Source organism: Mastigoproctus giganteus, chromosome 13 (assembly GCF_048544385.1).
Source record: "Mastigoproctus giganteus isolate SK-2022 chromosome 13, ASM4854438v1, whole genome shotgun sequence".
Taxonomy (NCBI): domain Eukaryota; kingdom Metazoa; phylum Arthropoda; class Arachnida; order Uropygi; family Thelyphonidae; genus Mastigoproctus; species Mastigoproctus giganteus.
The window spans coordinates 51,431,530-51,665,255 of record NC_143587.1 but is presented as its reverse complement, the minus strand read 5'-3'; the positions used below and the strand labels follow the sequence as shown (position 1 = coordinate 51,665,255).

The window sequence follows — 233,726 nt, the reverse complement described above, 5'->3', positions numbered from 1 at the left end:
CACAGGTATGGTGCCAAAGACCCTTCATAACAGCCTAGCAGCAATAGGTCTCCCAGAGAACACCTACAAGGAACTCCAGAAAGTCGCAATCCTGAACACCTGCAGGATAGTCAGACAGTTCCTCGACCAACAGTAACACCAGACATTACAACCACCCTGTGTACTTGGCAGCGTCCCGGAGTGGAATCCCCCAATCAAGGAGAAATAATATAAGAGAAATAATAATAATAAACTTTTCAGGGCCATTTAAGCACTCTTGGGGAGCGGACTGATCACAATTTTGTGGTCCTACTTATCGTGCATGCACATTGTTTCAAAAATTTTATTTGTCCAGATTTTAATTCAGTATATACAAATATGTGAAATTAATTAAAAACGGCTGCACAAAGTTTCTACCGAACAGGAAGCAAGTCATGTACAAGTAAGGCAATCAGGAATCCGCTCTTCTACATTTCTTGTCCAACATTGTACATCTGGTTTTGTATGATGTCTTTCGAACATTTCATATTTGCAATATTTCTTTCCCATATAATTAATTACTTTGAGACATTGCTACTTTCTTTTGTTAAAATTAATATTGAAATCAATACATTAAAATTAGCCTCGAAATCTTATCGACGATTTTAATATTAATATTTCAAGGAAGTGTTTAGATTTAGGTACATTTATAATTTCAAATATGTTTTAAATAGCCTGTTTTAACTTCTACTTTTTTTTTTTTTTTTTTTTTGTAATCATATTTCTTTTTTTGTTTTCATAAAGGGATTTTTGGCTGTCCTGCTTCACCTCTTCTAAATTTCAGCATTTTTGTTCTCAAGTTAATCAGTGTTTTCTTTTTTTTTTTTTATTAAATGTAGTATGGTCCACGCCTTCCATCAGGTGATTCGGCCACTTTATCTTCTACCAATATGCAATTGAAAATTCTTCCTAACCCATTTGTCGGTTTGTAAGTAATTTCTCACAGTTATTAAAAATTTAATAAGATTTTAGATTTTTGTGCAATATATATTCTTTAAAACGTGTGAATAAACAATAAAAATAGCTCAACTTAGAAATTTTAAAATTAAAAAATACTGGACACCAGTTTAAAAAAAAAGAGAAAGGCTGGAATTTGTGATACATATTAAAATAGTGACTTGAATGTATGTTAAACATTGTTTTCTGATTTTAAACAGGAATCGTACGGATTTTATTGATCCTAAGTACATGTAGTAAACATTTATTTTTTGTGCATAAGCGTTCCTGTAGTAATTGTCTTCAAAGCCCAAGGTTATCGATTTTGTACACTGTTTTGAGGATCAATTAACCCAGGTTACGCTTTGCGAATAGCAGTACTGTTTTTTTTTTCAGTCTTCTAACAATTTCTGTTGTTTTTCTTCTTTTTTAAATTTCAGTAGAAAACATTTAAACCACTAGAAAGAATACATCTGACATAGAATAAAGGAACATATTCTCAAACATAAAAATACTTACGGTACTACACAAGAAAATACATATTTGTAAATCACATATAAGTATCATAAACAAAATTAAAAAGAAAATAACATAAACAAATATTTTATAATCATTATTTTAGAACAGACGTCAATTTGACTTCTTTTGTCAGCACAGCGATTATAGTAGAAATTCGAATAACATTTTTTAAAGTCTAAACTTCAAAATGTGCGTAAAGATTTCATCGTATCATTTTCCATTATTTTTTAACTGATAGTTAACTTTCCCATTTCTGATTTCATGTTTAGGTTAAGGAACATCCATGGACAACTCTATTCTATTATTATTCTGGTGATTTACAATGATGACTGATTTTTTTTTATTAAAATTACTAAATTTAACAGACTTTAATTATGCAAAGTAATCCTTTAATAGGTGCCTACCTACAGTAACATCTAAACATTCGCTAAAATTTATGCATCTAGAATAAACTCTTAACTCGCTAAAATGATCACAGAAGGCTTGCTTGCATCAGAACAAAGCAGTTGCCATAGCTACCAGTTGCACAAGGTCAAATGAAAAACAAAATGGTGTTTAGTATTCTATTTCAAATAATAATTACTGAAGTTCAATCTTATTATAACCATTTAAGATATTTTATTTAAAATCTAACTGTTTTCCTTTTGCTTCTTTTATTATCAAGAAAAATCGATATACGTACATATGAATAAATAAGAACTCTATAAAACACATTTGAGCTCTTAGGAACAGTTACTATATAAAATGGATTTATTTTATGATCTAATAACTAATTAATCTATAAATACCTTTTTTTTTAAATATATTGATCCGATCAGAAACCACTGATTTAGGCTAACGAATATTACAATCATAAACTATCTAACTGAATACTTTATCTAAGCACAACAGCTCTTCTAATTTGGCCTCTGAAGATATACAAACTATTGATAGAAGGTATGAGCTTCGTTTGGTATTTGTGGCAGGAAAATCGTTTGGCGCAACATTTGGCACGGTATACCAGCAGGCAGGCAGGAAAACAAAGACAAAAAGTTAGGTAGCAGGCAGTGCGCTGACAATAAAAAGTGTAGTGGCAAAAATAGTGATATCACAAGAAAGTTGGATGAGCCGATTTAAAAAAGAATATACAGCAATGAAAACTATCGATTGTCTTTTTTTTTTTTTAATTTCTCTTTCGTTCATTCTTCAGCTATTCTGCAATCAATCTTCTTTTCTTTATGGAAAAAAAAACTGCAATCCCACAAATATACGGTAAGAAGGTCTATTTAAGTTATTTTGGGAGAATCACTGTAATTCGTTCTAAAGTAAATACTGTATATCGAAAGATCTGTCACTAAGCTAGTATTCTTAGTGAGGTGAGGCGAATTCTATAACTGGCTTGAGATATTATGCAACTAGTATAAAGAGATAGCAATATCAAGCATAAATAACTTTGCTATGTCTAAAATTGTCCGTGTGCTTCACTGATTTTTCTGGGAAAGTATAACATTATCAATAATGCAATATTTCACTGTGTTGTAGGCATACATGGATCGTTCAATTTACTGTATCTAATGATATCTTTAAAATCAGCGTAATATTTATTTTAAAGATTATTGATGGCGTATTATCTCTAAGCTACTGGTAAAATTAAGAGAATTCTAGAACAGTAATATGTATCAAAGCTTAATAATGTTTCAATTAAGCGAAACTCATTGACCATTCATTTAGAAACCTACAGCAGAGTTTCAGGCCTCCGTAGCCGAGTGGTCAGGAGAGGGAGTGCAGTAGCACACGCTCCTTGAGTAGACCGGGGTTCAAGCTCCCCTGACTGCTAAATACGGTCGATCTGCCAACCAGCACTGGACCAGCGTGGCAGATTATGGTCCATTCCCCTCAACATGAATTGTTGAGGAGGCTTCCATCCTGCAGTGGGTTAATAATGGCTGCAGTTCACCTTTTTTTTTTTTTTTTTTTTAGCAGAGTTTCAAACCGGAGATGTTGCCACCCTGTAATACACTGCAGCAGAACAGGTAAAGCACTAGACCGGAAGGACATAAAAACACAGAACAAAAGGAAATAAGAAAACTCAAGTCGCCTTCTTTTATGCACTACTGATTGAAGAGGACACCATTTCAGGTTCTTAAGTACTTCCATACACGGTTGTATTTAATTGTTAATAATCTCATTTGGTCGAAAGACGGGGACTCCAAAGAATAATTCCGACATGTTCCAACTATTAGTTTTTTAGCTGGAATTCTGTTGGGTGTGTTTAGAGGGAATTGTACCTCTTAAATATTAATTAATTGATTCACATTTAAGTAATTATTTGACTTCCTGGATAGGCTGTCATAAATTTTTTATACGTTCTGAAACTTTTTAATGACAGCAAACAGTAATTTTAGCTGATTTATTTTGGCTGGGATGGTTAATTTGTTTCCATTTTTAAATATTTCTTTCTCTTAGGAACTGTTTTCTATAAACTTAATTTTGTAGTAAATGAATAATAAGGGAATTAAGATAAGGGAATAACATGATTTTTGAATTTTATGTAAAGGGTGAAAATTACTTTACCACTAATAAACACGAAACACTTATGTGTTTTAAATATTAAGATCTGCAATACATTAGTTATAGATGCTATGGTAAAAATGTGAATTATCTCTTAATGTTTCTAAATGGCTTGTGAACAGAGCTCAAAGTATTTCATTTTCAGTATGACTTTCCTATTTATTGAACAGTTCGAACTGTGTTCGTTTAATGTTATGCACGAGTGTTCTACTTGTGTATTTATATGGATGGTTCGCCTCTTTTGTTCCTGGTGGAAATTAAAGCCTTCACAAAGGTTGCTGAAATACCATTTTGCTGTCTAGTGCAAGATAAACAAATATTTTCATGTCATTACACATGTCGGACACAGTCTCTTTCTGTACATAGCTTTGAGCAAACGGGGTTTGCTACTTACTGCATCGATCTTTTATTGTGTAAGCACTTTGCTAGAGTTGCCATGGCATTGCACTACTTTAAATAAAAAGCAATACACCTCTCCAATGGAAAGGTATATTTCTTTTTATTTAAAGCATATAGCACTACCCAGACCCTGGTTTCGATGCTATTTGAAATCTCATCGGAGGGCAGATAGGCATTGTAAAGACTTTAACAATCTAGTGACGAGACATATCCACAATATGTGAGATTCGAAATGTTGCAGTAAATCAAGTAGACATAATTAAGTCCAAGACGAAAGCCTCTAGCTACGAAAGCTATATATAGTCATTGTACATGTCGGGCACAGCCCCTTTCTGTATACAGCTTTGAGCAAACTGCGTTTGCTACTTAGTTTATCGAAAGAGCTTTCCCAGGCACGTACAATGATATTATAGAGCTTTCACAGACTGAGACTTTTGTCTTGGACTTAATTATGTTTACTTAATTTACTGCAACATGTCGAACCTCACATATTGTGGATATATCTCTTCACTGGTTGTTGTTTATGTATTTACAATGCCTATCTGCCCACCGATGAGATCTCAAACAGGATCGAAACCAGGTCTGGGTAGTGCCATACACTTTAAACAAAAACTATATTTCTCCATCGGAACATCGCTTTTAATTTAAAGTAGCGCAATACCATGGCAACTCGTGACAAAGAGCCTCTACATGAGGCCGATGCACTAAGTAGCAAACACAACTTGCTTTTAGTTATGTACAGAAAGACGATATGTCCGACATGTACAATGACTTTATATAGCTTTGATAGCTGGAGGCTTTTGCTCTAGTTTTCTAATGCAAAGTGGTGGCAACTAATGACGTACCAAGAAACTCTTTTAGGGAGAGCACACAACGTACATATTTCTGCGCGCGTGTGTGTATGTGTTGTTTGTTCGAATAGTAGATTCATAATGGGCTATTTGCTGCCATAGATTTTTGGGCAGCTTTTAATTCCTTTAATTAACGAACTGTCCAACGATGTACAGAAAGCCCATCTTTAGTATCTCGCCGTGCATTGATAAACTTGACAAATTACCGATTGATTATTATTTATTATTCTAAAATTCTGATTGTAAAAAGGAAAATTTCTATTGGGATCAGTGCCAATAGTTCGCCTACGCTAGCCTAAGTTTCTGTAACAGTCCCTTTTAACGAGACCAGAATGTTAGACCAACTTTCAGCTGTGGAGGATCACAAAAGTTTTTCTGTATTCTTACGTTCTATGCTTGTATAAGGAAGGAATTCCAACCCATCTCACCTGCTTGGAAAAATTAATAGAAGAGACATCGAATTGAAAATTAAATTCATCTCAACTAATCAGGCTTGCTTAAAAATGACTCTACGAGTACATAGCTTAAGAACTATAAGCTCATCTAGTCTTTGGAATTTGGATTTGGTGGGAATTAAGCGTAACCAAATGAGTAGCAACATGAGTCATTATGCTGTTGCAGAAGGCGTTGCTTGCTTTACATAGTTAACCTTAAAAAATAGTATGCATACCTTAAGACATTTCGAGGAAGTATCTGATATTTTTTTCGACTCTCAATAAAGAAACCTTGGGGTTCAATCTTCTTCATTAATCTTGCAAGGTGGGCCAAAACGAGGTACTCATTACATGATAGAGTGAATGAGTCCTGTACCAAGAATAGAAGAAACAAATGTACGCCAAATTTCGAATTGTTGTTATCCCAATACAAGTAATCAGTACATAAAAGCTGGATATTATAACTGTTTATTGTATACCCAAGGCACATCACCGTATACAACACCCTTCACGGCTACAAGCCTCCCCCACCTCTCTCTCTCTCTCTCTCTCTCTCTCTCTCTCTCTCTCTCTCTCTCTCTCTCTTTGATCCTCAACACGCATTCGGCAACGTTTGTCATGCATCGACAGACATCTTAAGACAGAGCTTTAGAAAAGAACTTCCTATAGAAAAAAATAGTTTACCTTCCTTGAAAAGAAAAGTAAACCATTTTGTGTCACTAGAAAAGTTGTTTTGCTCAAATAATACTCATTCGTACAAATAAATCATATGCCGTTTGCATGTTTTCACTTCATTGTAAAAAATATTATCGATTCCTGATACCTATAAATTATACAGCCGTCAAGTAGCCATACATTAAATATAAAAACAAAATAATGCAATTTTCAGATCTCTGAATGCTTTGTTTTAAAACATGAACTAGAATTCTCTTAATTTATTAAGTAGTTTGAAAAAAAAAACAGTATGAATATAGAATGAGATAACATTTATAAAATATGAAGAAATGGAAAAAAAATTCGTTATTAGGTGTAATACTGTCCATATTAATGCTCGGATTATTTGTTAAAATAACCATTTGCACCGATATTTTAAATATTTTCAGTTTTTATATTGTTTAATAATGATTTTTATCATAGTTTTATCTTTCCTTTTTCTATTGCTTTTTTATACAGACTCATAAGCACATAAAACATTTGGAAAACATAGGTTAACTTTTTTTAACAATTTTTATTTATTTTTTTATCTCTGGGATCGTATCTTGTTTATTCTGGTATTTAGCACAAGGTCGGGAAAAGGCAAGGAAAACCCACCTTGGTAAAACACGCAAGGGGCAAAATTAATCGCAACCTTGAATTTTAAGTCTGACTTCTAATATTAAAGAAATTACAAAACAATCATTTCTACCAGCTTCAATAAACCCCTATAAAAATGACCACATAATTTCGAATATTAAAAACACATAACATTACCTACGTAATAGCGAAGCTGTGCTACGGCTCTCATTTCAAGAAAACTAAAATTATATGCTAAAAAGAAATGTAAGGAAGCACAACGCCTTAATTGCAAGTCCATTAGCAGATGATAAAGATAGTTAACTAAAGCAACATTTTTCAGTAAGTGACTTTCTTAAATAAATGAATTCTCTTACTGTAGCAGCAGCGACATACTCAGGCGCGCAACATTACACAAAAATAAACCTCTAAAGGTAATAAGAGAACCATAAAATTCATTCTGGAAATTACTAGCCATTTTATAAAGACAAACATTTAGGGATTAAAAGAATACTAGTTTTAAGTGCTTCAGAAAGTTCCATTAATATCATAATTATATCATTTTTAAAGGTGATAGAGTAAAATTTGCATATTAATGAAAGCTGCTTTCAAACTTGTATCGAATTAAAATGTTTTCTTCAAAATCAAATATTCAGACTTAAAGTAAGTTCGATAAGTTATTAATCTGTATTTAACAATTCGGTTTATCATATTTCTGTACTTACAATTAAATTCCTTTTTATGCTTTTAACTTCAAATTGCCTTACTTACTTCCATGGTAAATGAAGCAGAGCATTAGCATTTTTCTCAGAATAACTAGCTGTGGAATATTTTAATTACCTTGAATAATCCAGTTAATAAAAGCTATGTGCATTACTATCTGATTAATTAATGTGTTGTATTTTGTGATATATTCATTACATTTTCTATTCGCTTAAATGTAATACAATCTTATAACTGATATGAAGAGGACTATGCACAGTTTTTAACTCTGTTACATGTATAAATTAAATCAAAGTTATGTATCGGTAACAGGTTCGGATTTCTAAGTTTTTTGATAGAGGACTGTTTCATTCAATAATTTAGCCAATTACACAGGAAAACTATTAAAAGGGCTTCTTTTAATCAACAGATTTAAAAAAAAAAACATACATTCTGCTTTCTGACATTAGCGATAAATTGACTACGGCTTTAGAGCTCAAAAGAAAAAAAGTTAAAAAAACATATTACAATGAGAAAGTTAAAGACAATTAGAAAGTTAAAAACAACGAGAATGTTCAAGACAATGAGAAGAGGATGAGTGTCAAAAAATTGAAAAGTGGCTGGATATCGTTTGGCAGGTAAATCTGGCAGACAATACGTCCACAGTTTTGAGCATTTCCGAGACCAGTGGGAGCGATGTTATTGCATGATGGACATAATAACAGTCTTCCTAAGTCAGGCCTAAGGAAGTAACAGCGTGGCAAAACAGCATTTAAGGAAAAAGCTGAAGTGCTAATATCCCAACACTGAGCAGGAGGGTAAATGAATCGATTGGACCAGGGAAATAGTGCATAGAGAGTTTCGTAGCCTTTCTGCAGTCCACAAGAGCCAATAATCGTGCAGGTGCGAAGGATGAATTAACGTGCAGAAAACGTTGAGCACAGGCCATAGACAAGTGGACAGTTTCGGAGTGAGGCATTATGGTTCTCGTTGTTCCAATCATATGGACGAGTGCAGAAATCAAAATAAGGGAAACCATTTGTGTTATAATTCGGAGTATTTTTAATAAAAACTGGACACAGCAGCAAAAAGGGTATGTGAACACCATTTCATATTTTAAATGACAGATAAGCGCGCACCATCGTCTGTGAACACGAGCAATTATCGTTCTATCTTAGAGCAAAAAATAATTGGCGTTATGCCTAACGGTGCTCAAAGGTTATATTGTCAAGTCAATATTCCTCAAACCATGAAACCTGAGTGTATCAGATGAATCGAGAAAATCCGGAACGTTCAGGGATTTGCATTTTCCAATACAAAAACGGTGTTCTTGAAGGTATATTAACAATCCGCAATTCCAGCCAAAAGCGTTCTATCCCTCTGTGAGTTGGACAGAGAATATATTGTGTTCTGTGCATGGGTGGATATTTATTTCTCCTTTACCACAATTATCTTTGAATATAAAAAATCCTTTGAATTAATGATACCTAGCTAGTTTAAACTGGACAATGAACTGGTACGAATGATCACAGAGGGAAAAATCAGTAGACTATACGTAATTTGGATATCCTCTTCAAAAACATTACTATGTAAATGTTTTTAAAATACGTCTTGATGCTGTAAATCTGTCATACGTTGCTCATTCGTTTCGTCCTACGAAGAAATCTCTCACAATCTAAAATTTTAAATGTATAATTCATTATAAAATTGACCATTAATTTTTTAATTCATAAATTATTTTTGACTAATTGATTTTCATTAATTTAATTATTAATTTATTCATTCATGTCAAAAATCAAGAACTTGAATTTTGAAGTTCCTGAAAATAAAAACACCGATAGATAATCTAAATTATCAACAAAAATATTACCAAAACTACTACAAAATACTAAACGAATACAGTAAACAAAATACGATCCCATTATCTACATAAATTTAATTGTAGTGTCAAAATTACACGTTGATAGGAAAACCGATTTTAACTGCACGTTTGTAAAGCAGATATTATTTCTTTTCAGGAAAATATTTTTACTACTCATTCAACTTATTAAATTTCAATAATATGCATAAAATTTATAATTTTTCTGCGTGAAATAAATATGGCGAAAATATTGCACTTTAAAATTCATTAAATTAAATTAAAGCTGCATGGCAGCGCCACCACTGGATTTAAATATTTTGAAAGCACTGTTTATTCTATTTGGTCTATAATATCTCATAACATTTCCTATTTAAGTATATACTCTTACAACTGACAGCCATACATCTAAATACAATTTTGCTAAACTAAAATTTATTTTCGTCCTGAAAGTTTCAGGCGCCTTCTATCGGCACATTCCATAATTCTTTGCTATCTCTGTTTATAAAAAGGCTTTCCATATCCCAGAAAATACCGCTTCACGTGACTGTTAACCATATATATAGATAAATAGAAAGTTTAATAGAGTTGGAATAATCTTTAGAAATTTTCATACTTATTTTGCATGTTCAAAACACTCCAAAAATCTTAAAATTCATGTACAGAATACTACATGAAGAATGGATATGAAGCAATTCGTTTCTTATCTGATTTAAATACTAAACTACTAATTTAAAACTTGAGTTTAAAAGATTCGATTTGTTATTTCGTTGTTATCTACAACACAAATAAATCGAAATTAAACAAACACGAATTAGATAAATAAGTACTTTTGGGAAATTAAGTTTTTTATCTTACTTTAATACGCTATAGCCACTACTGAATTTCACCAAAGCAAAGTTACCTTAAGCTAATATTTCCATAAGGGGAAATAAATAACGTTTAGTCTAAAAAAGAAGAAGAAATAGTTTAGCATTTAATGCAAAAACATTAAGCAAGTCATATCAAAAAAGTTTGGCTATTCTTAAGTGATTAAGAAGCCTAAGAATTAATATATTTCACAGGTGTGATGTCACAAACAAGGCATTAGCAATTACTCTATATAAATTATATAGTTTAAAGGATTCTAAGTTATTTGAGTTTATATCTAAAATACTGAACGACGATAAATATTAAATATTCACACTACTACAAAAATTCCATAAAAATTCAATTTCTGTTAATATATAGGAAATTTCTATGGGCACTTTATTCCCAAATGCCAAAAATCGGTAAAAGAAATATAATTGAGTACTGCTAAAATTATTCACAATTAACATTTTAATAAATACAGTGGAAATCCATTATATCGTAGGTCTGTGAGGACAGAAAACCTGCATTACAGCGTATTATAGCAAAGTGGAGGGGGTTGGGTGGAAAGATATGACTTGATCTATGTATGCTGGAATCTACGATATACGATTTCCACTGTATTTTACACGAAAGCAAAAGAACCTACAACTCCTCCAAACGGTGGTAGAGAATTATATGTTCTTTGTTTATTTATGTACAAGTATTGGTCGTGTTAATAATGGAAGCATACCTCATCACATCACCTCATCGTTAATCCCGACATAAGAAACTCTCGATATAAATTCTACTTTGATGCGCTTACTCTATCACGCGACCTTGTCTACACTGAAACCATTTACTTTAGACAATGGATAGGAAGAAAATAAAGCACTCTGAAATTGTTCATAAAAATAATCCTCATATATGTATATGTATATATATATAGATCTCTTTTGTTTAAACATATCGCGAACCACAGAAAATTTCGAATTGAATATTTGTAGTCTTTTCTCCCACAGCGACTTACAATTCGACTGAGAAGACGAAACAAAATATTCTTTGTATCACGTATGCTGTGCAGTCAAAACAATACTCATACAAAGGTGTGCTTATATTTTAAATAGTATTATAAGTTTCATATTTCAAACACACATGAAGGCTTAACTAAAGGCAATGATTCGTTAGACAAGACAAAACTGACTGACTTATCCCCGATGTGTCGTGACTGAAGGATATTTTAATCCATCCCAAAGCCTCGTATAGCAACGCCTTCATAAATCCAGTGACTTGTGAACATTGGCGTTCATCACTACAAAACACACACACACATACACAGCACCACAAAACGTCTTCATACAGATCGCAGGAACATTAAACAGACAGGCGAACAACACTATTTGATACTTCAATCATCTCTTCAATAGTCTTTTCTTCTTTCATTTCTAAATTGACTGACTGTGGCGGCGAAGATGGATGGTTAGAAGTCCCCATGTATGATGAATAGCTACGTAAAATCATGATGCGGCATGCCCATGACGGGACAAGAATGGTGACAATGGGTATGGAGGGAACAGCGTGAAATAGTAGCCATTGAACATCCCATTGTGAACTCCAAGATCCTGTTGATAAAAAAAAACAACAACTAAGATTAATAAAAATCTTTATGTAATTGAACTCTAATCTATTTATTGTTATTCTTGAAACATTATGTGTATTCATTCATTCATATACATAACAACGATCTAATAAATTTAATGGAAACTAGGTCCCATTTGGCCTAATAAAACAAACAAGCTTAAATACGTGTTATTTATGAAGCTACGAATAAGTTTTAAATTCCATGATCACCACTACCAAGAATTACTTCATGTCAAATCACTGTAAAATACCAAATTTTCATCAATTTTCATTTTTTTTATCTTCAGATTTATCTTTAAATTCTTCAGGAATTTCTTCTTTACATATTGTTGCATTATCATAATCTTGCTGGTCTTCTTCTGAAAGTGGTTCTGAATATTCGAAGGTTTTTCGAAGGATATTTGTAATATTTCCTTCGAATATTCAACAACGTTTTATAAATTCCTTTGGAGTATCTGTACCTCTACATACTCCAGGTTTTTCATATTCGTATCCAATATCATTAACATATTTAATATAATAACAGAAATTTATTGGTTTATGATTTTGGTAATTCACTTTATGTGAATCGTTTCGATTCGATCTTCCAGTATCTGTTATTTCAATCAAGCTTTTAAAATGTGCGCAAATAAAAAATGGTAACAAATAAGCTATTATAATTTTTAAAACAAATTACACCCCTTTTAAAGCCCTCATGGGTAGCACAGTTGGTAAGATCGCCGTCCTTTCCACACCGGGTGGAAAAGACTTCAGTTTCAGAATCCAGTAGATGACGGTAGGAATTTTTTACAGGTCTGAGACCCAGGCGGGGTTAGCATGGATTTTTCTCCCGGAAACTCGGGTTTTTCGTCCAGCAAAACACAAAATCGACCTCAGAACACACGCAGTTTACAGACAATATACACGGAGCAATATGGCCTTAGTCACTAATGCTCCTAAAATCCTACAACCCTTTTCACCATCATTTTTAGGCACTTAATTTTTACAGGTTTGTTTATGTTTGTTCTCCGCAATCTTCGTGACTTTTTAATTTATCTTTGGAATAAAAACATCACAATTCGCATACATATTTTTTTCTCATGTTTCTCTACTTGCGATCTCACTAATCTTTACGTATTTTTAATCGAACAATAACGTTCTTTGATATTTCAATATACAGTAATATAATTTAATATTTCAATGGTAACTTGTTCTTTTATGAAGAACAAATTAAAGTTTACGTTAAATTTTAATTATTAAGTTAAATTTTATTAAAATTAATTAATTAATTTAAAATTTAATAATGTTATCTGGTGATGCACGAAAAGTAATATTTTTAAAATTTAATTCTTTTTCATATTTTCGATAATTTGAAATTATTTTTGGATGTTTTTTCGTGGATGCAAAGCAGCTAATACAGACCGTTTAAAATACAGATCATCTGGATTTTTTACATTACTTTTTTTCTTTTAATATTTTAAGGTAAATCTTTTAATATTTAAGGTATTTTAAGGTAAGAGTTTTCTTGTAAGAAATTATATTCATTAATATTAAGACATAAACATTACACACCACACAAAGGTTAGATATGTCATTTTTATTTGCATTTTATTCAAAAATAAGTTAAAATAATCATTTAAGTTTGTTGCTGGTAAATTACGTTATTTTTGTTTTGAGAAGAAGATACATCAAATTTATCGTAATGTGGCAAGTAGTGGGGTTAGACTTCCATCTGTGTGTACTTTTTATCCATTAAAGGCTTGTTGCACGTTACAAATATCGTCCATACATCGCTGACATATGGAAATATTGAAAGTGGATGAATAATTATCAGATTTCATGAAAAAATTCCCCTGAAGCAGAACTCAATGGTCGTATTTTATCAATATACTTACCTATATACTGTCTGATAACAAAACCAGGGTAGCACAGCAGATGTATGGCTAGAAGAAAGTCCATGAGGTCCAACCACGCCATAGACGTGCAAAAGACACACGACAACTCCTAAAACAGCAACGATGGCAAGCCTTCGTAGAATGTTTTCTATTTGGGCTCGTCGACTTGTACCTGATTCGTCCAGCTCAAACCTAAATTCAGCAAGATCGTTCTGACTTTTGGCACTAAAAGAGAAAGGAAAGGATTGTCAAGTTTGACTGCAGAAGTACCTTTTTTTATTGTATGCAGGCGGTCCCATTTATGGTAATCCGCCTATTATGTGAGGATACTGTACTAGATTAAAACTAATCGGTGGAGTGGTGTGTGTACCGTAATGTAGTTTTGGGTTATGTTGTTAGTGCTAAGTGACTAGCCTTTTGGCCCAGATGGCTGCAGCTACTGTAACCATTTTGTCTCCGATTGTACACATATTATTTTTGACAACACCCTAAAGTACAAATGGCAAGCTATTTCTATATTATTTAACACAGATAAATAAATTTTATTTAACTACGTATTACTTTAACAATCAAAAAATGTTTTCCCGGATTGATTTTTTATGTGAAAAATGAGTGAATTGTAGAAGGTTGTCACCTTGAAATGACAACCTTCCACAATTTCTTTTACTCCAGGACAAAAGAAAAAAATCGAATGTTGGGACATCTGGTAAGGGGAATGCTATAACGCCAGTATTCCATATTCAGTGAGGTACGTGTAATTAAAAGGGATCTGTGTATAGGTTGCATTGTGGTAATGCAGTAAAATTCAGCCCTCATTGTTCAATTCTACGATCGTTTTATTCTGATTGAATCCCTGAATGAAATGCTTCAATCTTTAATCTTAGTTTGAACTTCTGACATCCATTCAAAATGAATGATGCCTTTCTACTCTGGTACTGGAAACCTAACACAAATTATAGCACTCGCCGAGTCTTGCAGACACGAAAACTTGGCAAGGGCCCACAGAAGTTCATCCAATCAGAAACAAGTCAAATTTACAATCCAGTCAATTAATCCTGAAAGAGGTAATGCATAATACGGATGTCTAGTGCTATGTTATGTTAGTGTCCATTATTAGCTGAAAGTTTGTTTCAGAAGTTAAGGTGTTAAAAAAGGGGAGGATTGTGAAAAATTTTAAAGTTACAAGTTATACGCAATTAAGGAAGAGAAATTACAAAATGCTCATAAACCAGTAATACATGTAATGGGAAGGATCCACGTGACGTGGATCCTTCCTATTACATGTATGGTTATGGTGATGAATTCCTAAGTCGTACTAGTGTGTTTGAATGGTATAAGCGGTTCAAAGATGGACGTGAGAATGTTCGTGGTGGCATGTGCCTAAAAAGTTAGTGATACAATGTACACAGCGAGTTACATTTTCATTTCGTAAATGAATTGCATTTTTTAGTTTTATATGATTAACATAAGTGAAAAGTAAATAACTACGTTGCTAACAATTAATTAACTAACAACATTTTAATATAAAAGTAATCATTCTTATTTATTTTGATTTTTGTTTCTAGAAAAGTAATTGTTTTCACATCACTTAACAACGTAATATTCACTCAACTTTTTATAATAATTTCCTCCTGGATTTTTAATAAAAACTGAAATGTAACACTTCTTTCACGGATTCTAGTTTTTGATTTCACGGATCCTTTGTGATTTAATAAAATAAATCAATAGCAACACGTATCTGATATTGTAGAATGCTGTCAATACTTTCGTAATGTACTTTACTTTTTTTCTCCTTGGATTTTAATAACAATTGAAATATACGAGGTGTGCTATTAAAGTTTCCGGAAGGGTGCAGTTGCGATCATATTCGACAAATATGGTGTAGTATAGACCCTCCAACAGCTGGTGGTACAGAGATTAAAAACCAGTTTCGCTAGTAGTGTTAACGTTCCGTGCCACGATTTTGCAATGGAGCAACGAACGAATATCAAATTTTGCTTTAAACTGGGTAAATCTGCAACAGAAACGTATGAAATGTTAAAAACTGGTTATGGTGACGAAACCTTAAGTTGTACTAGTGTGTTTGAATGGCATAAGCCGTTCAAAGACCAACGTGAGAATGTTCGTGGTGATCCAAGAATTCGGCATCCGTCAATCTCTCGAAATGAGGACAGAGTTTTAAAAGTTCGGAAAATTGTGGCAAGAGAATATCGTTTGACCCTCAGAATGATGGCTGATGAATTGGATATGAATAAGGCGAGATGTCAAATTCTGCTTAAAGATTTAAGGAAGGAAGGTCTAAGGGAGGAGATTTAAGAAAGAAAGGAAGATCTGTGCAAAATTTGTGCCCCATAGCCTCATGGATGGGCAAAAGCAACGAAGAGTGTCATCATGCAAAAACTTCATCCAGACTTATCAAGACAATCCTAATTTCTTCGACTGTATTGTCACTGGAGTTGTGTGTTTCAGTAAGACCCAAAGACGAAGCATCAGAACATACAGTGGAAATCATCATCAAGGACCAAAAAAGTTTCGTTTACAAATCCAGGATCACGACGATGCTGATTACGTATTTCGACAAACAGGGTATGAGTCACGAGGAGTTTGTACCTGAAGGGGAGAGAATCAATGCTGCGTTCTGTGCTTCAAAGACTACTGAAGTGCATTTCCTGGACGAGGCCGCAATTTCGAGAGCAAGGTAGCTGGTTCTTGTTGCACAATGCCCTCGACCATTCTGCGCTTGTTGTGCAGACATTTCTGTCTAATACCATGTTTCGTCAGAAATGTCTGCGCTTGTTGTGCAGAAATTTCTGACGAAACATGGTATTATACAGATCAACCATCTATCCTACTCTCCCGATGAAGCCCCAGCGGATTTTTTCCTCTTTCCCAAGATCTGATATAGCCGACTGGTCAGGAGCGAGAGTGCAGTAGCACATACTCTTTGAGTGGACCGTGGTTCAAGCCGGGACTGTCAAATACGAATAACGATTGTATTCGTGATTTATTGTAAAATCCTCTGACCTTGTGGTATTGCAGCGGTAAAACAAGAACATAAAACAAGAAAACAACTCTCAAAGGAAAAAAATTAGGATGTTGATGACATAAAGAAAAACATACCTGCCAAATTGAACACCTTCTCTTTGGACGCCTTGGCTTACTCTCTTCAGAAACTTGTAGAACGGTGTAGTAAGTGTATTCATTCATTCAGGTAGTGATAACGTTGAATAAAAATAAAACAATTTTTAAGCTCCCTTAATTTGTGTTTTTTTTTATTGCACTAGTACAGGAACATTATTGCCACACCTCGTAAAACATATTTCGAGTTTCTGCTGTGATTAATATAATGGCAAAAGTAATAATTCATGATTTATATATTTATTATTAAGCTAAGCTATATCTACGATCTAATATTTATTATTATTATTCTGTTTATTGCTCTGCTCAAGAGAAGAACAGAAGTTAAGACAGGGACATGTGTCCGGTGGTTACATGGAGCACATGTATGCTTAACCCGAAAGGTAAGAACTTAAGAGTGTTTATTATTTTACATGCTTGAAAGTTGTGCAATACCGAAGTGTCTCGAATTAAAGGTTATTATTTTGTCAAAAGTGCTGTAAATTACAAAACCATGAGAAATTTGTACAAAATATAGAGAATTGAGGCAGTCCTTCACCGGTTGTTGCCCGTGGTATCTCTTCAATCTTGATTGTCCTAGTGCACACAGCCAGGCGTCTTTGGAGTAGTAGATTCTAAGAGAGAGGACCAGTGATGGCTTCGTTTTATTTTATTTTTCATTCATCTTTCATGGGATGCATTGTCGTGACAATTTTCCTTCTGGTGGCGTCTCCTAAGTGTACGTTTGCATATGTGTCCGTCAGCTTCTGACGTCTGTATGTATGCTGCTCGCAGAATTTATCCAGGTCGATGGCTAGATTGTTGGTCAAATCTACCGTGTTTCCTAGGAACATGTGTCTCAATCCTTTCAGGTTGTTCAAACTGATTATGAGTGGGAGCCTTGGGTCCATTTGATTCCTTCCGGCAATGCGGGGAGTTTTTTTAGTTAAGTGAGTTAAAAAAAAACAACAATTAATTCCTCAAAAAGCAACGAGGTTCATATGCGCCAACAGAGACTATTTCTTCACTGCGCATCCACTACATTGCCCAGTCATTACCCCAATCAGTGTATGGTAATGAACATAGTATCCAATACATGGATAGCCTATGTGATATAAACAGTATTTAAAAAAAACTAACTGTGATTATTTCTTACATATTTCTATTTGTTCCGTTTTAGCGTAATTTAGTAGTGTTCGACAAATCTTTTAAAAGAGCTAAACCTAAATCTTATCAAAATCCATCCACTGCAAGTCAAAATGTTTGATGCAGACAGACTAACTAACGGTCATGGTGAAGACAACAGACTTTGAACATATGTGAAAGAGCGTAAAGAAATAAGAAACTTTTTATTATATTACGATAAAACTCCAGCGAGACATTCGTCTTATTGTATTCTAATAATGTACAAAACTGGAAAATTTCTATTCGATATTATAGAATTTTATGGAAATGAATTGATGTGAGGTCAAAAAAACAGAAAATCGATAATTCATATAAAACATAATTCTAATGAGGCGTGATATGGACACTCATGTCGAGAACAAGGTTGTTATTTAGTGTTGGAGATGTTAATTCCCAAGCATGTTTTATTGGACTGTTTGCAGTTCTGGATTCCTATACAGGAAAGTCTGTACAGAATGGCCAGCTCTGCTAGCGAACCAATAACTTGTTTTAACTCTCAGAGTTAAATGATTCACTAGGAGAGTTCTGATGCATTATTGTTCATTTAAAAAAGCCTGGACCAATTGCACCTGCAAAAAAAAGGTAATCATAAGGAAGATTCTCTTCTCGATATCTTACAAGCTGTGATAGTTCCTCTCGGATATAGATGGACAATGTTATTCCAACTGACACCATTATACTATCACTTGCAAACGTCTTTTTTTCGGAACAGTGTTCTTTGACAATAGCGAAATAATGAGGTACCGAAAACAGGCTTTTTAATCTGTAGTTATCCGATTTGCATGTTGTAAAATGTTCGCGATATGATTTAAGGGTCAGATAGAGTCTGTTTTGTTTCATAAATTATGAATATTTGGTTCTATTTTTATTTAAAATATATTTGCATTTCCTGTGTTTTTTATGCGCTTTTGAGCATCAGTCTAGTCAGGAAAAAAATATTCTCACCATATGCTTGCTGCAACCAAGTGTTGTCGGTGCGTGTGTTGAACGCCAAAGCAGGTAAGTCTATTTGTTGTTGTTGTTGGGTTTTAGGAGCATCGGCAACTAAGGCCATGTTGCTCCATGTATAAATTGCGTGTGTTCTCAGGTTGATTTTCTGTTTGGTTTGCTGGACGAAAAACACGAGTTTCCGGGAGAAAAAACCATGTTACCTTAGCCTGTGACCAGCTAAGTCCAGGAGGAGTAAGTATATTTGTGTCTGTAATTTTGTGTGTACAATGGTCGGTTTCCTCTTTTCTGGACAAAAAACCCCGAATTGCAGGGAGTTAAATCTACAGCCCTCCCCTGATGACCGATTACTTCAGCCACGTTGTGAAAAAACCCCATAAAAATTCTGTGTCATTGAGGAGATTCAAACTCAGGCCTTTTCCATCTTGCGTAGGATGTGTGCGTGTTTAAACATCAAAGCAACTAAGGCTATGAGGCTTAAGTATATTCTGTTTGTAAATTGTTCAATGGGCAATTTGCCTATTTTCCTGCACGGAAAACAAGAATTTCCGGGAGATAAGTACGCCATTTCCACAGCGTAAGAGGATGGTGATTATATATATTATGCTCTTCCCACGATGGCCTATTCTGCAGTTGGAAGCTTTTTAATAGTACACGTATTTGTCATTGGTATGCTCCTCAGTCGCAAATCTACTACCCTCATCACGCACAAAGCCAGAATGCCATGCATGATTGTCATTTTGTAATTATGACCTGAATACATCTAAACACATTAGAACTTGTACGCTATTTCTATATAAGCGTACCCAGCGTCCTCATTTTAGATATGCTTATAGCTCTTCCACGTTACTAGTTGTAATGACATACATCTTGCTTCTACATCTCCGGAATATTTATTATAATAGAAATCATCATTACCACTTCTTGTGGTAAGTTTAAGAAATTTTTATTCGCCATCTTGGCCGATTCTCATGCGAAAATAGACCGTATGGTCTTCTTCCCGGAAACTCAGTTTTTCATTTAGAAAAACTGACAAACCGACTAACGAATGCGCACAATTTACAGATACAATATATCGATCCTCAATGTGTTATCTGTCCCGTTGCACATTCTCATAGATGGTACTGTTTAAATTTAAAAATTCTTAGATCAATGAACCGGGACACATTTTATAATTATAATAAAATACATTTTATATCTTCCCTAAAATAAAACAGGTGAGTACTGCTGAGGACTTTTCGATTCTCCCTCCTGTGCAAAAACAGCCCAACCCAGCCATTAACACAACTCAGTTAGAAAAACATAAATAACCGTTTCAATTATAAATAGATTTGAAGGACAAAAATAATTAGGCTGTCTAACAGGTAAAATGTAGACGGAAACATGGATCAGGTGCAGTTTCGTGAAGAAAAACGCTAACGTTTTCATGTCTGCCTATTTCCAACACGCAAAACTCAAATTTCCATCCATCTTTCGTGTAACATTTATATTTTTTTTATAAAATGGATGATATGTTTCTTAAACGTTATGACGAAACACGCCGGAATCAAGATTATTTTACAGAAGAATGATTCGTTTATTCTGTTTTATTCATCAGACAAACATCAAGATACGTTGGCCTATGGTATATTTGTTTCCCTGATAAAGGGAGAAACGAAACAGTGAAGGTTATACTTGGCTTTTGAAGATTTCAATGGGAATTTCTTATTTTGATCTTTGTCCAAAACTAATTCTTAGTCTCACAAGCAATGCTGATTAGAGTTGCAATTATTAAAACCTTACGGAAATCTATAAGATGTTTTAATTCTCAATTTATCACTCGCAAACATTGTGAAAGTTAAATTACTTATAAATATTACACACAAATATATATAAAACAAGAAAGATTAAATTTTCTTTTCGCGTTTGATTTTTATACATCAAAAAATAGGACGAATATTTTTGAAGTTACTGGTAATTATTCAATTTCTATTGCTCGAAATAATAATACAGAAATCCTTCTAGGAGTGCCATTAGTTGTGTGATGGCACCAGGGCTTCCCCCCATCTTCGCGCTCACACAGATTGCTCTGAAAATGATACTGATCGCTTTTTTTTTTTTTATACATATATCAAAGAAATCGCCCATTACACATTTATTCCTCCATAATAGCCAAACAAGAATTTGTCGAAAAAGGCCAAATCTTTGGCCGGACAAGTGCATATTGCATAAAGACAATGAGCTTTTCAAACAGCTTTTTCGGAAATGCAAATTTTGGCGAATATTTGGAGGTAACAAAACCTACTGAAGGTTTATTTATTAGTGTAAAAATCAATTTGCTATTTTAATTTTGTGCTAACGTACCTAAAACGTTTCAATATATCTGAATTATAAATTGCATTCAATCTCAGTTTTTTTTTTTTTTTTTTTAATTGGAGAAACTCTAGGAGAAAGGTCTGTGTGGTTGGCTCGAATGCAACAGTCCAAAAATAATCCAAATTATTTTTGGACTGTTGCATAATCGCCAGATTATGAAACAGTCCAAATCCAATCAGATTGTAAAATTATCTGTAGGATGTTTTCATTGACAATTACCTAAGTTTGTTGCTTCCCAAGTATGACGATCACAAAAAAAAAAAAAAAAAAAAAAAGAGCGATCACCATACTTTTTTTTCTCAGCTGAAATTTATTAAAAAAAAACTGTAAATCTGGGTAAGTTTTTATATACATTGTTTATAAACATTTTTTTGTAGTTTTCATTATCGTCATCATCATCATCAGCAGCAGCAGCCATTTTCAATCCACTGCAGGATGAAGTTCTCTGGCCATTGCAATGGCCATTCATTTACTACCCACGAACTCGTGAATTTCATCGGTCCATCTCTGTTGTTGTCTTCCAGATTTTCTTCTAGCTCCTCTTGAGTACCATTCTGTTATTTTCTTAATCCATCTGTCATCATGTCTTCGAGCTATGTGTCCTGCCCAAGACCATTTTAATTCTTTAGTTTTGATAAGAATGTCCTTTACTTCAGTTTACTGCCTAATCCATCTGTTTCTCTTCCTATCTAACAGTCTGATTCCCAATATAATTCGTTCCATTCTTCGCTGTGCAGTTCTCCGCTTCTCTTCCATTCTTTTGGTGAGTGCCCAAGTTTTACTTCCATAAGTCATGGTGGGGAGTATACATTGGTTCATTATTTTACGTTTCAGACAAATTGGGATATTTCTCCTCAGTATGTGACTATATTTCCTGAATGCTATCCATCCAAAATTTATTCTTCTCTTGACTTTCAGCCATTTATCATTATTGCAGCTAATGACTTGTCCCAGGCAAGTATATGAATCCACCTTTTCAATTTCTGCTCCTTCAATGATTATATCCCTTTCTGTGGCAAACTCGTTCATCATTACTTTTGTTTTAGCCATATTCATCTTTAGTCCAAAATCCTTACTAATTCTGCATAACTGATTAAGATTTTCCTCTAATTCTTTGGGATCGTGTCTTATGATCACAATGTCATCTGCAAATCGTAAATAGTTTAGGTACTCTCTATTTACATTGACTCATTTCTGCGACCAGTCCAATCTTTTGAAAGTTTCGAGGGCAGCAGTAAACAACTTCGGAGATATTGTGTCTCCTTGTCGAACTCCTTTCTAAATTTTAAATTTGCTACTGTCATTGTGTAGTCTAATAAAGGTAGTAGCGTTCTCATATATGTTCTTCAAAATCATAATGTGTGGGGGTGTGCATGCCTTGTCTTTCCAGTGCCGGAAACATTGCGTTATGTTGTATGGAGTCAAATACCTTTTAATAATCCACAAATGCCAGGCATAATGGTGTTTTATATTTATTTGCTTTCTCTATTAGTTGCGATATTACGTGAAGGTGATCCATAGTTGAGAATCCTGTCATAAAACTAGCTAGCACTTTTGGTTGATTCTCATCAAGTATTCTTTCTAATCTGTAACGACCCTTGTGAACAACTTGTAGATGTGGGACAACAAGCTAATCGGTCTATAATTTTCAAATTCCTATTTGTCTCCTTTCTTATGCAGAAAAACTATGATTGCATTATTTCACTCCTTAGGGGTCATGGTTTTCCTAATGCATTTTGTGAAGAGCCTTGCCAGTTTTTGTGTCATGTCTCTTCCTCCCAATTTTAACAACTGTACAGTAACTTCATCTTCCCAGGGGCTTTCTGATTCTTCATTTTCTTCAATGCATGTTCTACCTCATCAGGAAGAATATTGGGTATGTCGTATGTGTTACTAATTTGCGATCCATCTTCCCCACTACTAGCATCATTCCCTCGCTCCTTGTATAATTCTTTATAGTAGTCTTCTGCTATTTGAATTATGCCTTCTCTGCTATTTATAAGTATACCATCGCTATTCTTCAGTTTCATTTGCATTTCTGTATTACTGCACATGACTTCTGATTTAAGTCCCTTAATGCTTGTTCTACTTTTCTTGTGCTAAATCTTCTTATGTCCGTCCTGTCTGAGTCTGTTTCTAATGGCTTTGCATAACTCGGTATACTTAATTTTGTCTTTGTCAATGTTTACCTTGCTCTTCATTTGTCGTCTTCGGTTCATCATGTCAAGTGTTCCCTGACTAATTTTTTCTTCTTTGGATTTCTTTTTACCTACAGATTTCTTGGACTATACACCCTAGTTACAGCTCTGCTTTCTGCTTCAGAAAGTTGTATTAATCGTCGATACTTGGTCCTGAAAGGCTGCAGAAGCTCAAACTTGTTCTTAAGTTCTAGTACATACTGCTTTTTCTCTTCTTCTGTTATCTCAAAGACCTTCGTATTATTTACTCGAGTCAGTTTTTTCTTTCTTTTCTTACATCTATATCAAGTGTGCATCTTACCATTCTGTGATCACTTCCTTCCTTGTTCAGGACAGTAACTATAGCTTTACGCTACATGAATAAAAAGTCCAATAAATGACTTTATATCCAGTTCAAGTAAAGAACCAAATATTCTCTGTGGATAAGCGTCTTCGGCCTCTCGTACTACGTTTTAATTTCAGCCGCCATCGGTGAATGACGCTCGCGGACTTTTGTCTGTGAATGCATTCTTCAATGGTCTAAATATAACAGAAGAAGCGAAATCTAATCGTATGGCAGAGAACATAGTCCAATGCAGTTTGGTAGTAACTGGTTCCCTTGTTTGCTCCTTAAGTTTATTCTAGACAGTGATATACGCTTCAGAACCTCTAGTTCCTTCATAATTTTCCAAAAAAATAAATAATAAATAATTTTTCTCCTGAGAAAAGCTCTTTTGAACTTCGTCTTGATTGAAAAATTGAGTGGTACTAATCGCCCCATGGATTGTGATTTGTACGAACATGTTGCTGAAGTGGCATTCTTGTGTTGTTTTTTTTTTTTTTTTTTTTTTTTTTTTGCGCCTAAGCAACGAAGGTATGAGGCATCAGCGTATCGTTTTCCTAAACTGTTTTAATTATGGTCGGGCTGCCTGTTTTGCCGGATGAAAAACCTAAGTTTCCTAAGTGAAAAATCATACAAGCTTTGCTGGACAACGACTAACTCGACATTGGTGTGAAAAAGCCCTTAAAAATTCCTCTCATCTTGATGAGATTCGAACCTTTTTTCTATGGTATGCAAGAACAGTGATCGTAACCGCTATACTACTTACGAGGGAAGTCACATCCCTCGTAAAAGATTAGGGATGGACCGGTAACTAGGTATTCCTGTGCCAGGAACAATAAAAAAAAATTGCACCCATAAATAATTAAGAGGTGAAATGAAATACAAAATTCAGGTCGTAGGATTTAAAAATATTATATTTAATTCCTACGTTTTTGCGCCTCTGGTTTTGATGTCGTCTAGAGCAAGTGTCCTGCTTGCTCCACCCTAGTTACAGCTCTGCTTCAGAACAAACCAGCCAAGAAGATCTACAGTAAAATAGCTTTTTGAAAGTCTTAAAAGTGGAAAAATTTAAGAACCAAAGAATGCTTTCTTTGCATTTAATAGAACTATAAGAAATGGTTGGATGTAATTTCACTTAAAAATGGGCAAATATTTACCTGTAAGTGTGGTAACCTAAGATACTGCCTTTGTGCATGGTGGATGCGTTTGAATGATAACGCCGTGCTGTCACAATAGGAATCACATCACATTTCTCAGATATGTTTGAGATCTCAGCACTGAGTTCGCTCTTCGTGTTCCTTTCCTTAGCATCCTTTGGCTACAACAAAGTTAAATGAGGTTAGACTGTAGTTGAGACACATCTATGTTTTTAAAAACAGTAACAGCGAAAAAGAATTAGACATTAAATTTTACATTATGCTAAAGGTGATTATAAGTAGAAATCTCATTAATTGCAGCGAATGTAAAAAAAGTTTTTTTTGATATAGAACCTTACCATCAACGGTTGGCATTGACTAGAGTATTCAGCCCTCTGGCGGGAGGTATTTGGTGAAGGGGAGCGATAATGGGCGTTTCTACTACTTCTCTTTTTCCACTGATTGGAGGTGGGACTGTTGGGAGTGGCATTGTCTTCTAGATCTGACATAGTGTCGGGGGTAGCAAGTGGACATCGGCGGGAAGGAGTATTTTGCATTGAACTTTCACTGCGATCTGTAAAAATGTTTACATTCTAAATTTCTGAATGTAAGGAGTAAATATTTACATAAAAACAAAAAGCTCTAATATATGAGGTTTGACATTAAATTAATTAGAGTAATTTTTTGTACAATATTTGGCAACACGGGTGAGGTTTTTTCGAGAATTTGGGTTTTGGTTTTGGTGTAAGTGTTTTACTGAACCAGTGTTTTGTTTCTTGTCAAAAATGGATGATGCTGTTGTTGTTGGGTTTTTAGGAGCATTAGCAACTAAGGCCATATCGCTCTGTGTACACTGTCTGTAAATTGCGTGTATTCTGAGGTCGATTTTGTTTGCTGGACGAAAAAGGCCCATAAAAATTCCTCTCGTCATCAATGGGACTCGAATCTAGGCCTTTTCCAACTGGTCTGGGGAGGACGGCGATTCAATCAACTATGCTAACCACGAAGGCAAATGGATGATAAATTGTTATAACAGAGAATCAACATTAATATTTTAAGGAACTTGGAGAAAAATAGTACAAGTTTATGGAGACCACAAATATGTAGAGCACAGGTGTGTGTGGGGTAGCATATTTCAAGGAGAAATGGAAGACGTTAACGATGACAGGTGATTCGGCGGATGGGCATCTTCATTGATTGATTCAAATACAACACATGATAGATAAACTATTTTGAACGTGAAAAAAGTCTGTGGAATGATGGTGTCGAAAAATCTCAGCGGCGATAAAAAACAGAAAAGATTTTGGAAGAACCCGATCTTCGGGAAAAAATTATAACTAGTGATGCGCCTTTGGTATTGCAGTACGACCGCGGAAATTGCGATGTGGGTAGGAGGGATATCGTCCCTGGGTGGCAGATGTATGGAAAGCCTAAAATTGTCTTTCGGCATGAAATTTCTACTGGAAAATAAAGGGAGATAGCGCAGAAATTAACTCTCGCCTCCGGGAGATGTAAGCACTTGGTAAGCTAAGGGTACGATCCAAAAACAAAGGACCACCGTCTCACTAAGTGAAAGTGGTTTCAGCTGGTCTAACCGGTGTGGGAGGTCACCTTGACCAAACTTTTTCCTACTTAGGGCACTCTAGCCTTAAAGCAATATCTCCCAACAACAAACCCAGGACATGGTCCATTTCTCCACCTCTTCCTGCCCCCAAATTTTCGCCTAGTGCACCCTACATCCTAATACTATTGCCACTCTTAACAGAGGAGGGTGTGTTTCCTCTATAGGTGTGCCCTTCTGTCCCTTATCTTCCAATTTCTTTGTGGAAGCCTTCCTCTTTTATCCAAGATTTTAAGTCATTCCAGCGTTCTTTTCCAATTATTCTTTCTTTGTTTAGGGCCCTTCCTGGTAAGCTCAGGCGAAACCAGGGTTCGCCCAGCCAGAGAACTTGATCCCTACTACCTGGTCCGGCTCGCCGTACCTGTTAGGGTAACTAGGGGACGGTGGTGTTCCATGGGCCCTAGGCTAAGAGACCAGATGAACAACATAACTCTACACTACACTACATAAACCACATATCACACACTATCTGGCCTGTACAGGGTACTCTATTCAACACAAGACAACTGATCGCGGAGATGTGGGGAACCGCCTGTGCCGCTTGACCCTAAATATTATGCACACTACGAGGGAGAGCCCATGATATCACAGATCTCAAAATGAAAAAAAAAAAAAAGGGGGGGGGAGAGCAGATAAACCTGATTGTTCAAAGCATTACTGAAAAATTATTTCCAACAATCCAGCTACATTGGAATGTGTGTGTACGTATTATACAAAGTCAGAAGGAGAGAAATTTGATGGTGACCACACCCATCAAAGGCTGGTGGTAATTCTCTTTTACACAATTTAGTCTGGTTACTTTATCATCAGTGCTGTAATGTACTGGTAAGATCCTCAAATGATGATAATTGGACAGGGTGATTAAAAATTAGCGCAAACCAAATATCAGTCATTTAAATTTGTTATTTCTTTTATTACCAGATTATTCAATGAAGTAGTTATAATACCTGTAATGATAATAAATAATTATAGAAAACTTAATACATGTTGAAAATGTCCACCCTCTTGAAAATGCGCAAACTCTTTTTATCATATTCGATGACTACCTTTTGTAATGTTTGAATATCTATTCTCAATGTAATTCTGGATATTGGCTTTCAGTTCCTTCAATGTGCGGGGATTATTTTTATACACTTTGCTTTTCAACATCCCCACAAAATTTGGTGATTGCCAGAAATTTTTAGAAATAAGCCACTCATGGAAGAACTCTTCCAGCATTACCACTATTTCGTTGGATGTGCGACAATTCTCTCATCTTGTAGTTCATCACTGTCCAGTAGCACAACAAAATGATGTATTAAATCCCGGGAATAATCTCCGTCAACTGTGTTCTCGAAGAAGAGAGGTCCAATTACTCGACATGAAGCCGCATCCAAATTTTGGGGATGTAAGGGCCTTTCTGAAAAACACGAGGATTTTCATTATTCAATATCCTGATATTTTTGACTGTCCACTCATGCAGAACCTTGCAAAAAAGGGACAAATTCCATTCGAATCAATAAAGCTGCGAAATTCACGACAATAATGAAGTCTCTTTCTTTATGAAGTTTTTTAAATTCATGCATTACATTAATTCAGCAGAGAGGGACGCCTAACTTTTTAACAACCCTTTTCGTGCTTGATTAAGATATACACATTTGAGATGTAAGATTTCTCAGTAAATTTTCAGGAAACGCTGATTAACATGCACTTTTGAACAAAAGTATTGTTCGATTATAAGCACACATTCAGAGAGGGAATACGCCATGATGGCTTCGTCCAAACAAATCGGCTTGGATAAGTTTGTGTACGGTAACCTAACCACCACTATTCTGCATGCGGAGGTTTACAGTTTTGCCATCGATCTGGTTTTATAAGAAGTCAGTTCTTTCGTTTTGGATTGTGCGAATTTAACTCGTCCCATATTACAAGAATAAATTCGAAACTGGTTGATAAGATCACCCTAGCAATAATAATAGAGGTAAGGTAATGTAATGCAGGCGCACGTAGTTCACATGCTCACAAATGAGGTTACAAGCACACAGAACTTGGTAGACATTTAATCAGCTCCAGGTTATCGATACTTACATAATAAACACGAGCTCCGAGCAGGCACTTCTGTGGGAGGTTAGCGATCTTGTATTTGAAGACGCAGGCGCGCCTGGAGACAAGTAAATATGCTTGTGACCTATTTATCGAGGAGATATTTCCAAGCCGGCAATAGATGGAACAGGTAAATGCCCGGGAGATTCTCAGCCTTATTCTTTAACTCGAAGGATTCTTTTTCCGATAAGTGGAGAACATGTCATTTGTCTTTATAGTGCTATTAAAAGTAGCAGCGTATCGATATAACCAAAATGCGTATTATCCAAGGTTTTTCGAAACAACTGTAACTCAGTAACTAAAGACCTCCATGTATTAAGTGATCATTGTATTTTTTCAGTAACAACGAAAAATAAATTGTGCCGTTGTATTCAAATAAGTTCAATGTGTTTTAGTAGCCTTCTCTTTAGTGCTTTAAGCGAACACGATAAATAATGAAGCAATTATTTTCGAAAACGGAATTCCTGCGTTACTCAGACTGTTTTTGTCTTTCCGGTCGATTTTACAGATTGTGGATATTTTGGTTGGCAACATGTGACCACAAAGAAGTCGGCTAATTACCCAATGACGTCAGTGTTTATTGTCTCATTGCTGAAAGGAAATTCTCTATTTTAAAGCAGAAATTACTTTGTATCAGAAGGAATGCCAACTCTGATAATACAGCCAATGTATTTTATTTTATTTTTTAAATTCTTTTAACCTGGAGAATAGGACAATAAAAAGGTACAGGCTATTTAACGAATAGTTTTCAAAGCTATACAAAATATCCTTTATAATTAATCTTTCGTTTTTTCCTCTCAATAAAATTACTTTAAAATTACTTACGTAAATCTGCTCTATTATGCTGTGAGGTGTCGCTCATGTAACTCATCGTCTGCTCTTTTTCATCTGTAATGCGGATTTTTGGTGCGAGAGAACTTTGGTTGGAAGTAACCAAACCACCATTTGTAGGGGCAGGAGTGCGTCTGTTTAGAACCCCTAAGTGTAGGACTCCTTTGTTTTCGTAATCCGCCTTTGTAACCTGGAAGACTGGAGGAAACTTGGCCACCGAGCGGAACACCCTAAGACACCCACAGATGAAGGTAACACACAGACAGAGACCCCACATTATGAAAAGCACTTGAGTAACTAGCCACACCACCTGTCGAAAAAAACAAACAAACAAATAAATACATAATATAAAATTGTATATCAATATCTGTACTGAATTACAGGTTTAAACATGTTTTCTGTTTCATGGTACAGGTTTCTTACAGTTCGTTTGGTGAAACATAAAATATAGGCGATAAGTTCTTTTTTATTTTGTTCTTATTAAACGCGTTATAGCAAAGCCTATTATTTATAATACTTATAAAACTAAATATATGTAAGTGAGAAAAAATGAGGGAGTAGAGAGAGTATATATATGTAGGGTGTTCCAAAAATATGTATAAAAACTTTTGAGACGTATTCTAAAGTAAAAAAAAATATCCCACTCTGAACGGTTATGGAGAGATGGATGTTTGAATTTAAAAGATATGGAGTTTTAAATGGTAAAAAATAACAAAAAATAAATAATAAATAAATAAGAATAAGCAGACACGTATCTACTAAAATATTCATTCGTAAATTGTGGATAAGAATAAGCAGACACCTACAAGTACGTGTCTGTTTATTCTTCTTTCTTATTTTATTGATTTTTAACATTTTTCTTTTAAATTCAAGTAACTATAGCTCCATAACTGCTCTGAATCTGACATATGTTTATATGGCTTTTTCTTTCTTATTTTGTACCCTAGAATATAACCCAGAATTTTTTGTGCATTCTTCTGAAACATCCAGTATACAATATAAAAAAAATTAAATAAAAACAGTTAAAATTATAATCAATACAAACATTAACAAAATATCGAAAAACTTAATACCGTATTTTCCGGACCACAAGATGCACTTTTTTTCCTGGAAAATGTTGCCTAAAATTTCCGGGTGTTTTATGGTTCGAAGGTTTACGAGACGTACACAGCGATTTTTATTATTTTTTTCTTTTAGATTAGATTGTATACTACTGTTGCTTAGCACAACCGAGAGAGGGCTTACGCATGTATCATTAGAACTCGTCATTTATTCACAAGAAAGATATCAATAAAACTAATTTCTTCTAGAAATCTCAAGTATTTCAATAAATGTGGAATCAACAATTCTCTTGATGGTACCGAAGATGACACACTATTTGAAGAAAGCGAAAGTTCATATGATAATATCGGTAATAACGAGAGTAGCAATATCGGGTTTTGGAGACACTATGAGAGTAAATTCAATCTACACTGTTATTTTGTTTACAACAACTTGCGAATTTGCGTTTTTGATATAGGATAAAATATTTTTTCTTTCGTCTTCTGAAACCGCAGTGAGTTTTATGGTACGGTACGTCTTATAGTTTAGGAAGTACGGTATATAAAAATATATTTAGATATTTTTATATTCAAATATAATTAAAACTTATAAAATATAAATATTAAGAATATGACTGGATATGTATAGTACAAAATTCATAAAATCTAAAAACAAGAAAGTAATGAAAAAAACAACAACAAAATATATATATATATAATTATCACTACCTTACTTCTAATTTTGCAGTCACTGGAGAAGCGTAGAGAAAACATCCGTGAAACGTATGAGTGTTAGATTCTATTAGTAATAAACAGATTCTAAATTTACACAGGTGAAGTGCTTTTATTTCAAGTATTTAGAACAAAAAATTATTTGCAGGTTCATGAATGGCATAATTATTATTTTAGCATATATACAGTACTCGTAGACCAACAAGAATAGAAAAGACAGCAAGTGTAACGGATAAACCAATTAATTTGAGGAAAGCAGCCATTAAAGGATTCAAATCTCGAATCCTTCGATTAGCCGAAATATAAAAGTTTTACTTATTAGCATCTATGAACTGACTTTTATATAAAATTAAAATGTTTGTTTTATTATTCTGTAGAAATTGTTTTACTTTAGCGATGGCCGTATTTGTTAATAGGTTTCTAACGCTCCTCACGTATAGTTACTATGACAGAAAAAAAAAATAAGAATAATCAACTAGACAGATTTATAAATCAGAAATATATAATGCGATATTTTAAAATTATTCTAAAAGTTTTAATACACTGCTCGACAAAATTAACAGAATAAAATGTTTTTTCATGAATATTTTATTGTGAACAATGTTTCCGATGGCGAATATTTGATGTAATAGGCATCCTGGCATGCAAATTCCGAGTATCGAATAGAAATCGATCTATCACCTTACAGAGACGCACATTATGCAAAGTATTCATGCCTATAAAAACATGGATTGCTACTACATCACTTCATTTCCGTTTTTTGGCTTGCTCAGTGGGATAGCCACATATCCAGTACTCAGGATGGCAAGTCATCGTTGTTTAGATGATTCTTTGAGATGGCGGGCCGTTGGACGACTTGAAGCAGGGCAGTCCAGGCGGAGGTAGGTGGCACGTTGACTCAATGTGTCACGCAGTGTCATCTCGGCACTATGAAAGCAGTTTCAGGAGACAGGAACAATTACAAGAAGAACTGGCCAAGATTGCCCGAGGGCTACGTCAACCAGAACAGACAGCTATCTGGCTCTAACATCAATACGGAACCCTATGTCCTGTCATAAACTGTTTCTTGAGGTTGCTGCGGCCACACGTGAAAATATTTCCATCCTGACTGTGTTAAGAAGGCTCAATTCAAGTGGACTCTACTCAAGGAAGCCAGTGGTTTATATCTCATAAGACCTGTAGTTTTAGTTTTAAGGTTTTTAGGTGTTTAAGGTTGTTAAAATTGATCCACTATATGTTTCTTTTCCTGTAAACTTTTTCACACTTCTCTCTTATTACTCAGGGGATGTCTTTTCTTTCTTCCCCTTGCTTTCTGTCCACTTTCCTTCCCTTTCGCGCCTCCGTAGCCAGGTGGGAAGAAGCAGCAGTGCGTAGCACACGCTTCTTGATTAGACCGGGGTTCGAGCCCGTCACCATCAAATACGGAGGATGCGGAAAGGTCAGGGAATGACCACCGCATATCCCGGAGCAATATGGCCTTAGTTGCTAATGCTCCTAAAAACCAAACAACAACAACAACCTTCCCTTTCATTTCCCATACTATTCCACCTAAATCCTATTTCCTTTCCTTGAATACCTTGGGGCTCCCAGGCTTGCCTGATAGCCCCAATAAGAGTCTATGTTTTGGTAGTTAATCCTGGCTGCCTCCACGTGGCTTGGGATGGGAGTCAGGGTGCGGGGGATCAGGTGTCTTCTGCCCCCTGGCTGCGAAATGCCAGGTGCCGGCACTCAACATTCAACACAACCCACACATACACTGTACATACCTACACATACACACACTTCCCGGCATTGGCGCTATGTCTTGCCAGATGCATCATCGGCTTATAGGGGAAACCCTGGAGACCTCCGTACAATATACAAATACTTTAAATCTCATAAGACCTAGCCCAAATGCAAAAGTGCAATTTTATTGTATCTAGTTATTCTTTAATTGAAGTTAAGATGTAAACCAGTGCAAATTTCAATTAATTTGTATATAGCCATACAAAAGAAGTAATTTTGGCTAAGCTTCCTGATTCAGATCACCTATTTAATTTTGATGTATAAGTATAATGTGTATGATGCTGTTGTGTCAAGGAGTTTAATGGCAAGGGAATTGTGTTGGTATTGTGGAGGTCTATGGTAAGTTGGATCTAGACCAAGGTTACATGATGGTTTTACATCCAAATGCAAAAGTGTAATTTTATTGTATATAGTTATTCTTTAATTGAAGTTAAGATGTAAATGCGTGCAAAATTTGAAGTATTTGGTAGATATATACATAGCTATACCAAAGAAGTATTTTTTGATAAGCTCCCTGATTCAGATAAGCTATTTAGCTTTGATGCATACGTATAAATGTTTATTTGGATTCGCTCTGGTTTGGCCTCTGTTTTGTTGTGCCAATGATTGGCTTGTATTTTAGTTATAAGGCAGGATGAGTGTTTTGTTCATGATTACTGTATATATAAGATATATTTTGGGGTTATTTCTGGAGTGGTGATCGTGCCCAAACAATAAATAGTGTATAGGTTGTGGCGACAGGACGGTTGTCTACTAGTCACTCTGCTTGCTTCTTCCCCCACTGTCTGTCCTCTTTCCTTCCCCTCCCTTTCCCATACTTCTCCTTCTATTTCCCTTTCTCCATTCATTCAATATTTGGGATTTCAAGAGAACTTGAAATCTCAATAAGCGTCTCAATCTGGTTGTAGAACCTAGCTGCCTCCACGTGGCTTGGGACTGGAGTCAGAGGGCAGGGGACTAGGTGTTCCCTGCCCCCTTGGCTGCGAAATGCCAGGCGCCGGCACTCAACACCTGGGATTGATCTCATTGAGAACAATGCAATAATTAAAATGGTTGAAATATTTCCTGAATACATATTAAACATGTTTAATAGGTGTTATATGACAGTAAATTTCCAGGATTTTGGAAAGTAGCTTTGTTGAAGTTGCTTCATAAACCTGGCAAATAGATAACTGATCCCAGAGGGTATCGACCAAATTTCATCACTTCCGAATTTGAGAAAGCTTTTTGAGCGTTTAATTCAAATGGAACTTAATTTGAACTTTAATTCAAATGTAAAGTAAAATATTACTTTACAGTGTCAATATGGTTTTGTTAAAGATTTATCTGATGAAGATGCTGCTGATGAATTGTTAAATAGTATACAGACAGCCCAATCCAAATATGTACTAGTTTTGTATATCGATTTTGAAGGTGCGTTTGACACTGTATGGTATCAAAGTATATTGTATTCCCTAAGAAAATTACATTGCCCTGAACATCTTCATAGTTTGATTAGAAGTTATTTAATAAATAGACAGGTAGTTGTATGTTCACACCATCTTAGATATAGTAAGCAGGTTTCAAGAGGTTGTCCCCAGGGCTCTGTCTTGGGGCCACTTCTTTGGAACCTTGTCCTAAATTTATGGCTACAGGGAAAGTTTGATTTTTGCAAAAGGATAGCATATACAGATGATCTGGTTATCTGTTTGCCAGGTGGGTCCAGATCGATGTTAGAAATAAATGCTAAGATTGTAATGGAGAATTTAGTCTAATGGGCTAGACTGCATAAGTTAAAAATTTCTTCAAAGAAAACTATTATGATGGTTTTTAAAGGTAGATTGGATCCCAATAAGATCCCCAAGAGTCTTATTGGAGGGTAAACAAATTCCAATGGTGGAGGTGACTAAGCACTTAAAAATAATTTTTGACAGTCGGTTATCTTTTTAGCCACATTTGACATTTATGAGTGATAAGGTCAAAAAATTTCATCTGCAGTGATAAGAATAAGTAGATCTGAGTGGGGCCTTAAAAATAAGGTTTTAACATTGTATTATAAAGCAGGTTTTCTGCCTATAATAGTGTAGATAATGTTAAATTTAAGCAAAAGCTTTTGTCTGTACAGAGGAAGATAATCTTAGCCTTATTCAAATTCTGTAGAACAGTTTCAACAAATGCTATACAGGTTTTAGCTGGGATGATACCCCTGGACTTCTATATTGCCTATAGAGCTTTTTCTTATTATTTGAGGAAAGGAAGAACCTTAACATTCATAGATATTACTAGTGATACATCTATAGGTATACCACAGGAGAAAAAGATTATTATTAACCTTTAATTGAAAGGTGGCAGGATAGGTGGAACTCAAGTGACACTGGAGCTGTAACTAGATTGTTTGTCCCTGAAGTGAGATATGTGTTGAATCATAAAGTTACTAAGTGCGTTTTCCCTGAAATGGAGATCTCTTTTTTTTTAACTGGTCACGGATCTTTTAACAGTAAGCTGTTTAGTTTTGGATTAGTAGTCAGCCCATCGGTGTTTTTGTAGTTTGGAATCCTGGAACCACATTCTTTATGACTGTCCCTTATATGAAACCTACAGGGGGGAATTAAAAAAATGAGATATTTGACTTTTATATGCGTAATGAATCTGTATATCTTGTGGATGTTAGCAGGTATAATGCATTGCAAAGGTTTGCTAAATCTGTATTTAAAAGGAGAAGAGAATTATTAATTATAAGTACTGATTGATCGATTGATTGTAAATTTACTCTACACTTTTTTTTTGCTGGCACTCAGGCAGTTTATATATACTTTAATTTTTGATATTTATGTTAATTTTTAAAAAATTAATGAGATTACTTGCTTTGTTTACTTTGAAAACCTCAAATATTGTTTGATTACCTCAATAGGTTGAGCTTAATCTTGTGTACAGTGTTTAATTTTTGTATAATTGTTAAGATACCCCTTCCCCCTTTGTCTCTCTCTCTCTCTCTCTCTCTCTCTCTCTCTCTCTCTCTCTCTCTCCTTTTTTTTATTAACAATTTTTGGCAAGGGTCTTTGGTTCGAACTTTGTTCGGCTCTTGGGGGTCCCTCTCTTTTGCTGCTGCTCGTTGGTAACATCTGGTCTACTTTCCCGTGGTGGTGGTGGTGGTGGAAGTGTTGCTGGCTTGCTGATTCCGGGTAGTCAGACGGCCAGTTCATATCTGGCCCTTTCTACTGAGTCTTGTATTATCTTAACAGTGAAACGAAACGGAGATGAACTAACGTTCCAGGTGCCGCCTTACAGAAATACATACATCCCATTAACCCCAAACCACTGCAGTGCCAAGAACATGTGACTTGGAGCCCTGACAAATGGGGGTACAGTTCTGTTTTCTGATAAGTCCCGTTTTAGCCTACAAACAGATTCTAGACGTTGTTTCACCTGAAGACAACGTGGATCGCTAGCGCGATCACTAGACTTAAATCCGATCGACTACGCGTGGGACGCCCTTGGGCGTCGCAGTGCACGTCGACAGCCAACCCCTCGGTTACTGGTGAGCTAAGGTCTGCGCTGGTGGAAGAATGGGATTTGTTGCCACAGAATCTTATAGGCACCCTTATATCGAGCATGATTTATCGCTGTCAGGCCTGTTTAACTGTTGGAGGGGAACATCCACCATACTGATGTCATGTTTTCATATTTTCGAGCATCTTGTATCGACATCTATATTGTGATCTTTTTGGAATTTCTTATACAACCCCTATAAATGTCTTTTATACCTGTCCGAAGTTTCTCGCTGTCTCCTTATTTCATCGTCATTCTGTGGTACACCACCAAACCAAATTTTGTCCCACTTCATCGCAAGCTGCACGAGTTACACCAAATTTTCTAAAGTGTTTTCTGTTAATTTTGTCGAGAAGTGTGAATATATGTAAACAGTTACTTCGTAGACACTATGACTGGTTAGGTGTTTACAGTTTCTGGTTTCACCAAATTAAACCAGAAACTGTAAGCGACCAATTCTAACCTTATGCTGACGGGATGCTGACGTCACGTTCCTCATTCTCCAACAGAACTATTAGGTATCTTTTCATAAATGAATTTCTTCTAAAATAAATTATTAACATAAGAATTTAAAAAGCCAAAACATTACTTTTAAATGCTGTCATTGCTCCTTTCACAAGCGCTCTGCTATAATGTCACGGTGCATACCACGTCGTAATTTTTGTGGACAGCAACATTAAATAAATTGGATAATCTACCTTCATAAAAATTATTTTAAGGAATAACTGTTTCCATTTTAGAATAATTTTCATTAATAATGTCTTAAATTATCGTGTTTTACATACCATATAAATATTAATAATATATACTTAAAAACATTTGTATCCATTAGTGTGTGCAGCTTACTGAATATTTGCATATCGATGCAAGAAACAGTCGGTCGCATTTTAGAAAACAGATTTATAAATAACTAACAAAATTCCATAGATTTATTCCGGACAGCGAGGAAAGCATGCCTTTCATCATGAGTGGTCTCGTTGTAATTCTAAGAACTAAGGAAGAACTCGTGCTCAACGCCTCCTTACTCTTAAGACCATAATTCATGGAGTGGCATTTTAACATTTCGTTTTGTGTAAATACAAGATTGTAAATAAAACAAACATTGGATCTGTATTGGTAAATAAATATTATTGAATTTACACTTTCAGAAGGTATGAGATTATTATTTATTACATTCACAGCATTAAATGAATGCCAAACATTTTCACATAAAGATAATTAATTTGATTCTTTCCTACAATAACACTGAGGATAGTTTCATTCAAAAACTGAAAGTTGTTCGATGAAACATCTATTACAAAATGCAACAATAATTTTTTTCACGAAATTATAATGACTTGCTATGGAAGGACGGGGGCTTATTAATAATTTTTTTCTTATTTTGATAATTTTTGCAGCTGTCTTGCGAGTGAAATCAAATCCTGGCTTTGTGGATTCCAGCAGAACAGACTTCTGGCCATAACACTTGACTACACACATCGTATTATATTGCCAACTAGGCAGATGTGACTGTCTGCGTGGTAGCACATTGGTTATAATCACCATCTTCTCTTCCCCACGTCGGTTGGAAAAAGACCCGGGTTCGACTGCCGTCAATAACGAGGAACTTTTATGGGCTTTTTTCACTCCATCGGTCTCAGGCGTGGATAGCAATGTTTTTTTCCGGAAAGTCGGGTTTTCCATCCAACAAAACAAGCAAATCGACCAGAGTTTTGGACATAACAAACATGAGCATATAATTTTTGGACATAACAAACATGGACCTATAAGTTAGTTCCTGGTGGCCCTAATATGAGTTATTTTTTGTCGGATGTGACACGATGAAATTTTCTGATATTTTGTTCGCTATCATGTGTACCGAAGCTAGTATTCTTGATTTCATAATTGTTCTTCAACTAGGAAGGTTTTTTTAATACTAATTTCTCTATAAAAGGGAAGGAAGTGAAAATACCTGTAAATGAATACATTCTTTCCGTCTGTAAGACTGCAGAACCTCCACTTCCAGCTTACTGTCCTGTGTAGATATTTCAGTAAACGTGACCTTGCTCCAATAAACGTCAAAGCAGAGAATCAATCCTGAGGAACAGCTAAAACAAAAATTTTCAGGTCTTCTGAATTTCGCTTTCTTCCCATAAACTGTTTCACCTCACCAGTAAGTGTAATGGCTTTTTTTTTTCATCGATTGCTACAGTAGATTCCTGTAGCAGCTAGTGACAACATCTGACTCTCTTCATTACTGGTATTGCTTTCCATAACTTAGCTTTCTTCCTCAGAGCTACTGTTGCCATCTATTACTTTTAAGCAATTTCTGATATTGAAATACCTATTTCTTAAAATTATATCTTCAACTGTTGGGGCACGTGTGGTTTTTGTTAAATATATTCGAATCATAAGATAATCTCGACAAAACGCCAATACTGTAGCTCCTATGAAAATTCCATTTCCTTTGGTATAAGATTTAGGCGTTCTATATCATCCACATATTTTCATATTTGCTAACTCATTTTAATTAAATCTTCACTGTCAAAATATTGGCTACTGCAACATGGATTTCCAATTTTCACGTTTATCCGATAATTCTTCTACAAAATTATATTCCTATCCTCCTACAAAATGAAAAGTGACTGTTTGGACGGGAAGAAAATGAGACTGAAAGTTTTTTAATTTCAGGATTGGACACCGATTCGTTGGGAGTTTTGGAAAGAACAGTTTTGTAGAGATACTCAGTTCTGCTTATCTGAGATGACATTGACACTGCAGCAGTATGAGATACATCCGAAACTGATTGATAAAAATCACCCGTCCTTTCCACAACGGGTGGTAGAGCACTGAATTCGATCCCGTTAGTGAAGCAGGAATTTTTATGGACAATGCTGGAGGCAATTAACTAATCCATAAATGAGACCAGCCAACTCATCCAATCCATGGATGAGTTAGTTGGTCTCAGGCTGGGTTAGCATGTTTTTTTTTTTTTTTTTATCCCTGAAACTCGCATTTCTCGTCCAGCAAACAAGCAAATCGGAACACAAAATACACTCAATTGGTCTAAGTTGCTGATGTGCCTAAAACAAAACAACAACAACAGACACAAAACAATAACAACAGACAATGATACAGATTGAAGATTAGTCAGCGACTGATTACAAATTGGTACTGAACGAAACGCTTTCAGAAGATTAGCAGTAGAAGAGAACTAACGTAGCACTTGAAGCAGATGTGGAAAAACTGAGTCTAGTATGCAGAAATATCATCAGGTAGAAAGTTGAGGCAACGTTGGTATTTATAGTGTTTATAGATTGTGCGCAGAACTGCAGTAAAACATCAGAACAGCAGGCACATGAAAGAGGTGAAAGAAGATCTACAATATTCAGTTATGACAGAACTGGAAACAAATTCTGGTTAAGTCGAAGAGACATTCTGTGCATTTGAAATAGTGAGTCTACTTTTTGCAATAACCAATTCACAGCTCCCATGAGATTACTACAACTTCCGTTCGAGGCTAGATAATGACGAGTTACTGCACTGCAGTGATAACATTTTTCAGATAACGCCTTTGACAATTGATCTTACAAATTTTGGTATTGTTTGCTTGAAAAAGCATTGACAGCATCACAACATTCTCTGAAGGAATTCGTTCGCTGAACAAGAGCTACAGAATATATGAGTGACTAACTGCAGTTCTGTTAGAACTGACATTCGAAGAAATATCGATATTAGATGAACGAAAATTAGCAAAAGTAGTAGATTTAAAGATGGGGAGGTAGTTTCCACCCTTTCAACTGTTAGATTGGCAAGAATGAAGCAGAAACAGTAGAAGAGCGAATAGATTCTACAAAATTTAAAATTCAACTCGCAGATAATACAAAGCTGCAGCTACATACTGATTAACTAAAATTCGTCTTACATTTATATTGATTCGGCGTTTGTATCACAGTTATTATAATTGCCGTCCTCACCACACTGGGTGGAAAAGCAAGGATCATCTTCCCTCCGGGGAAACTCGGGTTTTCTGTCCAGCAAAACAGTTATCACGACCACACGAAATCACACCCTTAGATAATGTTGCGTGGGGTCACAGAAAAATCCATGTTTTATTCTATGAATATTAAAATTCTATTGAGAGCTGACAAACTGAATGAGTATTTTGCATCTACATTCACTCATGAGGAATTCTTTAAGAAAGTGAAGGACAGAAGCTGATCAAACTCTAACAGGGACCTTAATGATTTTGTAATAACTGAGAGCAAAGTGGAGGAGAAATTATTGAAGTTAAACAGAGGAAAGGCAACTAGGGTAGATGGGATCTATCCAGTTATATTAAAGGTGGCGGCAAAGGAAGTAAGCAAACCTTAGCCATAATCATGAGAGCATCCTTGGACTCAGGAGAAGTCCCCACGGACTGAAGATGTACAAATGTATCCCCAGTTCACGAAGGGGGACAAAGGATGACACGAGTAATTACAGACCTGTTAGTTTAACTTCTGTTCCGGGGAAAATAATGGTGTCACTGGTTAAAGAAACATTGCACGATCATCTAGACAAGACTGCAGTAATAATTCAGACATAGCATGGGTGTGTTAAGGGAAAGTCTTGTCTGACAAATCTGATTGGATACTATGATGTGGTTACAAAGGAACTGGATGCAAAAAATAATTTTGATATCATATACTTGGATTTCAGGAAGGCTTTTGATACTGTTGCTCATGGAAGACTACTGTACAAATTGGAGCAGTATGGTATTAAGGGCAAGTTGCTATAATGGATAAAAGGGTGATTGAGTGGGAGACGACAGAGAGTGGTAATCAATTAACGCTGCTCTTCGTGGACTAATGTTATTAGTGGAGTCCCTCAGGGTTCGATGTTGGGTGGGCCTGCTGTTGTTTTGTATATTTATCAATGATGTTGATGAAGGTATATCAGGCTTAATGTCCACGTATGCAGATGATACAAAGGTTGGCAGGGTTATTAATGACATTAATGGCAGTGTGCTTCTGCAACAGGATCTAGAAAATTTGAGCAGATGGGCTGAGAAATGGCAACTGAAGTTTAACATTGACAAATGCAAAGTACTGCATATAGGTAGAAGTAACACCAGAGAAACGTACCAACTGTCTGGTACTACACTTATGGTGGTAGAAAATGAAAAAGACTTGGGAGTAATTGTGCAGTCAGATATGAAGTTTTCTGAGCAATGCAGACAGGCTGCCAGAGCATGGGGTATTGTCAATGATATACAGGAATTTTGCTAGTAGGGAAAAGGAGGTTATTTATCCCTTTGTATAAGGCAATAGTAAGGCCACGCCTTGAGTACTGTGTACAGGTCTGGAGGCTTAATTTTAGGAAGGATGTAGATTTGCTTGAGCGTGTACAGAGAAGGGCAACAAGACTGGTAAGCGGAACGAAGGGGTCCTCTTACCAAGAAAATCTTAAGTTCTGCAAATTGCAGCGGTTGGAGACTAGGCACCTGCCAGGTGATCTAATTTAGTTGTATAACTCCTTGAATGGGTTGAACACGCTGAATTCTGATGGAATTCTTCCGCTTGCTGAGATTACGAACCTGTGAGGGCATAAATTCAAATTGAGGAAGGACAGACAAATTTGCCTTTAGCCAACGGGTAGTTGATTTCTGGAACAAATATCCATCGGTCGTTGTGGAAGTTGATTGCTTAAATAAATTCAAGGAGGTTTTTTTTTTTTGGCTGATGCTACATAAGCTCATGCGCTTTCTTTATTGCATCACATGCTGTACTACTACTATTACTGTACAAGACGAATTGAGAATTGCATTTTGGAAGTTGCTGGAATCATTTCGAAGGATAATTCTGAAAAGAAAATATACTTGTATGACAGGAATATGGCCGAAGTTGCTGATGTGCCTAAAACCCTACAACAACTACCAGCCGAAGATATTGGCTCCCGCGTTCCTAGCGGCGCAAATCCCTGCCCGTTCAAACTTTGTCAGCACCTTCACTTTCTCTATTGCATGGGCATCATACTGAGCACTTTTGTGTAGCACGTTTGGTAGGATCGCTGTCTTCCGCACACCGGATGGAAAAACTGATTTCGAGCCCCGTCGATGACGGGAAGAATTTTTATGGGCCTTTTTCACAAAGTGGCTGAATTAGTCAGTCTGAAGAGAGGGTAGCATGTTTTTTTCTCCCGGAAATTCGGGTTTTTCATCCAGAAAACTAAAAACCGACTTCAAAACAAGCAATTTACAGAAAATATACATGGAGCAATATGGCCTTAGTCTCTTATGCTCCTAAAACCGTACAACAACAACATACCGACGAACGGACGGCGCAGAATATACACTGAGTGATCACTGAATTATGACCACCTTTATTATATGGCGCCTCCGTAGCCAGGTGGGAAGGAGCAGCAGTGCGTAGCACATGTTTCTTGATTAGACCGGGGTTCGAGCCCGTCACCACCAAATACGGAGGATGCGGAAAGGTCAGGAAATGACCACCGCATATCCCAGAGCAATATGGCCTTAGTTGCTAATGCTCCTAAAAACCAAATAACAACAACAATAACAACAACGACCACCTTTATGAAAACTGAATGCGACCCGTTGACAGGTACGAGAGTGCGGAGTTAGTCCACCTACGTAGCATAGATAAGGTGTCAATGGCTCAGTAGATAGTAAAATTCCGAACATGATGGGTAAAAGGAAGGATTTATCGGACTTTGATAAAGGACAGATTGTGGGTGCTCGACGAGCTAGTGTCTCGATTTCCCAAAAGTCTGAACTGGTGGGGTGTTCGAGAATTGCCGTAGTTAAAGTGTACAAGGACTGGCGTCAAAATGGAAGAAAGACCTGACGGAAAAACTGCAAAGGATCAGCGAAAGGTTGATGTTAGAGGTAAGCGTCGGGTCCGACGACTCGTACAGGCGAACAGGCGCAGCACTGTTGAAGAGTTGACTACCCAATACAACATGGTCCAACTCGAAACAATATCTGGCAAAACCATGCGGCACGCTCGCACGTATGGGCTATACCAGCAAACGACTCCTATGGCATGCTCTCCTAACCAAGGTGCATTGGCGTAAAAGACTCGCCTGGTGCAAAGAGCATGCAAGTTGGACGTTAGAAGGCTGGAAGAAGTTGTGCTGGTCGGATGAGTCACGTTATTTACTCCATACCGTGGATGGTCGTGTACGGATTTGGCGTCAACAACATGAGGCTCTTCATCCATCATGCATGGTATCAAAAGTGCAGGCCGGTGGAGGCGGTTGAATGGTGTGGGGCATATTTCACTGACAGGAACTTGGACCCCTGGTGCATGTGGAACAACGTATCAGTGGTCTCCGCTATTGTCAACTGCTTGCTGACTGTGTACACCCCGCTATGCTACACTTTTTCCCGAATGGAAATGGTGTCTTCCAAGATGACAATGTGCCGAACCATCGGGCACTTGTTGTGCAGGAATGGTTTGAGGAACACAGTTCTGACTTCCAGCATATCGATTGGCCTCCGAACTCCACCGATATCAATCCCATAGAGCACTTGTGGTTGTGGGACACTATGGAAAGACATACCAGGCGTCTAGATACACCAATCACCTCCACACTTGCATTGCTGACCGCATTACACACAGCTTGGTTGGCCATACCTACCGAACGCTTCCGACATCTTGTTGAATCAATGCTACATCGGATAGCTGCTGTACTGAGGGCAAAATCTACGAAGTATTAGGTTGGTGGTCATAATTCAGTGACCACTCAGTGTATAGTGAGAGCAGAGCAACCCCTGTCATCACAGACATACGCTGTGCCAGTTGGTGATGTCACTCTTAAGCGCTGAGGGATGCATCCACTTGTGGAGACAGGAGTGGACATAATGTTTACTCATGCCTGTATATTCCGATTTACTGCGCTATTTACAACTCTCGCTATTTACATATTCTGATTGAGATAAAAGGCATAGTTGTATTTAATATTTATTCGGAATAGAATTAATCTTTCGAGTGAATTACTTATTTTTTTAGGTGTTTACAGTAATTATTTATTTAAAGTTAAGCTTAAAAAAATTGACAAGTCCATTAGTATACGAAGTCAATATCTGGATGATATGTTTTATGCTGGAAGCATTGATCAACTGGGGTGTTGGTTAAGTCAATGTCGTGATTCGTATCTGTTCGTTTGTTCGCAAACATGCTTGATAAAAACCGTTAAAGTTTTCTTCTAGAATTTATGACTCTAGTGTTCACTGCATCTCTCCTGTGTACGGATCTGTTCACTTCGATTTCCTATTTTGTAGCACCGCTTTGCTGAGCATGGAACTTCGCTTTACAACTGGACGACTACAGCACCACTGTGTGTTAATATTAAAAATGTACAGAATTATTGCATTTTAAATATAATGCAGGCATTGATCCACTGTCCACCTTGTTATTCTATGCGAAGAAAAAATAACTATTGGAGTGCAGAATGATGAAAACTCTAATTGTGAACAGTGCTAATATTTAAACTATGGTTTTTTCCCCCCTAGCATTCAGTCAAGAGGAGAAACACATTTTTGTGGAGTTATTGTTTTCAGATACTATCGAAGTGAGCAGGGCCACGCAGGAATCTGCCCAACTCTCTGGATCTGCCTGCTGGGAAGTACTCACCCAAAAACCGGCACACAATTAGACAGTAATATAATACGAGGATCGTTTTCCTCATATTGTAACAAGTTTACATATATAGGATATTCTTTTTTATATAACAGAAAAAAATAAATAAAAGAAAAGACCTCGAACTCAGATTGTTAGACTATCACCGTCTCTTACGTTGTGAGTTAAGTAGGTATTGAGCCCTCTCGCACGTTGTTAGTGCCAACTCACAGAAGGAAGTTTCTAGGCTAACTAGTGTAGTGCAGCCGGATAGACATTTCCTCTGCTGCACCCCAGGATATGTTGAAGTTTGTACAACACTATATTCAATAATTTACTTCGGTTTACAGAAATTGATTAACTCGGCCACGAATACTCTGTTGAATTTAACCCAAACTAAACGAGAGATAAGTGAAGTAGCCACTATACCAAAATAGGATGCACAAGAAAGAAGAAACCTTAGGGTAAATTCAATACATTTACTCATGAGGAGTAAACCTGGATATAATCAATACACTTACTCCTGAGGACGGAGTAAGTATACAATGGTGGAAGAACGTACACTGCTCTTAAAAAGTATCCGGACGCGCCTTTTCATAGTCCAATGAACCTTCGATAAACAAGTAACTCGGAGCAGTGTATAATGAAGGCGTATGAGTCTGTATCAGTATATAATGAAAGCAAGTTAGTTGTTTCTCGTCATGGTACGTAGAACTCAGCTGACTGTTATTATTGGATATCACACTGCTAACTATCGATTCGTTCAATTGCCAACAGCTTACACCAGTGGTTTGCACGGTTTGCCGCGACCCTTTTCAAGAGATCCGCGAGATTAGGGGAAACTCCACTGAGTTCAATGGGAATCACTATTTAGGTATGCCGTGAATATGTATCTTCTAATTTCAAGTGACTCTAGTGAACACTAGAGTCACTTGAAATAGTAGTGAATTAAGTGAAAAAAGACTGAGAACTACTGGCTTACACCACCTAAAGTCAATAGTCGATGATGTTGCTATGAAATGGAAGCATGACGGTATCACCACTACCGTCCAAAAATGCATAGGAAGACCACAGAGGATCACTTCATATAACCAGGAAATCACAGATGCTCACTCCACGTAAAAAGAAAGATCACAGACGCTCTCTTTGTTTAAAGCGTCAACAGGAGTTGAGTTCTGTGCGAACACACTATCGTAAGGAGCTCCACAGCCTTGGTTTTCATGCGCGCGCATAAACCAATTTTTTCAGCCCTCGTGTGTAGTTAGTTAATAGAATCGCCATCCTCCCTACACCGGGTGGAAAAGACTTGAGTTCGAGTCCCGTCGTTGCCGTGAGGAATTTTTATGGACTTTTATTTTTCATTTTTTTCACAACGCGGGTGAGTTAGTCGGTCTCAGGCGAGGGTAGCATGGTTTTTTCTCCTCGGGTTTTTCGCAATTTTTCTCGCCTTATATGACGAACCCCATAACTGATGGACAGAGTAATGGAAATCGGTTCTATGAAGTGAAGAAACTCGCTGCACCACTGCAGTGAGACACACCAGCACGTTCTTATCTATTAGATGAGCAAGTATTGGTGTGGAAGACGCCTGGGGTCAGATTAGATTAAGAACCGAAACAACTAAGGACATCCGTATATTTTATCTGTAATTGAGTGTGTATTGTTCGATTAGTTTGCTCTTTGATAGGAGAAGCATATGATTTTCTTTCGGGGGGAGAAAAACTAAACAAACCTCTGCCTCAGATCAACTAACTCAGCCAAGTTCTGAAAAAACCCAAAAGCAAATTCCTCGCTTCATTTATGGAATTCGAACTCATGTCTTTTCAATGTGGAAGGAAAATGATTATAACCACTGTGCAAGGGTAAAAATCCTGACAAACGTTTGCTGCCTGAGAGAATTTCAATGTGCCAATAATGAAGTTTGGAGGAAGTGGAGTTATGATGTACAACTGTTTCTCGTGGTTTCTCCTGGGACCTCTGATGGTTGTGCAAAGAACCATGAACGGCGAGGCATACTCACTTAATGAGCATAATTCATGCTCACTAAGGCGTGGCAGTTCTTTGGTACAAATCCAAGTCTGTTTTAAGGATAGTGTCCCATGTAATAGAGCCAAAGTTGGTCCAGAAGGGCTCATGGATATGAATGTACAAAAGTAGGACTGGCCAGCGCAGAAGCCGATCTGAACCCTAGGTAGCTCAAAAGAATACTGATCTATAGGAGGACTGTAACCAGCTGCAGTCTATCGGTCGTTGATGAAAAGCCTACCAAGTAATATAAAGTGTGTCATACGGCCAAAGTTTGGGAAGTGTAACGCTACTGAAGTGAGTAACTGTGACATCCATGTAAAATTGACGTCTGTCTGATCCTTTTGACGGTTAGTGTACACTTCAATTGGTGATTCTCGGATTCCGAGGTAGGATCATGTTCTCTACTGATTCATAACCAATCCTAGTCTCAGAAACTATGTTTAATTGCTATCCGGTGGTCATTGACGACCAGCTGTTCAATTTTGTCCACGAACTCAGTAGTGTGAAATGAGGATAGTCGCCAACTTCTTTCCTTATCAGGGAGGCTCTCTCGGCCACACTTGTACTCTCTCCACCAATGTTTCACAACGTCGTACGATGGACAGATATCCCAATACACTGTAGACGATACATTCCCAATACACTGTTTGCCTTGCAAAAACAGGAATTTGATAACGGATCGATATTTAACTTTATCCATGATGACCCTGTCACACATTCAGCTCTATAAAAAAAAAAAGAAACATAAGAGTTGGAGCAATGGAACTTCTGGCATATATCACTAGATAAACAAGCAATACAGTCAATAAAACATTACGTTCATAGAATACACAGGAGAAGGTCAAGGAGGAAACATTTTGATACAGCCTCGTATGTTCAGAGAGAAAGAAGGGGAAGTATGTTCAGAGAGAAAGAAGGGGAAGACAATATTTACCCAACGAGAGAAATAAAAATCCCTCATCTCTCGAGTCCTTAGTGCTCATGCTATAATCCTGGTTAGGCATCGAGTCTTTAAGACTCTATTATATCTTTCTGCTGTCGTCATGAGCCAGTCAAGTGGCTTCACTGTCTTCCAAGTCCACTGCTGGCAGAATCAATTCCATCCCTGTACTTTGTAATTCGAAAATAAGACTTATCTGATATAAAAGTCTATTAACTGGATAGTCCGTTTGTTATTCGCATAACCTTCTGCTACGCTTTTTCTACATGAAAACTATTTTCGGACTTTGAAAAAGCCTCGGTTGCATCCATTCAATTTCTCTTTTTTCAATTTATTTATTTTTTATAGAGTTTAGATTTTGCTCAAAGTAATTTGGTCTCGTTCTTGTTTATTCTTCTCGTACTTTTTTCGTTCGTCTAAAAATTGTGGCGCAGTTGGCTTTCAGTGAAAACTTAAAAGACAGGAGTACCATTTAAAGCCCAGGAGAAATCAACAAACGCTACTGTTATTGCAATTTCTATATTACTCTATAAGGAATGTTTTTAACCAGGGGATTTATCCACTCGTGTCCAAGAAAAGATAGAGATCGTATAAAAGTACGAACAATGTGGTTTTAGTGCATCGAAGTACTTCAGAGCGGATATAAAGTCAATAGGGTTTAGTCGAAGTAAATAAATAGACTGATGCACAAAATTAAGGCAATACAACTTAATCAATATTATTATATAGATTTTAAGAGTAACTTAGGAGATGGAAATATGTCAGCATGCAAATTCCGAATATCTAACCGAATATAATTCGCTCTGCAATGTACAAATTATTTAAGCCTATAACAGGTGGAGTACAAGTCTTTAGAGGCTATAAGATATCTAAATGAAGAGGTATACACTACCGTACCATTAATATCAGGACACCACTCCTTCGATAGGTGGCCTACCCAAGAACCACGTGTTACGACCGAGTTAAGAGACTTCAGCGCGCTTTAACGGCACTGAACATTCCTAGGTCTAAGACTGGCAATGTGATCTGCAAATGAAAGCCGACTGGTGCTGAAACCGTCACCGAACGAACCGGAAAACCTCTGAAGCTGACGGAACCTGACAGGGAGAGCGCTGCATAAAACTGTCCGCTTGGAATGCAGGCTGACATTGTCGCAGCACATGCAGGCTCTCGTTAGTTGGTTAGTTGTTGTAAGTTTTAGACGCATAAGCAAATTAGGCCATATTGAGCTGATTATAATATTTGTTAATTGCGTATGTTCTGTGGTCGATCTGCTGTTTTCTGTACGAAAAACTCAAGTTTTCGGGAGAAAAAACATGCAACATTCGCCTGAGACCGAATAACTCAGCCATGTTGTGAAAAAGACCTATAAAATTTCCTCGCGTCATTGACGGAATTCGAACTCATGTCTTTTCACACGATGTGGTGAGGACGGTGATCACACCAACTGTGTTACCCGCAAGGGCACAGGCTCTCAGTGAGACGATTAGGCATGTCAGTACAGTACAAAATTATTATTATTATTATATTAGTGTCACCCGTAATTCATTACATAAACCCTTATTTGTGTCTATTAATTGCGTGTGTTCTCTGGTCGATATGCCTGTTTTGCTGGACGAAAAAACCTTACTATCTACGCCTGAGACCAACTAACTCAGCCACAGAATGAAAAAAGTCCATTAAAGTTCCTTTAAAGTCCCATTAAAGGCCCAGGTTCCAATCCTCGCGTCATTGACGGGATTCGAACCCGGACCTTTCCACCGGGTGTGGGGAGGACCGTGACGATACCACTGTGCTACCGCGCAGATTTGTCAGAGAACAGTACAGTGCGAGAGACGCTCCATGATATGGGTTATCATGTCGGTGCAGCAGTCCACAAGCCCCTAATGGAGTAGTTTGGTGTAAAACCGGCCGTCCTTGGTCCATAGACCAATGGAAAGCTGTGCTTTGGAGTGAGTGACAATACATGGTCTATCAGTCCGATGGTAGTGCCTGGGTGTGGAGGATGCCCGGTGAAACGTATCTTCTTAACTGTATCGTCCCGAAAATGAAGTTTGGTGGATGCAGCGTAATGGCCTGAGGTTGTTTTTCAGACTGCCAAAACAAAACAAAAAAAAAAAAAAAAAAACACAGAACTGAACCGAACTGGTCACCGCTTTAAGGGCTAAATGGTGGGAACTATCGAAAAACATTTACAATAACCTCCAGTCTCCGAGGAACACTCTCCAACAGGCTGTTCCTCGAAGACTAGAAAGGTTTCAGCAGATATTATTAGTTTTTTGTACATAAAGGTTATTTGTAGATATCCAGGCGTCCGGATATTAACGATAGGACTCTATACACAGCGATACTTTTGTTAAATATTAACGTTATTAATAATTAACATTTAAAGATTGTGGACATAAAACTAATTTCATTCATATTAGAAAATGATACGTTTAGACACTAAAAATACCATTTCAACGAAATATATGGTTTTTAGAAGAATAGCACCTATTAGTTTACGTTCATAACGGAGAATGTGTTCTTAAAATTAAAGAAAATATTCATTGCCCATGGCTGCATAGTCTGAGATAAACTACCGAAAACAGTCCATTGAAGAAATTCATTAAATTTTCTCATGATAAGAAGTCCTTGCAGTGATGCTCTCGTGTAAATCAATCAGCTGCCATGAACGTCCGCAGATTAGGTTAGGAGTGTGTTACGCCCCAAGAACGGCCTCCGCAGCCGAGTGGTCAGGAGCTGGACTCCAGTAGCACACGCTCTTTAAGTAGACCGGGGTTCAAGCTCCTGACTGCTAAATGCGGTCGATCTACCAATCCGCACTAGACTAGCGTGGCAGATTATGGTCCATTTCCCTCAGCATGAACAGTTGAGGAGGCTTCCATCCTGCAGTGGGTTGTTAATGGCTGCAGTTTACCTTTACCTTTTACCCGCCAAGGCAACTAGGACTATAAGATGTAAGTATATTGTGTCTGCTAACTGAGTGTATTCTTCAATTGTTTGCTGGTTGAAAAACCCGATCTTCCGGGAGGAAAAACCATGCAAACCTCGCCTGAGACCAACTAACTCAGCTACATTGCTAAAAAAGCTGCCCAAAAATTCTTCGCTTTACTGGTGGCATTCGAACCCAGGCCTTTATCTACGCGGTGTGGAAGGATGATGATTATAATCACTGTGCTACCAGGCAGGGCATGAAAGTCCTCAGGGGCACACATTGGTCAGCCACATGAAAACGGATCTTGAAAAAATATTCAATGTTTGCTTATCTACAAATTCATCATCTTTAATAAACGTCGGCCCTTTCATTCAGTTTTTTTTCTATTAATTCAATTTTTCTTTACAAATACTTCACACAAACCGAATGAATGAATATAAACTTGCATTCAAATATCACTTGACATTACTAAGTTAAGATGTCGATGTAATTAAATAAACAGCATAGTGTTTCTTTTCTTACAGTTGTTTCTGAAGGATATCAGCAATATTTTCAATTTTATCATGTTTTGTTGCAATTTCATCGGCAACTAAACAGCTATAGAAACTAAAGGCTTCATCGTGCTGTAAAACTTTTCTATAAACTGACTGTGATACATTTAAATCTTTGGGTAGAAAATATGTAAGAAACGTGATATATATTGTAATACCATTTCATATTAATCTTTCAGTTAACAGAGAGTCGCTATTAAATAAAAAAGTGAAATGTTTCCAAAATAATTTTTCTTGAAGCTCAAAGATGTAAGAAGATTCCTGTAAAGTTATAAAATAGTTGCAGAACTAAAATTAGACACAATATATTCCTCTACAATAGTGCACTTGAAGCTAGGAGCAACAAGCCTAGCAACTAAAAAGGATTCCAAATCCTAACAAAGGAGGGGACCTCAATCCACGCGAAGAGAACTCCTTACTGGCTTTTTCTCCTCTACATTAATTTTCGTATGTACAAGAAGTAGATGTAAATAACGTTCTGATATTGTCGTGCTTGTGAACCCAACAGCTTTGTCTTGTTCTCGTGTGGATTTTCAGATGAATATTGACGGAGCCTAAAAGGTTAAGCCATCCTTCATGTGTCCACGGCATACTCAACGACCAATCGATTTTTCAGAAAACTCAAAGTGCATATTAATGCACTTTTTGAAGTCAGACTGTGTCAAAAGCTTGGTGCCAGCTAATCTTAAAGGACAGCGATGTACCGTTACTCTTAACGCTTTCCACACAGCTCTCCTCTGGAATACTGAGTTCAAGAGACACTTGTCTGGCACCACTATTCGATCCATAAGTCGATATTATAGCCTGTTGAGCTTTGGACTGGTTGTTGCTTTCATAGCGCCAAAAGTCATTGTTCTTTTTCACGAACTGCCAAGTCAGCTGGTTTCTCAGGACATTTTACCATACATTATTGTTGCAGAACTTCATAATTGCCCTTCATAAATTCCCTTTCAAAAACCTTGGTTCTTGTCGTATGCAGATACACAAATCCTGCGAAACGTATTCCTGCTAAGAGGTATTAGATATGTCAGGTATATTGATATAAATAAAAATGACAATTAAAAACATATTGTAAAATTTTTAAAAATATCAATAATATCATGCGTTTTACCGTCAGAGTGCTTTTGATGGTCAACAGTATGTCCGCCACAATTGTGAGACAAAAATGTGACGTCACAATGAGAGACACACAGGTCTCACTGCTGAGTCTGGAGGGAGCCAACTTTACTTGAGCTGTCTGTAGGAAGGCTAACTGAAGCAGCGAAAATGACGACAGAAGGCAAGGAAATGTTAAATCCCACAGGACATCATTCAATACCCCTGGCATCAACTGAAAAGAAAAGACAAAATAAATATTATTTTCAGAGATAATAAACCTCTTAATGTATGCTTTCAATTTTAAAAATGCACGCTGCTCAAAGACTGTATACTAAGTGGTACACATTATTAGGTACATTTGCCTAATAGCTAGTAGCTCACCCTTTAGCCCTCAGAATAGCTTTGATTCATTGGCGCATGGATTAAATCAGATGTAAAAAGCGCGCCACATTGGGTCTGGTCCACGTTGTTTCAATTGCTTCCCACATTCATTACAAATTGGATGAGTAGTTGCCATTTTCGAGATGCTCATGCCGCTAGTCTGACACCGACCACCTAGCCACGTGAAAGTTCACTTAAATCTTTCGTCTTGCCCATTCTCGCAGTGAATTTCACACATAAAACATATGTATGCTTCGATTACCCGTTCTGATTGGGATTTGAACGCAGATCCCTCGATCTCGTCTATAAAGTGTTTTTCTTGCCATTTGTGATCTAGGGAGCCAGAGGTTTTCTAAAAGCTACCAGGACTGTGATACCAAGACATCTTGAGGGCCTTCAAAGGATTACATTGCTTCGCTCAACTTGGGTATTTGTTGCGCATATTGTACTGCTTCGACAGCTGCAAATCATTGCTGAAAATGACCTGAAGAATTAGATGTTATTTCTACTTGTCTTGTATATTGCCTATGGAGGAATGTTCTTGTGAATATTTTGGATTTTGAGCAAAAGTTAAATGTTCATATCAAGTCAGAATCTCGATATCCTTAACCAATGTTTGGAAAAATAGATGAAGTCCAGCACAATAGGCATTACAACAAGACATTCATGCGCTGTAAGCAAAAAAAATCTACTATTTTGCTTACAGGGCATGGTCCCCCAAATCAGAAACTCGTGGAGAGGGTGTTTTCTGAAGTGACTGTTGCTATTGTGAGGAAGTGGAAGACTGGAGGCAAATTCTTCAACATTCTTCGATTTCCACAAGATTCATTCTTGTGGAAAAGACCGGAACATTTGACACATGTAGATGAGCACTTCCTCATTTCAACTAGAGAAAATTGTAAAAGCTTCAATGAATTTTGCGTCACTGTTTTTTAAGAAGGAGATTCATGTAAACCGCCCTCTGGTTCCGGCAAATTCTTGACCTGGCTTGATCTACTTAATAAGTAAATAAATTTTCTGTTTATACTCCGGGACGACCAAACGGTCAGAGGAGTTTACAAGATACACAGAATACAAGAACAAGCACCGTATTCAGCAGTCACGGGCTTGAACCCCGGTCACTCAAGGCACGTGTACTTATGCACCCGCGCGCCTGACCACTAGGCTACGGCGGCCTTCTTTATTGAGATCTGACTATTTTAAAAGTGAATCTTACACCAACATGTGACCTTCTGAAAGTGACCTCTATCTTGATGGGTCTTACCTTCTGCATCGAATTTCTTCTTTTAATTGTGATCTTTTTGAACGTAAACTTCTACGTACTCGAACGTGACTTCTACCTTTCTGGGACTTACCTTATGGATGCGACCTTCTTCGCAGAAATCGCTTATTACCGAGACATGATTACCTTCTCTCAAAAAAAAAAAAAAAAAAAAACTGAAACTATTATATTAGGGCCACCCATAATTTCTTATATATGCCCATACTGTATATATATATATATATATATATATATATATATATATATATATATATATATATATAAATATAAATATACCATAATTAGATAAGTTATAGTGCAAGAACCCTCCATAGTTTGAAAATCGATTCGTTCTATATTTAACATGTAATATTTTATTTTAACATTTTAAACGCTGTAATATTACTATTCTATAAATATAAATATATATATATTACGTCTGTAAATTTTGTGTGTTCTCTGGTCTATTTGCCTGAACGGGAAAAAACCTTGCTATCTACGCCTGAGACCGACTAACTCAGCCACGGAGTGAAAAAAGCCCATTAAAGTTTCTCGCGTCATACGGGATCCGAACCTGTGCCTCTCCACCCGGTGTGGAGAAGACGGTGACGATACCACTGTGCTACCCATGCAGACTCTGAGCTCAACCTACTGACACTTGTTAGTACCCCTGTTGGTGGTACGGAATTCACTTTATTTATTGCTGGCTTTGGTGTGAGCGCCTGTCTTCCGCCGAAGGTTGAGAGCATTCTGCTCCTGACCTTCCGATTAATGATGGATCCATCCGTCCTTTCACCAAATCAATGTTTCCTTAATTCATTTACATTTTATCAGTATATATGCTTTCCAATTCTAAAAGTCATACTTCAGTTTGCCCACAATAATTTACTGGTAGTTGTAGTGTTTTGTACGTGAATCAGCAACTTAGGTCATATTGCCACTTGGGCCGTATATAATATATCTATTATATATTATATACTAGGGTACCTGCCCACCCACTGATGATAGGCCAATAGCCTTGAAACATGTCTGGGTGGTGGTACTCACTGAGAATAAGTAACAATAGTCTTCTCTATTAGTGAAGCGTTACTTATTTGAGGTAGTGCAGTATCATGGCAACTCGTCGTGAAGGCAGAGCACAATATGAAAAGAGCAAATGATGCCCACAACAACTACTTTGTAGTTTTTTAAGAGTGTCTATGGTGTATCAAAACACCGATATTATATATAATATATCTGTAAATTGCGTGTGTTCTGTGGTCGGTTTCCAGAACGAAAACCCGGCTTTCCGGAAGAAAGACCATGCTACCTCTTCTGAGATCGACTAACTCAGCCACGTTGTGAAAAAGACCTACAAAAATTCCTGGATTCGAACTCAGGTCTTTTCCACCCGGTGTGGGAAGGGCAATGATTTACCAACTGTGCTACAGTTGGTAAATCATTGCCTCACAATGGTCTAACTATTCTTTGGCTTAAAGAAAATTTTATCATATCCAGTCGGAGAGTATCTTTGCTTAATTTAAAATTGTCTCACCATTTGAGCATATTGTTAGAGAAGGAAATTGCATTCTCATGTTGATTTATTTTTAAAATCCCTTTTAAAATCTAAATAATTCTATTCGGTAATCATTGTTCTTGTTTGAAAGCCTATTTCGTTCTTAAATGAGATTTTCAAACTGATATATGAAAAATTACAATGAACTTTAAAATTGGCTTAAAATTAATTTAAAAATTATAGTCAGAAACACCCATATAGCAGCTGTGGTAGAGAAAAATATTTTAGGCGGGTGAATGTCATTAGTTACCTGCTCCCTTTTCTCTCTCATTTCTCATACCTTCACCCACATACCGACTGCTTACATAAGCAGTGAGTTTTTGACCAACAATTTGTTGATGAGAAGGGATGGAACTGCAGCGTGAATGAGCGCAAAAGCTAATGAACAACCTTCACCCACATACAGAAATTCTTTATAGAATAGTTATAGAAATATTAGCATTAATTGAATTGAGGTTGTGGGGTTGCTATTATTGTAGGGTTTTTAGGCGCATTAGCAAATCAGACCATATTATGCTGTGCATATTATCTTTGTGAACTGCACGTTCTCTGTGCTCGATTTGCAAGTTTGCTGCACGATAGCCCTCGTAGCACAGTTGATAAAATGTCCGTCCTCCGCACACCGGGTGTAAAAGACCTGAGTTCGAGTCCCATCGATGACGCGAGGAAATTTTATGGTCCTTTTCCACAACATGGCTTAGTTAGTCCGTCTCAGCTGAGGGTAGCATGGTTTTTTCCTCCGTAAATTCTAAATTTTTGTCCAGTAAACAAAAAATCTACCTCAGAACACACGCAATTTACAGACATGTTATATACAGCGCAATATGGCCTAAGTCGCTGATGCTCCTAAAAAACCTTACCACAAGAGCTGCACGAAAAACCCGAGTTACCGGTAGTTAAAAAAAAAACATGATACCCTCGCCTGAGACGGACTAACTGAACCATAGGTGGTAGATGATTTTCATCAACCGGCGAAATACCACCACTTTGCTTATTGGAGGCTTGAAGTGGTGAAACCCATGTTTAGTCTCTAGAGCAAAGTTTCCGGCATCCCCCTCCTCCCCATACTTCTCCTTCAACCCATGCACGGTACTAAGTACTATAGGTTTTGATACCTTTCGTGTTTGGGGTTTTCATTAAAAAAAAAAAAAAAAAAACCATAAAAATTCCGTGTGCCATTCAGGGATTCGAACAAGATGTTTTCCATCCAGTGTGGGGAGGACGGTGATTATACGAGTTGTGCTAGCCTTGTCATGGATTGATAAGACAGTGGTAGCATAAAATAAATTACCGATAAAATACTGGTTGGTACAAGGACTGTGTTAAGTCTTTTAAGCGTCTCTGGTACCAACCATTATTTTAAGCAATAATAACTATCTCTAGCAGCAAAGGTCCTGTATTGGCTTACTATTAATGAACTGCCAGTTTAACATTACCACTAAATTATTTCCATTTTCAATATCTTAAGTGTGTTTGCTTGCTAAGTAATAAATTAAATGAAATTTATATTACTTAAATCAGTGTTTCTCAAACTTACAATAATCGCGTACCCCTTTTGAGGTTTTAATCTTACCAGCGAACCCCTGCTCGGGCCAAGATTATTTGGGGATTGTTTTAATAATACTATTTTATCTAGACTAGATCAAATACAGTACAATATATGATATTCATTTATTGATATATAATAAAAGTTATACATATATACTACATATAGAAATAATAATTAAAAAATGGAAGTAATAATAAAAATCAACAGAAATTCTGACAGGACAGCGTAGATATACAGGGTGTCCCAAAAGTAACTATCTATTACGCTAAATAAGGCGAATTTCAAAAAATTAACTGCCATTTTCAGACTATCTGAATAATTTATCTGAATCTTGTTGAAGTAACATAACCCGATTATTTTGTTAACCGCACACATTTATAATCGAAATGTTTTAACATGAAACATATTTTATGCCATTCATAATATCTTTATTAATGAACCCTGTGGGAGCGTCTCTGTTAATAATCATGACAGTATTGTATGCTGAACGACACCATTTATAACCATGCTTTCTTTTCAACACAGCAGTAACTTATTTCTAATGAAATTTTTCCATTTTTTCAATTAATACAGCCCACACTCGTGTATTCATGAACGAACATTAAGGAAGTCAAAATAAATTATGTAAAAATAATACATTGCACCCGTTCTTCTTGTAATAATTTCACAATAACTAGCCTTCGCTAGATATGATTTTTAATCTGAATCCATTTAATAATTTTCGTTTCATTCCAGGTGTCCTACACTACCTGAACCGAGGACTCTATATTTTTTTACAATAAATTTTATAAAGTATTTTTTGTCTTTCTTAAACAGTCATGATCTATCCTCTCCAAGTAACGCGCACGTCTATTATACGGATGTTTTTGAATGTTATTTTCAATTAATTCCAAGCCAATTTTAAGGCGTCATTGAAATTTTTAATATTTGTCATAACAAATATTTGCCAAAAAACTAGGATTTCTTAAAAGAATCAACCGAGACTTCAATCAATTGGCAATATTCAATATATCTTTACAAAATTTATGTTAGGCCAGCCCTAGAATATGCCTCCCTCCCAGATCTGGTCCATGCAGCTTACCAAAAGTGGATTACAATATAATAAGAAATCTTACCAAGAGTGGTGTATGCTCTTTGGACTTGAAACGCTGGAAGAAAGAAGATACAAAGCCGATTTACTCCTATTTAACCAGGTGGTAAATGGTACCATAAATTGCCCTCACTTCGTTTCACAAATTAACTTCAACGCACCGAAAAGAGCTTTAAGAAACCATCCACTGCTCAAACCATCCTATGCAAGAACTAATTATGGATATTTCAACTACTACAACAGGACTGCATGATCAATTAACAAAGCAAACTGGAGATATTTGATACCCTTGGACACTTCAAGAGGCAACTGACATCTCCAACCGCACCACTTACCTGGGCCTTTAAATTGTTTGTTTGTTTTTTTTTTTCTTCATTTATGTACTTTTGCCGTTTTTTACCTGATGAAATTTGTATTCCAAGTGTCTGCTTGCTTTGGAGTCGTGTAACTTTATTTTTGTTGCTACACACTAACGTATGTTTGTTTGTTGTTTTGTAGCTGTTTAAATAAATACATAAATAAGACAACATAATATTTCATCTTTAGATCATAAAAGTATACAGAATTGGGATACAGGTGACGATATTATCATATACATGGATGGGACTGGGATTACCCTCATAATTATTCAGTTATGTCTTCATCCAATTATAAGTATTACGCAATTTCAATAATTTAAAAATTGCAGTTTCCATAAAACTAAAAATGTTCGAAGTTTCAGTGAGATTTTAAACCTAGCATTTGGCGTTTATTACTGAAATACGAGTACTGTATTCTGGTTTCAACTTTTTCTAGAGAGAGCGTATAAGAAGTTAAGCTTTACTGTAAAGGTATGAAGCTAGCAAGAGCCCTCTTAAATTTCTTAGTCTCATACACTCACGATTAACGCCATGACCCACATCCCTCGTACACAAGTACCAACCGTGTATCGATTCATCTTTTAACCGCGCCAGCTCTCGATTGACATCAGGGTTAGTTCGTGACTTACGGCTACATATATGCATTAGAAATATGACGCCCAGACTTGTTACTTGTAACCTGACAACATAAAGAAAGCACCTTATACTTACAGAAGACCGCCCCTGATTATGTCACCTGTGTATTGCGCACATGTAGTGATAGTCTGGTCTCTCCTTAGTTAGCTTCATGAATGCCACCGGCGATGCTGGTGGGGGGGAGGGATGGATCAATTAACTTCCCTTGAAAAATTATCACTGATATCATCCCAGATATGATTAAAGTCTCAAAATTTTCTTCAATTTTTAAAATCGAGAAACCCAGAAGAAATATCGCAAAAGTAATACATTCTACGCATTTTAGGTTTAACGCGACTGAACAACATACCACTTCTCGATTCAGAATGCTTTATTCTTGGTTTAATGCAGTTAGGAACAAAGTACATGGCAGGAGAATCGTGTTAAGTGCTTAGTAGATGTATTTTAATGATTTTTATTGTTGCTTTTATTCATTCGTTTTGAAAGTTTCATTAAAAAATAGCTAAAGATTATGCAACGGCATAATCTTTAGTATGAAGGAGAAACGGCAAGCTACGCCGTTTCTCCTTTCATACTCAGTTATTTATACCCGATTTTCAATATTTACAATTTTATTTTATGAATTGTAACCATTTTTTGTGTAATATTAAATTGTAACTTTATATTTTTCTATATTATAATGATATAAAAATAAAAATGATTTCGTGACTTAAATATTTCTAGGGTTAAAAAAAAAGGACGTCTAAAAGAAAATATGAAATAAAAAACGAAAGATGATAATAAAAAAATTAAATTGTCAAATATGATGAAATAAGAAAAGGAAATGATAAACACATGATGTATAGCAGTTCTTTATTATAACTTCATTCTCTCCGCGATCGCTATGCTTTTAAAAACACTTACTGTAAAAAAAAAATTTATGCTACTAGTTGATATATATTTTATTTGAATAAACCATCAGTACCTGATGTAGCAAAGTGGTCAACGTGAAGTACTTTAACACACGTGTTTGAGTCGATCATGACTGCAAAATACGATTAATGACTGAATTCTTCGCAAAATGATTAGTTGTATATTCATCTGACCTATGCGGTCGTACAGGAGTATAAACAGAACATCTACCTCATAAACTGAGAAATGACCAGTGGTGTATTCGGGCTGGAACGACCTTCCGGTACTTTTTTCCAAATGTCATAATAGAAAATCATTAAATTTATACACCTAATATTATTGAAACAACGGCATAATCAAAGGGGAGGGAGAAATATCTATTTTACCCATTGCTACTAAAAATATATATTAATAGTAATCTTTAAAATTAATAGATTTATTTAAAAACAAAAATATAAATTTCGCAATGAAACTTGAACGTTTCTTACTAAAGTACAATTTGTTAGATAAAGAGATCCAATGAATGAGATATAGTGATGCGTGCGAACGCTGCATTTTGATTCGCCATAGGCTGAATGCTAGAACTGGTTGTTCTATGAACCGTGAGTCTGAAGTCTGATTCAGTTACTGTACAGTCGATGTGGCGTTATCATATAGTCTTCTGGAGAACGAGCGTTCCGGTACTATTTTTTTAGCAATACATCTCTGGAAATGACTGCTTATTTTGAATACTGTCATACAGAGATTCTCAACATTTTGTCATGGTAGGTTCCCTTGGAATTCAGAGGATAATTAGCAAAATTACTAAATAACGCTTGTTACTAATCTGAATGGAGTTTTGTATGCTTGTGGCAGCCTTTTGGCTGCAAAAAGAAAAAAAAAAGTATAGCAAGTCATTACAGCCAGATAATATCCGCCAGGAGTTAAAAAAAATAACTGTAATTGTAAATAATTTAAACTAAATAAATAATTGTATTTCTAAAAGATTAGGTTAAAGAAATAATCGCAAATAAAATGCAGTAAAGCATACTTTTGTACATATCAGATAAAATTAGATATGAAACTGAATATTTGAGTTTGTTTCCCTCTGTAATTGAAATTACTTAAATATAAAACCATATAAATACCTTACACGTCAAACATACATGCTCTTCCACAATCTAAGACATTGTCTGCTTTACACTTTGGTATGTAAATGTCATTCACCAGCCCTCCGGAGAAACACAGCTGATAGAAATAAATCCCTCGCCACACCGGGTGGAAAAGACCTGTCAACGACGAGAGGAATTTTTATGGGCTTTTTTATTTATTTATTTTATTTATTCAGTTGGAGATTATAATCTCACCTCTGGACAGCAATGTGCTAGTGGGGTTTATATTAGTGGCAAGTCAGTAATTACAGTAATGATTACAAGACAAGAGATAAATGAATAGTGTATAACATAATAAAACAGGAGATTTATTGGAATAAACAAAATAAAAATAAATGTATAACAAGGGTAAATTAGATCAAATTAATTCTATAAAAATGAACAGAAATTGATCAATGCGATTAGTAGGAGAAAGTCTGAGGTCCATTTTGAACTCCATCATAAAAAGTGACTATTGGCACATCCCAGGAAGACAACAGCATTCCGAATTGGCCCTGTCAGCCGACGACATGTTTTTTCACAACATGGCTGAGTTAGTCGGTCTCACTCGCGAATTGGATAGTTTTCCTCAGGAAACTCGGCAACAACTAGACCAGACAACACAATTTACAGACATGACATAGACGGCACAATAAGGTCAAAGTCACTAATACGCCCAAAACCCCTACTACAACAACAAAAAACGAGCAATAAAGATATTACTACTACTACTACTACCACCAATTATAATAATATTTTTCGAATTTTTGAAAAGTATAGATTACTTCTGCCTAAGGTAATGGTAAAATTTTGTAATTTGAATACGCTATGCGAACAGAAAAAAAAATTCTCGGATAAGTTGCCCTCCTGACATGACAGTGTTTCTAGCAGTTATTGCCTTACTAATACTAGTGAAGCAGAATAGGCATGTTCATTTGAAATGCTCATGGAGAAACAGCTGTTCCGACCTAAGCCATAAAGGTAACCAAGAGATACAATTTATAAATGTAATGCCGGCAGTCACTGAAGAAGCCTCAGGTTGGCAATAATATAGATCATATTGTGGCTGCAAAATTCCTTTAAGTACATCCTTCGTTGGAAGAGTAAGTTACCGCATAATACCCGTATTGTAATGCCAGTATATCCATGACTGCCTATTCTTATTTATACTTCAAATGCCAACTCCTTAAAAAGAAATTATTTCTACTTATGTTTCCTTCTGTTCACCAGCAACAGTGCTTTTTCCAAGCTGTTAGATTATAATAATGACAAACCGAAAACTCTTCGGAAATCAAACCTTGCTTTTAGATGTTAATCATTCACACGTTTATAATTCTTTATAATTCTTTATTGCATTACAACCCTGGCACTGTCGAAACGATAAATATTCATAAATATACATATATAAGATAAATATTGGTCATTAGGCTACGTAGTAAGAGCTGGTTCTGATTTTATTTCGTCTCTTTAGACGTTATTATGGCCTTGGAGACTGAATAATATCGGCACATTGTATACAATAAACTTTTATACAATATATAATAATATATTGTACAAAATTATATAATAATAATAATAATAATAATAATAAGCGAGGAGACCCCTCCTACCCGGGCGGAAGAAACGAAGATAGAAAGATGGACAAAGAAGACACTCCGTGGCAGATACTACAATGACCTCCATCAAGGCTACACAGATAAAAATGGCTTTCAATGCACGGCTCACGACGGGACGCTCTTCTCCGAGACCGAATGATTCATGCTCGCCATGTAAAACCAGGTAATCAGCACCAAAAACTATACAAAATACATCGTCGAGGACCATGGAATGACAGAAGACACATGCCGACGATGCCACCTGGTCTCAGAAACGATCCAACACATCACTGCAGGATGCAAGGTAATAACCCAGACGGAGTACACTCACAGACAAGATCAGGTCTCTAGGATAATACATCAGAATCTAGCGAGGAAATACCAGGTGATCAAAGAAAGTGTACCGTACTTATAATACGGTACACTTTCTTTGATCAACTGGTATTTCTGTACTAGAGACTCGCAAGCTTTATTGAGACCATGCCATAATAACGGACAAGACAGTCCCGCATAACAGACCAGACAAAACCCTCGTCGACAAGAAGAAAAAGGCTACTTATTTGATCGACATAGCAGTGCCCAACACTGGAAACCTCCAGAAAACCCACGAGGAAAAGATCAGGAAGTACACAGACCTAAGACAGGAAGTCAAAGAGATGTGGCATACGGAACAATTAACGACCATCCCGATCATTGTGTCAACCACCGGTTTGGTGCCAAAGACCCCACATAGCAGCAATAGGTCTCCCAGAGAGCACTTACATGGAAATCCAGCAAGTCGCAAAGGAACTGAACATCTGTAGGATATATAAGATATATGAGGACGGAAGTACATAATTTGTGTTTTCTTATCTAGCTTTTTTTTTTTTTTTGACCGGGCAGCAAAAGCCTGTGACATCCTTGTACTATATAGTTATACTAATACTGATAAACTTCCATTATAATTCTCCAGTTTATAGTGCTCTTTTCTTCTGGTCCCCTGGTCAATCTTGTGAAGTGGAAGATCCCGCTTGGACTGCTCTTTGGGGCTGGTGCCTTCGAAAGCGCTATAACGGATGCTTACCGTATGTCTAACTCTTAGTTTGAGGTTACAGGATTAACTTGAAACCACGCCGACTCACTATATTTTAGTGTTAAATAAATATGAAGTCTAATTCACTTATACAGATTGTAAAATAATAAAAATTTTTGTTCCCTCTACAAAAGTTCAGAAATAACTCCTCCTTAATTTCAATAAAGTTAGGCGATGTACGCAGCACATTACATTTCACGTGCGTTTTTTTTTTTTTCCTCTCAAGGAGTCTGAGCTACGAATTCGTTCTGTAAAAGTTTATAAAAGAGGAATATTTTTAAAAAAATACTGTTTCTAGGATATCTGTATACAATTTATACATCAATATATAAATTGACCAGTAGTTAAGCATTAATAATTCAGCAGTTAAGAATTAAAAGCTAAGTTAATAAATGAATCTTCTTCACTGCGTACATAGGGACAGGCAGGAATAGAATATGAATTTGAATCATATAATAAAATTATACAATGAGAAATAAAAACTCCCATTACTTCAAATATTTATCAGAACGCACATATTGCAGTATTACTGCGTTCAGTTTTTTCAGATATTCTCAGCGATAGATCTTGTTAGTTGAAAAACCTCAGGAAATTTGCATCTCTACGAAGCAGAATATTAAGTTGTTGATAGGGAATGAATCTGTCCGTGAGATGAAGTCCTCAAAGAGTTGAGAAGAGTGATGATCTCAGAAATTGTCCAGGGACTCTCCAGTTGCAGGTATCCCAATCATTAGGGGAACAAATGATTCAACACAGCATCCTGACGGTAGCATCAACTAAATTCCACCAATTCTAGATGAAAGCCTGCAAAGCAGTATTTGTCAGAACAGCTGTGACGCGAACTGCAGGAGGATTGGTTTATACGCAGCCCAGAGCAACAGATAATATGTAGTTGCAAATAGAGGTTTTTACAGTAGACGGGAGATGCAGAGCCTCAGATATCAATTCCATATAAAATGGATGAAAACACCACTGTTTGGATATATTTAAGGGTAATAGCTACATCTCTGACGTAAACCAGGTGCAAGCAGCACCTGGATAATGAAGCACATTATCCATTTTAGCTTATAGATTTTGTTTTGCAGTCTTTGGGAGTAGTGATGGAATCTTTACTTTGAATCAAATATCACTCCTAAATCGGCACCGTTTCCACCAAGAGGGATGGGGATTATTTTGGAGTATGGAAAAAATCTCTGTAGGCGAAGAGTTTTGCAGGGAAATAGACCATTTGGACATATTTGGTAGGATTTATTCTGAGGCCACATTGGCTGATATATTCCAAGTTTGGGGATGTTATTAATTTGATATGAAACAGACATAGCATTGTCAGAGGACTCGATTGGAGTAAGTATTTTCAGATACATAAACTAGCATGTAATTCCTGTTCTGAATGAATTGGTGTAAAATGGCTTACAGCCAACAGGAAAACACTCTCCTTGGGAGAGTGTTTTCCTGTTGAGACATCTAAGTTCACCTGACGATCATAATTTTGTAAATTTGGCCTTAGGCAGAGAATCCCATTTACCAGGAGAGATTTTAAGAACTGTTGCATACCTCCTTTGATGCAGAAGAACTGATTACAAACCTCCAACGGCGTGAAACGCTGCTTGGAGGTCAATTTATGTTATGGCTAATTCAGTGTTGGATTCAAAGACTGCGAGAATATTCAGTGTTGTTGTTGTTGTGTTGGGTTTTAGAAGCATCAGCGACTAAGGCCATGTTGCTCCGCGTATATTGTTTGTAAATTGGGTGAGTTCTGAGGTTGATTTTCTGTTTGCGGGACGAAAAACCCGAGTTTCCTGGAGAAAAAGCTATGCTACCCTCGTATGAGACTGGCTAACTCAACCACATTGTAAAAAAGACCGATAAAAATTCCTCCCGTCATCGACGGGATTCGAACTCAGGTCTTTTCCACGCGGTTTGGGGAGGACGGCGATCCTACCAACTGTGCTGTCCACGAGGGCATTCAGTGTTGTGGAGAGGAGGTTGGTCATTGTGGATCTGTTCTGCAGGGAGTAATGAATTTATGGCGGTGACTGCGGAAACATTTGGTTAATCCGTATTGGTAAGAATGGCTTTCTCCATCACTTTAAGGAGGCACAAAAAGCAGTATAGGAACCAGAGAGGCCTCCGTAGCCGAGTGGTCAGGAGCGGAAGTGCAGTAGCACACGCTCCCCTTGAGTAAACCGGGGTTCAAACCTCTGACTGCTAAATACGGTCGATCTGCCTACCACGCACTGGATCAGCTTGGCAGATTATGGTCCATTTCCTTCAGCATAAATTGTTGAGGAGGCTTCCATCCTGCAGTGGATTGATAATGCCTGCAGTTTACCCTTTTGTTTTTTTATAGGAGCCGATAGGACACTATCGATTCTTATAGTGCTAGTTGGTGGAGGGACATTAATGACCTTAATGAGCTCTTGTTTTATCAGACGGATACTGGCAAGAATATCTAGGTCTGTCTCATTTTGGGAAAGTTGCAGCTGTTGTCTGTTACCTGATGAGAACCTGGTAATATAGTTTAGCCATTCAGCGGGGTCCAGCTGGGAAAGAAAATTCTGTGTAGTGTGGTAGACTGGATGTAGTGTTTGATTTTTGATTGCTGCTGACTTTTCTCTGTTGGAAATGGCCTTGACCTGTGAGTATGCAATTGATGTTTCCAGTTGACTTCCTGGTCCTAAAAAGAGACTGCTTTCCGTTAAAACACTTGGAGAGTACTGGGGAGATCATCACTTTCTGGATATTTCAGTAAGCGTATTAGTTATTTAATTAGAAATTAAGTGGTAACGAGATTATTTTTATTTAATTTTCACTTCTATTAATCACAGAGAGCACTCAAAAATGAAGCCACTCAATTAATTTAAACCAGAAGTCAGTCATTCACAAGTGAAAGTTAAAAAAAAAAAAACATGACAATGCGTTATACATGCTGGATTTTGGAAAACTTAATATGACTTAAATTTCAATCCTAGTGCACTCAAAATAATTAAATGCAACAGATTCATCGAAAAAAAAAAAAGGGAAGTAAATGAAGAATGGAACTTCAGTCGTGTTGTTATTGTAGTAGGGTTTTCGGAACATCAGCAACTAGGGCCATATTGTTCCGTCTATACTGTCTGCAAATTGTATGTGTTCTCTGGTCGATTTTTTCTGGATGAAAAACCAGATTTTCTGGGAGAAAACAAACCACGATACCCATGCCTGAGACCTACTAATTCGGTCACGTTATGAAAAAGCCATAAAAATTCCTTTCGTCATCGACGGGACACGAATTCAGGTATTTTCCACCCGGTGTGGAGAGGACAGAGATTCTAACAACTATCTACTCACGAGGGCCGGCTAGTTGAGTGTCGGCTGATAATCACAACTGTTACCAATGAAGTTCATGAAGTACCGCTGCAGCATACACTGCAGAAGTATACAAGTACACACGCATAAATTATGTACGATATAAAAAGAAAAATACTTTTAGTACAGTAATCGAATATAGGAAACGTGCTCACTGCGCACTACGCAATCAGCGTACCTCTTCCTTACTTGTTTATTCTTGTCGATCAATATAAAGGAATCTGCCACTACTCATTAAAAACAGTCTATAAGGATAAACGGTCAGGCCAGATAGTCGTGACATCAGCACCGTGTATTCACTGTTTCTATAACTACACAGTAATGTAAACATTCATTCGATTAACGCATTTTTTAAAACTTCAGTCGTTTCTCAAATTGTTTCCTCCTCTTCTCGCCTCCACACAGTGTTATCTTCTACTTCCGGAAAGTGGACGTAAAATAAGACCATAACGTCTTAAACCGGATGTAGGACATGACAGGTATTTGCTTTAATCATTCAACAGATACTGTGAACAGCCTCAAGCCAGAGAGCGAAGCAACTTAAAGCCAGGTGGAAAACTAACTTAAAAGGCCAAACAGCTATAAAATTAAACATTAAATTTCTCCAGTCTACAATAAATTTAAACTACTTCATTTTGCTTGATAACCACAAATACGTACAGCAAATATTGTATCAAATGAGAGTACTATTTTTTTTTTTTATCTGAATGTGCTTTATTATCAACGTTTAACGGCATGCAGTGCAGAGCTCAAATCGAAAAGAATAAAAAATAATAGAAAAAAAATAATAAAATCATATTTTTAAAACTAAATTATGATTAACGATTATAATGAAATTAAGTGTTTCAAACTGTTATAGATTAACAGTTTATTATGAGTAACAACAATTATTATGATTATTTTTATATCAAAGAAGTTCGCACTGATTTTGTGTACGTTAATTAGGAATTTTAGCAGGGCTCACATCTGGTGAGTATAGGCTTGGCGCACCCGGGGTCCTGAGTTGGATATCATCATTCTTCTCTTCTTGGTGATTCCTTTCTACTTCTGATTCTTGTTCTCTCTCTCTCTCTCTCTCTCTCTCTCTCTCTCTCTCTCAGGGTAATTCAGAATATATATATATATATTTTTTTTTGTTGGCTGGTGCAGCCTAAGTCTCAGGCTTCCTTGCACCACATGCTAATAATAATACGCAAAGCGCCTATTATCTTCGCCATGTCCGTTCGTCTATTCGCATGTAACCACTTAACTCCCAGTGGATATATTTCATGAAATTTTGTATTTGGTATTTTAAAAACGATTTTTTGAGAGTTCCCAAATTTCATTAAAATTGGACCAATATATATCTGACAATTATATCCAAACACTGGATATTATGTTTGTTGCTATTCGCTGACTGGAGGAATAAATGGCGGAAAATATTCTCGGTTGGAGCATAAAAGTGCTCGTTTTTTGCTATCAGTCTACTAAATACATAAACCATGAATTATTACTAATTTCTCATTATATTAATCACATTCAATTGTTATTAAAATTTATTATTATTTAATTTTTTTTCTGTTAGTTGTTGGCGCATCGGCTTCTTTGCCATAATGCACCTCCAAAGGTTTTTGCACTTTACTCTGATCTAAGCCCGAGACGGGATTCGAACCCGCGACCTTCGGGTTGCCAGGAAGGCACTTTACCCACCTGGCTAGCCCGGTCGGCATTAAAATTCATGAAGGAATAAGTTAAGGCATTACGAAAGGGTTGACAGTATACTGCGATTGTTTAATTAATCACGAAAATAAATCACGGAACCCGAAATACGTTTCATAAGCGTGCAGTGAAGTGAAAACAATTACTTTTATTAGTTAATTAATCAGTAACTAATTGGTACAAGATAATTTTTTATTTACTTTTCACTTCTATTAATCACAGAAAAAGAAATACTTCATTTAATAAAATAAATAAAAATCTAAACCACCCGAAATTTAACGCACTGCGTACATTAACTTGTAAACAGGAAAAAACTGGCATACAGTAATTATTATTAATATTTATTCAGTAAATACATTACATTTGCCCGGACACAGCAATCATATACCAGGAGGGCAATATAGAAAATTACATAACATGTTTTTAGATATATGTACTTAAAATATACACTTTAAAGTACGAATTTCACACAAGGCTTGATAATTGGACATTATTAAACTTATTCTTTTAATGTTTACAAAACATATAAATCAAGGATGCGATTCTATATTTTCGACATAGAATTTCGATGATAGATCTGGAGAATTTTTAATTTGCAGAAATTAAATTTAATTAAAAATCTCACGGACTGTTAATGTCAAGAAATATCCTTCTGCTGATATTGTGCCAATGATAAATCTTTTTTTTTTTTTTTCGTGAATGCGTGTATTTTTATCATGATAACCCACAAAAGAAGCAGAAAATCGAATTTCCAACATCGCTACCTCAGTTTTACTGGGCTGTAAATTTTTAATTAAGTCTCTCTCTCTCTCTCTCTCTCTCTCTCTCATATTACTCCCTTTACTGCAGCTAATTAACTGATGAATCTAACATTTCGCTTTTAAAATACAGAAAATATTCTACTTCCGAATCAGAAGCCTAGTTACAATGAAGGCCTATCCGTGTCCTACAAATCGTTCTGGTGGTGGGCTTTGTCTGAGGCATATTACCAAAAGGTTAATAGATAAAAGCTGACTTCTATGACTCTTTACTTAAAGGAGACCCTGGTGGCAGGTGATAAATTAACATTTATGCATGCATAATTCTTTCTTGCTGTCATCTTTAGTACCTTGTCAGACCTTTTTGATTAATAACCAACCCAACTCGGTTCTCCATTCTTAACTTCTGTACAAGCGGCTATCCTTTTCCTTCCTAGCTGCGAATGTATGGCCTAAATGGGTCCGCTAAGTGCTTGTCATTGACGTAAACGTTTTATGAGCCGGTGGGTTCCAAGAATCGCCTTTTTGTGTCCTGAATTTTAAAGGCAATATGAAAAAAGCGTATGCAAGTTATTAGGAATTTTACGCACGATATAGAACATCAAAGCCCTCTAACCGTTTCCTAAGACGAGTATTGTACTGGTATAAGAGGCCGCTTAAGTTATCAATTCATTATATTCCCGACTGTCTAATCCTCATTACAAATTCAAAGCTATCCATAATCTCCATAAACAGGAAAGAAAGCGGATCTTTGTGACTCAACCCCATGGTCCTTCCTCGTCAATCACGTTAAATATAATATAAACTTCGACAGTCGTGTGTAGGTGACCCCTTTTATACAGTGCATCCCAAATGTCCTGCTCCATGTTTACGTCGGGACTGAGGCTAAATGAATAGATAAATGAAACATTTTAGTGCTATAATGGAGACAGAATAAAAAAAAAAAATATATATATATATACGTATCATAAGAGATAACGAATAATAAACACAGATAAAATTATCTTTGGGCAAAGAAAGATCGATTTCCAACCAAAGTCGGTGCCTACATGAAAGAAAGCCACATTTTTCTGCAACAAATCGAAAGATTCCACTGGAGTGGTGCTGCCAACGACAAGACGTCAACGTTGGACTTTGGAACAGTTTAAAAAGATCATGTGGTCTGAAGAGTTTTGATTTTCAATTGTAGGCACTGATGGCAGGGCGAAAGCGTAGTGTGAACCCCATGAACTATGCGGCAGGAGTTGAAGAATCTGGGATTTGCATGCATCCAAAATTTCTCGTGCCCACCACTTACGCGAGGTGCAAAAGATCTCAGTTTGAATCCCGTCAATGATGCGAGGAAGTTTTAAGGGGGTTTTTTTGACCACGTGGCTGAGTTAGTTGGTCTCAGGCGAGGGTAGCATAGTTTTTTTTCCCGGAAACTAGGGTTTTTCATCTAGCAAAGAGCAAATTGACCACAGATGATGCGGTCAATTCCCCGTTTGTGCCTAAAATCCTGCAACAGCACACCACCTCAAGCAGCTGGAGGTGGTATAATTGTATGGTCTATGTTCTGTTGGTACGAATTAATTCCACTCATACCGCTAGAAAAGCGTGTTACTTCCAATGAATATCTTTCTGTTGTATTGGACCAACTTCACCTTGCAATACTCCATTTATTTTTATCCGGATTCTTTCAGGATGCTAACGCAACTATCTACCGTCCAAAACTTATATCTGAATGGTTCGAGAAACCGTCCCAAGATTTTTAATATTTATTTTGGTCGTTTAATTCCTCAGAGTTAGACTGAGTTAGATCTGAATACAATTGGAGTTAAGACTCCCTCAGACACCTAGTATAATCCAAGCAACGATGTCTACAGGATATAATTTGGGAAAAAGGTGGTCCTACTAGATACTGAATAAAGGTTTCTAATTTTTTGGCCAATGAGTATTATAAATTTTATTATTTGAATGGCCAATAAACATAAACAAATAAACGTCTTATTTTTAATTTGTCTTATTTTTAATTTCTTGAATATCATTTCATTTAGCATATTTAACCAAACTTTCAGCCAAAGATTATAACAGAGTTGGAAACAGCATCAAATGTCTCCGTAGTTAAAAGTTTTGTGGTATTAAAGTCAGGTGCTGGTGAACAACTTCGTAGACATTTCTAGGCATTCCAATGCCATCTGTAAAGATTCCTGTTATTGTAAACATTTGGTCTATACTTTTACGCATCCCAGCGACATTTTTAATTTAATAATTACTGTGTAGAGTAACTTAATTTATGCAATTGTTATAACCATTGAAGAATATTATCATATGTATGGATTAGTACAGAAAATAGATTTGAAAGAAATAAACTAATTACACGAGGTGTTTACTTTGGATCGTAATCTTAATTGAAATAATTAACTCAACGATACGTCCTTACTGACAGCTGTTCTGATTAAGTGAACTCTCAGGTTTCGCTCAGTTAACACCAAATGAAAAGTGTTCATTTACAATGTGCTGTGTAGATTTAAACGGACAGGTTAAAATTAAAAGCAGTGAGATTTTTTTTAAAACGTAGTTCTCAATATTTTTTTTTAAATACAACTGCAATATATTAGACAAAAAAACGATAGTATTGTGATGTTGGCTAGTAGTATCACAGAGAACGTTATCTATTTCAGTTCTTGGGCAAACTGACATTTGTTGTTTGTTTAGAATTAGCGCCGAGGAAATTAAGGTTGCGAGGCGTAAGTATATATGACTAATGGCTCTGTGTATTCTATAGTAAGTTCGTTGGATGAAAAATCATGCTACCGTTGACCGACACTGCCTTACTAGGCCACAATGTGAAATGGGTCTATAAAAGTTCCTTCTGTCGGGGGATTCGAACCATGTCATTTCTACCAGGAAGGAAGTTGATTATAACCAATGTGCTGATGTGATGACCAACAGCATTATGCGAATTACCGCACGTTACTCGCATTTTGTGCTACAGACTGACCCTAAGTGATTCTGAGAAAGTTAGTTTGGAAGATTCTGAGAAAGAAAGTTTGGATTTTGCTATTCATTTCCAAGCTATGTTTGAAGTGCGCGGTATTGGTAAGAGGCATTGGAACATTCTGTGGCCCAAGGAGGGTTTTTGTGTTTTTTGGCAATCTTTGGGGTTTCCCCCATTAGCCAGTCCATCAAGGACCGTACATGTATTGTTGTCGCCCACCTCTTCGTGGAGTGGTGGGAAAAATCCCAGGAGTCGTTAGACCCAAATATACCTATACTAGGAACCAGCCTTCCTGATAATCGCGTTTTCCGATAGCCAAGCAGCAAGAAACAACTAAACAACACAAAGACACTACGCACATATAACAGTACACTCATTTCTGGCCATTGTATAGAGTTCTGTATATCATCACAGTGTAACAGGACGGAATTGAACTAACACGTTCAGGGTCCGCCCATCACTAGACACACAACGTGTCCATATGTGACTAACATTTCAAGGTCCACTACTGTTGAATATGAGGAACATCATGCCCATGTCGTCATGAAATTTCACTGCGATTCTCACGTGTTATTGTGTGAAGCAATTCATTGTTACATTCATTATAAGACCCTTCTTCTTTGAGGAGGTTCATCCATGTGATCTCATCACAAATACAGTGACTGGTATTTGTATACCGTGAACTCTTCACTCAGCGTTATCGCAACTTTCAAGTGGCAGGCTGTTTGGATATAGTAGTTTTGATGAAGGATGAAGCAGTACAGAATATTGCTTGCCCAATAACACAACTGCTTTCAGAAGACCATATAATATAATATCACGTGCGTTTCCAACTGCCTGAGCATGCGCTTCTCTCCTAACGTAGGCAAATGTACAGTTGACTTTTGAATTTCTTCAAATTGTCAGCCTCAAATACCTGCGGAGGCAACTTGTTCCAGTAACCAACAACTCGTTGGCTGAAATAAAACTTCCTACAATCATTTAGCCGAAACCCCTTCCTCTGTAATTTGAATTTATGGTCCCTAGTTCTGCTTTACAACAGTGAAAATTTCGCCTTCATTCATTTTACTAGCCCCTCTCAGAGCTTTATAAACCTTAATTCAGGTCCCCTATAAGGTTGGTTGCCAAGCTCTGTAGCCCACATAATCGGTCTTTCCTCGTACGGTCGCCCTTTTGCCGATCTCACCATGCGAGTTGTTCGTCTTTGAACCATTTAAAGAAGCTCAATGCCTTTTTTAAGATGAGGTCTCCATACTAGGAGACAATATTCCAAGTGCGGTCTCACGATTGCCTTATACAGAGGGACTATATCATCGCTATCTCCACAGGCTATTCTTCAATAAATCATCGACAGGACACCATCGGCTTTCTTGGACAAACATCCTGCTTACCGGACTTCGAATCGTGCAGTTTTTGGTTGTGAAGTTTGACATCAGTGGACACAACACGAAATAATTTAACAAACATTGTCGGCCTGATACTGTTTATGATATAAATAAATCTGCTGCATAGGTTTCACTCCTACAGGATGCCATTTCCTTCAAAGGCCCTTAATGGAACTTAATTTTTTACATCATTACTTTCCACATTTCCCAGCTATTGTCCATTATAAATTTAAAATGTGGATAAGCATATTTCCGTCTGTACGCTTTTAAAGTGACATCCCTTTTAAACAGTTTTGTATTAGCATGATTACTCCACGTAGACGTGACCATCGAAACCGTATATGAAAGCTAAATTTGGTAAAAATGAACTGAGTCCAAATAAAAAAAAAAAAAAAAAAAACCAAGAAACACTTGAGATAAGCAACGAATTACGAACAAGTAATTGCAGCTTTGGTGCCAGAAACTTCTCAGTAACTTTCTTCAAGGCGTCAGTGGGACAATGAACCTATCAGGCAGTAAACAAAACATGACCAAACAGTGTGGAAAGCGTAAGGCAGACAAGACAGCATGACAGGATAACAATAAACTTGATTTATCACTGAAGATAATTTGTTTTTCGGCCACGGTCATTTTTTTCCTCTCATCTTTTTATGTAGCTCTTTGGCGCTAGAGGAAAATTTATAATTCAGATTTGCCTTACCGATGCAGTTCTGACAACCTTTCCGGTATAAGTAAAACCTTCCGAATACATTAGACTTATGGTAGAGCTGTTCTTCCATGCATATCTCTAACTCAAAGCGAAATCCACGTCTACAAAAACAACTCAAAATGAACGACCTTGTCTGTTTTATGTCGTCGTGTAGCTGCTGATAAAAATCTTGACAATAAGTTTGCTTTATGGCTATTCGCTTCAGGAAAACAACAGAAAAATTAGGACGCATTGTTTTATACAGCCAGAGTATTTACCATCTGGCTTTTGGCACATATTGCAACATCGGACATTAAGGAGGACTTTCTGAGGAATGTGTTTATTTACAAAGTTGCTATTATTAGTGAGCTAATGCATGCTTTATTGCTTTTGGGTTCCATTTATTTGCACTGACGAATGGGCACTGGTTCTAGAAAAGCAATGCGATGTGCAACGGGGATCTTTTTTTTTTGTCTTTAAGACTGTCAATCACAATATTTCATTGGTTACAAAATTAACTGGGCCACAGCACACTGTGGCCCAGTTAATCTCTGGCAAGGGCTGCATGGCTACTCTCCCAGAAACTGGAGATTTTAATTCGGCAAAACAAGCTCTTGTTTTCGCGCCAAAACAGCTAAGGCTCTGAGGCGTCGGGTTGTTTTTTGTGTTTGAATATTTCGTATGTTCTAAGGTCGGTTTATCTGTTTTTGTGAATGAAAAACCCGAATTCCTGGGGATGGATGAAAAACCCGAATTCCTGGGGATGGATGAAAAGGTTTCATCCATCCCCAGGAATTCGGGTTTTTCATTCACAAAAACAGATAAACCGACCTTAGAACATACGAAATATTCAAACACAAAAAACAACCCGACGCCTCAGAGCCTTAGATGGATGAAAAGGTTTCATCCATCCTCAGATTTCTGGGGGTGGATGAAACCTTTTCATCCACCCCCAGAAATCTGAGTTTCTTGAAAAAACTTGCAATCCTCGCCCAAAATGAATTAACTCGGTAATAATGTGAAAAAAGTCCATAAAAATTCTATTGTCCAAACACGATTGGAACCCAGGACTTTTCCTTTGTGACTTGTGTCATAGTCGCTTGCGACTTTGTGTTCGTTCGACTGTCTTGTATTTATCCAATCCAAATAAAATGATATGGCAGTTAACCATTCAACGTACTCAGCCTGCACACCTTTAAAATTGTTCTTACATTGCATACATATTGTTGGCCACCGATCACTACATTGGTAGTGTACACATTGACATGACATATTGGTAGTATACATATTTCGTAGTATACACATTGACAAAAATAGTTTTTTAAAGGTGTCTCTCAGAATTTAATGCTCCAGTTCTGAGAGCCATTTTTCGATTATGCTCCACTATTTAGTAACAAGGTTTAAGAAATGGATACTCACAGCAATTTTGGAATATACGAAGAATAATAAGTAAACAAGACGCCGCATTCGAGTGGTCAGGCGCATAGGTACACGTGCTTTGAGTGACCGGGCTTCAAGCCCGAGACTGCTAAATACGCTATTTATTCTTTGTATCTTATGAACTCCTCTGATCGTGCGGTCCTACCGGCGTAGAAACAGAAAATATATTTTATTTTTTTAAACAAAAAATATTCTGAAAAAATGCAAATTGCCTCTGAGAAGACGAGTCTCATCCATGTAATTGGGATACAATGCACTCCTTTATAGTGGTCTCGCTTTTCCGACCCAACTCGAAATGTTTAATTCGCCATGTCTATTGTTGAACAATGCCCTCCTAGGTAGCGCATCGCCAAAGTCACCATTTTTCCACACTTTAACGTTCGCGGGAAGCACAGTAATTATAATCACTGTCCTCCCACACTAGGTGAAAATAACCCGTCAAAGACACGACGAATTTTTATGGGCTTTTTTCACAACGTGGGTGAGTTAGTCGGTCTCAAGGGAGAGTTTAACGGTCTTCTCCCGGAAATTGGGATTTTTTGTCAACAAGTAAATCCAACACAGAATACACAATTTATAAACACAACACACTGACGCCTTATGGCCTCTTCGCACTTTTTTTAAATTATGGCCGTCATTCAGTGTAGCCACGTGTTCTGGAGCTCCTGAATGTTGAGTTATTTTAATGTGTTTAAAGTGTTTTCTTCCACTGAAAAAGTGTACCAGCTAAAAGAACTTCGCAAGAGGATTACGTGGGTAAAAAAATTTTGTTATTACGAGGGTTATCTTGTCTGCACTCTCTCGTCATTTACCAAATCCCTTTAGGCTTAGCAGTCTGCTAACGCTTTGCTGTAGCCACACGCGCATTGTTGACAGTTAGGCCTAGTGGATATTGCTGTGTATACGATACGTATATAAATTTTTGAATTGATAATCTGTCCAGTAATAATGGCTTGCATCTTCCTCAGGTAATGTTTTATTTTATATGATTTCTTGGCTGATTTTATCAATACGATACGATACTTCCAACTTCCCGGGGATTTTCTGTATTTGCCGTTCAGTATTTCACTGTCTTCAAGGACGCTGCTAATCCTTTAAATCGTAATTACCTTTGGTTTCTGCAGCCATGAGCGAACCTACTACTTGCACAGGGTGTGGTTATCAAGTTGACTATGTCCTCGTGTGCACTTCGTGCAAAGCCGTTCGCCTCTGTGGGCCATGTAGCCCATACGCTAATCTGAAAAGACTCGCAAAGAAAATTAAAAATTCTTGGAAATGTCAACTTTGCAAACAAGCAGAAAATGACTCGAGGAATATCGATGACACTTCACCTAACTTACAAACCGATCCGGAGTGCGTATCCCTTCGGGATTTTATTCAGCTACGTGATTCTGTAAACGAAATTCAGACCGCAATCTCTCAACTTTCTGCTGAGTTTACACAGTTAAAGGACTCAGGGCAACAGAGAACCGACATCACAGGTGCGAAACCTGACGAACTTCTAGAACTGAGGATACCTGAACCCGGTGTGTCATATTCTGGAACCAAGGACGCAGTTGTTGAGAGTACCGAGCGGCTGATCTCCAGATTTAATCAGCTTGAAAATAAATTATTAAACTTCAGGACACCCTCATCAGAAGCAATAGCGAAAATAGATCATGGAAATGAAATCTCAAAAGCACAACTGGCAGAGCTACAAGACGACATCACAGTGCTACACAAAGAAAACAAGGAGATGAAATTTATACTCCTTGATATCTATAATAAGATCGAACTGAGTAAGCTAGCAGATCCGAGCAAACTCACTAACCTTCTGAACTCAGACGAACTTCGTAGATTATATAAAAATTATCCAAAGGCCATTACAGTATCAGTCTGCCACGAATGTAGCAAAAAATCAATCCCCAGTCCTCCATCAGAAGCTCCAGGTAGGAACGAATCTGAAAAACGGCTAAACATAGGATTTCGTCGAGCGCCATCTCCTCACTCCAGCCAGCTTCTAAAAACAGATGGGAAAGGACAAAAACCATCCACAAAAGCGCATCATTCACGTGCGCTCAAGAAGAACCTGAAAAGGGCAACTGATATTAATCACCACTCAACAAATGAGAGGTTTCCACAATTACAGAAGCAGGCTCCACCTACGGTCAATGGCACCGCATGCATAAACTCTCTTACTTGCAATAACGAATTCTCTACCTCTATGCCAATGAGGCAAAAGTCATCATTTCCACCTTCATACCCAACTCTTGGCAATGCCTGTCCTGTCATACCTCATTCGCAATTCTCATATTCACAAGGCCTGGGATTAAGTGTCGGAGCGAATTCAATATTCGAACCAGCGGATTCCTCCACATTACAATTTCCACTCCCAGTTCACCCCACTGCATATCCATCCTATCCTATGCAACCAGAGGAAAGTACAAGTAGGAACCTCAGAGTGAGCCAACGAACAAGTACGGCTTCACGTGAATGGCTTCGAATTGGCACATCGACCAACTCCAAACTGCAGCCTTCCCACACACCTCCCAGACGGCAGAAGTCCAGATCCTCTAGCGGACTTTTCGTATCTCGCTTAGCCCCAACTACCACAGCAAATCATGTTGCTGAAGTTCTACGTGATCAACTAAACCTTCGACTAAAGGTGCAGCAACTTCACACCAGGAACCCCCGCTGCGCATCGTTCAGGGTTGAATGCGCACAGGACCTGTTAAATTTAATTGGAACCGAATCTATCTGGCCTATTGGCACCATTATTCGACCCTACTATAATAGGAGAACCAGTCACCTTCCCCGACCTCCACTTCTGCACCAAAACCAAGTCAGCAACATCACTACCCACAGCTGACTGGACTTGTTCCCGGACAACTTCCAAAGATCTCAACAGTCCTCCTTTCGTACCACTGCTCTGCCAAACCCCACAGTTAAGGCACCACTCCGCCATGATAAGAGTATCCTGAGTCCCCTAGGTGATGGACCCCATAAAATACCAGTCCATATTTCGTCAGGACGTCGAGCCGTTCGCTTTCGAACACGCCAACTCAGAACACCTCCAATCAGGACGGAAGTTCGTCGAACACCTGTCATCAGGGTCTACTTCCAAAATATCAGGTCCATTAGGAACAAACTAGACTCAGCAGAACAGATCTTTCTCTCCCAGGTCGCTGATGTGGTCTGCCTCGCAGAAACGTGGCTTCAACCTAATCAAGATACACTCTTCTGCTCAGCTATTGCTGGTTACAACATGCTGTCTGCATCCAGGGAGCAATCTAGAGGCGGTGGAGTAGCCATACTGTACAACTCCTCCCTGTTCTCATATGAGAATTCGACCTCAACTACAACTGAAGATTTCGAAGCGATTATAGTCTCGCTACGCTTCCACTCCAGCCACATTGATATCGCATCTGTGTATATTCCCCCAGGGCCTACAATTGAAATTATTGAAGATTTGGGGAATTGGCTCTTAAACCATCTTCGTCCGTCTGCACAACGCCTTGTTTGTGGTGATTTTAACCTGCCTCCAAATCGACATCACCTCTTTATCAGGCTCTGCGAGTTCTTCAAATCCATCAACATGATACGGGTCAATGAGAACCCCACCAGGGTATTGAACCTACTGGATCTCGCTTTTGCTTCAACACCATGCACAGCTGAGGATGATCCCATCGCATTCTTCCTGTCTGATCACCAGCCCATAGTGTTGACATGGTCATTGCAGGTGCCAAACTTCAACATCCCTGACAACAAAATAGTCAAATACGTTTCAGCACCTAAATACCTTAATCCTCAACTCTGTGTAGAAGCAGCATCTTGCATTCCTTGGGATGTCCTCATTGTCATTGACTGCGACCTCAGCCTTGCAGTGACACTCCTGTCTGACTGGATTAAATCCGTCACCGACTATGCTGCCACCAAACGAGTAACAGTAACTCCCCGTTCCAGATCGTGGTGGACTGCTGATCTTAACAACAGCTTCAAAATGAAACAAGTCCTACATAAGAAATGGAAGCATACAAATGACAGTAAAGACAGAATCGCCTTTTCCCGTGCCAGGGCCCACTTTAATCGAAAGAAAGCTGACGCAATCCAAGTGAACCTTAACCGCACTTTGAGGAAAGGAAAGCCATTCTATGCTGCCCCACATGGTGGATTCAATCACATGCTTGATCCTCAAGAATGGCTCAAATACATCGCCAGATTTTCAAATACAACCACAGTCCCATCTACAGTTGTCCAGCCTGACTATGAAAACCCTTCAGATGTCCTAGGGACTATCCAGATCACGGAACAGGAGCTCATACGTGCCATCAATTCCCTTCCCACAACAGCCACTGTTGGGGAGGATGGAATTCCACAATTTATGATCAAATGCTTAAGCACATTCATCATAGGCCCTCTTCTCTCGATCTACAACAGATGCCTCGCTGAGCATTATTTTCCACCCCAGTGGAATAAATACAGAGTGTACCCCATCCCCAAAAACCAATTTGCCTCAAACGTCAGCCAGTTCAGACCCATATCAGTTGCCTCTTGTCTGTTAAAAACTCTTGAAAAGGCTTTGCTACCCACAATCACTCAACAAATCCTCCAGACGAAACCACCTGAAATCCATTATGCTATCGCAGGAAAATCATCAATCACTAACTTGGCAGCCACCACAGAACGCATTCTCTCAGCATTCGAACAAAGAGCTGAGCTAGCAACCACATACCTCGACATAAGCGCAGCCTTTGATGCCGTGTCGATTCCGGCCTTGCTCCTCCTACTTAAGGAGAATTTTCACATTCGAGGTGATATGCTGTGCTTTTTGGAATCACTTCTCAGTCACAGAATACTTATTCTCCATCGGCAGCAACATACCCTATCCTGCGACATTACTGCTGGAGTACCGCAGGGGGGTGTCCTGTCTGGTATCCTGTTCACAGCCATCATCGTGCCCATTATTGCCTCAACGAATGGTCTCCTATGCTATGCCGATGACTTCAAACTGCTGACTCCAATTAACCCTGGCGACGACCCCGCCCAGCTTAGCAACAGGATCAATTCCCAACTTAAGGATCTAGAATTGTACCTGGTAAACTTCAATCTAAAAATCAACCCTCTGAAGCCTGCTCAGGTTATATTCTCCCTTAAATCCATGCCGACAGTACTCAACGTTTCACTCGCAGGGGTACGAATACCAAACGTACCCTCGCACACAGACCTTGGCGTTCTGTTCGACCAAAAGATGTCCTTTGTCCACCAGATCGACATACTCAGTACCAGATTTTCTCGTCTACGGTGGATCTCAAAGCAGCAGCTGCTACACGTCCGACATCCTGCCACTGTTAAAAGGTTCATCACCTCCACCGTCTACCCTGCCATTCTCTATGGTGCAGAAATATGGGCCTCTGCTGCACATACAAACCTTAAGCGGGTGTACACTGCTGAATACTGGCTACTGAAATGGGCGAATAACAAGCTTCGGCTACCTCCCGCTACCACAACTACCATGATGGCACAAGCACTCGACATCCCGAGGTTGAAGTTCCTGATCGTTGAAAAGAGGCTGGTCTTCACAGCCAAACTCATCTCAGGCCAAATATCATCTCCAAATATTTGGAATGCTTGCTCTTGGAGGATTCCACAGCCAAGCCTAAGGTCGGTACCAGCACTTGTGGCTCACCACAACAGGCTTGTACTCACCGAAAGATTTCTGCCCAAGCAGATGCTCGCTGCCCTCAACCGTGTGGACGCCGACATCGACACCATAATAAGTAAAAAGAAGGACAGACACAAGTTTATCAAAGCTCTTGAAACCTGAATCACTGCCAACTTGTATTTGTTTTTCTTTATTTGTGTTCAGCTCCTTGTTTTGATGATGTATTTGTATTTCTTTTTGCATTTGTAATCTGTATTTTGTAGCCTTTTGTATGTGTTCGCTATATTTTGTAGCCATTTGAATTTGTACTTATGTTATCTATATGTGAACCCCTGGCGCTCGTCGCCGTGATGGGATATTGTGCTGTAAATCTACTTCACAATAAAGATTTATTTATTTATTTATTTATTTACCACATACACGCTCAGTAAACGTGATTCATCTGAGACCATAACCTAGAGAACAATATGTAGACGGTATGGGTCACTAGACATAAATCATTCCTAAGCTACAATTAAAATTAATTTCGAAATTACAGATGAATTTATTACAAAAACTTTCGAAAAACTTTCCCAAAGGCAAGTAAGGCTTCTGGAGTTGATGCATTTACCAGTAATTGTGAGAGAGGCGGTCAGAGAGTGTATTGAACCATTAAGGTTAATTATGAGGGAATTTTTGGATTTGGGAGAGATTCCTTTGAATTGAAGAAATGCCAACGTATCACCAATACATAAAGGTGGTTCTAAGAGTGAAGTCGGTAACTTCAGACCGGTTAGTCTTACTTCGGAGTTAGAGAAAATTTTAGAGGCTATGATTAAGAGTGCAATCCAGAGGAATTTAGATAGTTAGATAGAACTGGCATTCTGAAAGATACACATGATTTAGTTAAGAGAAAATCATGTTTAACTAATCTAGTAAGCTATAAATCCAAATAAACTATGTCAAAATTGTTCCCTATATCCAGCTCATGTATAACTGGATAGTTATACATGAGCTGGATATAGGGAACAATTTTGACATAGTTTATTTGGATTTTAGCAAGGAATTTGACTCAGTCCCTAATGAGAGATTACTATATACGCTAGAATGTGTTTTGATTACTGGAAAGATTCTAAGATGAGTTGCAGCATAGCTACATGGCAGAAGACGGTGATTAATGGATCTTCTTCAGACTGGTGTAACGTGAGAAATTGGGTCTCCCAAGGATCGGTTCTTGGCCCACTGATTTTCGTAAAAGATTTTCACAAAAGACGTAGACGAGAGAACAAAGGGAGTGATTTTAAAATTTGAGGACGACGTAAAGACTGGAAGACTCGTTAATGTTCAATGCCAAGCAGTGTTCCTTCAGGATTACTTGAACAGACTTCAAAGATGGTTAGAAAAGTGGGGTTAAATTAAAAACAGCAGAGGAAGAGAGGGATCTTGGATATATGCGTACAGATATGAAGTTTTTTGAGCAGTTTAAACAGGCGTCAGGAAAGCCAATGGTGTCCTATCGATAATTTATCAAACAATAGCCTGTAAAGACAGCGAGGTCATAATCCCTCTGTACAAGGCAATTACGAGATCGCACTTGGAACACTGTATCCAAGTATGGAGACCTCATTTAAAAAAACATATTGAGCTTACTGAAAGGGCCCAAAGGCGGGCAATTCGCATGGTGAAATCGCCAAAAGAACAACCATACGAGGAAAGACTTCGATTATGTCAGCTACAGAGTTCGGCAACCAGAAACTTTAGAGAAGTTCGTTCGTAAAATGATTGAAGGCAGAATTTTCACTGTTATAAAGAATTCCGGAACTAGAGGCCATAAATTCAAATTACAAAGGAAGAGGTTTAGACTAGATTGTAAGAAGTTTTCTTTTAGCTAGAGAGTTGTTGATTACTGGAACAAGTTGCCTCCCTCAGATAATTGAGGCTAACAATTTCAAGAAATTCAAACGTCTACTGGATAGTTATACCTATGTGAGAATGGAGGCGCATAATTTGTATTTTCTTATCTACTTTTTTCTTTCTTCCTTTTTTTCGCCGGTGCAGAAAAGGCGTGTGGCTTCCTTACACTATATGGCTAAGATTAATACTAAATACTGTTCCTGTCCTTCAAAACAAGCTAAACTGCTACTGTGAATTGTCATCTTTACTTGAGGGGTAGTACAGAACTACCTCCTCAGATTGACTGGATTATAGCAGTGTGCTATAGCCGGTAGTATTCGCGCTTGCGAATGTCTCCTCTTCTCCAAGCCACGTTTCTGTCATACATATCACATAACATTCAGAGGGAACAGTAGATGTTAAAACAATTCCAGCTTATCACGGATGCTTTGCGCATTTTGAGAAAATATCCCAAAAAATCAAGGGATTTTTCTTAGTACTACCTGTCTTGTTGGATGACTGCTTACTATTCTTGAGATTTTGTGCTCTGAAGGAATAGGTTATCTCTGTTTGCTTATCAACCTCTGGATGCACTCATTCATTCTTGATGATTGGGGAGTCTTCCGCTAGGGGCGCTGCTCGATTGGGCTCTATTATCTGACATTTCATCCGCTAAACTATTAAGTCAGCTGGATGATTCATTTTGCTAGCTTTCCTGACCGTAAGTGGAGCTGGATCATCCATAGTAGAATTAATCAGTGTCCCTATAGTACAGGTGGAGGGTTGTTTCAGAATTGCAAACTGGCACTTATTACAGCCAATTTTAAATGAAGCATATATGTATTTTTACTGACAGTTAGAGTACAGTAATTACGAGGTTCAGTTCCTCCTCAATTATTGTGGTAACTTGTTTTATGGTCATGTCAGGTGCAAGCCGTGTGATAAATTTTAACATCACAGCCACTTGGTCTAATCATAAATTTCATAATTCTTTTCCGCACTGATTTCAGCAGATAGGTATGAGTTTATGATGCCCAGATGATTTGATGAGATGCCGGTGGAAGGAGCAACTGGAGGCGAGTAGCGTTTTCTACCTGAGTACTGGTTTGTATTCGGGTTTCTAAATACTTTCAGTCAAGTGGGGGACTTCCTGAAGGGTCTTTTAACTATGAAACACTGCTATAACTGCCTGTTTCAGAACTTATCATTCACCATTTAACAGAGATAGTCTTTAGTGTTAGTTCCCAGAAGAAACAGAGAAAAAGAGGAAAAAGAAAGAGAAAAAGCTACCGTGCAGCATATACTGTATGTAAGAATACTTCAAGAAAGTTACTAGTTGATATCTATAAAAAGCGCCAAAAACTCGCTAAGAGGAGACATAAATGAATAAAACAAATGTAGTCTAGTGTTTTTTCACAAATATCACCGAAGGCCACATGGTTTACATTTTCAAACAACGCTTAAAATATTTGAAGTGGTGCAATCCTGATGCAACTACTTATATGAATGGAAAATGCTTGATCACAGAAAAAATTCCCTTTTTTTGGAAAAAAGTTTTAACTACCTCGATAGAAAAGCAGTTCGGTATCTCTAAATTTGAAGTAGTTCAATACTGTGGCAAGTTTCTGAGAAGATGAACCGTGTATGAAAGATCTGCATCAGTACAAAAGAAATAAAAAATGTTTTTTTTTTATGTAATGCAAAAAAAAATTAAATTAAATAAAAAAAAAAAACATTACATCACTTCAAATAAACCGAGCTTTCCAGTCTAATACCGAGAAGACTCATTCAGAAGGTGAAGAATGCTTGATAGATTTGAAATAGGATATACCAAAACATCCCGTGAAAGAGAAAATCGCAGGGTAGATTCAATACTGGAAAAAGTACAAGTACAAGACCGACATAATTCGCTGTGCAAATGAAAAAGTTGTTATTTAATTTTGTGACAATGCAACCAAGGCCATGAGATGTTAGTGTATTGTATCTCAATATCATATTAAATTTATGCATTTTATGTTTAGTTTGTCAAACAATGATAAACCCGTGTTTTTGGAAGTAAAATCCATGCGGCCCTCACCCTTCACTCATCTAGACAGGATTCAAACTCAGGCCTTTTCCCCACGATGTGGAAGGAATGGTGATCTTAACCACTATGCCAACTTTTTTATTAGTTTTATTTATGGACACTGACTTGCATATTTCTAAAACTAATATCACGGCCGAGTTCCATATTTTTTTTTCAAAAGGGCAGTGTTTCCCGTCCTAAGTTCAGTGTCACAGTTTGATTTGTGGAGAATAATGTGGCCGATAGACTTGCACGTTCACAGTCTCGAGTCTCAGCTCAGAGAACCACTGCGGGAAGAAATGAAAAGTTGAGTTCGTGTCCATGGTGATTAATGTCTCTTACTTAGTTGAAACCTGCTCTGCTGTAAGAAACATTTCCATCAACACTGGTCACAAATAGATGAAATCTGTTTCCTACAGATTGCCTGCTGCATTAGAGACCAACGAAATCCTACACTGTATCGATGTGAACTGCAAATCGTTATCTTTTCTCTTAGTGTCTACTCCTAATATTTTGTTAACACCGTGCATATGTGTAAAAGCAGGAAGAGAACAACATTAAAGGTGGACAAAGGCTTGAGCATCAACGGCTCATAGGAAAAGAAAGCGATGCTTATGATGTAAAGAAACAATATTTTTGAATGGAACAGGCATAATAAAATGTATAACATGAAAAAGAAGAAAAATTGAGTCCGAGTCCGGTATCTACAGGTAATTTCAGTCTTCGCGAGGTGCACATTCGTTATAATCAACGCCCTTCATACAGCGGATGGAAAAGTCCTGAGTCCGAATCCGGTCAATGACGTGAGGAATTTTTATGGGCTTTTTCACAACATGGCTGAGTTAGTCGGTCCCAAGCGAGGGTAACATGGTTCTTCTCTTCAAAAAATCGGGTTTTCGTCTAGCAACAGGAAAATCGAACAAACAAGGTATCATTATAAATATTCATAGATATAAATAGGTTCAGTTGTTTGTACTTACCAATTAATGAAATGTGCTCCTCGAAAAGTACACCTCGCTAAAATCCAGCAGCTCTCAATCCCTGAGGGTGCCGGTTTTTAAAGTTTACTGTACGTATAATTTCTTCATATTCATCCATATTTTTTACACACGTGTGTATAAAAATGAGTGACTGGACAATACATTATAACGATGTAATTTATTAGAAAATACTGTTAGAGAAAGCCGTAATGGAACACAGAGCGTTTACTTGGATCACTCAAGCTTCTAAGGAAGCAATGAGTACGATAACAAGATGCACAGTTGGCTTAGAGGCAATCTTTTAACATTTTCCTTCGAAACTAATTTAATACTGTGAACAACGATAGGCCTAACGAAATTAGACACGCTACTAGGCATTTTAATAATTTATACAGCTCTGCCGCGCTAAGAAATGAAGCTTGATAAATGAAACTGCTAATAGCAATGTTTTTTTTTTTGCCAAACCTCTATGAAATTTAACGAAGGTGAATTGGAACACATCACGATCTCCCTGCATTACGCTAAATGAGCCCCAATAAAATATCTTGTCATGCACGCAGCTGCCTGCTTTGATGTTGATAATCACGGCCGTGCTTTAATGTTGACCCGCAACCAAATGCTATCACCGATAGTAAACCTCATCACAAATCATTCCGCTTATCGCTTGTTACGGTTAATGAACTAGATACTTTAATTATAAATCCCCGAGGAAAAAAGGCATATATGGTAATTTCAGTTAAAAACTCAAATATTTAACTTCTGCTATAGTTTACACATAGAAATAATTGAAAATATGATTTACCATTTATAATACACTCAAATCGGAGTTCAATTCCCGTTTCTTCGTGGGCATTCATTTCACAGGCGTTGAGTAGATAGCAGGGAAATAAATATCTAGTTTAAATAAAGCGATCATCTACAAGTTTCTGATTCAATTTTTATCTGCCATCTTCCATATATACGAAGAATACTTTGAAAGATTTTCGCTAGGGGCGCTGCTCGATTTGGTTCTATTATTTCAACAATAAACATAGCGTCCAAAAGAATTACCATAATAATTTTAAATAATAATAAAAATTAAAAATAATTAATTATTAATTAATTCATAAAATATGCTCAAGCTAAATCTATAAAGTCTATTTATTATATTAAATTATTTCTTTATTATTTAATTATTATTTTATTATATTCTGTCTGAAAGTGAAAATCAAAGTAGAAATGGCTTCGTTGACAAAATAAGGGCTGTTTAAAAAGTAGGCTAACAGATATTTTTGTGAAAGAACATTTAATTACAGAACAATGAAACGATTCATAAAAAGTACACTAGTGTACATTACCTTTCGACATAGTCACACATAGCATTAGCATAGGCATATGATGCAAGAAAGAAAGTTTGTACAGCATCAGCCAAAAAAAACACTTCCCATTTCACCCATCCATTCGCTCCAAAAGTTTGTCTGCTTATTCCTTGAATTTATTTAAGCTATCAACTTCCACAACGACAGATGGAAGTTTGTTCCAGGATTAACTACCCGCTGGCTAAAAGCAATTTTCCGCACATCTATTCTACAACTGTCTTTCCTCAGTTTGAATTTATACCCCTCAGGTTCGTGATCAGAGCAAGAGGAAGAATCCCATCAGCATTGAGCCTGCTCAACTCATCCGAGTCCTTATACACCTCAATCAGATCACCTCGCAGGTGCCTAGTCTCCAGACGCTGCAATTTGCAGAGCTTAAGCTTCGTAAGAGCACCTCTTTTTTCCTCCACCAGTCTTGTTGCCCTTCTCTGTACTCGTTTTAGCAACTCTAGATCCTTCCTAAAATGAGACCTCCAGTCCTGTTCGCAGTACTCAAGGTGTGGCCTGACCATTGCCTTATACAAGGGGACAATCTTCTGGTACTTGTCTCACCACGTCACAACTGTAGTCGAAAAATTAAGGGAAGGATTATGCAACGCGCTGTTTAACTTTCAACGAATCGGTTTTTTCTGCAAAGTCATTTTGTCTTTTAGAAATCGGAAAACTATACACAATTATACAGTTGTCTATGTTTAAGTAGCCATTTTTTAAAATCAGCTAATGCCAACGGAGAAGTACATATTCAAATTATTATGTTAGGATCACCGGTAAAATGATTACATATACCCATATACGCATTTTGTCTGTAAATTGCGTGTGTTCTCTGGTCGATTTGCCCGTTTTGCTGAATAAAAAAATCCCAATTTCTGCGGAAAAAGCCTTCTTATCTACGCCTGAGACCGACTAACTCAGCCACGGAGTGAAAAAAGTCCATTAAAGTTCCTCGCGTCATCGACGGGATTCAAACCTGGGCCTTTTCCACCCGGTGTGGGGAGGACGGTGGCAATACCACTGTGCTACAGTGGTATTGCCACCGCGTGTGCTACAGTGGTATTGCCACCGCGCAGAAAACAGAGAAGTACAGCCTCCCGTAATATAAAAGAAAGAAACGTTTATAAGTGTATCTTTACTCATGTGATGTTTCACTACTGGATAAAGCAAGGTTTCTCCCCCAATGAAACTTTTCAAACAGCTCTCGTAAAAAATGAAAAATATTTTCCGAATATTCAGAAATAGTTGTTGTTGTTGTTAATGTTGTAGTAGGCTTTTTGGAGCATCAGCAACTGAGGCCATATTGCTCCGCATATATTGTCTTTAAATTCGTGTGTTACGTGGTCGATTTTCTGTTTGTTGGACGAAGAACTGAGTTCCTGGAGCAAAGACCATGCTGTCCTCAACTGAGACCGACTAACTCAGCCACGTTGTGTAAAAGGCCCATGAAAATTTCTCACGTCATTGACGGGTCTAAACTCTGGTCTTTTCCACCCGGTGTAGGGAGGAGGGTGATTTTACCAACTATGCTATACACGAAGGCGATCTTCTAGGATTAATGCCTAAATTTTTGCAACACTCTTCTGTTACAGCAGTTGTAAGGCGTCCTGTGAGTTCTTAATCATGCACTGATGTTCTTCCACATTTGAAATATACCCGAATAGTCTTCTTCATAAGCAGCGACCATTTCTTCGTGGATTGTTTTGGCTATTTTCGCTTTTAGAAAAAGAGGAACTGAATCTCTGATCTGTATTCTACTTTATGTATTGTGGCACCTCATTTCATTCAGCGCTGTAGAGGAAAAAACTGAATTGTCAAAGGGGGGGAAAATGATTTCCGGATTTATATTGGTCTGAGTTTAGTGAAATTTGAGAAGACTGGACAAATCATCCTAAAAGAACCAACGTTTCATGAAAATCCATCTACCGAGAGTGTTGAGTTATTACATGCGAACGGACGGACAAACTAATAATAATTTGCAAGATTTGTATTGGTCCGATTTTAATAAACTTTGGGACGGCATGAAAAGTCTGTCTAAGAGAGCTAAATATAAAATTTGATCAAAATCTATCTAATGTGAGTTGAGTTATTAAATGCGGACAGACGGACAAATAAATAATAACTGTTCCATTTCTATTGATCTGATTTTAACAAAATTTGGAATGGCTCGACTAATTTGTCTAATCGAGCCAAATCTGGAATTTTATGAAAATCTATCTATTAGAAGTCAAGTTATTACAGACATACAGACGGACATGGTGAAGATAACAGGCACTTTACGCCAATATGCCTAAAAATACATTTAGTTCACTATATTTCTATAGAAAAAAAATTCGTTGTTCAGTGTTATACGCTGCCAATGTAAATAAAAAAAAAACAAGTGAAAGATGTCTTACTGTGTATCTTGCAAAAATATTATGATTTTTTTTCTCAAAAGATTATGATTAACACAGTCAAGAGAAGGTCGCTTTGAAAAGGCCGATAATATCTCACATACGGCTGCTCTTTGTCATTAATAATTTAGTAACTGAACTATACGGCTAGAAGAAACTATCTTCTCTTTTAAATGCCAATAACTTTCGTCCCAGTACAGTCAGCACAGTTCATATGTCTTTTGGGAGTATAATTTAATACCATTTGTTATTTTTCAGCGATATTTTTATTTTCTTTCAGATGAACAGTTATAAAAAGAAAAGAAAGTTGTAAGTTAACTGTTTTATTACAAAGATAATATTGGGATATATACAGAAAGAATGTGTCTTTAATTAAAGATAATTAGCATAACTAGTTAAGCAAAATTTTTCTACAGCGATCTATCTTTGTAGAGACTATTGCGTTCATAATCTTTCACCATGGTGAAACTTTTCATGTGGTTTATTGTTAAACTTATTGCATATGGCATGAAAAAAGCAATGAAACTCAATGGAAGCTGACATTTTAAAAGATTTACCTCCTTTTTTTCCAAAGACCAGAATGAAATGAGTACCACTTTTATGATTGGACTTATTACATTCCTGTCGTTATAAGGTTAGAGAGAGATCTATCGTGAGTGAGATACTTAAACTGGCAAGGATCACAATAATGCAATTTTAAAAGTTTTAATGTCACAATAGACTGTGAATCCAATAATCTTCAAAATACTTTTGTAGAAAATTTTATTCCCACCAGGACGGCGAGGTGGTAAAACACTTTGGTTTGCAAAGTATTTAATTTTCATCCAGAGACTATACACTTAATCGCCAATTTATTAAACGCACTTCGTCATCCGAGACATCGACTAGGGACATTGGGTGTATGTGCGTTCAGTGAGAAAATGGCCTACAGTGCGACCTAAGCTTTGAATGCAGTTTGACAGTTGGCTCTAGCATCCCTGTGGAATACTTCGACATCTCGTGGCGTCCATTTCCCGATGACTTGATGCTGTTCTGAAAGCTAAAAGAGGCACTGATCGCTATTAGGTCAGTGTACCAAATAAATTGGCTGCTTTGTGTATAAATGGCCAATTATACCAGTGTCGTTGATATTCATATTTTGTCTTTAAACATTTTCAATAATCAAGTATATAGAGTGTACAGAGATTAGCCCAGCTTTGTTTTCGTTTAAACCTGAATATAATTTAACCCCAGGGGGCTCACATCTGGTGAGTATGGGCTTGGCATACCCAGGGCCCTGAGCTGGATATCATCATTTTTCTCTTTCTTGATGATTCCCTTTTACTTTTGACTCTCTTTCTCAGGGTAACTGAAATTGTTTTTTGGCTGGTGCAGCAAAAACCTCAGGCTTCCTTGCACCATATGGCTAATAATAATAATAACTATTTTTCTTATATATAGCACTGAAGTATATAGAATTGAAGTATGATATTATTATTGTACTTCAGTGATACATATTTGAGGAGTAATGTAAAGTTTCGGAATTTCTGTGAAAGAAAGTTTATGAGCCCCATTCTCAAGCAAAGTTAAGTACATCTTTTCTCCCCCGCATCCCCAGTTTTTCCATCCTGTGGAAATCTGCGGTGATTGTCACATGACCTATTTTCGTCATAACAAATGCAGTTCTCTTGAAACACCTGCTAATATAATGGTGAATATATTTTAGAAATGAAAGACAACGAAGACAAAGACTTCCTTTTAAATTAAATTTCCTTTTTATAACTTTTCCAGCGTGTTTCCTTTTTATGTTTCTCATACAATAGGATGATGACAAGGAGAATAACCGAAATTTTAATTGTAATGGACGCTGATTACAACCAAAGTGGTTATAATCAGCGTTTTCCGATGTCGGGTGGAAAAAGCGCGAGTTCTAATCCTGTCAATCACGCGATAAATTTTTTGTGGGCTTTATTTTCACACCGTAGCTGAGAAAGTTGACCCAAGAGCGGGTTGCATGGTTCTTCATCCAGTAAACAGTAATCCGACCAAACTATACACGCAGTTACAGGCATAATATTATTGATGACTCATAGCCTTAGTTGCTTTGGCAATAAAAACACACACACACACACACACATACACACACATACTGACTATAATGCAAAATATAGTTTTTCGATACACAAAAGAAAAAACAGTTTTTCGTTTCAATTTTTAAAAGTTGGAAAGACCTTTATAACCATCCTGGATGTGGAAACAATGGCCAAACAAGGTCATCTTAATACAAGGAAATAATCATTTACATTTGCAAAAAAAAAAAAAAAAAATAGATAAATAAAAAATTGAAGACTGTGCACGTCGTTAATGAAACTTTCATTCAAAAGCAAAATCATAGTTTGCAGATATTTAACGTTGCCAATGAATAAATCTCGGATTTCGACACCTAGAATTTTTCATTATGTACGTTGGACTTTGTTATATCTCTAAAAATAAATTAGTTAACAATTATATTTTAGAATACTGTATTTTTCTTTTCTGTATTGTACCTGTTAGCTTCTGTTGTGTTCCTACGAGTGCATGGACTTGGATCATTCTCATATATGACGTTGCAACATCAGAAAACTATAATCAGAATATTTATATTTTTCTGCTAAGTTTATAATGATCTTGGTTTTCGATTTTTTGACAACGGCATATGGAGAAATGCAGTATAACCCTCATTAAAAGAAAAGGTGCTTTCTGTATGAAACCAAATGAACTGAGGTCTTCTCCTTCTTCTTCCAATAAGCCTTCGGCTTTGCAACGGAGAAGCTATTATGGGAAATTTTCATTCTATCACTAAACAAGTAATGACTTTATTGGTGACTTAACTTTAAAATAAATATCTAATTTACGATTTTTAACAACCACATATAGGAGAATGATGACCTTCATAACCATCTGGTCTATGAAGACCTAACAAAATACAGAACTGTGACATGGTAGTCTGAGAAATGTTTTGTCTGACGAGCTTTTGCGACAATTATAAACCAGAAAAGGACAGCGGACCATTGAATCTCGTGGTAGTTAAGTATTAAATAAAAGAGAAATACTGAAGCGATGCAATTAAGTTTTATAGAAAAAGGTTAAAAATTTCTTAAGCAAGCTTACCGCTCTGGATCCATAGGGGTCCACGAAGAGACTCAGTGTGCGAGAAATCCCTAGTAAACACAGGAAGACATTCACAGATGTAAGATGTGGGCGGGTTGAGAGTTGTGCTCGTAGTCCAAGGATGGTGAAAAAAGCTGCACAAGCCAAAATGAGGAAAACACAAGCGAGGCCGTACGTGTGGATCTGCCACATCCATCCCAATTCGTTTCTTAATTTCGACCAATCAGGAGGGACCTGCACCTTTTGACTCCACCAATCAGGTGATTTATGATTATTACTAAATTCATCGGTGGTGTTCTGGAACCCCATGTGTACCACGGACGAAGTGTTCGCAGTTGGCTCGGCTGCGCCATCATTAAACATAACAAGTCGGGATTCGTTTGCCATAGGTACGGTTAGTTCAAAAAGGACTGGGCATTGAGAAATATCTATTAACTAGTGGAGTATTGCATAGTCGAGAGAGTTCAGCTACTGATAATTACTGAACGCCAAGAAATAAACTGGATTGAATAATCCACCGTTCTCTGGTAGAGGGCACTGGATCGCCACGGAGAAACTTCCATTGTCGAACTTTAGTAGGGTTTTTTGGTTCAAACTCTCCAATGGTGTTTATGTCCGAAAATTATACTTCATATGCGTCTTCCAAAGAAATCAAAGTTTTTCTAACTAAATACACTTGATATAAAATTACTTCGAGCTGTTACTGTAAATATTTAGTAAACACCTCATCTCCGTCGAGGAATTCGTTTCTGAAGAATTGGAGAGGTAGTAGTATGGAATTACAGACGACAGGTTCCGTTACTTGGCACATGCGGAATTTCAGTGTGCGGAGTCCATAAACATGGATTTAACTGAAGAATACAGCCAAATATCTGAAAATACAGAAAAAAATATTTAGTATCACGTTCAAGTAAAATAAAAACGACATATCATGACAGCATTCAATAGATACAAAATCCACCCAAATAGCAACACATTTAAACAGAAAGCTTTAAGATTTCTATTTTTCTTACGAGGTCAAAAGAAGAATTTTATCTAAAAATTATGACAAGTGCCTAAATAATCTGGACGATTAGATGGAAAAGGAGTTGATATGTCCAGTCATTGACAAGCTGTTTTCATTCAAATTAATAAAGCAGTTTGTTGGTAAAAGGCAGGAACTTTTTTTTACACACTTTTTAAAAAATAGACCATGAGACAAATCTTAATGGTATACAAAAGCCACGAAGAAAATCCAAATTAAATCATGATAACACCACAGCTTCTGATAACTAACCAATTTAAATGGTTGTAAAATATCACAAAGAGAGCATCTTGCGTGCAGGGAAAATTTATGCTTGCCAACTAAGACAGTTATCTAAGGACTGGAAGGTCAGGAGCCCATGAAAAATCTTAGATTCTCTGTAAAACTGTCATAGGATAATTTTCACTTAATTATCTCACAATAGAGCAACTCATATGGTTTGAAATAGTTCCCTATGTAATAACGCCTGCATAAATCGTGGAGCGATATCTGGTATCTAATGACGCAGTACGCATCATAAGTGAAGAAATGTGCAAATTTCGCCATCTGGAGACAGCCTTCTATAATTAATTCTAGGAGTTTAGATTGCCCGTGTCAGACAGAGCATGCAAGCAGCAGATTTTTAAAAATCCTCGTGAACATTACCAAACCCGTCAACATAACCATTTCCATTTTTTATTGGTCAGTGGAACTGAAGTTATTAGTTCCCTCAATTAACATTTGATTTTCTGAGCAGCCAACAACAGAAACGATCAACCATTTTTACTTGACGATCGTAGTGAAGCTAAAAAAAAACTTCTACAGAATATGCATCATCAGAATGAAGCAAAATTAAACTTTGTAGCAGTCATAAATCATGTCTTTATTAGAGAAAACGTACAGCTCGAGAAGACAAGGGAATAAGAATAGGAAACTTTTAATTATTTTTCCAATTCTGGATAACAGTTTTCGATGATTTACTAAACTCATCGGTGATGATTTAAAAAAAAAAAATTTATAACGTGAAGCAACAGTTGTGAAGAAATATAATTTCCGAAATTGAATGTCGTTTTTAATTCTCTTTCGACGTAGAAAATCGCTTTAAAGAAGAAAATTGCAACAGTGTGCTCAGTTTAGGAATAAATTATGAATATTAGTCGGCAAATAAACGCGAAAGATGAATGATGACAGCTTAATCGTGTAGTTTAGAAAAACTGGTGTGTTTAACTACCATGAAATTTAATAAAAATACCGCTAATACAATAATTAATGTTTTCAAAAGCCCTATTACAAGCTACAACATTAAATATTCTTATTTTTTATCCTAATAGGGTACAATGATAAACTTTAATTTGTATAAAGCAGTGTTTCCCAATCTTTATCGGATGTGGAACACTTTTGAGTTAACAAACCCAGAGCAGAATGATAATCGTGTGACATTTCAACGGCCCCGAAGATCCCTAGGTCTACGATTGGTGATGCCATCTGCAAATGGAAGTCGACTGGCGCTAAAACAGTCAAGAAACAACTCGGAAAACCTCCGAAGGTAACGGAACGTGACATGAAAGCCTTGCAAAGAATTGTCCGCTCGGAACTCAGGTAGGCGTTGTCGCAGCACACAGTCCTTGGTGAGACGATTTGGACACATGTCAGCACCAGCTCAGTGCGCGGAATGCTGCATTAAATGAGTTATCACGGTAGTACAGAAGCCATTAGCTACTAATCACCTAGACTAATGCCAGACACCGTCTAGCTTGGTGTAAGACCGCCGTTCTTGGATCGTAGCCAATCGAAAGTCATGTTTTAAAGTGAGAAGTCGCTGCACATGGCTTACCAGTCTAACGGTCGTGCCTAAGTGTAGCGAATCCCCGAAGGAAGCTAACTACCAGACTGTATCATCCCGACGATGAAGTTTGACAGAGGCAGGGTATTGTTGTTGTCTTGTTGTAGAGTTTTAGGAGCATCCATGGCCATATTGCTCCATGTATATTGTCTGTTTTTTTTTCTGTTTGCTGGACAAATCACGGATTCTGGACCCCGGATTCTGGGAAAAAAAACTTACTATCTACGCCTCAGACCGACTAAGTTTGTTCTATCAGTTTGACTATTTGTGATGTATTCAGTAGTAAAAAAAAAAGTGGGGAAACAGACATGTATGAAGTAATGAAATTTTTGGATACACCGTGCACACGGCACCCAGCTCCTTGACATCCTGCAACTGGCCCTGAAAATGCGTGGCTTTCGCATACACACTACTCGGACTCCCTCTAGTCACTACCTGGCAGAGTAGACGCAGCGAGATTATACATTATCTGGTCCGGATTCACTCCTTTCTAGACAGTTACCAACAGGTTTGGTCTGTGATTATCTAGCGGCGAGCCTGCGACCACTGTTTTGGAGCTCGAAATGTAAGGAAAATTTGATTTCACCATGATGCCCATCACAACCTCAAAAGACATCAATCGTAGTGCATGATGGAAGAGATGGGCATTGACCGAGGCAATTTAGTTATTTGAGTTACCTTGGTGCTTATTAAAAATAACCCAGTTAGATTGTTAAAGTCTGCCGTAGCCGAGTGGTCGGGAGCGAGAGTGCAGTAGCACGCGCTCTTTGAGTGGACCGGGATTCAAGCCCGTAACTGCTAAATGCGATTAAAGTTTGTATTGATAACTTATTGTAAACTCCACTGGTCGTACCGGAGTATAAAGAAGAATTTACAATTATCCATTTAATCTCGATGTTTTGGAAGTTAAAAATGCCAGAAACGTCACGACCAAGACCATCAAGCGATTATCAGCCGCAATAGGTTATGGGAGCCGCCGACCCACGGGAGTCCCATTGCTAACACCACGACACAGGACTCTATGCCTCAACAGGGCGAAAGAACATTGGCGCTGGACATTGGATGATTGGAGACGGGTCTGCTGGTCCGATGAGTTCCGTTTCCAGTTATTCCGAGCGGACCGGAGGGTACGTATTTGGCGGAAACCGCACGAAGCTATGCACTCGTCATGCCAACAAGGAACTGTTTAGGCAGGTGGACGGTCAGTAATGGTCTGGGCATATTCAACTGGCACACGTTGGGTACGTCTAGACACATTTCTGAACAGTCCAGGTTACGTCTCGATCCTGCAAATCATCTGCATCTCTTCATGGTAATCGTGCACCCACAGAGCAATGAACTCCTCCAGCGGGACAATGCGTCTCCCCACAGAGCCCTGGTGATTAGAACATGGTTCGAAGAGCAATCCGCAGATTTTACCACCATGGAATAGCCTCCCCTTTCACCGGACATGAACGCCGGAACATCTTTGGGATGCTGTGGAAAGGTCTGTTCGAGCTTTGGATCGTCCACCCAGGAGTGCGACGGAATTATGGACAGAGGTGCAGCAAGCATGGATGGAGATACCTGTGGAACGCTTCTGTAATCTAGTGGACTCAGTGCCTCGCCGTGTGAGTGCCCTGATCCGGGAGAAAGGTCTACTCGTTACTAGGCAGGTATCCCATAATTTCTGTCCAATCAGTGTACTAGTTCCAGCAAGATGGCCCGAATCAGCAATGTCTTTCATCCAATTCTGACTCATTTAAAAATTTAAAATTTATGTTATTTTCACTCTTGCATATCGTTTTAATAACTGTATCGGAAGCAAACTAAATTTTTAAATTGCAACCTACATAAGATGTCCTTATAATCCCATGTCTACTTGTATACGATCTTGCAGTATACTTCATTGCACATTACCACATTGATTCACTTCATTCAAGACTCAAGATGAAAATTATCCATTTAATCCCCTGAGTGCTGGGTGACGCAGATCCACATTGGGTTTTATAGATTTCTCTACGTTTTTGTGGAGAATGTCAATGCGCCAAAATTTTGCGGTATTATCGCGTATTATAGCAGTTTTTATTTTGGACCTGTGTCAAAAAAAATCTCTATAGCCTACATAATCGTAGTTTAATTGTATCGCCCCCCCCCCCGTATTATCACACTTTATACCAGTTCGTTATCTCTACACATTGAGCTTACTTTCATTGTTCACTATCTTCAGAAGGATGATCTTATATTTTTGGGAGGTCAGTGTATGTGCATGAATAAAATATGTTTTTGTTGTACATCTTAGTAGGAAACAGTAGAATAATCTTAATTTATTACTAACAGGAGAAAAAATCTTAAACCTGGTCCTTCATATGAAAATAATAAAAAAATGAAAATACTTCTTGTTAAATAGTTCTAGACAAATTTATTATATTTCATAATAGAACATTTATGATTAGAAGAAGAACTTTTTATTGCGTACAGAATTATACATTGTAAAAAGATAAAAACGAGAGATTTATAACTAAGGGACCTATTTTCCATATCCTTCAATGCAGTAAATAACAGAGAATAGTTTAATTATGTTTTAAATTAAATAGTGGATTGAAACAAAATACCTCCATTAGGGTACGCTGGTAGGAACCCTCTAATTTATTTTAACAGACATATCTGGCGAACTGGTTTTTCATTTTTGGAAAATAAACTAAAAATAATCAATGATTACGAAAATAAACCCATGAAGATGATACTCTGTAATAGGGCAGTTACTCCCAATCTTCTTATCTCTTTATTGCACCCTAGAACGTTTGCTGACATTGGTGCAATAGCCGTTTTTATGGTCATTGCGTGGTGCAATGACCATAAAAAGAGATGATGTCAATTCTAAAGAACCACGGTTATTAACTCTCAGTTTCCTAATATTAGCACACAATATGTTTCTCCACAATAAAAAAGAAAAAGATAATATGAAAATGAGATCAGATCCACAATTTTCCAAACTTATTCAATATTTATAATTAAACATCGTAAGATATTAATATTGGAGCTGAAACATAAAATGTTATTTTTTATTAGAATTAAAATGGACAAATACCCTTCGGGAACCAAGTAACGCTAATGCTGAAGAATCAAATCTCTAGAATAAAAATTACCTTACGTTTTTTTTTATTGCATTTACAACTAAAATTAAAAGAGACAAAACCAACGTCAATTTAATGTCAGAACTAACGAACAGTTTAATTAATTGATATATACGATATTAAATTGTCCCAATTTTTGTGTTTCACAACCGAGAAAATTCATTTCTCATTTGGAATTAGCAATAAATCCGTTAATTACTTCATTTTGGCTTCAAACAACTGCACCAAGAAATGGAACAAAAGTTACGCTGACACGACGCTTTCAAAATGTCTCAATAAAACCCGGCTACAAAAAGGCAACGGGGGAAAAAGTAGTGCCAAGAGACCAATCAGCAAAGTTCCTTGCTTTGAGTGCTATTGATTTTACTGTCACAAAAGCAATTTGACAAATTGGTTACTTTTGATATCATCTAATTGAGGTTTCGTAATTCGATTATTAGAAACGTTCCAAGCACCCACTTCAAACAGATTTTAATTTATTTTCAGTTGGAACGGCAATTTTGCATTGAAAGATTTTCAGGTCTCACTTAATTAGCGTGAGTCAAGCCCTCGTGGGTAGCACACAGTTGTTAAAATCACCATTTTCCCTACACCAAGCGGAAAAGACCAGAGTTCGAATCCTGTTAAAGACGAGAGGGATATTTTATGGGTCTTTTGAGTTAATCAATCTCAGGCGAGGGTAGTGTTTTTCCCCCCTCCCAGAAACTTGGGGGTTTCCGTCTCACAGACATACCTAGCGAGCTGGAGCAATCAGCAAATCGACCACAGAATACACGCAATTTACAAACATATTATATTCGGCTCAATGTGTACCTAAAACTCAACAACAACAGTGTAAGTCGATAAGGTCAAAGTAAAACTGTAAAAGCGGAATATGAATATTCACTGATGCCAGCTTAAGAGAAAATGGATGTGTTTATCATTGAATAAAGAATTGCTTCTGCGTGAATGTTTTTCTAGCATTTTCCCTGGATTAGCGATAATCCAGAATTTCACGGTTGAAGCTGACAACAAGGGGCTTATGAACACCAAACTTAGATCACCCCCCCCCCACCTCTCTCTTACTTCAAAATACTTCTGCCCACATTCCTCACTTGCACATATAGGGAAAAAAATATATAATAATAATTCTTTGTGAAAACAGTGAGCTCAGTGCAAGATGAGAAGAGGAATAACATCCCACCTTACTTAACATAGCCATCGTAAAGAGAGCGTTGTTCGGCCATTCATCGATCGTAGTTGCCTTTGTCAGCCATTCTAGTGGAAGTTCTGTTGCCATGGGCAACCTACTGCCATGGAGATGGAAACGTGCAATTCTGTTTGGAGAGGAAGGTGTCGAGCAACAGGCCTTCCTAGATAAACAGAAGGTAACATTCGATACAAGACGATGGAAGAGAAAGGATCCCCCTCCAGCCATATGGAAGTTGAGAATACCATCTCGATTATGTTTAATATTGTTACCAACTAATATGAGTTGCGATTAAGATTTAACACAATATCCTTAAAGGAGTTTGGGGCAATTCAAGACATTCTGGAAGCAGAGACCAATTCTATTATACTGATGATATATAGGAAGAATCACTTAAATCTCAGAGAGAGTTAAGGATGAAATAGTTTTAGCTCTAACTCCTCATCTATCTTTCTCTTCTTGGTATTGAATTCAGTAGCACATTCAGAAATATAAAACCCTCTTCAAACACTGGCTGCCCGACCAAATATTTACGCTTTTCCATTTTCTCTCATTTTCTGTCGTGGTTCAAATTACATTTTTTTTTTCAATTTATTAAGAAACTAAAGGATGTCATGTCAAGCAGTTGTACTGGTCAGAACAATTACAGCATTACATCACGTACAAAGGATTAGAAATGCGATGATTTTTCGATTACATTCCGATCACTGTGTGTGTGTGTGTGTCTGTCAAAAATGTTCAGAGTGACTCCACAGTGAACGCTAATTACGACTCTATTAGAATATGACACATCAGGAGTGATTTTTGTCAGTGTTGTGGACATCATATTGCACCGAGAAAGGTTTTTCTATGAACTATGGCCCTACAGCAACTACCAAACATGTTTCGCAGTTGAGATGTATCGACGACTTTAAGCTTTATTTTTGTCACTGTACAATCTGCAATGTTCCTTCATAGTGCATCTCAGACGTGCTTGATGAGATTTAGGTCGGACAATCCACATGAACGATACCGTCATCTTCCAGTACTCTTGACCAGTTGTGCTCTATGGAGTTGAGCGTTGTCATCGATAAAAAGAGCTGTTCGCCTCCTCTACTAATTGCAGGATATCATCTCTATATCTGCATGGACTCAAGGTCCATTTCCTGATGATGTGGAGGGGTGGGGGGGCTCTGTACGACCACAGAGACTAATGCCATCCCATGCCAACAATTCAGCTCCACCGAATTGACTGTCTTCCTGCACTTACATGTTTTTTGTTTCAGATTCCTCTTTCACTCCACTCTAGGAAGCGAAGAAAATCTGACTGAAGGTTTGTCTGGTCTGCTATTACCTGAACTTGTCCGGAGACTGGACAGCCGTCATCTGTGCGTCCAATCCTGATGATGCGGGTAGTATTGGGAAAATTCGTCTGAGATGACATTTTCAGATGCTCTACTACAATGATCGACAGAGGTGTCGTCTTTTGCGGCTGCTACTCACGAGTGCCATGTGTGAAATATTGGTCAAATATTTAACGAAACAGCTGCACTCCTGAATTTTCATGTTCTCGGCCTGTGTTCGAGTTCTGTCGATGATGTGAGGAATTTTATGGGACTTTTTCACAACGTGGCTGAGTTAGTCGGTCTCAGGCGAGGGTAGCATGGTTTTTTCTGTTGAGTACAGACTATCTCAACTGAATCATGCCGCAAGAGATTTCTGAGAAAGAACGAGGATAGCGTGGACGTTTGGCTGATTTTAGTGGAATAGAAATCCGTTCATTGCTATTCCACCTTGCCATCAAAACGGGAAGTTTTAAGTCAAAGGTGTCTTCTTCTTGATATCATGTCAAGAATTTAGTCATAGCGGAGTTACGAGGAGACGAGGAACATGTGGAAAAGAGCATTGAGATTGGATGGTTTTTTCTCCCGGAAACTTAGATACTTTATTCAGCAAACAGAAAATCGACCTCGGAACACACGCAATTTACAGACAATATACATGGAGAAATGTGGCTTTAGTTGCTGATGCTCCTAAAACCATACTGCTAGTACTACTATTGCTACTACTCTCGGCCTGTGTTTTTTGGAGAACTTAATAATTTATACCGGCATGTCAATCCGTGAAACTGTGTTTATCATCGAAGCCACAAACAGATATTGATATGGTAGTGTACACTAAATTCTGCAGTCATCCTGACTGTCCTGACCAGCGTATACTCTCTCTTTACAAAAGAGAAATGTTATACGCTTTAAAATATGTAAACTCCGCCTTTCATCTCGAAAAACAGACAAACCGAACTAGCCTAGAAGAAAGAGAAAAAAAATTATACACCGTTTCTCCACATTCTTCAATAATTCAAAGTTCACGAATATATGGACTTTTCTGATAAAATCTTACGTCATTAGATGGATCCGATAAACACAGGATATCTTGTTTTAGGAAGCATCTTCTTTCACACAACGGTTCATTTTTGAAAGTCTCTAAAAGTTGGTTGTCTCCTTTAAGAAAAGATTTAACCCCAAGCCATGAAAATGATCGATCGATCAATTTGTGTCCTCTAATTAACGCAGTCATAATTCTATTATATCTGTTCGAGCTTCATTTCCAGCTGGTTTGTAATAATCTTCTTTTCGTCTAAGTAGTCTGACTTTGGTGCCGTGCGCAGTCTTTGGCAAAGATCATTAATCAATAAGATGAGATCGTGAGACACGGAGACTAGTTTTATGTCGTGCTTCTGTTAAACTATTTCGGATCGTAGTCAGTGATCTGAAGTTTTAGGTTACTTAAGATGGTGCAACTTATCTGATGCTTGTAGTATTTTCTCTAGGTGATGATTTCTCTCTTAGGAATAACGAACTTGTTGGTTTTTTCTTGTGATACAGTCAACGATGTAGTTTTTTGACTTTTAAGTATTAGGGACTTTAAAAAGAGAGAGTAGAGGTTGTAATAAGTCACAAATGGCCAACATTCAAAGAATGGAAGAAACTAACCTAAAATCTTTCTGAATAATCGTGAATGAGATACTGCAGCATCCAGTATACCCTAGGACTCTGACATCTTTCTCAGAATGAAAGAACCTTTTCGGGAAATATCGAAAAGAGATAAGACAACTTGCATTGTAAACTGATACGCCGAAGATAATAAAAACCGCTTTGCAGATGTGATTACATTGAAAGAATGTGTTGACTGAATTAAATCTTATTCTTATAAGAACGCGCGTTGAATCTTATAAGTTGAATCTTATAAGATTCAACGCGCGTTCCGAACAGATGGACGGAGGGACATAAGTAAATTATTATATGGATTACAAAACATAAAAATAGACTGGCCCTATATATTATGTCTGTAAATTGCAAGTGTTCTGTGGTCGATTTGCCTGTTTACTGCATGAAAAAACCGAGTTTCCGGGAGAAAAACTATGCTATCCTCACCTGAGACCGACTAACTCAGCCACGTTGTGAAAAAGGCCCATAAAAATTCTTCACGTCATTGACGGGATTCGAACTGAGATATTTTCCACCCGGTGTGGGAAGGACTATGATTATAACAACCCTGCTATCGGCGCAGACTCAGTGTTAGGTTAGGTGTGTGTGCTAATCGCCAAAGCAACTAAAGTTATGAGGCGTAAGTATATCGTGTCTGTAATTTGCGTGCGTGCATTCTTCTTTCGGTTGGCTGGACGAAAAAAAAAATTCAAGTTCTGGGAGAAAAAACCATGAAATCCTGGGTGAAACTGACTAACCCAGTCATGTTGGGAAAGAAGACCATTAATGTTCATCGCCTCATTCTTCATCAATGATGGATTGGAAATTGAATCTTTTTCACTTGTTTGGAAGGATGGTTATATCCACTGACTGATTGAGAATCTACCTCCTCAATTTCATATCATCCTACAAGAAATATCGACATTAACAAAAATCTGGACATGCTGTTCAAGATACAACTATCGTTGCACAGGCAAGCACAATAAGTTGAGGCATTTTATGATATTAGATCTGCCTCTGATAATGTTGCTATAAACTCCCTGATGATAATTCTTGAGAAATTTTTCACCTTTCAAAAATTTCGCCTTTCTTATATCCTATAACAACCTAAGATCGAGGAAGCTGAATATACTGAATGCTGAAGTGAGCGTTTCCTATGTTGTTAAAACGGCTTACTACAAGGGAGAGTTCCAACATCGACAGTGGATTCACAAGTCAAGCAGATGATCTAAAATTCTTTACAAAATGTAATGATCCAGAACAGATCGGCTATTCAATTAAAAATGGAATTAAAAAGTGATCACTAGGAAGCAGCAAATAAATAAAATAATATGAAAGAAAGAATAATAATCTGGATCTAAATGACAGAGAAGATTCTTCTTCTGTGACCGTTCACAAGAAAATAGCTAAAAACAGCTGTTCTAAACAAAGATTCCATTAAACCACATCTCGGAATGTACTTATAGACCGGTAGTCGTCTACTGCTATGATTATCGTTGCTTATTGTGATTAGCGAAGTAAAGTAATTATTAGCCATTGGACCGTCCTTAATTAATAATATGCTGCATCCAACTGGGTTAATGCTTGATTGCCTTAAGAGCTTTCGGGAGACTCATTGGAATGTGCAGTGGCGGCCCACTAATATTTGAAACCCCCGGCGAGCAACTATTTTGAAGACTGCTCCTGCACTATCAACCTTCCACTGTCCCATTTCTGGTGTTGTGCTTCCCGCGTATCAAAATACTTCCGCCATCTGATAAATACTGCAGTTAGGTTGTATACATTAGGAAATAGTGATAAGCATTGCACCAATTTATATAAGCACCATTCCTGCAATGACATATAGATAACAGAAATGGTTCAAATTGAAACAGGCATCAGAATGAATTCACGGCTCTCTGTGCTTATTAACATTTTGCACAAATATTTATAGAGAATTAAAGCCTGTGACTTTCATGCACTAGCGCAATACTACAGAATATGTAAATTACATAATATTCAATTTATATATGAGTGTCTCGGAAACTGCAACCTTCCTAAGAGCTTTCACGTACGACTATGTTTCGAGTGCATCGAGAAGACCATTCATCCTGTGGTCGAAAATAGCTCGTTTACAATCCAACGGAGTCTTACAAGATTTGTGCAGAGAGAGAGAGAGAGAGAGAGAGAGAGAGAGAGATAGGCGGTCAAATCACCACTCAATACAATGATAACCAAGAGATACTTCACACTGCACAACTTGTCGCACCTTATCACGGATGAAATATCACAACCGACAACCGAACTGGGTTCCACACCTGCCAGCAGAAACCAAGAAGGTACAGTGGGCTCTGAAACACTAGCACTGGACAGTGAAGGAGCGGAAAAACGTTGCCTGGACCGAAGAATCCTGGTTCTTGCTGATGGAAGGACTAGAATATGAAGAAAACAGAATGATTCCATGGACTTAATTAATTTTCCGGTGATAACGGTTTAACGCCACGTGTTTTTTGAAGTGTACATTGGGCTCCCCCCGTAGTATAACTGGAATAACAATTAGATATCACATTTGGCTCGTTGAATTACACAATGTTTATTTACACAAATAAATAAAATTCGTTGAATTGCCTTAAGAGCTTTCAGGAGACTCGTCGGAATGTGCAGTGGCGGCCCACTAATATTTGAAACCCCCAGCGATCAACTATTTTGAAGACTGCTTCGCTCTATCAACATTCCACTGTATTGAGCAACATGAGAGGGAATGTAGTCTCTTGAAATGGCTTCCCCGATCACCAGACCTCACTCCAATTAAGCACCTCAATGAGCTCTTCTGAATAGAGATCTGCAACCATCCAACTGCAGGAGCAGTTGAGTTAACATGGCCCAGCATCCCTGTAGCACGCTTCCGACATCTAGTTGGATCCATGCCACGAGGAATGCAATCTTCTCTGAGTGGCTAAAGGGGAAGCCTACTCACTATAGTTTATTTACCTAATAAAGTGGCCACTCAGTGTATAAAGTATGTAATAATCCTTATTATATTATGTTTATCAGCCATTTTTGTGGATAAAATAAATTAAAAATGCTTGAAAGAAACCACGGTACACTACATACAGACAAATACAAGCATCATGCTATAAGTGAAGACGAGACTGCAGTAAGTACATTTTTAAAAACTTCTTTAAGATAAAGAATGGAATGAAATTCTAAAATGTGAGAATATGTTTAAGGTAAAAATGAGAATTTCAAAATTTTATTAAAAACTGGAATAAAAAATGTTCAATGCAGACATATAAATGAAAATAGTCTGGTTAATGAATACTCCAGTTCTGATGGGACAGCAGAGATCCAACAATTATTTTAATAGGACATTTTTGTTATGCAAATTATGAAGATGGGGCCCTCTTCTAGTCTTGTACCCGTCAGAAGGAGACAGTCCCTCTTATTAAGAACTTAATGTTCGTCACAAGTTTCACATGATTATCCAGTTTATACGAAAGTACTATTCTACATTAAAAATTTATAGACACTATACAATAAGATTTCGTGCTCTGAGTTGCCTAATTTAAGTAATTGCCCAACTCATTCCTGTAATTTTCCCTTCGTCCCAATGAAATCTTTATATTCGATGTTTTAAACAACAAAGTTGATTCTACAGGCAAAGGAGTAGTGTTGGTTGTACTGTTTCAAATTCGGTGCATTGCTGTCTCATAATAATTTGAGCAATTTAACAAACCCGCGAGTAGCCTCTCTTAAAGGGCCCTTTGGGCTTAGTTATCTGCTAACAGCGTGCACAAATTGTTTCGCTTAATGTTAAAATAAATTCGATGATAACTTCAATTAGCCCTTCATTTATCAGTCTCGTGTAAATTATGTAAGTCGGTTGATTCGAGTGGAGTTGTTCTTAACAGGTGCTGTGTCCACACCAATTTCATATTGGTAATAGTAATGTATGCGCCTAAATCGACAATATTTTACTGCTTTTCACAAAACACCTGATGGATGAATTATCTGAAAGGCATCATGGTGTAAAAATCATCATCAATATTGTAAAACTCGGACTCATTCAACTACTCTACTTTGAATTAGTGTATGTTGTCAGATGCCATTTACGACACCGAACACCATGTTCGCTTTGATGGGATCACCATCAAGTACTGCATTTCCAACATAAGTAAAGAGAACTGCGAGAAACTGATCACTTGATTACCAAAGTGGAGGTCAGGCATTTCTGCTCCCGATGCAGCTAATCAGACTTCCCTAAGCTATTAAATCCCTTAACTCTTAAACCCCTTACAGTTTTGTGCCTGAAGCAGGTATTTCGGTCGCTATACCTTGTGTGTCTATTATCTTCAGAAAATCCGTGGTGCAAATTCGCAGCTATCTTGACAGCGATAATTTGATATTTAGTTTTATATATTTTATTTTATTTAATTTTTAATATTTAAGATTAATCCACTTTCTTTATTTAAGAACAAAGGCTAATAGTCGCGATACTTGTACTTTCAAAAATTATGTCTACTGTATTACTGTTATAATTCGATATTATCCTCTATCGGTGTAAGCTATCCACTAATCGCATAAAACGAGGTTTCAGAAATGAGGTAATTTGGATGCTTAAACTTTGCTGAGACTCCAGATGGATTGGTATCAGAATCACTCCTTTTTTCGAAACCTAGAGTATTTCTATCCTTTATTAACACTATATAAACTGCCAACCCTGTTCGCATTTATGGACACAATAAATTCGCTCAGAACAATAATCCAAGGATTCCACCATCCACTAAAAGATACCATCTGCTAGAAAATCCACTTTTTAGCCCAAGACACCAGCATTAAATGTGCTGACATATACTAAACTTCTTGCTTAAAGAAACTGCATATAAAGCATCACATAAACCAGAAAAACTAGTTGTGCTCATAGCCTGGGGATGTCTAACATTCATTATCAGCATATTGCTTTATTCTCTCTATCAAATTACATCTTTTTTGCTTGCTTTATCAGTAGTATCTTGCTTACTTCGAGCAACTATAGTGCGATAGCACTACAGTTGCTTGAAGAGCGGGCACGTGTTTTAAAATGCACAGAATTTCCAGAGCTGCATATATAATTCATCCTGTAGGATGAGTTATATCCTAATTTGACTTTCATTATTGCTTGATATGGTTTGGGAATGATTAGGTTATGTTAGATGTATGTTAATTGCAAAAGCAACTGAGGTTATAAGATATCAGTATATTGTGGCTGTAATTGCAGGTATTTCTATCGAAAACATGTAAAAACTAGTGAAAATCGAAAGGTTATAATAGATTATTTTGATTATAGCAAATCTTTTGATTACTACTTATTCGATTGTGCCCATCATTAGTAAAAACTCCAGTTTCCTGGAGAAAAAACCGTGTAGCTTACTCCTGAGACCAACTAACTCAGCCATGTGTGAAAAAAGTCCAAAAAATTTCTCTGATCACTGACGGAGTTAAAACCAATGTCTTTACCATATTGTATACATTGATCATCAGTCAACACAATTTCATGAAAAGCTTTCCATCGCATTTCCACTGTCTATACTTCGAAGACCGGACTGTCACCAGACCCAGATTCTTCCATCAGGTTGAAACGGCGTATGTCATGATTCACTGCTCTAAAGAACTCGTTTCCACTCCTCTAATGTCCAGTTTCTGCAAGCACGACACCATTGTGTTTCGTGATCACGGGTGTGTGCACTACAACTTGGCCATGAAATTTATCCTAATGTAATGCCCTGTGGATAGTAATCATGCTGACAGTCTAATGCACTCTCCTGAGCGAATTTTCAGCGGCTGTAATTCGATTTTTTTGGCAACGCGTTTGGCCGTTTAAGCCTCTTTTCCATTAAAATATGCAGTCGGACACTTCGTGATTAAAATTTCGCATTTCCTTTCTTCCTTTTACCCCGCATGGTGTCATTGTCTACCTTTCGTCCTTTTACTCCGCATAGTGTTATTTTCTTCCTTTCCTCCTTTTACTTTTGCAAGGAATGATATTGGAACGTCATTGTAAAATGCAGGACAAATATTGTTGTTTTCAATGTCACTGGTGTGAATATATCTATATAAAACTGTTAATCGGCAGCAAACATCAAAGATAGCGTAATAGGTAACATTAACTATCACATAAAGTGCATTAAAGATCGCTTGCACTTATATACAATCCTTGACGTTAGCACAGTTAGTATAATCACCGTCTTCCCCACACCGGGTGGAAAAGACCTAAGTTTAAATCCCATCAATGACGCGAGGAAATTTTATAGGACTTTTACACAATGTGGCTGAGTTAGTCGGCCTCAGGCAAAGATAGCATGGTTTTTTCTCCCGGTAACTCGGGTTTTTCGTCCAGCAAACCGCAAATCGACCACAGTGCGCGCAATTTACGACATATTATATATGGCGCAGTGTGGCCTAAGTTGCTGATGCGCTAAAATCCTACAGCAACGACATATACACAAACACGAAAAACTGATAGATATCGACATTTGCAATAAAGTTACATTTAATACTTTATTTTTATTTAAAGCGCTGATTTATTATTAATTGTTATTTATTACACTATTATTATTTTATAATACTTCTCAGTATTTATTATTTTTTCGTATTACTTATTAAAATTAATTATTTATATTATTTTATTTATTTATTTTGCATATTATTTTCTAGATATATTTATTGATATATTAATATAAATATCACGATTCTTTGATATTTAAATCTTTCTCCGCTAGATGGATTCTGCTACTGTCGAACGAAGTCGTCTGCAATTAATTTCTTCAACTCTTAAATTGCTACAATTCTTATTGATATTTGTGGATAAAGGAATATTTTCATTTCGAAACCAGAACACTGTTTAAAAGAGACTGAATAATCGAAAAGTCTAGCAGTAGTGAGTGTTTATTTGGATTTATCGATTTTCATTTCATGTAAAGTACCAATATATATCTCTCTAGCGTCTATTATAGCCCTAATGTAGTTTATTTTTGGAAATCAATTTAAACATAAAAATGCAGTTATTATGATTAGGCTATTATTATTAGTTATAACGATATAAATACAATTATTTGCAACTTAGTTTGGTCGGTCGCTTTACGTCTCCAGAAAATACTGTAAGGAAAGAATTTTGTTTCTGACATATGAGATATGCATTTGGGTTGAGGAATTTTGTTTCGGTACCATAATGGAAGTCCATTTCGAAACAGAACAGTAAATGAAAAGCTTTTATCTAAATGTATCGGACAGAGTCTAGAAAGTTCCTGGTTAAAAAACATTACCTCTGTGTGTAGGAGGGAGAGAAAGAGGATGAAGCAAGGTAGTATTAGTTGCAATTGTAGAAGATTTTAAGAATGGGTTTAATTTCAGCTGAATTATCGATCCTTTCACTGTGGCTCAGCAGATGGAGGTTCGCAAGGAAAGAAACATTTCCTTTGTTAATCGCACCTGTTATTCTCCAAAAAAGATGCCTTGTTATTTTAAACAAAGCATTTTTAACCTAGTTTTCCAAAAATGGAAAGCAGACTTTTGTGTCTGTCCCAACTATTAACATGTTAAATCGAATCCACCATTAAAATTTAAGATACATGCAAAGGGAATGTGAATTAACTTGACTTGCAGTCTTTTTTTGCTTCGCCGTTTTGTTTCAATATGGAAGATGATCAAGTGGTGCCCTAATAGACCAATTTTATTTTAGTCAGCGATATTATAACAAAATTGAAATAGCCCTCATTATTTCACCGCGCTTTAAGAAGCAGAAAATAGTTTCATTAATTCTGCTTCAGAGGGCTGCTAAATAAGGAAGCCCTTAATTTCTTCACTAAACAAAATATTTATGCCCGTTCTAGCGTCTCTTCTATTTGGAAAAGTTTGGTTCTAATCCCTTCGGTGACGAAGCGATTAATGCCTTTAATCCTGAGCATTTTCCAGTGAAAGGGAGTTAGCTGGTCTCGGGTGGAACAGCCAGGTTTTATCTGGATTTCCCCCGTCTAAAAACAGACAAGCCAGTCTTAGGACACGCTCAGCTAATAAGCACAATAAACTGATGTTTCATGGCCTCAGTTTCCTTGCCGTTTATTCGAAAAAACTAACCCTCTTCTTCATTACTTCCTACACGCTACCCCTTCCTACAATCTGGGTCAATACTGAAATTGCAACACCCGCTGAGTAAGAGCATCCTCACGGCTAACGCAGTGGATATGATCATTGCCCTTCCAAACTATCTGAAAATACTTGTGTTAGAGTTCCGTCTAGACGGAAAGCAACTTCTCGAACATTTTTCATGTCGTAGGCTACTCAGTCAGTCTCGGATGGCAGTAACGTGAATTTTTCACAGAAATTGGTAAAATGTATCATCCTTATCATTCCACAAAACAGACAAACAAACCATAGAACACACATTACAATACATTGTTACTTCATGGCCTTTGTTGCCTCTACGTAAAATCAAAAACAAACGACTGTAAGATTGTTTTCCAGTACGTGTTGTGAAACTAAGGCTAAGCCAGCATATCTTTCCTTTAAATCCATTTCGATTTAATTGATGAAAAATGTTTCAATGTAAGTAGGAACGGAATCTAACAGCAGCTAAAATAAATAATTCACTACAATACACAAAGTTTAAAATGTTCTTTCTTTATGGTATTTTTAAGGCTGCTCTCAGACTAGCACATAATGATACCTGTTTTCATGTTTTCCCCACATAAAACTCGGTTTTATGTGGGGAAAACATGAAAACTTCATTAGAGTAGTCTGAGGTCGGCTGATATAGTAATACAAAGAAAATATCTGTGGAAAGATTTTCAAGGCAGAAAGAATAGGATCGCTTTTTACAGCACATCCCTCTCGACTTGCATCTTGAAGAATATTGAAAAATAAGACTGATAGCACAAGCTTACCTGCACATTCTCTTTCGCAAATATTCCAGCACAAAATGACACGCAAATCTCAGTTCTTCTGATCTCAACAACTTCCATCTTCTAAATCCCATTTGCTTTTTTATATTTCTAATTTTAATTACAGTTTTCCTTAACTGCACCCCATTGAACTCGTAGCTAACGCAGTGACTATGATTGATGTTTTTACACACCATTTGGAAAAGGCATTGATTTGAATCGAGTCTCCACGAGAAATTTACGGGCTTTCTTACAAGGCTTCAAGTTAGATTGTCTTGAAGGAAGTCCGTGATTTTTTCTTCAAGAAAGCCTACTTTATTTAGCAAATAACAGAGCAGAATTGGTCGTCGCTTTGAAGGCCGAATGGCATAAAATATCGGAGGACATTACAGAAAACCGGTGGAGAGCTCCACGGAGTCTAGTGGCTGTCATAGAGGCCAACGGTTTGAGCACACATTAGATTTCTTGTAAATAAAGTTTATTTGTAGATATGCAGGTGTCCGGTTATTAATGGTAGAGCAGTGTATATCTATTCGTTCACTACAACTGAAAAATAAACCCAGATCGAGTTAAAAAAAGTGAAATCACCAAAGAAATTACTTCTTTGTTCGAAAAAAAAAAAAAAAATATATATATATAAGGGCACTTTAACAAAATAACCCGTCTAAGTTAACCCATTTAACTTAGGAAATCAATAAATAATCAAAATTAATTCTGATTATTTATTTTCACCCCATTTTCACCCCATTTCAAAATGGGGTGAAAATGAGTTCTACAGTTAAAGGAGTTAAAAGAGAAGAATTTGGAAGTCTCTAACAAAGGTTTCATCAGATTGTCTAAAGTGAACATCGAGGAAATTAAGGTCCTGGTATATTTTCTATAAATTGTGAATATTTTGGCGTCCGTGTTTGGTGGGAAAACTAGTGAAGTAGGTAGCTCCTCCGGTCATCCGCCACTTCAGTCACGACGGTCGGACTGGTAGACCATGTATTGCGACTCTTCACTTTAAAGCGCAACTTTCCATTGGTCTACTGTCCAAGAACAACGGGCCTTATACCAACCTCATACGGCGTCTGGCATTAGTTGGGGTGATCAGTAGCATTTGGATGGCTGCACGACTGTGGTAACACGTATCATCCAACGTCCTGCGCACTCTACTGGTTGACATGTGTCTCAACTGTCTCACCGAGAGTCCGTGTGGGCTGCGATAACGTCGACCTGTGTTCTGAGCAGATGATTCTTTTTTTAGGGCTCACGTTCCTTCAGTTCCAGGGGTTTTTCAGGTGGTTTGGTAAAAGTTTCAGCACCAGTCCGCCTCCATTTTCAGATCACATGACCAATCGTCGACCTACGGACGTGTGCCGTTCATTCCGCGCTGAAAGTCTGTTAACTCCGTCGATCACTGCATCTTGAATTCATAATATAATTAAATAAATAAATATTCTTTATTGCGGAGATAATATATACACCTTCAATATATTCAAGGGCGGCTTGGCCAGGGGTTTCACAAAACAGAATAGAGAACCTAAAAGGTTAGTGCCTACATCAAGATAATTGACACTGGTCTGTAAACTAAATTAATAAATTAAATTGGTACAGGCTGTTATTTAACATTTTCATGACATTAGATGTTTATTTCAGGACTGCTATGGTCTCTGTTACGCACGCACACACACAAACACACACACACACACACACACACACACACACACACACACACACACACACACACACACACACACACACACACACACACACGCACGCACGCACACACGCACGCACGCACGCACGCACACACACACACACACACACACACACACACACACACACACACACACACACACACACACACACACACACACACACACACACACCCGCCCTCGTGGGTAGCACTGTTGGTAGAATCGCCATACTCCACGCCACACGCCTCTTCCCCCACATTTTCTTCTTACACGGCGTTCGTCCCACATGTCAAAATTCAAAAAACATCAAAATTTATGCCCAACCTATTAGAAAACTTATCATCTTTCAGCGAGTGTCCCCTTATAGCCCCTCTAAACAGCGACTAAGTATCCTCCTTGGCGTCTACTCTAATTTCATAGTTTTCCTCCATTTGTTTAGGTCCTAGCCACTGAAATCCCAGGAAAGTAGGTGGCAGGACATGCCAGAGTACTTTAGAAACAATGGTACGCCCGGTCAGCCTCCCCGAGGCAAGGTGTGGTAACGTCGTGTTCCACTAGGGGCCCGGCGGCAAATTGACCGGATGACAAAGGGTAAAACACACTACATAGCACAACCTACACATCTCAAAATCTCTGGCCCGATACAAAGCTCACTGGCGATGGGAGAAATCTCAGGAGCCGTTAGACACCAACATACCTTACACCCCACACCGGTGGAAAAACTTGAGTTCGAATCCCGTCGATGACATGAGGAATTTTTATGGGCCTTTTTCACAAGGTGGCTGAGTTAGTCGGTCTCAGGCGACGGCTGCATGGTTTTTCCTCCAGGAAACGCCTCCAGCAAACAGAAAATCAACTACAGAACACACGCAATTTACAGACAGTATACAAGGAGCAATATGGTCGTAGTCGCTGGTGCTGCTAAAACCCAACAACAACAAAAACAACAAAAACAAAAAATGAAAATAGTAATAAGAATTATCAAAATAAAATCCTTTCAAGGAGCAGGACAGCAGAAATGACAGTATTTCGAAGATTATTAATGGTATTAATGATAGTGTAGACTCCCGGATATTTGTTGCCACCAATTTGTAGGTGATAATTTCGTTCACGGAACCCATTTCTTCGTTTCTTTAACTGGCCGATTGTTTTAAATATCCTGAACATAAAACTTGTCCAAAATCTGCAACATGTGCAAACGCAAAAGTAAGAAGTACTGTGCGAATGTGGAGTCATAATTTTTAAACTGCCAAATCACAGATCAGTTCTCATTAACATAACGTACTTTATGTTATATTTTTATTATTTATATTTTTAACATACTTTAATGAGATCATTATTTCTAAATGAACGGCTTCGAATTTTTCTGCAATGGAGTTTGCATAGCAGGGCGAGAAAAGCCTTCATAAGACTTTCATACTTAGCGTTAATGTGTTTAAATTGCTTATTTCAACACATTAGAAAATTTTATTTTTTGCAAGCACACGCTAGTGTGGAGAAATATTAATGAATTTGAAGGAATCATAATTACAGCTTGGAGTCATTCGTTTTCAAGAAGGTATTTCACAATAGAAAACATCCATTCAATATTTTTTTTTTCCGATTCGAAATTTTAAAAATTCCGTCTTTATCATTTAGCATTAATGTCCGTTGGGGTTTGCTCAAAAAAAAATTCATAACTGTAGCGAATTAAATCGATATTAAGACAATTATCTCAGAAGTCGCATTTGGTAGCTTTTAATGATGATCATTGGCTGCTTTTGCATAGATAACATCTATTTGATGTTATCATAAACTCTTTAACAAACCAATTAATCATATTAGTCAACACATCATGACATTTCGTGATCCTCGTGGGTAGCACAGTTTGTAGAATCGACGTCCTCCCCACACCCGGTGGAAAAGACTTGAGTTCGAGTCCCGTAGAAGACGTGAAGAATTTTTATGGGCCTTTTGGAAGAAAAAGCCGAGTTTCCGGCTTTTTCTTCCAGCAAACAGAAAATTGACCACATGCAATTTACACATAGTATACAGTGGGCAATATCGCCTTAGTCACTGATTCTCCTAAAACCCTACTACAACAAAAACAATAATATTTCCAACACCTATCCTGGCCATCTAATACTTCAGATCTGAATCCAATTGGAAATGTCTGGGATCTGTTGGCAAGGGCAGTTCGGCTTCTGATTTCTCTACCGACCACAATACAGCAGCTGACAAATATTCTGATGGAAGAATGGTCAAATGTGGAGTTACACTCCCTCATACATTTATTGGAATCCATTGTAGGCAAGAATAAATTTTCTTCTTTTTGAAGTACAGCTTGAAAATAATTATATATAATTATATTTTATCGTTACGAGTTTCTTTAATTCCCACAATCCCCCACATTCTCCTAATAGGAGAATGTGAGAAGATGGTAGGAATTATTGAATTTTACCGAAGTTGTTTTTCATATGATCCCTTCAGTCATAGATTCGGCTCTGTAGCAGGGAATCAAAGCGAGTTACTAAGTGATATTCTCAGTAGCTACATTGAATATATGGAATTAATAAAAAGACAAATAGACCATCCTCTCTGCGTCACGCTAATATCGAAAATTGAACTTGAAGCTCACTTTTTAAGTGCATCAATTTGTCAACATTTTCGATGTACCAAATTGTTGAAATGAAATAAAGTTATAGAAGCGAAAGATTTTTCGATATATCCTGATTATTTAAAAAATAACTGATGAGTATAAAAACATTAGTTGCAAATTTGGTGGCACGGTTTTTAAAAATATTTGTTACATTTGTCGTATGTCGCAGAGAGAAAGGAAGAAAGAGGATGCAAACCAAATAAACTGCACTCACACCGAACTCTATCTGTATTCAAGTCACAGTGACAACGCCATTCCGAGAACAATTATTCAAACTCTTCGAAGCACCTGAATGGGAACTCTGTGGATAAATAAATGAAAATGCATTGAAGTTTTTCTTCTTTTTGAAAAGAAGTTCGAACTTGAACTAGAATGAAAAAGTCTGAACATTTTTGAACAGTATTCTAGGGCCTAGCTTTCAAAGTATAGAATGATGGTTTGTTGTAAGCGAAGAAACGGAATAGAATTTAATGAAGAAAAGGAGAGTTTTTCTAAAAACATTATATTGTGACTGATTACGAAAAAGAGATAAGTTTATCTGAATAAATGTAGTTTGATGTGTCCGAGCTCTCCATAAAACTATAATACAACAATTTTCAGACTCTAAATAGTTTGGTTTGCATCTGTGAGATTAGTTTTTTGGTTCACGAAGTGAAAAATGTTCCGGTGAATGGATTTAGAACTTCTATTTGAGGTAGTGATTGTGATGCATACTTCGTTCGCCTTTCTCTAAAAAGGACGAAGCAATCCACAATAATCACACACCGATGCTAGAGTCTGTCTTAAAAATCCCTCCAAAGAGAAGTCGTCGTAAAATATTGCCAATTTAGTACCACAATTTTGATTACTTTGTAGCCCATATCGATCAGCGAATTATTCTTACTTTTCCCTTATAAAACAGAAGAAAATAGCAGACTCCTGCGTGTAATAGCAAGAAGGAGTCACAATTACGTTAACACTAGAAGTAAAGGAATGAACCACATTGGTCCACTAACCACGGATGATATAATTATTGAAACATCCGCTAAGGTTGCTGACAAAGTGAGTAAAAATTTTATATCCTACATTCACTCGCGAAGATGTTTTTAGAGATGGGAATAGCAAAAATATATCAAGTTATAACTGGGAGCCAAATGTTTTTTCATTTGGGAAGTGAAAGAGAAATTGTTGAAGCTAAAAGTAAATAAGGCACTTGGGGCTGATAGAATCTATCTGGTTATATTAAAAGAAGCAGCAAACCTTTATCTATAATTATGAAAGCATCCTTGGATTCAGTGAAGGTCCCTATAGATTAGAGATTTGGTCATAACAGTACAGTCCAACATGATTGTGTATGTGTGTGTGTCTGTGTTAAGCAACTAAGGGTATGAGGCGTAAGTATATAGTGTCTGTAAATTGAATGCAATCTGTCATAGATTTGTCTGTCTGCCTTTTTTTCCTCCCGAGTTTTCCGTAAGAAAAAAATTGTTCATCTCTCATCCGACACCAACTCAACCACGGTGTTAAAAAAGCCCATAAAAATTTCTTGCATCATTGACGGGATTCTAACCGAGGCCTTTTCTATCCTGTTTGGGTAGATGATCATGCCCACTGTATTCCCGCGAGGACTACCTGTGAGGAGACGTGATTGAATTGGAAAACAACAAAAGTATTCTTAACGACTTATAATCTCAAATTTACATAATGCCTATGACATAATGCGAACAGTCAGATACGAAACTAATTATTCTTATCACAGCCGACATGGGTAGCCGTGGATAGAATACCTGCTGTCTCACACTGTGGCTGTGGATCGTATGGTTTCCTCCAGGATATTCTGGTTTTTCATCCTGAAAAATAGATAAATCGGTCATAGTGAAAAAAAAACTTCTTTTAACGACTTAGTTCTTTGGGCGCATGTTCTGAACATACATTCATGTTAAATTGGGTCGGGTTGGAGTGTTTATGAACGCTTCTGTATAGACACTAAAAGAACTTGAACTGTAGGCAAAGCTGAGAGCCAGAGCCACGCCAAGCCATAAGCGAAAGGGGCGTTTTCTCCGAGTGCATTTCTGCCAGGGACGAAAAAATGATGATAAATAAAAAAAAAAAAAAAAAAAAACAGATGATTTTATTTACTGTTATTTAGTTCTCTAAATGCAACTTGCCCAACTGATCCATTCCTTTCGCCTTATAGGAAGTGACAGGGACTATTGTATCATTATGATCAATAAACAGTTAAAATATCTCGAGAATTTAAAGAATTCTAGAAAAAAGGACTTTATGCATTTATTTTCTTTTCAGAAAAATACTATCAGACCCTGCAGTTCAGATTTAATTATTTACAGGTGTTTATTATTTTGTAGTCTTTTACAGTAACTCCAATAATCCTCTAAGGAAATCTGCGCTGAGCTCATCGTTTTTCAATGAAAGAAATTTATAGGTTGCAATGCAGTCTCATGTTTATTGGAAAAGTTCCAGTTTTATCCACAATTCCCTTTGGAGAATGTTTCATTCTTCGAAGATATACAATCCTTTTCAAAAAATAGTCTTCGTGAGGGACCATAAAACGGTTATATTCAAATCCGCGCTGTTTTATTTCATTTATTGTAATCACTATTCACGAAGGAACATCTCTTTCTTGAAAGAAAATGAAGCTTTTCTTTTATCTTCGAAGTTGTAAACAATTTTCCGTCCATAACAGTTCTGAATTTTAAATTTGAAAGTCCATCACAAAGTTTCGAATTATAACTAATTTCAATAAAATTCACTTACCTCTTATGTAAATAAGAATTTCAGAAACTCCAAAATATCAAGAACATATCAGTGTGTTGTTATGTTTACATGAAACAGAATTTTAAAACTAATTCGCTGTTGTATTTGAATAATTGCCATTATTCATAGTGTACAGAGAACTTGTTATATACATATTGTGTGTATTGCTTTTTAGGGTCCGTCTTCTAACGAAGGATCCTTATAATGTCACTCGGTTGTCTGTCTGTCCGTCCGTCTGTAACACCATTGTATCTCTGGAACCACTCAGCCCATTGACTTGAAATTTTGCACAGGTTTGTACATCATGTGGGCCAACATAACGCTGAAACAATAAATAATGGAGTCGTTCCAGTTTCATACGCAAATGCAAATGCAAACGCGTATACTACTGAGTTGACCATAGTTCTGGCCACGTAACTAATAAATAATAAAAACTCCTCTGACCCTATGTGGCAGTGACGTGTGTATCACGTGAAATGTCAAATAAATTATCAATTATTTCCATTCCAGGGGTGAGATGTCCTAATGCATATTGGAGAATAATGTAGAAGCCATTTGCTGTTGTAATTTATGGAAAGTAGCAAGTCGTATCAGCGCTTAGAAACTATCTGAAAGACAATAAGCAGATAAGCTATGATTAAATGTTAAAGTTTCGCTTTTCTGGCTCCTTTTGAATGAATCATCTACACAATGAGGCAGTATATACGTTCACTGATACACTGTATTTACTAAATAATAAGTAAATGAAGTCGCTGTTTCCATTAATTAAAAGAAGATGAGCTTGGAGTGCTTATAATCCTTTTAATATTTAAGGAAATTTGTAAACAGATTACTTTCAACGCACATTTTGTTTTAAAAATGTACAGTTCGCTATCACACTGTATATTTTTAAAAACTTAGAAAAGATTATCTCTCAGAGATCGAAGTAAGAAATTATATACTACAGTAAACCAATGATAATTTATGTTAGGCGTGTGTTATGAGCTAAAATAACTAAGGCTATGAGGCATCATTATATTGTATGAAATATTATTGCTAGGATTCTTAAAATTGCTGGACAAAATATTCGAGTTTCTGGAATAAAAAAAAATATCATATAACCCTCGGCTGTGACCGAATAATTCAGCCATGGGGGAAAAAGAAAAAAAAACTTTGTGGAAAATAAGCTCATAAATATTGTATGTGTCATTGACAGGTTGAAATTCAGGCCTTTCCACCCGGTTTTGAAAGATAGTTATAATAACGGTTGTGCATAATAATGAAGGAATGGACACTCGGATGAAAACTCTAAATTTCAAGAAATAGCGTTTTTAATCCCAAAATCGAGTTAACCTACCATTACACAAATACGAAGCACATTCATTGGTGGAAAAGTGCCAGTTGCAGGAGTCTTTTCTCTCATCCTTTAACCGATCAATTCTTTTTAAATACAGAAAGAAAGAAGATAAGCCAAAATTTAGATATTATAAAACTCCATCTTACTTTCCTCAATTAGTTTTAAATTCGAGTTATCTGGAGCAAATCTTGAAACGTAATAATTAGCGTGGAACAGAATTAGCCTTGCCCAGTTTGGACAATAATTAGATTTTAGCAGATACGTAATATTTTATAATATTCAGTTGGCACTATATCCAAGTCTGTTCTCCTTTTAGTTTACGTTCCCAACTCTAAAAGGCCTCTTTACAGGTAAAAAAAGAAAGAAAAAGAAATCCAGCTTTATTTTTTTGAACCTCACAATTCCGACCAAGTAATGTAAATATGTAAAAGGAATGACACGCTGAGGATTTATTCTTAGAAAGAAAACGGACAAAACTGTTAATCGCCAAGATTTAATGATAGGCAAGGATATGAATAGGAACAGTAAGATCGATATTCCACATCATTAAAACTAATATCGTAAAATGGAAGAGTTGTGTTCTTTTATTCACTAGTGCTGCACGACTTAATTCATGCAAGAAAACTTGATTTGTCATTCAGGATTAAACAGTGTATGAGTAAATATACATCGGAAAGTTGTCAAGGACAGAAAGTTGAAAATACGAAGCTCAAAAAAGAAAGTCTAAATGTCAAAAGTCGTCTTATAAATTTAATATTAAGTACTTTCAGCATATCTCACCTTTATAAAAACGACATATTCTTTTATATCACTTCATACAAAACCCCTATAAAATATCAAACATAAATCGCAAACTGTAAATCAATGTTCGTTAGAAATTTTTCATTATAACAGCTATTTATTCAAAATAAATATAAGCATACATTCGAAGATTAATTATTATTCAAAATGACAATAAAGAAAAACTATTTTACTGCTAATTAATGATAGAGGTTTCTGTAAAGTTCAAAAATTTATTAGAGCGGCTCGAATCCAAATAGAAGTTAAAAGTATAAACAAATTCATTGGTACCAATTAATCCTTTACAAATATTTAATGGCTTAATATAATAGTCGTTCTCTTTTCGAATATTTCTATTATTTATTCAAGTAAAAAGTAATAGCAAAGAGCATGTTTAGGAAACCACATGTTTTTACCAATGCTTATTATCTATAAGAAATGAACGAACCCATTCCAGTACCAACTCATGAATTATACAACTCATGGTTTAATACACCATCTAAAACTTATCTCGTATTTCCTAGAATTATACTTCGGAGGATATTTTCATTGTACTACGTGACCAAATTTATAATTCCAAAAAGAAATTCTATCGAATTTTTATGTTTATGTTCTTTGTATGAAAAATTCAATAAGTCACCACTTGCATGGACTAGTCTTTAATAAATAAAGAGGTTATAAAATTATGGAAAAAATCTCTTAGATAGGGTGAGCAGTTTTCAGTTTGTGAACGGTGATGAAATATTCAACATAACGATAGAAAAGCCACAGTTACCAATTATTTCAATACAGGAACAGTTATTATTACAACAGCCATTTTATCAATTCTGAAATTAATAACTTCAAATGCATGAAGGATTTTTGCAAAAATTTTTAGCGTTTGAAAGGCAATTGAACACAATATAAATTAGTCACGAAGGCTTTTTTCCCTTTAAAATATGGTAACAATTATTTCTCCATGCAATGGTTATCACACGTGGGCAGAGACAGAATGACTTATGGCGACAGGAAGGCTACAGCGAGGTTTGCTTAAGCCCAGAATCACTGTCACCTCAGTACTGCTCTTAATTTTCATTAATGTAAGTTGAATAGATGACCGACCGTCCGACTAGAAAAGCACAAAAGAAGGCCTTGTCGTTATCTTTCTACGAGGTCGCAAGGGTGCTTAATGAGTTAAGCGGCTTCGCATTCACTTCCTGCTCCACCCTGTATAGTATAGTTCATCCGGACTTTTCAGCGTAATAGACAGAAAACAAATTGAGTCGTTCAACTTCCTTTAAGGTGTGACAACTGAGATGATATAAATATTTAATGGTTTCGCTATTGGCATATTCTTCCAACACCGGTGAGTCTGAGAACACATCAGATTTGATATCTTCAGAGCCGTGGCTCTGCGGATATCAAATGGATACTCTATTTCAGCTATGTACACTATATTGGCAAAAGTAATTCGCTATATTTCCAAACACTAGGAAGACTACGATAACAGGAAGATTATCAAAAATAGTTATTTGGCTTTCTTCCGCTTTCAGCACAGCGGTCAATTTAGCTACTGATTGTAGGCGTGTTGATCTTGCCCGAAGCCGACGCGCCAGTTTATCTCAAAGGTGGTCAGTAGGATTAAGGTTGGAGCTCTGGGTAAGCCAATGAAGTTTTTGCACGCCCATGTCTTCAAACCAAGTCACTACAGGCTTTGTACTATGTCATCCTTCATTGTTATACTGAAAAGTTAAAGGACTGTTCCCATACTGCTGCCACAATGTAGAAAGAGCGGTTTTGTGTGGAATGTCCATGTACCACATGGTAATCATTGTTCGAGAAACAATGACCAATGCCCGAGCTCAAACGTTACACTTGGAACAATGCACTTTGGTAAATAATGTTTTCCGGGAATCCAACAGACCAAAACATGGCCATCAGATAGGAAAACCGTGAATCTTAATGTGTCACTTCATAACACAGCTTTTAAATGTTTCAGGGATCAATTATAATGGCTTGTGCATTAGACAAGTCGAGCTTGCATTTGGTAATTGCATCAGCCACCTTTGGTCTAAACTCTAGAGCGTTGCAGTTTTACTGTAATGGTATGAAAATTGATTGCCTAATACGGCGCTCAAGGATGCCGCCCCATTTGGAGTCGCTAAGCTGATTGTCTTGAGAACGAAGTTGTTTCCTGTCATGTTGTTGGTGGATACGGTTAATTTTTCCCAAATTTCAGGGCTATCCAGATACTTTGGGTAATATAGCGTATTTAATAACACCATTGGTGAAAGAATATCAACTGATTTAATTATTCTTTGAACGTTGGCAAATGAAGGATTTGTGTTCTGTATAAAATATACTTAGCATAAGGATATTGTATCAGGGAATGTAGTGGCCAAGTAATCAGTCGAATGCATTCACCTTGGAAAACGTGTGATATAAGATAGTTCATGATATACGTGAATAGATCTTTGGTACATTCCCGTACATCGTGACTGCAATGAGGTGGAGCCCCTTTTGTTGAAAAAAGCATATTTGGCTGGTATTCCTCCAGCTGTAAAAATACAGAATTTTAAAAAAATGTTAAAAATATGAAAAATTATTGTTTTTCGTACTACATTTGGTTCCGCATTATGGCAGTTGACGCCTGAATCGTAAAAGGTTGTTTCATTAGAGAAGCATACCTCAAAGGTGGCTGTTGTAGTCTTCGGTAAATCGAAAGTCATGGCAGAAAATTATTCATGTTTCAGTCTTTTAGATGAATATACAAATCCTTCTTCGGCCGAGTTTATGTATAGTCGATTCAATCTGTCTAGGTTTCATCATAATTCGTAGCGGATTTCTTCCACAACTTCAGATGGTGTTTGTGGCCGTCTGTTACCCTCAGTATACCATTTCAACTATCTTAGATCTCGTCATCCACCCATATAACTGGTGGATTCTCTTTGTACATTCTGCAATAGCTACGCTATACATGAATCGTCAAATTTGTGGAAGCAACCGCAAAGCATATTGTGCTTTCTTTCTTTTGTATACTTGCCAATATAAAAATCGTTTTAAATTAATGTATATAATAGTGAAGGCCATGATTTTTCTGACACCCCATTCATTGGTTTTAAAAATAAAAATAAAATGTTCTTTTGGTGATAATTTCTCATAAAATATAAACTAAATTTATCTTGTGTACATGATCATCCTTCCTGCAATCCAAGAATGAGGAGATTATTACCTCATTTATTTCTCCAAATACCTATTAAAACAATGGCATACGCTCTTAGTGCACCGTATCGAATGAAGGACTGAAAGAATGAATAATCGCTTGACTCGTTAGATAAATGACCCGATGGGAAGATTTATCTGATGACCTGAAACAGAGAGTGATAAGATGGATGATGGATGACCAGTCAAAACAGAATTATCCAGATTGGTTCAGAAACATCGTGTGCCGGCTTTTAAAGGGTTTTCAGAAAACCGGAACTGTCTCTAGATTAGCAGAACAAGATCAAGAACCCCAACTCCAATTCGATATCTGGCGTTTATAGCTTGACATAAGAGGTGTTACTGTCTCCCTCAAGGTATTCCTTAATTTGTGTTGCTTTGAGCGCCCCAGTTCCTCAGGTATAAGAAAGAACGCCGGCTGGACGCAGGGACAATGTCTCCTGAACATACTGAATATCGATGGACGTCAAGTAACCTTTGTATGAAAGGTCTAGCGGAGATTTCACACCATTAAAAGTAAATTAGCTGGCTAAAGACAGATGAGCAATCCCTAAAAGAAGCTGTTTTTGTTGTAGTAATAGGAATTTAGGAGCATCAGCGACTAAGGCCATATTGCTCCGTGCGTATTGTCTGTAAATTGCGTGTGTTCTGAGGTCAATTTGCTGTTTTACTGGACGAAAAACCTCATTTTCTGTGAGAAAAAAACAAGCTACCCTCGAATGAGATCGACTAACTCAGCCACGTTGTGAAAAAGGCCCATAAAAATTCCTCCCGTCATGTACAGGCCTCGAACTCAGGTCTTCTCCACCCGATGTAGGGAGGAGGGCGATCCTACCTAAAAGAAGCAAACGAGGCTAAAATATTCCATTTTCACACATTGTTTAATAGTTCAACGTGATAAACATAGTTTATAAACATTTTATTAATTTATTTCGAAACTGAGAATTTTGTAAAAATGTATTTTTAGTATTTTATCTGATGAATATTCATAACATTCGTTACGAATGAAAGCTTAATAAAAACATGGCTGCCTCCTTCAATGCCCATCAGGAGACATTCGACCATCAGACATCCATGTCTGATGATTTTCGGCAACACCATCTTTGGGAAGACAGTGTCATTAGAATAGCAAGAAGTAGGAAGAATATACGTACATAGTGTACAAGTAATAATATTATAAAGGAAATATAACTTTCTAAAAAGGAGTAATCCTCGTTGAATTTTGGGCCGCTGATCTTTAACTTAATTTCAAATTTTAACAAAGGACAGAAATCTTATTTCCTGACAACCCAAAGTCCCAGCCTTCCTCAACGAAGGGATTTTTTGTTCTGCTACTTTCCACTAATACACAGTGTCCCTAATATTTATAGAATAGCAAAATACATGTATACAATTTCAGATATTCATTTTCATGTGATTGTCATAAAAATACACTGCTAGACAAAATTTACAGAGCATGTGGAAAACGTGGTGTAACTCGTGCAGCTTGCGGTGAAGCGGGACGAAATTTGATGTCATGGTGTACCATAGAATAACGATAAAATGAGGAGACAGCGAAAAACTTTGTACAGGTATAAGGGATATTTATAGGAGTTGTATAAGAATTACCAAAAAGGTCATATTACAGAAGTCGAGCAAGGTGCTCGAAAATATGGTCACGTGGAATCAATACGGCGCACGATCCCCTCGAATGGCTAAACAGGCCGTATATAAAAGGCTGTCTATTAGATCCTGTACAACAAATCCCGTTCTTCCACCAGTGCAGACCTTAGCTCACCAAGTGACCGAGGAGTTGGCTGTCTGCGTGCAATGGGCCGCCCAAGAGCGTACCACGCATATTCCATCGGATTTAAGTCTGTTGATCGTGCTGCTCACCGTAGTCGTTGGATATCTTTAGTTTCAAGATATTTCTCCACCACCTGAGCTCTATGTGCAGTGGCGTTGTCGTGCATGAAAAGAAAATCTGGGCCAACTGCACCCCTAAAAAGTCGCACATAGGGGTCAAGAATCTGTCCTCGGTATTGCTGAGCAGTTACGGTACCTCTATCAAAAACATGAAGAAGGGTGCGGCTGTTCATCATTATTCCGCCCCACACGAGAACGCTGCCTCCACCGTGTGTCCCTTTCTCTGATGTTGGAGGGATTGTACCGCATTCCTCGTTGTCTCCAGATGAAATAACGTCTATAATCTATCTAGGCTGAATCGGGACTCATCAAAAAAGAGAACTGTACTCCTTTTGTCAGGGCTCCAAGTCATATAAATAAAATAAATAAATAAATTTTCTGTTTATACTCCGGGACGACCAAACGGTCAGAGGAGTTCACAGGATAGAAAGAATACAAGAAACAGCACCGTATTCAGCAGTCACGGGCTTGAACCCCGGTCACTCAAGGCACGTGTACTTATGCACCCGCGCGCCTGACCACTAGGCCAGTGTTTCTCAAAGGGTGTGCCGCGTCACATTAGTGTGCCGCAAAATTTTCCAAGTGTGCCGCGAAATTTAGAAATTTCTTCTTCTATGACTACGTAGGTGTGCCGCGAAATTTTTCTTCTTTGGAAAATGTGCCACGAGAGTAAAAAGATTGAGAAACACTGCACTAGGCTACGGCATATGTTCATGGTACCAGTTTCGACGAGCTCTGTGGTGGTTTGAGGATAAACCACTGGCTTCCTTGTTTAGAGTCCACTTGAATTGAGCCTTCTTAACACTGGCCGGTTGGAAATGTTTTCACCTGTGCCCGCAGCAACCTCAAGAGACAATTGATGACAGAACATCTGTCTTGCTGTTAGAGCCCTACGCCAACCAGAGCAGACTCTGGTTGGCGTAGCTCTTGGGCGACCTTGGTTAGCTCTTCTTGTAATGGTTCCTGTCTCTTGAAACTGCTTCCATAGTGTATACTGTGTTCGTGTCTAACGGCACTATGGGTTTCCCCCATCTCCGCGTTGCTTTCATTGTGGGTGTTATAGTTCACTGCAATGGCCAGAGATTTAAAAGTGTATGAAGTGTAGTGTTGTGTATCATTGTTCTTCTGGCCATTTAACCGCTAGATCACTGCTGGGGAGCAACATTGTCCACACTATGGTTCGTGGAGGCAGACCAAATACACTAGTATTTAGATATTTACTCTGGCAGGTCATGCCACCTAATTTTTCCTGAGATTTCAGTGGCTAGGACCAAAAATATTTTCATAGTGCCGAAACGGCACTGCGTGACACATTAAGCCAACGAGCCACCTGGCTCCACCTGAGACTGCCCTGCTTCAAGTCGTCCAACGGCCCGCCATCTCAAAGGATCATACTGTATAAACGAAGATGACTTGCCATTCTGAGTACTGGAGATGTGGCTATCCCACTGAGCAAGACAAAAAACGGAATGAAGTGATGTGGTTGTAACCTGTTTTTATAGGCATGACTAATTTGCATAATGTGCGGCTCTGTAAGGTGGTAGATCGATTTCTATTGGATACTCGGAATTTGCATGCCAGGCTGCCTATTAAATCAACTATTCTCCTTCGGGGACACTTTTCACAATAAAATATTCATGAAAAACATTTTTTTTTCTGTTAATTTTGTCGAGCAGTGTATGTTTGAATTAGTCTCTTCGAAAAGAGTTCTTGGTAGTGATTTTGATCATTTCTGGCAAGAATTCAAGTTTTTAATATCGTATAGTTAGCTGCCGAAATGTAGCGTGACACTGGCCCATTCTTGTGGTGATGAAATAAGTATGAAAGACATTTGGCGAGTGTAATGGTACCGACTGGTAGGAGCGTTGATTTATAGCCGAACTTATCTCAGATGTAAGGTCAACTTGTGACACGATATCAAAAGGATTACGTTGCTTGTCGAATTAATTTTTCCATCTGTTATAGCACAACAAGTGAATTTAATCCCGTATAGTTATGTGGAAGAATTATTTGAATAAGATTGGAATATGTGGAGTATTTTTTTACATAGAAAAATTATTTTAAGATAGCAATAATACATTTTATGCTTGTAATTGCAGTTATATTGATCTGTGAAAGAAAAATTAAATGAATGCTGTTTCTCTGGTATTCAGTAGCAGAATGATCTTTTTGAATTTCATGCGAAAGCCATTCGTTTCGAATGAATAAACTTCACAGTGAAAATAAAAAAAGTAAACCACGGAGAATCCATTTTCCAAAGAATCTGGGTAGATGTGAAGTTCATTGCAGCCTTACTTCCATCAACGGTAATAGCCTTTCCGATATGAAAAGGAGTAATTTCTTTACAATATTTGGAGCGTCTTCAGGTGCGGTTATGTTTGCTAACAATGAACATTTTCGCGATGACTTTGTAGATGGTAACACCAAGAACCATCTACAAAAGTAGATACTTTCGCTGCTTTTTTTCCCCCTGAAGGTAGACAATAGCATATCAGATTATTTGTCTGGGTGTGATTGTGTTTTCATGTAAATGTCTGCGACTCTTTTCAAGTGTATACTTTAAAAACGGGCTTCTTTAAACATTGGATGCGATTTGAATCTCATTTTGTATTCCTACTTGGAAAGAAGGAAATTATCTAAGAGGACCTTAAACCAAAAACTTTACAGAACGGCTAAGAAAAGCTTATTTACAATTCATAAAGGAAAATCGAATATTAAAGAACGAAATATGGAGCTTACTGTTAGCAATCCATTCCAAGTGGTTGTACCAAAACGACTACTAAAATTTCTTAAAGGAAATGTTTGACTTTTCATTTGTTTTTATTAAATCGTGAAATCTTGATTTCATGTATAACAGATCTCAGATATTTTCTGGTATTAGAATTTATATTCTATAAATCTACAAATGATTTGCTATCAACTATTGTCGTTATTAAAGATATGGATCAATGAATTTACCATCCATCCTATCCCAAATCAACAATGAAAGGAAACATGGAATTATAAACTTTAACTAATTTATATGAGTTGTTGGTTGTCTTACAGATACACACTTGGGATTTGGTGTAATGGAGAATATTTTCCAAAGGGGTTCATAAAGAACAGCGGTTCATATCAATCAAGAAACCGAATAAAACTATTGATAAGTCAATATATGGGGTAAATTTTATCGACTTTATATTGATAATGGATTAAAAAATCAATTATCAATACCACAGGCCGTGTCAAAAGATAATGTTATACGTGTTAAGTAATCTCTCATTAGAAGACTTTCAAGTGAGCTAAAAATGCCCTGGATCTCAAATTTTAAAAGATTCCTAATGGTTTACATTCCTAAAGTGGATCATTCTTCTATCAGGATCACCGAAGATGACCCACATAGAACTGAATTGGCAGGAAGGTTTCTGTAGAAGCGCGAAAATCAAAATTTGTCCAACGAAATCTTATGGTCTGATGGAGTAAATTTTGAAGATCAGTGGATCTTGAAAAATCAAGACCATTCTTGTTTATTGAGCACCAAGAAATGTAATATTCAAAAAAAGTATTAAACTCTCCAGATGTTAACCTCTTCTTCGTGAAAGTTGATACTTTTGCGCAATATTTTCCTTCGAAGTTAGGAAATTCTTTCTGCAAGATAGCGGTTAGCAAAACGTGTTGAACTTAAAGCAAAATGGCGCTGGAAAAAGCTATTTAAGAGAAGGTTATTTTTAAATAGAATTAACATATTTTTACTATGCTCATTATGAGAATCAGAATAAAATGGAATAGAGAAGAGTAGGCGAGTAAATACTTTAAGACGGTCCGTATTTCTTGAGAAGTTAAGAACATCTGGTAAAGACAAGAGACGGGACGCTATGGCTCCGGGGTTTCAGGAAAATAAGAGCGTTTTCAAGAAGCAGGAATTCCTTGAGGCAATAAGATGATGGAAAATCGTTGCACTTTAAAAGAGAAGAAAAACGTTGAAAAGCCAGAAAAAACAGCTAGCCCCCAGGCTTAGGAGGAAGATGCTAGTCTTTCTAAGATAATTAAATTCTGACAAGCTTAATTACTGAATAAATTTTAAGATCTTCATCGAGGTAATAAATTTGAGAATTTGAATTCACGCTACTTTTCGATTTTTAAGATGTAAATTTGGGAAACTTTGGCAAAGCGATGGATGACATGACCAAGGGATAAGGATTAATTTGTACGTCCCTCGTACAGCCTTTCCTCCCTCTATCATTACTTCCGTGAAGTCCAAACAAACAAAAAGGTGCAATGTGATTCCAGAGTACATACTCAAACCGTTCTCATTCAGTTGTTAACTACAAAGAGGAATTGTACATCCAAACCTGAATAGAGTGCTGCATTAAAGCCAGAAACGCCACCAGGCTGCGCTGTCTGCTAGATAATCGAGTGTTTTAACGCGTTTCCTCTTCTTATTCTTACTTTGTATATACGACGCTTTCATTTGAAAAATAATCTTCTCGAATATTTGCTCTTTTCAAGATGGAGTGAAAACTGCCCTCGGGCCAACGCAAATATCTCACGCTGCCTCTTCCCCATCCCGTCAACTGATTTATGACGAGTGGATAAAGAATTATGAAAATGGCAGCCAAAAGTTAATTAAAAATGCGCTTCGATGTACAGTTTTGAGTGTTCATCACAAATAAAGAAAGTAGGAAAGGAGAGAGAGAGAGAGAGAGTGAGACAGAGAGAGAGAGAGAGAGAGAGAGAGAGAGAGAGAGAGAGAGAGAGAGAGATGGCATGAAAAGAAGTAAGAGAGACAAACATTAAAATTAATGAAAGAAAGAAAGAATAAAGAAAGAGAAAGAAATAAAGAGGAAGAAATAAAGAAAGAAGTGAAGAAAGAAAGAGGAGAAAGAAAGGGAAGAAAGAGAGAGAAAGGATGAAAGTAAGAAGGAAGAAAAAAGAGTGAAAGAGAGGAAGAAAGAAAAGTGAAAGAGAGAAAGAAAGAAAAAAGAAATAAAGAAGGAAGAAAAGAGAGAAAGGATCAAGAATGTAAGAAGGAAGAAAAGAGAGAAAGGATCAAGAAAGTAAGAAGGAAGAAAAAAGAGTGAAACAGAAAGAAAGAAAGAGAAAAAGAGAAAGAAAGTGAAAGGAGGAAGGAAGAAAGAGAAGGAAAGAGTGAAAGGAGGAAGAAAGAAGGAAAGAGAAAGGAGGGAGGAAGAAGGAAAGAGAAAGGAGGACGAAAGAAGGAAAGAGAGAAACGAGGACGAAAGAAAGAAAGAGAGGAAGAAGGAAAGGAAAGAAAGAGAGGAAAGGAAGAAAGAGAGAGAAAATGAGGAGGAAGAAAGAAAGAGAGAAGGAAAGAGTGAAAGGAGGAAGAAAGAAAGAGAGAAGGAAAGAGTGAAAGGAGGAAGAAAGAAGAAAAGAGAGAGAGAGAGAAAGGAAGAAGGAAAGAGAGGAAGAAAGAAGGAAAGAGAGGAAATAAAGAAAGAAGAAAATAGAGAGAGAGAAAGGAAGAAGGAAAGAGAGGAAGAAAGAAGGAAAGAGAGGAAATAAAGAAAGAAGAAAAGAGAGGAAATGAAGAAAGAAGAAAAAAGGAGAAAGAAAGATCGAAAGAGAGAGAAAGGAAAGGGGAAGAAGGAAAGAAAAAGAGAATGGAGAAAGAGGAAGAATGAAAGAAAGAGAGAGGAGGAATAATGGGAAAGACGGAAGAAAGAAGAGGAAAAAGAGAAAAGAAGAGAGAGGGGAAAAAGATAAATAGAGTGTAGGAAAAAAGAGAGCGACAGACAGAGTAAAAGAAAATGGCCGCCATCAAAAGAATTTGCAAAGATGACCAGCATTTCTTTTCCCCAAAACGATATTTTTGTTCTTAGGAACAACTGATCGAAAAAGAAAACTCCCCAACAAAAAAATAAGATAATTAGCGAGTGTATTATTCGATATTGATTGAGGACCCATTTGAAAGACGATTTCACGAAAAGAGAAAGGAGCCACCCTCCGTACCGACTACGCTCTTCCTTCTGCACGACACCGTCTTCTTTCAAGTTTAGCTCCAAATGTGACGATCACGCGATGCACATATCAAGGCAGCCGAACAGAGAAAGAATGCGCGTGAAATCGATAGAAATTGCGTCACTTTCGCAAACACAACCGATGACGACACGATCATCTGGTTGCCCGAGTCACACGTGATTAAACGAAGAAAGAAACGTAATTGGACGAACTCGCTTAAAACCGGAAACTCGCCTGCGCGGAGAAAGAAGTTGCCACAACGAAAGATTCCTCGATGTAACGGAGCTCCAAAGGGCCCTTGCACGACTCGACGACGCGGTAAAATATCCGGGGAAAGTGTGCGGGCCGCTGTTATAAGAGAGAGAGAGAGAGAGAGAGAGAGACTATCGCTGTTGCGTACTGTATCTCATTTTTACGGTCTGAAGGGCGAAAAAGTCAAATAAGACGAAAAAGAGCTTCGTATCAACAACCCGATAAACAAACTTCTAAAAATACTTCCCGTGGACCGATGACGCTGCATTTCAAATTTCAAGTTAATCAGGTCACCGGGGAATTCTATTGTCGGGCCCAACAATCTCGTTTTACCGAAATTCAAAAAGAACGCTATCGGAATTCGGGCCAAAAGTCAGATCAATAGTATATATTCACTACACATACACACACGGAAATTTCGGTGTCATCTGTGTCACAGCAATACGGCACCTCAAAGATTTAGTGCACCGATTTTACTGACATCATTCCCCCCTCCCCTCAAATGCCCGTACATTTATCAACTCATCGCGGAAGTCCTACTTGCGCTAATTTTATTTCAGACGAACCAGATATGACGTGCAGTACGACAGTTCCGCTAATCGCGTGTTCGAACCTGCACGAAACCACAAAATACGCTTTCCGCAGTTAAGAGGAAACCGACTTCTCTAATAGCTGTAAACTCCCCTTTTCTGTATGATCCTTCCGAAGTACGTTTTCCCCAGTCTCTATAAACCCAGAAAACAACCCGGCCCTATTCCATAATATTTACTAATTAGGTAGTTCTATTTTCAGTCTTTCTTTTTTTTTTTTTTTTTTTTTCCTGAACGTGTTGCGAAATATCCATAGGAAAGGGGACACACCCACTCATCAAACAACGCTAACTTCTTTCTATTCGTGCTAATTATGGATACGCCACCTCGTTACGATTCAAAATGTCAGGTCATGTTCCGTTGATCTTTAAGTGTGGTACTTATACTTTCTGTTTATTATTAACTGCGCACGCCTAATAAGTGTGGTGTATTTTTCTTTCCAAGCTCATATTGACCTATGTGTTGTTGTTGTTGTGCAACGGCAACAATTCAGAGATAAGTTCCTCCTTTGAAAAGACAACTGGACATTGCAATGTTTGACGAAGGTAAGTCAAACAAAATGACGCAACATGATTCCGTTGTCCGTCAACGGTCTGACGACTGTCTTCCGCTTCGCGTGACCGCTGCTTAGGCGACATAAGCAGAGTACAATAAAGACGGGAATGACAGACAACAAGCACATCTTGTTCTCTTTATGGTCTGTTGAACATCGGGACTAATTACTAATCTTTAAGACCTTCGCGTTACTGAGTGGCCGTGATCAACTCCGTCCGAGTCGCTTTATCTTTCCGCTACTACGAGGGCACCAACAGATAATGACGTAGTCAATCGTATATAATTATTTTTTTTTCTGTTCTTTCTGAAGTTTTTATTACTATATTGCGTTTTCGTAATTGATAGTTCGCGTCCGAAAAAGATATCTTAACAAATTGGACATTTTATGAAAGGTTGTTGATATCTGAAGAACACTTCGGATAAAAGGATTGTATGGCCGTGTTCCAATTGTCCACGGATAACTTATTAAAATTTCCTTCAGTTTCTTTCGCATTGTCAATACGAAAAGCAATTAGGAGATATCCTCATAAATACACTGATGACCAAAAGTTAATCTACAGCCATAAACGACATATCAAGAAAAATATGCGTCGATAGAATATTGTCAAACCGCTAAATCTTTCGATGGAATTCTATCAAATATATATTACACTGAAAGTTCACAATGCATGGGATACTTGTTTCCTGGGCAACGCAACGCTGTCATCCCTCTCGCTAGTGAACGAACCTACAGCTTGGCAGGTATATAGGTACACTGCATCATTGCATTCACGTAAACAGTAATTCGATGTCAGTATGGATAAACGTCGTGAGTTAACCGACTTTGAAAGAGGGATGATAGTGGGTGCCCGACGCATGGGTCATCTATCGCGGAGATGGAACAGAAATTGAACTGTTCCGTTCGACGGTATCGGGAATATGCCATTTCCGGAATAGAATCTCATCGTGGACAGGGCTGTGGGTGGAGAAAGGTGGTGGATGAACGTGGCCGTCGACGTCTGTCTCGCATTGTTTCAGCCAACCGGAGAGCGACAGTGTCACAAATAACCGCGGACTTCAACGAGGGAGGTGCCAGACACGTCACCACCAAGACCATCAGCCGATCAATAGCCGAAATGGGTTATGGGAGCCGCCGACCCACCAGAGTCCCATTGCTAATACCACGACACAGGACTCTACGCTTCAACTGGGCAAAAGAACATCAGCACTGGACCTTGGATGACGGGAGACGGGTATCCTGGTCCGATAAGTCCCGTTTCCAGTTATTTCGAGCGGAGGATCATCATCCGGCGGAAACCTCACGAAGCTATGCAACCGTCATGTCAGCAAGAAACTGTTCAGGCAGGTGGACGGTCGGTAATGGTCTGGGGTGTGTTCAACTGGCACACTTTGAGATCTCTGGTAACGTCTAGACGCGTCTGAAAGGTCCAGGTTACTTGTCCATGCTTGCAGGCCATCTGCTTCCCTTCATGGTCATCGTGCATCCACAGGGCAATGGACTCTTCCAATTGCACAATGCGCCCCCCACAGAGGTGACCAAAACATGTTTCGACAAGCATTCCGCAGATTTTACCACCATGGAATAGCCTCCTCAGGGTTCACGTCCGTTCACCGGACATGAACCCTGTAGGGCATCGTTGGGATGTTGTAGAAAGGTCCGTTCGAGCTTTGGATCCTCCACATTGGAATGCGACGGAATTATGGACAGCGGTGCAGCAAGCATGGATGGAAATACCTGTGGAACGCTTTCGTGAACTAGTAGACTCAATGCCTCGCCGTGTGACTGCCCTTATCCCGGCGAAAGGTGGGCCTACCTGTTACTAGGTAGGTATCCCATGATTTCTGTCCACTCAGTGTAGTATTACCTCTTCTATCCCCAGCTTGTACGTGACTCCAGGATTTCTCTTTCCCCAAATGCATACCTTATATTTAGACGCATTAAACTTTAGTTGGATCATAGATGCAACCGATCCAAGTGTTTTTGAAGCACCAAATTGTTAACCACCCTTCATATCTTCAAATCATCTACAAACATTGACAACTTACCGTGAATACCCATGTCAATATCCTTCATGAAAATTAGAAATAGAAGAGGACCCGACACCGATCCCTGACGGACCCCACTTATTACACTGAACACTGACCATTGACGACAACCCTCTGTCGTCAATCATTTATTCAGTTTTGTGATCCAGCTTAGGATCATATCAATAATTCCAATTTGTTTCAGTTTTTATATTATACAGAGCATTTATTTTCATGAATGCTTATTACAATCATCATTATACCAGGAGTCAAATTTTAATCATCATCATTCTACTCTTCTAGCTTAGCACGGGTTGAGTCCCTATTTGGATATCGACTTCCACTGTTGTCGGTCTCTTGAATATCTCATCATTTGTCGGTAGCTTTGAAAGCCTTCCTCCTTTAGCCATCGGAGCCATTCTCTTTTCGTCTTACTGGTGGTCTTTTATCTCCAATTCTTCCTGTTAATACTACATTAAGCAGCCTTTGTTGTTTCATCCAATTCATATTGTCCAAGCCACTGAAGTTGTTTTTTGTAGATTAGTTCTGTTATGCTGCATTGGAAATTTAGATCTTTTCTTACTTGTTCATTAGTTCTGTGTTCTCTTTCCAATATGTTTTATGTCAAAGTTTGCATGAGATGTATGCGAATTTACTACTGGACAGCTACTGGAAGTTGATCAAACAAAGAACAATATGGCAGAAAGGCTAATGGCGTCAAAAACTGTTTTCAAATCTTTGAATTGCTTCTAAGAGATTGTAGCAGTTTAATAAGGCCACTCTTCTAACCACACAAATCGCATCAACCACTCTGAGAAAGAAGAATCATTCCTCGAAGAGTGAGCATTATAAAAATAATGGTCTCGTACGTATGTGTGCACTGTCCAATCAAAACATGACAACCTGCCTAATGGGTTTGTTAAGGGAAAGTCTTGTCTGATAAATTTAATTGGATGCTATGATGTGGTCGCAAAGGAACCGGATGCAAAAAAATATTTTGATATCATACACTTGGATTTCAGGAAAGTTTTGACACTGTTGCGCATGGAAGACTACTGTACAAATTGGATGAGAATGGTATTATGGGGAAGTTGCTACAATGGATAAAAGGGTGGTTGAGTGGAAGAATGGTAATCAATGAATGCTGCTCTTCGTGTCCACACAGGGTTCGGTGTTGGGCCCACTGTCCTTTCGGTGTTTGGGCTCACTTCATCAATGATATTGATGAAGACTTAATGTCGAAGTTTGCAGATGATACAAAGGGTTGTTAACAGGGTTAAAGGGATCATTGTCCACTATTAAGTGGACAATCATTCCTTTTCCGAAATCCGTCAGATCAGGTCCCTTGCCCACATCGTTCAAGTACTTTGTATGAACCATATGCCACTAACCTGCATTTATCACATTTATCGATTCTTACCACGACACGTGTGCCACCAGGAGGGGAGAACAACCGATTGCTAAAACACAGGGGTTGTCACAAATATGTTGACAGGACAGGTATATCAATAACGTGCGTTTAATTAGTTAACCACTCTGTCCATTCAGTTTCGGACTGAGTGAATCTCGAGATACCTCTTAATTGTTTCGAACAGTGTAGATTTAAATAGTGGCTGTAGCGAGCATGTTTTTCTAAATGCGATGTGCGCATCCACACAGGAAGTTTCGAGGCATCTGTACTAGGTGATCAATTAGGCTTTATTTCCCTCTTTCTCTCTTCGAACATCGTGTAATTAAGTGTACATTGTTAATGATGACTGCAGCTCGTCGGCACACCTCCCCGTAGCGGTATCAGCGGAACATAAAACACAAATGTCGATTATCACGCCTTTCATTATAATAAATCTTTCAGTCCCAGTTAATTGCTACAAAGTGGGGAGGATGAATCCAAAGAGAGAAATGCATACTTTCTGGCTGAATATCGAAAACAAAAGAACAATTAATTTAGTTTATTAGTTATGACAAATGTTTACTCATCTTGAACGTTTTGCCTTATAATATAATGCACTTACTTCACTATCACACATTATTTTAACGCGTAACTTACATACTAATAACAATATGCAAAACATTTTGGTAAAGATTTATCTTTATATAACATTAACTTTAAAACTGTTATCAGCAAAAGTACATAATTCCAGACTGAACTTTATGCGCTGACCAATAATTCTGGCCATCGTATAACAGTAAATTAACGCCAGAGGGCAGAGTAATTCCTTTGTTGTTTACGTATACATTATCCTCCAAAATGTATTGGTATATCATAGAAAGTAATGGTTACAATGACAAGAAATTGTAATCTAAGTTCGAAGTAGGATATAAAAGGCATGCGCATAACAAAATAGGTCCAAAAATGTCTAGATTCCTTGAGGTGCGATAATAGCATTCACATGGTGGGCAGCGTCCCAATATGTGCTAGAGGAAATGTACGAGGGATGATCATATAATCCGCGGTGCAAGATTTTATGTTTACAGCGCCAACTTTCCATAACTGCCGGTAGAGGCGCTCTCCCCACGTGTCACTGACGATCGTTTTGAAGCGAGTATCATGTCAGACATACAGACTGAACAGCGATATGTGATTTGGTATTGTGTCAGACGGGGCTTAAATGCATTGCAAACAGTTTAAAAGATGAATGAAGCGTATGGTAATGAGTGTCTTGGTAGGATGGCCATATTCCAGTGTGAAGTGGTTTCTCCTTCAAGACAATGCTATGCCCTATGCGGCTAATATTGTGCACGCAGTGATCACTGCCATAGGTGCCGAGGTTCTGCTACAGCCCCCTTATTCACCGGACTTAGCCCCGTGTGATTTTTTCTTGTTTCCACATCTGAAGAAAGCTCTGAAAGACAAGCTTTACTAAAAGTAGATTTAATGGTCATCCTGGAAATATAAAAGAAATATTTGACCTTTAGCTTTCGTATAGTTTACAGTTAGATTTTTTTTCATAACATAATTCTGGTTATTTCAACAATCTGGAATGAATTAGATGCATTGGTAGAGTTCAAATATTTAATGGATATCTTGTAAAGAATTTCCCGTAACTGACAGGAAAAATATATTAAATAATTGGGCTAAAACTGCGACTTTTGTCACAATATTTCAATAAACTCTCAAAATTTTCTTCTTTATGCTGGCGTGGCGCTAGTGTCTCGGAGGTGGCTAGCGTCAGCAAGATGGCGACTCTATAACAGAAAGCTCAGTGCGCGTTATGGTGTACAGAAACAAATCTTTTGTGACTGTGCAACGTATAAATTTCTTCGCGAATGCGGAAAAGATCCTTCTCACCACAAAGCTGTTCCTCGTTGATATAATCAATTTTTGTAGTGTTATGAAGAGAAAAATCACCAGGCAGATCGCGTGTGGAAGAGGAAGTGGTTGAACGAGAGACAACCGTGTGTACTCATCCTCAGAAAGTCAATTGCGCGTAGCAGTTGGGCACGCGGTTACATAAATCTGCTATTCGAAAAGAGCAAAAGACTAAAACTTCGCGCCACAGATTTTACGCTTACAAATTTCAGCCAGAACAAGAAATTAGACCAGCTGATTGTTCTGGGGGAGCGGAATGTGGCTCTGTTTCTCGAAAAAATTGACGACGATCCTGATTTCCTGAATCTGGTTTTGTTTTCTGACGAAGCCATATTTTGCTTAACTGGTGCTGTAAATCGGCACATAAGCTGCCTTTGGACTTATGAAAATCTTTGTGTTTCGATGGAACATGTGCAACAGTTTCAAAGATTAATATTTGGTGTCAAAGTGAGTGGTAGGTGTCAGAGAAACTAAGGTATCAGCATATTTTATCTGTAATTTGGTGAATCTACATGAGTTTCCTTGAGAAAATACCATGTCCCTCTAGTCTGAGACCGATTAACTCGGTCACATTGTGAAAAAGCCCATAAAAGTTCCTCACGTCATTGATGGGATTCGAACTCAAGCCATTTTCACCCAGTGTTGAGAGGATTATATCCACTGTGCTACAGCGTAAGAAGGTTCGGTGTGAGCTGATGCGTGATTGGACTTTTCGCCGAAAAATCAATAACTGGCCTGATTTAGCTGGACATGTGGATCAGCTGTCTTTCCTCAAATTTATAAACTTGGAACGTAAGTTTTCTTTCAGCAAGATGGCGCCTAATGACAATTTTAGCAAACAATTTCAGAATATCTTAAATGAGACAAATTTCCAAATCGGTGGACACTGGAGGAAGTGGACCGATCTTCTAATCCCCAAGAAGTTCTGATCTGACCACTCCAGATTTTTTTGTGAGGGGGAGGACTACATTAAAAACATTATTTATTCTGTAAAAATCCGTAATTTACCATACCTAAAGGAAAGAATCTCGGAATTCATTACAACTGTTAAACCACACTGCTGTACCGAGTGTGCACGGAAGTTAAATATTGCATGAATATTTTCCGAGCCATAAATGGTACCCATATTGAAGATTGCTGAAGAAAAGAGGAACCTTTGAGACTTCCTTGGTTTTTTTAAAAACAATCACCGTTATGGCTTAATTATATAATAAACTGCAGCACTTTGAAAGATTGGTATTATTTTATAATGATCCTGTATAATAATATATTAATGTGTTATTGATCTAAAGGAGGTCTAGGTATGTAACTCGCCCCAACAGCTGATTCTGGGTGAGATTCACTACTTAATCCAGTAATTCCAGTTATTGATCTATTCATTTTGCTGTTTATAATGATCAGTGAAAGTCATACCATTTTTTTAAAAGTTTTATTATTATTTTAGCAGTTCCAAGCGTACGGTTTTTGTCTGTAGAAGTGGACGATCTGCATGTAGGCTGAAAAACCCGAAATAACTCACTGGGGACAACCCTACAAACCACCCACCTGAGATCGGTTGAAGAGGACTATAAATTCTTCCATTTGTCGATGGGATACAACTCTCCAAATGAGTGGCAGATGGCGATGTATAGTGCCCGCTAAGCTGCCACAGATAATAAAATGTCATACCATAAAAAGCATCCTCACATCATTCCAAGAAAGATCGGAACCTAGCAGCCAGATCCTTCGATCAGAATAGAGACATCGTATACAGTAATTAATCATACCAGAAAACATTTCCACTCCTTCAATGTCGGTTTTCCATGAGCACGGGCCCACTGATATCGTTGCTTAACACTTTTGTGATCACGTGCTTGGTCGCTATAGCTTCTCCATGAAACTACCCAGATGCAATGCCTCGCGTACAGTAATCAAACTGATAGTCTTTGCTGCACGCTTCTGGAACTTCTGGGTGATTTTATTGCAGCCAGCAGCAATTTTGCTCGTCAACACCTTTGTGGAAGATAAATCACTTTGCGATTTACCTTCCACTTTCCAAAGATATTCCAACAACAACAGTTCATGGGGACTTCAGAACGTCTGAAATCTATCCAACGCGAAGCCTGCAATGTAACACCAAACCACCTATTCGCGTTCGAACTTTAAACACAGCTGAACGTGACGCATTCTTTGGTTCAGTTGATACCATGAGCTACTATAACGCCCTCTAGATTATTAGCATAGTCGACATTTTACATATGTAATTATCTTAGGGTGTCCCAATACGTTTGATAACATAGTATTTACTTACAATTAAATAAACATTTTAACTCTTACAGAAAATAAAAGATTGATGGATCAAGGTGTCAGTCAAGAGAAGGAGGATGTGATATTAAAAGACAAAGTGGGATGCTTGTGAGTTATTTTACAAAAAAAAAAAAAAAAGTTAAAAAAACTGAGAAGCCAAAGCCTCTCAGAATGTCTGTGGATTCTTCCGGGGTTACCCGGAATAGATCAAAAGTTGAACCATCAAATCTAGCCCAGTTGACTTCCTAGCAAACCTGTTTTAAACCTGTAAATGGAAGGGAATGTCGGTTGTCATCGTGATGTCCGAAACTTCCTCAAAACAGGAAGCAGAACTTTGTTTGGTTTCCTTCGAGGGCATCTTGCACAAGAGCACCCACTGCCACGTGCAACTTGGAAGGCTTCAAATAGAAAAGATCCTTATTTTCCATGCCGATCACATACAATTCTACTTGAAGACAATCGACCGGACTATTTTTATAACAACAAGCACGTGCAGCTGCTGGAAATGCTAACCTAGGTGATCATAAAAGATCGAGGTGCGTGTCTTATCTTCGTTCCTAATATTAGTAGTTGCTGTGCGGGTGACAAAGTTTTAGGGAGATACGTTCCGGGTTCGAGTATGTTAACAATCTGAACTAGCCAAGTTTGAAATTAATATTGTGTATTAACTTAACACCTTGAACGTCTTGATTGATTCTTATAAGGTCAAAAGAAAGATTTTTTTCTCTATTACTTAGATTTCGAGTCATATCTGTAGCTTCAAAGAAAACGTGGCTTTATATAGGAAATAAAATCTCAGAATAATTTTACTTTGTTTAAAGAATACTAGATCTGGAGAGGCCTTCATCCTGCAGTGGATTGAAAATGGCTGATGGTGAAGATCAAGGAAAGTAATTTTTAGCATTTTAGAAAATATAAAAGATTATTACGATTATAATCTGTATTACAAATACCTGCATATCTGGAAAACCAGGAGTTTTACAAGTTCAGGATGCCAATATTGATATCAGTTATGAGAACGTTAAGTAATAAAATTAAAATTAAATAGACTCTTAAAATTATAAAGAAAAAATCGTGGTCCGAGACAAAAAAAAAAGAGACTTGGGAATTACTATTTTCCATGTACTATTATGATTCGTAGGACCCTTTCTGGAAGGGAAAATATCATTATATCTCACATAAGAAGATGGTTAGATCACATTTCGAATATTCATGAACAAAATATGTAGCGCTTTCATCTTTGACCAGCTTCTGCACACCTTCTGGAGAATGCTGACAGAATGCGATTTTCCAAAGGTGCGTAAAAATTACTGCGTGAAAACGATCGACTTTGAGAATAGTTCCACTAATAGCTTTTTCGGGTTTTATGAAGATTGATCTCTAGAGACGGAGAGCATTTAGAAACCATAAAATGTCTCTTTGTATAAGTTAGAATGTCCTCAAGAAATATTTTGGGGATGGGACACTAATCACATCACATGTGCTTCTCTGTCAACATGCGTGATTGCAAACTCCATTTTGTTTTTCAAGGCCTGCAAGATCTGTTTAGTTGCGGCAGTCAGGTTAGAAACGGAAGCCCTGCCCCAGATGGTACAATGAATTTAGTGAGATTTCTGTGGCATTATGTGACTGTTGGGAATAGTACCTTTTCGATTATTTTTAACACTGTATGCGCACGAGGTGGGTCGGAACTGTTGCACGTATTTTGACTCTGCGCATTTAGGCATTATACATTCTCTCTTTCTCTCATTAAATGAAGCATATATTATTTCTGAAAACGAGAAAAGAAGCTTTAAATTTACCTCGGAAAATTTGTGATATAAAAGATTGTGCCATATATAAAAGAAGCAATTCTTTAAATCCAGTTACTCACACTAGACGTTGGGAAGGAGGCAATCCAATTTGGAAACTTCTCTGAATAATGCTGCTAAAATTCAAAGATAAAGAAAAGAAAGTTTTAAATCGATGTACTTGAAAAAGATTGATTGCCCTTGACAGATTAAGTTGCTCTTAACCTAGCAAATAAACGCACCAATGTGAAACATTAGCATTAGCATTAGCATTAGCATTAGTAGAGGCATATGATGCAAGAAAGCAAGCTTATTCAGCATCAGCGGAAAAAAAAAAAAAAAAAACTCTCCCATTTCACCCCTCCGTTCGCTCGAAATACCTGTCCAGTTGAGCCTTAAATTTGTTTAGGCTATCAACTTCAACAACAAGTGATGGAAGTCGGTTCCACCAACCAACCACCCGCTGGCCAAAGGCAAATTTCCGCACATCTATCCGACATCCGTCCTTCCTCAATTTGAATTTATGCCCTCTCAGGTGATTATTCTGAGCAAGATGAAGAATCCCATTGGCATTGAGCATGCTCAAACCATTCAAAGCCTTATACACCTCTATCAGATCACCTCGCCGGTGCCTAGTCTCCAGGCTCTGTAATTTGCAAAACTTAAGCCTTTCTTCGTAAGAGCAACCCTTTGTTCCATTCACTAACCTTGTTGCCCTTCTCTGTACCCGTTCCAGCAGCTCTACATCCTTCTTGAAATGAGGTCTCCAGACCTGTATACAGTACTCAAGATGTGGCCTAACCATTGCCTTATACAAGGGAATAATCACCTCCTTATCCCTGCTAGAAAAATTCCTGTATATCATTGACAAGACACCATGAGCTACTCTTGCAGCTCGTCTGCACTGCTCAGAGAACTTCATATCTGCCTGCACAATTACCCCCAGGTCCTTTTCATTCTCCATCACTGTCAGTGTAGTACCGCAGAGTTGATACGTTGCTCTGGGGTTACTGTTTCCATATGTAGTACTTTACATTTGTCAATGTTAAACTTCATTTGCCACCTCTCAGCCCATCTGTTCAACCTTTCCAGATCCTGGTGCAGCAGCATAGCGTCAGTGGTGTCCTTAACAACCCTGCCAACCTTTGTATCATCTGCAAACTTGATATCCCATCATCAATATCATTCATAAACACCGAAAACAACAACGGACCCAACACTGAACCCTGAGGACCTCCACTAATCACATTAGTCCACGTTGAGCAGTGTCCATTGATTACCACTCTCTGTCTTCTGCCACTCAACCATCCCCTTATCCATAGCAGCAATTTGCCTCCAGTGCCACACTGCTCCAATTTGTGCAGCAGTTTTCCATGTGCAACAGTATCAAAAGCCTTTCTAAGATCCAAATATATAATATCAAAGTTATTCCCTGCATCCAGTTCTTTTGTGACTACATCATAGTATCCAATCAAATTGGTCAGGCAAGACCTGCCCTTAACAAAACCATGCTGCGTCTGAGCTATAACTGAATTCTTGTCTAGATGATCCTGCAGTGCTTCTTTAACCAGTGCCTCCATTAATTTACCTGGAACAGAAATTAAACTAACAGGTCTATAATTACTTGTATCAGCCTTTGATCCTCCTTTGTGAATTGGGGTTACATTTGCACATATCCAGTCTATGGGTACCTCCCCTGAGTCCAAAGAAGCTCTCATAATTATGGCTAGGGGTTTGCTTACTTCCTTTGCTGCCTCCTTTAATATAACTGGATAGATCCCATCCACCCCAGGTGCCTTTTTTATGTTTATCCTCAACAATCTCTCCTCCACTTTCCTCTCAGTTATTACAAAATCATCCTGCTCACTGCCAATGTTTACTTTACCTACATCATTCTCCTTCCTGAATAACTCCTCATGCGTGAATGTAGATGCAAAATACTCGTTTAGATTGTTAGCCACCTGAGCAGGATCCTCAACTGTTGAACCATCAATACCCAGTGGACCAATCTGATTCATCCCTTTCCTTCTTGAGTTTAAATAGGTAAAGAACTCTTTTCTGTTTTTCTTTGCATCCTTTGCCAAGGATTTTTCGTAGTCTGCCTTTGCCTGCCTAATCTCCTTTGTGATTTGGTTACAGACGATCTTATATCTATCATAGGCTTCCATGTCACCCATTAATTTGTATGTATCCCATGCATTTTTCTTCTCTGCCACATGTCTCATTAGTTCATCTGACAACCATTTAGGCCTAAACCTTGAACAATATTTCTTAGTTGGTATGTAAAGCCTGGTAGCCTCCAAGATTAGTTCCTTGAATGCTTCCCATTTTGCGGCGCCTCCGTAGCCAGGTGGGAAGGAGCAGCAGTGCATAGCACACGCTTCTTGATTAGACCGGGGTTCGAGCCCGTCACCACCAAATACGGAGAATGCGGAAAGGTCAGGGAATGACCACCGCATATCCCTGAGCAATATGACCTTAGTTGCTAATGCTCCTAAAAACCAAATAACAAACAAACAGCTTCCCATTTTGAGTTTTCTGTTGGTAACATCATCAGTTGGTCCCACTGTATAGAATTTAAATACTGTCTCAGACCATCATAGTCGCCTTTACGAAAACAAAAACCCTTCCCTTTACCTCTGATGGTAGTTACCTCCTTGAGTAAATCCCACTTCAACACACTGTGATCACTGCCACCTAGTGGTTCATTTATCTGCAGATTCTTAATGCATGAAGAATCACTACTGATAATCAGATCAAGAGTATTGCTTCCTCTTGTTGCCTCACGAACATGCTGATGTAGAAAACAATCATCCAATAAATCCACAAAAGCCTTGCTAGTGTGCGAGTGACCAACCACAAATTCCAGTAAATATCTGGGAAATTAAAATCTCCCATTATAAGACTCTGATTTACTGGCCCACTCTATTTCCCTGTACAATATCTTATTATACTCATCAGAGTCATTAGGCCTATAGCACACTCCTACTCTCAATTTTGATCTCCCAATGCTTATGTCACACCAAACTGACTCGACACTGCCCTGTCCATCGATGTCGACTGGCTTCACTTCCTTGGACTTTATGTGTTTCTTAACTAATAGCATAACCCCTCCTCCCCTCCTGTCCTTTCTATCCTTTCTATACACATTGTACTCCCCAAATTCCAGTTCTGCATTCCTTATATCTGTGTGACACCACGTCTCTGATATCCCAACAATATCTGCCTTTGATGTTTTGAGCAATACCTCAAATTCATCAAATTTATTTACCAAACTCCTAGGATTGGTGTACACACAGGTATACATGCACCTGTTTCTATTCTTGGCTACCCTAACACAACCCATGTGTTTACTTGTACCGCAATGACTCCCAGCAGTCTCTGAAATATCATGCATCTTGTTTTTCAGGCTTCTGCTCATTTCAATAGAAGCAGTGCAAGAATCACTTCCACCTTTGCCAGTGGCTTCTGTTAATCTATTAGTACTTGTATCCCCCCATTCTAGCAGTTTTCCGACCCACCTAACTCTGCCTCGACAGCATCAGCAAAAATTCTTGCACCCTTTCTATTTAAGTGTATCCCATCCCTGTTAAAGCAATCTCTCCTGTTAACAAGTACAGTCCAGGCTGAAAAAAATTCTACCCCTTGAGCCTTGCACAATCCCTCCAGGGCCGAATTGATCGACAAGGCTCTCATCATATACTCACTCCTATCGTGTGTGTGGGCAGAATTGCAGACACTTTCAAATTTAACCCTAATTCACGGCTTTTTTTCAACAGTGACCTGTACTTGCTAAGTAATTCCGCCGGTCTCCTACTCTTCCAGGGACACTGGATAATCCATTGGGAAAACGTCACGAACTGAAAGAGACAGCATTTCCAAACGTCGAATGCTGCTTTTATGACCACTAATGTCTTTGCCAAAGAGTCATCCTGGTACAAAAGTAGTTATGCAGCCAACAGAAAAAACAGACTTTTTCAATTATCCGGAACTGGCCAAAATTACGTATCTTTAAATATTGTGCCACTCACAAGTAAATTCGTCAACTACCCCAGACAGGTAAAATGAGATAAATTATTGTAACCCTACTCATAATTTTGCTTATTGCAACTCTTGAGAAGTCGAAAACTTTATATAGATTATAATAATGGATCGATGATGTATGTGCTGAGGCATTTCATCATAAACTGAGAGGCAAGGTATGCACCTATTGTTGCTTTGGCAGGCAGAGAATTAATGGCTGAATGAGCTGTAATATCTGAGTAATAAAGATTCCTTTAAGTACAGCGACAAAAAGGGTAATGCAAGCAAAGAAAAGTGTACAGAAATTTACCGATATGTGAAGGTAATAGTTGGGTCGAGAATGCGTGCTCAGTCAGTTTGTGAAGGTCATCAAAAAAGATGCAGGTGCGCATGCGTTGTTGTCTTTTATCTCTTTACTCCAAAAACTTCTAATATGACACAAATCCAGATATAAAAATCCAAATTCGAATGCCTTGCATCTTCCAAATGTAAAAAGATGTCGTGATCCACATGAAAAATAACAAAATAAAACAGCACGCGCGGAACTGCAAATTCTCTTGAGCTTTTTTGTAAAGCTGAGTATTTAAGCAGGTCGAGGCAAATAAATAGTTGGTTGCTATGGTACTCACGAAGCTTCCTGTTATTGTACATAAATAATTGATGATATGGTAAAGTTGTTTCGGAAATGTGAGTTGTCGATGCCTCAAGGAAATGGAAGGAAGACATTCTTTTAATGGCTGTTTACCATTCTTAGCAAGGGCCAAAATGAGAGCCTGCTTCTTCCAAAATAACTGTCGAATTTTTACTCTGCACAAGGAAAACTGATTAGGCTTACTGTAAACAAACTGCTAATTATTAATTTTACAACATTGCGGTTTTTGTCATGATTTCGAATATTAAATATTAATTACAAATAATTCTGAAGGCTCAGCCCTGTTGTTTGGTCTACACACACATACCTTTTTGATAGATCAAGAAAAAATGTAGTTACCTCATTTTCAGGTTTTTTTTTGTCCTATATGTAATAGGGCAAGAAAAAAACAAAAAACTGTCATATTAGGGCCACCTACTTCATAAGGTATTTTATATTTTTAAATATACGATAAAATTCAATATACCTCGTAGCAGCTGAATTTCATTTTCATGTAAACTTAAATTATATAAATATAAAAGCGTATCGTCAATTCTTTTATTTACATTTTAATAAATTATGTACATTTTGCCATAATTTTAAAATTAATTTAATTTCCCATCCCTCATAACTCCACTGGAGATGTGATTCACAGAATTCCTCTGTTAGTCAAAGAAAAATTCCTCATACACAATACCTATACATCGAGTTGTCTTGGTATTGCAATACTTTAACTAAACAGTACTGCTGTTTAGTTGAAGTGGAGTGAAGGTACTACTGAAATTTCAAAGTAAACTTTGCAAACCGGTGCTTTAGAAGCCACGTGTTAACCATTACTTCGACTTGAGTTTTGAACAGTAACTGGTGGAGATAGAGCACGTCCACTAAGTTTACGCGTTACCTTGATTGGAACAGTTATTGATTTGGATGCTGTTGCAAGCAGGACATCATTATAATTCAAAATCAATTATTCACGCTGTTGCCAAGAGGTAATTTCGTGATAATACAAATACACAGAAGATCGTGGACTGTTTATAGTACTACAAACAGTATGTCAGCTCAAATATTTACGACTGTAACCTAGAAAACAAAATCTGATTTGTATTCCTACCAGGCATAGTGTCTGATGGGAATATAGTTGTTTGTTTCACCAATAATGATGTATGCAAGTCGAGTTTGGTGGAATTTAACTGAAGTTAATTTACACGAGGTTCGCAACCCTCTTAGCAACGGCCAAGTATTACTTAGGGATTGAAAAGTCAAGAAAAACCGGATTCATTAAGCGTAATGGTAATTTGCTTCTATCTATTTCTGGGTCAGCTGTTTTTCACTTTCTACTCATACGCTGCACACCAAAATATCAGAAACAATACCCCAGCACCTTGTAGGACTTTCAGGTATTTGAATTATGGCCTATGTTCACCGTGGTACAGATTTGAACATGGGCCGCTGGCTATTGGAGGGACATGCAAACATTACTCGTAATTTCTGAATATTTTGGATGATTTATGTTACACGTTTTGTCCATTTGGAGACATTAAGTTTCGGTTGTTGAATCCTCTGACAGCATTTAAAGTATTAAATACCATGTCAGTGCAAATTGGATAGATTTCTAATATTTTTGGCACAGTTTGAATCCTAAACGATTTAGAAATCGAATTCCTAATTTCTAAATCGAATTGTTAGTCAATGAATAAAACATAGTCACTGTTTTACAAAACGGATTTTTTTTTCTTTCAAAAATTCGCACAAACACAAATATAAGGTAGGATACCTCATTGTAATAATTCTATGGACCTCTCTGATAAAAGAATAAATTTTGCTTTTATTTAAATCCCAATAGCACGAAAACTCAAAGCCATCGATTTGCCACATTGTCCTTCAAAGTGTCAACGCAATACCGAACGAATCGAATAAAACTTCCAGCCATAAATGTGTGGGAGTAGTCCATGTAACCATAACGACCAAGACCAGAGGGAAAGTCGATAGTTAGTGCCTTAATACCACCATATGGCTTTACAGTCAGCAATTTCTTGCTACACTAAGATATGACTAAGTTAATGACTGAAGACGTATCATGAGATTGCCTGGAAAAACCTGCTATTTGATCGACACAGGCCATCATTCAAGACACTCGGAAAATGTAATAATCACCTGAAAGCACAACATAATGCTGTACGAAAGTCATCAGAAGAGAGTGAAGGCCAAAATCTGGAACTCATCAAGCCATGGTCAGCGAAAATTTCGGACTTTTTTTTGGAACTTTCGTATTTAATTGTGAAATCTCTCAAACTCATTTAAAATTTGAGTGTTTCTGATAACATTTCAAACTGAATACAACTAAGGTACAGTGATACGGTTTCTATGCATTTTAAGCAAATTGGCTTTATATGGTTCTTAATATTTTAAGATTTCAACGTTTAATAAATTTCTATTAATGTCCTACAGAAAAAAATTAATCTACAAATTATGTCGTAGATTTAATCTCACGTTTATAAATCGCAATTAAAAACTATTTTTTGATAACTTTATTGTTGCTGTTTAACTGAAGACCTACTCCTTATGGAATACATTACGCAGCACTGGATAAAGACATGGTCGAGCAGTGTCCTTTATCGTACTCCACTTTTTCCCCCTGTTGGCCACGGTTGTGGACCTTCCATGCAGAATTTATGTACATTTCCTAAAAGATCACGGGAATTACCGTACTTGGAGGTCATGCGCGTTTGAACTACGGTCAATCAAACGAGTGTACTACTGTACCCGTGCATTGGCCACTTAATTACGTCAGGCTTTTCGCCTCAAAACATTCGAAAACAAGTAATTTCATTAACTTCTGCATACGAGTGTACTTTATATACAATGTCTTCTTTCTTAGATTATCGTAGAACAATGGATAATCGTCTCATTTTGGGAAAGAAAGGTGTAAATACTAGATGGAGTTTCCTTTATGTGTTTCCAATAGCTGAGAACTACTTATCTTTCGTAGGCGGTCAAAAAAATGTAGTCTAATCTTTATTACAAAATTAATTTTGTAATAAAGAGCAACTAAAAGTACACTAATATGGGTAAAATAACGTGTATTCCAGTTAGTCTCGACTCAAGCAGAGTACAGAGTGAAGAATCCTTATAAGGGACCCCTGCTCAGTGACTCAGCATACAAAAATTCCACAGCAAAAAGAGTTTCCAGGATTCGTTGTTCCGTCTCCTCAGTGATATATACCAGACATCCTCGTCGAGGAGCATGGAATCAGGGCTTATATCAGAGGAATTGCCCGTGTGAGTGGCGGTACACTCAAAGTCATAAATGGCGAAAAGTTTGGCCTAAAATCATAGGAAGACTGCACAGGTGGAACACTATACTTTGTATTTTCAAATGGGATTGATGGTGGGACTGCTTAGGAGCAAGTTTTTTCTGTACCTTCTCTCAATAGCAAATTTATGAAGGTTACCATCTAGCAACTGTATGAATCCTATCCAATAGTCTCATTTGGATCTAAGACCCTGGACAGGGATTCTCCAGCTGCTGTGGTCCCAGAAGTTGGGTTCAGAAGTAATACCTGTCATTGTGTTTACAGAGAAAACGAGTTTCTTATCACAAATGGCCGCTGCAATTCATTTGATGCTAAGGGCCTCTGCCATTTCACTGGAAATTTAGTATACTTCTACAACGCATGCGCAAAGTAGTCATTTTACTTTACCCGGAGGTATATCAGATTCTGTGATCCAAGTGGATCGTAGAATTTCATAGAAGTTAGTTATAAAGGTCAAAACCGTAAATTCTCTTCTAGGCGACATTTTTGTACACTAGTGTGCAAAATTTAAGGACCAGTCAGGTTTTCACAGGAGTGGCCTGGATATGGGAAAACCATACCAAAGGAACCTCGTGAGATACAGAAATGATGAAGGCAACAATATCGACACAACAACGGAAACAAAACGGTACAGAGGGATTTTATTCAAAAATGGCAACATAGCACTGGCTGCCATGATACAGATGCATCACTTCCAAAGATGGAACAAAGGTAAGAGGTGGTCCTCAGTAGGAGAAATGGCCACCCCTAATGTCGATGCAGGCTTTTCACCGCTTGTCCATACTTAGAACAATGTTGTTGATAAGTTCTTGCGGAAACATCGTCCATTCCTCTGTCAGCGCCATCTTCAGCTGGTGAACATTTTCTAGTGGGTGTGGACGTGCCGCTAGGCATCTCCCCTGAGCATCCCATATGTGTTCGATGGGATTTAGATCGCGGGAACGGGCAAGCCAATCCATACGAACAATGTCCTCACTTTCCAAAAGCATATCAACAGCTGCAGTGCGATGGGGTGTGGCGTTATCATCCACAAACACGAACTCGGGGCCAACGGCACCTCGGAACAGACGCACACGGGGAAGGATTACCTCAGTACAGTACCGCCTTCCAGTATCAGGAGTTGTGTACATCCATCCAAGATAACGCCTCCCCAGACGAGAACACCGCGACCGCCATATCGATCCCTTCCAGTGATGTTTGCGGGGTGATACCGTGTGCCAACCTCTCGCCAGATTAGCTGACGTCCAGAATCGCTGCTGAGACTGAATCTACTCTCATCAGTAACAGTAAAGAGTACCTTAAGTAAAGATTTTGTGGTTGTAACCTTTAGAAATGGTGTTGGTCCTTAAGTTTTGCACACCAGTGTATTTTTATTACTTCATTCGATTTTCTGTTAAAAGTTAAAGAACAGTTGGAAACAAAAAACAACAACAACAAAAAAACTACATTAGGAGGTCACGTATACACGAAATAATAAAAGTACGAACTGTTTTTTCTATTACACTATTGGTTCACTTGTTATCGTTGTGCTTAAAATCTTCTGATTTACAATGTTAATTAATCACTTTCGCAATGCATCAATTAGTCAATTTCGTATTTAAAAATTAACTCATTAATCCTGTTTAATATCTTAACTCATTCCTGGTTGAAACTTTTCGAACGATATATTGATTTGTCTTTGTAGATGCAAAACTCAAAACCAATATCGTGAACAAATATATTCAAGAACGGTTTCGATAACGTATGACAGAAGAGTACAAAGTTGGTGGAGAATTTCAGTTTACACGTGGTAAACAGAAATCTTGCACCATTCTCTGTTTTCAGTTTTTTCACTTGATTTATTATAAAATAGTCGACCTTTGCCTCTTATGTACTTATCTTTAAATCTGCACATTTTATATGCTTCTTTTGTTATAGAAATGAATGTGTGACAGTGTCTTGATGGATAAAGTTGAATATACATCCATTATCAAATTCCTATTTTTGAAAGGCAAAAAAGTCAGACTCTCCATGAAGTCTGAATGAAGAGATATCCTCATCAATATGGGATATCTCTTCATCGTAATGACTTTGTAAAACACTGGTGGAGACAGTTAAAGGGCGGCCGGAAGAATGTCCATGATGAGGAAAGAAGTGGGCAGCCATCCACATCTTACACTGCTGAATTCGTGTAGAAAAGAAAATTGAACAGCTGATCCTCAATGACCGCCGGAAAGAAATTAAACAAACAGTTGCTGAGATTGAGATAAGCTATGGATCAGTGGAAAGAATAATTCCCAATGATTTGAATATGAATAAGGTCTCAGAACGATGGATTTTTCGCTTACTCACATGTCTTTAGAAAGCAAAAAGGCAGGCCTGCTCTGCTGAATTGATCGCCATATGTGAGCGATTCTGACCTGTTTTTTTTTATTTGATTGGTAGCTATGGATGAATCTTAGATACATAATTTTTACCCAGAAATAAAACAAGTTTCTGAACAGTGGAACCATCCATCATCACCAACTCCCAAAAAGGCCAGATTGCAACCATCTGCAGGGAAGGTGTTGCTGTCAGTTTTATGAGACGAAATAGGCATTATTCTCGCAGATTATCCGGAGAAAGAGACTATCATAAATGCACATTACTACAGCAACTAACTGAAGCAATTACATGCGGAAATTAAAGAAAAACGACATGGGATGCTCAGCAAAGGCGTGCTGTTTCTTCACAACAACGCACCAGCCCATATTGCTGTAGCAACCACTGATTTTTCCCGGAAGTTAGGACTTCATATCTTGCCACACCCACCTTATTCTGCTGATTGATCTGGTACCTTTTGATTCCATCTTTCCACAGCTGAAATCATTTTTCGTGGAAAGCATTTTTGGCAATACAGAGGTAATTTCTGTAACAGAAGTATGGTGTCAAGAGCAAAGTGAGACCTTCTACAAAAATGGCATAAGGAAGTGCCCCAAAAGACGAGAGAAATGTGTCACGTTGGGTGGTGACTACATAGGGAAGGAGTAATATATGTTCCAAATCTCAACCTCCCCGGGCACGTCATGGTCAGGGGAAAATTCTTTTTTTATTCCTCGTGCAATTTTACTTTTTAATGTATCAGCGTAACCGCTCTTTAATTATCTCAGCATCAGTAAAACCATAGTTGTACGTATCATAAGCAATAAATTACCATGCATTTATTTTTCTACTTTCTCTCCTCGGCCTAGAAGGCCCACCTAGACGTAACTTGCCAGGCTAACGTTTTTTTTTTTTGTTGTTGTTGTTTACACTTAGCCAGCTCTACTGTGACGAGATTTATTTTTATGTCTGTTTTTCATTCAAGTTCTTATACCAGCATTCCACCCTGTAGCAAAAAAGCATCCAATAAAGATTTCTTAAACTTGCCATTTTTTGGGGGATTCGATAAAGCTTTATCCACTATAAAGGCATGCTGACTTTCATAGTAGCAATGAAGCATGCGTCCAAAATAATGGCAGATTTATTTTTGTTTCATGGTTAGCGGAAACAAAACATTTTTTTGGAAATATTGGACCTTAGAAGAAACGTAAAAGTAAGGAACTTATACAGCTGGAAACTATATACTCGCTAACTCTCTCTCCTCTCTCTCAGCCAGTGATAGTGTTGTAAAACTTATATTTATCTTATATGGTACAATCGTAAGCAATCTAACAGCAACTATACTCTATCTCCAAAAGTAACCGGACACTTGCATCTTTCAAAAGAACCTTTTATTTATACAATGTTTAATAGCGCTTCTGTTCCCACCTTTCGCCTTAATTACACACTAATTCATCGTTGGTAAACTCCGATCGAATTTTTGATAAGACGAAGGGGTGTTTTGGTACATTCCTCCATCAACACACAGCTCAATTCAGCTACTAATTGCAAGCGTGTTTACTTGACCCGAAACCAACTTTCCAGTTCACCCCAAAGGTGTTCAGTAGGGTTAAGGTCGGAGTCCCTTAACCAGTGAAGCTTTTTGCATGCCCACGTCTTCAACCACTACAGTCCGTGCATTATGACATAGAGCACTGTCATATTAAAACAGAAAATGGCCTCGTCGTGCTGCTGCTGTCACAGTAAAGAAAGAGTGGAATTGTTCCGAACGTCAATGTACTGTGTGGCATTCATTGTTCCAGGAACTGTGAAAAACGGTCCAACGAGAAACAACACTAAACTTCAGAGTCAGGACTTTTAGCTTTCTCCAGACAACAGTCAGACCCACGTTCAACAGATAGAAAAATCGTGGACTGCGATTCGTCACTCTATACCACAGCTTTTCACGCTGCATTAGCCAAATATGGTTGTACATCAGACACGCCGGTGCTGTGCATTGCGTCTTGTAATGTTTTGTTTGTATGCTGCAACTCTTCCATAAATTGCAGTGTAACAGACGTTTCCCAGCTGGTTTCACTCATTTTCATTTGGTGATTACGTCATGACCGTTGATCTAGAGTACTGTAGTTAGTATTAGTAATAACCATATGGTGCAAGGAAACCCAGACATTTGCTGCACCAGGGAAAAAAATCATGATAAAAAATAAAACAAACTGCCTATTTGACTCCCTCGTCACGTAGATATCTATCCAGCTGGACTTCCAATTTCCTCAAACTGTGAGCCTCAACTACACAAAGGTAACTTATTCCAGTAATTAACAACTGGCTGGCTAACAAAATCTCCTGCAATTCAGCGTGAACCTCTTCTCTTGTAATTTAAATTTATGGTCCCTGAAATCATAAAAGTAAAAATTTCACCCTTGTTCAGTTTACCTTCACTTCTCAAAGTTTTATACACCTCAATCAAATCTCCTCCTCGGTGTCTAATTTCCAAGATTTGTAACCCACGTATTCAAAGTCTTTCCTCATACGGACGCCCTTTTGCCGATCTCACCAGGCGAGTTGACCATCTTTGGACCCTTTCAAGAAGCTCAAAATTTTTATTCAGGTGCGTTCCATATTCGGATACTTGGAATACAATTGCCTTATACAGCTGGAGTATGACTTCCCTATCTCTGCAAGAAAATGTCCTATAAATCATCGATAGTATACCATGGGACTTCCTAGCAGCGTGTCCACCTGCTAAGAGAACTTAATGTCTGCCCATACTGTAACTCCCAAATACATTTCTTCCTCTACTGTTTTAGTTCAACTTCACCAGTGTATAAGTTATTTTTAAGTTACTATTCTCCAAGTGCAAGACCTTGCGCCCTCATGGGTAGCACAGTTGGTAGGATCGCAGTCCTCCCCACACCAGGTGGAAAAGACTTGAGTTCGAGTCTCGTCGATGACGTGAGGAATTGTTACGGGCCTTTTTCACAACATGGTTTTTCATCCAGCAAACGAACATGACCACAGAACCCATGCAATTTATGTACATGAAGTTACTATTACATGGAGAACATGGCTTTAGTTGCTGATGCTCCTAAAACCCTACAACAACAGCAAGACCTTGCATTTTTTCTGCAATACGCTAATTGCTCATATAGCATCCTTTGATAAGCTCAACGCCTCTCCTGCCTACTGTATTTCGGTGATCTTCTTACTTGTAGCAATAGCAAACTTGGTCTTACACCTACTCCTATTGATGGTAAGTATAGATCATCTCACCCAAATCTTAGACTTAAATACATGTACATTATAATGCCGGATACCAATTTTTTCTTTTCTCTGAATGATCCTAAATTCGTTTTGGGCTTTCAGCAGGAGTTAGTGGAGTTCCATCACAATACACGCGTAGTTGTGGCCTACCTCCCCGTGATGTAGACGGACACTGGGCAGGTTTTCCAGGTGATCGCCTTCCTGGTGAAAAAATGGTCAGAAACAACTAACTGCACAAACATGCTACATTTCTGGCCTTTTACAGAGTTCTGAATTCATCACAGTGTACCAAGGCTGAGTTGAACTGCCGTTCAGGTGCCGCCCTAATAAGATACTATACATGTCTATATTGCCGGATACTTTTGGCAATGTAGTGTATTTAATAATAAGATATACTTTAATAACGCTTTTATACACAACCGATTTTAAAACACTTCTCATTATTATAATGCATATAAAAATAAGAGGTATTGTATCTGCTGATATTTTCGCACTTTTTTGATCTCGTCAGGATGCCAATATTCAGACCCAATAAAAAATAAAAGCAATAATCTTCAATATATATGTAACTACTACCACGACTTCATCACATTCTCACAATTGAAATCATAAATTTGCATCCGACGTGTCACATCAAATTGGAACATGTGGCCCGTAGTCTTTATTGTACCCACACACGCATATCCCTTCTCATCTTTTAGGTAATATCCACGAAGTAGCCTTCCGTCACGAAAATGATTTCGCTGTTGCGCATTTATGACTCCAAAAATTCGCTGCAAATGACTGCAAAACATACTTGGCAAAGTGCCATAATGGGAGGTTGTTTCTGAATCTTTGCAGGAGCCGTATTATGTTATAAAAATAAGACGCAACCCCTCCTTACACGTGCAGATAAGGAGCGCATCAACACTTGTCAATTTCCCACATTAGCGTTCCTTCGACCACTCCAGCAACAGACAAATGGGTACGAAAATGGCGAGAGCGAACCTCCCGTCCATCTTAGTTCATCTAATTATATTTTTCAAGTGTTCGGTGCATACCATTATTGCAGTTTCATTTTTTCCCTTCGAAATAGCCTTCGCATCGACCTTTTTCCACTACCATCTACGTGTCCTGATATAAATCTCTAAGTGAACCTACTTTAGCTACTGTACTCAATGAATATTTGATTTGTTTTAGATTCCATGGTGTTTTACAACGTCCTGCAAAGATGGAGCATCATTAATAATGATTCACCAGTTAATTCTCGTGTCTCTTTGTACAAAATATATTCCAGTTGCTTTGGTTTATCCTTCAAGAGTATTAACAAAAAGTCTCAAAGCTAAGCAGAAGAAAATGGATTGAGTGATGTTACTTAGGAAACAAGTTAAAACCAAAACACAATCATTCTCCATTGGGGATAAAAAGACTCAGTTAATATAGCAACACGTGCGTTATATAACCTAGAAACGGCAACGTTCCAGCTAAAATAAACAGAAACATTTTCATAATCATAGAACACCATCATGATAAAACTTGCAATTAAAACTTGACGCAAAGAGAAGTGGAAAATTAACGGGAAACATTCAACATTGCGAAGCTCTCATTTAGGAGGTTTAGAAAACTGGAATCAATTGCAGTTTTAAAAGGCTGTTGCTAGGCACGTGATAAAACAGCTGTTCTGTGCAGCAGTTGTTAGTGGTAACTGTTTACAGGCTTCGTATATTATCAAGTGGTTGCTTCACTCTTTAGTGATAGCAAACATTGGCATTCGCTTGTACAAAGGGATGGTCGGATTCATTATATCCACTAGCGACCAAATTTTGTATTGTCCACAGCGCAAACATGAAGGTAAACTCCATGCTTTCCTAGAAAGCCATAATGGATTGTAATATCTGGAAAATATTTATTCCAATTATTTCCCGTCTAATTGAACACGTAAAAAAGTTTGTAATTCTTAAAGATCTTATGAGAATTTCGATTAATGGATTAAGCGATATAAGTTAAAAGGAAATGTAATGGACAAAAGTTAAGGTGTAGTCGAGTTTATACGCTTATTCTTTGTAAATTGAATTTAAATTGTGCTCGTCGATCAAGTAATGGAGCAAATGAGTGCCCAACCCACTTCACTTGTTCAACTGTGGGCGGATACTTAGCAAGTTTGAGCAATGTTTCATTGTTTGGCCAGATATCGTATGAGTGATTCTTTGCCATGGGGAAGCAGCTAGCAGGATGGAAGTGAGCAGATCACGGACAAAGACAGCAAGGATTTTGCATGTCCACCCAGATGCTATATTATTCCGATTGTGGAGACGGGAGAGGTATCCTACATAGTTATACGAGGCCAAAAGGTCAAAATACCAGCGGGTAAACTATATCTGGTCTTGCATTGGGATGTCCCGAGGAGAAAAATAAAGTCGTCAAACACCCGTAGAATTCACGAATTACGAACTGTCTCCAAGAAGATTGGCCATCAGTATTACAAGGTCCTTTGAACACTAAGAGCATATGAGTATCTCCTTTCTGTCAGGGGTATAACATACCACCCCTCTCCTATACAGGATACGTTTTCTTTTGCTTATATCTGAAATGGCTTTCTTTACCCTCTTTCGCTGAATAAAAATGTTTTCCATTTTTTACTTGTATCAATTAATTCTAAAATTTATTGCATTTTTCATTTATACCTTAACTTTTGGACATCAGTGCACGTTTCTGTCGAAGGATAAAGAAAGGTCGTGAAAGTGGATACCATTTCTTTTTCATAATCTAAGAGAATTTTGGAGAAGGAATATCTACAAACTCTTCGTAAAATTAGAAGACAAGTATTGTTCTTAAAAACGTGTCCTTGGTCATAAGTCATGTCTAGCCATGCTGGAAATAAAGTAGTTTTTGACTGTCAACTTGTATTGTCAACTGATATTGTCAACTGATATTGAAGTTACACAATGGATATTGGTACTTTTAAAGCCCAAACCTGCATACAACGAACTGTGGTGGTATTTTGGTGTGGGATCGATCCTCTTTGAATTAGCTTCCTTCTGCTGAATAAAGTATTCTTTATTCAGCAGAAGACATATGATATGTTGTACTGTTAACGTTTCCTAAGGGTAGTAGCATTTGAAAAGGATTGATTGTGCAGGGTAATTTCAGTGTAGAATTCTTTCCTTCCCCTTCATTAGAAACCAGATCGCTTCCTTGCAGTATTGTATTCATTTGCCTAGATTTGCATAAACACGCACCAACACATAGATCCTCATTCGTTCTAATAAAGTGACCAGGCAGTGTAGATAAATTAAATAATCGAGAGGGAGACGAAAGTTTTTCAAATATTGCATTTCTTTAGTGATTATAGCGAAACCTGTCACAAAAGTAGAAAGTCCTCTATAAGATTCGACTGCATAATACAAAGTCTTCTTCAAATAACGAACGCAACTGCTGAGACATTTGAAAATGGGGTCTAACACTCCAGTAACCTTTTTCAGTGAGCGACGGGATGCGGAGATTATTTGATTTATTGCACGTGCTATTCTTTAGATATCAAAAGTAATGCGGTTGGGATGACTCGAGAACTTTTTGAAAAGCGTCTCACGGGGAAAGATATCCAACTCAGCGGTGGTACAACACAATGCTTTGACATTTTCCAGCATTAAAAGAAAAATGTATCGCTTCAGGAATGAAAAATGGATATACAAAAGAACATTTTTTTTGTTCCGGTTAAGGTAATATAACAATGGGATTGCCATTTAAATTTTTAAAGACAACTGATGGGTAATGAAGCCATATGTTGTACATCCTGTATTGCTGAGAGCGGATAAATGCTAGATGACATTCAGTTTTAGTCTTTTGTACATATACTGGCCAATAAATTAGAAACATTTCTGTAAACAAATCTTCCGATTTGTTTACAGAAATGAAGCTATGCATCCAGTCTCTTATCTACCATTTAAGATACTGTGTTGGTATGTATCATGGTATATTCTGCTGGCATAGGCTGAGTCCGTTCATACAGTTAGAAGGTCGTGTACCTCCAATGAATACATTTCCAATACTCTTGCATCGCAATTCGTTTTACCCTAATTGCGATGGATTCCTTCAAGACAACAACGCAACTATCCACCGTGCAAAATTGTATCTGAATGGTTCCAGAAACTCCAAAAGTTTCCATCGTCTACCCTGGCCACCCAATTCTCAAAATCTGAATCCAGTTGAGAATGTTTGAGATATGTTGGAAATGACAGTTCGGCTTCACAGTTCTGTACCGACCACAGAACAACAACTAACAAATATCCTGATGGAAGAATGGTCAGATCTGAAATTGACTCTCTCAGATACCTAGCGGAATTCATACCACAAAGTCTATGGGTAACTGATTCCAAATCTTATGACATTTCTGGATGAAATAGTTTTTTATCACGAAAAACGGGAGTACAATTATAACCAATTGAGCTAGTCGTGAGGACAATATTATAATACAATATCGTGTTCATTTTTCTTTAAGGTAGTAGTTAAACCTAAAAACTCAATCACGAAAAGAAATGACGTTTACAGTTCGTTTCTTTTAATGTCTAACCTGCCCAACAGAAGAATTTAAACGACTTCGTAAAAAGCTTCCAATATTTCCACGACCATTGTCTGAGGAACTTACCGAAAGAGCAAACAGCAAAGAGGTCGAGGAGTAAAGGGAGCCGTTAATAACTGCGAATTGTAAATAATCAATGAAAGCTTCAATGGGACTGCGGTGGTTTCTGTGGCTTCAGTTGGTGTCTTCAGAACTACGGGAAAGAAAATAAAAAATACAATTTGCTTATTATCTATCAAGAAGGAAGGGAAGAGTCTTTGAGAGCGTCTCGCACGCTTGGAAGACGGTTGAAACCAGGGAAACTGCGGGTGAAATTAGACGGCTCGAGATATTAACTAGCAGGTGCTCGTGTTCGCTATTTGGATCAATGCCAACCGAGACAAAATGTTCCGGAATATTGCGATTCGCACAAAAGCTGGCTACCTTGGCCTGCGTCACCCTAGCGAGATGACTGATTGAACTCGTTTTCAGTGACGATTTCATTTCACATCCTAAGGATGAATACAGAGAGGAGTCCATTAGGATCTATTTCGCAGTTGCACCAAAATTAATACAGCGTACTTAATATCACTAAGTCTAATTTCCATAGATTATAATCACTGCCTTTCAAACATTCTATATTTAAAAGAGACACTAATAATTTTATTTTTTTAATAGTTTAGACAGTATTTAACTGATAAAACAGGAAGAGATTTTAACGAAATATCAATTCATTCGTTATCGTATTTAATTTTAAATGATGCCGAATTTAATTTAAAATGAAACTCGTTATAGAACAAACATCATAATGGACGGAAAGGATCGAATTCAAAGATATACGGGCCAAATTGGGGGGCCCTATATCGTTGGTTTATCGGCCCGGAATATTCAGCATATGACAAAAAAAGTGTCCACTACTATCTCAACTCCATTTTACGTAATCTACATATAGAAGATTTACAGGATTACAAATTTTCAATTTGGTGTAATTTTGTCAAAAATCTCCAAAGATTTGGGAAATTTGAATCAGTGGTAAATAAAATTGTCGAAGAAATTCAACTTTCCTCAATAATGAAATTAAATTTTCATTTAATGCGAACTTTCAAATGTTCGTTGTATATAATTCAACCGTTGTAAGGTTTACTGACTTCGAAATTTCAATTTTGTTGAGAGGAATACATTTTCTTGTGGTGGTATTGGAGTACCAAATTAACTTATAGTTTTAAACAATATACCTCAAATTGGTATCGAATTATTGATGTCATGGAGTACATGTTAAATTCAATTTCCGGGCTCTTTTGATCGATGTCCAACTACAGCTATTGCGCATCTTGAAGTGAATACCATCAAAATGACTGTAGAGAAAGACAGATCATCAGATATAATTGCATCTCTTCAAACGTATCTCTTCTCAGAAGGAACATTTCCATTTTGTATCATACACATGGTTTATGGACGTGTTTTTAAACGTTGTGTTTGGGTAGTTTAACTTTCACATACTGTGTAATGAAATAAAAAATCCAAACTCCATTAAATACAACCGCATATACAAAGATAATGCTTTTACACTTACACAAATTCATCCATACTGTTTTTTCGCGACGAGTCCATTAATTATATTAATTAATGAAAACCAAATGCAGTGAAAACATCTTAAGAAAGGAAAGTGTTGTAGATGATAAAACTTTAAAGTAAATATTTTTCAGTGTTCTATTGAAAAACTTCGTAACATACACGCATGAATCTAGACTTTATATATATATTTTTATATTTTTCTTGGCATTGAAGATGTGAAGCAGCTACTTGTCACCTGGTGGCGCTCTTCAAGTCTCAGACATCCAATTATGCTTTGATGGTTTCTCCCTTTTGGGAATTGCACGAGCTCTACGAAGAAAGACTTTGCTGAAATATTGAAGGGCCGTGGAAATCTTTGGGGAGGTATTCTTTTCCGGGTTTACTACGGTGGCAGTGGTGAAATGGTTATAAGGTGGTTGTACCACTTAAACCGAAAGTGGTGAGTTCGAACTTTGGTAAAAATTATTCGGTTTCACGAACTGCCTGCACGATGTACCCAGGTCATAAAATCTTCAGATTCCTGGAAGGATAAGAACGATCGAAGATATCAGATCAACTTCTAGGTATCCCGGGAGACGTGTATTCCTTTACTTTTCCCCCCTTGATGCTATCTAAATGTAAAATGAGTAAAGAGATCAGTATCTTCGATGAAGAACACTGTTATATTAGTTAACAAGAAACTCTAATATGCTTTAATAACGGATTTAAGAATTGTTCCATAAGTACTGCTTAATATTCTTGAGATATTTCGTTCTAAATGATTCTCTAGGATTCTTCTTTTAGCCTTATGAGCTATGACCTAGAAGAAATGAAAAGTCGTTTAACGTATCCTCGTAAATAAATCTATAATATCATGTAAAAAGACTTGAACACAAGCCTTTACATTCACTTGATCCTTGATTTGATTTAATTAATTCATATTTATTCTTCGGGCTTGCACACTTTTCAGCATCATGTTTTAAGTGATCTTCCACGCGTTCTTAAAGTTTCTACTACATAAATGAGATGGTAGAAAAATTGGTCGATTCGCGCAACTTTTTTCGAAGCAAGCTCAGACACGAGAATTTAGCCTCAGGTACTTAAATCAATCATGCAAAAAGTTAATAGTTCTAGCGCTTAAAATTTGGTTGGGCAAGAGATAATTCTGTAAAGTATATCATCCGTGAAAGTGGGACCGAAATGAAGTATTTTTAAAAAGTGTCCAACAACCACAGTCTCTAAGCAGATATTCGTATTTAAAAATCTATTTTTGATGGTGATAATTTTATACTTTTTTTGTACTTATTCTAGTCAAAGAAATTTTTAATGGATTTGAACAATGAAACTTTGCTCATTTGGGTATTAAGAATGAATTTTTCAAAGAGGTTTGAAAACGAATTTTTCAAAAGAGCTTTGAAAATGAATTTTATTACTGAGGTCGATTGTGATCCAGGTTAATAATTACTAATGCCGACACCATATTAATGTTACAGGTGAGAAGGGCCGTGGAATATTTCATTAGTTTATTAGATCAAGAGGACAATTATTACAATAAGCCCAAACAGCTAAAACAACTAAATAAACTGGCTATGTTTCGGATTTCTAAACATGTTAGAGCTTGCATACCATTTCTGCATAAGTCTATTGAACATGATATCATTTCTAAAAGATTGATTGTTTTAAATAGTATATACGGGAACACTTCGGATGTATCTTTAATTGTGAATACGTCAACTCCAATTATTTGATTTTCACATACTCTTTAACTTTTAGACAAAATTAATTGGGTCACGCCCCTGGAAATTTTACATAGACCATAATTCAAAATTGACTCGCCATCATAACAACGCAAATTGCCAATATTCTTAAATATTTTCAACTCCAGAAAATTTTCTCTCCTCATCCGATTGACACAAAACTGCTTATACCTTGTGGCTGAGTTATTTAGTCTCAGACGAGACTAAATAACTCATGGTTCCATGGTTTTTCTCCAGGAAACTTGGGGTTTTTTTCTTTCAGCAAACGGACCACAGAATCCACACAATGTACCGACTCCTCATATTCTTAGAATTCGTGTCAATGAGCGATTACTCTTCAAAATCTACGAGCTAATATAATATTATAACCTCCTGGATGAAGAACTTCCTCACATCCAAGAGCAAACTATGGGTCAATGCCAAAGGATTTTAATTTATTAACAATAAATTGAAATGAATCATGAGAAGGACAACTAATGCGAGCATCTACACGACTAGAAACCTCTGCACCAACATGGATAATGGATTGTTCCAATTAAGAACAAGTCTGTACATATCGCAACTCATTCCAACGTACATGTCCTTTTTTATTACTAAATATTTATTTGGACTTGTTGATACCGGTTTACAGAACGATTTTACAAGTTAATTGTCACACCTTGTATTCAATTGTCCCACCTTTCACAAAAACCGATATTTCTCGAAAGAACAGATTGCAAAATCAATGAAAGCAGTTTGTATTCTCTGCAAGTCGTGCGACATAACCAATTTCAGAATAACGCAAATGAAATCAGCACTCCATTTTCCTAATTTCGTATTTACATAACAAAGTTATTGTCGGCCACATTGGAAGACGTGAAGATGAAGAGAAAAGGAAGATGGGGCGCGGTGCACGAGAGCAGAAACCTCGACACATGCGAACGGAGAAGAGCGGAAGAGGTGCGGAAGTCGGATCGATGAACGGAGTGGGTTGTTTCCTGCGTTATCTCCGTTTCCATAACAAATCCTATGATTGATGTGTGTGTGTGTGTGTGTGTGTGTGTGTGTGTGTGTGTGTGTGTGTGTGTGTGTGTGTGTGTGTGTGTGTGTGTGTGTGTGTGTGTGTGTGTGTTATAGAGTTGGCATGCACTGAGAAATGGAAAAAGGCTGAATTACCTTTAGAGTGATACCAGCTTAAAGAGAAACTTATTGAGAAAAATTGATGCATCTCAGGTGCAGCGAATTACTGACGTTGTCTTGTTCTTGGTCGAATTCTGGATTCTGGCAGCGACGACTTGCTTCGGGGAATACAAATGCCTTCACTGTCTCCTGCAGATGACAACTGGGTAAAGCTTCCATAGTTGAAGCACTTTAGCGTTGCTAAACACGCTCTCTGAATTCCACCGAGAATTGTATATTAGTAATTTGGACGATGAAATTCCATTTTCATTTGACAATATTTAAACTAAGTCCCAAACGCTCCCCGTTTCGGGTACCATGGAGTGTATGCAAACAGAGTAGAACACAAAGTAACCAAAAGTGGTTGGTTGGTTGATTTGCGATTTTATGGTGCAGATGCATCTGGGACTATAATGCTCCAAGGCCTTTGGTATGCATTATTTGGTATGCCAATAATGCATACCAAAAGTGCATTATTCGATTATCAAATGTAATCTTAACCAAATAATAATCCTGTTATTTTTTTTAGGAAAAACACCAACGGCATTCAAGACTGTGAAGCGTCATTAAATCTTAATCATAAATTGAGTACATTCTATGGTCGATTTTCATACTTTGCGGGCTGAAAATACACATAATTCTACTCCCACACCAACTAATTCGCCCACCTTTGTAAAAACCCCATGAAAGTTTCATCATTCCTACAAGAAGTATATCTCAACATCGGTAGGCGATGAGAATCGAAGCAAAGCCTTATCTACACGGTGTAAGAGGATGAGACACTATCCGCTTCGCTATCTGCGAGGACACGAACAAAAAACAGCTTTTACTTTGTTTGGGACATTATATACAGTGCTTATTTATAAACATGAATTCCTCTGGCAATGTTCCTTATGCTGCAATTAGCGAGGACCGCCAAACACACAACCACAGCTGAGTAGTCATTGTAAGTAGAGAATTTCAGGTACTGCGTGTTCAAAACCACCTTATGCTAAAAAATACCGTAATATTTCTGCTATCTGTACTTTGTAAACTCCTATGACCCCACGTGGTCATGCTGGGATATGGACAAAAAAATGATTTGCTGATTACTTCCAGTGACAACATCTTTCTTAATCGGTGGCAAATTTGTAGTATTAAACCTCTAGGTGTAAAGTCCTAATTTTATGTTTTGTTATCATAAGATTCATCATAACCTCCATTCAAATAGCGTATTTATACTTGTCAGGCAACCTTTTATCACTCTTAGACTCTTAATTCAGTCAGCGTTTGAACCAATGCGGATGAAATGCATCATGTTGACTGCTACTTTAGGCACGCGACACCGTCAATGGTATGGTTAGAATTCGAAATCCAATCTACGTTTCTATTCTCTCATATTTCATGTCTACTTTGGCGTGTTTATACACTGTTCGACAAAATTAACAGAACAAGCAGAAAAGGTAGCGTAACTCGTGCAGCTTGCGATGATGGTGTACCGTAGAATAACGATGAAATGAGGAGATAACGAGAAATTTCGGACAGGTATAAGGGACATTTATAGTGGTATAAGAATTACCAAAAAGGTCACACTACAAAAGTCGATTTGTATCGACTTTTGTAGTGTGCCCGAAAGTCGATGCCCGAAAATATAGTCACATGATATCAGTACGTATGATCCCCTCCAATGGCTAAACAGGCCTCACAGCGGTGAACCATGCTCGATATAAGGGTGTCTATAAAATTTTGTGGCAACAAATCCCATTCTTCCACCAGCGCAGACATTAGCTCACTGAATGACCGAGGAGTTGGCTGTGAGAGTGCAATGCGACGCCCAAGGGCGTCCCACACATGTTCAATTGGAATTAAATCTGTGATCGTGCTGGCCACGTCAGCCGTGGAATATCTTCGGTTTCAAGATATTCTTCCCCCACTTGAGCTCTATGTGCAGTGGCGTTGTCGTGCATGAAAAGAAAATCTGGGCCAACCACACTCCTAAAAAGTCGCGCATAGGATTCGAGGATCTGTTCTCAGTACTTCTGCCCAGTTACGGTACTGGACAGAAGTAAAAAAAAAAAGTAAAGTGCAGCCATTATCAACCCACTGCAGGATGGAAGCCTCCTCAACAATTCATGTTGAGGGAAATGGACCATAATCTGCCACGCTGGTCCAGTGCGGGTTGGCAGATCGACTGTATTTAGCAGTCAGGGGCTTGAACCCGGTCTACTCAAAGAGCGTGTGTTACTGCACTCCCGCTCCTGTCCTGACCACTCGGTCAGGTTGTGTTGTGTTCTTAGTCTGAGTCATTATTGCCGTTAGCAAGCAGCTCCCTGTTATTGCTTAATTAAAATATTAAAAGAATTAGAGTCCCTGAGGAAGGGTAGCGGCCGTTTTCGACTCCTGAGGCTAACTAGTCAAATAGCTCTATTCATGCAGGATCAACGATAGCCTTGAAACAAGGTCAGGCGGTTTTATGGCCAACGTCCATAGTTCAATTACTATTAATATAAAAATATTAATAAATAATTACCTGATTAAGGCACAGGTCAAAGAAGAGTATCACTATATAGCTGGTATCCTTAGGATCATGTAGATACTACACATGGAACTGTTCATAGAGAATTTCATTCACTATTAAACGCACACACGGAGCACAGAGTTTGGGTCCGCAGCAGCGCTCAATATCTCAATATAGAATGGGCTATTTCGATAGCTTAATATCTTATAAAATAAAATGAAAAAAAAAATTATATGTCGATGTCATATTTAGTTTCTAAAACTTAATATTTTGCGCACGATTGGTTTTCCGAAACCTTTCCATTTATGATAAATATCAGAGTGTGAAGTCATCAAAAGAGAATTTAAAATTAATACTTGCTAATGCACGTTGATTTTTATCCCATTTTCGTGACTGGTAATGAAACTTGGCTTCATTTTTACGATCCTGAATCAAATTAGACAGCATGCAGTGGAAGCACAAGGGATTTCTAAGTTTCACACCCAATCATAAGCTGGAAAAGTGTTGGCCTCAGTTTTCTCGCTGATTGAATACCTTGAACCTAAAACCACAATAGCAGGAGTATATTATGCTAGCCTTATACAAAATTTAAAAGCTGCAATTCGGCAAAAAATAGGAAAATTGAGTCGTCAGGTTTTACTTCTCCATGGCAATGCACCCGTGTACAAAACCCGGGTTGCACAGACTAAAATTCATTTGGATTTGAACAATTTAACCACCCTAGTACAGCCACATTTGGTCCCTAAGTGACTGTTCAAAAACTTCAAATCTCATCTTCGTGGAACTTATTTGAAAGATAATGAAGACCTAAAAGCAGTTGTGGAAGCCTGGTTTGCTGGCCAACCTGAAGAATTTTTTGAAGGCTTAAACTCTTTGCAAACTAAATACAATTAAGTGTATTGAACTTCGGGGCGAATATATTTAAAAATAAAAGAAAAAAACATGGAATTTTTCACCTATGTCTTTTAAAGAAAGTTCTCATAACTTTTTGACTTGGTCTGAGTGGACTGGTTCGTCTCAGAGTTGTATGTAAAAAACATTTAAATACATAAAGTATGTAAATTCTCCTTTTCCCGCCTATGGATGTTTGCAAAGTTACCATATTACACCCTCCATAACAAAATAATACCTTAAGAAAGGTGGCCACCACCCGTTCAAACATGTCATTAGGCAACCAGTGGCTGGACATTGTGATAAAAACTTCCTCTTCGAGATTAAACGATTAACGTAAAAATTCACATTTAACTATAAAAATGTTACTTTCAACGAAATTATGGGAATAACAGAAATTGAATATAGAAACATAATACGGTGACGCTTGATGACCGGAGTTTCCATTGCGATAATCCAGATGACTCGATGTCCCCTCAAAAGATCATCGCAGTAGTTTCAATTCGATTCTCCCTGAAACTCGACGCTAAGTAGTAGAGAAAAAAATAAAAACGATTTTTTGTTTTATCAAATTAAACCTGTAAGTTCTTAGAAAATAAAACCTTACTTTTCAAACAGAAGCTGGTGGTTTTTATCCAATAGTTATCACTCATCAGTTGGACGTGCGAGTCGATTTTCTCAACTGTGTTCCAATAAAAAAATCATTTACTATAAAAATAAATACGCCAGAGTCCAATTCCAGGTGGCGTCACGATAGCAGAGAATTAACAGTGACATTCGAGTCACATGTCATTTGTATTTAAAGTTTCCACAGTTGTTTCACAAGGATATTATCACTTGGAATGTGCGGTAATGACGTCTGCTTGCTTGTTATAGATTGCATCAGGGCCGGTGGGAGAACTGTGCTAATGTATGTTCGTTGTAAGTCCTCTATTGCCCTAACATCTGACGTTCTCCCAGTCACGGGAATTCCTCTTTAAGAATTACTTATCACGCAATTCAGTGCTACGTCATAGCACATAAAACATGTGGTGGAGTTCGTTCCCAGTAGCTCCCAACCAGCCATTCCATCTAGAAATGTGTTTTTATGTGATTTCATATCACTTAGTTTTAGAGAATACGATCTTTCGTAACTTATTTTTCAAGGGTCCTGGTGCAGCGTATATTTTATATAACTTTCTTATTTTTCTCTTTTCACTTTTGGGCCTCTTGGAACTCAGCGCTCCCGGTTCATCTGAACCACATTGAGATATATTCAAATAATTTATTAATAATTTAGGAATCGCTTTGGTCGTATCAGGCCACTTGATTTTAAGAAATCGGTTAAATTGAGGATGGCTTCTAGCATTTATTCTGGGGATAGTGAAATCGGTTTGCTTGATGAGTACATTACTTATTTAATTTTTCAGTTGGAGATCATAATCTCACCCCTGGACAGCAATGTGCTAGTGGGGTTTACATTAGTGGCAAGTCAGTAATTACAATAATGATTATAAGACTCAAGAGATAAGTGATTAGTGTATAACAATAATAAAATTGTAGATTTATGGGAATAAACACAATAAAAATAAATGTATAACAACAAGGGTAAATTAGATCAAATTAAGTCTATAAAAATGAACAGAAATTGATCAATGCGATTAGTAGGAGAAAAGCTGAGGTCCATTTTGAACTCCCTCATAAAAAGTAATCATTGGTACATCCCAGGAAGCAAACAGCATTCCGAATTGGCCCTGTCAGCCAACGACGTGGGGTTTCTGGTTTGTAGATTTATTCAGACCAGTTTCTGGAATCACGCGTGTTGCGTCAAAATTGAACCACGGAGATGGTTTCAAAGAGATTGAACCATTGAGATGGTTTCGTTAGAAATTCGCGCATTTTTGATCCTTGAGGCCATATATTTTGGCTGAGGACAGCAGGGAGATATTGCACCCTGCATGTGATCTCAAAGGACGTATATGATGGAAGATTACTTGATGGAAGCCTTAATTATTTAAAAGATAAACAAAACCACGTGGAGCTCTCTCTGAATTATCAAAGGCAACATACAAAACAGATGATAAACGTGTTTGTAAAAGCCAAATGGATGTTTGCTTTTTAAATCTAATTTTAATGGGTTTATAATGCTCTGAATTAAATATTTCTGGTTGGATAACTAGATTGTATTGTTCTAGTTCAGCATTAGAAGAAAGGTTTCTATATAACGAATTATGTAAGCAAAATATCACAGAAAAAGAGTGTAAACTTTATTTTTGAAGTCTTACATTACCATACCCGATAACTTATAGTTAAAATAAAACAGAGAATGAAATATCGTGTTTGAGATCAGAGTTTATTATCAAAGCAAAATGTTTCTCCTTAATTGTCTGTAAAATGTTCGTTGAATACACAACACGAACTCTCATTGTGTTTTATAAACGTTTAAGAAATTGTGTTCTGTCATTCAGAATACAATAGCCTTTTGTTTAGCGAAAAAAGAAATTATCGAAGTTAGGTAAAACTTCAGCAATATCCCATCACAAACATAAATTTCAGCTTTTCACTAGCATGCAGAGTATGATAAAAGAGAAAGAAAAGAAGCCGCTATTTTTATCTACAATAAAAAGTCTTGTTAACAACAAAATTCCAAAGACAAATTAACAACAGATTTTTTTCTCTTTTTTTTTTTTTTAATAAGTCTAAGGATCATTGCACGAATCGAAAGGGCTCTGTGTAGAATTCTAGAAAAAAAAAAAAAAAAAAAAACAACTCGGAGAATCTCAGCAGAGCTATTCACCGGAAATGTAATATCGCATCACCAACTTTCATGTTTACAAATGAGATAAACGTCACTTTTGAGCTGAAATTACTTCCGCTCGACTTTCAGGTTCCCAGATCTCACTAGCTATATTATTGTTTTAATACGGCTAGAAAAATGTAACCTTGAATAGGAGAATATGAGTCCAAAATAGACAAGCGCCATGTCATCTTTCTCATTTCAGACCACAGACACGTTTATGAGGTCTTTTGCACGCGCATAACAATCAGTTTATATTCCAACACGCGCATAACAATCAGTTTACATTCCAACACGCGCGCTACGTGCTCTGAATCATTGTTGGCGTGGTTTCTTTGTTGTGCTTCTCCGCAGTCCTATTTTTAACGGGCAGAATGAATTTTATTATGGACTAATTTATAAAGGCAACACTCTTCGTACAGAAAATGTTGGATGAAAATTTTAATTGTACCTGTGCAAATATGCTCTTTGACATTAATTTTGTCAGACATAAAGTCATTAAAACAGAGCTAGTTAACATCATATGCTATGTTCCAGTGAATCAATTTAATAAGGCTATCTAATAAAGCAGTTTCCCAAACTATTGTACTCAAATTGCTTTCAAGGTCCATGTGAAAATAATAATAAACCCACTTGTTACAAAAACAGTTTCGGTTTTTTTTAAGATGGCGCGTCTCATTGTAAACTGTGCTGTGTTTATTTAGTGTCAATATATACCTCATTATCTTCTCTTTGAAAGCTATTAAAAATTATAAATTGGGGAAATAATAAGCACTTAAACCTGCGTGGAGTAATCTGCCTTTAATTTCTTAGAGAACCAGATTATTCTCAGACATTTCATGGTACTTTCTGTACCAATTCTTCCGTGAGTAATACTGTCCTTACAATACCATCAGCCTTACATACCAACTAGTATTGTTCTTATGACTCAGAAAACTCCGTGAAATACTCAAAGATTTATCTATGCGTATTACTTAGAGTTTTTGCGTCTCTTGATCAACTCTCCTCTTCATGCGTCATTGGATCTTTATCTCTTTTTTGATACATATCACATAGACTATCCATATACCTTATATTGTATATTGTAGCTGAAGCATTACTTTTTGAGGAACTCGTTCTTTTGTTATCAGTTTACTAAATATATAAATCACGAATTACCATTAGCTTATTATATTAATCATAGCAAAAATGTTACGCTGTATACGTTTATATTTCAGTTGATGTTATTAAAATACAGGAAGAAATAAGTAAAGTAGGTTACGAAAGTGTTGACTGCATATACCATCTGAGGTAGGTGTTGCTATTTGTTTATTTTATTAAATCACAGAACGTGCAATGCACGTTGATCTTCAATTTTTATTAAAATCCAGAATTAAGTACATTGCAGAAAGTCGGGTGCATATTACGTTAGAAGGTATGTGCAGTAAAGTGAAAACAATTACTTATATATTATTAGTTAATCAATTATTAATTAATAACAGGAGAGATGATTAGTTATGTTTCGCTTCTATTAACCACAGGAAAAGAAACAAAAAGTAATTTGCGAAATAAAAATCGAACGTGCCCGAAAAGCACTCCATAACTTAAACTAATTTGTTTTCTTTCCTCATATGTCGATTATTAATTACACCTCTCCCTTCTACAGCTTTATTTACACCATCTATACTATCGTACTTCCTTTCACAATATTTACATAAAACCAACAATCTGCAAAAGAAAAAAACGGTTCACATTCTTTAGTTTTAGGAGTCGAAATATAAAATGTAAAGAAACAGAACTCTCGTTAATAAAATATATCTTATTTTTAATATCAGCGTATCTTAAAGCGCAAGGGCTACTTAGGCCATGTAACAAGACAGCGTTCACGAGAATTGCAAATGGGTCAGTTGAGTGTTATAAGAATCTTAAAGGACACGCATTTGAAGCCTTTTTGTGCCCGATTACTGCAAAGATCCAGATCAACGAACACAATTGTGAATGGTATTGTCATAAAAATGGTGGATTCGGCGCTTTTTGAAGATGCAGTTGCATAGTCAGACGAAGGGACATTCAAACTAAATGAATGTTTGAATCATCACAGCTTGTTCCTTAGGGCAGTGTCAAAGTTTTCACCTCAACTTGAAGAACCCGCCAGATATAACTGTGCAGATGGGAATCTTCGCTGTTGTTGTTGTTGTTGAAGGATTTTGGGATAATCACAACCTTAGGCCATCTTGCGCCATATATAATATGCCTGTAAATTATGGGTGTTCTCTGGTGAGGGGGAGTGCTTTTGAATGCCCTCCCGCGTCTCTGCACAGTCTCTTTGATTTTATGTTGCACGCGAATATCTGAAAGGTAAGGTGTACCTCAAATACCCTGGAGATCTGTGGATGGTGGTACAGAAGGAAACACGCAGAATTTCAACTAATTTGTTCACTGTTGTATGTAGCAATGTCTTTTTAAAAAAGATCTTTTTTTTTTTTGCATGCGTGCCGAATGAGAACATCTTGAATAATTTTAAATTATTTTTTTCCTTAAATAGAAGCCAAACAATTCAGCTTTGAAATTTTAAAAAAAGTATTATCAGATTCACAAATTATGGACCGTTAAAATGCGTATACATAATTGTGACTCATGCTGTATATGCAAATACTTCTAAAAAACTCTTATATGTAAAAAAATCAACGCCAATAAAGTTAATAGCTTTCTTCCAAGATGTACCATTACAGACGAAGGCACAACGGCAATCCAAATGAGGAAAACTCCAGCGTAATTCCTCACATGAATGACGAGATACAATTATGCTCACCTAATGATTTCAAGTGAATTTATATCCAAATCTAAGGTATAACGCTGGACGCAATTGCTTCACGAGAGGGCTGAGAAGCAACAAACTTCGACTTAATGAGATGGCAAACCCACTACAGGTCGTATCTGACCACTCCCAAGTCTACTAATAGTCCCGCTTAAATGCCACACCTCAAAGGATTATGGGCTTAAAAACAGACACAATCACCTGTGCGTCTTACAGGTGCTGCACTTTGAAGGTTATAAGGTGTCGTTCTCGGGGATCTTAGTATTTAATGGAGAGGAAAAGAAAACAAAAATATTAATAAAAATTAATTATGAATTGATCTACTTATTAATACCCAATGGTTGTTAATAACCACTAATTATAATATCTTACAAGAGAATCGATTTTTTTGATCGACTGATTTCTTATTTTTATTAAAACAATAAGATTATCAAAGTGTGAGTATTTTTTGAATTAAAACCAGGGTAGGACAATCTCCATGCAGCAAGAAACATCTTTACGACAGTGACATAAAGAACTGCAGAAGATTAAGTTCTTTTGTTCTTATTTGGTATTTCTTCCTGATTACCGACGTAATCCGATTTGAATGCACTGATTTCTTCACAAAAATAATTAAATTAGATCGTGAGACCGCAGTATTGGATTAAATTACCGGAGCATTAGCTTTCCAAGATTTTATTTTCACGGTAGACGTTATATAAGTTTTGATTCCTTGATCAAAATAAAGTCCACTTTGCTCCCAATAACAGAACATGTCAGATAGTTATAATTTGAATAGTTAAATACATTTCTTAGTTCTGTTTTCTACTGCAACAAAAAGTTCCCAATGCACTTTACCATCTTATTTGCTACTGCTGGAAGCAACGAATATTTGATGAGCATTTGAGTTATACAACTAAAATGAAAGAAGATACTTGTTGACACAGAGACTTGAATTTCTGTAGATTGTAATTTTCAGGAAATACGTATGAAGGAAGGTTGTTCCAGAAAACGGAAGTTGAATTAATAAATGATGAAGAAGAAAAGTTGATTCTGTGAGTTTGAAGGTGGACAGTAAAGGGATATTGGCTGATTGTGGCGCGGGTTTTGACTGGTTTGGAAGACAGCGGGAATTATAGAAGCCAAGTATAAAATTATTCTAATCACAGAGCTGGCGTGTTTATCAATAGAATACGAGTTGAGCATACTTTTCTGAAGTCCAGGGTATTTTAGTTGTTTGAGGAGCGGCACAAAAGTGTAAGAACTCGTTTATGGTGGGACAAATCTCCTTCCTTTTATTCAAAAGTAGTTCAATTCTCGAAAACTTTCCTATAAATCGAAATTTGGTTACGTATTGAGAGACAAAAACATAATAAAAGGCTCCCTTCCTTCCCTGCGGGCTTAGAGTAGTAAAACGGCAAAAAACAGTTCCCTGCTCTTTGTGTATTCAAATTATATTTGTACTATAAAAAACTACAATAATAATGCTAAGGATAAACAAGGTTTGATAAATAAAATATTCCATAATAATATTTCTTTATATCTTTATGTTAAAAACTTTATTAAAGAACAAACAATGAAAGATCTTCCAAACTCATAGCACGCCATACTATTTCTTTTTCGAGTAGTTTATGGGCAAAATAATATATACTTACTTTATAGAACCTCTTTTGGAAAACACTGAAAAGAAAAATATAAAATATTTTCGCCTTCTATTTGGTATAAAACGAAATTGTCCACACACATCGTATTTGGCAGAAACACTCATCTCTTGCAATAAAAGAGAAAAGTGCATTTATGAGATAGAGTATTTTTCAGGGATATCAATGGATGATATAACTCCCGAATTACGTGTTTTAAAAATAACTCTCGAGCTATAAACTGGGGAAGCTAAGGATTGCCACAAAGATAACATCGGCTTAATATCAATCACTATTTAATGTATTTAAAAAATATAGTTTCATAACTACAGAATTCTGTTATACTGCATTCAAAAAGTAAACAAACATTATCCGCTCCCTGCTTTATTTAAAATATTCAGTAAGAAGGCTCTGGTGCATTTGCTTCATCGATGATTCCTGTTCTTCAATATCCTCTAAGATTTATTGCAAGCAAATTGTATTCAGTTGCATTGGGAGACTGACAATAAACATACGCAGAAAGTACACCGCCTTCTGAAGTTCTTGGCATATTAAATCCTTCTTCTACATCATCATCAACTTCCATTTCACCCTCTCGTTCTTCTTGTGTTTGTGTCTTTTTGTCTGTATCATTATTATTTTCTGGTAAATATTAAAATGCCCTCATAATGCAAGAAAGCGAATTTATTCTGCATCTGTCATATTATTCTCACAGTTAAAACCGCACACTCTCAATTCGTATTTGAATTTTGCCAAACTCTCCGCCTCAGCTGCCCCTGCAGGCGACTTATTCCAATTTCACAACACGCTGCCCGAAAGTAAACTACATACTACCAAATCTACTGTTACTTTCTAAGATCATCTTTATGTCCTCTGGTTCTTGTCCCACTCATCGATGAAAATATTTCTTCCTCATTCATTTTACCAATCACTCTCAAATTCTTATTCTCCTCAATCTAACCTTCCCCTAAGGCGTGTAAGTTCCTAAGCTCTGAAAACCTCTTTTTCTTAGCCGCTCCTCACAAACATAATGCTTCACCAATCTAGTCACCATTCTTTGCAACTTCTCCAGACGTTCTACACCTTTCTCCAGACTGAAGTCTCCTGGATAAAATTATTCCAAAAGTGGTCCCACCATTGTCGTATAGGGAGTGATAATGGCTTTCTTCTCTATTTCAAAATTACGATAAATCACAGAGAGAACACCATGAACTCTTTTTGTTGCCTGCTTATACTGCATGTTGAATTCATGTCTTTCTGTATTGTAATCCCAAAGTCTCTTTTATCCAGTACATCCTTAAATTATCTCTCTCTAATGTACAAACTACTCCTAGGTTTCTTTTCACCGATTGCAATACTTTGCATTAAACTTTGACTGCCATTTCCAAACCATACTTGCAATTAGTCCAAATGCTTTTTAATCATCCTCCAGCCTTTAAATCCTTAGCAAACTTTAACAGCCTCCTCTGTATTCCCTCATCAATATCATTTAGGAAGATAAAAAAAAGCAAGTGAAATCCGGGCGCTGTTCCCTGATGGACCCCAATCTACTCTGAAGAATACCTATTTATGACCATCATCTATCTCCTGTCTTTCAACTAGCCACGCTAGTCCACTGATGGATCTTCTCTGTTATCTCAACCTACTCTAATTTATACAATAACCTCTCATGAGGAACTGCTCCAAAAGCCTTACTAAAATCTAGATATAATGTCAAAGTTCTTTCTTGTAACCAACTGCTTTATTTATATTAATTTACCAGAATTTTCAAGTAAGATATTCCCTTCACTAACCCATGCTGAAATCCAATAAAATATCATTCTTATCAAAATGGTCCTGCGTTGTTACTTTAACCGCAGATTCCATAAACTCCATCTATAGATTGGGGAGATATTGGCACTTCTCCAGTCCATACCTAAATCTAACGATGACCTCATTAGCATTGTTAATGGTTGTATGCACTCACTTGCCGCCTTTTTTCAGTATACCCGAATGTAACCATCCGGCTCTCGTGCTTTATCCTCGCTCAGCCTCAGTAGCTTTTCAGTAGGTGCTTCTTTGATATCATTATGACATTTATTTCACAACGATTCAGCTCGGCTCCACCATTCCTCCTCAGCACTAATGCGGTTTTAAAGAAAAAGTGGCTGCAAAATACCCGTTCGCCTCTTTTTCATCCATATTTTCACATTCAAGTTTTGCAAATCTTATCCTATCAGTGATTTGATTACATATTGTCTTATAATAGTGCTAAAACTGTCACTAAAGTGTACACGTGTCTTCTCCAAAAACGATATCGAAACCAAAACAGGCAAATAGTACTCATTGAATCACGCGACCTTCTTTACATAACCTCTTCATCTCTAATCTACCTGGCATAAGCCTGCGCAGTAATATTTTGAGTTTATCTGGTCTTATAATGCAAACAATCGAGTTATCAAGAATAGTTTAAATATAGTTCGAGTTATCAAGAATAGTTTAAATATAGTTCGAGTTATCAAAAATTTTAAAGCATTTCTATGGAGATTCTTCTGACACGAAAATGGCGGTGTTCTAAATATTGAAGAATTCGGATTATCGACGTTCGAATTATCGAATTATTCATTGTCATTTTTGTCATATAATAATAATAATAATAATAAAAGGAAAAATTCTTTTTTCTTTCTGTTTATTAAATTCATTGGGTTCAAGTTATTTTTTTTTCAAATATTGCTAACAATTACAGAATATCTGCTATGTTTAGTATAAATAGCGTACTTTTGTCTGTTTTATATTCCATCAATACTTTCCATGTTGCAATCTTCACCAAAATAGCTTACTTTGTGCTTCGATCTGTTCATTTTTAAAGCTCTGAATTATGTATCTAGAAATAAACTTTTATAACTTCTCCATTGTATGTTTAAAAAAAAAACACGAATGCCCCTTTCTCTTCCTTAATAGAGAGCTATTTAAGAAACTAAGGAAACCATTTTTCTTTGCTTTTTGGTTAACGTAACGAAAAACCACATTCAGAACAGCAGAGGCTAAAGAGAACATAAAAAAAAAATGACAGATCCATTTAAATCGAGACACGATTATCTAGATAATGACGTCACTCACTGATTTCATTACTCGATTCGTTGTCATGACGACACATTCTTTGAAGATACGACTTCAGCTTATCCTAGAGAACTGCTGACTATAATTAAATACATTTTATACGAGGAGTATGTACACATAAAAATAAACCTGTACAGGCAATGCGTAGTTTTATTCAGCCATACAAAGCTAAATAGGCAAACAAACACGTTTATTTGTACTTAGAATTTGAGAACTTGAAGGCCCAGCTAAAATACTTTCTTTTATTTTGCTTAAATAAATTACAACGGTCATTTTGTTTTATTATCAATTCTTTAATTAGTGACAGCAAGGTGACAGGCATGTTTCAGTATTATGTTACTGCATAATAATGTTTTTATTCCTCTCCCTGCATAGCGACAATTATAAAATCTATAGTGGACAAGATTTGTTGGAAGGTGCTAAGACATCGTCCCTACATCGCGGATCTTTCTCCGTGTGATTTCCATATTTTAGAAAAATAAATGACTTTTCGAGAATCTAAAGGAGTTTAGCTTCCTACAAAAAATGTGTTATTTCTATGGCTGTTTTTAATTAGTCTATTTCGACGAAAGAAAGTACCTTTTTTTATTATTTTCATAAAAAGGAGCGATGACGATGACTAATTAATAGATATTGGCCACAATGTGATTATTAGTACCTCTTTCGTGTTTACATCTGTATAATTCACCCGATTTGAAATTTCTTCCATCTTTATTAAAACTTTTTGCAACAAACTTCAACACAAGGCTCTAAAATCACTGAAAGCTAAAATACGAAAGGTGATCATTTAATTCGCGGACTGGTGCAAGATCTTATCTTAATTGTCATCATCTGAATCTTCTCTGGATTTCTCCTTCTCTAAATACTCTCCCTTTACTTTACACACTTTTTCCACCGTCGTACCCACGCATTAAATGCTTCTTGCAAACCATTTTTCGAAAGACTGCGAAGTGCTTCCGTTATGGCTCTGCGAGCATCGTTATAGGACGCTTTTTCAGAACTTTCTTCAGACGTGGAAACAGAAATAAATCACACGGCGCTAAGTCCGGTTAATAAGAGGGATGTGGTAGAACTCGGCACCTATGCCAGTGATCAGTGGCTGCACAATATTAGCTGTATGGAAACTGACATTGTCTTGATGGAGACAATGACAAAACCACTTCACACCGGAAAGTTCTCGACTTTTCTCACGAATGGCTCAGCGAAGTTTGACTCTGAGAACCTTAGAGTACGTTTCCTTATTCATAGTTGTTCCATGAGGCACAAAATGTATAACAAGAATGCCTTTTATATCAAAAAACACAAGAGCCATCTGTTTGTCAGCCGAACGAGAAGCTTGAAATTTCTTAGGCCTTGGTGAATCAGAATGCTTCCACCTATTCGACTGTTGTTTTGTCTCTGGATCATAGTGAAAAATCCAAGTTTCACCACAAGTCACTATTCGATTTAAGAAGTTTTGGCTCTGCGTTTCAAAATGATCAATCATTTTTTTTTTTGCACATGTCCACTCTTTGCTGTTTTTGTTCTGAAGTCAAATTGTATGGAATCCATCGGGCACAGATTCGCGACATTTTCAGGTGATCTTTCACAATATTGTGATCACTATCGCATGAAATAGATATTCTAACAGCTAATTCATGAAGTATAATCCACCTGTCTTCATCCAAGATTTTTTGATGAGGAAGAAGGCTGACCAGGTCTTGGGTTATATGCAGCAGACTCACGGCCTTCACTGAATTGCTTGCCATTTAAATATGGCTGTCTTACCAAGGCACTCAATACCATAAGCTCCATTCATCTCTTTAATTGTTTCCAATGCATTTAATCCCAGTCTGACACAATAACCAATTACATATCGCTGTTCAATCTGTATGTCCGACATGATACTCGCTTCAAAACGATCGTCAGTGACACGCTGACGTCTGCTCAGTAGCTGACGCTGTATGTATGCGCTGTTCTGAAACAGATTTGTTATTTTAAAAATCATATTATAATCATAAAATAAGAAATAAAAATAAATATATAAATATTAATTAAAATAAATAAATATTAAATCATCTAAGATTTATTATCAAATATGCTGTTTAGTATACAAAGTTTGAAATACTTGACGAAGTATATGTACTCTGGATTTAAGATTTATTCCAATTCGTGTTATTAATATTTTTAAATTTATGGCTCTTGATATCGAATAACATGAGAACTATTAAAATATTTAAAAGCTCCCGTTGATGCTATTACATTTAATAAACAAATCGCAGAGTTCTCGGTCCTTTATTTCAGCAAAACTATTTGCATTAGTATAATCGATTTTTAATTAATTAAAACTTAAGTTTAATTACTTCGAGCAAATAAAGACTTTAGTTAAATGATGCTGAATTAGAATCTCAACAAATATCTTCGATTCCATGAAGAGAATATGAATAAAATAATTATTGTAAGAGAACATAATTTACAATTAACATTTGATGTAAAAATTTCTTCTTAAACGTTTGCATTATTAATGGATGGAGATGCTGTTTGGACCACTGCATGTTGTGGTCTGCCTTAATTTAATTTTCAGAAGTGAACACCACTTGGAAGGTGATAACGGAAGATAGTAACAGTTGATGAGTTACCCTATTAGCCAACCTCCTTGGGATTATGCGTGCCTACAATCGAAAGTGCTTTGACTGATCAATATTTACAAAGGGCCATATACCAATGTAAACTTGCTCGTATTATTATTTAGTATCAGACTAATGGTACCTACGCCATATTGGTGTATGGAATAATTAAACAGAACCGCTCGCTAACTGACTTTTTCTTTAGAATCATGCACTTGTGTGTTCATCACTTATTTATAGTTAAAAACACTGTAAATTGACGTATTAAATCATGTAGTTTGACATAAAAGTCAAACTACATAAAAAGGCCTTAACTGTAATCAATTCTTTGGTACTAAAGCAGAAAAACGTTTTAGCAAACTTTCTCGAAACTAGAAGAGAGTTTTAGTTTCCTAAATAGTATATTTTCTGTACGTATGTCTTTTGAATTATAAATGATAGTAACTTTTCATTTAAGAGTATTGCATGCTCTTTTTATTTGTTTTTAGTTCCAAAGACTGTATGAAGATAGAATTTCATACGAAGAAACTCCAGACTCCAAAGACAAAATTCTCAAAATTACACCTTATATCTACGTTCAAAATAACTTACTTTACTTCGTTTTCGTTTTGAAAACTAGTATTGCTTTAGGAAAGTTTAAATTTCTCCCTACACCGGAAAGAAAAGGCCCGGGTTCGAATCCATCAATGACGGGAACTTTTATAGGTTTTTTTCACTCATTGGCTGAATTAGTCTGTCTCAGGCGTGGATAGCAAGGTCCCTCCCAAGAAAACTGAGGATTTTCATCCAGGAAAACAGGCAACTCGGTTAAAGAACACACACACAGTTTATGGGCAGATGAGTTGGTTCTCGGGTGACCTTAAATTTTAATATCACATTTATGTAATTGTCATCAGTAATTTAGTAATCTTTCCTATTTGTAGAAAATCTAAAATTTCTATAACGATTGCAAAAACAATAATTTCGCCAATTAAACTGAATCAGCAAAGATTTTCTTTTAAACAAAGGTTCTTTGTGTAATCTCCCATTTTATAGAATAAAAATAGAGAATCTGAGCTCTCTTAACGATTCCAAAGATAATCTTCAATCCTGCTTTAAAAGTAGTCTGAAGGAATCAATTCATTTCTATACGTGAACTATTCTTTAGTTTCGAGCAGAAGAACCATTTAGAATACACCTTGAAGAGAAACAATACGGCCTAAATTGCCACTGAGCGAATTCTAAACTGTCCAACTCTAAAAATCCACATAACATGTTAACTAATTACACCCATATTTTCACATCTATCCTGCTTTAGTAACCCTTCCTGTTCCTCAATAGTTAAATTTTGCTCACTGCCGACTTCAGGATTTTTGCGTATATTTAAATAACTTAAAAACACTTGTGGACAAAAATTACTGTCTCTTATTCATTAAAATTACCACAGACTACATTAAAAATGGCAGAAAGGGAAAATTAAAAAAGAACAAATATTTTCATGCGTGATTTTGGGTAATCAAATATTGGATGTCCACCCACAGGACTCTTTTCACCGTAATCTGGGCATAATCTATCAAATGTTGTGTCAGTAACCTACAAAGTGTTTCTTAATGTTTCCTTTTGATTACCTTATATAATTTATCAATGTCGTCCAAATCCAAGGGCTCAAATGCTGAAAACTTCGAAAGAACATTAAAACATTTTAATTAAAAGAAAAGTCTGTAACTCAAAGGAAACTTATAGTTTTGCTTTAAGAAATGTCGTATCCAAAAAAATTTCACTGGCGATTAGAGATGATTTTAGGCTGGCGCTATGACGTCAATTGGTGACGCCATACCCCCCCCCTCCCGTAGACCATTATAGCTCTGGAAATGCACTGGTAAAATCAACTAGGAGGTTGCTGCATGTTCCATTGGACAGTCTACTGTATCAATACCCGCTGTGGCTTCAAACACAACTTAAGTTGACGGACCGAAGTGGAGATGTGAATTGCTAAGTTGCCCAACAAATACAAGCTGCTACACAGCCATTCGGATGCTTTGCCGTAATGACATGGACACAGGTCAACCGAAACCATCCGAAATCGCCTGATCAATTATGAACTTTATATGTGTGTTTCTTTGATTGCCCGACAAAGGCCAGCAGAATGCATCCACTCGAATATTGTAAATGGCGCCAGTGTGTTCTTCACAGATGACTCCAGATACAGCATTTGGATTCTTGTCGGGTCCTAGTGTGGTATGAAAGGAAACTGAAACAATCTTGTGTACATACAAGAACCCATTGCAGTGGATTGCTGGTATGGGATTCATCTCTATAAATGCATGGATCAGGAATGGCACCCCGAATGCACGCATTAATAGAAATGAGATCTCGCGACCCATATCCTTCCCTATGCCGGTGCTACAGGGCGACAACATTCAATCACATTAGAGCACAGCTGATCAACAGTACTTTGGACGATCACGATGGATTGGTCTGCCTGCTACCCAACCTGCATCCCATTAAACACGGACTTGCCGTAGAAGACATATTGAAGTTCTTCTGCACTGTCCAGCGAAAATCATCTGGAAATAGTACCTTCACAAGGGTGGAACCGATCCGCAACAACTCATACCTTGCTTTTATTGGTGGATCGCATGTGCAATACATGGCTGGCGGTTGTTCGGGACCTACAACACACTAAAGTCTTTGTCAGTGCCTATGATGTCCACAATATCGCTACATTATGAGGTACGAAAGACATCGTATTTACATAGACATTTTGCACATGCTGTGTTGTATATGAATGCGATGTATATTACAAGATGAAATTTGCCTTCAGTAATTACTGAAAATGAGTAAGACTGTCCATTTTCAAAAAAGAACAAAATGCTAATGATATGTTTGCATTTTTGATTTCGAACTTGACTTAACTCAACTCGTGACAACGGCCAACAAATACAGTATTCCACAAATTGTCAACATCGTTCAGCATTAAATTTGAACCGGAACCAAATGAACTATGAAAGAGGCCCTAGTTTTAAATTTGAAAATCAGTTCCTTTCGCACTCACATAAATTACAGGTTTAATAAATGTCAATACAATACGAGTATTAAAATTAAGACTGATTAATCAAAATAAAATAATAAATTACAATACATTCGATAAGCAAATACCAATTGCTGCATTGGTATTTGCTTATCGAAGAGACAAGAATCGGATAATGTTGGAAAACAGTTCATAGAATTGTTCAAAGACTTCTGTTAAATTACATTAATATGCAAAACTTCATCCCGAATAGTTTTGAAGCTTAGCTAGTTGCTAATCTGGTTGGTCCAGATGGACGGGAAGAAGGCGATGTTTAAGTGGGAGGTTGGTTGAGTGGGAGACAACAGAGAGTGGTAATCAATGGACACTGCTCTTCGTGGACAAATGTTATTAGTGGAGTTCCCCAGGGTTCGGTGTTGGGCCCACTGTTGTTTTGTATATTTATCAATGGTATTGATGAAGGTATATCAGGTTTAATGTCCAAGTTTGCAGATGATACAAAGGTTGGCAGGGGGGTTATTAACAACAGTAATGACAGTATGCTACTCCAACTGGATCTAGATAAGTTGGGAAAATGAGCATCGGCTGAGGGGGAAAGATCAGTTTCCTGGAGAAAATTGTGCCAAGATTTTTACGATCTGTCATCGGGAAATCCCGAATTCACTGAATGATAAGAAGATTTTTTGGGATTTATATTAAAATAGAGCCGAGACAAATAAGCAGCTAATTTTTGTAAGTTTTGATTAGTGCTTGTAGTAATTATACCTGGACAGTCATTGGATTTCCTGGAGGAGAACAGCTTGATGTCGTCTGCACAGCGGATGAAATTGTGTTGATTACTGATGAACAACAGAAGCAAATCGCCGCAGCAGCCCACGGGAAATGAAGACAGTACGTGCGCAGGTGGTATTTTCCATTCAGATGGAGGATTCTTCTGGAGAGAAAGGAAGTCAGAAAGGCTACCGCATTTCTTTGAATGAGGGAACATCTCTCACGGGTTTTGGCGAGAGCTGAGATGCGGACACTATTGAAAGTGAATTTGATATCAAAGTCAGTAACCGCCATTTTTGCATCCCTTTCAAAGGCTTGAGTAATCATGTCGATGATATTCAGTAGGCTGGTGGTTGCTGATTATTTTTCAGCAGAGATGACGAAGTTGCGACTGGTATAAATTGAAAAACTGTGTTTGGAGACGAACTTTGACGTATGGTGAGTATCTCGGGAAGTAACAATATTTGTATTATAATCGACACATGATTGGACAGCGAAAAAATCCCAAGGATGAACCAGAGTAGAGTAAAACTACATATCAGAAGAAAGTCTGCTTGCCTCCCACAGTTTCCAAGCTAATTTCTTATAAATAAATGTAGGCGTATTTATTTATAAGAAATAAATACAGCTGCAGTAAAATGACGTAACTGGCTGACTTCTGTTTAATACCGCGACCTATTTAGAGCACACAACTCCCCAACAGATTCTGTTATTGACTACACAGGGTGTGCTCAGAACACAGAAAACAGACATTGTGCGGCTGAATCCAAATTACAAGTAGACGACCCAGACCTAACAATGTGCCTAACTTAATTACCGTCAGTCAATGAGAGAATAGAAGATAAATGATAACTGGGTGCTTTCAGCTTGTCGGCAGAATTTTTCTGTCGGCAGTTGACAAACTGACTCATCTGTATCGAACGTGCTGAAGCATCAAAGGGCATTTGTTGTACAAGCTCGGCCTTCTGTAGCTCTGTTATTCTTTTATTACTAGCAGTTGATCCCAACCCTCCCTAAAACTAAATCCTAGAACTCTGGGGATCAAATATTTTAGGTTTCTTTGCCCAATATCGATGACTTCTTTAAGAGTAGATTACGAGTTTATTTCTAAAGATTCATTTCGAATTGTATAATTATGTTAGAGGACACACACTTCCCCTAAGCTATTTTTAGTGGAATAAACGAAAATTACATCCAGGCATTTTTTAACTATCTATAAGTAAAACGTTTTTGCACGAAATTGCACATAACTGGAAACCCGTGGACTCAAATTTCATCATGAGAAGAAAAGAAGACAACCGATTTACACAAGGAAGGGAGACTTCCGATACAGCAGTTAGTGTAAGGCATTCAAATACAATCAGAACTTTTAAAATTATAACTCTAAATAAGGTATCTGTACTCTTCTAAATTGAATATTATGATTATGTTATAGAATATATATATCAGATTATTTATAATGGCTTAACATCTGGTGTAGTATTGTTTCCTACAGGTATTCCTCAGGGAACCTCATTGGATTCTTTCTTTGGTTTTGGATATATTTAAAGGATGTAGCACATAATCCCAGATCAGAATTTTTATGGGCTTTTTCATAACGTGACCGAATTAGTCGGTCTCAGGCATGGGCACATGGTTTTTTCCTCCCGGAAGCTCGGGTTTTTCATCCAGTAAACAGCAAATCGACCACAGAACACACGAAATTCACAGACAGTATACATGGAGTAATGTGGCCTTAGTCGTTAATGCTCCTGTAATTTGTTATACACAGATGGTGTTAAACTTTATAAATCCTATAATTCCCTTAACGGCTATATTAAACTTCAGTTCGTCCTAGAATAATTTTATCTTTGGATTTTGGATTTATCTTTGGACATAGATAAGTACAAACAGTATCATACAATGATCCTCACAAAGTTATGCTACACTGTTTAGCAAAAAACAGCTATCAATTACAAATGATATTAGAGATCTGGTTATATTTACGAATAATTATCTCTTCTCTTATCATATAGACCATATAACTAAACAGCCATTTAGAAGAATAGGACTCCCGAAAACTCAGGTTATTCACCCAGTAACGCAGCAAATCCATCACAAAATACATACAATTTATAGAGCAAAATATACGCCTCATAGCCTTAATTTCTTTGGCGCCCAACGCACATACACAAGACGAATAGGTTTCATCAAACATGCTTTTCATCTTCTTTTACAAATACACAAATAAGCAAAATTTTATTTGCAACTTTTGTACTTCCTGTATTGGAATTCGCATGTCTTCTTTGGTCTGGTGATTTTGTTTTTCATATTAATAAAGCAGAAAACTTTCAAACAAAAGTGATCACGTACTTAATCAAATACGATAGTCTTGGAGATTGCCACAGCACAGATTGCGAACACTATTTAAACATGTATTTATTGTTGTTTTAGAAATTTTTAGGCGAATCAGCAACTTAGACTATATTGCTCCGTGTATATTGTCTGTAAATTGCGTGTGTTCTGTGGTCAATTTGCTATTTGCTAGACGAAAAACTTCAGCTTCCAGGAGGAAAAAATCATGCTACCCTAGCCTTAGACAAACTAATATATCATTCAAAATCTCTTCAATCAAAGAAGACGGCAAGTATGACCGAAATTCGTATATCAAGATATTAATAGTTGCCCTCGTGGGCAGCACAGTTAGTAGAATCACCGTCCTCCCCACACAGGGTGGAAAAGATCTGGGTTCGAGTCCCGTCGATGACGAAAGGAATTTTTGTGGGCTTTTTCATAACGTGACCGAATTAGTCGGTCTCAGGCATGGGCAGAGTGGCTTTTAGTTCCCGGAAGCTCTGATTGTTCATCCAGTAAACAGCAAATCGACCACAGAACACACGCAATTCACAGACAGTATACATGGAGCAATATGGCCTTAGTCATTATTCTCCTAAAATCCAATACAATAATATTATTAATAGTTACTGCATAAATAATTCGTTAGACTACATTTCTTTTGACGCTCCAATTTTAATGATAGAAATAAAAACATTTTGAAGTTTCAAACAGACTATGGGAAAAGCAGCGCGATCTTCGCACTTATTGTGTATTTTAAAGGAAAATTATTACGATTCTTTTATTCCATTCATTTATTTATGCAATAATTAGCCATTATTATATTTCTTTATATAACGAAAATAAATAGTGATGTGCACTCAAGTACGTCTTCACAGCGATTATCAGGATAAGAATTAGAAATTTGAACACTTTGAAAGTACCCAAACACCTTTAAAAAACGGACACATTGCTTGAAGGAAAAGGGAAAGAATAGTCCAATTTAGAATGGCGAAAACGTTTAAGGATATGGCACCCAGAGGACAAGGTAATATAATAAGGAAGAAGAAAAGTGTGGAACATTTAGAATAAGACGATGCCCATTTTCATCACTTTCTTTCTTAGCACCATCCCATGAAGATACGGTATGCAATTCTAGGAGTCTGCAGTACTGTTAGATTACGTTAATTTATATTTTAAGTGGGGTTCTTGCGAATCTAAACTTCTTTTACGAAATCGAATTCAGAATAGAGCCATGTGGCGCATAATTTATGGGATGTAAATTTTTGAACATAAAGTGCTTGTGAATGCCCAATGTCATATTGGATGTTTTAAAATGCATTGCGCATTTGATTTGTGTTTAATTATTTCAATTTTCATTGCTGCTTTCGAATAGAATTTTATTTTAACCAAAATCTTTAGCTGTATTACTGTATTATGTTTGAATTTTAATTTAAAAAAAGATGAACACAGTTAACATGCTTTGCTGTTGTTGGGTTTTGGGAGCATTCGCAATTAAGGCCATATTGTCTGTAAATTCTGATAAAATACATTTTCCTGAGATTCTGTTGGACATCCGTCAGCAGGTAACTTTTTATATTTCCACACATATTTTAGACGTTTAAATAAATACGTTTTAAAACTATTTACAAACTACTAATAGTAGTGTTAATGTGTCATATTTTGCTTTCAGTATCGCACTATATCTTTCACAAGAGCACTCCACAGTTCTGAAAACTTCTCGAAGCCACATAATGTAATGTAAAATTTTAAGAAACTTGATAAATGCAGTTTCTTATCTGCGTAATCTGATAGTTACAAGGAACTCACCGAGGACCTTATTAAATTTATAAACTTCGGTGTAGATATTTTTATCCCTCATATGAGATAATACCCAAGTTCCTGCCATGCCTTTGGGTTATTTTCAATATATCATTCACTATATCGCGTTACACAGGTGGGATATTCAACCTTAAGAATTATTCCAAGAAAGTTCATTTGTTTCTTATTCAACGGGCATTCTCTCTTAAAGAGACAAATTACATCAGATGAGCTAAAGTTTACAAACGAACATCAATATCTTGTAAAAGTATCGCCTGTTCCTTTGTGCATACACACACCCAACCATATCGATCGATTCTCATTCCATTTAACCTGGGTACCTTGTATAAATAGGCGCTCCAAGATACTCGCTCTATGATTAACAATTGTATATGAAGGCACTTTGAATGATCGAAGGTTGTAAGTGTGATATTTCACGATTGTAAGGTGTCCTTCACACGATATTCCTGCATGCAAAATACATATTAGACACATGATAAATGAAATTACGAAAAACTGTAAATGGTGGGCTGGATAAAAGAATAAATGTCCGAAAAATATCACCATTATACTCTCATCAATGACATTTAGAAGGGGGAGTCTTAAGTTCCGAGATAAGAAAAACTTTTCGGTTTAAACATTATAATTAAAATATATTAAAAACGAAAGAAAACCGCAGTCATTGATTGATTTGCCTATGTTCACTCAACTATTTTATACAGTGTTATCGAATTAAAATGCAACCCAATTTGAAAAAATCAGTCAAATGCAAATTTAAGTGTCCACCTTCCTCGTGGACACTTCCAGCACATTGTGTAATACTTTTTTGAACATTATTTTACATCCACACAAGATCTGAATGAAAATTCAAGCATGTTCTTCTTGGGAAAAACCCATCTTACACACCGGGCAAATAATTTCTGTACTTACTGCTCATCAAATGCCACTACTGCAGCAATTCCATGAAACTGCCTTCATCCACCTGTCTAAGAATATCTCACTTCGTATAAAATGACATAATGTACTCTGTTGTCATAGTTACCTGGGGACGCGCTGTTGACCAATTGGTTATTCAATAAATTGATAACCCTCCAAGGAAGACACATGTATGTACTCTTCGTAATAGTTGGTTATTTTCGTTCTGCACGTTTGAATAGTTGGAAACATCGTTTTTTTATGCATCTTGGAATGACTTCCTAACAAGACAAAAAACCACTTTTATTTAATCCATTTAAATGTGAATTATTGATGATATCTGATCTTTACAAAATGAAGTAAACAAGGTGAATTGGAAAATAATTCTTTCCGCTGAAATCAAAGTTAATATTCATTATTATTGTCTTGGCTCTGAATCTAGTATCCACCGATTCTGAAACCTTGTGTCCTAGATGTCAAGAAGGCTTACTTTGGAACTTCACCAGTGCTCCTTTAGAGCATAGACTATTCTGTTCAACGTTTTCGTTTTTGTAAGAATAGTTACTGCTTGTTAATAAGAAATTATCATCAAGAGCGGTCGATTTTTAGGGTCTCAGTGTTGGCTTGCTTTTGTCCAAAATTCAAAGGGCTACTTTGAATATGCTCTTTGATCGTAACCTTGGCTACTCGCAAGTTTAAAATATTTTTAAGAAAAATGTGGGAAAGCAGTTAAGAAAGTCATTGCCTTTAAAAGTTGGATTTAAACTGAGAGATATTCAACCCTTATTTGATTAAATTTACATCTGAAATTGAGGAATTCGGAGGTGGTCTCTTTGAATGAAGGTGCCCAAAACTGGGGGAATATTTGGGTAGGGGATTTATAATACAGTGTTATCTCTCTATTAACCGAGGCATCCGACGTGAACTACCCCGGTGCTCAAAAATTAAGGAATAAACTGAAAATAAAAACAAATATATTCGCGTTTTTGGTTACATCCAAAACAGAAAAACAGCCAAATAGTCATAATTTACAATATGCAAATCTGACAACTCAGTAAAATACAATGTGTTTTCAGAACCTTTGTATTTCGCGTTTATCGTTCGCACTATCGATTTCAGGATATTCTAAATTGAATTGGTATCGATAGCATGGATTCAGAAACAATGGACTGTGGTACTCTTTACTGGCGAATTCATATACAGTCTTCATCCAGATTCTCAACGCACTTTAATTTAGAGGGAACGGGGAAGGACATTCCATTCTGCTAGCATTGCAAAAAGAGAGATTTGCACGTTAAGAAATCGCATTTGGATCAAGGGCTGACCAAGTGAAAGGAAACAGAGGTTGGTAATTAATGGCCATTCTACAGGGTGGACTACTCCGAGGGACCCGACTACTGGCGAGTCGGGTCCCTCGGAGTTCAGCTTTGGGCCTCTTTTCCTTCTGTATTTCTTAATGATATTGATGAGGGCACAAGGAAAGCTGATAAAGTTTGCTGATGATTTAAATGTAAGTGAGATGTTCACAATCGGGGCTAATCTAAGCCGTTTTAGAATGATTTAGATCAGTTACGCATATGGGCTAAAATATGGCAACTGGAGTTAAGTTCTGCTAAGTGTAAGGTTTTGCATTTTGGGAAAAGAAATCCGGGTTGATAGACAGATAGACAGAGTAGGGAATAAGGAATTAAAGGTTATTCAGGATGAGAAAGATTTAGGGATTATGGTACAAACAGATATGAAGTTTTCATTTCAATGTAAGGCTAGAATGGTACAGGGTATATTATTAATAATCAATAGGGCCCTTGCCAGCGAGGAAAACGAGGTTATTATCCTATTTATAAATAGTCGGCGAGACACCCTTTGAATTCAGGTCTGGAGGTCTCACCTGAAAAAAGGACGTAGATTATCTAAAGAGGATCCAAATAAAAGCAACTAATTGGGAATCTTGCACCCAACAACGTGAAAAGGTTTGGCATTGAATCCCATCAATGACCCGAGAAATTTTATGGGCCTTTTTTTATACCGTAGCTGAGGTAATCGGTCTCAGGAGGGGATAGAAAGGTATTTTCACCCGGAATCACGATTTTTTTCGTCCAGCAAACAAGGAAGACTGATCAGTGAACATACGCACTAAAAGGCTAGATCTCATAGAGTTTACCTTAAAGCAGCGTGGTGTTGATGATAACTGTCATAAGTTTCCTCCAAAGTTAGTTGAGGTACGGTCTGATATAGTTCAATGCGGAATCAGATTATTACTTTGTTTAGAAATGGGCAAATTGTTATTGATTTGTGTTTTTTTTTCTTGAGTTTAACTGGTGTATTCTTTTATATTGTTAATTCTTAAGCAAGCATTAAGATCACGAATTATCCATTATTAAAACTTACTTCGTTCTTTAAGATATCCTAAGTGTATTCTCGTCTTCATTTCAGTGTAATTCTTGTTTAAATAAATAGAAGTGGTTTTAAACAACATTGAAAGAATCCAGACAAATATTTGTTAACAACAGTGGGAAAGATAACACAAGAAGATAAAAGCTGCAGCCGTTGACACTTCCACTGGCTTCTCATTAGAACATTTATAAGAAGCAAAAATAATAACAGTAATCAACCTAGCTATAGAAAAGTATCTCTCTGTCTATCTATCTCTCATTAATGATATCGCTGTCTCCATGCCATTAATGTTTCAATTTAAGTTCCATTAAGAGTAACGTAAGATAAATGGCCATTGGAATTTGGATAGATATTCCATTAGCAGGATATGATCCTTTCGAGAGTGATAATTCTCTTGGATTTATGTGTCGCCGTGCGCATTTGCATTTTTTTTTTCTTTTCATTTTTGTGATACGCATGAAGATTTATAGGGTCTCGGTAGAAGAAGAAATTATCGCAGATAATTTTCAAACGCTGGATAGTCTTATCCAAAGATTAAAAAATGTACGAGAATATTATAGCATTCATAGTATTTTTAATTTTTCCACCTATCCTGCAATTACACCCCTCTGAAATTCCTTTAATTAAGTATCTATTGGGATCTAATTGAGGATCTGTCCATAAGCATAATCGTATTTTGTTACAACTTGATAATAGTGAAAAAATATACAAAAACCATCTCTGTGCAGGTTTTTTTAATCTTGTAGATTGACTAATGAATTTAAAAGCACACTAAAATTTAGGACCTTTGGAAGTAGCTTGGGACAGGTTATTGTTCTCATCAATTTTATTTCAATTAGCGATAGTTGTTGACAGTGGGGTGAAATTATCAAGGTTAGATCGGCAACAGAAGTACAAGATATTACAGCGGCTGAACATCTGAAGAAAAAGACTAGATTCTCTAATACCAATGCATTAGAGAATCTAGAGTTCCGGTATCCGCATATCCCCCCCCCACAAACCGTCCTACAGAGCGCGAATTGTACAGAACACTCCAGAGATGTGCAGCATTTGCCATAGCCTGAACAATCGCTGGACATGAATCCCATTGAGAATCTGTGGGATCATCTGGACCAATGCATCCAAGATAGGTTACAGCAACCGATGAATCTAAAACTCATTCTCAAACAGTAATGTAATAACATTCCCAATCATTCTCAAACGGCATTGTAATAATATCTCCAGCATGGCACAGATTCAACTAGATGTGTACAGGAGTCTCCAAGGATACCTGTACACATCTAGTTGAATCTATGCATGCTGGACTGCCACTTTCATCGCAGCTAAAAGTAAGCCCAACTTTAAAGTAAGCACCAGCATTCTTCTTCAGCAATCAGACCTATCGAGCTCCAGAATATCTTGATTATGGTGTGATCTGTGCTAACTTATTCGTGACATATCTCAATCCTTCCTGAAAACAATTCTATGAACCCTTCTATTTATGTTAATTTTTTTCCATTCATACTTGTTATTGTATTAATATCTCTAATATTAAATAAACACTGATTAAAAAGTACACTATCCTACCAAACGGATTCGGACAACTTTCTCCCTAGCGTAGACAACGGTGCAAACGGGGTGCAAAGTATCCAGCTTAAATATCAGAAGTTATCATAGGTTATTATTATTAAAGAAAAGGGAAATTTCACAGAACATACAAAAACAGAAATTAAAGACGAAGAGTGTAAATCCGAAAATTCTTCTGGAAAACTCTGGCTTCAGATTAGAATCTCGTCAATGGCTTAGAATCTTAGAAACTTAGAATCCTTTTCAAACAGAACTAAATCAGTTAATCTGAGGTTTTTCCAGGGATTTTTGCCACGGTTTTTCATCCATTTAACAGACAAAGGGAATTAACAAGGGAGGTCTTATAGCACAATCTATTTACCGACATGAGGCACCAAAGCTTCTTGATCTGACATGCTGTGTAGTTAAACCAAAGAGATAAATCAGGTACAAATGCTGTGATGATTTGAGACAATTTCTCCACTTTAAAAACTTACAGTTTTTCTGGTCAATATTTTTGGTTTTATCGTCGTGGACAGAATTTATGGAAGAAAATCTTCTCTGTCCTCACAATCAGACAAATGGGGTTCTTTCTTGAATTTCAGCGATAATTACCAAGGGTCCGAGTGGTCTAAAGCCGTCGTCACAAGGCCCCCAGTATGGTGTAATACACAATTGTCATAAGAAAATCTTTTTTTCAACAAACATCTTCATAATATAAAAACTGTTAACATGATAATTTTTATAATTAAAATGATCTCCTTCCTACTTCCTAGCTTTTTCCACTCTATGTTATCTTTTTCATGTGTTTTTCAACATTCTCTACCTTGCAATGACGATTAGATACAGCAATAATTGGTAAATATTTAAAGTAACTAACTAGTTCTGCGATCGCTTTGCATAATATATAAACAACATATATTTCACAGCTGCAGGTAATCCCTTTTTGACAGTTTACTATCCTACCATTTAAAGTAAACAAACTAGTGCAATTAGTTGATAAAGGAAGATATCGAGATGAACAGGCTTACCATAATCATTAGGCTTAATGAGTGAATGTGCGTAAATGTGTTCATAGTCCAGTTATTTGGACGGATAAACTTGCTTGTTTTAATAATTGATCCGTAATGGCCTCGTAACAAAGCAAACCGAACTCTGTTTAGCAAATCATTCTGTGAAAGTTGTTTTGTATCGATATTATTTATGATTTTTCTCTTGATAGTAAAAAACACTTCACCAAAATTACTAAAAGGCTAAATAAAGTATTCTCTTCTGAAACTTCTGCGTTAAATAATTTTCTGTATTAATCGATCATGGAACTTACAAGGTGTTTTTATGATTCGGCTATCATAAACTAGTCATCCTCCTATAATGGAATAATTGACTTTCAAATCGTCATATCAGCTCTATCATCTCTGTGTTTGAATCCAAAGCTGAGCTTTCTCTCACCTTGAAGTGGCATTCGACTCGATAAGATTTTCTACAATGTTAGAGCTACTTTCAAGCCATTACCAGACCAAGGTAGACATTTTGCAGTTTCTCATTGATCTCCCCACTTGTTGGGCCCCAAGCATGGTACGTTATGTCATGCCAATGATCTGATGCTCCTTTCATTCATTACTCCATATGCTGATCTGATCAATTTACACAACCTTCTGAAAGTTATAACAACATTTATGTTAATTCCCTTTGTTATATTCATTCACTGGCCAAAAATTAAAAACCTTTTGTAATTGGCGTTAACAGATAATTAAACGTACAGTATAGCAATGCGTCCACTCTGAGGTCATGCCAATTGGCTATAGCTATTCGGGAATTAAGACTAATAGCGCACTGATAAACGGGTTTTTCATACGTTGTCCAACGACAATCAGTCTAACTATGGCCAGGCAAGAGAGATACTTGCCTAGAACACATCGAAACCAGGGACGCAATAAGTAGGATTCAAAAATAATATACACTCTGTAAACTTGAAGTACCCCTACCTAATATCCACTAAGTTCCATTTAGCCCTCAGAACAGGTGTTCAGTTCGATTGAGACCTGTTGATTGGGGCGGCCACCGCAGTAGGCTGAATTGCTCTTATGTTCGTGGAACCAGTTCTGAACCAGCCTTGTGACCTCGTCCATTATCCTGTTGAAAGAACCCATTCATAGACGGATAACATTGTTGACACATGAATTCATCACATTTTCTGTTTCCTACATTCTTCAGTCGGTTTTTCTCTCGATTTTAAATAAACTAATCTGAATGATTCTAATCTCAACTCAATGACTGATGAATTTCCCTGACACTTTTTAACATGGGCAGATAAAGACTGTGGCACAGCCTTTGTTTTTATCTCCAACTCAGATGTATTTCCTGGTCCTCTTTGTTCTCACATTTTCCTATTCCTTTTAGTGTGTGGTAAACGATGCGTTAGGGCATCACTGAAGACGTGAAACGTCTTATAACTGCCAGTTATCTACATTATTTAAGGTCTTGGACTTCGTTCTCCTCCAATTACGCGTAAAACAAAAGTAGTTCGCTTCGTAGCCGTTTACTCTGTAATCGGCTTTCTTGAAGTCACATGTCTGCGTGGTTACCGTCGGTATGTGCACATATCCCTTTACTAAACGACCCGCATATGTGCCCATGAATAACCTCCCTGATAATTAAAGGCAATCTTAAACCGGGTTGATTCCTCTATTTATGAAAAGCGAGCGGTACCACGAAGGCAGATACTGTTTACAGGAAATGGCATTAAATAAATGAGTATCCGTGGCCACTTTTCACCGCTATGGATGCGTTTAATGTTTTCGCGAAAATTTTAATTAAGAAGAAAGATTTTAACCGGGACATTGTGTAAGTGCGTGAACTGTCTTCAGATGGATTGGATTCGGTTGTTTTCGAATAAACGGCAAGGAAAGCAAGGCCATGAGACGTCGTATTTCGTGGGTGCGCAGGATTTAGTTGGGTTATTCGCAATAAGCGCCAGAGGGCAACTATGGTCATGAGGCGTCAATTTCCAAAACGTTGTTCGACAGGATTCAGGCCTGGATTCACTGTGGATCTGCCTGGCGAGTTGTCGAACATAGCTTTCCCCAAACCAGATTTTCACACTTCTCACTTGCATCTGTGATGAAACGGAGAACTGGAATCACCTTTAGCTCGACTGCATGGTTTATTTTGATCTGAGACAACAACTCCTCCTCCAAAGCAACTTGTCTGCTCTCCAGCCCCTACACTCGTTGATTGAAACTAGTGAAATCTTCAATATCTTCACACACTACTGTACTGCCCTTTTCAAGAGGAGGAGATACCTTACGACTATTGCTGCTCCTGCTGTCCTACTGGAACCTGACTAGTTTTCTCTTGTGTGCAACCTCCTGGTTGTCCCTGCTCTCTCTCTTCGAACTTGGGACCATCCTCATGCAAACCCCGACCTGGGGTAAGAATTTCTAACATTCCTGCCAGTGCACGCACTGCTATGCAAGCTTCTTCCACCGAGGTTCTCCTCCAGTGGTCTGCTAACCCTTAGGGGTATGAGTAAAAAAAATGAGAGAGAATAGAAAAAAAAATGAGAGAATAGAAAAAAAAATTTATTTCCGTTTTTTATCTATAATTATTTTTAGTTATATTTATTATTATTATATTTTTTATTATTTTTTTATTTTGTTTTTATTTCTATATTGGGACCTTCCTTCCTCGAGATCCCAGCTTTTCCTCTTTCCTTTCTTACCTCCTTCCCTTTGCCCCATTTCATTTCTTGAGTTCTCTCCTTCCTTGCTCTGTTGGGGGGGGGGCTGAACTCCAACAGGCGTCCCTCTACTGACCTGGTCAGGCTCCTCGTGCCGTGGACGGATGCTGGAATGCCTCTTCCCTCCCTGGTTATGGGTCCTTCCAGTGACTGAGAGGCCAGACGAACTGAGAGGCAACAACACTGTCCACGGTACATGCACTACTCACGCGCTCATATGGCCTTGGCAGATTTTGTTTCCTCACAGTGGCACTTTTTCGCGGTTTTGGGGGGACCACTGGCACCGCTGACAGATACACACCATGTCCACTATTTGGTTCACACTTTACTCCTGATCACGGGTTACGGGTCCATGAATGAAAAGCTGCACCAACTGGGCCTGAGTCCTAGAGACCTTTGCGAATGTGGCGCCAGAGTAAACTGGAAACACGTGTCCTTTGAATGTATCCTCTACGAGGACCTCCGAGAAAAATCTCAACAACAGCACCCAAATTTCAGACGAACACCTAAAACTTATACTACAGAGTCCTGTTTACTTTCCACCAATACAGAAATTTGCAACGAGCCTCTTCAAGCGAAGAAGAACAATGTACAGAACCCCACCGACCGCTGTTGGAGGAATAACATCAGCATCGGCATAGAGAGGTTCTCTCTCTCTCTCTCTCTCTCTCTCTCTCTCTCTCTCTCTCTCTCTCTCTATCTCTATCTTCCCGTATTGTGCGGGATGGAAAACTTTTTTCTTTTTATTTTACACCACGGGAACCTTTTTTCCTTCTCTGGAGTGGGCCCCCAGAGGAATCTAGTCCACCTTTTGGCAACATCAGGTGGGCCAGAGTCTCGAATTGAGACAGTACGAGCTCCATTGGGACTGGCCCACCTTCCCGTGGTGTGGACGAGTACCCAGAATCCAGGTGATTGATGCTTCTGGGTAGCAAAGAGGCCAGAACAGAACACACATAATATATACAGACCTACATTATCCACATATCTGGCCCTTTGCAGTGGTACTATTCTACACAGAGATTCGAGACGGAGTTGAACTGACGTTCTAGGAGCCGCCCTTGACAAAAACACTTGTCCATATTTGGTTCACACCAGCGGTTTTTTGGGGAACCTCTGGTACCGTTGACAGATACACACTATTTGGTTCACACATTTCATTACATTGGGAGGGGGTTGCCGAAATACTTTTGGTAGTTTAGTGTAGATCTTCTAAACTCAAAGTTACAATTTAGCTTCTTGTTATTAGACACTAGCAGGATTCGAAACAGAACACGTAGCTCTTAGCTGAAGAATGTTCTTTTGTCTTCCATTTCTAATCTTGAATCTGTGTGTTCAGATAACTTTTTAAACGACAATCATACAATTCTTCCAACTTCACCGGATTCCGACCGGTGTAGAAAGACAACGATCGTGACTACTGATAAAAGTTCCGGTCGCTTGCTTTGCAGCTGTTTGAAAATTGCTTCATTGACAGAACTGCCACATGTACTCTGGAAAACGTTGTTCGATTTCTATGGGCCAAAAATGACAAACTTTCTAAAATTCGTCGTCATTTGTTAGGAGTCTATACCAATTGTGAAAAGTTTGCTGTGGAAAGGGGTGTGACAAGTCCTGTTAGTAACGAGGACACTGAAGCTGTTGACACGATAACCAAACAGAACAGGCAGATGAATCACGTTTCGTATAGATTGACCTATGGCATTGTCCACTAGACGTTGTAGTACACAGCAAGATCGATCCCAGAACGTGACGGATAATACCTCCTTGGATAATCTGAAACATACGCAGTTGATTCGTGTGTTCTTGAATGAGTTGAGTTGACAAAATTTGGATACTGTGGGGCACAAAACAAACAACTATTTCAAAATTCCGTACAACTTTGGAAAAGACAAAAGTTATGAATAACCATAAATGTCACAATATGCAGGATGAAGGCTGAATTGCTATCTAAGGAAGTGAGAATCCATAAAATCCATATCGTCATGTTTTTGAACACACCAAAAAAGAGTGCACATAATTTCAATGGCAAATCATGTCTTACCAGCACACAGCTTCGACTTAGTTCCCTCAGGTTACAAATATTCGGTCTCCTCGAATTGATCGCATCCTTCGAAGATTGATTTTCATCATAGACAAACATATTTCAAAGTCCCAGTCCCTTCTATGGGACTGGGAGTTGGTCTAAGAGCTGCATTTACATGCAAATGCAGCTCACCAACCAAGCGAAGAAAAGCTTGTTCGATTAAGGCATAACACTTGGCGTCATAAGTACCGCTATTACAAGTTGCCTCGGTATTGCACTACTAGAAAGTGATAGTTCTAAGAAAAAGTGTAGAGAAGCGTAACCTATGGGTAGATACTTCTTTTTATCCAACGAACCCTTCTCATAAATTTTTTCCCTCTTTTTTTAACCTTTTATGTATATGCTTTTTTTACTTTGTGGACAAAGTGAGCAATTTACTAGCAGATGAAAGCCACTTAAACCGAGAATGCTGGAAAACGAGCTAATGTCAATAAGGAATCGATAAAGTCCATAATTACCGCAGACTCTGGAAGAATAAAAATTAGCGCGAAGTTTGTTCCACCCTGCGCGATGAGAAAACCTCAGACGATTGGATGCTCGCATGGATTTTGTTCAAATAGCTTATAGGGAACCTGGTTTCCTAAAGAATTATTACCGGAGACGAGAGTTGATGCTTCCAGTATAATCTTGAGACCAAAAGACAACGTGCACAATGGCAATCGCATCCTTCAGATCCTTCACACAAAGTTCAAAGACCAAAAAAGATTCGCTTTCAGAAATCGGATATCAGAACCATGCTGATCGCATTCTTCGATCACAAGAGTGCAAAAGTCGCTTATTAAATACTTTTGCATCAGAAAACACCTAAAGTACCACGCAAATAATTATAAGGTATGGTATTCTTACTTTAATAGGATAATGAGATCCTTTAACAGGAGAGACTTTAACATTTTTCTTAATAAAATAGCATTTACTAAGGTATCTGGGACTATCATTCTTCCTTTCTTATTGGCGAGTTTATATCTATTTCTCTTTTTTACCTTAACTTGAAAATAAAACATAAAAGATAACATTTGTTTGAGTTCTTCTTTTGAATTGAAATGCCTGTTGTGGGCAATGTCATGTCGGATGTTTGAAAATGCATTACAGATACCAAAAATTTTGATTTATGTTGAATTATTTGAATTTTTTATCGCTGCTTTCAAATAGATTTGTACTTTAACCCCAATATTTGGCTGTTTTGCTGTATTGTGTTTGAATTTTAATAAAAAAGAAACAAAACAAAGAGATAATCCATAAGAAATTCGTTCCACTTAGATTTAAATCTTATGAACACAACAAAATAAAATTTTTATCAGAAAATAATTCATATAATATCAGTAAACGAATTTTCAAAATATGAAGAACGAGTAACAATGATGTCATGCTCGTGTTCATGTTCACGAGAGAACAAGGTAAGATTCGATCGGTGAACCGGTCAATATTTGAGCTTCAGTCACCATTGATGTCATCGAATTTAGACGCTATAGTTCCCTTAACATAAGGAACTTAGGGCTTTAATTCCTTTAAAAATGGAAACTGAAGGACCGCATGTTAATCTTGCGTGTACTTCGGAGTCTTCTCAGTTAAAATCGACTGGTGAAAATGAGTACAATCCAACGATCTCACCTTCCCCATCCAATATTCAAAGAATGATAAAGAATGCCTTAATTGCGATGCAGGACAAAGACGGTTCAAGCATCCGTGCCATCAAAGAATATGTTTTATCCAATTATGAACTCCGTGGAGATCATATAAGAGAAGCTTTTAAGAGATTTTTGGTAAGAACTTTGAAAGCTGGAGCAGTTTCCCAAACGCAGAAAGGTTTTAAACTCAGACTGGGTCCTTTACCAGGGAAGGTAAGCATAAAGAGTACTACTCAGAAGGCCACTGTTTCCAAGACAACAAGCAAAGAAAAAAAGAAAACTGCAAAGAAGGGGACTAAAGAGGCGAAATCGCTCAAACTGAAGAAAACGCTGAAGAAAAAGCCAGTTGCTAAAAAGAAGTAAGGTACAAAATTGAAATCTTCCTTTGTTTTTAAATTCTCTTTTATTTTCTCCTTTCGATCGATGAAAATATGTTAATTTTTCGCATTATAAAATAATACTGAACCATAAAAGATTGTAACAATAGTAGTTCAAAAGAATTTGAACAAAAATAAAATTTGATTTCAGTATTTTTTTTTTCTTGCCTTTTTTTAAACGATAAAAATCATCCACCATTCATAAGAAATATTGCGGTCATCTGGAATTTCAAAAGAAATGTGAAAACATTTGGCACGATCAGGTATTCCTACAACTTGGCAATATGCACTTTAGGAGTGAATTTGGGGAATTACTGAAACTTGGTCATTCCACAAATTTCAGGTTAACATAACTTAAGTTTACAACATTAAAGCCCTCGTCAGTAGCAGTTGGTAAAATCGCCGTCTTCCCCACACCAGGTGGAAAAGACCCAAGTTCAAATCCTGTCAATGAAGCAAGGAATTTTAAGGGTCTTTTTCACAACGTGGCCGAGTTAGTTGGTCACAGATGAGAACAGCATGGTTCTTCGTCCAGCAAAGAGCAACTCGACCACAGAATACGCGTAATTTACAGACATATTATATACGCTGCAATATGGCAATAAAGTCAGCAAGCGTATTAGAATGCCCAAATGATGTAAGAAAGCTAGGAATTTTCTCTATCACAGAGAAGAATACTTCCCTGTTGTGATTATGGCCTATCGGTTGAAACAAGTACATCCTCTTAAATTTATGCTCCTTGTCTCTCCTACCAACTAGGACATTACACCCTCGCTCATTTGAATCATCCTCATTAGGTCCACATACACGCCAACAGTGTCGAATTAAGGTACACGCTAGTAGGGCCCTTTCCCGGAGCGCCAATTTTTAAGGGATGCTAAAAACAGAAGAACGTCGAGGGAGGAAATATATACACTATGCTGCCACGTTATTAGGTAAACCTACCTAGTAGCGTGTTCAGCCTCTTTTAGCCTTCAAAACAGCCTGAATTCGTCTAGGCATGGATTGAACAAGATGCTGAAAACGTTGTGCAGGAATGGAGTACCATGCAGACATGAGTGTGTCACGCAGTTCCTTGAGATTCGACGGAGGTGTAGGCCTGCAGCGAACAGCCCTTTCCAGCTCATCCCAAAGATGTTCAATAGGATTGAGATCTAAGGACTGAGCGGGCCACTGCAGCAAAGACAAATCATTGTCATGTTCCTGAAACCATTCCATAGTGATTCGGGCTTTGTACGTCGGCGCATTATCCTGCTGGAAGTAACCATCTGACTAAGGATAAATTGTCAACATGAACGGATGCACTTGGTCAGCAACGATGTTTAGGCACGATGTGACATTCAGACGTGAATCGATGGGTATCAATGGACCCAACGTGTGCCAAGAAAACATTCCCCACTCCATAACACTTCCCCCACCACCTTGCACAGTAGTCGTCAGACATGACGGGTCCATGGATTCATGTTGTTTTCGCCACATTCTGAACCTTCCAACAATATGATGCACCAGGAACTTCGATTCGTCAAACGAAGCAACTGTTTTCTAATCCTGGATAGTCCAGTTCTGGTGTTGCTGTGCCCACAGGAGGCGTGCTCTCTTGTTCTTCACTAATAACAAAGGTACGCGATGTTGCCGTCGGCTGTTGTAGCCCATTCGCGACAAAGTGCGACTAGTGGTGCGTTGCGATATTTTGTTCTGACGTGATGTGCGACATTGTGGCCCGTCTGTTTGTTTGCACAATTCTAGCCAGCCTCCTCTGACCTCTCTCATCAACAAGCGATTTTCTTCCACAGAAGTGCCGTTGAGAGGATGTTTTCTGTTCGTTGCACCATTCTCGATACACCCTTGAAACTGTGGTGCGTGAAAAGTTCAGAACTGCCGTTTCAGAGATGCTTCGTCCAGCACGTCTTGCACATACTACCATGCCACGTTTGAAGTCCGTTAGATCACTCCTTTTCCCCATTCTTGTTACGGTTTGCACGCTTAACTGATACTAGAAAGGTTTTTGCGCTGCATTTATATCCACAACTGTGGTCATGTGACTTGCAACGTTGTGGGACAAACCATTTGTGTGCACAGCAGGGGTGTACTTAATAAAGTGGATTCTTTATTGCATATCTTTAGCAAGAGGGCGCTGAAAAACCTTTCTGCCCGAGCCTCGGAAATATCTTGGTCCGGCTCTGCACCCGAACCGTTTCCTGGCGGGTATCACAGTGGATATAATCACCATCTTCCCCACACCAGGTGAAAAATACCAGGGTTTTGAATCCTTTCAATGACGTGAGGAATTTTATGACCTTCTTTCACAATGTGGCTGAGTTAGTGTCTTAAACGATGGTTGTATTTTTTTTCTCCCAGAAACTCGAGTTTTTTTCGTCTAGCAAACAGTCAAGTTGACCACATAATACACGCAATTTACACACACACAATCACACACACAGCCAAAGCAACTAAGGCTGATGCCTCACAGCCTTAGTTGCCTTGGTACTTAACCCATACACACTTAAAGTAATTAAAATATTATTGCACATGCCGATGGCCCTCGTGGTAGCGCACCTGAGTTCGAATGAGGTGAGGAATTTTTATGGGCCTTTTTCACAACATGGCTGAGTTAGCCGGACTCAGGCGAGGGTAGCATGGTTTTTCTCCCGGAAACGGGAGTTTTCCGTCCAGCAAACAGAAAGTCGACCTCAGAACCAATTTTTACAGACAATATACACAGAGCAATATGGCTCTTCGTCTCTAATGCTCCTAAAACCCTACTACAATAACACGTATCAGCATATGTATAATTTAATGTAAATTGAGTTCTGAAACTTTACACTTTGAATAGATGCACCCTGAAAAACAGAAATGTTATTCTGATTTTCTAAAATATGAATATTTATAAATCGTTTTGTATTTACAACAAACAAACTTAAAACAACACAGTACTAGTAGTGCAGCGCCTCCGTAGCCAGGTGGGAAGGAGCAGCAGTGCGTAGCACATGCTTCTTGATTAGACCGGGGTTCGAGCCCGTCACCACCAAATACGGAGTATGCGGAAAGGTCAAGGAATGACCACCGCATATCCCGGAGCAATATGGCCTTAGTTGCTAATGCTCCTAAAAACCAAATAACAAACAAGTACTAGTAGTAGTAGTAATGGAGGCATGTGATGCAAGAAAACAAGAAGAAAGAAGAAAGCAAGCGTATGAGCTTATGTAGCATCAGCCAAAACAAAAAAAAAAAAAAAAAATCCCATACCCATTCCCTCTAAAAGTTTGTCCAGTTCCTCCTTGAATTTATTTAAGCTATCAACTTCCGCAACGACAGATGGAAGTTTGTTCCAGGAATTAACCACTCGCTGACTAAAGGCAAATTTCTGCACATCTATTCTACATCTGTCTTTCCTCAATTTGAATTTATGCTCCCTTAGGTTCGTAATCTGAACAAGTGGAAGAATCCCATCAGAATTCAGCGTTCTCAACCCATTCAAGGCCTTATACACCTCAATCAGATCACCTCCCAGGTGCCTAGTCAACAGTAGCTGCAATGTGCAGAACTTAAGCCTCTCTTGGTAAGAGGATCCCTTCATTTCCCTCACCAATCTTGTTGCCCTTCTCTGTACACGCTCAAGCAAATCTACATCCTTCCTAAAATGAGGCCTCCAGACCTGTACGCAGTACTCAAGGTGTGGCCTTACCATTGCCTTATACAGAGGGATAATCACCTCCTTTTCCCTGCTAGCAAAATTCCTGTATATCATTGACAAAACCCCATGACCTGCTCTGGCAGCCTGTCTGCACTGCTCAGAAAATTTCATATCTGACTGCACAATTACTCCCAGGTCTTTTTCATTTTCTACCAACCGAAGTGTAGTACCACACAGTTGGTACGTTTCTCTGGGGTTATTTCTACCCATATGCAGTACTTTGCATTTGTCAATGTTAAACTTAAGTTGCCACTTCTCAGCCCATCTGCCCAAATTTTCTGGATCCTATTGCAGTAGCACACTGCCATTAACAACCCTACCAACCTTTGGATCATCTGAAAACTTCGACATTAATCTTGAAAGTACAATTCGCTTTGTTTTTACTAGCGCCCCCCATCATCTACTTATCTTCATTATCACCATGTGCATCCATAAGTTTATTCAAACTTCAGGCTACTGTGCTGTGTACATAATATTACAGCTGCCGAAGCGAACTCTAATGATGTGTGAAAGGTGAGAAGGAGTTCTCTTCACAGGTCCCTCTTCTTCAATAGTGCTCTTTTAATCCTTTCATTTTATATTTTCATACTAATAACTTAGTAAATAATCTCCAGATAAATTCATAAACAAAATGGAATATTAAACTGAACATAATTATTAAAGATATACCCGAAACTATATCAATATAATTAATGTCCATCTCTAAAGGAAACGAAGATCCATAAAACTTGCCCCTCTATACTAATTGAAACCTTTAACTAACAACTGAACTGCCCAATTTCTAAGCTACTGCGCCCTCATTATACAACGAAACCATCTTATTCAAATGGTAAGACTGTTAACAGATGTTCGAAATTTCAAATGGGTAAGCAATGAAGCATCATGATTATTTTTATTTCCATGGTACGTACAATTGCATTAATTCAGAGGTATGATGAAGGCAAAAAAGAACAGAAAGGGAGCAGTATTGAGAGGACAGAGGACAGTACTGTTAATGAAAATGATTCGTTAAGGAATGAACTGTGATCAGCTGGTATCCCTCATCAATAGCCTTTCATTACTAAGAGTTTGTTTCTACAATCTTTAAAAAGATCGTTTATGGAAGGCGTTTAATATTTGCATTTGCGTATCTCTAGCTGCGTCTAACAAAAAAAATGGGTTTGGAAAATCCGGTCAACGTCATAGCACGCATCAGCCTTTGTAAGATCACAGTGGTTGACCCTGCTTCACCCTGTCGCCTACCAGATACCCATTCTTTGAATACAGAGGTTGATCACATGAAAAAGATATTTTTTACGGTTTTATTGGTACTGTATGAAATCATGTTTGATTCTGCTAATTATTGAAAAGTCAGAAAATACTCAAACTCTATTTAGAACTTATTTAAAAATTCTAGGAAACAAGAAGATTTTCATGGAGAAGCGGTTTTTTGATGAAATGCATTAATTCTTCCATGGGCCATTGTATTTTTGACCCACTTTGTTGACATTTTGAAATGGTTAAATTTTTTTTAATTAACCGACTGGACATCAATGCCATGCATATCATTCAACTTGAAAGCCGTACGGCAGTGGTTCTTTAAGTGTTCCTCTCCACCCCCTGTTTCCTTTGGGAGATCATGAATTGTTGCAGAACTTTTTTTCAAATCATTCATCATAAAAGATAATTGCCGGAATTTTGAAAAACTAACATTCTGGAATTCTTTCTTCAATCTATTTTTTTGCAATAAGAATTAAATCTAATCTCACCAGCAGTGAGAAAACAAGACTAATGCTTACCATTTAAAATAGTGGCTGAACTCCAGATTATGAGTACACCTTGTCATTGAGTTGCGGGCAATTTGGGACGGATTCAAGCAAAAGAAGTGTGGTTTTTTTTAATAGACTTTAATTTTTGGTTAGTGAAAAAAGGTTAGTTTATGCCAGTAATTCAGGACAAATGAAGCAAAAGAAGCAACTTCCTCGGGAGGTGTGCCCATAATCTGGAGTATAACCAAAATAGTTTGTTCCAAAATGCAATAATTTAAAAACCCAGAGATTCAATTTTACTAATGGACAGTTGGATATTTAAAAGGATTTTTCAAGAAGTAAAAATTATTACTTTAATTAGCTGTAAATAAATAAAAATTATAAGCTCTGCAATCTGTTGGCATTAAGACAAATTCTAAGATAGTTGCTCGTCCTTAAAAAAATAGCAAATGATGGGAGAAAAGTCCTTGAAATTTGACTTCTTCCAAGTACGATATGCTCTCGCAATGGTTCATCGCAAATAAATCACAAAAGCTCTATAAACAATACACGGATTAGAAATAGCCTATTGACGTTACCCAAAATAAACCTGCGGAAGTTTCAAGATTAGACAGTCGTAAAGGTAGTCGTGCATGACAGGGCCGAGTACTGTTTATTGTGTGTGTCCATGCGGGCGCGTGTGGTGATGGATGAAAAACAAATACACCCTACGTGTTCACGCATCTGTTCGTGTGTGTGTTGAGGGAGAAATGAGACCACTCGGATGGCCTTACTCCAGCTCGTGGACAAGACCTCTCGCTTAATTAGCTGCGATCTTTCAAAACAGCCGTAACCATGGGAACCGTGTTTCATAATCCGCGTTTATGCAAATATCCGCGAAGAGAGAAGACTCGATTACTCATAACACGACCCCAACAAGCCGCCTCCTGCAAGACATTACAGGCGTGGGCAGTGTCAACCAATATCACAGTTAAGACAGCCGGAGACACATCTTACCTGAATAGCGAATGGTGAGGCCCAAGAAAACCCGAGTAATACTCAGTTTATATCACGGTGCACATCTTCCGAACAACCTGTTGATGCCTCCGAGCGAATCACCACCGAAAGCGCAGAAATTCGGTGCTATCCGACCTCTGACCTTGTTTCACGGTTTCGCCGACGATCGGCAACCATTTGCTAACCATCCGCGACCCTGGTTTCCTAGCACATATCAAGCTGTTGCCAACCCTACTGACAGGAGTGCAACACGGCCAGCCGATCGAAAAGGAACAGCCGCATAGCTGCTTGGGATATGCGGAATAACGAGTGGCGACATCTATTGGCAATGTTAAAAATATGTGTTGTCGTCAGGGCTGGATTAAGGGTTCACCAGTAATCCTTCAGACATCGTATCGATAAAAGAAATTGGGATGCAGTCTGAAGGTGTTAACTTGCATTTCTATTCCCAACATATTGGGCTTTAGATGGAATATAATAACATCGTTTTGATATTAGTAGCTTTATTTTTCTGCGCAAAGAAGCAAATGGTCTTTCTAATAAAAAAAGAAATTGTGTTTATTGTTTCGAATACGTTTTTTGAGAAACAGCCTAAGGAGGTCTTTTTATCAGTAACGCGGATATCACTATAATCATGTTGATAGGGATAAAATGTAAGCATCAAAGCATACGGTTAAATTATGCAGTTATTCTTTTTCAAATTACACCCGAGTCATTACGAATGATTATTATTATATACAATATAGTCCCTATAATTCGATTCTCGTTTCAGGTAATTAGAAGTCACCTTATAACAAAGGAAGTTAATATCGATTTAGAAGTTATAAATTAGCTAATACTAATTTGGATATTTCAAAAATAATCAAAAAAAAAAAATAGATATATGCATGTGATAAACACTTAATATATTGAGAAACCACTATGTACATTTATTGTGTACCTATCAGCAGGCCTCGGTAGCCGAGTGGTCAAGGGCGAGAGTGGTGTAGTACCTGCCCTTTGAGTAGACCGGGATTCAAGCCCCTGACTGTTAAGTACGGTTGGTCTGTCAACCCTTTATTCCGGTTACAGCCATATATTTGTATTGCTGTAGCCAGAACAGCTACATATTTTGTATAATCTCTCTTTCTCTACTCTGGAAACTAGTGACAGGAGGGAGTCTGAGTAGTGTGTATGCGAGAGGAGCATTGTCAAGGCCACGTTATGTCAATCAGCTGGGTATATTCTTGCAACGTGTACTCCATAAACAAAGATTTCATTAATTCATACACTGGCGTGTAAAACTTAAGGACCAACACTATTTCTAATGGTTACAACCACAAAATCTGTACTTAAGGTACTGATGAGAGTAGATGAGAGTAGATTCAGTCTCAGCAGAGATTCTGGACGTCAGCTAATCAGGCGAGAGGTTGGCACACGACATCACTGAAAGGGATCGATGTGGCGGTCGAGGTGTTCTCGTCTGGGGAGACGTTATCTTGAATGGACGTACACAACTCCAAATACTGGAAGGCGATACTGTAACCGCTGTACGTTACTGTACTGAGGTAATCCTTCCCCATGTGCGTCTGTTCCGAGGTGCCATTGGCACCTAGTTCGTGTTTATGGATGATAACGTCACAGCCCGTCGCACTACAGCTGTTGATATGCTTTTGGAAAGTGAGGACATTGTTTGTATGGATTGGCCTACCCGTTCCATCGATCTAAATCCCATCGAACACATACGGGACGATCTGGGTTGAGACGTCTAGCGGCACTTCCATACTCACCAGGAAATATTCAGCAGCTAAAGATGGCGCTGACAGAGGAATGGACGATGTTACCGCAAGAACTTACGAACAACAGTGTTCTAAGTATAGACAGGCGGTGCAAAGTCTGCATCGACATTAGGGGTGGCCATATCTCCTACTGATGAGGACTACCTCTTACCTTTGTTCCATCTTTGGCAGTGATGCATCTGTATCATGGCAGCCAGTGTCATTTTTGAATAAAGTCCCTCTGTACCGTTTTGTTTCCGTTGTTGTGTCGGTGTTGTTTCCTTCATCATTTCTGTACCTCACGAGGTTCCTTTGGTATGCTTTTCACATATACAGGCCACTCATGAGAAGCTACATGTGAAAATCTGACTGGTCCTTAAATTTTGCAGACCAGTGTATAACATGTTCTCACCCCTCCACTTTTACATTACTTGACTAACGTAGCAGATCATGGTCCATTTCCCTCAAATGAATCGTTGAGGAGGCTTCCATCCTGCAGTGGATTGATAATGGCTTCAGTTTACTTTTTTTTTACCTTTATCAGCAGTGATATGGGAAAGTTGTGCGATTGATTCTTTTATTTTTCAGTAAATATGCCGGAAGGTTCTGAATTAATAGTTTTTAATATTGATGATATTCATAAAATTGCATTTCATAAACTATACATTGTCCAGGAAATTATTAGCAAAATATTGTATATATACAAGTTATATAAAGCAAAATGTAAATGATTCAAGAGTCCAAGAAAATTCTCGAAAATTGTCTAAATTAAACATTGACCTCGTATCACATGACCAACTGAAGACTGGATATGTGACTGATATCTAAATGTACACGTGTAACAGAATTTTATGAATGGTTGTTTTAAAAACTGAAACTCAGTTGGGTTAGTGTTTATGGTATAAGTTTTAAAAGATATAGCTCTTTATGCTCATCACCAAAACTGAATGTGTTTTACTTTGTGGTGAATTTATTAAATTATTTTCGGAAGAATACAAGTATAGATTTGGTGAAATCGATTGTTTGTTTTGAAATACGTCGAGGAAATTAAGGTCCATGAGCATTGACGTAACTAGGGCACTGAGAATGTGGGTTCAGATATAGGTCGAATCACTGTAGGCGCCGAATGAAGTTAAAAGAAAACACTCGGGTTAACTGAATTCGTAATTTATTTTAAAAATATAACTATGATTGTTATTATCCAAATCTTATTTATAAAATCCTTTTTTGTTTTATTTTATTATATTATTTTATTCTAGATGGTAGATAACTGTCATCGTTTGGAACAATAACAACCATTTTGCTTATTAGAAGCTTAAAGTGGTGAAACCCACGTTTACTCTCCAGAGCGTAATCCACACTCTTCCATCATGAGTGATCAAGGTTATGTAAAGTGTTTTCGGGTCAAACGGCACCAGGGGTTTCCCCCAGCTCCGTACTCAAGGTTATGATGGGAATCAAGGAGCGATCCACTATTCCTTACATTTCGAGGATAACCTTTAAAATGGTGTTCGCAGGCCGCAGCTGGACAATCCATCGGACCAAACCTATTGGCAACGCTCTAGGAAGCATCCGGAACAACTATACATTTATTCCAGTTACAGCTATTTATTTATATTGCTGTAATCAGAATTTGCCTTTCTTTGAAACGCGACTTTCAGTGAAGTAATTTTTCCTAATGATATTAAGCCAGAGGAAGCTCGAGATGCCAAAACTTTTACAATTAACAATAAAATCATATAGCTGGAACCTACCAGGTTACCGGATAACCTAACTATACATCCAACACCTTTGATCTTTTTCTCACCAACAACGCTTCAAAGTACACGGTCAATATGAGTCTATCTTTCATAGTCATTCTCAACCACGTGTTATTTGACGTTACAGGAATGTGAAATGTGAATGTGAATGATTTGCGAGAATTCTTTTTTTTCTTTTCCTTAGTTTGATTACTGTTTTAAACCTTCTGTTGTCAATGTTTGCTCAGATCGTATCAATGAAATTGTGGGGATGAAACCTTTATTCAAAAATTTATTCCGCATTTCACCTTTAAATCTTATATAAACCTTGGTTTTCCAATAAATGTACTAAGGCTGTTCAAGATAAGAATGTTGCACGTCACAATTGGCTTGTCTATCAATACATTGTTTATGGGAGTACTTATGCAATAGAACTATCACGTTGGAAACACGATAGTTCTATTGTATCCTCAGCTAAAGATAAAGCCGACACTGGCGTCCTACTTTTCTTCTAACTCTTCTATTGGTGACCTTGGTAAACCTCTTCCTACCTTACTCAGTGCATTGAACTCAATTCCTCTCGTGGTCTTCAGAATAAGGAATGTTAGAAGAATTCTGAAACTTTTTCCTTTCTTGTGTGTTAATGACCTTCAGATTAGTTCCATCTTCCAGTGTGAGAAACCCTTCCCTGCACAAACAGTCTCATCTTTTCGAATATCCACCACTAACTCCTTGAATGCTGATCTACAGAGAATTCTCCAATGGGGTGAAGAAAACTTAGTTAGATTCAATCAATTGAAACCTCAGCTCTGTCTTATTTCTACATTTATATATAAGAATACATATTTCTATTAGGCATATGATGAAATACCTGTCCTGATTTCTAATCCCTGTTAGGATCAGCACATCACAAATATTGCTTCCTCCGTGTCAAAAAATTGGGTTTTATTTTTTTCGTTCTCGGTGTTATTTTTCTTCTAAACAACTTCTCACTTTGTACAAATCACAAATCCACCCTACCATAGAATGTTGTTCCCACATCTGGGACAGTGCCCAATAACCTCTCTCAGGCTTCTAGACTCCATTCAAAAGAGTTAAGTTAATCAATGACCCATCACTTAAAACGTCTCTCTGCTTCATAGACTGTCAGTTTCTACTGCATGCATTTTCGACAGATATTTCCAAGGGCACTCTTCTTCTCAATTGACATGTATAATTCTCTCACCCTCTTTCAGATTAGTCCGAGCACGTGCCTCAAACAGTCAGCATCCATTTACTGTCCAACTGCAAACTTAGAAAACCAACTTTTTCTATTTTTCATTTATTCCTTCTGCCTCTGCTTTTTGAAATCACCTTCCTTCACATTTATTTCCCGAAAATTAAAATCTGCAGAAATTCGAGTGAAATGTTAGCAAGTATCTTCTGTCTGCTCAGCCTTCAACCCATTAACGGTGGCAAATATTATAAGTTTTAATACGTTTCGTGTTTGGGAGTTCATAAAAAAAAAAAAGAATAATTTTTTATTATATGTATCTCTTTGGTTGTTTACTAGCTCTTGGATGGAAGTCCTCGTGGGCAGCACAGTTGGTACAACCGCCGTCCTCCCCACACCGGGTGGAAAGGACCTGAGTTCGAGTCCTGTCATGATGTGAAGAATTTTTATGGGCCTTTTTCACAATGTGGCTGAGTTAGTCGAGGTCAGTATGGTTTTTTCTCCCGGAAACTCATGTTTTTCGTCTAGCAAGCCGAAAATCGACCACAGAACACAGTCAATTTACAGACAGTATATGCAGCGCAATAACCCCACTGTTTTGATACACCCAGGGTCCTGAGCTGGATATCATCATTCTTCTCTCTTTTGGTGATTCCCTCTTCCATATCATGTCTGTAAGCTTCATCTATTTTGAGGTCTGATTTCCAGTTTTGAAGGATGAAAAACCAGGCTTTTAGAAGGAAAACCGTGCAGCCTGCGATTCAGTCACATAATAGAATTGTTTTGTTCGAATCTCATCCCCACTTTTACACACAGCGTCTAAGAAAGGCAATTATCATCACTGTACAGCCTCTAGGCCTTTTACTAAATTAGTTAAGAATTATAATCCGCTGATATTTCAGAATTCGCAAAAGCTAAATCAAAACATTTGTCACAATGGCATAATTCACTGGAAAGAAACATTTGCCCAAGTATTTTTCCACGTATTTTGATTCTATTATATTGAAAAGAGTTGTTCTTTATCTTTATAGAGTGATACAGAATTCTCAATAAAATCATTGTCCAGTTATTTGGTGCATCTAATTTTAGTCAGCAAATCGGACATCTCAGTTCTAGAAATTTTGTTCAAAAAAAAAAAAGTTTGAAGATTGCTCAAAAACCCAGTTCTGCTATATCGCTGTTATCTTGGTAGTTCAGAATAAATCGTGAAAGGAAGGGGAACTTTAAACACGCAATGAAGCATACCATAAGGGGAAAGGAACTACTTTAGGAGCTTTTAGATATATCATGTAAAAAGATGGATTTATTAAATACAGGTCTTTGTAACAAATGAAATCCTGCTTACCACCATTTCTGGAAATTTCGGGTAAACTTTTTTTTGAAGTTAGTGCCAAAGTAGTTTCACGTGAGAGTTAGGATATTTATTATTATTTACAAAGAGTCTCTCTTTGGGCGTAGATTCGTCAGGTTTTACCTTTTCAAACAATTCGTTATTAAATGATACTGGATCGCAAGGTTATTATCCCTCCGAAACTCGGGTGTTTCATCCACCAGAGAACAACGCAATTTGTGGACATAATACACATGGGCAGATAAGATAGTACTTTGGTGGTCCTACAGTGACAATTTTTTAATCTCTTTTTGCCTCTTTCAATCCAAACGATGGATGGAATTTGGGAACATCCGATAGTTCTAGAAAAGGGCAAATAAATAATAATATAATGATTATAGAGGGATATCAAGTTGCATTAAGTCCATCTATGCTTACCTGACACCATGGTAGATTGCCTGGCTGACCGTATAAAACCTACATGCAATTCACCGTCATGAAATACGAGTGATATTTGTGCTTTGAACAACGTGTGGACTTTTGGGGACAGTTTTGTGGGTGTGCATCGCGCATGCGTAATGCAAATTAATTTCCACCGAAGATTCATATGCACTCATTTGCTTGCCCAAAAGTTTATTACTAGCATGCAGCTGCACAAAATACAGGTATTTTCTTTTTTAAAAAAACATAAAAATCCGAAAAAACTCCAGAACTTTTGAATGAAAGCCATATATTTATACGAGTGCAAACGGAAATTATAAGAGTTCTGTAATTTCTACAATGGAAGAGACCTTTTTTGCCTTACATACATTAATGCATATTACATTAGTAGAATATCTACATGCGCCGGATGTCAGCAGGTGTTTATTTACTGCCCGAGGACTCCATTAAACCTATGTTGTAATAACGCCCAACTGTTTTCATCCCACAATTCCCCCGACATTAATATAGAGAGCTTACCACGTATTTGAATGACTAAGTACAGTATATTATTATAACTCCAGCGTACCATACGTGAATTAGTGACAACAGACTGTAATGGGCACACACCTCGTTAATACAATACAGTATGCCAGCTTGGGAAACAGGAACGACTATTGGGACCTTAATTTCACCATTCGGTAGATGAGCAGAAAGTCCCTCAAGTCACAAACTAGGTTAGTGTTTGTAGGTGCGGTAGATATGGTGCGCCCAACATTAACGAAATTTTCTAATTGTGTTGTTCTGTAGGTGGTTTGATCAACATTTTCATTTAAAAATGTAAAAGATGGAACATATCGATAGATACACGTATCTTAGGGTGGAGAACGTTTTCAATGGCGTAGCCCACTTAATTTTATCCTCTTTGTCCCACCGGATATATTAACTAAAGTGAAGTCTCGTGTTTCCATTTATATAAAACACATTTCAGAGCGATATCAGACAAGGAGAATATATCCATGTAGCAAAATCTAAATGTATCCGAGTAGTCATAAAAATATTATGTACACAGGAGAGGTATTAGGTTTTGTTATTTGTTTCTTACCAGCCATAAGTCCATTACTTTTCACATTCTTTCGATATCCTTACAGTGTTTTCTTTTTTGGGAAACACGGCATTCTTTTTATATTTTCAAAGAATTTGAATGTTTTCTATACGTTCAGATATCTCTTTTATTTATATCTATTGTATATAACACTAGTTTTCTCGAACACTTACCGACCACCCCTTTTTTTTCTTTTTCGTTCATTTCAGATGTTTGTTCTTTTGTTGGCACATTAGCAAATTAGGCCATATTGCGCCGTATATAATATGTCTGTAAATTGCGCGTGTTCTATGGTCATATTATGGATGAAAAAGCAGAGTTTTCGGGAGAAAAAACCGTGCTCTCTTCGCCTGAGACCGATTAACTCAGACAGTGAAAAATATTCATAAAAATTCCTCGAGTCATCGATGAGATTCGAACTCGGGTCTTTTCCACCGTGTGGGGGAGGACCGTGATTATAACCACTGTGCTACCCCGAGGGGAACAACTGAAGTTTAATATTGACAAATGCAAAGTACGCATATGGGTAGCAGGGTGACCCCAAAGAGACGTAAAAACTGTATGGTACTACACTTACGGTGGTAGAAAATGAAAAAGACCTGGGAGTAATTGTGCAGTCAGATTATGAAGTTTTTTGAACAGTACAGACAGGCTGCCACAACAGATCATGGTGTCTTGTCAATGATATACAGGAATTTTGCTAGTGGGGAAAAAGAGGTGATTATCCCTTTGTATAAGGCAATGGTCAGGCCACACCTTGAGTACTGCGTTCAGGTGTGGTGGCCTCATTTTAGGAAAAATGTAGGGTTGCTAGAACGAGTACAGAGAAGGGCAACGAGATTAATGAGTGGAACGAAGGCAGTTACCAAGAAAGGCTTCAGTTCTGCAAATGCAGCATCTGGAGACTAGGTGATCTGATTGAGGTGTATAAGGCCTTCAATAGGTTGAGCAGTCCCAATTCTGATGGGATTCTTCCACTTGTTCAGATTACGAACCTGAGGGGGCATAAATTCAAATTGAAGAAAGACAGTATAGAATATATGGTGGAAAATTGTCTTTAGCCAGCGGGTGGTTAATTGCTGGAACAAACTTCCATCTGTCGTTGTGGAAGTTGATAGCTTAAATAAATTCAAGGAGGAACTGGACAAACTTTTAGAGGGAATGGATGTGTGAAAAGTTTGCTTTCTTGCATCAATTCCTCTTGCATACATGCCTCTACTACTACTATTTCCAGTCTCTGATAGTCAGTTCGACGCATGTGCGTGACCCTAAGGCAAAGAGAATATAAGGTTTTATTTAACGAAAATTAGCAAAGTCGATTTTGATAAACAGCAGAATAAATAGTATTCTTAGGTCCCGATTTACGGGCAATGGATTTACGAACTAATGTATCGATCTTAAGAATTTTTTTGCGGCTTCATACAGTATCACTTTCTAAAAGTAAAATGGATAAGAATGAAATATTTTAAACTCTTATGTATTGTAATCAACAGTTTAAATATGGTGTATATGCAGTTAAATATATCACACTAAAGCCTCATGTTGCGAACAAGTTTACTGACACTTATAAGCTATTGCATCATTTTAATACGCAGCAACCTACTAAAGTAGTACATAATTGCATCGTTTAAGTATATCCCATATTGTGAATACCTTCACAACGAGTTGCCATGATATTGAACTACCTCTAATAAGCAACGCTTCGCTAATGGAGAAGATTATTGTTACTTATTCTCGACGGATACCACTACCCAGACGGCACCGTTTTGAAGCTTGTTGGCCTCTCCTCGTTAGGTGGGCAGATACCCTAGTGTTGCAATGACTGCAATACAGTTGTGAAGTGTAACTGCACAATATGAGAGATGCCTGATGGTGTGCAACTGGTTATCAGACTGAAAACCTTTTAGGGCTGAAACCTCGTGCAATAACACTAACTTATACGTCAGTAAACTTGTTCGCAACATGAGGCTTTGGCCCTAAAAGGTTTTGAATTTCCAGAAACCATTAAAAAAATACATTCGTTCTAAAGAGGAATTCATGAAACTAAAATATCCAAAAGGAATAATTTTTTAAAAAAAACCTTGAACAAATTTGATTCTCGAATGCGGAAAATGTCTTCACTTTCGAAATTCTAACAGAGATGGGGAAGAATCTCGATTGACAATGTCTTAATAAGAACAGCTACTGCAAATACATCACCGGATGCGGTAACTATTTACATATAAAGAAAGGATTTTATTTCTTTGTTTGTTTAAAAATAAATGCACTGAAATATTTCATTTACAATGTATTATACATTGCCCAGTCAGAATAAAATATTAGAAATCGTACCCATTTTCAGTGACATGGTGCAAAAGAATTATGCTCTGACAATAAATTGATTATATATATAATCAGAAAATACACTGGTGTTCAAAGAAAGAGCATCACCCCTTAAAATTGTAATTGTCGTCCGAATAACGTAAGTGTATGGCAATATTTCTTACAGATTGCATCAGATAAGAATTACACGCGTAGGTGATGACGTAATATTGCATCAGCTGTTACTTTCAGCTATATAATCCCACTCTGCAAGAGTTGCAGTCATTTCTTGCTTGTGTCAGGATGGCGAGTTACGTGCAGTTGACGCCACGAAGAAAGAGTGCTATTGTTGCTTTATGTGAGGAAGGATGTTCTTCCCGTCATATTTCTCATAGAGTGTCTTGTAATCAGTCGACAGTGAGTAGATTTCTTTCCAAATTCAAAAATACTGGTTCTGCTGATAGGAAAAAAAAGGAACCGGACGCCGCAAATAGGACCGCGTTTTGAAGCGCTTATGCCTTAAAAACCGTAAAGCTTCTTCTTCTGAGCTGAAAAGAGAATTGTGGGCGTCAGCCCCTCCCTACCCACATTAGGAGTATATATGCGACTGAATTCCGGCTCCTGAAGTGGGCCAAAAGTAAACACCATCTCCCCTATCAGTTAAGGACCACGCGGCTTGCTGAACAGCTGAAAATACAGCGTTTACCAGATATTATTGCCTGGAAACCACTGATAACCACAATCAAGATACCTGCTTCTGGCAGCTTAGTGAGTGTCACATCCTGCTATCTGGCCTAAGGGGCACCAAATCCCTGATAACGAAAGCTAATAGGCTGAAGATGGCCGATAGTTTCATACCAGCGAAGGCGTTGGAATCAATCCACAGCTTGTCTCAAATAGGAATTGACTTTGAAAGGCTAATAGAAGGTCCAAAGAACAGGAAACAAACAGCGATGTGGTTAGATCAGGCTACTGTCGCCTAACAGTTCTGTGCGTTCTGTAACTGTGACTCAATGCTGTGCATATATGAACATGTGTACCAACCACGTATGTAGTGTATTCAGTGGTGGTGGTGTTATATTCCTTTATATTGTATTATATGTAAATCTAATCAAATATATGCTGTTATATTCCTTTATATTGCATCATATGTAAATCCCCTGGCATATACTGCCCTGAAGGGAATTTGTCTCTCACCACTTATGTAACTTGGTAGGAGAAATAAAGATTTATTTATTTATACAGGAGTGGTAGCAAGTGCAGTACCAGTCAAAAGACGCCTCTTCAAAAATTGACTTGTAGCCCGTCGTCCTAAGAAGCCCCTCCTCACACAAAAAATGAAAAAGGCCCGATTAATTTGGTGTAAGTTATTTTCTTGGGTGAGAAGAACTTCAACCTGCATGGCTCTGATGGGAGACAAACGATTCGCCGTAGACGTGGTGAAGAATACCATCCAAACTGTAATGGTGTCTACAGTGAAATTCCCTATCAGCCAAATGATATGATATTTCGTATCGTGGAGTAAGTCACCTGCAGTTTATAAAAGGTTTCGTAAATGCCAATGGATTACCTGGCTATATTGGAAGGCAAATTGCTGCCAACCATTAGAGACCATTTCAACCTGCCAAGTAACTGCATCTTTGAGGACGACTCTGCTCCTTGTCATCGGGCGAAAAGTGCAAGTAAGCACTTCTGTAGTTACTTTAGCTTCATTTCTGTATTAGAGGTCCGACAGTAATGTGTTTACTTTCAAGATAATAATAATACAGCACATCCAGTAGAGACAATAACTAGATTTTTAATAACTAAGTTAAGACTAATTCGCAGCTTTCAGGGTAAACGAACCCCTTCTTCACCCCTTTCAGTTTACCCTGAAAGCTACGAATTAGTCTTAACTTACTTAGTTATTAAAAATCTAATTATTGTCTCTAGGATGTGCTGTATTATCTTAAACCATGGAATCGAGTACTACAGGCCCATTTTCCTTTGTGTGTTTACATTTGTTACAGGTGAGAAAAATTGTTGGAAGAACGGTCCATTATAACTGTTAGTTGCCCAGGAAACAGCCCGGACCTGAATCCTATAGAGAACTGTTGGCATCGTGTGGTATCTGCAGTTGCCAGAAAGAAACCAAAGACCCTTCGTGAACTTCATAATTCGTATTTGGAACCACGAACTATCAGTTGATTATCTTCAGAAATTGATCTTGTCAATGCCTCGACGGTGTGCTGCTGTCATCAGGGCCAGAGGCGGTTCAACTAAATATTAATTTTATTCTTTTGCAATAAATTTATCGACTAGAAATATATATATATCTTTATGAATTAAATTGACTAATTCTTCTTTCGAAGAGTTTTCAATCAACATTTTCCCAATAACTCTGAACTTTAGTGAAGCATAATTAATGTTTCATGATTTTTATTCCATTCTTGGAGACACACGCACTCTGAGATCTAATATTTTATAGAAAGCGTTTACTTGGAAAGCAGAATACCCATTTCCGGTAAAGTCAACATCATTTTCAGAACATTTTGGTTCACCAAAGAACTTCTTTCTTGATGTTTTCTCTTTCTTCACCTCTAAATGCTGATTCCAAATCTGTTACGTAGGATTCTTTTAACAATTCCTTTCCCTAACTCATGAAAACCTGTTCGGTACATTTGATCAATACATATTCATTAAGGCTGAACAGTAAAGCGTAACATTGATTCAAGTGAGCTTTGTATTTTTTACCGAAGTGCTGACTACATCAATTCTTGTTGGCAAATCCTTTAAAACAGCTCAAAGAACTGCTGCATCTAAATATTAGTTCTTTCTTTAAGTTTTTAGCTTCCCTTTTGATGTCCCGATTCAGGGATTTGTCCAAGCAATGGACCACATCCTTGTAACCAATGTATAATGCATCTGCAGCTTCAGAACTAGAAGAAAATCGTGTAGTACGGATAGAGTTTAATGCTTTTCATTCGTGAAGCTTTTGCCTCAGCTAAAGAACTAAAAATTTGGCACAAATTATGCAAATGGGTAATGAAGCGTAAACGCTCCTCTGGAGTTTTTATACTTTTTTTTTTTTTTTTCATTGTTAAATTAAGGCTATGCACAACACATGGTATAGATACACTCCGTGATCACTGAATTGTGACTACCTACCTAACACGGTGTTGTCACTGGCGTACCCAGGGTTTTCCTTGAGGGGAGCGAAGGTAACAAAACAGACGCCATACAAAAGTCAAGGGATTATTTCAGTGCCATTTCATCAACAACGCTTTTTTAAGACCACATGTTTTTAATGCGTTTTTAAGAGCGCATCTGTTTAAGTAGTAATATACACTGAGTGATCACTGAATTATGACCACCTACCTAATATTTCGTAGGTCCTCCTTTTTGCCCTCAGTACAGCAGCTATCCGACGTGGCATTGATTCAACAAGATGTCGGAAGCGTTCTGGAGGTATGGCCAACTAAGTTGTCTGTAATGCGGTCAGCAATGCAGGTATGGAAGTGATTGGTGTATCCAGACGCCTGATATGCCTTTCCATAGTGTCCCACAAGTGCTCTATGGGATTGATATCGGCGGAGTTCGGAGGCCAATCGATATGCTGGAAATCAGAACTGTGTTCCTCAGACCATTCCTGCACAACAAGTGCCCGATGACTGGGTGCATTGCCATCTTGGAAGACACCATCGCCATTCGGGAAAAAGTGTAACATAGCGGGATGTATACAGTCAGCAAGCAATTGACGATAGCGGAGACCATATACGTTGTTCCACGTGCACCAGGGGTCCAAGTTCCTGCCAGTGAAACATGCTTCACACCATACAACCGCCTCCACCGGCCTGCATGATGGATCAAGAGCCTCATGTTGTTGACGCCAAATCCGTGCACGACCATCCACGGTGTGGGGTAAATAACGTGACTCATCCGACCAGCATACCTTCTTCCAGTCTTCTAACGTCCAACTTGCATGCTCTTTGCACCAGGAGAGTCTTTTACGCCGATGAACCTTGGTTAGGAGAGGATGCCGTAGGGGTCGTCTCCTGGTATAGCTGGTATATATACTAGGTAGGTGTACCTAATAAAGTGGCTGCATAGTATATACTGACTAAGTGATGTGTCATATTTAGCTAGTAGATTGATGAGCTCTAAGAAATTTCCGTCGTTTGCACTTAGGCCACCTAAGCCTCTGTATTCGCGATGACCACGAAATGCTTAGCCTTGTTTTGCAAAAAACAGAACTGCATCAATGATACTTGTTAAAATCAGTCTGTTCTTTAATATTTCTTTATTTTCTGCTGTCACGAGATTGACAAAGACGTTTTGATCACGGAATAAGCGAAATTTTGTTAGAAAGAAATCCTTTTTTGCTTTTCTGTGTGTATCACTTTGTTCATGTTTTGGCAAAATTTTTACAACCAACTTTTGGGTTACCCGAAGGGTCCAACCTATTTGAGGAGTTTGTAAACAACCAGCAATAAAAGCAAAACATAGCATTGGCTCTTGATGAATAGATAAGCCACTGCCTGGCACTTTCACGGCCACTTTTCTCATTCTTTTTTTGTGGTACGAAATGGCGACCAGCTGCATCTTTGGAAAATTTTGAATTTTGTCCTTGAGACCTGGCTTGCAAGGTCTCAAGGACAAGAAAAGACTGAAGTTTTTGCTTGATGCTCTGCATGAGAAATATCATTGTCGGCTATTGATAGTGGTACATCAGTTTCATTTTTATCATCACTTCTTACCAGAATATAATCCTGAATGTCGACACTGTTACTGTAATTTTTATCACTAGAATTTGACGAAATACTTTCATGAATGTGATTGGCTTCATCTGTAGTTTATATATCTTTCTCCTCTTCATTCCTATTGATTTCTTCTTCCGTGACTTTAGTAGGACGAAAGAAGGTGTCTAAGCACTGACATTTAGCTGCTTCTTTTTGAATTTTTTCCTGTTCCTTTAGCTTTATTCTATCCCATCCAGATAGATTTTTTTATTACTCATCTTGTAAATTCTTGTTTAAAATTTTCTCATAAAAATTAAAATTTCGATAGCTTAAAAACTTTTTTGGACACAAGATGCAGTTTGCAACGGCTCTTGGCCTACAACTAATTTTTTTATAACATTCATGCTCAAGTTTGTTTGGAAAAACTTTTACCGATTTTCGAAGTTAACTCAACGCCATCTATTGGAATATTTTTAAACAAAGGTTTAGTGTGACATTTCTGAAGAATATATAAATACAGGCAGAAGAGTATAAAAATAGTGTTTATAAATATAGGCAGTCCTCTACTTACGAACTTTCTAGTTATTAACTTTCATAGATACGAACTTTTTAGGGTTTAATGCAAAGCTCGAGCAAACTACATAACATCAAGGTAACTGTGGACAAAACAAAGCTCTTTTGGAAAAAGATGGCAGACTTTCAACTTACGAACAGGGGCGGCTCGTCAGTAGGCACAGTGGAACTGCAGCACCCCCAGCCTTTTCAAATCTAAATATACAGTCAACGTAATTATATGAAATTTTGTGAAAAACAATGCAACGCGATGAATATTTTTATTAATAGGTGCCGCATATAGTATACTCATCCTTATTTCCAATAATCAAAAAAATAAAATAAAATAAATAAATAAATAATTTCTTTATTTAATACAAGTATTAAATCGGGCTATCCAGGCCCAACCATAGCCTAACGCCTTTGGTTCATGGGAAAACAACTCCAATAATCATTTCAATAATAAACGAATAAAAACACGAAATCGTTTTCAACTTTGAAGTTTAACCGTATGCTAGACGTAATGCAAACGTTTTTCTGTCTGTAATATGGTTTATTTCCCTGACAAGAAATTGTGCACCCTTCCACAGGGACCATTTAAGGCAAAAATGTAGCAGGGGAGCATTTTCTCCCCCTGCTCCCCTCCCCGGGCGCGCCACTGGGTGTTGTGCAACGTTCTGACGGAAAACAGCCGCTATTTGCCTAGGCATTAACTCCACTAGATGTCAGAAGACGTCATAGGATTCTGCAGCCATGCTGCCTGCAAATCCTTCCATAGTATAGAAATAGACGACGGCCTTAGCTTGCCAAACCAACTTTATGACTTGATTGCATACTAGTTTATGCCTATTGTAGTTTATACCTATTATTTATGGAATATACGCTGTGGCAACTCCCCCATCGAACAAGTGAGTAGCTTTAAATATCTAAGGAAGATTTTATAAATAATAATGACCAAGGCACAGAAATTAGAAGCAGAATTGGTATGGCCAAAGAGGTATTTCAGAATCTTAAGAACTTCCTCTGTGACACGAAACTGGATTTTCAGCAAAGATATCGAATGGTCAAATTCTACACATGGAGCATTCTCCTATATGGATGTGAGACCTGGGTCATGCGAAATCAGGAAACTGGAAGCCTTCGAGATGTGGACGCTCAGAAGAATGCTCAAAATTCCGTGGACAGATCGGGTCACCAATGAGCAGATCCTTAAGAGGGTAAAGACCATGAGGATACTACTAACTGCAATTGCAAAGAGAAAGACTGTCTACCTCGGGCATATTATAAGAGGCCCACAATATGACCTGCACAGACTAATCCTGCAAGGGCAGATTAAAGGCAAAAGAGCAAAATTCCTTTTGCTCTTTTGGAACCTGAAGAAGACCAAGAAAAAATTGGCTTGATAATATCAAAGAATGGACAGGGGGTCTTAGACACAAGAACTATTTATTTCACAAAGCAAGAGACAGAGTTGGCTGGAAAATGTTGGTCTCCAACCTTTAAACTGAACTTGGAACCTAAAGAAGAAGAAGAATCAGAAGAAGATAATTTATGAGCATTCTATGCATGTTCCTTTCTGTCACTAATGTCATCAGTTCATCAGACATCCATTTAGTTCTAAACCTTGAACATGTCTTAGTCGTTTCAAAAAGCCTAATAGTTTCTACACTCAATAGACAAAAAATTAGAAACCTTTTACAATTTACATCAACAGATAATTAATGGTATGCAAATATGACAACTCACATTTGCATATTTATGTAATACCAAGGAACTTCTAATCACAGTATATTCACAAGTTTCTTGGTATCACATAAATACTGTGCACTTTCATGGGGCGTCTTAGAATATAAATCTGGTCATGGAGAAGACAGGTGATCTTACCAATTTTTAAAAAGGCGTATTGGAGCACATTTAGCAAGAGCCACATTTGAGAAAGGAAATTAATGATGTCGAAAGCAAACATCTCAAAAGAGACGTTTGCTTTCGACATTTTAAGATGAAAAGAGAATGCATCTCTGAAAGGAAGAAATGCGAACAGTCTGTACCCTAAGAATGAGATCGCAGAAATTTAAAGTGAATTGTGCGTCAGGATAGAAGGTTCAGTGCGCATCAATTGACTGAAAAATTCAATTTAGGAAGACCCATTTCCAACCATACTATTCGGCGGTAGTTGAAGAATTAGGATTTTTCCGTTTAGTTTTTTTTTTTTTTTTTGATTTGGTAGTTGTTGGCGCATCGGCTTCAGTGGCCATATTGCACCTCCCAAGGTTTTTTTGCAGTACTTTGATCCAAGCCCGAGGCGGGAATCGAACCCGCGACCTTTGGGTTGCCGGGCAGGTACTTTACCCACTCGGCTAGCCCGGTCGGCGCCGTTTAGTTGTGTGTCTATGTGAAAATCACTTTTGTCTTTTAAAATATTTAAAGATTCGACTGGAGTTGTGTCGCCGGGCCCAGGTTGATAAAATTATATTGCGTTTGACGTTTTCCGCACTTGGCAATAACTTCAAGGGCTCTACCTCCCCGTTGTGAGGGCCGGGCAGCTGGAGTGAATCCCAAACTGGCAGAGTGAGCTAGTTTCGATTTGTTTTGAAATTCCGTGGAATTTTGGCTTAAACTGATTTTGTTCAAGTCTGTTTGTCGTGGTTGTATATGCTCCGGAGTGTTGTACTAACAATAGTACAACAATAGGTAGTGGAATTTACAAGTCAAGATAAATGTAAAGAAGAAGAAAGAAGATTGCTGAACTTCCAGTTGAAGTTTCAGCGGCTTCTGAGGCGGAACTTGAAGAGCGATCTCTAAACAAATTAGTGGTCCCGAAACGGCTCCATGGCAAACCCGAGGTGTTGGCGTGAATCCTGAGACCTCTGACGGCACCAGGCCTGGTGTCCCGATTCAAATAAAAGGATTAAAGTAAAGTGTTTAGGGTCTAACGGCACTAGGGTCCCCCCCCCCATCTCCGCATTATGTACTCTGTTTTTGTGTCACAGAACTCTGTTAAGACCAGAGATTTTTCAAAAAGTATAGGAGTATTGTTCTGTTGTGTAATGTCGTGGTATGTTGGTTCTCTGACCTTTTAGCCGTTGGGCCCCTGTTGCCCACACTTTTAAACAAGGAGGCAGGTCAGGTACCCAGCAGAATTTTATTCGGTTACAAAAAATAAAATAAAATGTACGTTGATGTTGAAACCAAGGAGGAGTTGAGTTTGAACACTAGTGGAATTTAGCTGGTTAAATTAGGGGCGTGCGCTGTTGTAGAAGAGGATTCCGAGACTGAACCTTCGCTTAGTGATTTACATCAAGTTAATCTGTTGGCTAAGTTGGTTGAAGAACAGGATCGTGTAGAGATGAGCCGAACTGGCGTTGAGGCTCTAAATGACTTTAGACGAAGACCTAGAGAGAGACAATAACAGTTCCGAAGTATGCTTTCACCAGTAGGGCAATGGATAAGGTACTACTAGGATCATATGGAGAAGTTTGTTCGGAAGGTGAATCTGGAGAATAAAACTTTGAAAGCGAAATTAGAAATAGCACCTGAAGGGCGAGCCCCGCAAGTGAAAACCTATGCAGAAGCGACCAGACCTCTAGATGAGGAACGGTCCAAGACAAAAGCTACCATCATGAAGGCAAAATCCGAGAGATTCGCCAATAGTAATCAGGTAAAGGCTGAATTGGTGGAGAACATTGGTCCTGTCCTCCCTCACGTCAAGATTGTGGCAGTAAGACTGATTCCTGATCGGCGAGTTGCCGTGGAAGCGGCAACGAAACAGGACATAGTTAAGGTCTCCGAATGCCGAAAAGTGAAAGAATTGGGCCTGGAGATGGGAAATACCCTCAGGAGACGCCCCAAGCTTGTGGTGTTTGATCTGAACAGAAATGTCACCAAGGAACATTTTATGAATGAACTGCGGGACAGAAATTTCGTAGGCAGAGGGATAGACCGGGAGAGGTGTATCCCTCTTCCTACGACATTAGGCAATATCCCTCTCTGTTTAACAATTGTTAAACAGAGAAAATCTCTTTAATATTAACGATCTCTGTTTAACAATTGTTAAACAGAGATCGTTAGTAATTTTAAGTTGACCATTGAGGTTTCCTGGTTAATATTAACATTGCAGAGGGCAACTTAATCTGATTTTTTTTTTTTTTTTTTTTTTTTGGGAAGCGAGCCTTCCTTCCTCTGCCATGCCTGATTGGGCTCTCGGCAGGGTGGAGCGACGGATTCTCGCTCCAAATGATATGATAAAGGTCAAGATTTATATTTTGTTGTCTGATGGGATGTCGGGTGTTTTGGTTTTTCTAGAGAGGGCGAACTACCTCCTCATGATGGGGTGGAGACGCCGTCCCTGCCGCGAGACTAAAGGGTCGTTATTCTATTAATTCTTATCTTATTAGTCAAAGTAGACTGTTGTGAATGGTTCAGATACAATCACGACAAAGTATCAGTTGTATATGGTCGGAAGCCCAATTGGCAAATAACAAATAGAGTGGTGTCGCCATCGCTAAAACTGGACAGTGGAACAGAGAAAAAAATCACGTGATTTTACGAGTCTCGATTTACGTGTACTTGTACCGATGGTAGGATGAAAGTCTAGTGCGGACCTAATGAAAACATGCATCCAGATTGTCTCATGTCCTCATCGTCTGCTTATGCTATTAGAAGGATGCGTTACCTCCAATGAATAACTTTCTGCCGTGTCTGAGCAATTTCATCCTACAATGTTTAATTTTCACCGTAATTATGATGGATATTTCAAGACGAAACACAACTGTCCACCTTAAAATAATTGTATCTGATTGGCTCTAGAAACATTCCTGAGATTTCCAACATCACTCCTAACCATCTCGTTCTTCAGATCTGAATCCAATTGAGAATGTCTTGGATGTGTTGGAAAAGGCATTTTGGCTTCGCAGTTCTCTGGCAACCACAAAACAACAGCTAACAAATGTTCTGGTGGAAGAAGTGTCAAATCTGGAGCTAAACTCCCTCACACAACTAGGAATCCACGCCATGGCGTGCACGGGATGTAATTCGAGCAAAAGGTGGTCCTACTAGATATTGAATAAAGGTTTCTAAATTTTTGGAGAGTGAGTTATAATTACTTCTCCGAATGTGTGCTTTCCATTTAGAATTTTCTGTTGCTAACGTTATCAGTTAGTCCACTGAATAGATTTTAAAAACTGCCAGATCTTTGTAGCCACCTTTAAGAAAGCAAAAGCCCTTCCTTTTGTCGTTGACAGTAGCTACATCTTTAAGATCACACACTAATACACTATGATTACTGCCACTTAATAGTTCTATATTTCTATATAGAAGTTTTTGACCTCTAAATACGTTATTTGAAAATCAAACGCGCCTGACATGTAGCTCAATGCGTAAAGCGTTTATTATCTTATCCATGTCGGTTCACCAGACGAGTACCTCGTCTTCCACTGGATAGATTTTGCTGAAAATTTATGTTTGGGTCTTTAAAAATGATTTGTCAACATTCTAGATGTCATTAAAATCGGCCAATAGAAATTTCAGTATACTTCACATGTGCGTGCGTTGCTCTTCAAGGAAAATACACTGAGTGATCACTGAATTATGACCACCCCTATGAAAACTGAATGCGACCCGTTGCGGAGTTAGTCGACCTACGTAGCATAGATAAGGTGTCAGTGGTTCAGTACGTAGGAAAATTCCGAGCGTGATGGGTAAAAGGAAGGATTTATCGGACTTTGATAAAGGACAGATTGTGGATGCTCGACGAGCTAGTGCTTCGATTTCCCAAACGGCTGAACTGGTGGGGTGTTCAAGAGCCGCCGCAGTAAGAGTACTAGGACTGGCGTCATAATGGTCAAACAACGACCCGACGGCAAAACTGTAAAGGTCAGCGAAAGGTTGATGTTAGAGGTGAGTGCCGAGTCCGACGACTCGTACAGGCGAACACGCACAGCACTGTTGAAGAGTTGACTACCCAATACAACATGGGCCAACCCGGAACAATATCTGGCATGACCATGCGTCGCACGCTCGCACGTAGTGGAAACGGTGAAAACTACACAAAGTTTTCAGAATATGCTCTTACAGTCCTTCGGAGAGTTTTAGGGTAAAATACGAATTGATATCTTTCAGCAGTTCACCGCCCGATAAAAATCTATTACTGGAGAGGCTGTATGTGTGTATGTGTTGGGCGCCAAAGTAACTAAGACGTCAGCATATTGTCTGTCATTGGGTATGCTCGACAAGTTTACTGGATGAAAAACCCAACTTGCCGGGAGAAAATATCATGCAACCCTTTCACGAGAACGACTAACTTGCCATGTTTTATCCATGAAAATTCCTTGAGTCACTGACGTTATTGGAACTCGGACCTTTACTAAAAGTGCGGAAGGATAATGATAATAACCAGTGGCCTTAGCCGCGAGGGTACTCAACTTGAACAGTCAGTTCAATAAAACTTTATTTCATGTTTCATTGGATCCTTGGAAGCATTTACGACTAATTACGGTTCCAAGCCCTCCCAGTTCTTCAACCCTGCCAATATTATGATAAATTTGGAACAGCAATTCGATCCACTTGAGGACTTAAAAATTTTTTTCACACTATGAAGTACCCAACTTCACGTTAACGGGTTAATTAACATCCCATTCACCTGCATCCCTCTCCCAAAAGAAACTGATACATAAATCCAAAATCAAAAATTTTGTATTTGTGTATCAGTATCAGAAGGCTACTCATTTGAATATCATGTGGTGACTTTCAGGTGATTGGTAGCCATGATGCATGAAAGCGATGCATTTTGCCTTAGCCAAAGTGATAATATTCAGGCTGGGGCGAGTTAATTTTAATCAAATTACAAAAGGTTTTTTTTTTGTTTTTTAGTTCCTAATTTTTGAATGACTACTAAATTAACAATTGTTGGCAATTGCATATACCACAGAGAAGTAAGATATTACTACTCTGTAACACATATACAGTCAAGTCAAGATACAAAGGGTACTAGGAAAGTTTTGCAATACAGCTTTGTTTATTTAATTTTTTCAAAGTAATTTCCTCTACATTCAATACACCTCTCCATCCTCCGAAACCAATCATTAAACCAGTTCTGCCAAGTTTCACTAGGGAGTAAAGCACACTCGTTGTCCCAAGCCCGTAGAAGGTCCTCATCACTGGAAAACCGCCTCCCTTTTAGCTTCATTTTCACATGCGGGAACAGTGCAAAGTCGCAGGGAGCAAGGTCTGGACTGTAGGGAGGGTGCTCGAGAAGTTTCAGTCCTGTCGTGGTCAAATATTCGGTGCAGGCTTTGGCGCGGTGAGCTGGAGCATTTTCGTGATGGAGGTACCAGGTGTCCATTCTTGACTTTGGCCGCAGGTTCTTCATAGATCCAATGACTTTAGGCAGGCATTGTTCAGTATAACACTTAGCTGTGACTGTCTTCTGCGTGTCCAAAACGACACGTTCCACAATTCCACTCGATTTGAAAAATACAGCTATCATTTTCTTCTTTACAGATCGGGATTTTCTGACAATTACGGGGGTGTCGTCATCATCAAAGACCCAAACTTTGTTTTGAGCCTTGGTCGGCAGATCGTAATAGTACAGCCAAGTCTCGTCACCTGTCACGATGTTGTTCACATACCGAGATTGTCCCTTATCAAACTTTTTTAACATCTCCCGGCACCAAGTCACACGTCGTGTCATCTGCTCTTCAGTCAGTTGATGCGGCACCCAGAGAGAGCAAAGTTTCTTCACGTGCAAATGATCTTGCAGAATCGAACGAATTGCTGGTGCATTTAGGCCCAAAGTATCCTCTATCTGTTGGTAGGTCACTCGCCTGTTTTCGTCAAGCATTTTCCTCACAGCAGTAACGTTTTCCTCCGTAACTGACGTTCGTGGCCTTCCCGGCCTCTCAGAATCCTCCAGAGTGAAATTTCCCCTTTGGAATTCTCTATACCACCTGAATATCGTTGTACGATGTGTGGACAATCATCATCTAGTGCAAGAGTCATTTCTTCTAAGCACTGGTCTATGGTTAAACCACGCACGAAATTATACCGCAAAACTGTCCTTATCTCATTTCGTGACCACGATGCCATCGCAAGCACTTTACACTCTCACTACTAATGAATAACTGAGCCCATCGCGACTTGGCGCGGCGGCTACTATGCACGTATGAACATGTCTCAACATGCAGCAACAAGCAGCTTCCTGTGATTCATTGTTGCGTCATATTGCAAAACTTTAGTACCCTAGTACCCTTTGTATGAAACGCCGTGATCAAAATTAGTAGATTTTGTTCTGGTGCGAACTGTATTTATTTCAGTGGAATAAGTAGTTTTATCACTAATAGTGTTTGTAAACCGTAGTTAACTAATTCGAAATATCCGTAGTGTCAAACATCCACCCATCCACAGATAAGTATTTCATTATCATGATTTGATTACTTATAGTTAGGCCTAAGAAGCTTGCA

General features: G+C 37.6%; 1 protein-coding gene across 1 annotated transcript; it reads right to left on the bottom strand.

Moving 5' to 3' along the window:
- Positions 1-11,833: 11,833 nt before the first annotated feature.
- Positions 11,834-210,304, bottom strand: LOC150076045 (uncharacterized). Its single transcript, XM_090387578.1, has 8 exons — positions 210,136-210,304; positions 94,166-95,037; positions 52,934-53,152; positions 29,672-29,987; positions 25,503-25,717; positions 25,165-25,325; positions 13,883-14,107; positions 11,834-11,989 (listed from the first exon to the last, which is right to left on the bottom strand). Exons 2-8 carry the CDS (start codon positions 94,550-94,552, stop codon positions 11,875-11,877), a joined length of 1,638 nt encoding a protein of 545 aa, XP_090243704.1. The 5' UTR covers positions 94,553-95,037; positions 210,136-210,304; the 3' UTR covers positions 11,834-11,874.
- Positions 210,305-233,726: the final 23,422 nt, after the last annotated feature.

Coding starts and splice junctions, on each gene's coding strand:
- LOC150076045 (XM_090387578.1), bottom strand. CDS start 94,552: ATGGCAAACGAATCCCGACTTGTTATGTTTAATGATGGCGCAGCCGAG. Junction 29,988..52,933: donor CCATCAAAAGCACTCTGACG/GTAAAACGCATG, acceptor TTTTTTCGACAG/GTGGTGTGGCTAGTTACTCA. Junction 14,108..25,164: donor TTAGGTTACCACACTTACAG/GTAAATATTTGC, acceptor TTTCTCTTTTAG/TGCCAAAAGTCAGAACGATC.